The 273565-nt window shown below is 40.6% G+C and overlaps 3 protein-coding genes across 5 annotated transcripts; 2 read left to right on the forward strand and 1 right to left on the reverse strand.

Annotated features, from left to right (window-relative positions):
• Window positions 1–37649: 37649 nt before the first annotated feature.
• LOC120516038 (doublecortin domain-containing protein 2-like) lies at window positions 37650–178427 on the reverse strand. Its single transcript, XM_039737474.1, has 11 exons — window positions 177782–178427; window positions 175955–176009; window positions 174809–174844; window positions 129905–129981; window positions 129666–129800; window positions 120429–120578; window positions 111797–111851; window positions 106497–106674; window positions 52201–52301; window positions 49495–49929; window positions 37650–40994 (listed from the first exon to the last, which is right to left on the reverse strand). Exons 1-11 carry the CDS (start codon window positions 178069–178071, stop codon window positions 40908–40910), a joined length of 1599 nt encoding a protein of 532 aa, XP_039593408.1. The 5' UTR covers window positions 178072–178427; the 3' UTR covers window positions 37650–40907.
• A 5183-nt stretch (window positions 178428–183610) lies between these two features.
• On the forward strand, window positions 183611–209408 carry mrs2 (magnesium transporter MRS2). Of its 3 annotated transcripts, none has more exons than XM_039736903.1 (11): window positions 183613–184145; window positions 191418–191491; window positions 191627–191663; window positions 193654–193766; window positions 194280–194453; window positions 195529–195659; window positions 197724–197840; window positions 201478–201630; window positions 203029–203146; window positions 204516–204629; window positions 207691–209408. In XM_039736903.1, exons 1-11 carry the CDS (start codon window positions 183968–183970, stop codon window positions 207805–207807), a joined length of 1326 nt encoding a protein of 441 aa, XP_039592837.1. In that variant the 5' UTR covers window positions 183613–183967; the 3' UTR covers window positions 207808–209408. The 3 variants fall into 3 exon arrangements, with proteins under 3 accessions (XP_039592839.1, XP_039592837.1, XP_039592838.1); XM_039736904.1 differs by having other exon boundaries at window positions 184072–184159; XM_039736905.1 differs by lacking the exon at window positions 207691–209408 and having other exon boundaries at window positions 183611–184145; window positions 203106–203146; window positions 204516–204602.
• A 4834-nt stretch (window positions 209409–214242) lies between these two features.
• On the forward strand, window positions 214243–271955 carry LOC120515962 (probable thiopurine S-methyltransferase). The gene is made up of 9 exons (XM_039737362.1): window positions 214243–214329; window positions 223693–223857; window positions 226787–226879; window positions 230918–231050; window positions 234420–234472; window positions 243654–243728; window positions 255402–255487; window positions 259993–260037; window positions 271751–271955. The coding sequence occupies exons 2-9, from the start codon at window positions 223745–223747 to the stop codon at window positions 271873–271875; spliced, it is 723 nt and encodes a 240-aa protein (XP_039593296.1). The 5' UTR covers window positions 214243–214329; window positions 223693–223744; the 3' UTR covers window positions 271876–271955.
• Window positions 271956–273565: the final 1610 nt, after the last annotated feature.

Raw genomic sequence — 273565 nt, forward strand, 5'->3', positions numbered from 1 at the left:
CTAGGAGGAGAACAGGTGAACAGGAAGAGAAGAGAAGAGAAAAGAGAAGAGACTGAGCATCGTGTGCCATTTGGTACTGTGCTGTTGGGAGCGAAGGAAGAGCCTTCACATGTAAATAAACTGTGTGCTGTGTTGCAAACTTGTGTGCAGCCTGTCTGTGAAGGGGTTAGGGGGGCTGTATGCGCCCCAGGCTTGACACCATGCAAACACTCCATGCAATCGCTGAACAATTAATGTTTGGGAAATTTGATTGTGACATAGCAGAAATTCTTCCGGTCGTATGACAGCCTAATTGTAAAATGTAACCTGGCAGTGTAACTCCACTCACAGAGCATGTGAAGCAACAGTCGATGCAGCTGAAATTCAGGCTGACTCAGAAAATCAGATGTTCATAGAGCCAGTGCTCTACTGCCAGGCAGCTCTTCTGCATATGGAAACATCATCTCGGATAAAGGAGCGTTGGAATCATCACACGGAAAGATTTTCTCATCAGATTGGCCAACCAGCAGACTCCACAGTAGAAAACCCAGGAGGGGTTTAGGCGGGTATAGTTGGCTGAGGTCTTCATTACTGTCACGTTTTTTTTTGTCTTTCTCTCTTACAATTTTATCTCCTCTGTTGTCAACTGGCCATAGTGGACCATGGACAGACATTGCTGGTTTCCATTTATGTTTAACCAGTTTCTACCTTGTTCTTTGTGTGTTTTAACAAATATACATTTATTTGTGTAGAGGTTCTGTATTTAGCATTACTATAATCTATACCTGTATTTTAATTGAGAACATTAGAACAATCCAGATGAGAACAGGCCATTTTGTACAACAAAGCTGACCAGTCCTATCCACATAATTCTTCTAAAATAGCATCAAGTAGAGTTTTGAAAGCCCATACAGTCCTACTGTCTACCACACTAATTGGTCACTTATTCCATGTGTCTATGGTTCTCTGGGTGAAGAAAAATGTCCTAATGTTTGTGTGAAATTTACCCTTAAGTTTCCAACTGTGTCTCCGTGTTCTGTGTTGAACTCATTTTAAAGTCAATTTCTCAATCCACTGGACTAATTCTCTTCATAACTTTAAACACTTCACTCAGGTCTCCTCTTGATCTTCTTTTGCTTAAACTGTAAAGTCTCAGCTCTTTAAATCTTTCCTCATAACTCATCCCCTGTAGCCCTGGAATCAGCCTAGTCCCTCTTTTGTGGACCTTTTTCTAGTGCTGCTATGTCCTTTTTGTAGCCTGGAGACCAAGCAGAACCTCCTTGGACTTGTACTCTACATGAATGGTTCACAGTGTTGCGCACTTTTACTCAGTAAAGTTTCTTCTTCCTCTTCTGGCTGCTCCTGTTAGGGGTTGCCACAGCGGATCATCTTGTTCCATATCTTCCTGATCTCGATATCTTTCTGAGCTCTGTCACACCCATCACCTGCATGTCCTCTCTCACTACATCCATAAACCTTCTCTTCCTTAGCATCCTTCTCCCAATATACCCAGCATCTCTCCTCTGCACATGTCCAAACCAACACAATCTCACCTCTCTGACTTTGTCTCCCAACCGCTCAACTTGAACTGACCCTCTAATGTCCTCATTTCTAATCTTGTCCGTCCTTGTCACACCCAATGCAAATCTTAGAACCTTTAACTCTGCCACCTCCAGCTCTGTCTCCTGCTTTCTGGTCAATGCCACCGTCTCCAACCCATATAACATAGCTGGTCTCACTACCGTCCTGTAGACCTTCCCCTGATACCCGTCTGTCACAAATTACTCCTGACACTCTTCTCCACTCATTCCATCCTGTCTGCACTCTCTTTTTCACCTCTCTTTCACACTCCCCATTATGCTGTACTGTTGATCCCAAGTATTTAAACTCATCCACATTCGCCAGCTCTACTCCCTGCGTCCTCACCATTCCATACAAAAAATAAGATGTAATGTATTTGTGTAGAGGCCTTGTCTGTCTTGCAGGCCCTGAAATCTGCCAGAAGTTAAGAACTGAGCACCCTGTCCACCGCTCTCACGTCCCTATGAGGAGCTCATATAGTCATCTTGTGGTGAATTCCCGTCCCACTGCAAAGTATAAGGCAATAAAACAATAAAACCCCTTATGCTTTAGCAAGGAAATGATCTAGGAAAGGGCACGAAAACAGATCTACTACTTCAGAGAAGCCAGGATTATCATCAAGGCAGAACAACACAACAAGTGATTACACCAGCACCAACATTACAACAAGAAAGACCCACACCACCTGCTGACAAAGTTGGTAATTCAAACTGCAGACAGGCCACCTCTGTCTGAAATACGATTTGTACACCAAGTTTCGGATTCGTCTATAAGACCAATGCCCATACCAGACAGATAGACAGCCAGAGAACTGAACATCCATTGCAAGATTGTTAATTGTGGATGGAGGAGACACCAGCGGCATGGAAGCATTCGTCAAAGAGGCTGGCATGTGCATTTGAGTGAATGATAAGAAAAACTGTTATCTGAGCATTTGTGGCCTTTCTGTTAGCTTGAACACGTGTGGCCATTCTCCTCTGACCTCTGACAAAGGAAAAATGGTGAAATCTCAACATGGTGACTGGGCCAGAATTCAAACCCACAATATTTTAACTATCACTGTATGTTCAAACAGAAGTGGATGTGCATATTATTATACACAGGCCTTACACCCATATCATTGCAGCTATGGCCTTCATATTTCAATCACAGGGTTTTCACAAGACAGGCAGCAGGAAATTACTACTGCTCATATTGGCCGTTAATAACATCACCATAGCAACATAATGGTCTGTTTCTTTAGCAATTTAGAAGTGACACGACATTCATCAACTGAATGACACTCATGCTTGGGAAGCGGAAGTAGCTGCAGCTTTGTGAGTGTCCAACACAATGGAAGAGAAGCATGAGAGCACATTCAATAGAGCCGAAAAAAAGACATTTTTAGACTTTGCTTGTTTTCCTGGTCACGGTCTTTGAAATCAAATCAGATAGGAGGAATATTTTCTCCCAGAGTGTAAATAAACAAAGTGTAATATAATGATTAAAATGAATTCAAACCCCTACTCTTCAATATTCAGCTTAATCAGCATTGTGCAGGTCGGAGAGGACCAAACTGTGTCATTTATCCATCTGTTTTTCAAACTTGCTGTTACATTCACGGTGGCGGTACAACAGAGTGCATTCTGGTAAGAAGGAGGAGAGCAGGACAATGTTGAGCCGTGGACAGAGCACCAGTCCACGCTAGGATCACTTGCTACAGGCCAAACAGAACGTTCTGAGTTCTGAGTTCTGAGACACTAGGTATAAAATGGGATGCAACACATACAAAATGGACTGTCCCAGGACGCCTGATCTGCCAGAGCAGGACATTTCTAGGAACTACGGTACTAGGAAACACGCAAGCCTCTGGTCCTCAACTGAAGGGGGTTCATATAGAGCAAACTGAACATTCCCATTTTGCCAAGGCAGTGTTCACACTTTGCACTTGTCACATTGGTGAGGTAACTTTCCAAAACAGGCTTGTTTGGCAGTACATGTTCCTGTCTTGTTTTCATTATTGCATTGTCATACTTTGTGAAAGCTGCCACACATCTGTGAAATAATGCAGTCATTTTTTCTTTCTCGTATATAAAGTATAAGGAAAGTATTGTAATTGTCCAAAAACCCGATGTTGAGATTTTGATGAATCTCAAAATTTTAGACCTCCCTGACTTTCTTGTATACAAAGCATAGGGAAAGTATTGTAATCATCCAAAAATTCCATTTCGAGATTTTGATAAATCTCAATGTTTTAGACCTCCCTGAGTCCAAAAATACCATTTGTGGAATTATGTCTGTGTGTCTGTTTGTGTGTGTGTGTATATGTGTATGTAAAGGTGATTACCTGAGTACGCTTTCACTTAGGTCAACCAAATTTTGCATGCAGTGGAACCTCGGTTCACAACCATAATTTGTTCCAAAACTCTGATCGTAAACCGATTTGGTCATGAACCGAAGTAATTTCCCCCATAGGATTTTATGTAAATACAATTAATCCGTTCTATACAGTAAGAACTGTATGTAAATATATATTTTTTTAAAGATTTTTAAGCACAAATATAGTTAATTACACCATAGAATGCACAGCGTAATAGTAAACTAAATGTAAAAACATTGAATAACACTGAGAAAACCTTGAACAGAGAAAACTAACACTGCAAGAGTTCGTGCTGTAGCGCTATGAACCGCACGCTAAAAAACACTTTTTTTTAATGAGTTTTAAGCACAGGGAAAAAGATGAACATTTGAAAAATCCATAATTTAATAAACCACCAAGGAAAGTAACATTGCAACAATGCACGCTACGAACTTATCGCTGTAAACAGAAGTGGAGGTTAAAATCCAATAGAAAAAAGTCTTCATTAAATACAAAGAGATTAAAACAATGCTCGGATCTGTCTCTTTAAAAACAAGCCTTATGCGTCCAGCCGTCTCTCTCGCGCTTCTCGTGTGTGTGTGTCTCTCTCTCTCGCGCTGCACAGAGAATGCACAGGGAGAAACTGAACACGTGTGGAAACCATCGGCACGCACAAACCGAAAGGGAAACTGGCTTGTTCGTATACCGAGTCTATGGTCGTGAACAGAGGCAAAAGTTTGGCAAACTTTTTGGTCGTAAGCCGATTTGTACGTGTTTCGAGACATTCGTGAACTGAGGTTCCACTGTACAAGTATTAGGTACAAAATGTAGATTCCGTCAACTTTTGGGCTATTTCCCCTAACTGGAAGTGGTACCTTACCTTTTATTCATGTAGCTGCAGAGTCCAATTTATTCAACTTTACTTTCATAATAATTGTTCAGTATATTATTAATTTGTTGTTGATGGTTCTTTAATGTACATAATATAAAAATATAATAATTGTCTTGTGGTTTACTCCTCAAATATACATCCCCATATCTGAGTATACAAGAACCTTGAGGGGAGACCACTCCCAATTTTTTTTTTTGGAGTGGCATGAATAAGCTTCCACAGTGATGCAGTAATGCATATCTGTTTTGGTTTTTTTTAAGTAATCAATAAAATAAATAAATTTGTTAGTTACTGTAAAGAATAACCAAACAATGTAACGCGTTGCTGCGGTAGGTTGGCGCCCTGCCCAGAGTTTTTTCTTGCCTTAGTGTTGGCTGGGATTGGCTCCAGCAGACCCCCATGACCCTGTAGTTAGGATATAGTGGACTGGATAATGGATGGATGTAACGCGTTACTTTTAACACAATACCACTTCCCACCCCATACTGCTCAGAAAGGAGATCAGAATTTATAGATCTAAATTGAAAACAAAAGCAAAGAGTCTGAAATAACCTCACCAAAGGGAGAATTATGAAAAGAGATGAGACAAGTCCACAAATAGTTACAATTTTCTCAAAAAAACTTGCTTGAAAAATTACATATTTTTTACATTATATCATTCTACTGTAAAGATGCAAAACACTAAAAGTACAAAGTCAGACGTTTAGAAAGTACAGTATAATAATAATACAAATAATAAAATGTGTCATCTGTGTGGCATATCTTGTAAGAACGGTGAAACACCCAATCCAACATCACAGTCAAGAAAATAGTATTATGATTCCTTGCTGATTATCTTTCCAGACTGATCAGCTTTTGAACAGCGCACTGCGTACGTGCGATTGACACATGCTTCACGTTCAGATTCATCAGAATCACTTTCGACTTTACCTGAAGACAGATTCACTTTGTCATCTCTCCTCATATCACTGTCAAGAATGTGCAACACCTGGGCTGTTGAAAAACGTTTCTTATGAGACGCCATTATGAGGCTAGCACAGGACGTGTCTGCATGGTTACCTGGGTAATACTCTGGCCTGATGTTTATGTAAGACATGCCTATATTGTTTCCCAATTAATGCTCAGCACTAACGCTGTTGGCACTTTTACAGCTCGAGTAATCCTCGGGTCTAACGTTGGCATGAGACGCGTCTATACAATTGACAGAGTGATGCTTGGGATTAATGCTTTTAGCACTGTTTTTACAGCCCAAGTAATGTTCGAGTCTAATGCTAAGGAGGTTAAAGAGCAAATAAGGAGCCGCCAAAGGCAATTCAAAGCAAACAATATCCCAAAAAGCACAAAATTCAGAACAAAAGATCATAAGCCAACAATCAGAATTCAAAAATAAAGCGTTTGATACTTATAAAACCACCAGCACCAGAGCACAATCGAAATTAACCACCCTGGACCTCAATTCCTAGCAGCCTTTATAGTGCTGTGGGTGGTCCCTTAGCTATGATGGATGGGTGGCCCTGCCTCTTGGCAATTCAGCCGCAAAATACAAGAAGCATGAAAGAATTTCAAGACACACATAGATTGCTAATGAATAACCAAATGGAATAAAAATTTCCGATAATAAATAATTTCAGAAATAATAAATGAACAGAACAATATTAAACAAGCAATAAAAAACATTGAACAATATTAAATAGAGTCAGAGTCAGGGAGAAACCCTGGCTTGACTGTAACACCCAACACATTTGATTTGTAATTGGTGCTACCCAGGTAGCACAATAAAGACATACAATTGTGTTTGACAACCTATAAATACAAATAAAAATTGGAATTTGGGTGAATAATGCACTTTTATTTGTCATAATAAGCAAGAGGTTTGTTCTGGCTGGGTTGGTAGAGTTGAACACAGAGGTTCGTAGACTTGGATTCTTTTATTTAAAACTAGCTGTTCCACGTGGCTCCGCCCGCGTCGTAGTGAAGCAGGACAGACTTTAAAAATCAATAAACAAAAAGGTATCGCGAGATAAGCGGAGGCAAGTTACGCTCCAAAACGCAGAGGTAGACCGACTCCCCACTCCTGACATCACGCTTCCCCCTCCCCTCAGCCCACAGCCTCTGTCTTGGCTTAGTACAAATATATCGCTCCTGCAAGCGAACTATGATTCTTGCCGTAATGACAGAAGTCACAAAATCAACCAGAATGTTCAAGCAAATTCTAGAAAAAAAAACAAACTATCTAAATCCGTTAAGTAGTTCTCTCATTCTAAGCAGATGTAAGATACGCCCTGAGGCTAGCGCGTGAGTGAGAAGGGCCCTGCCCCTCTCCCTTCGGCCCACTCGAATTCACGCAAATAAATTGGTACCGCAAGTGAACTATGATACTTAGCGCGATGAGAGAAGTCGCAAAATCAACCAAATCATAGAAAAAACCCGATCCAAATCTGTTAAGTAGTTCTCTCGTGAAAAGTGAACAGACATACAGACAGACAGACAGATGTTGTATTTTATATACATAGAGATGATGCAACAAAAGTATTCACCCCATTGGAAGTTTTCGTGTTTTTGTTGTTCAACATTGAAACACAGTGGATTGAACTTGGTTTTTTTTTACACCAATCAATACTAAAAGACACATTAAATTAGAATGACTACATTTCCAAAGTCCCGATTCAGGATACTTGTGTATGGGCTGACCAGATTGTCATGGTTCCAAAACATGATACAACTCCTTTAATCAACAACTTTGCTAGGCACAAATCATATTTAATTCCGTGGGCACCCTTTCGCATTTCTAAAAATGTGACAAACTGAACATTTTGTTTAATTCTGGGTCTCTGGGTATAAACCGGAATATGTTACATAAAAATGGGACTGTCCCAGGATATCTGATTAGCCAAAGCAGGACAGCTAGCCTGAAATCCAGATGTCTTGTCACCCTAGTTAAATTCAAAGTAAAAACAGATCTCTGCAAAGTGCTCTAAATTAATTACAAATATAAAGCACAAAATATTTGATGTCATACGAATTCACCCTTTTTAATATGAACCCCCTAAATTATCACTTGTGCCACCAACTGGTTTTACAAGTCACAGAATTAGCTCAATGGAGATCACCTGTCAGGGGTTTCAATGGATTGTAGGGTGAACCTGTCAGTATGGTGGCCTAACCTTCATAGTGAATACAAAAAAACACTCAAAGAAACTTTAGTAAAAGGTTATGAAAAACCATAAGTCAGGCGATGGAAACAAGAAAATGTTCAATTCAATGAATATCCTTAGGAGTCCAGTTAAGTCAGTCATGAAGAAATAGAAAGAGTATAGCACAGCTGTAGAGCAGCCAAACCAGAAAAACTGAGTGATCATGCAAGAAAAAGACGATTGAGGGTCACCACCAAGAGACCTCCAAAGGAGACTGTGCAAGGGATAAATGGGAGAGTATCAAAGAGAAAGCCACCATTAAAAATATGGACATCTTGGAAGACACTTGAAGCCTGCGTGAAGTAGGTCCTATGGTCTGAGGAGACAAAAATGGAGATTAAATGCCTTATTTGGTGTAAGCCAAATACTGCACATAATTAAAAATGCATCAGTCACATTGTGAAGTATGGTGGTGGCAGCATCACGATGTGAGGATGCTTCTCAGCAGCAGGCCGTTGAAGGCTTGTGAACCCCCATAGGAAGACCTGATGAAGTCTGCAAGAAACCCACAGCTTTACAGTAATACATTAAACCCGAGCATTATGTCAAAGCTACAGAGGAATGGCTTCATAACAACCTCTTAATGTCCTGGGGCCGAATGTATAACGCCGTGCATAGAATTCGCACTATAACATGATGTAAGCACAAAAGCCGAAATGTGCTTACGCACAGAAAAATCCAGATGCAGGAATCTGTGCATACTCCAACTTCCACCTTCTTCCGCTACATAAATCCTGGTCATTGTGAAAAGTAACACTCGTGCACGCGCCTTCTGCCCACCCCAACTCCTCCCAGAATTACGCCTCTTTGAATATGCAAATCCATATAAATTGCCCTTAAGCTCAGCCTTCTTTGAAAAGACAATGGGAAAAGCATGGGGGAAAATATAAGAATTTCAGCGAATAACAATTGGAGGAAAAGGAAAAACGTACTATTTGTTTATTTAACATGGTATAATCAACAAAAGGAAGTTGATTGAGTGACATAGCGTGTTGGAGAAACTTGAAAGCACAATTTCACAAAGTCGCACAGAGCTGGAAATGAAAAAGTTGTCACATATCAAAGTCGCTATGAAAAGGCAAGTCTTAGCCCACTGTCTGAGTGTCATATGAAAGCTTATTAGGGTACAGAGAAAAAAAAGGCATACAGTGGGAAAAAGCACGAAATGTCAACTTCAATCTCGAAATTTCCACTTTAATCATGTAGTTTATTTTGTCATTAAAGTAGATCATCATAAACTTCATCTTAAAATCGTTTAATTAACCAGTTTCTCAAATCACATAATTAAAGTAGCACGTTAAATGCTTTGTTTTGTATTTGATCTTCTACTCGTATGTGCTCTATGTGTGTGAATCACTACGTGCTTCTTAAACCGGCTCTCTTCCTCCAACTGGACACAGAATCCATTACATTCATGGTATTACAGCTCTCTGAATAACTAAAATACTGAGATGTATACGTGATATCATTTTCATGGTGATAGGAGTTAAAGCACGTTATTAAACATGGGTTTCATGGCGCAGTGATTGTGCGCGACCTTCAATGAAATTATTTATTGCAGCAGTACTCAGGGGTGGCTCTAGGCTCGTGGTGGCTGTAGGCTTGTGAAAGAATCAGTGGCTCTTTCGCCCACCAATGTCAATATGGTATCTTATGCACGGTGGATGGCCACGTCCATTGCGGACACTTCATTGCCGCCTCGTGCTCATGACATAAGTGTTTAACTTTTGTTGAAATTTGCCGCTGTGTTTTTAGCTGTGTCGTTATTTTCTCTTTCTGTTTTATATTCAACTAGCAGAATACCCGCGCTTCGCAGCAGAGAAGTAGTGTGTTAAAGAAGTTATGAAAAAGAAAAGGAAAAATTTTTAAAAAAAGGAAAAATTTTATATATATATATCAAAATACCCGCGCTTGGCAGCGGAGAAGTAAAAAGAAAAGGAAACATTTTAATAATAACGTAACATGATTGACAATGTAATTGTTTTGTCATTGTCATGAGTGCTGCTGGCATATATAAACTGTATATATATATATATATATATATATATATACATACATGTGTACATATATACACACACACATATACTTTGGGTGCCGAACAGGCATAAATACATTGATTTTGTGAATATATAAAGTCGGCGTCAGAATATATAAAGTCAAAACTTTTTTCTGAATATATAAAGTCATCGCTGGAATATATAAAGTGAAAACTTGAATATATACTGTAAAGTCAGCGTCAGAATATATAAAGTGCTGACTTTATATATTCCGACGCTGACTTTATATATTTAAGTTTTGACTTTATATATTCCAGCACTCACTTTATATATTCAGAAATATTCCAACGCCGTCTTTATATACTCAGGTTTTGACTTTATATATTTGGGAATGACTTTTTATATTCAAGTTTTGACTTTATATATTCCAGTGCTGACTTTATATATTCAAGTTTTTACTTTATTTATTCTGACAGTGACTTTATATAATCAAGGTTTGACTTTATATATTCGGGAATGACTTTATATATAAAACTTTTGACTTTATATAGTTAAATGTAGTCATCATTGCATAACTTTTTCTTTACCATAGAAATTTAAAGACTAAATTCAACTTCCATTCCTAACAAAGATATTTCTGGCGACTAAATAGAACCTACTTATATCCAAATTCAAGCTATTGAGCCGTTGCCTGCCTGCCTGAATAAGTCACCCTCGCTTCGCGCTTACTTTTTTACCGTTCATGTAATCATGGCTAGTGGCGGAAAAATTATAAAATGGAAGGAGGATTACACTGAGTATGGCTTTACCAAAACAATTATTGATGGCGAATCGATTATTCACAAAGCTTCAATTGGTGATCTGTTTTTCTGTGTTAACCTCATATTTTTTCATACTTCTTCTCAAACCAAGGGGGTGCAAGGGTAAAATGAATCGGGAAGCGCTGATCAATGTAATCGGTGTACCAGGAAATCATGCATTGACAGAAGTTCCACTTTGCTTGTATTGCAAAGTGTGATTAAATGCATTATTTTTTAACGCGTTATGGAGCATATGCATCGAAGCTTCTCAGCTGTGCTTATGCTAAGAAAAGGAAACATTTTAAAAATAACGTAACACGATTGTCAATGTAACATTTTGTAAGTAGTGCCTGGAGGATTCAGTGTGGAGAAACTGTAGAGACAGCGTGTGTATTAACTTGTGGATTTTTCTGTGAGTATTTGGTGGCAGCGTCACAAAGTCACTTCCGTAACACTGAAATGAGGTGAATGGGAGGGGAGATGATGACGTGACTCCCCCACCCGCCTTAACTGTCAATCCCCCCACAAACACAGTCTCTTAGAATTTGCATAAGCACAGCCCTTCACCTGCAATTTTAACTTAGTTACAAAGTGATCAAAACTCTCGTTTATATCCTGCGTCCTCTCATTAAACTTGTATTCCGCATTACCCGTGGGTATGACAAATGCCAGCGGCAGCCTGTCTATGAACTTAATTTAAAGTTTAGGTTTATACCTTGCTTTGTTTCCGAAGTAGCAGCACTCATGAATATGGTTGTATATGTCACTCGCTCGCTTCTTATTGTTTCGCTGCCTTCTCAATTATATAATGCATGTTTTCTTCAGCGCTTTTTGGAGCTCTTCCTGGTTTTCTACGCACTGCATTGACAGTCAGTTCACGTGATTACGTGGGAGGCGTGATGATGTCACATAACTCTGCCCCCCACGGCTTTCGAGCTCAACTCCATTACAGTAAATGGAGAAAAATAGCTTCCAGTTATGACCATTACGCGTAGAATTTCGAAATGAAACCTGCCCAACTCTTGTAAGGGAGCTGTAAGGAATGAGCCTGCCAAATTTCAGCCTTCTACCTACACGGGAACTTGGAGAATTAGTGATGAGTGAGTGAGTGAGTGAGTCAGTCAGTGAGGGCTTTGCCTTTTATTAATATAGATATATATCAGCGTGGCCGCCCCTGCAGTTCTTGCTTTTCTTTCCCCAAGTAACCGATCGCCACACAATCAGCTCTGTAATAGACATTAAGCCATATGTATGCTTAGAGCGCCGATTCTTCAAAACGTTTAAGGAACATTGAAATATCTTCGTAGTACATGTTTAATTATTATATCCCTCACGCCAGTCCCAGTGAAGAATATTATTTAAATGAAGTTAAAGTTTTATCTGTATAATATAATAAACATATTTTGCTGCATTTCATCTAAAAAATGATATTGTCATCATATGTAAATATGCGCTTTATAAAGTGGCGCAGGTTGTGTAATATTATAACTGTAGTGCAAGTTTACAGTGGGGTGATTGTACTTATACGTACAAACAGTTCTATAAGGAGCAATTGATTGAGTGCGTTTATAGTTCTTGGGATGAAACTGCTTCTGAACCGCGAGGTCCGTACAGGAAAGGCTTTGAAACGTTTTGCCGTGGCTGAGACAGTGTGTGCTTGACACTGTATACCGATAATTCTCTTTCCGATCAGCTATGATTTACACTCAGATACAGTGATATAAATACTCCGAGTGGTGCAGTGAGAGTAATATGGAAAAAGATGATCCGCTGTGGCAACTCCTAACGGGAGCAGCTGAAAGAAGAAGAAGAAGGTGCAGTGAGAGTAACAACGCTAAAGCAGTTATGGTATTTGGAATACTATGGCTATTCCCTGGACCATTATATTGTTATAAGTTAATTACAATCAGATGCATTACACTAATAAACAATATGCGGTTAGTTTCAGTGTATTTATAAAGCCGCGTCAGGAAAATAAAGAGTAACCACACAGGAACAGTAGTACTGCTTTGACGCTGAGTGCCGCCAGTCTGCAAAACCGAGCGGAGAACTTGTGTACGACAAGGTATGAGGTACCGTGGAAAAGTGCGTGGCTTTATGCTAAGTGTAGGTTTTATACATAACGATTTGAATGTGGAAAAGTTCTTACGCAACATTTCCGTGTGTATGCACCGTTTATACATGAGGCCATTGGAGTGACCAAGCCAGAGTCCAGATCGCAGTCCGATTGAGAGTTTGTGGCATGCAGTTTTCACCATGCAGTCTGACAGAACCTGATCAGTTTTCAAAAGAAGAATTGGGGCAAAATGGCAGAGCTGATGGAAAGTGAGAACCGTACACACATACTCCAGACTGTCATGGTTGCCGAAGGTGCATCTACCAACTAATGACTTGAGGGGGGCGAATACTTATGCAATCAATTATTTTGTTTTATATTTGTAATTAATATGAGCACATTGCAGAGATCTGTTTTCACTTTGATAATGAAAAGTCACAGAAAAGCATGATAAAAGGTTTAAAGCCAATGTAATTGAGTGTTGTACGAGAGTAAAATGTGAAAGTTTCCAAGACGAGGGATACTTTTTACAGGCACTGTATTTACAAAGATATAACCAAAAATGAAAGAAATAAAAGAAGCTTTCCAAAGATGCTGTAGGAAGTGATGCTCCAAAGAAATATGTGCCACTGTGATGTTCTCCTCCATGTCATTAAGTCATTATCTTTAATACCATGAATTATCTTCTTGGAATAGTGACTTATAGAAACAAATTATCATCATGTTATGGTGATAACTTACTGTGCTAAGTCATTTTCACATGAGAGTAATTGAATTTTGGGTTTACAATAAAGTAAATCATGGGAATGAAAGGATTCATGGACTGAAGTTAAGTAGTGTGCTTGGCTCATTAGACATTTCCTCTAGGCCATTATTTCACAAAGTCTTTTGCTTTTTTCCTCTGATCAGACCTGATGTAGAAGACATTTCATGTCATTTAACCAGTTCTTGTATTTTAATTAGCAACATCAGAGCACTGCGCTCATTTAGAATGAAAGTATAATAAGAAAACACCTAACATAATATGCAACAACGCACGTGAACATACTGTAATTCTGGATATAAAAACATCAAACAATTGGCTTGAAGAATTACCACAGATTCAGAAAGTTTTCAGACTTCCCTTGCTTTTGTAACATTTTATTATATTTCCAGCCTTATGCTAAAATCACTTTAATTTACTTAGATTTAGGTCCTCCTGCGCCCTACGGGGCATTGGGCAGCAAGTTATCTCCAGTCACCTCTGTTGTTGGCAATGATTTCGGCCTCTTCAAGACTGACATCACGTTTCAGAAGATCTTCTTGAAGGGTTCAATGCCAAGTCATGAGAGGCCGGACTCTCTTCCGTTTTCCACCTGGTGGTATCCATTTCACTGGAATGCTGGCATGTCTGTCTTCTGGCAATCAGAATACGTGGCCTGTAAGCCACATTCAATGATTTGTCACAATATCACTTAAAGCAGCAATCCTGCTTCTTCTTTGTATTTCTAGGTGATACCCAGAATTCGCCGTAGGCATTTGTGAAGGAAGACATTTATCTTTCTGGTGATTTGATTTGTAACTTTCCAGGTTTCACTGGCGTAGATTGCCATTGGGATTGTGATAGCTTGGTACAGTCGTGTTGGCCCTTGATTTCCAAATTGTGCTCATCTTTTGGAAAGCTCTTATCGCCTTCCCAATTCTGTAACTGACATCCGCATCTGCAGCACCGTCCCTGGAAAAGACAGTGCCAGGATGAGTAAACATCTCTACCTGCTCAAATGGTTGATGGTCCATCAGAATCTGCATACTGTCTACTGTGTTGTTGATTGCCATCACTTTTGTTTTGTCCTTGTTGATAACCAGACCCATCTTTGCGGCCTCCGTTTATAGGTTTGTTGTCATGTCCTGTAGATGTTGTTGTGATGACGCCAGCAAAGCCATGTCATCGAGGTCTGTTGGACGCTGCTCCAGTGTCCACAATATGCCAAACTTGATACCATCCATTGCTCATTGCATGACATAATCAATGACCAACAGAAACAAGAAAGGTGATAGAATGCATCCTTGTCTTACTCCTTTTGCGATGTCAAAGAAGTCTGTAACACCCGTATCTATTCTCATGCAGCACTGGGAGTTCAGGGGAGTCCTTGAAGATGTCAATATACTGTCTGGGAACATCACATGAACTAACTATGTCCCATAATGATTGTCAGTGTACACCAATCGACTGCCTTCTTAAAATCGATTAAATTTATGGCAAATGGATACTGAAATTCGATGCACTGCTCAATGACATTGCGAAGTATAAAAATTTGATCACAGCATGAGCGGCCGTGTATGAATCCTGCCTGTTCTTCTCTTAAGATCTGGTCTACCATGCCCTGCAGGCGGCGCAGTAGCACAATGGTAAACACTTTTCCAGGCACTGATAGCACTGTGATGCCTCACCAATTGTTACAGTTGTTGAGATTGAATTTTCTTGGTAGTTTGACGATGACCCCGTTTCTCCAGTCGTATGGAACACCTTTGTTCTGCCAACACTTATTTAGTAAGGCCATCACTTACCGTAAATTATTTTTTTCTTCACATCAAGCAGCACTCAATACCCCAGGATGACAAAACAAAAACAGGATTTAAGAAATTTTTGCAAATTTATTAACAGGAAATATTAACATAAGTATTCAGACCCTTTGTTGCGACACTTGAAATTTGGCTCTGGTCCTCATTCTACTTGTCATTGTTGAGATGTTTCTCCATCTTGTTCTACATCCACCTGTGCTCAATTTAGTTGACTGAACACAATAATTAGGAAAGGCACACATCCGTCTGTAAAACGTCCTACAGCTGAGCAAAAACCAAGACAGGAGGTTGAAGCAATGGTCTGCAGAATGTAGAAAAAGGATTGTGTTGATGCACGGATGTGGGGAAGGCTACTAGAAATTTCTGAAGCATTGAAGGTTCCCAAGAACACAGTGGCCTCCATGATTCTTAACCCTTAACTACTCCCACCATTTCTCATCTCATATGTACTCACGCTGTGTTCTTTGTGCACCAGTGTTAAAATGGCTATTTATATGCATGCTGTGAGGTTGTAATGTGAAATATTGCAGTACCTTTTAATGTAATTTTATAGCATATTACTGAATTGACACAGTTTAGGATGATCTGAAAATAAACCTGATCACCTTGTCTAGTGCTCATTCTTTACCAGTCACAATTTCCTTCACTACAGGATTCGCACAGGTATCACATTTCACATCAGTTATTGAATGTTCTTTGCAGACAAAGTCATTGCAAGAAGAACATCACATCGTAGTTGTACTTACGTAAGTACCCGCTCGGTATACCAAATGCACCATATGGAACTTGTGACTGTGAATCCACTCATAAAACCTGCTGGGGGTATACCAGGGGGAAACCACTGTGACACTGTACTTGTAGTGGATCAAGCTGAGGATAGATGGTAGATGCTGCCGGCAGGTTCAAACAAAAGGATGTTGGACAAAAATAACTGACATTGGTGTACAAAAATACACCAGTGTGAGTAGTCAAGGGTTAAATGGAAGAAATCTGGAAGAGTCGTGACTCTTCATTGAGCTGGCTGCCTAACTGAACAATCAGGTGAAAAGAGCCATAGTAAGAGAGGTGACCAAGAACCTGATGGTCACTCTGGCTGAGCTCCAGAGAACATGTGTGGAGACGGAAGAAACGTCTTGAAGGACAACCATCACTGCAACACTCCTCTAGTGTGGCCAAACAGTTTGCGAAAAGGCAACTAAAGGAATCATAGACTTTGAGAAGCAAGATTCTCTGATCTGATGAAACCCAATGTAAATATAAGAACACAAAGACGAAAAAAGGTTTGGGGATCCACCCTGTATATTGCAGTGAAACAGAGTAATCACACAAGACTTAGACAAAAGGGTAGAGGTTGGGTTTTTATAGGTGGTGGAATGGAAGAGGTTGGTCCAAGAGAGAAGAGGCGGAAGTGAGGTCAGGAGGAGGGTATGGTCTGGAGACGAATGAGGAAGCTGGTTAGGGCTTAGGTCTTCTTGTCTTCTGGTGATCTGGGGCCTCATGTATAAATGTTGCGTATGCCCGTTTCCACACTCAAATCCTAATGTATAAAACCTAAACTTGGTGTAAAGCCATGCACATTTTCACGCTAGCTCAAACCCGGGCATACGCAAATTCTCTGCTCGGTTTTGCAAACTGACGTCACCCAGCGTCAAAGCAGTGCCTTTGTTCCAGTGTGGTTTCCCTTTCTTTTTTAGATCCCCATCCCTGATTCGACTTTATCATATACACTGAAATTAACCGCATATTGTGTATTAGTTTAAGGCATTTGATTGTAATTAGCCTGGTCCACAGAATGGCTAAACTATTCCAAATACCATACCTGCTTTAGCGTTGCTACTCTTCTTCTTCTTCTCCTTCTTTCAGCTGCTCCCATTAGGGGCTGCCACACCAGATCATCTTTTTCCAAATTACTCTCACTGCACCACTCAGAGTATTTATATCACTGTATCTGAGTGTGGAATCACAGCTCTACAGCAGCTGATCCGAAAAAGAATTATCGGTATGCAGTATCAAGCACACGCTGCCTCAGCCATGCTGCCTATTTGAACTGCTCTCATACGACAAATGCTTCAGAGCCTTTTCTGTACGGATCTCTCGGTTCAGGAACAGTTTCATCCCAAGAACTATAAACGCACTCAATCAGTCCATCATGTGCTCCTTATAGAACTGTTTGTACTTATAAGTACAATCACCTCACTGTAAACTTGCGATACAGTTATAATATTGCACAACCTGAGTTACTTTATAAAGCATGTATTTACATATGATGACAATATCATTTTTAAGATGAAATGCAGCAAAATATGTTTATTACATTATACAGATAAAATGGTAACGTAATTTGTGAGGACACAGTGTCGCAGTGCTAGCGAGGAGCTGGTTCCCCGTTCAGGGACTGATCCTGCCTCGCGCTGTATTCTTGCTTGTGCTGGCACGACACTGGAAGGATAGATGGACAGAATAATTAAACATGTACTACAAAGATATTTCATCCATCCATCCATCCATCCATCCATCCACTTCCACTTATCCGAGGTCGGGTCGCGGGGGCAGCAGCTTAAGCAGAGAGGCCCAGACTTCCCTCTCCCCGGCCACTTCTTCCAGCTCTTCCGGGAGAATCCCAAAGGCGTTCCCAGGCCAGCCGGGAGACATAGTCCCTCCAGCGTGTCCTGGGTCTTCCCAGGGCCTCCTCCCGGTTGGACGTGCCCAGAACACCTCACCAGGGAGGCGTCCAGGAGGCATCCTGATCAGATGCCCGAGCCACCTCATCTGACTCCTCTCGATGCGGAGGAGCAGCGGCTCTACTCTGAGCCCCTCCCAGATGACTGAGCTTCTTACCCTATCTTTAAGGGAAAGCCCAGACACCCTGCGGAGGAAACTCATTTCAGCCGCTTGTATTCGCGATCTCATTCTTTCGGTCACTACCCATAGCTCATGACCATAGGTGAGGGTAGGAGCGTAGATCGACTGGTAAATTGAGAGCTTTGCCTTACGGCTCAGCTCCTTTTTCACCACGACAGACCGATGCAGAGCCCGCATCACTGCGGATGCCGCACCAATCCGCCTGTCTTAAAGGTTTTGAAGAATCTTCGTTGTAAGCTTACAGATGGCTTAACGTCTATTACTGAGCTGATTGTGTGGCGATTGGGTACTTGGAGAAAGAAAAGGAAGGACAGGAATTGGGGGTTAGTGAGTTTGAGAGAGACAGTACTACTGCAATAAATTATTTCATCGAAGGTCATGCACAGCGCAGCAAGAATCTTGCGTAAGGCAGGAACAATCTCTGGACAGGGCGCCAGCTCGTCACTATCACTGCGCCACCGTGTTCCCATGTTTAATAATACCATGCTTTAAATTCCTATCATTATGAAAATGATATCAAGTATACATCTCAGTATTTTAATTATTCAGAGCTGTAATATCATTAATGTAATGGATTCTGTGTCCTGTCGGAGGAAGAGACAGCCGGTTTAAGAAGCACGTAGTGATTCACACACATAGAGCACATAGAAGATCAAATACGAAACAAAGCATTTAACGTGCTACTTTAGTTACGATGGGATTTGAGAAACTAGTAAATGAAACAATTTAAAGATGAAGCTTATGATGTTATACTTTAATGACAAAATAAACTACGTGATTAAAGCAGAAATTTCGAGATTAAAGTTGACATTTCGAGCTCATTGTGTGTCCATTTTTTTTCTTTTCTCTGTAACCTAATAAGCTTTCATATGACACTTGGACTGTGGGCTACGACTCGCCTTTTCACGGCAACTTTGATATCTGACTTCTTTTTTATTTTGGGCACTGTGCGACTTTGTGAAGTTGAGCTTTCGAGCTTCTCCGACACTCTATGTCACTCGATCAACTTCCTTTTGTTGTTTATATCACTGTTTAAACCAACAAATTGTACATTTTTCTTTGCCTCCACGTGGTATTCGCTGAAATTCTTCTATTTTCCCCCGTGCATTTGCCATTGTCTTTTCACAGAACGCTGATCTTAAGGGCTATTTATATTGATTTGCATATTCAAAGAGGCATAATTCTGGGAGGAGTTTGGGAAATGGCAGCAGGCGCATGCACGTGCGTTACTTTTTACTCTGGCCGGGATTTATGGAGCGGAAGAACGTGTAAGTTGGCGAACGCACAGATTTATGCATTTGGATTTTTTTGTGTGTACAAACATTTCCACTTTTGTCACGCCATGTTTAAGTGTGAATTCTACGCATGGCGTTATGAATGACATCCCTGGAGAGGAAGGAGGAAAGGAGTTAGTGCACAGCGTCAACCCCTGCCTCAACGTTGTACACCCAATTAAGCCCATTTACTACCTCCCAAGCACACGTATGTGGCACCAGACTAGCATTATGTTTGGTGGAAACCAGGCACCACACATCACCTGCACAATACCTTTCCAAAGGAGAGGCATGGTGGTGGTAGCATCATGCTGTGGGGTCATTTTTCAGCAGCAGGCACTGAGAGACTCTTGGTACTCAGTAAATGCCACTGACCGTTTACTTCATAGTTGCACAGTACATTGTGTTGAGCCAACAATGAGGCATATAAAGCATGTTACGAAATGTTAGTAAAAATGTTTTATTAAAACAAGTTTAAAATCTGACAAGCCAATCCAATTGGCAGGCAGAAGGTCACACAAAAAGAAGAGCAATGCATTACAGGAGCCAAATCTAAACAGAGCAAAAACTTTAACGGGATCCAAAAACAAGCAGAAGGTGACAAAAACAGGAAAATTTAAAAAGAAATCAAAATCACTTGAAAATCCTTATAGAATCAAAAAAAAAATAAATAAAACAAAAGTCAATAAATCCTTAAAACTGGAGGAGTAAAGCTTTTATCACTAAAAGAAAAAAGTGTCTTCAAATGCAGAAAGTATGAAACACAATGCTTAAAACACTGCACCATTTTGTTATGTGCGGAGTGGTGGCTCTGAGGTTAGGGATCTGCGCCAGCAATCGGAAGTTTACCCGTTCAAATCCCATAAACGCCAGAAGTGATTCCACTCTGTTGGGCCCTTGAGCAAGGCCCTTAACCTGCAGTTGCTTTGACCTGGGTATGACATTAATCTGCATCCAACCCTGCAAGTGGGTCCTTCAACTTACAGGGGAAAACTTAGGGGTTGGTGGTAGGATTGGCACTCCAGCCACCGTTGAAAAACCTCACAGTGTTCCAGTGTGGTGTTACCCGCTGCACTCGGGTCCCAGTCCAGGGGTTTCATCACATGGTGGGTGTAGCAACATGCTATCATCACATGCACCCAACCCCTCTCTTTCTCTCATCTTGTTAAGTTTCAACCGGGGTTCCCAAAACTGGAATTCAAGTGATATTTTTATGTTTGTTTTGTTCATTTTGGCATCCTTTGTTTTGTGTTAATATTACTGGTCATTTAGTTTCTATGCATCTGCGTATTGTAACAAAGGTGCTATATAGGCGCTGGACCCTACACAGATGGACACGGAGGCACGTATAAAATGCACAAAGATTTTATTTTTCTTCACCCGTGGGCGCATGTCTTCCCCGTGACCCACAGACAATACACAGTCCCAAATACCACACACTGAACCACAACACACTTTTCTTCCTCTACCACCACTCCTCCACAAGCTTCGTCTCATTTCTCCCAACTCTGGCTCTCCAAGTGGTGGTGGCTGGGCCCTTTTATAGCCCACCTGGAAGCATTCCGGGCTGTTGGAAGCAGACAGCCCCCCCTAGATGCCACCCCGGCCCCCAACCTAGCTTTGGAGGACTCCATCTCCCATGGGGAATCACCGTCGGCCAGGAGGCTGCCACCAAGCGTCCCAGGGGCGATATTGGACTGACCATGGTGGCTCCCCTGGAACATAAGCAGTACTGGCGTCCCTGCCGGGCATGGGACCCGGCTGTCCTTCACAGTATCTTCCTTTATGTTCCATGTGATTTATGGGTGGTGCAGGTCAAGGTAACGTCCTCAGCTCCATAAAGGCAAGAAACTCAGAGTCCTTTGTGGTTCATTGTGAAAGCAATTGTGTTGTGGTGAGTTTGTCTTGTGCTTTTGACAATTATTGGATTTATGACCCCTGGGCTCCGTTTTTTCAACCATTGGGATTTGTTTGCTTTGGATTGCCTTTGCCTTTTTATCCATTTCTCGTTGAGCCTCACGTTTTGTAAAATTAAACCTTTTACTTTGTGAAGATTCTTTGTTGGAGTTAATGTCTTATTGTGTATATTATTTAAAGAATTATTTTATTTTAATATATCTTGTGCATTTAAGAGATAGCCTTAGAGACACGCCCCATGACATCACAGCTGAGGGACACAGCCCATGACATCACAGCTGAGCGATTTCCCTTTAGTCTTAATATCGGCCTGTGAGAGGTCAGGTCCTCATCGAGGCATTGACAGTTTAGGTTCATTTGGCTCCCTTTTTGTTTAACTTTTGATTTTGTGACTGTTCATTTCTGACTCTTTAGTTTATGAACTTCTGTTCTTGTGATTAGATTTTGGTTTTTTTTTGTAAGGTGGCCTTGGCTTTGTTAACCTAATCTGTTCAGCTTTAGGAAAATGGAGCCTACCCAAACTGAATATACTGAAGGCAGTCACCCAGGCATAGACACCTGTCAGCTTATATTTATTGCATCTGCCTTGTTCCTAATAAATTCTTCTAACAATACGTACATCTAAAAGCAGCCTTGAATGGTTCGCAGAAAGGTATTAAATCGATCGTCAGTCACGGTGGAAAAAATGAATTCTTGGAACATTTATTTTCTTTTAATGGTATCTAGATCGGCTCATATTTACCCGCCAGCTGACTGCACAGACAGTTCTCGGCTCGTCCTATTCTCAGATCATCTGCTAGCAGAATGACTCATGAGGCCCAGCAGAAGCAAATGAAATAAAGGCAGACAGCAGTCAGTCAGTGGCAAATTACTAATAAGGCACAATGTTCTGAAATCCCATGCCAACTGCACAGCCCACTAAAGTCATTTCATCCATCAGGTTTCTGTCTGAATAGGCCGGTAAACTCAGAAACATAAAAATTCAAATGTGAAAGTGTTGTAGCGAATAAAAAAAAAAAAGATTAAAAGTGCAAATAAATTGGAGTAGACACTAACTAACAAAATGAGAAGTGTGGCTTGTCATAAAAACATTGTATGTAGGACATGCTCCGGGACATAAATGACATATGCCAACGTGTAAGCGGCCATTCATATAACAGAACAGAACCCTTTAAAATCCAGCAGGGTCAATGGGGGGGACGACCTTGGGCTCAAAGCAGGTACCTGCTCTGGACAGGGCCAACTCATAAACACATTGGGGAATTGTTGTGATTGTGGAGTTTTACAAACTTAAAAATAGCCCTAAACTCACAAATATCCCTAAAATCCATGATCCAAAAGCAAAAACTTAGACCAAATCCAGAAAATCAAAAGAAGAACTTATGGTATCCAAAAAACACAAAGGGAATGTGTTGTGCATTGGCGCGTTACCTTTCCGCCTGGCCAGGAAGATTACTGAAGGGCTTGTGTGACGATTAGTCATAAGCAACCTGCAAGCAAATCTTCTAATGAGCAAAGCAAGAATGGCAGCAAGCATAGCTTCATGACGTATCTATTATTCAGGTAGTTTTTCATTACACAGCACGCATATAAAGCCTCAAATGTCTTCCATTTTGAGTCTCTAAACCTAGCATTGCCCAGCTAAAGATGTTCACTTTTAATAAATGGTATTGTCTGTTTGAAATTCGTAATATCTAAAATCTAAACTTAAAACTCATTTGTTTCAGACTGCTTTTTCTCTTTGACTACAATTGCTCTGTCTGATTTAAAATTTTGTATTCTAGTTTTGTTTATAATGTGTGTTTTATCTATTGTTCGGTGTCCTTGAGTGTTTAGAAAGGCTCCTACGAATAAATAAAATGTATTATTATTACAACCCACCACCACTATTTCTCACAGTTTTTTCTTTCCTTCTTTTCCTTCCTTCTGGCAAGCTCTGTCCTCTGCCTCCCGACTCTGGCTCCGTGAGTGCAGCGAGGCGGCCCCTTTTATAATGCATCCAGATGTGCTCCAGGTGCTCCCTGATGACCTTCCTGCAGCACTTCCTCATATGGTGGAAGTGCTGCATGGGCATCCGGAAGCACTCCGGGTGTACCTGGTTCCTATTCCTGGTATGGCAGAAGTGATGCAGTCCAGGGCTTAGCCAATGTCCATGTGCCCCCTCGCCATGGGCTCCCACAGGGTTGAGCTTCCAAGTTCTGTTCCCGTGGCCTGAACACCCACCAGGGTGGCTTCCTTCTCATTTTCCAGGGGAGATACTGTTCCTCTTCTGGTTCTTCCATCCTCCAGGCGTCCTGACTGGGCTCGAGGCCCAGCCGTCCTCCACATGTGTGTATGTTCTTTTTTTAATGCAAAATTACTGCATACAGCTTAAGGCCAGAGTTGATCCCTTTGCTGTTCCAGAAAGAAGAGAACAACTTATTATTGATTTGTACAGGAATGGGAGAGGAACAACATAAGCAGGTGCTAATAATGAGGCAGCTCATGTCTATGCATAGGCAGAGTGTGTGGTCCCCACTGGTGCAACATCAGGGGGTTTGGCATTCCTGGGCTCAATATACAAAAGACAAAAAAATAAATAAATAAATCAGAATAAAATGGAAGACAAAAATAAATTACAAATCACAAATTAAAAATAATACCACTAAAACGAAATTAGCAAAAACATATTTTAGGTGGTACATGGGATGGATGAGCATCCCGACAAGGAGATGGGAAGATATCTTACCTGGATGGGAGGCCCAGAGTGGACAGAAAGGCATCCCAGCCGAGAGAGAGAAGGATGTTACACCAAGACAAGGCTCCGCAAGTGAATGGATGGACATCCCAGCCAGAAAAGAAGTTTATCCCTTACCCAGACAAATGGACTGGCGTCCCGACCAGACATGTGTGTAGCACTTACCTTGGCCAGGATAAAAGAGAAGGACAGTGAAGGCCTGTCCCTGGGGTGTTTTTATTCCTCTCGGTATCGGTGGCCAACACTGAGGTAATGCTGGGAATTGTAGTTCGGCAGAACAGCCATGCTGGGGTCCATGGGTGCCATAAGAGGGTAATGTAGGGAGACGTACTCCCTGTTATGTGGACTTCTGTGTGACTCAGAAGTGATTCCAAGGGGGAACAGCCCTGGCACCGGAAACACTCCCGGGTCCTCAATAAAAGGGACTACACATTCTTGTCCAGGTGAGTTGGAGCTGGGAGGGGGACAAACAACACTCAAGTAGAGGAGGGCAGTGCAATGGAGAGAGGAGAGGGGCCTGGAGGAGAGATAACTTGTGTTTTGGTATTTTTGTGCAGTATTTGTGTAATAAACACCCCTTTATTTGACCGTAGGACTGTTTGGTGTATTTGTGTTTGGGGTTCACTGGCGCCCCCTAGCCTTCACTATATTTAATAAGAAATATCGCAAAAGAATTGTCAAAATAAACACACATAAACATATAAAAATTGTAGAAACTAAAACCAGACCTCAAACCCTGCCAAACCATAACAGGAATGAACAATCAAACAATCCACGCGCTTCCACTGGAAGTTTTCTGATTCTGTCTATTGCTCCCATATTGCCACTGAATTAATATTTCAAATGAAAGTGTGAAAACTGCAAGTACATCTCTGTTAAGTTCTGGGCACTGATCTACAGTGAACCTGTGGGGAGAGGGGAGAAACTTTCAAAAGGAACACCATCACTGCAACACCTCATCAATCTGGGCCTTATGGCAGAGTGGCCAGACAGAACATGGAAACCTGCTTGGAGTTTGTACAGGCCTTCCAAACAGAGGAAAAACAAGATTCTCTGGTCTAATGAAACCAAGATTACCATGTCTGGAGGACACCGCTCATTACATGTGTAGCACCATTCCAACGGAGAAGCACAGTGGTGACAGCATCAAGCTATAGGGTTGCATCTAAGCATCAGGGACTGGGAGAGTCAACACGGTTGAGGGAAAGCTGGACAGAGCAAAGTACAGAAATATCCTTAATGAAAACTTGATGCAAAGCACTCTGGATGGGGCCGATAATTCCCTTTCCAACAATGAAATGATCCCAACGCAGGAGTGACTTAGGGACAACTCTGGGAATGTCCTTGAGAGGTCCAGCCAGAATTCGGACTTTAACCCAACTGAACATCTCTAGAAGGCCTGTCCACTCATGGTCTTCATCCAGCCTGAGAGAGCTTGAGAGGATCTGCAGAGAAGAAAGGCAGAAAATCCCCAAATCCGTATGTGCAATGCTTGTCTCATCAAATCTAAGACAACTCCCGGCTGGCATTGCTGCCAAAGGGGGCTTCAATGAAACAATGAGTCATGGGTTGGAATACTTGTGTCTGTGTTATAGTTCAGCATGTTCATTATTTTTAATAGGCAAACTTCACTTTGTCATTTTGGGGTACTGAGTATTGCTTGATGTGGTGAAAAAGCCAATTTAAATGATTTTAGGGTAAGCCTACGACACGATAAAATGTGAAAAAAATGAAGGGGTCTGAAGACTTTCTAAAGGCACTATACTGTATATAGGGTGGTCCAGATCTAATTATGCAATTTTCATGACGCTATAATTTATTAAGTTTATTACATAGAAAATCACCCGAAAAATCCATCGGGAAGTGTGCGAACTGACGACATAAAGAATCATCTTCGCGCCCAACTGGAATTGTCCCTGCATAAATCAAAGTCATCCAGACGATCTGGATCTGTATAATTAGATCTGGACCACCCTGTATACAGGGGGAAATTTGTGACATGGTAAAATGAGAACAGGAAGGAGTTATGCAATTTAAATGATCACCTTGAACTGGATGGTGTCATAAATGAATAGACAAGGAGCCATAAAAAGGATCGGGGCAGCCACCCGTATCATTTTTCCTGGCTGCAAAATTGTTGAAAGTAGTAGGTCGGTTTAAGCTCAGAACAGAACTGAATATCTGAGGTAAAGAGGGTGGTTTTAAGGGAAAGCAGAGGAAGTGACATCAGTGGGGCCGGAACCGGAGGTGGCGTCATCAGGGCCGGAAACGGGTGTGATGTTAGCGGGGGCCGTGCCGCAAAACCCAGCAACACCCCAGCACCCCTCCACCCCCCAAACCAAGGGAACTGGAAGTGACATTGACGGAAGTGATGTCATTAGGGCCAGGCAGAATATTTCCCAAGTGGTCTGCAGTGGAAAGAGAGAAAGGATCAGTACACTTTGCCACCCCCTGGTCTGCGTGGAATTGCCCACATTCAGGCCCTTTAGCTGCCTCTCATGCACACGTGTGTGACAATGGGATGGTTAGCAATGAATGATGAAGATCTTAAAGGATCACATCCATACAATTGCCCATTTAATGTGCCAGCGACTATCAATAAAACAGAACGATAAGGTGGCCTTAATAAGAGGCAGGTCCTGAAATGAGCCGAAAGCTCGAAATATGAGCAGAATCAGGAAGACTGGACCACAACTCCTCCACAGCACTACAATCAATAGCAATCAGAAAAGTCAGAGTGCAGTTTGTAAGGGTAGTGTGACCACCGGTTCATGGGAGCAGTTAGCTTGTCACACATGGCATTAGAAGGCATTTCGCATCTCTCCTCATAATAGGTGACATAATATTATTTGTTCCCCCAGAGCTTCTTTTTTCTAGTGTTGTGTTACTTGTTGAAAAAATATGCCATAATGCAGAAAAATTAGACAGGGAGAAATCAGCTTTTTATGGCCGTGTACACAAATATCTCTATATACATTAAGTCACTTAAAACATTAGCAGCCCCCAGGAATGACGCAATGATGGGCTGCATTTGTATGAGTCATGAATATCAATAAATGTGGCTCAGACAGTACCTGAGGGAGGAATGAAGGCTAAAAATAGGACAAATGGCGCTGTGCCTTTCTGGCTGGCCAGGTAGATTATTGAAGGACTTCACAGAGGAGCTTGTGTCACGATTAGTCATAAGCAACCTGCAAGCAAATCTTCCAAAGAAAAAAACGAAAAAAACAGCAAGTGTATCATCACGACGTATCTACTGTAGCTCTGCATCGCGCAGCACGCATATAAAACCTCAAATGTCTTCCATTTTGAGTCCCTAAACCTGGCATGGCCCGGCTAAAGATGTGCACTTTTAATAATCTGTATGGTTCATTTGTAAAATTGTGAAAAATGTTCATATAGGCTCTTCTTTTAATTCAGAATTACTGCATACAGCTTTTGGCCAGAGTTTATCCCTTTGCTGTTCCAGAAAAAAGAGAACAACTCAATATTGAACTCTAATGAGTTTTTAGGGACTGACACATCACCAAGCAGCACGCAGGCCTGGAGGAGGAGCTTGTCGGTGAGCACTTGGTGGGCGGGCCTTCACCAATGGGACCTGGCCAGACACAACTAGAAAGAGGAACATGGGTCCATCCTCCAGTGAGCCCACCATATGCAGGAGGAGTCATAAGAATCTGAAGCATTATGGCATGGGTGGTGGTCGAAGGCAGGTCCCTTGGAGGATTGAACCCCGGCTGCTGAAACTGACCATTCATCATGTCTTATAGATAATATGCCTAAAAAATAAGCAGAGTACAAATGTGAGTGTTGGTAAAATAACACAACCTGATAATAAACAAATACAACCAGTTCCTCTTGTGTCTAGTATGTTTACTAACAGGTGGCTCTCTTTCTCAGTATGTGAATAAGTCTCTAGGCAGCCAAGAAAGGGGGGTTCATGATGGACCATGCCAGATGAGGCCAAACAAGTTTCCTCTCATATGCCCATGTGTTTTAGGTTGGCTCTTCTTCTTTTGGCTACTCCAAATAGGGTTTGCCACAGCGGATCATCTTGTTCCATATCTTCCTGTCCTCGTCACCTTGTTCTGTTACACCCATCACCAGCATGTCTTCTCTCACCTCATCCATTAACCTTCTCTTAGGCCTTCCTCTTTTCTTCTTGGCTGGCAGCTCTATCCTTAGCATTCTTCTCCCAATATACCCAGCATCTCTCCCCTGCACATGTCCAAACCAATGCAATTTCGCTTCTCTGACTTTGTCTCCCAACAGTCCAACCTGACCTGACCTTCTGATGTACTCATTCCTAATACTATCCATCCTTGTCACACCCAATGCATCTTTAATTCTGCCACCTCCAGCTCTGTCTCCAGCTTTCTGGTCAGTGCCACCGTCTCAAACCCATATAACATAGCTGGTCTCAGTACAGTCCTGTAGATCTTCCCTTTCACTCTTGCTGATACCCGCCTGTCACAAATCACCCCTGACGCTCTTCTCCACCCATTCCACCCTGCCTGCACTCTCTTTTTCACCTCTCTTCCACAATCCCTATTACTCTGCACTGTTGATCCCATCCATCCATCCATCCATCCATCCTCTTCCGCTTATCTGAGGTCGGGTCGCGGGGGCAGCAGTTTGAGCAGAGAGGCGCAGACTTCCCTCTCCCCGGCCACTTCTTCTAGCTCTTCTGGGAAAATTCCAAGGCGTTCCCAGGCCAGCCGGGAGACATAGTCCCTCCAGCGTGTCCTGGGTCTTCCCCGGGGCCTCCTCTCGATTGGATGTACCCGGAACACATCACCAGGGAGGCATCCAGGAGGCATCCTGATCAGATGCCCGAGCCACCTCATCTGACTCCTCTCGATGCGGAGCAGCAGTGGCTCTACTATGAGTTCCTCCCGGATGACTGAGCTTCTCACCCTATCTTTAAGGGAAAGCACAGACACCCTGGAAGGAAACTCATTTCAGCCGCTTGTATTTGCGATCTCATTCTTTCGGTCACTACCCATAGCTCATGACCATAGGTGAGGGAAGGAACGTAGATTGACTGGTAAATTGAGAGCTTTGCCTTACGGCTTAGTTCCTTTTTCACCACGACAGACCGATGCAGAGCCCGCATCACTGCGGATACCGCGCTGATCCGCCTGTCGATCTCACGCTCCATTCTTCCCCCACTCGTGAACAAGACCCTGAGATACTTGAACTCCTCCACTTGGGGCAGGATCTCTCCCCCAACCCTGATAGGGCACTCCACCCTTTTCCGGCTGAGGACCATGGTCTTGGATTTGGAGGTGCTGATTCCCATCCCAGCCACTTCACACTCAGCTGCAAACCGATTCAGAGAGAGCTGAAGATCACTGCCTGATGAAGCAAACAGGACAACATCATCTGAAAAAAGCAGTGACCCAATCCTGAGCCCACCAAACTGGACCCCCTCAACACCCTGGCTGGCTTTCACAACTTACAAAATTTCAGTCCTATCTGAAAAAGAATATTCTATTTATTCCTTTTTGTGACTGGGGTAGGTAAGTAAGTAAGTATGTCCAGAACCTCAGTAAAAGACACATGGAAACCTGCTTGGAGTTTGTAAAGGTCTTCCAAACAGTGGATAAACATCTTGAAAAATCTAAACATCTTGATGAAACCATGATTACCTTCATGACTTTAAGAAACCAGGCACCACTCATTACCTGAGCAACACCATTCCAACGATGAAGCATGGTGGTGGTAGCATCATACAGATGGGTAGCATCTAAGCATCAGGGACTGGTAAAGTTGACACAGTTGAGGGAAAGTGTAACGGAGCAAAGTACAGAGATATTTTTAAGGAAAGATTGGTTCCCCTTCCAACAGGACAATGATCCCAAGCACAAACGAAAGACAACACTGGAGTGGTTCAGGAACAACTCTGGGAATGTCTTGGGGCCTCGTGTATAAACAGTGCATACGCAACAAAAATGTTGCGCACGCCTGTTTCCACACTCACATCGCGATGTATAAAAACTAAAAGCCACCCACATTTTCACGCTAGCACAATAATTGGCGTACGCAAGTTCTCCACTTGGTTTTGCAAACTGGCGGCACCCAGCATCAAAGCAGTGCTTTTGTTCCAGTGTGGTTTCCCTTTCTTTTTTAGATCCACATGACGTGGCTTTATCAAATACACTCAAATTAACCACATATCATTTATTAGTTTAAGGCAACTGATTGTAATTAACCAACAACAATATAATGGTCCACGGAATGGCCAAACTATTCCAAATACCATAGCTGCTTTAGCGTTGTTACTATCAAGTATTTATCCCACTGTATTTAAGTTTGGAATCACAGCTCTACCGCAGCTGATTGGAAAGAGAATTATCAGTATACAGCATCAAGCACATGCTGCCTCAGTCATGGTGTCCATTGAACTGCTCTTATACGACAAACGCTTCAGAGCCTTTCCTGTATGGTGTGGACTATGGCCGGCCAGTCAGCCCGGCCAATACCCCCAGGCCTCCAGGTGGAGCTCTCCCTGCAGCACACTGCAGGGAGGCCCAGAGAATCATACATGCCTTATAACCTGGAAGTACATCTTAGTCACAGCGACAGGAGGAATGACGTACTTCTGGGATGAAGAAGAGGACTTTTGATCTGACCCGGAAGTGATAGGAGGTCACGTGGACTGAAGGATCGAAACACTTCCAAGTCAGGGAATATAAAAGGACTGTGGTAGATCCTAGACATTGAGCTGAGCTGGGTGGCAGGGTGGCAACGCGTCTGGGAAAGTGGAGGATTATTGGTTATTGATTGTTTATTATATGAGTATAGTGGAGAGGAGGGTGCTTTGTTCACTTATTTTTCTAAATAAAAATTATATTTGGACTTTTATCTGGTGTCTGGCGTCAAGTCTGAGGGTTCAAGGGGACGACAGCGGCCCCTATCTGTCACAGTGGCGTAGTTGGCAGGATTCTCTGGCCATCAATTTGGCAGAGGACCTGTTAATAAACTGTCTGTGGACACAGAACCCCGAGAAGACAGTGTTCAGACACGCAGAAACATCGCTGGAACCCACCTTCACCAAGTCCGTCATGGGGAAGAAAAAAAGCAAGCAGAACGACGGCATCAGCGGAGAATCCGAGCTCGTCATGGCTTCCAGAGAAGAATGATCATCACGAGGTACGTGCCGGGGATTTAATGAACAATCCATTTAAAATAACTCATTTTGTCCCATGCATGTACCTCAGAGAAGACCATCTAGAGGCTCTACGGGAGGCAGGAGACATCCCTGAAGATAGTGGTGCACTCCTGTGCAAGCCGACAAGCACGAAAGGGCAGTTCTGCATTTCGGCTGCCGGCGAGAGACACATGACCAAACCCGGTGCATTGTGGGAAGGAGAGGGTCCCGCGTCCTGCTGTTTGCAACTTTGCCGTCGGAAAAATGGACTTGGACTTTTCGAAGGTGAAGGGGGAGGCGAGCAAAGCACCGCTCACCCCACAGAAAGGTAAGGAGGGCTGGGAAACGGCTGATCGATCCGCAGACAAATTAATTCAGGTGGATTGCAGTCAGCCAAAGATAGCGGTCTGGTCCTCCAAAGAGAACTCCAAATGCCAGGCTCCTTAGTGAACCCAGTCAGAGCATGTGCAAGGAGCGGGCGTGCTCATTGGATCCCAGCCGGAGGGTAAGGCTAGTGGTGGCCTGGGCCTACCTCCAGCTGAATTAAATAACTTTTTAGACGTGCGGGAACTCGAGAAACTGATCGAGCCCCTACGAGGTATATTTCAGAGGCTGGAGGCGATAAAGAAGATTGTCGGAGATTTGGGAGTGACGGCCGAAGCGCCGATAAAGAAGGTTAACGAATACCTGCGGCGGGTCAGACGAGAGCCTCCCATCTTATATAATTTGGTGGTACAGGTAAGTAATGCTGGTACCGTACAGCATAGAGGGATGCAGTGTGATCTGGGCCCGCGTTTAATAAGTAGCAGGTGCCAAATCACTGCGAGCCATACAAAAGAGAGTGGAACAATGACAGAGCTGTCGGGGGAAGGGTCAATTGAGCCGGGGCAGCTGTATGGTGCTGTTTCACGGAGCGATGCGATCGTGACGATGCTGACCCATATTATAAGCAAATCAAAAGGGGTGCAGAAAGTAAAGGGTCTCTCTCTGATACATAGAGAGATCCAGACCGTAGAAAAGCCCAAGATTAAACAGTAGATCCCTAAAATAAAATGGGGGTCTCCTGACAAACGAGAAAAGGGTGTTGAAAAACCAGAGGCGGCTCTGGAATCCTCCTCAGAGGAAAAAAGGGCGGAGCCATACATCCCCAAGTGCTTCCAGTCTCGCCGAGGGATACAAATGGGGGGACTGTGGCTGTGCTATGAATGCCACAGGCCGGGCCATGTATGGCGACGTTGTCCTAGGAGGACAGAGGGACAAAGATCTCATTTTTATAATGTTCCTCCTAGGTTTTCACGAGAGTGTCTCCAACCTTGCCAAGGCCTGACCTATGGACGCTCCTGGAGGAAGACAACCCTCACGGGGCTGGACGCTCCAAACCACGTTTTTTTGCTGGAGAAGGGGAGTACTGTGGACTATGGCTGGCCAGTCAGCCCGGCCAATGTCCCCAGGCCGCCAGGTGGAGCTCTCCCTTCAGCAGGGAGGTGCCCCGAATGCCAGCAGGGAATCATGGACAGTGGAGTTTTCCTTTACAGCCCTGCAAGATACCTTGGGGGCCACCAGAGGATGCTGCAGGGAGGCCCAGAGAATCATACATGCCCTATAACCCGGAAGTACATCTTAGTCACAGCGACAGGAGGAATGACGTACTTCTGGGATAAAGAAGAGGACTTTTGATCTGACCCGGAAGTCATAGGAGGTCACTTGGACTGAAGGATCCAAACACTTCCGGGTCAGGGAATATGAAAGGACTGTGGGAGATCCCAGACATTGAGCTGAGCTGGGTGGCAGGGTGGCAACGCGTCTGGGAGAGTGGAGGATTATTGGTTATTGATTGTTTATTATATGAGTATAGTGGAGAGAAGGGTGCTTTGTGCACTTATTTGTCTAAATAAAAATTATATTTGGACTTTTATCTGGTGTCTGGTGTCAAGTCTGAGGGTTCAAGGGGATGACAGTCGCCCCTATCTGTCACAACGGACCTTGCAGTTCAGAAACAGTTTCATCCCAAGAACTATAAACGCACTCAATCAGTCCATCAAGTGCTCCTTGTAGAACTGTTTTTACTTATATGTACAATTACCTCACTGTAAACTTGCGATACAGTTATAATATTGCACAACTTGAGCCACTTTATAAAATGTGTATTTACATATGATGACGATATCATTTTTAAGATGAAATGCAGCAAAATATGTTTATTACATTATACAGATAAAATGTTAGCATCAATTAAATAATCTAGGTTGTTAATAATTAAACATGCGAAGACACAGTTTTGCACCGCTAGTGAGGATCTCGCGCTCCGTTCACGGATTGTTCCTGCCTCGCACTGTATTTTTGCTGGGACTGGCGCGACACAGGAAGAATAGATGGATAGAATAATTAAACATGTACTACAAAGACAATTCAGTGTTTCTTAAAAGTTTTGAAGATTTGCCGTTCTAAGCTTACAGATGGCTTAATGTCTATTAGAGAGCTGATTGTGTGATGATTGGGTATTTGGAGAAAGAAAAGGAAGGACAGAAATTGGAGGTTAGTACGTTTGAAAGAGACAGTACTGCTGTAATAAATTATTTCATTGAAGGTCATGCACAATGCAGCAAGCATCTTGCGTAAGGCAGGAACAATCTCTGGACAGGGCGCCAGCTCGTCACTATCACTGCACCACCGTGTTCCCATGTTTAATAACATGCTTTAACTCCTATCATCATGAAAATGATGTCAAGTATACATCTCAGTATTTTAATTATTCAGAGAGCTGTAATATCACAAATGTAATGGATTCTGTGTCCTGTCAGAGGAAGGGAAAGTCCATTTAAGAACCATGTAGTGATTCACACACATAGACCACACAGAAGAACACATACAATACGGCATTAAACGTGCTACTTTAGTTATGATGGTATTTGATAAACTAGTAAATGAAACGATTTTAAGATGAAGTTTATGATGTTCTACGTTAATGACAGAATAAACTACATGATTAAAGTGGAAATTTCAAGAGTAAAGTTGACATTTCAAGCTTTTTTCCCAGTGTCCCCATTTTTTTTGTTTTCTCTGTACTCTAATACACTTCCATATGACACTCAGACGGAGGGCTACGATTCAGCTTTTCATGGCAACTTTGATATGTAACAACTTCTTTTTTATTTTGGGCACTGTACGACTGTGAACTTGAGCTTTCAAGTTTCTCCGACACCCTATGTCACTCGATCAACTTTTTTTCATTGTTTATACCACTGTTTAAACCAACAAATAGTACGTTTTTCTTTGCCTCCACTTGGTATTCGCTGAAACTCTTCTATTTTCTCCCGTGCTTTTCCCATTGTCTTTTCACAGAACGCTGAACTTAAGGGCTATTTATATTGATTTGCATATTCAAAGAGGCGTAATTCTGAGAGGAGTTGGGGCGGGACAGGAGGTGTGTGCACATGCGTTACTTTTCACGCTGATCGGGATTTATGGAGCGGAAGAACGTGGAAGTTGGCATACGCATAAATTTATGCATCTGGATTTTTTTGTGCGTACGCACATTTCCGCTTTTGTCCGTACACCATGTTTTAGTGTGAATTCTACTCACTGCATTATGCATGAGGCCCCAGGAGAGGTCCAGCCAGAATTCAGACTTTAACCCAATTGAACATCCAAGCTGACAGAATTTGAAAGGATCTGCAGAGAAGACAGAAAATCCTCAAATCCGGATGAGCAAAGCTTGTTGCATCAGACAAGCTTAATAGGTGCTATTGAGCCAAAGTCAAATTTTTCTGTGAGGTAAAAATAAGTAAAATGAGAAATCTACTCCTTTATATCAGAGTTTTGCCAGGCTGGTAAGTAAGTATGCCTGGTACCTCTGTATCAATCAGATACTACACATCGTCTACTTGCTAGCTTACTACTGCTTGGTGTGCAGTTTTCACATTATATCTTGCATCATACCTGAACATATGTACTAATATAGAGTGAACTCTTTACGAGTGAATGCATTAAATATGTGTGTTGTGTGTGCGTGCAGTGAAATGAACAATTCAATTACATTAAGTCAAGTTGGCTGCTGCTGGCTATGCCCACAGCTCACAACAGTCAGGCAGTAGTCAGTGGTAATCAAACCACAACAGGGAATTCTACAGGCAGCGGTGGATTTTTCCAAAATAACACCTCTACTACTTCAGGTCCAAATCTCCTGTCCTGGATAATTCTTTGGAATTAACTGATGTCCCTGCAAAATTGACTTTAGAATTGGCATGCTTTACCTACTAAGAGACGTTTTGGTGAGTGTTTTACATAGTAAATAAATAATAAAAAATGTAAATTAACAACATTATAAAATAGTCTCTATAGGAAAGTATTACCAAACTGCCCAACAGAGTGTCAGGGTGCATGCCAGTTGTAGTCATCAATCTGAATAACCTTTGGGAAAATCCAACTGACTTATTTGAAAACAAAGTAGGATTCTGTTCATCATTTGTATGTTCAAAGAATTGTTGCAGGGTTAATTTTTCCTAATTCACTAAGCTAAAAATAGAAATAGAAATATCACTGCATAGCTCACTGTATTAGTGTTTATTATGCCCACTCTGTGAATATTACATACAGAACATGGGCATGAAAATAGATAGATGAATGATTAATAGCTATTATAATTGCATGCCTGGCCAACATCTTTATTCAATATAACTTATAAGATTATGACACAGCATTTTCTACCATTAGAGCTGGTACGAGTTAATTGACTTGCTTGCGGTCACATAGGAAATTAGAGATGGGATAAAATTGGCATCTTTATGGTTTAAGTCCAGTACCTTAACCGCTTCACCACAATACATGCCTGTGTGGCCAGATATTCAATATTAATAATAACAACAAAAACAATACCATTAATACTCTAACCCTAATAATGACAAAAAAATATATATTATTAACACCCTAATAATAAAAACAACAATTGAAATATTATTAATGCCCTAACCCTAATAAAACCAACAAAGGTAATATTATTAATGCCTTAATGCTAAACCTAATAATAACAAAACCAATATTATTAATACCCTAACCCTAATAACAACAATAAAAACAAGATCATTAATACCTTATCCGTAATAATGACAACAAAAGCATTATTATTAACACCCTAATCCTAACCCTAATAATAATAACAATAGCAATATTATTAATACCCTAACCTAACAAAAACAATAACAAAGGCAATATTGTTAATACCCTAGCCCTAATAAAAACAACAAAGATAATATTATTAATACCCTAACCCTAATAAAAATAATAAAAACAATATTATTAATACCCTAACCCTAAACCTAATAATGACAACAAAATCAATATTATTAATACCCTAACCCATAAACAGAAGGGAAACTAACATGTTGGTGGAGAGTGTAATCACCTCGCCTTCAGGCCAGTGGGGGATTGGGTACAAACCAAAAGGAGTGTACGTCCCTATTCACAAAGTTAAATAATCCTAACCATAATAATAACATTAACAAAAATCAATATCATTAGCAATTGTAGGTGTCATGAAGGAAGGAGAGGTGTCCTGCCTGGAATAAAGAAAAGATTCTTGCCCGGCTAGGATGCCAAAATAGATGGACTGGGCGGATGGACATACTGGAAGCAGTTCACTCCCCCAAATGACAGGTGGCAGTGTTCCTCAGGGCTGAACCTAAATAAGACACCCGTAGAGTAGCATGGGAGTTGAAGTCCAGAAAGGCAGCTCTGTCAGGGTCATTGGATACCGCCACAGGGTGCTGCTGGGGGGAGGACTGGCCTGGTTTCCGCATGACCCAGAAATGCTCTGGATGACCTGGGCATGACACTGGAAGCAGTTTCTGGATCAAATTTAAAAGACAGCCCACCATCTCACTTAATCAAGTTAGAGTTGGGAGGCAGTGAGCAGAGATTTTGGAAGGAGAGGACTGATAATAGTGCATTGTGGGTAGAGTGTGAGTAAGAAGGTATTGGAAGCAAGTCAAAATCTTTTATTTGAACCCAGAATTGTGCCTAGGCATTATTGTGTCTGTGGTTTGGGGCTCAGTGACGCCCCCTTGTGGTCACATAATATACTTGATTTAAAGACCTGCATGATTAATCTGTGATGAAATGGCTACTCATGTTTCACTTTACCTCTTTATACTCTTTATTGTGTAGGCAATAAAACTGCTTATGTCAAATCCCATATGCTTACCACACTGTCAGGTTTGACTGCTAATGTTGTTCAGAACATCCCCCCTTATTTTACACGTGTAACCCCAGGCAATTAGCTCGACTACCAGAACAGACAGAAGAGGAAGATACAAATTTATTCATCATGTATTATAGATAATTTGTCCAAAATATAAGCAGAGTACAAACGTGAGTGTTGGTAAAATAATACAACCAGATAATGAACAGTTCATCTTGTATCCAATATGCTTACTATACAAGAACAACAACAAAAACAACATTATGAATAATAATAATAATAATAATATAGTTGATTTAAAGAACTGCATGTTCAATCTGTGTTGAAATGGCAGTGTGCTACTCATGTTACATATAACAATCAAAAACACCTGGCATAAAGATCAGTCCCATGTGTTTGCGAAGCTGTCGTGTGGTAACCGTTCCCTCAATACCATGGGGTGGATTCCTCGAATTGTCCTGGTTGCCTGACAGATGCAGGGGTTAAAGTCACTCGGTCATCACGTGTGGGCCTGAGACTCTTCAACTGGAATACACCAGAAGGGCTGAGATGACGTCCGTCCGAGCTCATGTGTGTGTCCCTCAGTTAAACCAGACAGTTAAAAGAATATGCCCCTGCTACACAGATGGTAGGCTGACAAATGGCTGCCTCTACGGACCTCTTCATAACAATATACACACATTTATGTAAATAAATAGATATATATATATACTTTATTATATTTTTCATTGCATATTTTCCTTTCTATACAAGCTAGTTTTTCATTTTTTGCTTTTACAGGTAGACTACAGTACATCTTCATTTTCCTTTCTCTTTAAATACAACTACAGCACTAGAGGAGGTTGACTGATAAGCTTCTGCTTCTGTGGTTTTCAAACTCAGGCCTGGGGACCCCTAGGTAGCGGCTGATTTACAGTCCAAACCATTCTTTCATTTGGAAGCCATGAAAACAAATGTCTCTTTGAATGAGTTTTCAACACTGTATAATTTTTCCGTAGAAATGTACTTAATATGCGTTGGAGACCATAATGGAGTCTTTACTGTCTTGATTAGGTTAACTGGAACACATTGAAAGTGGTCTGACCCGTAGCTACGGGGTTAACTGATGCGCTCCATGTCAAGATCAATGATCTGCCAGCGAGGCTGACGAGACGTTTTTTAGGAGCACCAGGAGACGGATGTAAAACAGCAATAAAGGGTTAAAACCATGACTTCAAAAACACGAGCAATATTGTCAAGACGTGAGACAAAAATCAAAAGCAGAAGTATGTTTGCAAAATGTTCAGAACTGGAAATATCACAAAATAAATTTTGTAGCAAAGAAGTTAACACAAGGTTTTAAGAGCCCACAGGTCAGATAAGGAAGTGCTCTTTTCAAGGAACTTTGAACCCGTAGTGTTGATCACCCGTGAGTCACGACTTCAGAGGATGTGCCACTAGTAACGCAAAAGGCTGTCTTAGCGATGGTCTCCAAACGTGCTGCTGGTTGTTAAAATTCAAGATGGCAGCAAAAACAACCCAAATAAATGGTAGCATTAAACAGGACAGAATGGAAGCTCTGTGGCTAAGGATCTGCGCTGGTATCGGGATGGTCCTGTTACCAAATCCTGTTACCTCCAGAAGGGATCCTACTTTATTCGACTCTTGAGCAGGGCACTTAACCTGAAAAATCAATAGACTCTAGATGTGGACCTCCACTCCACTAGGGAGGTTGCCACGTATTACAGGGTGATTCTAATGGGCAGGGCCCCGAGTTATGATGTATTACTGTCTTCATAAAAGAAACAATGCAAATAAAGTATTCTTAGATAAATGTATGAATGAGTGAGGCATGGCTCTCTTTTTGACTTATTTATGAAGGGGCTGGATGACCATGAGGTCAGTGAAGGTTATTTCCAGCAAGATGGGGCAACCTGCCATACGTCAGCTCATGGCATGGTACAAGTTGAATCGTTTTTTGGCAGTCGGGTCATTTCAAAGGGACTATGGACACCTCATTCCCTAGACATGTCACCTCCAGATTTCTTCCTTTGGGGAGTGCTGAAAGAAAAAGTGTACAAGAGCAAGTTTCATACTCTGGAGCAATTATAGAAAAATACTGAACAGGAAATCACTGTCATCATGCCTACAATGCTTGCGGCTATCTTTGCCAATATGGAGCGCCATGTCGATCCTTGTTTGCAAGAAGAAGGCGACCATTTCCAACACCAAATGTGAATCAAGGTATGCACTGCATCTATTTTGCTTCTATCGCTTCATTATTATGAGAGTAACACATCATAACACGAGGCCTCGGCCATTACAATCTCCCTGTATTATATGTTAGTGATAACCCCTGGTTGCACTATGGTTAAGATTAGGGTTGGAGGAGGAGTCATCTGACTCAAGTTGAGTAAACCAGGTAACAAAAACCTGCAATCCAATTGGGTGTCCAGTGGCGCTACTGTATAGAAGAGCTGATGAGGTCTGCAACTGGACTCATTCCTGAAAAATTGCTCCTGGAGCTAAGTACAAGTTCAGATGAACTCCGGCTTTGTTCTGCATATTTTCTTTCATTGCATTAATCCATATCTTCAGACCCAGCTTAGACTAACTTGAGAGGTCCGTTGCAATTGATCTACTAAGATGAAAATACATAGGCCCAGTTGCTACCAAATGAGGGTCTCCACAGGGCCATCTTAACATATGGGCACTGGCTGGGGGTCCCAGAAGCATAGGGGCCCACGATGTTTCTGATGCCTATGTATGTTTCTGTTTTGCTATCAAAACAGGGGCCCATCGCACTACTTTGTCGGGGGGCTTATGATGCTGTGAAGACGGCCCTGGGTCTCCTGGGTCTGCCAGATATCTTCTTTGCATGAGCTGCTACTCGCTTATAAGTGGTAGTTAATTTTCAGCAATTTAAACACCGAACGGTTCAAGTAAATGAAATTAAAAATGTAAAAAATACAACATTATTAAACATGTTCCTAAGTACAGTAATTAAAATAATATTATAACTCCTAACACTTTCTGAAAATTAAACACCTAAACTATTAAGACAATCAACAGGGAACTGTGTCAGCGTGTGCAAGGGATTGGCTTCTAATTTAGAAATGTGTTTTAATTAAAAAGCAGCAGTCACACGAGTTCACCACAACCGAGTTTGAAAACCACTACTAGCGTAGACAATTATCGATGTGTGTTGTGACGCACTCCAAACAAGAAGCTTTACTACTTTGCCTTAATGTCTCTCTGTGCTCTAATATTCATAACTTGTGCATCTGGATACCTTACAATCATTGTGCCCATGATGGGTGTCCACCTCCCACCATCTTGTATTTTTTAGAGTATCGTGACATGCTGGATGGTCATTGTCTGGATTTCTCTTTACTCTTCTTCTTCTCCTTCTTTTCGCTCTCTACTTTCGTTTCTTTCACTGTCAGGAGCTTCACTTACTCCTGACGGACTGTTAACCTAAAGGGAAGGCGACAAAATTAAGAGGACAAGTTAAAATGTTTGTAAGGTTCCTCAATCCGCAGCCAAAAAATATTAAAAAAATAAATATAACAACATTTATATTAATCAAGATCTACGGAGAGTGCATTTTTGAATCTAAATCTGCGTTACAGGCTGTCACATAATAAACAGAAAACAGAGTAGATGAAGCAGTCGTCCAGATTAACGAGTCATATATTTCTTATAATACTGTTAACAGACAAAATGATCTTCCTCTGGTTATTTAGTATTTATTCTTCTGAGATGCTTTAATTAATGTACATTTTCATTCTTTCTGTCTTTCTTAATTGCAGTGTGGAATATGGCCGGCCGGTCATCCCGGCCAGTACCTCCAGGCCTCCAGGTGGAGCCCTCCCTGCAGCATGGAGGTGCCCCGAATGCCAGCAGGGAATTATGGACCATGGAGTTTTTATCCACAGCCCTGCTGGATACCATGGGGGCTGCTAAAAGGCACTGCAGAGAGGAACAACAAAGGTTTTCCTTACAACCCGGAAGTGCGTCCGAGTCACATGGCCAAAGGGAATGACGTGTTTCCTGGTTGAAGAAGAGGAGTTTTTTTTATCTGACCCAGAAGTGCTAAGAAGTCACACGGACTGCGGGTTCAGGAGCACTTCTGGGTCAAGGAGTATAAAAGGACTATGGGAAATCCCAGACATCGAGCTGAGCTGGGTGGAAGGGTGGCAACGCGTCTGGGAGTGGTGGAGAGTTTATTGATTATTGACTTGATTGTGTTTATGAGTATTGTAGAGAGGAGGGTGCTTTGTGCACTGTTTATTAATAAAAAGACAACTTATTGGACTTTGACCTGGTGTCTGACGTATTGTCTGAGGGTTCAAGAGGACGATAGCGCCCTCTATCTGTCACAGCAGATATACTAAGATGAATAAATCTGGGGAATTTTACATAAAGAATATAATCCCCTACAAATGACTAATTACTTGTAACATTTTTTAATGGAGCTACTCTACTTATCGCATCCTCAAAAAAGTTCTCACGATACTAATTACTTTTCTGTTACTCTTTACACCCCTTGCAAATATGAACCAATCAGGAAGTACAAGAATGGCACCCAGATGGGATCTTACTCTGAGCAAGGCCCCTGAGAATTGTATCTGACGAGCTGTGCAATGGCTGGCCCTGTGCCATTACCTCCAAAGGTCATACGAAAAGAGAATTTCCCCTAGGGAATTAATAAAGTTTATCAAATCAAAAAAAAAAAAAAATCAGAAATAACTGTTAACAGTGAATGTAAATGAACGCCATGACTTACATTAGCACTGCGCCAGCAAGTACACTCCTTTAGTTCACAAATCAGAACTAAATCTTAATTATTAATGATACAACAGACTTAACCTCTCCATCACCTGCAAACACGTTGTTGATAAAGAGTAAAATTATTGACATACAGCAGCCAGAAGATGAGCGAGAGCGCCCTTATTGGTCGGGCAGAGCCAGCAACCTGCAGTGGTTATTTTGTACTGACGGCTCTCCATATCTGTGGCTTCCAAATCTACGGATTCAAGCAAATGCGGTTTGAAAATATTTAAAAAATGAAAAATCCGGAAAACTTGAATTCTCCAAACACTGAGCACTATGCTGAAGCCACACAAATGAAGACATCTGTAGGCATTCCCGCCGCAGGATTTGAATAAACTTACAGCTCCTATATGGCAGCCCACCACTCTGCTCTTCAGTTGGTTAGATCTGCTCACATGAAGCACTCTTTTTTTACTCCGTAGATCAATCGGCCCCATTCTCTGGTAATCATCCATCCATCCATTATCCAACCCACTATATCCTAACTACAGGGTCACGGGGCTCTGCTGGAGCCAATCCCAGCCAACCAAACCCCGGGCAGGGTGCCAGCCCATCGCAGGGCACCTATCCTACCTCAGCTTCTGAGAGCTACCATTCGCCAAGGTGGGATGAGGTTTCCATCTTTACATTTCCAGCAGTACAGCAGCACTTAAGCAAAACACAAAAGACACACACATATTCTGGAAAATTAAGAAACGCAAACAAAGAAGACTAAACAATCAATAACCAGAATGTTAAAGTGAAATCGAAGTACTGAGATGGGATGGCTCCCTGCCCAGGGTTTGTTTCCTGCCTTGTGCCCTGTTTTGGCTGGGATTGGCTCCAGCAGACTCCTGTGACCCTGTGGTTAGGATATAGCGGATTGGATAATGAATGGATGGATGGATGGATGAAAATATTTTAAACCGTTGCTCCGCCTCCAAGCAAATCAAAATGAGTCTACCTATCAACCTGCAGACACCTGATCAGGGCACCAGCTTTAAACTTAGGAAAGGTTATCAATACGCGCACGCATGCAAAAGCTGTGCAGGCTAAAAGATCACCGATGAGAACTTTGGGTTCCGACAACTTCAATCCGCCTCTTCCTGCCATCAACCTTAAATGGGCCACCGCAAACATGGCAACCAGACTTGCCTCAGGAAAGACTTCTGAATACGACAGCTCTCACTGCATTTTTCTTAAAAACTTTTTGTTAATTATACAGGGTGTACCATTGGTACCCTAACTCCTTTTTATTTTTACTTATCTTTTTCATAGGAAATGATAAAATATTCAGACCTCTTCACTTTCTGCATGTTTTATTGTGTTGTAGGTTTAAGTTTTGCCCCTTAATCTACGCTCACTAACCCTATAATGAAAAAGTAAAAACATCGTTTTGGAAAGGTCTGCAAATTTCATTCATGTAAGTATTCAGACCCTTTGCTGTGGCACACCATACTGTACTCAGGTGCATCCTGTTTGCTTTAATCCTCCTTGAGATGTGTCTAGAAGTTGATTGAAGCCCACCTGTGAAAACCTAAATTGATTGGACATCATTTAGAAAGGCACATACCTGTGCATGTAAGGTCCACAATTCACACTGCAGGCCAGGACAAAAACCCAAGCATTTAAGTCGAAAAGAATTCTCTGTTGATCTCCGCACGATCAAACTGGCATACGGGATAAAACCATTTTTAAAGCTTTTGAGCGTTTTCGTTAGCACATCGGCCTCAGAAACTCTAAAATGGAAGACGTTTGGAGCCACCAGGACTCTTCCTAGAGTTTGCAGTCAAAGCAAACTGAGTAATCAGGCAAGAAGTGCCTTGGTCAAGGAGGTGACCAAGAACCAAATGGACAGTCTAGCAGAGTTTCAAAGTGCTGGGAAAACCTGTTGGAAAGAACGACTATATCATCACCACTCCATCAATAGGGCGTCTATAATAGAGTGGCTACGTAGAAGCCAAACTTAAGTAAAAGGCATATGACAATTTAAAGGACTCGGATAGTATGAGGGAAAAGATTCTCTGGCCTAAAGAGACAAAAATGTAATTCATTGAACAGAACTCCAAGAACTGGTGAGGACCAGGAACTGCTCACCACTTACCATATACCATCCCTATGGTCAAGTATGATGGAGGCAGCATCATACTATTGGGATGCCTCTCAGAACTGAGGGAAGGATGAATGCAGCCTAATACAGAGAGGACCTTAAAGAAAACCTCCTCCAGAGTGCATGCGTTCTCAGACTGGGGAGACAGTTCACCTTTCCGTATGACAATGACCTGAAGTATAAAGCCAAGACAATACTGGAGTGGCTACAGCAGAAGTCTCTGACTGTCCTAGAGTGGTCCAGACAAAGCCCAGACCTAAGCCCGATATAACATCTGTAAAGAGACCTGAAGATGGCAGTATAACTCTTTGAAGGCCTGAATATCTCCATCCATTTATTATCCAACCCGCTATATCCTAACTGCAGGGTCATAGGGGACTGCTGGAGCCAATCCCAGCCAACACAGGGTACAAGACAGGAAACAAACCCTGGGCAGGGCGCCATCCCACCGCAGGGCGCACACACACACACCCACACACTAGGGACAATTTAGGATCGCCAATGCACCTAACCTGCATGTCTTTGGACTGTGGGAGGAAACCAGAGCACCCGAAAGGAAACCCACGCAGACACGGGGAGAACATGCGAACTCCACACAGGGAGGACCCGGGAAACGAACCTGGGTCTCCTAACTGCGAGTCAGTTCCAAAAAATTCAGTTTACGAAAAGCACACAAAGCCATAGTTTGACACATAAATCAGCTCAAAACGTCTGTTGCTGCGTGCTGTGGCTGATGTCGGTGCCTGTTTGGCATCTCTAGCAGCAGCAGCTGCATGGCAGGCCAAATGCCTGGCTCTCTTTGTGCGGCAGGTGGCAGTCACAGTGTGATACAATCTGGCTTGTACTTCTTGTCATTAGAAGTGGTGGTCCTCCCAGGCGAACGTTGCTGTAGGCACATCAGCTACACCGACGTGTTCAACACCACAATCAGCTGGGGACTGATCAGCAGATGCTGGCACCTCATCTTCATTTTCGATATCCATCCCCAGATCACTTGCATCAAAATCAGAGGCCGAGAAGTCAGAGTCCAATTCAGCGATAATACACAAAATGTCGTCTAAGTAGTATTTTGCACTGCGCATTCGCTTTGGTCTCTGGATGTCGATGCCATGTAGGTTGTTTGCTCTTCACTACTCATGAACGTACAGGGGAGCGAGGTCAAATCAACAAAGCTAACTTTCCATCTAGCAAAGAGAGTCAAACTACAACATAATGGCGAGTTTTGTCACAGTTTACGGCTGATTACTGTCCTCCACCCCTGAATTTCGACAAAAGTCAGCATCCACCCTGAAAGAGTTAAAGATGCTTCCCATCCAATCTAATGGAGCTTCTTAGGAAGAATGGCATAAACAGCCCAAATCCAGCTGTGTAAAGCTTGTAGAGACTTACACAAGATGGCTTGAAGCTGTAATTGCTGCCAAAGGGGCTTCTACAAAGTATTGAATTATGATGAGATTTCAGTTACAGAAAACATTTTTCACTTTGTCATTATGCTGCGGTGGGCTGGCATCCTGTCCAGGGTTTGTTTCCTGCCTTGCACCCTGTGTTGGCTGGGATTGGCTCCAGCAGACCCCTGTGTTAGGATATAGCGGGTTGAAAGATGACTGACTGACTTTGTCATTATGGGTTATTTAGTGTAGATTGGCGGACAAAGATGGGAAATGTGTCCATTTAAAATAAAATCTAAAACACAGAGTGGGCAGAAAGCGAAGGAGTTTGAATACTTTCCGAATCCTCTGTAATAAGGGGTCTGCTAGGGTACAACCCCCATTGGTTTTCTTTACCAGTTCTCTGTCGACTGCTTTCTCCTCAAACTGATCCCACCGTCTTTTGTACAGAGTGATCATCACTAGGGAATTGGGGCAGTGAATGCAGACATCCTTATTCAGGATCAGTTATTAAATCATGTCGACCCATTTGAACGCAGCTGTTACATTTTTTGCTCTTCTATAGAAGCATATATTAAAACTGCATAATTTTGCATAATTCATTCAAGGAAAATGCAATCAGGAACATTTTGTTTTGTCTTCTGTGAGCTGCAATCTGTTGATGTAATATGCCCCGATAAGAAAGAAAGGATACAGGAATGAGGAGAGCCATGTCAAACTATAACACTTCTGCGATGAGGAGCTTTATATATGTTGTCATTGTGGATGTGTAATGTTGTCCTTTCTGTACCAGTAAACCAGGTAAAGCAGAAACTTTAGCTAAAGACCACTGATGGACTTTGTAGTGTTGTCATCTGATTTCAGTCTGTACGTTGAGGAAGAGAGACCTGCTGAGCCATCAAATAACTGCTTGATGGTGAGACAGACTGAATAGACCGAACGGACATTGGCAAACATGTACTGAGGGTAACCTGGGCACAACTATTGGACACCTCTTTTCAGGATCAGATCAACCCACACTCAGGTCCATCTTAACAGCATCATAGGCCCCCAGGGGTAAGTAGTGCACTGGGGACCCCTGTTTTGATAGCAAAACAGAAACATACATAAGCATCAGAAACATTGTGGGACCCCTATGCTCCTGGGGCCCCCGGCCTGTACCCTTTGTGCCCATACGTAAGACAGCCCTGCACACACCACTACAGCAGCTTCTCCTATGTCATGAGGAGCTGGAATGGACCAATTCAAGGTCTTGGTGGTGTTTCTGCTATGGCATTTGGTGTCACTGATAATACTTAAAAGTTGTTTTCCTGCCCTGGTAAAGACATCTGTGATACTGGGAACCTTGGAATCAACAGATGGAAAGATTGGGAATGCATAGATGCATACTACAGAATGCCCAAAACGGGGTGGACAGCTGGTTGACTGTCACTATGGTCGTATCTGGCTTTAGGGGGGTACTCACACTATGCATGTTTGATCCGTGCCATGCCCAAGCTCGATTGTTCCCCCTCCATAGTCCTTCCTGTTGGCCTGCACTCACACTGAGCTTTAACGTTCTGGGCCCGGGCACGCTTTCGTCATGACCATGCGACTTCATGTAAAGCTATAAACAAGATCCGAACACGGAGTGACAATATGCACGTCAAAACAATTTTACTTATTTTGTGGTTGTTTTGGAGTCATGTAGGACAGGACAGCACCCTACTCTCTTATGGATTTATTGAGTGTGCAGTGTAGCATTTTGCTGTTAATCGTGGTGCACGTCCGAGAAGATTTTTACGATGACAAGTGATGTTACGGGAGGAATTTGCAGCTTTTCTTACCAACTACAATTCATGTACATGTGGGGGGTGAGAATAAAAACCTGTTTGTAACTCAAATGGTATTGAATGAAATTAAGAATTGCACTATCTGACTCGGGTGGCGCAGTGGTAACGCTGCTGCCTTGCAGTAAGGAGACCTGGGTTCACTTCCCTGCGTGGATTTTGCATGTTCTCCCCGTGTCTGCGTAGGTTTCCTCCTGGTGCTCCAGTTTCCTCACACAGTCCAAAGACATGCAAATTAGGTGCATTGGCGGTCCTAAATTGTCCCTAGTGTGTGTGTGCCCTGTGGTGGGCTGGAGCCCTGCCCAGAATTTATTTCCTACCTTGCGTCCTATGCTGGCTGGGATTGGCAGACCCCTGTGACCTTGTGTTAGGATATAGTGGGTTGGGTAATGACTGACTATCTGGCTTGTCACATCATTGATGTCATGTCTGTTTTCAGTGCTCGGGCACATTTAGCAAAAGCTACTGAACCGTGCTCGGGCACACCACTTCCAAGTGGACCAGGGTATGTATGGTACGGTTGGCCCAGCACGGAGCGATCACACAAGTCAAACAAAATAAACTTTGCAGGGTTACTGTACATGTGGACAAACGTGCTTGGGCAGGGAACGAATTACCAGTGTGAGTACACCGTTTGTCTGTTATAACTGACTGTGGACCCTCCAGAAGGTTTATTTTCTCCAAAGATGCTGCTGATTGGAGTTTTTGTCTGTTTTCTGTGCTTGTGTACATTTAGCGAAAGCTACTGAACCGTGCTTGTATTCACCTCTTCCAAGCAGGCCAGGGATCGGTATGGTAGGCCCGGCACGGAGTGATCACACTAGTCAAACGAACTAAACTTTCTGGGATTACATGCGGACAAATGTACACGGGCAGAGAACAAATTGCCAGTGTGAGTACACCGTTTGTCTGCTATAACTGACTGTGGACCCCCGAGAAGGTTTATTTTCTCCAAAGATGCTGCTGACTGGAGTTTACTGTATGTCTTCCATTTCTCTGTTGTTCAATGACAATGTTAATGGACAGATGTTGTTAGGTTCCATTTATGTTAAGCAGTTTTTTCTCTTCCGATGTGTATAAACAAAACTGTGCCTACAGTATAGGCATACATGTTATCACATTAATATTTTATAAAGTCTGCACTTTCCTTTACCTTCCAACTTGTTACAGCACCGTACGCCCACACTTGGTGTAAAGCACTATACAAAAATACACTGAATTGAATTAAGATGGATGAATTGCAGCCAAAAGATGGTTAATACTGCCATGGCAACAACTTTAAGGCTTGTTGCTCACCTGAAACTGGAAGTGACCTCAGGATAGATTTGAAAGGCTCCCTACAAAAGGAACTTGGCATCTGAAGGAGAGTTTACAGCAAAAGCTCAACATAAGAAGGAGAAACAATGAGAGCAAGAGAGTTTTGGCGAGATCTTGGGAGGTTAGAAGGTGGGAACTCAACAGACACGGCCTCATCCTGTAAAGGAAAAATCAGAAGGACAGCAGAATGTTTATGAGTGTCCGTGTTTGGTGCTTTCCCTTGTCTATGACTCCAACAAGTTCAAACAGAGAATAAATGCACCTCGTTTCTATAAACTGGACATTCTGTATATGGAGAGACACCAGACGTTGCTTTTTCTCATTGCACACCTTAGAGAATTCCAGATTTGATTTTTCACTTTTTTTCATCGATTTTGCATATCACACAAAAGTAAAAATGAAGTCACTTCCTTACCACAAAAAACAATGGAAGGGTGTCCCTTAGTGTATTGTTACGTCTTCTCCAATGGAGTAAACACTATAGGTCATCATTAAGGACCCTTTTTTTTTCCACATACCTCTCCAAGAACACTGGTCTCCTCCTCTTCCCCCTCCTCCTCCTCCTCCACATTTTCTGGTTGATCCATTTGGGCTTCGTCGTCTTCATCTGCCTCCTCTTCTGGGTTTACATCTTCTGGTCCTGGGCTCACATTATCAGCATCAATTTGATGAGATTCCTGTACCTCTTCTCTTTCCTCTTCTTCCTCTTCTTCATGTTGATCTTCTTCTACCTCATTTTTTCCCTCTACTTCCTCAATTTCTTCTTCTTCTTCTTCTTCTTCTTCTACTCCATTATCTTCCTGAAGGGGTTCCTCAGATGTTTGGTTATCCTCATTACAAACATCATCCAAAGTGTTTCCTTCGGGATCCCCTCCATTATCAATACAGTTTTCTTCATATTCTTGATCGTGGGATTCTTCATACTCTTCATCATTCACGATCTCGGCAGCTCTCTGAAAAAAAAAGTCAACAAATTCAAAAACATGAATAAAGAAGGGTGAGAATCGCAATGTTAAAACAGCAAAGAACCCAGCTGTAGGTCTAGATAGAAGGAGTAACCTGTTATTTTAACTTGGCTTTCTCATAGCTTCATTTTAGTGTAACCCTGATATTCCGTTTATGCAATTAATTATCATTTTTTTTTATCATGGCTCCACAATCCATACTAACCCCTAGTTTCTCCGCTGTTCTCTTTTCGTTTTTCTGTGGTGTCGATCTGCGCCACCACCACCTGATCAAACAACCGTGATGTCCCTACATTGATGGATTGAAGGCCAGAAGTCCACATGACCATCATCAGCTAATTCTTCCACGTGAAGCATGTAACCCATGAGGACTGATTGAGATCATTTATGGTAGGTAGAATGCCAAGTGGGGGCTTGGTGGTCACGTGGCCATCGGACCCCCTGCAGATTTTGTTTTTTTCTTTCTCCACCCCTCAGGAGTTTTCTTTTTCTTTGTTTCATCTGTCCTCTTGTTCATCCGTCCCTACTTTATTTTTTGTTAATTAATATCGCCTACTCTTATTTTTATATTTTTCTTTTTTCTTTCTTCATCTTGTAAAGCACTTTGAGTGACATCATTTGTATGAAAACATGCTATAGAAATAAATGTTGTTGCTGTTGTTGGTAGACAAGAGACTCAAACAGGAACGGGGTATGCCAAGCAAACCTGACAGAAGACACAAAGGGAAAGGCCTGGACCTGCAGGTAAAACCAACGAGAAGGAGCCAACGTCCCAGCTGGTAGAGGTGAAGTACGAAAATGAACTTGCAACATAGAAGCAGGCTGCAAAAGAGTGCGGTATGTGCTGGGCTTTTGTTGTCTTCCTTAGGGCAACTTCCAAAGTCATAAGAGCAGGAGTAGAAGAGGCATTTAAACTAACAAGGTGCTTCCCATTATGAAAGAAGCCCGGACACAGACAGACGCACAGACCGACAATATCCCAAAAGCACACACGTTTACTCTTTGTTGTCAATTCAGCATTGCACACACAGTGTCACAAACCCAATTAACTCAGTCCTTCTTTCTTCCTTCCTCAAGTCTTCTTCTCTTTACTTTTGCCGCCTCCACTCCTCTCTCGTAATCTCTGTCCACTGCCACCCGACTCCAGCTCCTCAAGTGGAGTGAGGCGGCCTCCTTTATACTGCACCCAGAAGGTGCTTCCCGATCAACTTCCGATTGTGGGGGAAATGCTGTATGTGAATTTAGCTCCTCTTCTGGCAGCACTTCCGGGTGTGGCAGAAGTGCTGCATGAGAAGGCTCTGGAGCTGTCCAGGCATCCCCTGGTGGTGGCCACGGACCCCCACAGGGTTGAGCTTCTAAGCTCCAGTTCCGTGGCCCCGATGTAAACCAGGAGAGCTGCCCTCTCGTGTCCCTGGGGAGGTATTACTGGTGATATATCCACTCCCCTGGTCTTCTCCTCAAAAGGGCATCCCAACCGGGCAAGATCCCCGGCCGTCCATCACACCAGCAAGGCCCAACCTGTCACTGTGTGCCAACTCTCCCTCTTTGTACCTTGGGTCATTACAATATTTTTCACATGTGGATCTGCAGAAAAAGGAGTGTGACGATTGTAACGTGGAATTTATGGTGATGAGCGACTGTTGCCCACAGGTGGCCTTTTTTATATCTTTGACTTTGACAAAGTGGTTCTCAGTCCAAAACATTTTAAGAAGATAAATATGGATGAATGCTGGCCAGTTCAAATGACGTTATCCCAAAAACTCCTGAATAAAAAAACAACCATTATGGGGAGTGCATCAAGAGATGACCCAAACACCTTACTGCCTTACGCAGAAACATAAAGTGAATCTTACATTCAAACTGTACTTAAACTATCAAAAACACCGACCTAATATTAACACTGAGAAAATGATTAAAGACAAAAAATGACCACCATTGCGTTTTCTTTTTATATAATGCGCATCATGAGAGGTGCTGTTTTAAAATAAACCTATTTGTCTGCGTGTCTGAACAGCGGTGCACTTTAGTTAACAGCTTTTTCACATTCACGCCGTACCCTTTACTGTTCTTGATGCTCAATTTACCTTTCAGCTAATTTTAAACAGCGCAGTCATTACATCCATAATAACAATGGATTCTTCCAATTAAGTCCTACAGCAGCTGGTTAAAACTTTTAAAGTGCATCATCATACAGTATATGAAATGCTGATTTGGAAAGAAATCAAGAATTATGGTACAGATGAAAATTAAAAGTATAACCTGGTCAACAGGAATATCCACTTGCAAGAATTCTGCTTCTTCTACCTCTCCGGCGTCTCTCGATTCAGGCCTTTCTTCGTAAGCTTTGGAAGGTTTGTCACCTGCAAAACACAATAACGAGAAAGATGGTCCAACAGTGCCATTATGTGGCGAGACGGGCAAACTGCAGCGAGTCCATTTTGATACTTCAGCGCTGCTATTGTCAGAAGCTGGATAGATAGATAGATAGATAGATAGATAGATAGATAGATAGATAGATAGATAGATAGATAGATAGTGAAAGGCACTACATGATAGATAGATAGATAGATAGATAGATAGATAGATAGATAGATAGATAGATAGATAGATAGATAGATAGATATGAAAGGCACTATATAATAGATAGATAGATAGATAGATAGATAGATAGATAGATAGATAGATAGATAGATAGATAGATAGATATGAAAGGCACTATATAATAGATAGATAGATAGATAGATAGATAGATAGATAGATAGATAGATAGATAGATAGATAGATAGATAGTGAAATGCACTACATGATAGATAGATAGATAGATAGATAGATAGATAGATAGATAGATAGATAGATAGATAGATAGATACTTTATTAATCCCACAATGCAGCCACAAATTTGCACGTGTTAAACAAGTTAGCATTTGGAATTTGTTCATTTCTGCTGGTAAATCCATTGTAGCTTTTGCTTAAATGATGTTTTTAGTCTTTGCTCTATTGGAGTAAATACAGATTTAAAAATTAGAAAAAAAATATATAGCATAAAAAAGAAAGAATTGCTTCAAATAGGTAAAAAATTATTTTACGCATTAAAGCCTCAATGAGAAATTCATAGCTAAATGACTGACTGTCTGAGGTGGGCTGGCGCCCTGCCCTGGGTTTGTTTTCTGCCTTGCACACGGTTTTGGCTGGGATTGGCTCCAGCAGACCCCTGTGACCCTGTCGTTAGGATATAGCGGGTTGGATAATGAATGGATGGATGATTGACTGTGGGTGGCATGGCGGCGCAGTGGGTAGCGCTGCTGCCTTGCAGTAAGGAGACCTGGGTTCGCTTCCCAGGTCCTCCCTGCGTGGAGTTTGCATGTTCTCGCCGTGCCCGCGTGGGTTTCCTCCCACAGTCCAAAGACATGCAGGTTAGGTACATTGGCGATTCTAAATTGTGTGTGTGCTTGGTGTGTGGGTGTGTGCCCTGCACACTAACAAACAGTCCCTCGGCCTCCCAGCAGCCATACCACATGGACTTCAGAACAGGTCATCCACCTGAAGCTAAGCACATTTGAGCCCAGCCAGTACTTGGATGGAAGACCATCTAGGAAAAGCTTGGGTTGCTGCTGGAAGAGGTGCTGGTGTGGCCACCAGGGGACACTTAACCTGTGGTCTGAATGTGGATCCCAATGCCCCAGTGCAGCGATAGGCCCACTGTGCTGTACAAATGGCACCATCCTTCAGGTGACAAGCAAAACCAAAGTCCTGACTCTCTGTGGTCATAGAAAGATCCCAGGACATCCTTCGTAAAGAGTAGGATATATCGCAATGTCCAGGCTAAATTGCCCACCATGGTCTTGTCATTCTGGCACCCTAATCATCCCATGTCTCTTATTGGTTATCTCTCTATCTCTCACCACTTCACCACCTAACAGCTAATGCGTGGTGAGTATACTGGCACAAAAATGGCTGTCGTTGCATCATCCATGTTGATGCTACACAATAGTGGTGGCTGAAGTGCTCTCTGTTGGTCTAATCCACAGGAGGCCAACTCTGATCCTGGAGAACCACAGTGGTTACAGGTTTTCATTCTGACCAATTTCTTAATTAGTAATTATTTTTTGCTACAAATCAACTTTATTTAATTTATTTGCTATTTAAGACTCAGACCCTTTAAATCAGGGCTAAGCAATGTCAGTTCTAGGGGACTGCAGTGGCTTCAAGTTTTTGTTCTAACCCAATTTCTTCATGAGACATCGTTCCTTGCTGATGAGGCATTTATTACTCAAGTGACATTTTTCTGCTTCATTTTAGTTGTCTCACTTGTTAAGATTTTGAACCCGTAATTGCTGATTTTTGTCTTACACAGCTGTATTCATTGTTTTAACTGCTCCTTATTAGCAATATGATGCCAATGACAGCAAAACCAGCAGTTCTCCATCTAGCTCTCTCCATTTCCACCCGCGTGTATTCATCATTCACTCTTTGGTTTAAATTAACACTCAGAAGGAAATTGAAGGGAAAGCGAAGAACTGAAAATGACTCATCTGTTTAAGGATTCAAGTCATTTGGATGATACATGTATCATTAGAAAGGAAAAAAAAATCTCTGATTTAAGAATGAACTGACATGGTAAAGTTAGAACACTAACAAGTCATGAAATTAAATAAGATCTGTTATTGGTATGAATTGCCTTCTTAATTAAGCAACTGGGTTAGAATAAAACCTGCAGCCACTGCGGCTCTCCATGATCAGAGTTGGCCACCCCTGGTATAATCTGTTCCTGTACATGAGAGTTGTACTGGGTCAATATATACAGTACATGCCCGGGACCACCATATATATCAGTCTGCATGGTGTGCATTACTTGGTATTTCATTTTTCATCAAGCCCCAATGTATATATTGATGTACAGCAAGCTAGATATGAGCAAATGCATCATACATGAGCATTTACTCTGTATGTAAAGTGACCTTGGGTTTGTGAAAGGCGCTCTATAATGCAACTAATCATTATTATTATTATTATTATTATTATTATTATTATTATTATTATTAATTAGCATTAGTATTGAAGTGATCATCATGGTAGAAAAATTCATATCCATATATTTATCTTGGCTGCTGGTGGCAGTAAGTGCAGCTCACCACATTCACAGAGTAGTAATCACACCACAACAATAAATTCAAGAAGAAGCAAAGGTTTCTCCAAAAGAGCACATCTACTACTTTGGGTTCCTATCCTATTTCTTGCATAATTCTTTGGAATTAGCTGATGCCGCCGCAAAATATCACTCTAAAATCAGCATGCTGGTAAAGGGAGCATGGCGGTCCTTCTAGCAATGTATACAAATCTCATCTTGGATGTGTACCACCTCCGTGAGGGGAGAGTCTGCCTTCCACCCACTGCCCAAAGACTGGCGTCAGGCTCATTGAAAAGACATGTTGTGCTGTTGTTAGGGCTGTTGTTTTGAGGACTGGCAAACTTCTGGGTTTTGGGTTCTCTCTCCTCACACTCTCCCCAGTTGTCTCAGAAACAGAATACAAAAACGGCAAAGTGGCAGATCCATCCGGGTATTCATTTTCTGTCCCTCTTAACCTACACCCATGGTAGTGAAGAGCAGAGCTCATCATGGAAGCATCAGACACATGGATGAATCAACTAAGCACTAAAAGTAGGTACAATTGTTAAAATTAAATTAATAATAAATAATAATAAACACTTTATTTTTCTTATTATTTACTGTATATACAGTAGTTGCTCTAGAAGGGTATGATGTTTTTTCACATTAACTTGCTGAATTAAAAGTTAAACAAATAGACAAGAATATATTTCAAAAAGTATTATTAGCAAGCAAAAATCTATAAGTGAAATTTTTAAAATCCAAAGGAATTTACACTTAAAATAACATAAATAATTAATTTTTTTTTTTTTCAATTTTCTATCAGACAGTTGAGGTGAGCGCCCTCTTCTTTCTAGATAGATAGATAGATATTGAAAGGCACTATATGATAGATAGATAGATAGATAGATAGATAGATAGATAGATAGATAGATAGATAGATAGATAGATAGATAGATAGATAGATAGATAGATACTTTATTAATCCCAAGGGGAAATTCACAAAAAAAAAAAAAAAAGAGTGCCCTCTTCTACGCAGTGGTGTGCTGGGGAGGCAGCATAAAGAAGAGGGGCGCATCACGCCTGGACAAACTGGTGAGGAAGGCAGGCTTTATCGTAGGCACAGAGCTGGACAGTTTGACATCCGTGGCAGAGTGACGGGCGCTGAGCAGACTCCTGTCAATCATGGAGAATCCACTGCATCCACTGAACAGGATCATCTCCAGACAGAGGAGCAGCTTCAGCGACAGACTGACAGACTGAGGAAATCGTTCCTCCCCACACTATGTGACTCTTCAATCCCACCCAGGGGGGTAAACGTTATTATACAAAGTTAGTGTCTGTTATACATGCATTTTTATCACTTTTTTTATCAGTATACTACTGCTGGAGTATGTGAATTTCCCCTTGGGATCAATAAAGTATCTATCTATCTATCTATCTATCTATCTATCTATCTATCTATCTATCTATCTATCTATCTATCTATCTATCTATCTATCTATCTATATTAAAATTAATAAGTATCTATCTATCTATCTATCTATCTATCTATCTATCTATCTATCTATCTATCTATCTATCTATCCTACTGACTATATTAAAATTAATAAGTATCTATCTATCTATCTATCTATCTATCTATCTATCAATAAACAATAGCATTTAATAAATGACAACAGTGTCTCCATTGTTTATGTGCCAGTCTTCAAGCCAGTGTGGCAGCAGCAAGTGTAACAACAGGGCAAATATGGAGGAGTATTTCAAACAAAATTAAATACTAAATAAAAATGCAGATAAGTAAATGTTTTTGAAATGTGACAATCTACTCTCTACATATAAAATCCTAAGCCTAAAAGTGCAACGATTTTGTGCAACGATTTTATGTGATGTTTTCATGTCACATTTTTTGTCACGCTTTAAATCGGGCTTATTTTGAAATCTACATATATATGTTTGGTATCATTCTTTTTAGAATTTATCGAACTTTAATGTGATGTTGTTAGATTTTCAGATTCTAATTCAATTTTTTAATTATAAACTAAAAAATATCAAGAACTCACATCCTGCGAGACAAGACTTTGTGTCAAGAGATTTAATCACACCCGGGGCCATAAATAAAAGACAAAGAGTAGGACAGCTGCTGTACAGGCGTTTAAATGTGCGAGATGCAGATCACGCGGAGCAGCAGCAGCAGCAGCAAGCCAGCAGCTGATCGAGCAAAGAGGAGGTAAAAAAAACCTATATTTGTTTCCCTTTGTATCACCGTTTAAGAGGGGGTTTCAGAGGGGCGACCGCATCTCCTTGGGGTGCATTCAGCCCACCCTCTTCACAACGCCAGCAGCAGAGATGTGAAGTGGTGGGGTTAGAGAGAGAAGCTAGCAGAGGGTGATCCCCCTAGTATATAAATAAAAGCACAAACTATTAAATTTGTCATATATATATATTGATATACTGTATGTCTTTGTTAGTTATTTCTTTAATTATTTGTACATGTGCAGTGGATTCAAGAAGTGTTCAGATCCTTCACTTTCTGCACTCGTTATTGTGTTGTATATTTAATTTTAAATCAATAAATTTGCCATTTTTACACATGAATCTGCAGTCAATAACCCATAGTGACAAAGTGAAAACATGTTTTCAAAAAGATGTGCAAGTGTATTAATAATCAAAAAGTGAAATCTCTCATTCATATACAGGAAGACTTCAGACCCCTTGCTGTGGCACTCCAAATCCTACTTGCTTTAATTCTCCTTGAGATGTGTTCATAACGTACCTAGAGTCCACCTGAGGTAAAATGAATTGACAGCACATGGTTTAGAACGGCACACGTGTACCTGTGCATAGAACGCCCCACAATTCATGTTGCATGTCAGGAGAAAAACCAAGCCATGAAATCCGAGGAACTCTCTGTAGACCTCCGTGATCAAATTGTAAAGAGGCTTAGATCAGGACAAGGGGATAAAACCATATTTAAACCTTGGGAGCACAATGGCCACAACAATTGTGAAATGTAAGAAGTTTGGAATCACCGAGACTCTTCCTAGAGATGACTATTTGACCAAACTGAGAGAGTAGGTAAGAAGGGCCTTGGTAAAGGTGGTGACCAAGAACTCAATGGTCACTCTAACAGAGCTTCAGAAGTCCTCTGCTGAGACGGGAGAACCTGTCAGAAGGACGCTCATCTCAGTAGCACTCCATCAATCAGGTATTTATGGTCGAGTGGTGAACTCCTGCTTGAAGTTTGCCAAACAGCATTTAAAGGACTTTTGAGAGTGTGAGAAAAAAAGATTCACTGATCTGATGAGACAAAAACAGAACTCTCTGGGCAGAACTTCAAGCACTATATCTGGTAAAGGCCAGGCACTTCTCATCACCTGCCCTACAGTGAAGCATGGTGGTGGCAGCATCATGCTGTTGTGGTGCTTCTCAGCAGCAGTGGCAAAAAGACTGGTCTTCTGGTCTTGAAGAAATCCTGCTCCAGAGTGCATGTGGCCTCAGACTTGGGTGACAGTTCACCTTTCTGTATGACAATGACCTGAAGCATACAGTCAAGCCAATGCTGGAGCAACTTTAGGACAAGTCTTTGATTCTCCTTGTGTGGCCCAGCCAAAGCCTAGACTTAAACTCCATAGAGCATCTATGGAGAGATCTGAAGATGACAGTCAACAGTGCTCCCCGTCTAATGGACCGTGAAAGGATCAGCCAGGAAGAATGGGATAAACAACCCATATCCAGCTGTGTAAAACATCTTGGAGCTGTAACTGCTGCCAAAGGGGCTTCAACAAAGTACTGAATTGAGGGTCTGAACAATTCTAAGAATGAGGGATTTCAGTCTGAAAGATTTTTGAAAAATTTGCAAACCTTTCTAAAAACATGCTTTCACTTTGTCATTAATGGTTATTGGGTGAATATTGATGGACAAAAAATGGCAGTTAAAATTAAATATTCGACACAATAATGCATGCATACAGTGAGGGAGGCTGAATACTTCCTGAGTCCACCGTATTCATTTCGCTGACAGCACACGCAGTAAGCCTTGAAATTAAAACTATCATTGTCACTCATCAAAGTTGAGAGGGCGGGCTCTAGCGAGTACTGTGTTTTGATTGGTGATGTGTGGTGTCCGTCCTGAATATGCAGTACTTTTCGTGCACACTACAGGCAGTTCACCAATCACAAAACAGTATTCACTATGGCCCATCCTTGCACCTTAGACAGGTGAAAATAACAGTTTTCCTTTCAAGGTGTATTTCATATTGAGTATGGTGTCATTGAAATCTACAAAATAAAAGGCAAGAGAAGGATTTTTGTCCGGATGAGGCGCTTTAATTTTTGTAGTTGGGACCTAAGAATTTTGACAAAAAAAATCTTAATATATTCAGTCAGAACCATCTGACCCTCACCTAATTTCAAAATGGCAGACACTTAATAGTGTCATCTCCAGGCAGAGGAGTAGCTTCAGTGACTTTTGTCACCGTGCTGCTCCACTGACAGACTAAGGAGATACTCCCCACCCGGGGGAGTATATGCTAACATTATTCAAAGTTATTGTCTGTTTTTACATGCATTTCTATTACTCTTTAATTTAATATTGGTGTCCTGCGGTGGGTTGGCACCCTGCCCAGGATTGATTCCTGCCTTGTGCCCTGTGTTGGCTGGGATTGGCTCCAGCAGACCCCCGTGACCCTGTGTTCGGATTCAGCAGGTTGGAAAATGGATGGATGGATAATTTAATATTGTTTTTTTTTGTATCAGTATACTGCTGCTGGATTATGTGAATTTCCTGTTGGGATTAATAAAGTATCTATCTATCTATCTATCTATCTATCTATCTATCTATCTATCTATCTATCTATCTATCTATCTATCTATCTATCTATTTATAGTACCTTTCATTATCTATCTATCTATTTATAGTGCCTTTCATTATCTATCTATCTATCTATCTATCTGAAAAAAACAAAATTTTTGTCCTATTTCTGCATATAACCTGCACATGCAAAGATTAGTGTATGAAATCTTAGCTGCACTAAATTTGATACACACCCCTTCTCTTTGATTAGGTTTGCCACACCCCTTTCTTTGAACTGTTGCCGCCCACTTCCACACACTGTGGACAGCAAGCATGTTCTGTTAAGTGTGCACAGCCTCTTTGCATTTCTCGGCCACTGTATCTGCACGTACAGTTTTTAAGGGACTGGCTGCAAAAAAAACTTAAAGACTTAATTCAGTTTATTTTGATTAATGAAGAACACAACATTTAATTAATATTTTATTGAAAAACTGCCAAAATATTTGATTCACTACACTTGACCTCAGCTGCTATGCACCCAACAGGGTGGTTGCTGGGGTCTTTATGTGGCATAAAGCTAAGATGACAGATTTAAATGACAGATCAGCTGCTCTGGCCCCACACATTTCTCCTGATTTTATAAGATGTGTGCTTTTCTTTCATAAAACACACAATTGCTTTAAAGCTCAGCGACACACCATGGTGGTTTACATAGGACAGTGTTTAAACACCCCATGGGAATGCACACAATCGGAAAAACTGCATGCAGGGAAAGGTTTCAGAGATATGTGCTACTCTATATGAATGCTGAAGCAGAAATTGTGCATGTTTTAGCAAAACTACAAGCTTTTGCCAAGTGTGCACTGAAATGTGTATAAGGGGTCACCAAAGGCCTTGACCACTGGGGTAACCCATGGCAAATATAAATAATGAAATTGGGTTCTGCTAACCTCTTGCAGTTTTTCTTCCAAAGCAATAAGCCAGAGAGTTCATATTACAGAATATAAACAAAATAACAGAAAATGCTTTTCTTAGCAATATACAGTGGAATAAGAAATCATTCAGAGCCTTCCAGTTACTACACACTTTACTGTGTTGCAGATTTAATTTTAAGCAGCTAAATTTGCCATTTTTGCCTAACAATCTACACTCAATAACCTTTAATGACAAATAGAAAAGATTATTTAAAGAAAGGTATGCAAAGATATAATACAACACCTATATATATTATATAATGTGCTTTGAGTAGGTAAGAAAACCACAATATAAATGTTACTATTACTATTAATTAATTATGCAAGGACAGTTCAGCATCACCAGCTAACTTAACAGTCATGTCTTTACGAGGTGATAACTTCCAAGAAAAATCTTAAAATGACATTAGCAACTATCAAGTCAAAAAACCAGACAGACTAAGTGATGTTCTCATAGCTCTAAACTTCTTCTTTTCTTTGCTTTATTCCCAGAATTAAAACAAGCTCCTGTCGCGACCTCCAAGTGTGCCTCACACTGCAGATCTTTCAGAACGAGCAGCACTTCGTAGTTTAATGGACTCAAACAGGGCAGAAGGGGAAGAGGCTGTGGCCATAGCCATTTTATGAAGAGAAGGATTAAGCAGCATGTATTTTATCTCACGCAGACAATAAATAGCTCCGCTGCTATTCTATGAATAATAAAACACGAGCGGCAGTTACACGAGGCCTCTGTATTAACACTAGGTAAATAAAGCCCATCGTCGGCTAGTGTTTCTCAAAGGCCAAAACGACAGCCGCCTGTCAGTATTGCATTTTTATCATAAAAAATCCTATTGTATGCTCTAGTAAACAAGAAAATTACACCAGAGCTACAAACAACTAACAAGCTGCACATTTAAATAACCAGGAAAAAAAAATCATGTAATTAATCTTCTTGCAATCATGAAGTTATATGTGTGTGTATACTGTGTATGTGTATATATATATTCCAGCAAAAATTAGAACATTTTACCCAGACTTAATGCATTTGAAATGTGAATCTGATTGAAGTTCAGGAGTGGAGATGAAAAATCATTGCCGTAATGGCCTGCTCTGAATATTTTATGGAAATCAGTTGCATTTATTAACTGTAGTCTAAAGCGGCGTGTGTGTAAGCAAGAAGCGTAATGAGACCATAAACATTTTTAATGTGATTTACCACTGAGGATGCCTCATAAAAATCAAATTGAATGCAAAATTTTAAAATCTTGCCTCATTAAAAGCAATAGATTACGGTGAAGCCTGGAGATGACTGGCTGCTCGTTTTTTTGTCTCCACGCGTGACGGGTATTGTCCCAGGATGTCCGTCGACACTGGGGAAAAACGAAACCATTCCGTGTCTCAGAAGGAAATTCATTAGACGCCTGTGGTCCATGGTAAGCATGACTTGGGGCGCATTTTGGAGTTTAATTGTTTTAGAGCTTTATTTCTTAGACTCCCTCTGGTTTCTAAAGCGTGTGATTGCAGGTTTCATACTCTGTTTGCACCTTGCTGGCTGCATGTACCCTAAAGCCTTCCTATTTTTCTTTCCAGCTTTTGTTTGTCAAAATGAGGGGCGCTGATTTCCATCATTTATTCATTCATCCGCTTCTTTATTTGTTTACTCAAATCATCATTATTTTTGTTCAGCTTTTGCCAACACTCGGAGGTGAGTTGACTAAGCATCCTAACTACAGCATGTGCCTAAAACGGTTTATTCCTAAGCTTGGTTGCAAAGTGCTGAGCCCACCACAAAAGCCAGTCATTTATCACAGAGGTGCCAATGTGCGCAAAAATCCATGCCGTAAAGTGTCTATTATAGAAAATTGTATTCTTAAAATCCCCTCCTCGAACCACCACCTTATCGTGGTGGAGGGGTTTGCGTGTCCCAATGACCCTAGGAGCTCTGTTGTCCGGGGCTTTATGCCCCTGGTAGGGCCATCCAAGGCAAACTGGTCCTAGGTGAGGGATGAGACAAAGAGCGGTTCAGCTCTTTAAGAAGGGGGACCGGAGGGTGTGTTCCGGCTACAGAGGGATCACACTCCTCAGCCTCCCTGGAAAAGTCTATTTGGGGGTTCTGGAGAGGAGGGTCCGTTGGACAGTCAAACCTCGGATTAAAGAGGAACAGTGTGGTTTTCGTCCTGGTCACAGAACAGTGAACCAGCTCTACACCCTTAGCAGGGTCCTGGAGGGTGCATGGGAGTTTGCCCAACCAGTCTACATGTGTTTTGTGGACTTGGAAAAGGCGTTTGACCCTGTCCTTTGGGGAATCAATCCTGTGGGGGATGCTCCGGGTGTATGGGGTACCGGACACCCTGATAAGAGCTGTTCGTTCCCTTTACAACCAGTGTCAGAGCTTGATCCGCATTGCTGGCAGTAAGTTGAACCCGTTTCCAGTGAGAGTTGGACTCCGCCAAGGGTGCCCTTTGTCACCGATTCTGTTCATAACTTTTGTGGACAGAATTTCTAGGCGCAGCCAGGGTGTTGAAGGGGTCCAGTTTGGTGGACTCAGGATTGGGTCACTGCTTTTTGCAGATGATATTGCTCTGTTTGCTTCATCAGGCCGTGATCTTCAGCTCTCTCTGGATCGGTTCACAGCAGAGTGTGAAGCGGCTGGGATGAGAATCAGCACCTCCAAATCCAAGACCATGGTCCTCAGCCGGAAAAGGGTGGAGTGCCCTCTCAGGGTTGGGAGCGAGATCCTGCCCCAAGTGGAGGAGTTCAAATATCTCAGAGTCTTGTTCACGAGTGGGGGAAGAATGGAGCGTGAGATCGAAAGGTGGATCGGTGTGGCGTCCGCAGTGATGCAGGCTCTGCATCGGTCTGTCGTGGTGAAAAAGGAGCTGAGCAGAAAGGCAAAGCTCTCAGTTTACCAGTCGATCTACGTTCCTATCCTCACCTATGGTCATGAGCTGTGGGTAGTGATCGAGAGAACGAGATTGCGAATACAAGAGGGTGAAATGAGTTTCCTCCGCAGGGTGTATGTGCTTTCCCTTAAATATAGGGTGAGAAGCTCAGTCATTCGGGAGAATCTCAGAGTAGAGCTGCTGCTCCTCCGCATCGAGAGGAGTCATATGAAGTGGCTCGGGCATCTGATCAGTATGCCTCCTGAACGCCTCTCTGGTTAGGTGTTCCGGGCACGTCCAACCGGGAGGAGGCCCCGGGGAAGACCCAGGACACGCTGGAGGGACTATGTCTCCCGGCTGGCCTGGGAACGCCTTGGGATTCTCTTTTATTGGCTAACAAAAAAGATTACAATATGCAACCTTTCAAGGCAACTCAGGCCCCTTCTTCAGGCGAGATGTAATCTTAAGTTTTAAGATGTATGAGTTAGGAGTTAAAAAGCTCGAGCCTATATATTTTTATTACCCTGTATAAGCCACAGACCACCGTTATCTCTCAAAGTTAAAGTCTGGACGTACAGGAGAGTTGAGAAGAGATGGGCCCCTCGATAAGGAGGGGAATGTAAACTCTAGGGTTGTAAATAATGGGTGAGTGCTGGGAAAGAGAAGCAGGGTGAAGGTAGGGGCTGTCAGACAGATATGATGGACAGCGAACAGTCTGACTCCCACCCAGCGGAGAGATAATGGTAGATCAATTAGAGGCAGGACTAGAGTGATGGAATGCTAGGAGTCAGATGATAATGAATAATGGCTAAAATGATAAGAATTGTAATAAATGTAAGAGTTGCTTTAAGTTGTTTGCTCATTGTTCCATCTGAGATGAGTCTCAATGCCCATCATACTTAATTCTGCTGTCAGTTCTGAAGTCTCCGAGTGCCTCCTTGGGGGCTGACGGCGCCACTACCATGCCAGCCTGCTTCAACACTATCAACAGTGACTCACAAATACTGTTGTTGTAAATTGGAGGTAAGTAAAGTGATCTGACAGTAAGGATGCTTCACGCGTCTTTTTGCTCCTAGACCTTTAACTGTCAGAGCACGCCAACTGCAGTCTATTGACAAAGGTTGACCCTTATCACTCACTCTGTGGAAAAATTTTTATGAGAAACTGTATGAAAATTGGGTGGCAAACTGGTTATGGCTGTTGATTCAAGGCTTCAAAGACTTGGGGTCCGCTAGTGACATGGACACACGTTATTTTAAAGTGGGGTGCGAGTCAACATCTCATCTGAACTGGTGGAAGTTCAACATGAGTAGCCCTGTGCCAGAAAATTAAAAATGTAAATCACTTCAAACTGAAATTGACTTATTAATGGGAAGAGATGCATTAAAGTCAAGTGGCACACGTGTCTCATGGGACTGTGGACAAACATACCAGTAATAACCACAAAGCTGTCCAGGTGGCTGTGTTCCTCAAGTTCACGTTGGTTTTTCATAGCTTGCCTGATTTCCCTCCACATTTCAAAGACAAGACCAGAACTCAAACCCAGATCTCTCAAGCTGTGAGGTGTCAATGATATCTACAGGACCACCTGCATCCATCCACTTACTAAACGACCTATAAAGGTGGGCTGCAGAAATACTGAGCCAATCCTAGCAGGACAGGATGCCAGTCCAATGGAAGACGGGCCTGCTATGGTATGTTATGTATCTTTAGCTTCTAATATCTCACACCATCTGCTGCAATGAACATCTGAAAGGCTTGCATGAATTAGATGTTTAGGTAGCTACGTGAAAGCAAAACCTGTGAAAAGAAAATTAATATTAGTATTGCTGGGATATATGGATCAGTGAAGGGTGGCACAGTAGATAATACTGCTGGGGATCTGGCTTGGTTTCCCTGTCCGGTCAAGGAGCAGGACTACACCTCCGTCCTGGATGGGATGCCCAGCCACCCTCTGGGGTTTCTACACAGTCCAGTATATAGTATAATCTTCATCTTTCAGGATATGTTACAAAAAATCTGTTAAAATGTTTTACGTCTCTGCTGTCTTACATTAACTGCAAATTGCTACCCTACAAAAGGCCTGTTCTCTTTACCCTACACTGAATCATTTCTTTGAACCTAACTTGTGCCGTTTTCGTCATAGGCCAGACAGAACCTTTTTGGAAGGAGGAGGGCAGTGCCTCGTGCCTCATTTTTCAATGAGCTTGCAAAAAGCAGCTGATCAAAGATGATTTGCTGGACAAATGGCTCTGCTGCCCCAAGCCGTTATCTTGCATTTGCAGAGCCTGACAGTAATTGAACCTGCAAAGTCAAATATAAAAGCTGGGAAATGTGGGCCTTCCGCTGCTGGCATATGAATAGCGTATAAGTCAAGCTTAACAGTGGCATGGCATTTTGGAGGTAATGACACATCAGGTATCAGCGGCTCCAACTATCACGCTTTTCTTTGCTTGATCTTAAATACATCTTAGAGGAAATTAACTTACACACCACGGGGGGTATTAGTGAAATATGTCAAGCAGCCACATTTTCTCATCTGTGTCTGAAAATAAGCTGCATTTTATAGCTCTATTGCTAGATTATGCTATGTAAATAATCACCAATCTTCCCACCGCCTATGTCACTCTTGTTGGCTACATAATGGATTCTGAGGCCAACAGAGCCAAGGGAGCTGTGAGGATTTGTCTGACGGATCGCAAACCTAATCCTCCAGCACTAGTCACAGCATTTTCGCTTCATCCGTATTTTGCAAACAATTGCCCGATATCTGTTTATCAAATAAAACAGCACTATTACAAGCATGGAAACTCTGAAAAATGTGTTTGGGTTGGTTAATGTGACTCAAATACGAATAAACTGTACAATGATGGCAAAGGTTTTACTTAAAGGTGTCCCAATTTCAGTGTTTATTTCCTAAACAATCAAACAGGGAATGACCAAAATGGTTGTGGTGCTGCCCGACAACACTAGGGACTAGGAAGTTAATGTTCTAGCAATGTCATTGTCAGGGTAGCATTTGCACGTTTTCTATCTGACCATGTGAGAATTTGCCAGCAGCCATGCCACCTGTCACTTCAGAGCAGATCCTCCACCTGAAGCTAAGCCTGTTCAGGCCTGGTCAGTACTTGGATGGGAGACCATCAAGGAAAAGCTTGGGTTGCTGCTGGAAGAGGAGTTAGTGAGGCCAGCAGGGGGCGCTTACTCCTTGGTCTGAATGTGTAGATCCCAATTCCCCAGTGCAGTGACAGGGACCAAGGTCCAGACTCTCTGTGGTCATTAAAGATCCCTTTGTAAAGAGTAGGGGGTATCCTGATGACCAGGCTAACTTGCCCTCCACGGCCTGGTCGTTCTGGCCCTCTAATCATCCCCTGTCTCTTACTGCCTATCTCTCTCACCCCTTCATCGCCTGCAGTCCAGCAGTCCAGAATTCCAGCAGTCAGTAAAATATGACCTCCCTCTTCTGAACCCATGCTGACTGTTCAGAATAAGTCCTGTCCTTGCCAGGTGTTGCTCAATCTTATCCTTAATAATTCCTTCCATTAACATCCCCACAGGTAGGAGACAGAGGTGGTGCAGGGATGGAAGGCAGAAGCAGGGCTGGCGTGATGGCGAGGCTACGGAGGCGGCCACATATGCCACTTCTTCCTAGTATTTTTCTCTCCCATGCAAGATCCTTTGCAAATAAGATGGACAAATTGAAGTTACAGGTTGCAACAAATAAGATCGTCAAGGACAGTTGCATTCTGCTAATTACAGAGACCTGTCTTCATTCACTCATTTCGGATACAGCTATCGAGTTATTCAGGTGTGTCAACAACAGCTGGTGTACTAACACTAAGACTGGACACAACAGATTACGTTTATGATCGCTGCGTAAGCACCATCGGTTGCTGCATTTTTTTCATGGCACAAACAGTTCAAACTTAGAAGCATGGTTTGAACATCGGATCATATTCCTCTTAAATTTAGCGTTCAAACTCTGGAACATTCGAAGTTAGAATCGTTCGAAATACAAGGCACCACTGTATTATTATTATTATTATTATTATTATTATTAATTTTCCACAGTATTCTCACTTCTTTCCACATCTATTTACTATATAATAAAACACTAAGGTCTGTGTGCGTGTGTGTATCTGCTGCCGTCGAGCAATCTGATTGGCCAGTTTGGCTTTGATACAAATGGACAGATTGGCTTTGGTGATGTGATCAAGAGAAGAAGTGTGAGTGTGAGACACCTGAGGAGAAGTAAAGGCGTAGGAGGTACACTGAGAGTCACTTTCATAGATGGGAAGTACAAAAGTGAAGGAGGAGGTGAGCAAGTCACCTGGAAATGACAAAATGTGAGAGGCAGGTTTTATGGGAATGTGCTCAAAAGAGGGAGCGTCGGTCATTAGATGTTCAGGTACATAAAGATAATGAGGACAGGCTCTGAAAGTACACGTTGTGGCAGACTACCAGGGACCTGGAGCAGGGAAGGACCGGTAGAGGGGCAATATCTCTCCTGGGTGCAAGAGGGCACCTGGATGGTTCCTGAGCCCTGGAGGACAGCACTTCCGCTACACCAGGAAGTGCTGCTGAACTAGGAACTGTGTACACCCGGAGTGCTTCCGGGTGCAAGGGCAGCACTTCTGCTACACCAGGAAGTGCTGCCAGAAGACCATCACAGAACACCTGGAGCACATCCGGGGTGGGATAAAAGGGGCCACCTCACTCCATTCGGGAAACTTTAGTCGGGAGGGAGAAGACGGAGAGTGTGAGAGAGGAGTGGAGGTGGTTGAAGAGTAGTGAAGGAAAGGACTGAGTAGTTGTGTGCGTTTGTGGAAACGGACTGTGTAAATAGAAATTGTAAATAAACCGTGTGTGTTGTGGACATTTGGTGTCGTGCCTGTCTGTGGCCGGGCTATCTTTTACAATATAGAGAAGGAAACTTCGACTATTTTAAATTTATTCAATGACCTGTCTTGTAATGTGGCTAGTATTCAACATATACTATGACTATATTAAGTGATGCCAGGTCTGCATTGGTCGAGCTGTATATTTGATTTTTTTTTGCTGTCCAAATTGATTAGAATGTAAGTGCTTCCTGACTCAAACTGCCAATAAAAAAGAGAGTGAGTCCATCAAGTGTGTTCAGCTCTGGGATGAAAGGAGAACTAACCTACATTACATACCAAGGAGACTAAAATTCTAAATCAAGAACAGTAAAAGAGAATTTCATAAGCGCTAGAGATGCACAAGAAGAAATGAAGGAAATCCCTCGCTATATCGCGCATTTCGACTTTCGTAGCTTCACTCTAAAGTGGATTTTATATGTAAGCATATCTAAATATATAACGCGGATTTTTCGCTGCTTCGCGGGTTCTGCGGACAATGGGTCTTTTTACTTCCTGTACATGCTTCCTCAGTTGGTTTGCCCAGTTGATTTCATACAAGGGACACTATTGGCGGATGGCTGAGAAGCTTACCAATCAGAGCACGCAGTTAAGTTCCTGTGTGCTGACTGGCTCAGTGACAGGGCGCCGAATTCGATTCCGTGGCGTTAACCAGGAAGTCTTGTCTCGCTCATTCAGCATCAACGTGTTTCGCTGTGTAAAGAGTTAACTTTTGTGGTCTTTTGTGTTTATCTTTGTGCAAAGTCAAGCCCTTCCTTATGGCTCCAAAACGATCTGCTCCTGCTACTGCTTCAGAGGCCGTGCCCAAGCGCCAACGGAAGATGTTAATGATTGCTGAAAAGGTAAAAGTTTTGGATATGATGAAGGAAGGGAAAAGCTACACCGCTGTAGGATGCCATTACGGCATCAATGAGGCTACAATTCTTAATATTTATAAAGTAGGAAAAGAATATAAGATCTACGGCCACAGTGTGCTTCTAACCAGGATGCAAAACAAGTTGTAAGTGAATGTAGTAAGGCAATAGTCTGGATGGAATCTTCTTTAGGGATTTGGATTGAAGAAGAACAACGGCGGTGCTACACAGTCGCCTGAAGAGGCTCCTTTAGAAGAGTTGTAACGCTCTCCTTTGTTGTGCAGTAAAATTAAACTCATTGTTATCAGACAAGTGATCGTGTCATTGTTGGTGAGTAACCACAATTAATTTTCTACTTACAGTACTTAGTACATATACGTACATTTAGTGTCACTATACACACATTTACTGTATAATATTTTTCTTGCATTGTACGTATTTATTGCTGGTGGCCTGTCTATCGTAATAGCTGTAAGATAACATGTAACATCTGTGATATCGGAGACACTCGATATCTTTAAAATAATATTTAGGTTTTACTGTATATAAACAGTGTGTTTACATACATAATTTCAGTTAATCTTACCTAATATCTAAGAGAATACAAAGGGTTTACTGTATAACTGTGCAGGGAATATTTATAAACAGTGTGGGAGAGTTTATAAGGGCTTAAAATATATAAAAATAACCATATAAACATATGGTTTCTACTTCGCAATTTTCACCTATCGCGGGGGGTTCTGGAACGCAATCCCCGCGATCGAGGTGGGATTACTGTAAATACATTTTTTACCCCAGTGTTTATAAAAGAAGAAACAAAATGGAAAGCTGCCAGTAGAAGTAGACATAAGCTCTGAACTCATGGATTATACGACAGAAGAACCAAACGTGCTTCACACTAATAAAAACTGGCTGATAGAACTTTACTAGTAATTAATAACAGACCAACACACAAGTTTACCAGACCAACTGAAATTACATGCAAGTTCAACACAAAAACCAGCAAGGTTGCTTTTCAGAAAACTTTGTACATATATTACAAGTGTTGTGGTATCCCCAGCCGGAATGCCCAGGAGGACCGGAGGAGGGCTTGTACCTCTTCCAGACCGCGAAGGGGCGTCCGCCCTGGTTATGTTCGGGGCCTCGGGTAAAGGGCTTGGAAGCCTAGTCCTGTAGGGATCCGTGGCCGCCGCCAAATGGCGCCCCGATGCCTGAATATCCCTGGAGCCCAGCACTTCCGCCACACCAGGAAGTGCTGGGGAAGCGACAGGGACACCGGATGGCTTCGGTGCGCAGCCGGCACTTCCGCCACACTGGGGCGTGGCTACGGAGGAGTGCCGGGAAGCAACTGGAGCCCATCCGGGTTCCTATTTTTAGTCGATAGCGGAAGTCGGGGGGAAGAGGCGGAGCTGGAGAGGACTGAGGCGGCCAGGAGAGAGGCATTGTGACTGTGTGGCCTGGACGTTTGGGGAAACGGTGCAAGAGGCACTGGGGAGTGCACGTGACTAACATCAGTATTGTAAATAAACAGTGTGTGGTGGAGCCAACGATGTCTGTCTGTGTGTGTCCGGGTTCAAGTCCACAGTGTATAGACCTGCATGAAAATATTCCATTCGGCCTTCCCTCAACCCTCACTAGCTTCCCCATCCCTGCATGATGGTGCCAGCACCACGCTTCATCACTGGAACGGCACTGAAATGGTGATGAACGTTGCTGTTGCCTGCTCTCCTCTAGATTTGACACTTAGCATTGAGCTCAAACAGTTCAATCTTGGTTTGAACTCACCAGAAAATCGTGTTTCTCACATCTGAGAGTCCTTTAGTTGCCTTTCTGCAAACTTTCAAACTTGTGCTTCATAAGAAAGTGAAAGGGTTTACTGTCGTCTTTCCAGTTAAAAAAAAGAAACTAGCGACCAAGAGCGGCACCTGTCTGGTGGTACATTTTTTATATGTATGCAAGAATGCTTCCATTTATAGACAAGCTATAACTTAACTTTTATTTCCAGACCCATGAAACAAACAATGAAAATCAGTGGGACACCTCAAGTTCAGCCTCACACAGCAAACCCACGTCTTACCGTGCACCACCTTCGATTTCTTTTCAGTTGTACACTGTTTCTAGAAACCTCCACTTGTCTTGCTAGATGAGGGTTAAAAGACTTTTAAATACTACAAAGCCCTTCAAAGAGTGAAGCTGGTCTCCCTGTGCAGCAATTCCACAAAATCAATTTGCTACTCTCAAGCCATGGAGCTCCATATTTAGAAATGCTAGTTTAGGGAAAATGGCACATTTGCATTTTTTGCTTTCCAATCAATATGCAAATATTACCTTCTCTATCCACAGTGCATGTCAACTTACACTGGAACTGCAAATGTGATTTCTGTATTATTATTATTATTATTATTATTATTATTATTATTATTATTATTATTATTATTATTGTTGTTGTTATTATTTTTCAGTCATGTTAAGAGTAATTAACTTGAAATGAAAGTCTTAACTTGTGTTGTTAAAATACTGAGTTACTTTTCAGTCAGAATTGTTGTTATAATAAAAATAAGTAGATTAAACATGGAGTTTTATAATAAGAATAATGATAAATTCACAAAAGACTCTCAAGCCTCATCTATATAAATAAACTCATAATAGCCTATGTCTGTCTTTTGAATTTCTAATATTTGCTTTTTTGTACCAAAGACAGCAAGATGCAAAATCAATATTTTAATTAAATGGAGTAGCCATTGGTGCCCTAATCCTTCATAACATCTCTTTTTTAAAAGGTGTCACAGTGTATATATATATTGTGACAGATAAAGGGTGCTGTCGTCCCCTTGAACCCTCAGACCAGACACCAGATAAAAGTCCAATAATTGGTTTTATTATCACGATAATGTGCACAAAGCACCCTCCACTACACAATACTCGTAAATCAATAATAATACAATTCACAATAATCTTCTACACCTCCTAGCAGCTCAGTCACCCTTCCTCCCAACTCGGCTCGTCCATCTGGAATTTCCCAGAGTCCTTTGCTGTCCTTGACTCGGAAGTGCTTCTGAGCCCTCAGTCCATGTGATTATCCAGCACTTCCGGGTCAGGTAAAAACTCCTCTTCTTCAAACCCGGAAGCACGTCATTTCCTCTGTCCATGTGACTGTGACATACTTCCGGGCTGTATGGAAAATACTCCTTGTTCCTCCCTGCAGCATCCTCTAGCAGCCCCCACGGAATCCAGCAGGGCTGTGGATAAAAACTCCATTGTCCAGGATTCCTTGCTGGCCTTCGGGGCACCTCCATGCTGCAGGGAGGGCTCCATCTGCATGTTTGGGGGTATTGGCCGGGATGAACGACCGGCCATATGCCACAATATACTATATACACAGGGACAGCACGGTGGCGCAGTGGGTAGCACCACTACCTCGCAGTAAGGAGACCTGGGTTCGCTTCCCGAGTCATCCCTGTGTGGAGTTTGCATGTTCTCTCCATGTCTGTGTGGGTTTCCTCCCACAGACCAAAGACATGCAGGATAGGTGCATTGGCGATTCTAAATTGTCCCTAGTGTGTGCTTGGTGTGTGTGCGCCCTGCAGTACAGTATATATACACACACACAAGGGTAAATCAAAAAGTAAAATTTTGAAAATTACATGGTAACCACAACAGATAGAAGCTGATACAATACAACATGCAACTTCCATATTACTGCATTCATTTTTGCACTACACAATAATAATAATAATAATAATAACTAGCCAACCGGTGGCGTACCATACGTCACATAATCAGGCCGGTTTTTTAATGATTTTTAAGCACAGGGAGAAAATTAACATTTGAAAAATCGGTAATGTAATAAATCAGCAAACAAAGCAACATTGTAACAATGCACGGAACGAACCAACACACAATCGTCTGAAGTGACTGAAAACTGGCGGACCGTCCTCGCGCCTCCTCCTGCCAGACGGAGGGATGGGGGTGCACGGCGCGGAGTGTGGAACGGGAGGAGAGTAGAAGGACGTCCATTCAGCTCCATCTGTCATGCCAGTCTGCTGATTTCTCGTTCAGTATGCACTGCCCGCTCATGTGCCCACCTCCACCTCGTCACTTGAGTCGTCGTCTTTATACAGTCCAGATGTACCTGTGAGTGACGTAGACTTTTCATTGCTCTGTGCGGATCTGGCTGCTTGTCTATATATAATCCACCAAGACACCCGACCACGGTAGTAGTGAGGTGGGAGCGAGGTGTGTACAAAGGGCTGGGACGTAAGCAGTGGGAGTGTATGAGTCGCACTTAGTGGGAATTCCACGGTTTGCAGCCTGAATGGAGTTCAACAGCTTACCCACGCCGGGTCAACCCACGCTCAATGTCATGCATAACTATTTATTGAATGCTAAACACTTCTGGAAAGACACGGATGTCTAAAACGGGTTGGTGTGAGAATACAACAGTAAGTGAATGAAAAGATGGAACTCTGGAAAGAGCAAAATACAACACAATAGTGAACCCGCGGCATAACAAACGCCGCATAATTATTTATTGATGGTTGAACACTTCTGGAAAGACACAGTTGTCTAAAAAGGGAGGGTTTGAGGATACAACAGAAAGTGAATGAAAAGATGGAACTCTAGACTTTTCATTGCTCTGTGCGGTTTCGGCTGCCTTTCTAAATATAATCCACCAAAACACCCGACCACAGTAGTAGCGAGGTGGGAGGGGGGTGTGAACAAAGTACAGGAGCATCTAAGAAGACGCATGTTTGTCGTAGATGCGAATTGCTGTATGTAGTGTGTAAAACAGTTTGCTATGGTACATGCGGTCGTGCATCGTAACGAAAACTCGGTTTTTTAAAGACTGCCTACTTCATTGTGTTTTAACCTCAGTTGTAAAGGAATGTTTTAAGGACCCCATGGGATACCCTTCGGTTTTGGCTGCTTTTCTATATATAATCCACCAAGATACCCGACCACGGTAAGAGGGGGGTGTGCACAAAGGGTAGGGACGTAATGAGTGGGAGCGTATGAGTCACACTTAGTGGGGATTCCACGGCTTGCAGCCCGAATGGAGTTCAACAGCTTACCCATGCCTGTCTGCGCTGGGTAGACACACGGTCAATCTCGTGCATAATTATTTATTGAATGCTAAACAATTCTGGAAAGACACGGATGTCTAAAACGGGTTGGTGTGAGAATACAACAGTAAGTGAATGAAAAGATGGAACTCTGGAGAGAGCAGAATACAACACAATAGTGAACCCGCGGCATAACAAACGCCGCGTGGCTCAGACGTGCATGTGGACTCTTACCACAGACGAAAGGGACTAACTGGGTGGTCGGTGAGTTTTTGCGTCCGGGCAAATGGGCAGACAGTGTGAATGCCTAGAGAGCGAGGGTAGACGCCGGCCGGTGAAAAAGGAGCGTTGGTGGACAGGAAAACGTCTTCCGTGTTCCTGCAGGAGCATCTAAGAAGACGCATGTTTGTCGCGGATGCAAATAGCTGTATGTAGCGTGTAAAACAGTTTGCTATGGTGCATGCGATCGTGCGTCATAACCAAAAAGTCGTTTTTTAAACACTGCTTACTTCATTGTGCTTTAACCTTAGTTGTAAAGGATTTTTTTAAGGATTCCATGGGATACCCCTCGCAAACAATTTCACACGCTGCATATGGCGATTCACCTCTGCGAGAAACATGCCTCTATGAACAGTCGACGTAGCTCGGAGGTACATGACATGCACATGACATTAACCTGACCTGCACTGCATATGGCCTCTACGACAGACAAATATAAATGACGCCATTTTTTCTGTGTCATCGCGTCCGAGTTGGTGGGCATGGCCCTGCGAGTCGTCGTCATATCCAATGGGCTTGGAGTTGGTGGGCGTGGCTCCTTCCTGCATGCGCCATAGGTGTCTCACTTGTTGGCGGCTTAGTGAATCTACGCCCCTTTCCATGGTTGTCTTGCCTTAGTGAATTATATATATATATATAGATTCTTTGCATTTATATAGCACTTTTCTCACTACTCAAAGCACTCAGCAATTGCAGGTTAAGGGCCTTGCTTAAGGGCCCAACAGAGCAGAGTCCCTTTTGGCATTTACGGGATTCGAACCAGCAACCTTCCGATTGCCAGTGCAGATCTCTAGCCTCAGAGCCACCACTCCACCTCCACAACACAGTGTGCCATCTCCATTGCTCAGCAAACTTCAGATATTTTTAGTTTTTAGACATGGCCAAGAATATGTTACTTGATCTAAAGCAACCTTGGGAGCAAAAGTTAAAGTAAAAGATCTTGATGCAGGAAAACAGGAAAAACAACTCCCAATAAGGATAAAGTGCTTACTCAAAATATTGTATATTGTATATGTACTTTCTGCTTAAATATGTTATTTAATTCAATAAGGAATTACGTAAGCACTCAAGTATATAAACAACAAGCATTTAAGCATACAAGTTGCTAAGGCCTGAAATGGAAATCAGTAAGTGCCGGTACGTTCTGTTTTTACTGGCTTCTTGGTTGTCCTCCCAATGCGTTGTGTGGCAAGTAGGGGGCACTAGTGCTCCCTTGAACCCTCAGGTATGACTCCAAACACTGGATAAAAGTCCCAGACTGTTTATTATTTTTAAGCACAGTGCACCAAGCACCTTCCACACTACTCATATACAATAAACTCACAATCCCAATAACCACAATACTCTCCTCCTCGCCCAGACACTTTGCTCCTCTCCCACCCAGCACAGCTCGTTGTCTGGAGTGAGGCACCGCCCTTTTATAGCCCCTGACCCGGAGGTGTTTCTGTCCCAACAGTCCACAGTTCCTTTTTCCTTCCGGGTCAGGGCAAACAGTCCTGTTCTTCACCCCAGGAGCACGTCGTTCCTTCCTGTCACGTGATCGTGACGTACTCCCGGGTTATAGGGCACACAAGGGCCCATGAGCCCTCCTACAGCGACTCCCGGTGGTCCCCAAGGTATCCAGCAGGGCTGTGTAAAAACACTACATAGTCCATAAGGCCCTGCTGGAACTCGGGGCACGATCCTACTGTCAGGAGAGCTCCTCCTGGCGGCCTGGGGGTGCGGACCGGCATGGGAAGCCGGCAGTCCTCCACACTTGCAAACCTTAAATGATTTCCTAATTGACATGGGAAGATCCTTCTTGGAGTTTTTATCACAATTACATGAATATTAGATCGGAGAGCAGCACCCCCTTCAAGTTTTGATGGCGATATTATATGTATGTTAGATCAGGGAGAGGCCACCCTTGAAATTTTGAGTGGTCTCCGTTTGATTTTTGATTGCAATGTTATGTGTATATTAGATTGGCAAGGGTCCTCATTGGAGTTTTGATGGTGATGTTATATGTATATTAGATCAGAAAGCAGACCCTCTTGATATTTTGACTGCAATGTTATAAGTATGTTACATTAGATCCTCTGGTGGTCCATTCTTAGAGTTTTGATCAAGGTGTTATACATTTGTAAGATCGGTTAGTGGTCCTCCTTGAAGTTTGGGTCATGATGCTATACATATGTTAGATTGGTGAGTGGTTCCCCTTGGAGCTTTCATTGTAATGTCATACACATACTAAATTGTGATGTTATATGTATGTTAGATCAGCGACCGGTTATCTAAGGAGTTTTGATCACGATGTTATACATATATTAGATCGGTGAGCGGTTCCCCTTAGAGTTTTTATTGCAATGCCATGCATATACTAAATCAGAGAGAGGAACCTTTGAAGTTTTGATTGTGATGTTATAAGTATGTTAGATCCCCTTCTTAAGAGTTTTGATTGTGATGTTTTACATTTGTAAGATCAGTTAGTGGTCCCCCATGAAGTTTGGATCGTGATGCTATACATACTGTACGTTAGATTGGTGAGCAGTTCCCCTTGGAGCTTTCATCATAATGTCATGCATATACTAGAGAGAACCCCTTTAAGTTTTGATTGTGATGTTAAATGTAAGTTAGATCGGTGACCGGTTACCTAAGAAGTTTTGATCACGATGTTATACATATATTAGATCGGTGAGCGGTTTCCCTTGGAGTTTTCATGGCAATGCCATGCATATACTAAATCAGAGAGAGGACCCTTTGAAGTTTTGATTGTGATGTTATATGTATGTTAGATCCTCTAGCGGTCCCTTCTTAGAGTTTCGATTGCAATGTTTTACTTTTGTAATATCAGCTAGTGGTCCCACTTGAAGTTTGGATCGCGATGCTATGAAAATTTATACATACAGTACATTAGATTGGTGAGCGGTTACCCTTGCAGCTTTCATCGTAATATCATACACATACTAAATTGTGATGTTAAATGTATGTTAGATCAGCGACTGGTTACCTAAGAAGTTTTGATCACGATGTTATACATAAATTAGATCGGTGAGCGGTTCCTCTTGGAGTTTTCAACACAATGCCATGCATACACTAAATCAGAGAGAGGACTCTTTGAAGTTTTGATTGTAATGTTAAATGTATGTTAGATCGGCGATCGGTTACTTAAGGAGTTTTGATCACGATGTTATACATATATTAAATCGGTAAGCGGTTCCTCTTGAAGTTTTCATCAAATGCCATGCATACACTAAATCAGAGAGAGGGTCCTTTGAAGTTTTGATTGTGATGTTAAATGTACAGTATGTTAGATTGGTAATTGGTTACTTAAGGAGTTTTGATCATGATGTTATACATAAATTAGATCAGTTAGCAGTTCCCCTTGGAGTTTTCATCACAATGCCATGCATTTACTAAATCAGAGAGAGGATCCTTTAAAGCTTTGATTGTGATGTTATATGTATGTTAGATTGGCGGCTGGTCCCCCTTAGAGTTTTGATCACAATGTTAAACATATACTAGATTGGTGAGTGTCACAGTCGAGATCCCTTTGTAGTTTCGACCGGGATGATATCTGTACATTATGGTATCGGGCAGTGCATCCCCCTTAGGTAAGAAAGAGAGGTGCCAGTACACCGCAGCAAAAAGTGGATTATTGGCAGTTCACAAAACCGGTGTGTTCCGGCCCACTTCAAGCACTGCTTTTTACTTATACAGTATACATAGAAGCATTTAAGTGCACAAGTTATTTACCCATTTCCTCACCCGTCCAATATTACAGATTTTTTTCCACAGACAGCAGGATGCTCTGTTATGGCTATCTTTATATATAATACGCAACCATGGCTGTTCATTTGTCTGTCCAGGATTTTAAATCAGCTGTAGCTCACAAACCGTTTGATCTATTGACCTGAAATTTGGTACGTATATACTACGTGACGTCTACTATCCGCTTTCGGGGTGATGATTGACCTGCAAGGTTATTTCTCTTTTTATTTTTATTTTATTTCATTGTAGAATCAACTCTCTGCAGCGACCAGCAGGGTAGTTGTGCGGCGCATACGTACGGGCGCCATTCTCATCCCTTTCACCTTCGCCGTCACTTCCCCTAACTCTTCATATCTCAAATCATTCTTGAGGCAGATTGAAGACTTAAGTGCCAGCTTAAGTGAAGAATTAAAGAAAAATGTACTAAGTAATTGCAACACAATCACTGACTTAATCAGTTTTAACGCAAAAAGATGGCGATGAAAGAAGAGAAGAGCAGCTCAGGAAGCAGCAAGCACATCAACCTCTGAGCAAACGAATGCTAAACATACAGAGAAAGAGGATGAAAACTATGAATGCTCAAGTCAAGCGTATTCACTGCACGATAGCGTCCAGTATGCCATTACTGGTTTACTATATTTCAGGCAATGGTGGACATTATATAGCAGCAAGTCTCAAGCATTCCATTTGTCAACAAGAAGAGCTGTTACTCACTAAAATAACCATAACTAAACAGCAATGGACTTCAAAATCAAAAATAGTCTGTAAAAAATGTTTATTACTTGATCATTTAAAAAGCGTGTGGTTGGGAAAGTGTTTAATATGAATTATTTTTCACCTTTTAGAGGTCTACATTTTCATTATGCTGTGAAGAAAGAAAAAAAAAAACTCATTACAAGGGTGATCAAACTCCGACTGAATGCAGTAGATGATCCACAAAAGACAGCGAAAGAATTAGCATGATTTATTAAGAGATACAGAGGAAGAAACTGGATTATGGTGCCATTGCAAGCCTGTAAGTTTGCTATCTCAGAACACAGATAACATTTGCACTGGCGAATATCCAATATTTTACCTGCCAGTGTGCATCAGGTTGTGGTCACACAGGGGATCCAATTTCCTATGCGGCGACTCCTCTGCCTGTTATGCACATTAACTACGCCAATAAATATTTTATGAGGTAACAGTAAAGCCTTTATAATGACAGATATCCTCATAACACCTCAGAAAGGCTCCTGTTTTATTTATTTATTTGTTAATAAATTTCCCTTCTAGACATAATTTTCATCCTGATGCTTTATAACTTAACAAAACTGTTTAATAAAAAAGTGCAATGTAAATGAAAGGAATATATGATGAAAGGCCTAGTCCAACAGCTTTTACTGATCTTTAATAGACAAAGCCCAGTTCTTTCAATCTGTCAGTAACGCTTCACACTGGTGAATTTCCAGTCCTCGGGGACCCCATGGCTGCACGTTTTTGTTCCAATTAATTTCACAATCAGTTGTCATTCTTACTTTTAATTGATTTAATTGTTTTGTGAGCTGTTCTTCTGATCTTGCTTGGGTTTTCTTTGCCAATGTTATTTTTAGATCACCATTTATTACAGAGTTTGTTTCATTATTTGTATGAAAATGCTGATTATCAGAATTGCTTTATACTGCATTTTAATTTGGGTTAATTAATATGGACAAGCAAAACGTCATGACCATCCACTTTGCTGTTTTGGAATTCTGCTGATTTCCATGTAATCGCTGAACTCAAGAAACCCTCTCATTGAGAATTACCGTCCCATCTCCCTTCTGCGCACTGCTGCACTCGAGTCCATATCTGGGTGGTTTGTCGTGAGGTGGGGCTGCAACACGCCATAATCAGTGCATGCTCCCAACCTCCTCCTCCTCCTCCTCCCTTCTGCCATTCCTGCCCAAGGCTGTAGAACGCTTAGTCCACAAACAACTCTCTGCACGTCCCTCAGACAATAATATGGACTCTGCAAGGGTCACTCTATTGAGACTGCGCTGCTTTGTGTCACTAATGCTCTTAGATCTGCCTGACCTGCTTCTCTCTCCTCTGTCCTCACCCATCTTGACCTTTGATCAGCTTTCAATACCATTAACCACTCCCTTGAGAAACATGGAATTCTGCTTTAGACTGGTTCAAGTCCTACCTCTTGGGCATATCCTTTGTGGCTCTTGGTCTAACTTCTTATCTTCCCCACAGAAACTTACTACAGATTGTGATGATTTGGGTTCTCTTCAGGATCCCAACGTCCTGATGTTGGTCCTGAACCCAAAACCGTCGATAATGTCACCGAGATGAGCTGACAAATGGGGAGAAATCTCACATGAAGCCAGGGGATATATTCAAAAATGTTTACGTGCTTTTATTAAAACGATCATCAAAACAAAAAGTACAAAAGTGCGGTGTCCAAAGTTCAATAAATAAATCCATAAAAACAGTGTCTAGTGGGGATAAAAACCGGCCAATAAATAAATCCTTTAAAATCCAAGGTTATAATGTGCACAACTTAAAAAGCAGACTCTCTCTCGATATTCTCCGACCCACCTCCATCACTCTCTCCCCGGCTCACCATTACTCGCAGCCGGCAGAGACCAACAGCCACGAGCTCCTTCAGCTAACCTCCGTCTTGGCCCCCTTCCGGACATCACTGCCAGACCGTCGAGGTCAGCTCTCCTCCCTTGATCCTTCGCGCACCCGCAGTTGCTCCTCAGATCCCATGGGAGGACACCTCTCTGCTCACCCCACTCACTGGTTTTCAGTGGGGCGAACTAGCCCCTAGAGCGCAACTGACCAACGCTCCTACGCGGGGCCCCAGTTTATGGTGTCTCCTCATCCAAGGTGGCCAGATCGTTCTGCCAAGCTGCCATTCATTCACTAACGTTAACCTCGATTTACTTCACCTCCATTGATCACTCCATACATTGATCTCTTTCTCTTCATCTCCCCAACTCTCTGGTTCAACCCGTACATATACACCTCCACGGGTGCCTCCATGGGCGCAGCGCCTTAATCACACACCGTAGGAAGCCAATGAGGCAATCAACAATGACCGCACCCACACGTGCAGGTGCGACTCGCTCCAATTACCTCACTAACTCCCCACGGTCATGCCATCGTGCCCACAGAGAATGGCACGGCTATACGGATTTTAAAAAAACCCAGCCCTTTTTCTTGAAGCCGCGGACCCGCTATACCACACAGATGTTCCTCAAGGATCAATGTTGGGTTTTCTTCTCTTTCCTCTCTACATTCTTTCTTCTCCTACCACCTGTATGCTAATGATGCTCAGATCTTCCTCTCGTTTCCCAGATCTCCAGCTTTCTCTGTAATCTCATCATGAATGAATGATCCTTGCCTTAAACTCAGCCTTTCAAAATCAGATATCTTATACTTGCCTTATGATTCTTTTTTCCTCAGATTTGTGTCTATGCCTCACCCTAATGATGTCACCCTTCCACCTGTAACCACAAGGAGGTGCCACTGAGACCCAAACCACAAACCCAGTAAAGCCCAAACTCACTTTATGCTCAAATAAAGGGATGGTCCCAGCCGGTGTAGGGCAAGGTTACTTAGCAGAATGAGAGGCCAGCCCTTTAAAGAAACAGGGCAAAGATCATCCTGTCTCTACCAGGAGAGAGGCAGAAGATGCCAGTGTGGCAGTGGGTACACTAGAACCCTTTTAGGGTTGGGCCGACGAACAATACCTGGCCAAGAGGTACAGTGTAGAGAAAGGACAGGGGGAGACAACCTGGCTGGACTACATGCTTCCCCAACACGCTTAGGTGGTAGCCTCCCTGGGCGACACTACCTGTGTGGACAACCACAGGACACACTGGGTATTGTAGTCCCGTCGGGCAGCCTTGTCAGGTTCTGTGGGTGGCACCAAGGGAGTGTTGCAGGGATCCATTAGCCCTGCTTTATGGGATGCTCTAGCACCAGAAGTACCCCTGGGTCCAACATTAAAGAATATGTTCGACCTCATCAAGGTGAGTTGGAGTTGGATGTGGGGAACGAACAAAACTTGTCTGGAGGAGTGGAAGGAGAGAGAAAAGAGAATGAGAACAATGTGGTTTTATTACTTTCAAAGCCTTTTTGTAAGGTAATTTATTGGAATAAAACTTTTTAGATAGATAGATAGATAGATAGATAGATAGATAGATAGATAGATAGATAGATACTTTATTAATTCCACAAATTGTTGTGGTTGTATCTAAAGTTTGAGGTGCTGCAACACCCCCTTACTGGTTACAACAGATATGGTTGAGTTTCCATTTACGTTAATTAACTTCAGACTACTTTGTTTCTTTATGTGTATTAATTCTGTTTTTAGCAACTTGTAAAATGTATACTTGCATTTGACCTGAGAACTTGTCGCACCCTCTCTGCCTGCACTTGGTCAACAGCCTATTAAAAATAAAGTGAAGGGAACTGAATTGAATTGAATGGGGAGAATGACCTCTTCAAGCTGTTTCTTTGGCTTGGAAAATAAAGTCCTTTATAAATACACAGTAGAGACAACTGGGATAGCTCCTGGATGTTACTGCTCCATGTAATGGTAAATGATGTTTACTTAAAGAATTGTAAATGGCACGGGACAACTTAGTGGGCACTTACTAGATCAGCGGTTCTCAATCTGTGGGGCGGACCCCTCTAGGGGGGCATGAAGTAACAAAAAGGCGGACGCGAAGATGTGAAAAAAAAAAAAACAAGAATCGAAAATATGAAAAATACATCTATTGAAACCAAAAGAAATGAACTTAAACTACATTCTGATACTAGAAAAATAAATATATCCATCCATGTTCTAACCCACTGAATCCGAACACAGGGGTCTGCTGGAGCCAATCCCAGCCAACACAGGGCACAAGGCAGGAATGCAATCCCGGGCAGGGTGCCAACCCACCGCAGGACACACACAAACACACCCACACACCAAGCACACACTAGGTCCAATTCAGAATCACCAATCCACCTAACCTGCATATCTTTGGATTGCGGGAGGAAACCCACACAGACACGGGGAGAACACGCAAACTCCACGCAGGGAGGACCCGGGAAGCGAACCCGGGTCTCCTAACTGCGCAGCGCAGTGCCGCCCAAAATAAATATAGAGTTAGATAAATGTCGATAAAAGTTAAGCAGGTATAATAAAATATGCATCTATGATATATCATTAATTAAAAAAGAACAAATCGGTATTAGTGGGCTCCTTTCAAAAAAACATTAGGGGGGCGCGATTAAAACTGTTATGAAAACTCGGGTTGCAAATACTTAAAGGTTGAGAAACGCTGTGTTAGACCACAGACAGCAAGTCCAGGCCTGGAAGTCTGCAGTGAATTCAGGTTTTATATTCTACCTAATCCATGCCTGTAATTTTAGTCATTGCCATCTTTTTTCTCTGTCATTCCTATTTCTGTATCTGAAACTCCTGGTAGCAATTTAGCATTCTAGGAAATACAGAAAAGCCACTTTGTTATTCTATTTCCAGGAGATTTTATGCAATGGCTGTGGAGAGTCTATTCAATTTCCAGCTGCCTCTAACTTTGCAATTATTTAAAGAGTCACAAGTGATAATTTTTTAATGATGAGCCATAAGAGAGAATGGCAGGGTGAAAACAACTTCCAAGAACAGTAAATTGCCAAGCACATTTCCACCTTTTCGGGAGCATCATTTATTTTTAGATAAAAATAAGCGACTGACCTCAGATATACACTGTGTGACCTAAAACGCAAGGAAACATTACAGACCACCGCTAATGCACCTTAAGCAAGGGCACTCACACTGTCTGGTGCTGTGAAGATAGAAAAAGTTCAAAGGGAGACGGAATTTAGCCCGGGGCTCAATCATAGACATGATGTGGCCAGCGGTTAGGAGTCTGTCTGCCAGTGCTGGCCTGCAGCAGTAGATGTGTGAGATGTCAGTTATTAAAAATGAAATGTGGATCAGCAGCACTGGCATCACTTTGCAGTACATCTTTAAGGAAACGTGCAGAATGTAAAGTGTTTCTCTGGCAGGCTTGTAAAACGTCTTGTGTTGATGATCAGTCAGAAAGGCACTACATAAAATAAAAAGACTGAGAGTGTGAGGGGATAGCAAATAACTGAATAAGTTACACAGAATTAATGATTTCAAATTCATATCAGACTGAGAGAGTGACGGAGACGGAGAGTGTTTAGTCTGTCAATATTGTTCCTTAAGAACTTAAGAAATCCACATGACCATCATCATCAAGTTCTTCAATGAGAACCCTGAATACCATGAGGACTGATTGAGGTCATTGATGTTAGGTAGAATGCCTAGAGGCGGCTGGGTGGTCTCATGGCCTGTTGTTGTTGTTAAATGGTATTTTTATTATTTTGCTTCTGGTTTCTGGATTTTGATTATTGGCTTACAATTTGGAATTGTTAATTTTTTCAGGTAAATTCCTTGTGCTTTATCTTTGGTATGTTTTAACTTTATAGCCATTTTCATTCTTATTTTGTTTAATATACATTGGGGCAGGCGGCTGGCATCCATGCCCAACCGGGACGCCCCTGCACACTATATTCAGAGGGAGCAGCCCTGGACAGTGCAATACCTCCCCCTGGATGCTAGATGGCCCACCCCCCTGGGATGGAGCAGTGCCTTTGTTTCCCACAGGGCTCCCTGGGAACTGGAGTTGAGTGCAGCCCTGTTGGGTACCGCAGGCACTGCCAGGGGGTGCTGTGTTTGGGACTCCTGAACCCGTGTGGGCAGCAGATGCATCACACCTGGAATTGCTTAGCCCGAACTTGGTGATCAAGCACCTGGAGCACTTCCGGGTGAACTATAAAAGGAGCCAGTGACCACCACTCAGCGGCCAGAGTTGGGTGGAGGAGGACAAGGTTGCTTGGGAGGAGTGGTGGCAGTGCCAAGGAGAGGTGCTTGTTGTACTGGTGTGAGTAGTGCTGGGACTATGTACATGGGGAAGACGTGTGCCCACAGGGGAAGAAAATAAATTGTTTATTTTATTGTACACGTGCCTCCGTGTCAATCTGAGTTAGGTCTGGGGCTATATAGCGTCAAGCTTACAACATACATAAATACTTTATTATAAAGATTCTTCATTAGCTTTAACCTTATACCAGGGGTTTGTACAGTTTATACTCTTCCCTGAAATGCATTTTGAACAAGTAAAGCATTTCTTAAACTTCAAAAGCCAGTTCCCCATTTTTCTTGGACAGAAATAATCCTGCCTGCCTGTGGATTTTGGGGTCAGGCTGCCTGGGGTAAGGCTTATATTAAAGCAGGCTAAAGTTACTGATCTTTTTTGAGGCATTTCACCCTTTTTTACCAAGTTTGTGTCACCTTATCCCAACACAGGTGATGGAAGGATGGGTACACTCTACAAAAAATTTTAAAATGTCAGAAATTTCACATTGAATTTTGATCATAGAAGCTTTATATGGAGTTTAGAGCTTCTTGTATGCCACCTTACTAGCTCCTAGACTTGGGAGAATGTGCTACAACTACATCATTCATCTTAAAGTTATGTTGTTTCCATTTTTATTTCAATGTTGTACAAGCCAAAGAACCTGGCATTGCCTAGGTATAAATAACGGGGGAAATGTTGTCTCTTGAAAATTCAACACAACCAGCAATGAGACAAAAAGACGTACTCTTAGACAAAACCTGTCATGCAACGTGACAATTAAAATGTTATCCAAATTAATTGAGAAGAAAATGCTGTGCATCCTGTGCTGATTAGAGCAAACCAAGTAAAGTTCTTAAAAGAGAAAATACCAGGAGAAAAAACGTAGTGCAAGAAACAATGCGTAAGTTAAAACTTTAACTCGGAAACATGACTGAAAGAGCCCAAAACACTAATCAAATTCAAAACGAAAATCAAGTACAAAAAGAAACAGTCAAAATCGCACACAAAAAATTGTGACCCGACATTTGCGCGATAGATATATGCGCGCCAACAAAATAGCACTGATTAAAATGCGCCCTCAAAATTGCGCCGTCAAAATCGCCCCGACAAAATCGCAAAAGTTTCATTAAATATGAATTACTAGTTTAAAGCATATATAATGATGTTTATTTTAGAAGTCAATAGTATGAGACGCGGCATGCCATCAGCACGGCACGCAGATAGTCCTTAAGATCACGTCCTGCATATGTAGGAAGAATTGCAGCAAGGGCGTCCCACTCTCTTGGCCTCTCTCGCGATTTTATCGGCGCGCATTTGTCGAAAACCAGTTAGCGGGTTTGTCAGCGCTCATTTGTGCGTTGCGGTTTTGTTGGGTCGCATATGTCTATCGCGCTTTTGTCGGTGAACCCAAAAAAATAGTAGTTTTTTATCCAAACTCAGATATCGAGGAGAGCTTGTTGACCTTTACACTCTGTGGCAGACGACCAAGGACCTTGCCCCACTGGGACGTCTGGAACAGGGAAGGGAGAGAGGCAATATATTCCCCTGAACGCAAGAGGACAGCCCCCCTGGATTCCATCAGGGCCACGGATACGGAGCTGGGAAGTTCCTGAGCCAAAGACGTCCGGAGTGCTTCTGGGTGCAAGGGCAGCACTTCCGCCACACTAGGAAGTGCTGCCGGAAGACCATCACGGAGCACCTGGAGCACATCCAGGGTGGGATAAAAGGGGCTGCCTCACTCCATTTGGGGAGCTGGAGTCGGGTGGCAGTAGACGGAGCTTGAAAGAGAGGAGTGGAGGCGGCTGAAGGAAGGAGGAAGAAAGGACAGAGCTGTATTGTGGTGATTTGAGCACTGTGTTGTTTGTGTTTTGCAGAGAAGAAAATAAATCGTGTGTGTTTTGGGACTTTTGGCGTCCGAGTCTGTCTGTGATCGGGACAAAGTTCACACACTTGCCGGTTAATTCATCGATGTGCCATCCAAATGCATTATGGTATTATTTCTATAGGGACATGTGATGCAAACACACCCAAAATAATGGCACCGATCAGCAAAACAAAATGGTGTTGAGAATAATGCTAAAAAATCCAAAACTTTTAAATAACATGAAGGGATCTGACAAACGAGAGGAGGTCATTCAGTCCATCAAGCCTGTTTGTTTAGTTACTAGCTAAGCTTGTTCCAATATCTCATTTTGATTCTTCTTAAAGGTTATCAAGGTTTCTGCTTCAACTCCATGTCTCGGTAGTTTGTTCCAGACTCCCACAACTCCTTGTGTAAAGAAGAGCTTCCTGGCTTCAGACTTCAATGCAGTTCCCATTCATTTCCACTGATGTCCTCAAGTACATTATTCAACCTTAAGCTGAAAGAATGTTGCTGGATCTGCTTTATCAATACCTTTGAGGACAACAGAGAAACTAATAACAGAAAAGGATTTTCTGTGCACAGAATCCCACCGAAAAAAACATGTACTACTCAGGAAAAATTATAGAAAATGTCCATCGTCCCACGTATCTTAGTCCTTGGTCTTAGATGAGATTCCACTTTGGACAGTTCAGACTTTTGAGCATGCTGATGATAATTTCCTCACCCCAATGCATGTGGGAAGTATTAGCTGTCCCCGTCCCCTTCACAGCCCCTTTCCTTAATACGACATGTAGTCTATATCTTAAGCTGAACAAACAGCAAAGGCAAAATTCAATGAAAGTTAGTTCAGCCATTTCTGCACGATTAGCGAACAAGCAAACAGACACCCAAATGGCTTAAGATTTTATTTAGATGGATGTTCTGTCCTGCGGTGGGCTGGTGCCCTGCCCAGGGTTTGTTTCCTGCCTTGCGCCCTGTGTTGGCTGGGATTGGCTCCAGCAGACCCCTGTGACCCTGTAGTTAGGATATAGCGGGTTGGATAATGGATGGATGGATATTCTGCCTTTATTTAGTCCCATGTTAGTGACATTGTCAAATGTCACCAGTCTAAAATTGGTTCATGCTTATCCTACATGGATGTGTGAAATCACAAGGGCCAAGTGGCCACATGGCTTTTGCTTTTTGTTGTGACTTCCTTTTGTTCTGTCTGCAAGCTGGCAGATAAACATTTAGAGCAAAACCAGGAGACAAAACAAAACAAAAAAAAAGTGGAAAGTGAAACAAAACTGAAGCCCAATACAAGAGACAAAAATTGTGGTCGAAAGAGCAAGAGAATCAAAACCGAACGTACATGTGAGAAAAGAGCACAATGGTAAATTCTGAGTTCTTTATGGGTTGGTATCTGCAGATTGGATAAGGATTTAAACTCACAGCTGTCCTTTTATCCCATTGTGTCAATTACATAAGGGTCACGCCCTCAGAGGCAACGCCCCTAGCAATGCTGGACGCGGACGTAATGACAGAATTAAACAATGGCTGCATTTGAGGACCCCAAATTATATCAAAGCATGACACTTTTGTTCTGGCCGACAAGAATTGTAATTTTGATTTGGTTAGCAACTCTGCCTCTGATTAACAAACTCCATTTTTCCTGGCTTCTTTCACTCTGTATTGTTAGAAGTAAATAAACGAAATTCTCTTTTTATGGAAAGGTCAAATCATTCATAATAAGATGAATAATAATTTAGAAAGTAAGACCCCCAAAGTAATCCCTAACACTATACACAGTGCTATGTCGCCACTCAATTGCAGATGAAGATACTCAAGCAGGGTGCACTGTGCATTGTTTGAAGTTGGAAATAAACAGCAACACATTATGCCAGGTATACCATACAGTTAACATTTTGCTCATATTTAGGTAGCCATATTGGTTTGTTCATATTTGGACAGCCATTAGATGTTACCCATGCAAAGCAATTACTTGTCAATTTAACTTCACTCAATAAATGAAACCTACTCAAATTATTCTCTTGTTAAAACCTTATGAGAAGAATTTAGGAGTCGTAGTGGACTCGACACTATCAACTTCCAGACAGTGTTCAGAAGCCATTTAGGAGGCTAACAGAATGTGAGGTTATATAGCGCCTTGATGTGTGGAGTACAAGTCACAGGAGGTTCTGCTCAGGCTTTATAACGCACTGGTGAGGCCTCATCTGGAGTACTGGGTGCAGTTTTGGTCTCCAGGCTACAAAAAGGACATAGCAGCACTAGAGGAAGACCAGAGAAGAGCGACTAGGCTGATTCTGAGACTGAGAGGTATGAGCAGAGCTATGAGCAGAGACAGATGAAGTTGAACCTTTTTAGTTTAAGAATATTAAGATTAAGAGGGACATGACTGAAGTGTTCAACGTCATGAAGAGAATTACTACAATGGATCTTAGCTGTTTCTCAAAACGAGCTCTTCAAGAACACAGGGACATAGACAGAAATTGGTTAAGGGTAAATTTCACACAAATTCTAAACATTTTTCTTCAGACAGTGTTCAAAAGCCATTAAGAAGGTTAACAAATTAAAGTAAATTATATAGTGCCCTAATGTGTGGAGTACAAGTCCATGGAGGTTCTGCTCAAGATTTATAACACACTGCTGAGGCCTCATCTGGATTTCTGTGTGCAGTTTGGGTCTCCAGGCTACAAAAAGGACATAGCAGCACGAGATAAAGTCCAGAGAAGAGCAACTAGGCTGATTCCAGGGCTACAGGGGATTATGAGGAAGAAGAGCTGAGCTTTTTCACTTTAAGCAAACGAAGATTAAGATTAAATATTTAAAATGATGCAGGGTTTTAGTCCGGTGGATCAAGACTGTGACACAGGGGGCACAGTTGCAAACTTGTTGAGGGTAAATTTCGCACAAACATTAGGAGTTTTTTCTTTACACAGAGAACCAAAGACACATGAAATAAGTGACCAAGTAGTGTGGTAGACAGTAGGACTTTAGGGACTTTCAAAACTTATCTTTGTGTTATTTTAGAAGAATTAAGCGAACAGGACTGGCGAGCTTTGTTGGCCTGAATGGCCTGCTCTTGTCTAGATTGTTCGAATGTTCTAACACTTTTAGTACACATGATGCTCCCTGTCCTAATGTCTTAATATATCACATTAAAGAATCTGTAAAATCTTCAAACACAGTGATACAGTAAATGAATTTCCAATGTAAATTTGCAAGGTACAGGTCAAAATAAGTAAGTGTAAAAAAATTAAATGGCAGTGATAAAACTGAAAATTAACTTCCTTATATTCTAATAAAATAGTCTCCATAAACTATGTCAGCCTGATTATGGAAAAGGCTCTCTGTAATGTCTACTGTCACCTATAAAATAAAGCATTTGCTAAACAATGTAATATAATTTAAAAGACCATCCCTGGATGATAAATTATTGAATTATATTGGGAAAGACGGTAATTATTTTGCCTAACACTATGGCAAGTGAACCGATAAACTGTCCCTCTCTATCACAGTGAGAATAAATAATTGCTGACAGCCTGGCATACAAATCAAATTTGTTATTTACACCTAAATGATAAAACGTAATTCATAATTGAATTTAAATTGGAGAGAAATTTAAACATAAGTTTGCATAAGAAATATTCACCCTTGCATATGCACATACAGTATGTTCATGTAGATATTAAATATACAGACTAGCTGTGCTACCTGCTGTCAGTGCCATGCTGGATAGACTGGCATCCCGAACTGGGAAAGGAGGTGAATCCTTGCCTAGCCGGAAAGCCAAAGCTGAGGCAGAGCTTTCTGACACTGGGCAGTACGTTTCACTACAGAATGTCCTGATAGTCTTGAGATTTCATTGTTTCCTGCACAGACTCAAGGCACCCCATGCCAGACGCAGCAAATCGGCCCCGAAACAAAAGCGAGCCTCCTCCATGTTTCACAGTAGGCATGGTGTTCTTTTCTTTGAAAGCTTAATTTTTTCGTCTGTAGACATAGAGCTGATGTAACTTGTCAAAAAGCTGCAGTTTGTCCAAAGGACATTCTCCCAGAAGCATTGTGGCTTGTCGATAAGCATTTTAGCAAATTCCAGTCTGGCTTTTGACTGTTTGTCTTTCAACAGTGGAGTCTTCCTGGATCTTCTTCCATTGAGCCCATTATCACTCAAAAAGAAAATGATGATGTGATCAGACACTGATGGAACTTCAACTTGAAGTTTAGCTTGTATTTCTTTGGAAATTGTCCTTGGCTTTTTGTCTACCATTCTCATGATCCTTCTGCCCTTTCCAGTGTCGATTTTCCTCATACAGGAGCATCCATGGAGGCTGGTTACAGTCCCATGGCCTTTAAACTTCTTAATATTTGCAGCTGTTGTTACAGAAACATCACTCTGCTAGGAAATGGTCTTCTAGACTTTGCCTTTGACATGCTTGTCTGTAATTTTCTTTCTGATCTCCTCACACGACTTTCCCCTTTGCTTTTGCTGGTCCATGTTCATTCAGAGTGGGACGCACGATGATCCCAACAGCAGAGTGACAACATTTCTCCATTTAAATTGGCTGAATGACTGAATGCACAATAGGAGACGGGCGTGATACGTATTAAAGAAAATAGCTAATTTGAAAAATCACTCAAATCCAAATATTTAAGATCTTTTCTAGGGTACCAACAAATGTGTCCAGGCCATTTTAGAATATCTTTGTAGAATAAGCAATACTTAATCTTTTTTCAATGACATTTCAAAGGCATGCAGGTACACAGGGGACAATTGAATTTCATTTCATCACTTTTCAGGAGGCATATGGCACAATTTCAATGAGATGTACCAACAAATGTATCCATGTATTGTGGGGAACAGCCCGGACACAGACAGGTAGACATGATCTTATAGCACCACACACATTTATCCATCCATCCATTTTCTAACCCGCTGAATCCGAATAGGGTCACGGGGGTCTGCTAGAGCCAATCCCAGCCAACACAGGGCACAAGGCAGGAACCAATCCTGGGCAGGGTGCCAACCCACCGCAGGACACACACAAACACACCCACACACCAAGCACACACTAGGGCCAATGTAGAATCGCCAATGCACCTAACCTGCATGTCTTTGGATTGCGGGAGGAAACCGGGCGCCGGAGGAAACCCACGCAGACACGGGGAGAACATGCAAACTCCACGCAGGGAGGACCCGGGAAGTGGACCCAGGTCTCCTAACTGCGAGGCAGCAGCGCTACCACTGCGCCACCGTGCCGCCCCACACACATTTATTTACACTAATATTTACAACAGTGTCACACACAACTCAGTGCCGCAGCACCAATCAAACCAAAGTCCAGGCCCTTACACAAGGCCTCTTCTCTCTTCTGGTCCGCCTCCACTCCTCTCCTCCGAGCTCTGTCCTCTTCCACCTGACTCTAGCCATCAAATCGAGGGAGGTGGCCCCATTTATACACACCCAGATGTGCTCCAGGTGCCTCCTGGCAATCTTCCACCAGCAGACCCCAGTGTAGCGGTAGTACCGGCTCTGCATCCGAAAGCACTCCAGGTGTCCCTGATCCTCTTCCCCCAAGCACTTCCGGGTGTGGCGGAAATGCTGAGGTCTAGGGCTCCATAGGCATTGGGGCGCACCCTGGCGGTGACCACGGCCCCTACAGGGCTGAGCTTCAAAGCCCCGTGGTCCCCAAAGCCACCAGGGCAGTTGACCCTTCGTGGTCTGGAAGAGGTGCAAGCCCTCCTCCGGTCCTCCTGGGCATCCCGGCTGGGTACCACCCCCAGCCACGTGCCGCAGTATGTATATCAAGATAAAAATAACCAATATACAGTCCCTAACAGGCATGTCTTTGTGATGCCCGAATAAATGTAGGAAAACATACACAGACACAGGATGAACAAACTCCTCACACAGAGTAACCATCCAAGTATCTAAAGCTATTTGCCAGCAGCAATTATCACAGCACCGTCCAGGCACCCAACATCCTTTCTATTCTGTTATTATTATTTTTGCTTTGCGCCCTCACCCACCTCTTGCTATGGTGGAGGAGCAATAGCTTTAGATTCATCAAAAACTTCCATCTCTGGTTTTCGATGGATCTCGATGTTTTAGGGTCCCCTGATACCGAAAACATCGATATCTCAGTGATGCCTGTGTGTCTGTCTGTGTGTGTCACAGTTTCCTGAGGACGGTGTAGAGCTAAAACGGCTGGACAGAAAAATAACAAACTCGCAACTTAAGCCTGTTATGAGATGACGATGTGCTGATTAGTTTTTGAGCCAAATCGTGCAAGATAAAGAGGCACTCTAGAGGAACCTGAAATATAATATAAAAATATAAATATATATATAAATAATTCTGAAGTAATTAATTATGAAGTCTTCTCGTCAATTGTTATCATAATGACCTATTTTATGATCAGAAAGATCAGCATCAAAGTGGTAAATAATTATTGAAATGTGTCACGCACGTGTGCGTAGGAGGACGTTGTATGGACCAAGCGAAGGTAATTCCACGCCAGGCTAGGGGGTGGCAGGGTGCACTAAACCTTCTCCTGTTATCTTTACAGTCCAGCTGTGGGAAAACCTGTCTGACTCAACATTGAAGACGTCACTTCCGGTTCCGGCGACCCAGGATGACATCACTTCCCGTTCTGGTGCCTAGGATGGTGTCACTTCTGATTCTGGTGCCTGGACTAACATCCGGTTCCCCAGTGTCACTTCCAGTTTAGTCATTTAAAACCGTCATCTTTCTAAACCTTCGGCAGTTCATGTCTGGACTCCAACCAAGACACTTGTCTCAAAAAATCAACCCACTGCAGCCAGGGATAATATAGGCTATACAGTTGGCTGCCCCAAACATTTTTAAGTGTGTCAAGTCTGATCTTTTCACAACTGTTAAGGAATAGTTTGGGTAACTTGGCCCCTGCTGATGCTCATATCCAATTTTTTAAAAATGGCTACAGTTTTAGATTGAAAATAATTATTTTGCGAAAATTACAACAAACCGACTGATTAAAAAGAGAAAGGCTGAAGCAACAATTTTTTAACATGTTGTCCATGAAGACGTTTTGTAAGGGCTATCAGTTAACTGAGCAAGTGGTCTCTCATCATGTCAACACTTAGTTCTTGGCATTAAGGTAAGACAATGGCACAGGTTAGCCTCTTCATTCCAGCTTCACAACAACAGCCAGCAAGAGGAATATCCTTGTGAAATATCCTTCCATCTATCCATATTCCCAAGTGCTTAATCTGTTTTCTGGTCACATGGGTCCTGTGTTTATTCCAGTAGTGCTGGACACAAGGCATTTAACCAACCCTAACACAGGTATCAATTTATCTTAGAGGCAATGTAATCAAATTCAGGACAGTTTACAGCCTTAAAGTAACCTGTGTGGCGGACGCCACTTCAGTAAATGTTCAGGGGAGCAACCATGGACTTTTCAATACCTCCCCTGGACACTAGTTGGCAACCCCCCTGGGTTATAGCAGTGCCTCGGTTTACCCTCCATTGGAATTGGAGTTGGGTGCAGCCCTGTTGGGTTTTCCATAGGACTCTGCTGGGACTCATGAGCCCTTATGGGCAGTGTTTTCGCCACACCCGGAAGTGCAGCCGGAACTCGTCAATCAAGCACCTGGAGCCCTTCCAGGTGCCTGATAAAAGGAGCCAGCAGCCACCACTGCAGGAGCCTGAGTCAGGAGGAGGAGGACAACGCTTGTCGGGAGGAGTGGTGGTGAAGAGAGTGGTTGTGCTTGTGTGACAGGACTGTGTACTGCCTGTGGGACACGGGGAACGCATGCCTCACAGGTGAAGAAAACTACACTCACCTCCGTGTCATTCTGTGTCAGGTCGGTGCTCATATAGCGCCTTTCAGTCACACCTGATATACAGATTTGAGAAGAACACCGAAGAATCTGGAGGAAAATCCACACAGAATGTCCAAACTCCACACAGATTGCACCCGGGCCCATTTGAACCCTGTCTTCTGAAGGTGTAAGGAAGCAAGCCTAACCACTCTAGCACCATGCTGCCTTGCAACAATATCATGTGCTCTTTTCTGCGTTTTTAGCCTTACAACAAGGCAACTTATCCCATTTAGATGAAATGAGCCTTTTTGTATTAAAAATGTTTAAAAAAAAAAAAGAAAAATGATCCAAACTCAGACCCATTATTTCGCCTTTTAAAAGAGTTCATTGCAACCAGATTTCTAAAGCTTCTAGCGTGAGCCCTTAAAGGTGCATAAGCACACCAAGCTCATCTCATTCGGAAGATTAATAAGAAGTCATTCTCATCATCCCTGGAAACCGGCGCCTTTGGACAGAGCTGCAGCTTCACATTAGATAACGCTCTTCCTTCTTTGAAGATACAAAGATAAATGGTGCACTCTGACACGGAGAAAAGCACGACTGGCAGAAAGAGAAAGCGTGACGAGAGAGTGGCTTTAATAGGCGGTTTAGCCATCATTGCACTATTAGCTGTAGATAGCTGGGTAGAATCCATCCGCAGCAATTTTCACTCGGCTCTCGTTCCACGTCCAGCTCCGGCTCTTTAAAGGCCATTATCTTGTCAGGGCGGCACTTCCATTTACGAGGTGCTTTTACTTGTTGGCATCTGTAAAACTAGTTTAGGATTTTGCAAAGCTGACTTCTCTTAAGTTGTGAGGGGGACTAAATGTACCTGCATGGATTCTTAGGGATTTGTACCGAAAATGGTACACAAGTAAATATAAATGATGGAAAACATATTTTACTGCTCGACACTCTGTTGAAGTGTTTGCCTAGTAGTAGTACTGGCAGTGGTTGTTTCATATGTATAAAACCTTACTTGCATGTCCGACCAGCACTCTCCAGTGCCATGATAAACAAGAGTATGTGGTGGATGACTGGGGTCCTTGCCTATCTGGGACACCTCTATGATGGTAGGACTGGGTGAGGGGCAATAACTCCCCCGGGACACCATAAAATTTCATCGGGGCCACAGGCCTGGAAGCTCAACCCTGCTGGGGCCTGTGGCCGCCATTGGGGGTCACCTGGACGGTTCCGGAGCCCTGGACTGCAGCATTTCTGCCACACCCGGAAGTGCTGCCGGAAGAGGATCCGGGTGCTCCTGGAGTATTTCCGGATGCCCATGCAGCACTTCTGTTACACCCAGGAGTGTTGCCAGAAGACAACCGAAGAGCACCTGGAGCACTTCCATGTGCTGTGTAAAAGAGGCCGCCTCACTCCATTCGGAGAGCCAGAGTTGGGAGGTGGAGGACAAAACTTGCATGGAGAGGAGTGGAGATGGCAGAAGAGAAAGAAAGAAAGAAGAGAAGGGACTGAGCAGTATTGTGTGCTATTTACTTGTGTACTGTGCTCTGAAGTGGGAAGCTGGGGGATAGAACTGCCCCACAAGAAAATAAAAAGCATGTGCCTGTCTGTGTCCGGATTCGAGGAGCGGTTCGGCCCCCATTATTTCCACAAGTAGCTTAAAATAACAAACTTCATTTTAATTAATAGAAAACACAAATATGTTTACAAAGATTCCAAAAAGGAAACAAATCGACAAATAAATTTCAATCACAGCCATGGGCCAGAGAAGATCATCTCACAGTTGACTGGTCACATTTGTCAACTGCAAGTGAGATTTAGTTATTCATAATGTGCACAGTCGTATTGTTTGCAGTCATCATCTCGGTAAATTCTGCTCCATGCGTACCATCACTAGGACTACAAGAATTTTGACAAGATCAGGCCATTCGGCTCATCAGTCCTATCCATCTCATTTCTCCAAAATAACATCAAGTTGAATTTTTGAAGGTCCAGCTCTCTACCACACTACTTAATAATTTATGTCTGTGGTATCTTTTGCGCAAAATTTACCCTTTAAAAGTTTCTGTTTTGAACTTTTTAACTTTTTTTTTAATTAACAGACAGAATCCATCCATCCATTATCTAACCCGCTATATCCTAACTACAGGGTCACGGGGGTCTGCTGGAGCCAATCCCAGCCAACACAGGGCGCAAGGCAGGAAACAAACCCGCAGAACAGACAGAATCCCTGTACTAATTCCTTTCATATTTCATTTTATATCCTTCAATTATATCCCCTTCCTAATCTCAATTTGCTTAAACCGACAAGGCTCAAATCTTTTAATCTGTCTTCATAGCTCATATCTCTCAGTCCAAGAATCAGTCTAGTTCCTCTTCTCTGGACTTGTTCTAATGCTGCAATGTCTTTTTTTTTTGTAGACCGGAGGCCAAAATTGCACACAGTACTCCAGATGAGGCCTCACTAGTGTGTTATAAAGCTTGAGCAGAACCTCCTTGGACTTGTAGTCTACACATTAGCTTTTATAATGGCTTCTAAACGCTGTCTGGGTATACGTATTATAACTGCAGGAACACCTACATGTGCTATCAATCCACTGCAGTTGATCCATAATGTATCGGCCCGTTTTGAATTTAACCAGCTGAGATGGGCACATGTCACTCCTCTCCTCAGGTGGCTACATTGGCTCCCCGTAGCAGCACACATTAAGTTCAAATCCCTGATGCTTGCCTACAGAGTAGTCAGTGGGTCAGCTCCTGAGTATATGGAGACCCTCAGGTCTGCCAGGGAACAGCCTCTAGTGATGCCACGTCTACGTGGTATCAAGTCTCAATCCACACTCTTTTCCTGCGTAGTTGCTGGTTGGTGGAACGTGCTGCCCTCCTCCACCCATACTGCTGACTCCCTCAATATATTCAAGAAGCGATCGAAGACCCATCTGTTCTGTGAATATCTATTGAATTGACGAAGAAGAAAAAAAAACTTTGCTCTGCAATATTGTTATATCATTGATTCATTTGTTTACGTTTAATTGCCTTATTGCTTGTTATGATTGTAAATGTATTAGTTATTATCTTTTCACTTTTGGCAATCAACTTTTGGTGTCACTTTAGATTTGGTGCCCCTAATTACGCTGTACTTCCTATGTAATTACTTATATAATTAAAGAATAACTAGGTGTTATTACCTTGTATTTACAGAGTATCACAATGTAATGCTGTGGGTAAGCACTCTATTATAATTATTATTATACAGTTTATGTACATACGTACTTTTAAAAATTGTGGAATAACAATTACAGTCGAGTAATTAATTATAGCATTACACTATATCTGCGGTGCGCTGGCGCCCTGCCCGGGGTTTGTTTCCTGCCTGGTGCCCTGTGTTGGCTGGGCTTTGCTCCAGCAGATCCCCATGACCCTGTAGTTAGGATATAGCGGGTTGGATAATGGATGGACGGATTACACTGTATTAAACAGTAAGTGCAAGGTAATAACACCTAGTTACTCTTTAATTATATAAGTAACTAGCAAAATACCCGCGCTTCGCAGCGGCAAAGTACTGCCTTAAAATTTTTATTAACAAGAAAATTAAACCTTTTTAAACTGAGGGAAAATATACCAATAATTATTTGTTAAGGATCTCTTTGTATACCACGTTGTCAGTTCGGCCCTCCGGTTGTAATATGACCAAGCTGTGCGCTGAGCTTACTCTTGAGCATGCAACGTACAGTTGGCCATGTGAACAGTAATCTTGTTTCAAATCTCACAGCTTGGATTGCTGCTGTCATAATCTGTTTGAGTTTCATGGTTTGTTTCAATTACGACAGTATTTGTAGAACTTGTGTTGAAGTGACATTTGGCATCTGTCAAGCGTTGTAAGCATACAACCAGTTTCATCAATAACTTCACATCCAGCTTTTGAGAGTTTAAACATTCATAAACATCAAAGTGTCCACTACTGAAATCGTCACCTGTCAATCTAAGATGTTTAAGAGGCATTGGCGGTTGTCCAAAGGTGTAAAATATTTGGCATTTTGGTACACTTGAAAGCGACAACCGAACAATTCAGCGGCAGCCATCAACTCACATGCAGAACCATAGGTGAAGGGCTTAAGCATTTCACTCTTCTAGTGCTCCTGTGTAGTATAATTATCTCCTGTACCGTCATCAGTCCACACCTTGAACCTATCTCAGTCATTCAATACATAAGACACAATGTTCCTCCGGATATCAAGAGTGAGCCTGATATGGCCGTGCAATATGTAACAAAGAGAATGGAAAAGGTAGGTGCCATCTCCGGGCATGGAAACCACTCAGTAAGTGACAGTTCTTTGATCGATGGTGATCATCTCGATAGACATGTTAATGGGGGTACGGTTGGAATGATAAAGGAAATGGGTACCTGAACAATGTAAAGTAAGTCTAAAATACCTACACAATAACCATAATCGTAATAAATGAACAATAAAACAGCGGAGAAGCCGTGGATTAAATAAAAAGGATGTAGTTATCAGCAGGGAGACGTGAATCCCGTGGCAAAACAAGGAAGGGAATGTAGAGACTGGAGCGACAGACGGCCTTATATAGGCAGGCAGCCAACAATGTGGGAGGCGTTGGGATGGGGGACCCAACGCCGCCTCACACGGTGACTGAGCTGCAGGCTATGGACGTATACTGTATATGTACGTAAGTAGGATTCAGTTAGCGTTGGGAACCCACGTACCAAATTTCTTGAAGATGGGCCCATCAGTAACAAAGACTGTTGAAAAGTTCAATATGACAGCCGACAGTGGCATCATACCAACGTAATAAGTACCAAATTTCAGCCTTCTACCTACACGGGAAGTTGGAGAATTAGTGACATTGGAAACTTCAATATGGCAGCCGACAGTGGCATCATACCACTGAAATAAGTAAGTACATGGTTTTGGTTAGCGCAGGGAAGCCACCTACCAAATCTTGTGAAGATGGGGCTATAAATAAGAAAGTTCAACATGGCGAACGTTGTCAACCGTTATGACTGTTACGCACAGAATTTCGAAATGAAACCTGCTTAACTTTTGTAAGTAAGCTGTAAGGAATGAACCTGCCAAATTTCAGCCTTCTACCTACACGGAAAGCTGGAGAATTAGTGACGTATGGAAAGTTCAATATGGTGGCCGACAGTGGCGTCATACCACCGAAATAAGTACGTACATCGGTTTCGGTTAGCGCAGGGAAGCCGCCTACCAAATTTCGTGAAGATGGGGCCATAAATAAGAAAGTTCAACATGGCGGACGTTGTCGACCTTTATCGACCGTTATGACCGTTACGTGTGGAATTTCGAAATGAAACTTGCTTAACTTTTGTAAGTAAGCTGTAAGGAATGAGCCTGGAAATGTCAGCCTTCTACCTACAAGGGAAGTTGGAGAATTAGTGATGAGTCAGTGAGTGAGTCAGTGAGTCAGTGAGGGCTTTGCCTTTTATTAGTATAGATTACATGGTAAGTAAAGCGTAATTAGAGACACCTAATCTAAAGTGATACCCAACTTTGTTTCTTGTCCTACTACACTTGCTGTACAAACAGGCCTTAGCCTAATGTGACTCGATTATGTTTACCTCTTTTGTAAGTCGCTTTGGATAAAAGTGTCTGTTAAGCAAATAAATGTAAATGTATTGTCCTACATGTGTGCATGAGAGACAGTTTAAGGGCTATGGTGAAGGTAATTCTCTGCCACTCCAGGAGATGGTGCTTTATAATGTTCTCTCGTTTCCTCCCTCTCAGACTGGAAGAAAGACACCTAAACACAGCAAATTGGGTGCAGTTCAAATGGACTAAGGGAGATCATTCCACAGTTTTGGAGCAAAAGTGGAGAAGCATTGTCCCATCTTGGCACGCCTGGCAAAAGGAGGAAGAGTCAGCAGACAAGCAGAGTCAGAATGAGGATTTCTTGAAGGAACATATGGAGTGACCAAGGACTGCAAATATTGAGAAGTAGAACTGTAGGTAAAGACAAGAGTTTTCAGCTGGATCTTTGCAATCACACCATAGCATAGAAGAGGAGTGGTAGGAGTGAGACAAAGAACAAAGAACAAAAGTCCATCAAGTGCATTCTGGAGGAGCTGCAGAAGTCTGATTGCAGTTGAAGAGTTGCAATAGTCCACCCAAAAGAGAACCAGTGCCTGAACAAGGAGTTGCATAGTATAATTAGCGGGAAAGAGGTGAAAACTCTAAATATTATGAAGAAAGAAACAACATCATTGGGTCATTGAAGAAATATGACCAATGAATGAAAGTGAGGAGTCCAGAGTCACCTCAAGATTTCTGCTTGAGACTGATGATGAAAAGGTGACATCTTTAACAGCAATACTTAAAGACAAATTTGAGGAAGGGGAACTAGAAGTTAAGTACTGGATATATGACTTTAAAAGGTTCAGTTTAAGGAGATGAACACTCATCCATGATGAGATGGCAGAGGGAGATACCTGGAGATCTGGGCTGAAACCTATGGGTTGTAAGGAGGAAATGAGAGGAAGATCTGTGCATCACCAGCACAGAGATGGTAAGAGTATCCATGAGAAGAGCTAACATTACCTAAAAAGCAAATGTGAAGAGAAGAGAGATGTGGACTTAACTTAAGCCACATCTTGGGTTCGGTCAAAACCAGTCCTAAGCAGAACCATGGATTCCAAGTTTAGTGAGGAAAAAGATAAGCAAGGAGTGGTTAAAGATACTGAAAGCTGTTGAAAGGTCAAGAAGTATCAGAATAGAGGACAGAGAAGCAGCTCGAGAAGATTCAAGATGATTTGTGACTGAAAGCAGCTGATGAGGGTCTAGAAGGTTGTTGTCAGAGAGAATACAGGAAAGTTGTTGGTGGACTACTGGTTCTGAGGTCTTGAACAGAAATGGCAGAAGGTAAATGGGATAGTATTTATCAGTGGCAGATGAGTTGAGAGAGTGTTTCTAGAGAATAGGGATTAGACTTCTTGAAATCAGTAGAGAAGATACCAGGTATAAGTAAGGCATTAAAATAGAAGAGATGGAGGAAAGATAGAGTGAAGGAATGAGGAATAGGGGAACAGAGTCATTTACAAGAGAGAAGGAGGAATGACAAGAATGGCACAGAGGGGCTCACATCTACCATGAAAGGTACCAGCTCTCCATGACCCTAAACTAGATAAGCAGGAAAGACAACAGATGGATCTGGATTTTTCTTCCAGGTTAAAATTTAAATTAGTGAGACCTACGATAAGTAGACTACTCCCCCTACTCCCACCCACCATGTCAATGGAAAGTCTTCTTATTTCTTTTTGATCTTAGAAAGATGAGGCAAGAAGGGCAAAAACTATACTAATAGTCCATCTGAAAACTGGCATCAATCAGACATTTTGTTCAGGATGCCTGTGTTTCTTTACTCCCACAAGTCTGAGTCATTTGAGCGCGGCGACACTAAATAGACAGACAGACACATAAATGCAGAAACACCAGAGAGGGGTCTGGTGCAAACACGAGGCGCATACCCTGTAATCACACTTCAGTGCTGGTCATTGGGGCTGAGCTGCTCTTGAGAAATGTTATTTTAATGACTGGGATTTGCAAGTAGTTGGAGCTTCTAATTCACTCCTGTAGTAATAAACATTCACTTAATTACCGTAAACATGTTTTGGTTTGCTAAAATGTCTTTTTCAATTGTACTAATTATTTTGAAGCTACTGAGTCAAAGACATAGCTGGAGGAGTTCATCCTGTTGTTGGGAAAATGTAAGAGGAAATCCTCTGCATGCCAGGGTGGATAAGGGTGCACTGCCAGGCTGTGATGTACCTTCCCAGTGAAAAGTGGATCTAAAGAGGGTACTAATGCCAAGCAGAAAAGAAAGTGGCGCGTCATGGTATGAACTACCACAGTAACTGAGCATGAGCCAGTAGATAGTGATGGGGTTTGATCATCCAGTAGGCTGCCAGAAAGTTTCCAGATAGTGATGAGTGACACGACTCGCACAAAATTAAGCATTTCACTTTGCAAAAAAAAAAATAAATTAAAAAATAGCAAAACAAATGCTATCTTGTTTCCAAAGACTAATGCGTCTGCCAGGTATTTAGTATATAAATAAAGATCTTGGGTAAAAAAAAAAATCACTGGACTCATTTCCTGCTACATGTACACATGTTGTTAAGCCACCAGACATGTGTTTTTTGCACTGGTAAGATGATGCCCACTTTGCCATTTATGATGATAGTTTTGACAATCACAATCCACAAACCATGGAATGCATCTACAGTGGGGGTGGAGCCTCAAGGCACGGGTGGGTGTGGGAGGCGGGGCTTGAGTGTATGGTGTGGGAGATTGCAGCCAGACTCTGCATTACAGAACATTACTATAGAACAGTAGTATTCAGCAATGTTACAAATTCAATTTAAAGTTGATTCATTCAAAGCTAAAAATGCTACAAATCTCAAATTACCATATATACTCACGTATAAGTTGGGTCTTGAAATCCGAAAAATTGATCATAAAATCAGACCCCGACTTATACGCCCGTTCAAAAATGCAACACTTATTTATTTTATTTTATTTTTTTTACATCTTCTTGCCTCCTCCAATTTCACGCCAGTTTCTCAGACACATCGAGTTACCAATTTCTTTCGCTACTTCAATGACGTTTAATTTAAAACCAGCTTCATATTTTCTTCTGATCTAACGCTTCATTGTGGATAAGGGATGCTCTTATGATAAAGGTGCGAGATACAAAAAACACAAATCAGTGCAGACGTCGATTCAGAATAGTTTGGGTATTACTGTGTGGTCACGTAGGCACAATAGAGAGAGACAGAGAGAGGTTAAGAGCACACGTTGATACGGCTCATTGCTGCACCCACATAGAAAACAAAGGCCGTGTGCTCCATATGTGGTTACTCTCTCAGGTGGGCGTTAGCATATCATCAATAGCGTGAGTTTTCTGCATTCGACTTATCCAACCAACATTATAAAATACAAGAAATTATACTGTAAAAGCAAGTCTCGACTTATCCACAAGTATATACGGTATTATATAGTGGGTTTGAATAAAAAAATAAACCTATAAAAGAACAATAACAGTTGCAAATTATTTTTACTCACTCAAAAGCACCATCCTGTGCTGCTCTCTTTCTGTCTATCACATTCTGAAAAACAGCATCTCCATCCGCAATAGAAAAAAAATCATATTTCATTCTGCTCCATCTTGGTTTAGCTTTATAGCTTTTTATAACTTCCTCTGCACATTTATTTTACTTCAAAAAGATCTTCACTCCGATTCTTTATTTGTATTGCGAACTAAATGATGATACACAGGAGGGCAACAGTTTTGGCTATTTTCAAAAACGCAAAACATTGACAAAAAATGTTGTGTAATCAGCTAATTTCAGATTTACTGCCATGGCAGGTAATGAACAGAGAGGTAAGCAATGTGGGTAGAACAATCAGTTAAGGAGGTGTTGGAGAGGAGAGGAGAACAACCAAAGAGAAAGTGGATGGACTGTGTGAAGGGGGCTCTAAGAGAGAAAGGGGTATCAGGTAAGGAAGTGTACATCAGATGAGAGTGGAGGAGCCTGGCCCAATATATATGAAAGTGGGAAAAGCTTTAGAAGTCGAGGAAGAAGATGGATTCCAAAATTGAGTCAATGAATCATTCATTATTCTGTTTTCAACATTTAATTATTTTAACCAAGCCATTTTTTACAAGGTGCCTTTCACACTGGAGACAATCACAGACTTCTACTTAATAAATAGAATAAAAAGCCAAAAACTAACCAGAACTGCCTTTATGCTTTCCTGTATCAACACTGCCATCTAATGGCACAATACAGGAACTACTCCAAAGACAAATCAGTAGAGGAAGGAAAAGAAAACGGGACCACTTAATAAAAAGAGAAATTAAACACCTCATTAAGTACACAGTAATGAACCCAACCATCTTTTGAAAGTTGCTGTGTCATCAGTTCAGATCTTCCCAGGACTGTGAGACTTTTATATTCAGTAGATTGTGTACCAATTTTGTTTCTAACAATGCTTTGCCATCAATGCAATTATTGGACCCAGTCAGTCCAATGCAGAGTCTAATCTGGAAGCTAGTGATCCTGGATGGGGCACCAGTCTATTTCAGGATACTCTTAGTGCTTTTGATATTTTTTTAAATATATAAATAGCCATCTCATGTCATGCTAAATACTGACTGAGTTAAATCAGTATGTTATTATTATTATTATTATTATTATTATTAATTGCTGTCCTTACTTTCTTCCATCCATTATTCTGTTCTTTCATATTTTTTATTCCTTTATTTTTCTTCACTATAGTCAAAATAATAATATACAGATTTCGCTAAGTGAGTTTTAGCATGACATGGGGTGGCTATTTAAATAAAAAAAATAACAAAAGCACTATAATAATAATAATAATTAAAGATGATGATGATGATGATGATGATTATTGGGTGGCAAGGTGGCATAGTGGTAGCCCTGCTGTCTTACAGTGAAGAAGACTGCATGGAGTTTGCATGGTCTCCCCAGGAGCTCCGCGTTTCTCTCACAGTCCAAACACATTTTGGTTTGCTGTTACTAAAGTGGTTATTGAAGAAAAGAACCTCCACTTGACAAAGAAGCCTCCTGCCAACAGTTCATTCCAGTAGCAACCGTGAGCCCCAACATAGCTGCCCTCCAGAAAAACATCACCCATGCAGCCCTGCAGGAGTCCAAATGGGAGCTATGCCAGAAGAATGCTGCCACCCAGTGTACTGGTGGAACACATGGCCCCAGGAAGCAGCCTCCCTCTGTCCTTCTGTTATACGAGCCTCCTGAAGGGGAAAGGGTACAGCCAGCTTTGATGTCCATTTAGCTGCTGTCCCCAAAAGCAGAGAAGGAAGAACCAGTCCTTCCAGTCAGGATGCCCATCCACTCAGGCTGTCCTTCCATTACAATGGCCTCTAGGCCAGATAAGGAAACAGCATCAATCCCAGCCAGGATGACAGTCAACTCATTACAGTACACATGTGAGGAAAATATGGAGATGGGGTAAAAAATTTCAAAATCACAGCTTTTTACAAGAAAGTCATGTGCTAAATAAATCCGATTTTAATACAGTGTTACTGTATGTTTTACTATGTAAGCACTTAACAACATTTATTACGCTAAAGGAGTTAAGCATTTAGGAAGAAGAAAAAGGAAGGCTGTCAGTTAACTCCCTGGCCTAAACATGAAAAGCCAAGCAGCATCAACAGGCATCAAAACATAGACACATTTATGCTAATAATGCAGAGGCGAAGGTTCTGCCTGACGGACCACCCAGAATGCCACTAGTGACAGTGTCAAAGAAGAATCCCACATACACAGACAGGATGTCCAAAAGCAGAAAGGGCAGCCTTACTGTTACGATGGTAAATGGGTGCAGTAATCCCATTCCGCTTCCATTTGACCCTGACAGGCTTTCCATGCAAACCCACTTCTTCTGCTGGGGACAACTGCTCCTTCTTGCCTTTTCTTTTTGGGGGCTGAGGTGATGCATCACTTGATCCAGCTGTAGACTTGCTTTGTCGGCCAGCCAGCTGTTTGTAAAAACATATAAAAAATAATTATAAAATGTACCATTGTTATGTTTTATTGAGGCATTGGGGGATAGATGTGGAAGTATGCACTGAGACACGGCTTTGCCCCCCTACCACACCACAAACCACCTCAGGATCCCAAATTAGGACCGAAGTGCAGCCATACAATAGATGACACCTCAGCACCACACTACTTCATGTGGAATGGAGCAGTGTGAGCTCTTTTTTACAGTGGCTGGAGTGTCAATCCTGCCACTGACTTCCAAGCTTTCCCTGTAAGTAGGACGGCCTGTCTGCAGGGCTGGATGCAGGTGAACGTCATACCCAGGATGGAGCAATTGCAGGTTAATGGCCTTGCTCAAGGGTCCAGCAAAGTGGAATCACTTCTGGCATTTACTGGATTTGAACTGGCAAACTTCTGATTGCCAGCATAGATCCCGAGCCTCAGAGTCACCACATTGCCTGGAGCCGCCACTTCGCTTAGATGTGAGGTACACAAGACCTTGCCTTGGAATACACAATTCCATAGCGCAGACTGTGGAATATGAGTGGGGACAGTAGACGATAATGGATGGCTGATAGCTTTCCTTGTTGCTTTCTCCAAATGACTATTGCTAGCACCGAGGCAAAGCAGAGTTAAACTGACATTTTGGACAATGTACTCTGACGACACTTTTAGTTTTGAAAAGATAAAGGATGCTACAGCTTGAATGATACATTTTGTATCAAATTATCAAGGACACTGCGTCACACCTGAACGTTAATGTATAATATTGTCACAATTAAATACTACAATAAATAATAAAGTATCTATCTATCTATCTATCTATCTATCTATCTATCTATCCAATGGATCTGCATGCATCTGTCTATTTTTTAGCGGCAGGAATTGGGAGACTAGTCAGGATACAGGGAAAGATGACTGCAGCAATGTGCAGAGACACCCTGTTTGAAAACCTGCTCCAGAGCGCTCTTGACCTCAGACTGGGGCGACGGTTCATCTTTCAGCAGGACAACGACCCTAAGCACACAGCCAAGATATCAAAGGAGTGGCTTCAGGACAACTCTGTGAATGTCCTTGAGTGGCCCAGGCAGAGCCCAGACTTGAATGTGATTGAACATCTCTGGAGAGATCTTAAAATGGCTGTGCACCGACGCTTCCCATCCAACCTGATGGAGCTTGAGAGGTGCTGCAAAGAGGAATGGGCGAAACTGGCCAAGGATAGGTGTGCCAAGCTTGTGGCATCATATTCAAAAAGACTTGAGGCTGTAATTGCTGCCAAAGGTGCATCGACAAAGTATTGAGCAAAGGCTGTGAATACTTATGGACAAGTGATTTCTCATTTTTTTTATTTTTAATAAATTTGCAAAAACCTCAAGTAAACTTTTTTCACATTGTCATTATGGGGTGTTGTGTGTAGAATTCTGAGGAAAAAAAAGAATTTAGTCCATTTTGGAATAAGGCTGTAACATAACAAAATGTGGAAAAAATGATGCGCTGTGAATACTTTCCAGATGCACTCTATCTATCTATCTATCTATCTATCTATCTATCTATCTATCTATCAAACAGTGCCTTTCATATCTATCTATCTATCTATCTATCTATCTATCTATCTATCTATCTATCTATCTATCATATAGTGCCTTTCAATATCTATCTATCTATCTATCTATCTATCTATCTATCTATCTATCTATCTATATCAAACAGTGCCTTTCATATCTATCTATCTATCTATCTATCTATCTATCTATCTATCTATCTATCTATCTAATGGTCAAGGCATGCAGGAGGGGAGTGGGAGGCGGGGCCTCAGAAGTAGGGAGCTGGGCGGGGCCCTCCTCACTCAGTCATGCGCCAGCCTCCATTTGAGTCGGTCTACCTCTCGCCACGTGTTGGAGTGAACCTTGCCTCTGCATAGCTAGCGATACCTGTTTGTTCAGCAGTCATTATAATCTAGAGATTGTTAAGGAGTAACGTTTGACGTTTTTGAGAGAGAGATCAAAGCTACGTGTGTGTTAGATGGTAGCTGCTCATTGGCAGAGATATCACGACCACATGCTCTTCTACCCACTTGGGGAAGCTCTCCCGTCAGAGCTTTAACGTGATCAGATACAGTGGCAATGTTTGATGTTGGATACCTTGCCAACATTTTACATTTTTGGCAAAGATATCACAGCTACATTCTCGCCCCTGATAGAAAAACCAAAAATACTGGATATCAAGAGGCCCTCACATTCGAAAACTATCAATATAAATTCTTCTCAATATAAATTATTACATTTTTTTTTATTGATTTTTAAAGTTTGTCCTGTTTCACTACTACGTGCTAGTGTGTGTGTGTGTGTGTTTGTGTATGTGTCTGTGTGTACACACTCTCAAACACATATTGTACGTACAGTGATTTTTATTAAAATTAGTCCTATTAAAAAAACGTCCATGGTCTTTGGACAGAAGACAAGTCATCCATCCTTTCATCCATTTTCTAACTCACGTATATAATTCAAGGTTACAGTGTTCATCCTGATAGCATTGAGCACAAGACAGAAACCATCCTCGGACTGAGCACCAGCTGCACAAATATACTTTCACTCACAACTGGCCAATCTCTAGGTGCCAATTAACTTAATTAATCTTAACTGGTTTACTGATTGACTGTCACAACTAATTCTAGGTCAAGGAGCACATAGGAGAAGACAGGTAGAAGCTACGGCAGAGGGCGGTAGATCCTGGAGTCAAGAGATGCAGATGAGAGGCAAACCTAGAGAAGGATATGGATGGTGAAAGGTTGCACCTGTACATCTTGGGAGCTTTGCCCCAGTATCTCTACTTCAAATGACATTTGTTTCTCCACTCTCTCTATTTCTATAAGTTTTATACCAAATATTCTTTCTCCGCCTAATAATCAGCATTTACAGACTGCAGTTAGCAGATACAATGAATTAGTGGAGCTCTGCTTAGCTCTGCCAGGAGTTAATTCAATTCAATTCTTTATTGTAATGTGTACAAGTACAAGTACCTTGTACAATGAAATGCTTGCTTGCATGTGCCCCCGCAGACAGTGAATATAGACAAAAAAAAAAAAAGAACCACACAATAAATAAATGAATAGAAATAAGTAAATAAATAAAGCCAGAATCCTAGGAATAAATAGAGACAGTTACTGTAGACAGTTAAAGTGGAGTGGCGTAGCTAGGGGCGGGCAGAGGGGGCGGTGTGCCTCGGGCGGTACATTTTTGGGGGCGGCATTATTGGCCAAAAGGTTTAGTACAATTTGTGTGTAAGCAGCAGGGTTCGAAAAAATATCACTCATGTATGAAAAAAGTCACATTTTCAGATTTTTAACAACAAATGCTTGAAAAATAATGCTCAGACTGTCCTTCTGCATCAGACACAGCAGATGAAAAGTATGAGGCAACGACAAAAATAAACATAAACATTACACCGATAATAATTTCTAGGAAGATAAACGACTAATTTACAATTTATAATTTCATTTCGTTACTAATCCGAATGCGTTCTTGCTCTGCGCAGAAAACGTCCCCACCTATCACTTGTACCCTACTTTGGTTCTGGTTTTCGTAGCGTAATTATATTAAACTAATAATTAGAACACGGCTTATCAGTGCGTCTATACTATATTCTTGTCTAGTTGATGCTTATAAATGTATATAAAAAATTATTGCTGTTTCTTTATATATGAATAAATCTATGCAAAATGTATCTTAATTTTTCTCTATACATCATTTTAATTTTCTATTTAAATAGTTTAACATAACTAGATATGTTGGAGGGCAGCAAATTGAAGCACCGCCCCGCCCCGAGCGGCACGAACTCAAGCTACGCCACTGGTACAGTGTTCAAGTGACTTTCCCCCTTGGGATTAATAAAGTATCTATCTATCTATCTAGACAGTGGCAGAAGTATATGTGCAGGTGGCAGTGGAGGTGACACAATGTTACTGATTGTTCATGAGTCTGACTGCAGTTGGGTATAAACTGTTCCTGAACCTGGAGGTGTGCGTCCGAATGGACTTTAGTCGCTTCCCAGATGGGAGGAGTGTGAAAAGTGACAGTGCAGGGTGGCTGGGGTCCCACCTGATACGGTTCACTTTCCTGAGACAGCATGTAGTGTGGATGCTGTGTGCCCGTGATCTGCTGTGCTGTATTCACCACACGCTGCAGAGCTCTGCAGTCCTGAACTGAGCAGTTGCTGCACCAGGATGGACTCCACAGTACACCTGTAGAATCTGCACAGGGTTGTTGGGGACATTCGGGCCTTACTCAGTCTCCTGAGGAAGTAGAGGTTTTGTTGGGCTTTCTTGACTACTGCCGCAGTATGACTTGAACATTTGAGGTCATCAGTGAGGGTGACTCAGAGGAACCTAAAGCTGCTAACCTGCTCCACAGTCTCACCTCTGATGTAGATGCGGCTGTGCTCTATTGCCTGTTTGCGGAAATCCACAATCATCTCCTTAGTTTTGCTAACGTTGAGGGTGAGGTTGTTGTAATGACACCTTTCTGCCATGAGTCTGACCTCCTCTCTATAGGCCATCTCATCGTCCTCGCTGATCAGACCTATTACAGTGGTATCATCAGCAAACTTGAGGATGGTGTTAGGGCTGTACTTAGCTATGCAGTCATGGGTGTAGAGAAAGTAAAGCAGATGGCTCTGCACACTGCCCTGCTGGCTACCAGTGTTGATGGTGATGATGGAGGAGGATTTTCCACCAATACGCACTTGCTGAGGTCCTCTGGTGAGGAAGTCCAGTACCCAGTTGCACAGTGAAGAGCCAAGCCCCAGATCCAGGAGTTTAGCGATGAGCTGGGATGGAATGACGGTGTTAAATGCAGAGCTGTAGTCCACAAACAGCAGCCTGGCAAAACAGTTCTTGTTCTCCAGATGAGACAGGGTGGTGTGAAGTGTTATGGAGATGGCATCCTCAAGTGGACCTGTCAGGGATGATGTCCTTGATGTGTTCTAGCACCAGCCTTTCAAAGCACTTCATAGCTATGGGAGTAAGTGCTGCTGGGCGGTAATCATTAGGGCAGTCTAACAACCTTTTATGTCAATGAAATTAACAGCTAGAATTTCAGTTGTGGAAAGTCTTATACTTACTCCTTCTTTGTGATTTTCATATCTGTATAAAGGTGGTAGTGATGCTGCTTTAGACCTAGAAGGTAACATATTGGTTAATTACAACATTTTACAAGAGCTAGAAATGCAGCCACAAAAATACATTACACAAAGTATGCTCACAGTTAGATTAAAAGATGCTCCATTGATAGGCCATGTTGTGTGCCAAAGCATTACAACTTGAATGAATAATAAAAAAATAACATGACCGTCATTTTATAATGTAGTAAATACAGATTAAACTGTCATAGAAAGTCTGCATGAAATTGATAAATGTAAAAATTTCTCTCAGTCAGTTGTTTGAACTGCTATATCACAGATAGCCTAACAACTAGCCCCTCCCTCTCGTGTTCTAAGCCCCACCCACTCTAGGCATGAGCCGATATAACCAGCAGGATATGGAGAGAATGGCATCTTTAGACCCGAAAAGAGCAGATGAAACAGAGCTCTCTGAGGCCTAACCCTTGAAAGATTGCAAGGCACACAAATCTTTATTTTTGTTTCTGTGTCCTATGGGAATGTTTTCTTTTCCTGCCAATTAAATGGGTTTGTGACAAGTTTGGCACCCCAAATACAGTCATATGAAAACGTTTGTGAACCCCTCTCAACCTGCCTAATAATTAACTCTACTTCAACAAAAAAGACAACAGTGAACTTCTGAGTACTGGGGTGTTTTCCAAACAAAGATTTTTAGTGAAGCAGTATTTAGTCGTGTATGAAATTAAATCAAATGTGAAAAAATGTGGCTCCCCTTGTAATTTTGCTGATTTGAATGCCTGTCACTGCTCAATGCTGATTACTTGCAACACCCAATTGGTTGGATTAGCTTGTTAAGCCTTGAACTTCATAGACAGGTGTGTCCAATCATGAGAAAAGGTATTTAAGGTGGTCAATTGCAAGTTGTGCTTCCCTTTGACTCTCCTCTGAAGAGTGACAGACAGCATGGGATCCTCAAAGCAACTCTCAAAAGATCTGAAAACAAAGATTGTTCAGTCTCCTGGTTTAGAGGAAGGCTACAAAAAGCTATCTTAGAGGTTTAAACTGTCAGTTTCAACTGTAAGGAATGGAATCAGGAAATGGAAGGCCACAGGCACAGTTGCTGTTAAACCCAGCAGGTCTGGCAGGCCAAGAAAAATACAGGAGCGGCATATGCGCAGGATTGTGAGAATGGCTACAGACAACCCTCAGATCACCTCCAAAGACCTGCAAGAACATCTTACTGCAGATGGTGTATCTGTACATCGTTCTACAATTCATCGCAATTTGCACAAAGAACATCTGTATGGCAGGGTGATGAGAAAGAAGCCGTTTCTGCACTCACGCCACAAACAGAGTCGCTTGTTGTATTCAAATGCTCATTTAGACAAGTCAGATTCATTTTGGAACAAAGTGCTTTGGACTGATGAGACAAACATTGAGTTATTTGGTCAGAACAAAAAGCGCTTTGCATGGCGGAAGAAGAACACCGCATTCAAGAAAAACACCTGCTACCTACTGTCACATTTGGTGGAGGTTCCATCATGCTGTGGGGCTGTGTGGCTAGTTCAGGGACTGGGGCCCTTGTTAAAGTCGAAGGTCGGATGAATTCAACCCAAAATCAACAAACTCTTCAGTATAATGTTCAAGCATCAGTCACAAAGTTGTCACAAATGTTGAGGTTACGCAGGGGTTGGATATTCCAACAAGACAATGACCCAAAACACAGTTTAAAATCTAAAGGCATTCGTGCAGAGGGAGAAGTACAATGTGCTGGAATGGCCGTCACAGTCCCCTGACTTGAATATCATTGAAAATCTATGGGATGATTTGAAGCAGGCTGTCCATGCTCAGCAGCCATCAAATCTAACTGAACTGGAGAGATTTTGTATGGAAGAATGGGGTCAGAAATACCTCCATCCAGAATCCAGACACTCATCAAAGGCTATAGGAGGACAGCGTCTAGAGGCTGTTATATTTGCAAAAGGAGGCTCAACAAAGAATTGATGTCATATCTCTGTTGGGGCGCCCAAATTTATGCACCTGTCTAATTTTGTTATGATGCATATTGCATATTTTATGTTAATCCAATAAACTTAATGTCACTGCAGAAATATTACTGTTTCCATAAGGCATGTCACATATTAAAAGGAAGTTGCTACTTTGAAAGCTCTGCAAATGATAAACAAAAATCCAAAGAATTAAGAGGGGTTTCCAGACTTTTTCATATGACTGTATATGCATCAGTGATTTAATCAGCATCCGAGACATATATATGTTTTAATTTTGCTTAAATGAACTATGATGACCTATAAAGGCCAAAACTAATTTAATTTTAAAGGAAATTGCAAGACTCTTAAACAACTTAATTAATTTATAAAGGCATACTGTATGCAGGACACTTGAAAGTAACGTATCTAAATAAATATCTGAATTCTTTCTTCCTTTTGATCAACAATTTTATATTTTGTCTTCTTGTGACCAATAATATATAACTTTAACGCATGTGTCCTGCTTTTAGTTTGAAATGGTCAGACAACGTAGAACTTAACAGTAAAAGATAACAAGAGATTGCACAGATACTGTATGTAACAGAAGCAAAGCTTTTGGGCAGAGCCATCCATCACCAGGCTTGCTAGCCAATCATATATGTGTAATGTCACATGCACAAGAGCGCTAACCCAATAAATAACAGTCTGACCGGAGGAGCAGGAGAGCAGCAACAGGAAGAAGACTGAGACAAGTCAGAAAGAAAGAGAGATGGAGAATGCGGCTTATGCATCACGCCAAGTACCGATTCGAAAAGCTTCAACATCGACCTTTTGGCATTGCTGATTTTCAGTAAGCTTTCTAAAATTACATATATAAAGACTTTGCTATCTATTAATATTTTCTATTATATTTTCTTCTGCTGGTATTATTATACTTTAACAAATACTACATTGCTTTAAAATCTCTATACTTTGACTTACTGTAATACCTGTGTTTGAAGTAATAAAGTAAATACTAGGGCACTTGGTCCAAGGGAGAGTGACAAGTGCTCTGACTTGCAGGGGTATCAGGCTGAGGAGGGCACTCCAATAGAGGAACAGTGCAGAAGAAGTAAGACATCATTGGTCGGTGAGTGGCCTATAACCAAACGGTGTATTAGTCTTCATCGAATTTACAATATACTTGGAAACCCAAATAGAATGTAGGTCTGGGTTATATCCAGACATCTGTAGATTATTAGTCCCTATGTGATGTACTAGGGAGTGAATGGCAGTGCAGGAGTCGCTCATAGAGTACCATGTGAGTGTGTGAGTTAACCTTAAGGTGCGGGAGTAGACCAATCTAGTGAGGGACGTAGGGAGTCTTGTCTCACTCATCCTATAATAATACACATATTAAAGGGGGGCTGAAAAAACACACTTTATATAGTGTTTGAAATAATGGCCACTGTCACACACTTATTTTGTGTATTTTTTTGTCATAATAGGTGATGGTGCTGGGCGATATGACGATATATATCGTGGGGACGATAGAAAAGTGTCTATCGTCCTATTTCTCTTCTATCGTTTCTATCGTTTCTAACCTAATTTTATCAATTACTAAAGAAAATATTGCATTAAATAGGCTATGACAAATGAATGATAATGTCTTGTCGCTATGCAATGCATACTCTACCCTTTATATAAGTGATAATCAAGAATAAAAATGAACTTTTTCGCAAAGAAACTCCATCTTGTGGTTTTGTGACAGTTCAGTTAAATGTCACTTCAAAATAAAGTTGCAAAAAAAAGTATGCAATGATATTTTTGTCAAACTTTTCAGAGAATAACTGGAAACGTACTTTATTGTGGGTGGTATATCATGATATATATCGTTATTGTGATATAAAATAATCCATATCGTGATATATGATTTTTCCATATCGCCCAGCACTAATAGGTGACATTGTGGTTGCCACTGCTATTTCGCTGATCCGGCACCACCTATTCAAATCCCAAACCCGGTCTCTGTGGATTTTTCATGTTTTTCCTATGTCTGCATGTTCTTTTCATCAAGGGCTCTGATTGTCCTTTCATATCCCAAAAATCTGTTTTTTAGGTAAACTGGTAACTCTAAACTGGCCCCATATTGTCACGTGTTTGAGAGATCCCTGCCTCGTTTTGATCCTGCTCTGATTGTGATCCCGTACTGCAGGGGTGCCCAACTCCAGTCCTGAAGGGCCACAGTGGCTGCAGGTTTTCATTCTAACCCTTTTCTTAATTAGTGACCTATTTTTGATGCTAATTAACTTTCTTTTGAATTCATTTTATTTGACTTGCTCTTGAAGACTCACACCAATCAAATATTTCTTTTTCCTTAATTAGCAGCCAAACAAGATTGAGATACAAAATAAGCCAAAACAGGAACAGCAAACTGTGACCATCATACAATATCTCGAAATAAAGAAAGGTGAAGGTCTCAGGAATGCTGATCTGCTCTTAGAAAAGAGAAAATCCACAATTTTGGAAATGTCTGCTATTGCACCATGAGAACAGCAACAAGCCATGGAATTAAAGACTGAGTTTAATTAGCAACAAGACTCAACTGGTTGGAGTTTCAGGCCCTGACTTAGTTGGTCTTCTGTTGGCTCACTCGCTTCACATTTCACTTCTGTTTGGGTGCCATTTAAGGAAAGAAATGAAGTAATTCAGAGGAATGATGAAGAAATTCAGGGAAACATTCCCTAAAAACCAAGTCAATTAAAATTAATTCAAAAGAAGTTAATTAGCAGCAAAAATAGGTCACTAATTAAGAAACGGGTTAGAATGAAAACCTGCAGCCACTGAGGCCCTCCAGGACTGGAGTTGGGCACCCCTGCCATGCTGGATTAAGCAGATTTGATGTTATTATGTTATATGCCACAATCATTCTGACGTAAGACATTTAAAGTCTTTACTTTCCTTTATACAGCACTAGCCAAAGCAATCAGCATTACCCAGGTATATACTGTAAATTCAGATCCCTTCATTTTCTACACATTTTATTATATACTGTAGTAGCCATTGAAATTCTTTTTTTCCCTCAACAAGCAACACTCCATACCTAGTATGGCAAAGCAAAAACAGTCAGTCAGTTTCTAACCCTTTTAGTCCAGAACAGGTTTGAGAGGGTCTGTCCCAGCTAGCATAGGACACAAGGCAGGAAAAAACCCTGGACAGGGACGCCAGTCCATCACAGGGCAAAAACATACACACAGAGCCAATTTAGGAAATGCCAGTCCATCTAATCTGCATGTCTTTGGACTGTGGGAGGAAACCGGAGCACCCAGAGGAAACCCACGCAGACACGGGGAGAATATGCAAACTCTATGCAGGGAGGACCCAGAATGTGAACCCTGATCTCCTTAATGCAAGGCAGCAGTGATACCACTATGCCACCCAAAGCAAAAACAACATTTAATAGTTTACTGCAAGCTTGTTAAAAATATAAAACTGAAACACTGTATCACATTGACATAATATTCAGGCCCTTTTCCAAGGAACACTGCAGTGCCCTTTCATCCACACTAGTATGGCATGGGATTTTTTAAAGCACTGCAGGGCCCTGTCCCAGTTTTTCATTGTGCCATCTTACCTTCAGTTTTTTAGCTCATCTGCAAACAGACCACCAGCTTTGTTACAAAAGCAATACAACTTAAAAATCACTAAATTATTTTATATAATGCATGTCAAAATGGCTGTATAAAAAACAATCGCTCTTTCATATAACCCACTTCAGAATATTCATTTGAAGAAGGTGCACTACAACACAATGAAGAACCACATCATAGTAGTGCTTGCCATTGTTCATCCTGATATGACTCCTCATACATCTTTTCTCCTTCAATGTGAACCTCAGAGCTCCCTTACATTGATTTTATCACCTCAACATATAACTTGAGCAAGCAGAAATGAAAAACTTGTGTCTGTCTAGAGCAGGGGTCTCCAAATCCAGTTTTGGAAATGTCTGCCATGGCAGAATGAGCACCATGGAATTAAAAAACGGGTTTAATTAGCAACGAAAATTGGCTTCAAATTAAGAAACTGAATGAAATGAAGTTGGTTGGAGTTTGACGCCCCAGTTTAGTGGATCATCTGTTGGCTCTCTTCATATCAAATTTATGTTTAGGTGCCATGTAAGGAAAAAAGAATCAATTCAGCGGTCGGAGTCTCAAGAAAAGTCAATTAAAATAAAGGGAAATAGTTAATTAGCAGCAAAAACTGGTCACTAGTTAAGAAAAGAGTTAGAATGAAAACTTAATAATAATAATACATTTTATTTATATAGCGTTTTTCCCATGCTCAAGGTACAGTAGCTCTCCAGAGACCTCATGCATAATGGTGTGCGTAGAACTCACACTATAAGATGGCATGCAGACAAAAGCGGAAATGTGCTTACACACTAAAAAATCTAGATGCATAAATCTGTGCGAATGCCAACTTCCACGTTCTTCCACTACATAAATCTTGGTCAGCGTGAAAAGTAATGCACATGCACGCGCCTGCTGCCCCATCCCAACTCCTCCCAGAATTACGCCTCTTTGAATATGCAAATCAATATAAATAGCCCTTAAGCTCAGCCTTCTGTGAAAAGACAATGGCAAAAGCACAGGGGAAATAGAAGAATTTCAGCGAATACCAAGTGGAGGCAAAGAAAAAAAAAGTACTATTTGTTGGTTTCAATAGTGGTATAAAAAACAAAAGGAAGTCGATCGAGTTACATAGCGTGTTGGAGAAACTCGAAAGCTCAAGTTCACAAAGTTGCACAGTGCCCAAAATAAAAAAGAAGTTGTCACATATCAAAGTCGCCATGAAAAGGCGAGTCGTAGCCCACCGTCTGAGTGTCATATGAAAGTTTATTAGGGTACAGAGAAAAAAAAAGGCACACAGTAGGAAAAAAGCATGAAATGTCAACTTTAACCTCTAAATTTTCACTTTAATCACGTAGTTTATTTTGTCATTAAAGCAGAACATCATAAACTTCATCCTAAAATCGTTTAATTTACTAGTTTCTCAAATCCTATCGTAACTAAAGTAGCAAAGCTAATGCTTTGTTTTGTATTTGATCTTCTATGTGCTCTATGTGTGTGAATCACTATGTGATTCTTAAACGGGCTTTCTCTTTCTCCGACAGGACACAGAATCCATTACATTTGTGATATTACAGCTCTCTGAATAATCAAAATACTGAGATGTATATGTGATATCATTTTCATGATGATAGGAGTTAAAGCATGTTATTAAACATCGGAACACGGTGGCACAGTGATTGTTCATGCCTCACGCAAGATGCTTGCTGCGCCATGCGTGACCTTCGATGAAATTCTTCATTGTAGCAGTACTGTCTCTCTCAAACTCACTAACCCCCAATTCCTGTCCTTACTTTTCTTTCTCCAAATACCCAATCGCCACAAAATCAGCTCTGTAATAGACATTAAGCCATCTGTAAGCTTAGAACTCAGATTCTTCAAAACCTTTAAGGAACATTGAAATATCGTTGTAGTACGTGTTTAATTATTCTATCCATCTACCCATCCAGGGTCATGCCAGCCTCAGCAAGAATACAGTGCATGGCAGGAACAATCCGTGAACTCATTAGCGCTGTGGCACCGTGTCCTCACTTGTTTAATTATTAACAATATAGATTATTTAAATGAAATTAAAGTTTTATCTGTATAATATAATAAACATATTTTGCTGCATTTCATCTTAAAAATGATATCGTCATCATATGTAAATACGCATTTTATAAAGTGGCTCAAGTTGTGCAATATTATAACTGTATCGCAAGTTTACAGTGAGGTAATTGTACTTTTGAGTACCAACAGTTCTACAAGGAGCACTTGATGGACTGATTGAGTGCGTTTAGAGTTCTTGGGATGAAACTGTTTCTGAACCGCAAGGTCAGTACAGGAAAGGCTTTGAAACGTATGCCGCGTGAGAGCAGTTCAATAGACAGCATGGCTGAGGCAGCGTGTGCTTGATGCTGTATACTGATAATTCTCTTTCCGATCAGCTGCTGTAGAGCTGTGATTCACACTCAGATACAGTGATATAAATACTCCGAGTGGTGCAGTGAGAGTAATATGGAATACGATGATCCACTGTGGCAACCCTTAACGGGAGGAGAAGAAGGTGCAGTGAGAGTAACAACGCTAAAGCAGTTATGGTATTTGGAATAGTGTGACCATTCTGTGGACCATTATATTGTTACAAGCTAATTACAATCAGATGCATTAAACTATTAAACAATATGTGGTTAATTTCAGTGTATTTATAAATCTGCGTCAGGGATGTGGATCTAAAAAAGAAAGGGAAACCACCCAGGAACATTAGCACTGCTTTGACGCTGGGTGCCGGCAGTCTGCAAAACCAAGTGCAGAACTTGCGTACACCAGGGTATGAGCTACCGTGAAAATGTGCGTGGCTTTAAGCCAAATTTAGGTTTTATACATCGCAATTTGAACGTGGAAACGTTCTTACGCAACATTTTTGTGCGTACGCTCCGTTTATACATGAGGCCCCAGGACTGGAGTTGGAGACCCCTGGTCTAGAGGTTCTGAAAATGCAAACTTTTGACACTGAAAAGCCCACTTAGTTGACAAGCTTTGAAATAAAACATCTCTTACCCATTATATCTTCTTATTGGAGCTGGCTTTGTAAAAAGAAGGTCACTATATGCAAGTTTTTTAAACCTCTCTCGGCCGACAGCTACATAAAACTGTCCATTTTCCAGGTCTTTGGCTTCCTTGATGTGTTTTCCATCAAAAGTGAACAGGCTTTTAAAAGAAAAGGCAGGAAACAAACGGTTAGTTCTTTACATGCTTGTTAAAAACTGAACTGTGTGTTCAACATACTGAATATTAGACAGCACAGGTGATTGAGACATGAAAAGACTTTGTCATGTAGGTTGTCAGAGAGTGGGAGTAGGGGGTCTGAGCCCTGGACGCCTCTTGAAGTCATTGACTGTGCCAGGATGACATATGAATCAGCAAGCACCATCTGCACATTGGCAGCAAGTTAACACTGGGGAGACTTGAATTTGAAGAAGCAAAGAAATTTTCCTTTACTGAACTTGGCGTACAAGGGTATAGCTGGTCATCAGGACCTTATTGAGCACATGGAGGAAACACTTTGCACTGTCAGCTCTGGCACATTAGTGGTCTTTTTGAAAAGTCCCATAAGTCTGCATGTTAAAGGTAGATATGGAAGCAGGTTTATTTGCTTCATTTGAAATATCAGAAAAAATGGTACGAGAACGGGCCGTGCAGCCCAACAAAACTCGTCAATCCTATACACCTTGTTTCTCTAAAATAACATTGCATCACATTATGAAGATTGTCACTCATGCGCACTTGGGAGACAACCTCAGGGCTCATTTCAGAAACAGAGGGTGGCGCTGTTGTCTAATGCGTTTTCTCTTTGATCTTCTGCAGAAATGCAATGGCAAGCAGTGTGGTGTAGTGGTTCAAACCCTGAGGTCGTCGTCTCAAATCACACTACTGACGCTCTGTGACCATGATAATAATAATAATAATAATAACTTACATTTATTGTGCGCCTTTCACAAACCCAAGGTCGCTTCACATAAAGAGTAAAAAAAAAAAATTACACAGAAGACAAAAGTTCGTAGAAGAGGAAAATTTTCAGTTGAGATTTAAAAGTGCAGAAAGAGGAGGAATCTCGGAAAGACTGAGGAAGAGAGTTCCAGAGTTGAGGGGCTTTAGCACTGAAGGACCTGCCTGCTAGGGTGGAGAGTCTGGTGTGTGGGACAGTAAGGAGATGACTGCTGGAGGACCTGAGAGAGTGACAAGGAGTGTAAGGAGCTAGGAGCTGAGTGAGGTAGAGGGGGGCAACGTTATGTAGGGCTTTGAAGGTGAGAAGCAGAACCTTGAATTTAATCCTTGATGGAACCGGTAGCCAGTGAAGCTGGAAGAGAACAGGGGAGATGTGAGCAGAACGCTTTGTGTGGCTGCGGAGTTGTGAATGTACTGTAGCTTCTGTATAGATTTTGCAAGGAGGCCAATGAAGAGGGAATTACAGTAATCAATATGAGACATTATGAAACAATGAACCAGAGTTTGAGCATCATTAAAGGACAGAAATGGATGGAGGCGGGCAATGTTACGGAGATGATAGAATGACATTTTGGAAAGAGACCTAATGTGTAGCTCAAAGTTAAGTGATGAATCAAACAAAACACCAAGATTTCTTACAACTGGAGCAGGTTTGACAAGAGTATCATCAATAGAAATAGAGAGATTGGATGCCTTAGAAAGTTGGGAGTTTGGACCTACCAGTAACACTTCAGTTTTATTGGCATTAAGTCTGAGAAGGTTATTTTCCATCCATAGCTTAAGATCAGAGATGCAGTCAGTGAGTGTGCTGGGAGGTGAATCTGTAGGGGAGTCTGTACTAAGATATAACTGTATATCATCTGTTTAACAGTGGAAGTGAAGGCCATGTCTGTGAATAATCTGACCCAAAAGAAGGATATAAAGTAGAAAGAGTAATGGCCCAAGGACTGAACCCTGAGGGACACCACATGACACAGGTGAGGTGAAGGATTTATGTCAGCCGAGTGTGACAAACTGTTTCCTATTAGAAAGATATGATGTGAGCCATTGAAGGGTTAAGCCAGAGAAACCTACAGCAGAGAGACGTGACAGAAGGATTTCATGATTAACAGTGTCAAATGTTGTACTTAAGTCAAGAAGGAGGAGAATATGAAGGAAATGGCAATCTGAAGACCGGAAAAGATCATTGACTATACAGAGAAGAGCTGTCTCAGTGCTGTGCTGTGTATAAAAGCCAGACTGAAAAGGCTCATAGAGTGTATTATCTAGAAGAAAAGCATGGAGTTGTGTAGCAACCACGTGTTCCATCACCTTAGCCAAAAAAGGGAGATTAGAGAAAGGCCTGTAAGTGGAGAGAAAGGAAGGATCCAGGTCAAGTTTTTTTAAGGATTAGGGTAACTGCAGCAGTTTTGAGAGCAGGAGGGACAGAACCTGAAATGAAACATGCATTTACCAATGAAGCAACAGGAATACTACTGTAATTATGGATGAGCATGTCTTAAGCAGAGAGCACATGAGCAAATCACATGACCTGCCTGTGCTCCAATTGGAAAACCAAAAGAAACGTAACCAATTGTATTGTAAATGTTGTAAGTCACCTTCGATAAAGGCATCAGCCAAACAAGTAAATGTAAGAATGAATGACAGATGGTCCTTCCAACTCTGAAGTCACTTCTGGTTTCCACCCTCTTCAGCCCACCCTTTCCGGGTCCCCCAGTTGATCACCGGCCATCTTGAGGCAGTCTTCAGAAGACTCAGTCTGAACAAGCCATCAACAGCTTATTTTTTGTCTTAAAACTACTTTTTGTTTCATCTCAATGTACAGAGTTCAGCTAGGTGCTCCAAACCCTTTATATCATATCCTCTTGTTTCATTACAGGGTCAACAGCATAAAACAGCCTACCACACTACTTGGAAGTTTATTCCATACTAGCCACTGACCGCAGCTCCGCCCACATAGTAGTGAAACGGGACAAACTTTAAAAATCAATAAACAAAAAGGTATCGCTAGCTAAACAGAGGCAAGTTATGCTCCAAAACACAGAGGCAGACCGACTCCCCACTCCTGACATCACGCATCCCCCTCACCTCGGCCCGCAGCCTCTGTCTTGGATTAGAGTGAATATATCACTCCTGCAAGCGAAGTATGATTCTTAACACGATGAGAGAAGTCACAAAATCAACCGGAATGCTCAAGCAAATTCTAGAAAAAAGCCCAATCTTTGTTCGCTAGCTAAGCGAATGTAAGATACGTCCCGAGGCTGGCGCGTGAGTGAGGAGGGACCTGAACCCCCTACTGTGTCTCTCTTGGATTTGCTCAAATAAATCGGTATTGCAAGCGAGCTATGATACTTAGCACGATAAGAGAAGTCGCAAAATCAACAGGAATGTTCAAGCAAATTATAAAAAAACCCAATCAACATCCATTAAGTAGTTCTCTTGTGAAAAGCAGACAGACATACAGACAGATGTTGGATTTTATATATACTGTAGAGAAATTTGTATGGTTCTCTGTGTCAAGGAAAATGTTTAACATTTGTGTGAAATTTATCCTTAACTGATTACTGTCTATGTCGCTGTGTTCTTAAAGATCTCATTTTGAAAACAACTCAAGATCCATTGTAGTAATTCTCTTCATGACTTTGAATACTTCAGTCTTATTCTCCTTAATCTTAGTATTCTTAACTCTTTGAGGGCTGAATATTTTTTCCAAAAAACATACTTCTCTGAAAAGCAAAGGTGTCACACAGACATCAACATAAAACGTCTGTTGCTGCATGCTGTGGCTGCCAGTTTGCCAAGAATGTGCGGCAGGCTTGCTGCCAGGCTGTCTTTGCGTGGCTGGGGCAGCAGCAGCTGTCACTGTTGCAGTGTATTGCAATGTGGGTTCTACCTCTTGTCATTGTTAAGTGGCAGTCCTCCATAGGCGTGTCAACTACTTGAACCTGATCAGCACCACGAATAGCGGGGGACCAATCAGCTGAAGCCAGAACCTCACAATCGTCTTTGATCACTTGTATCAAAATCAGAGTCTGACAGGCAAAACGTCATCTCCGGAGTGTTCTACTTTACAAATCCACTTGGATCTCTCGCCAGGTGTCAGGGCCAATTTTGCAGTTATTTGTGCCTTGCTACTAATGGGAGTGCAGGAAATCTCAGGTCAATACCAACAAAGCTAACCTTCTTTCTAGCAACAAGACTCCAACTAAAACATAATGGTTGGTTTTGTCACAGTTGACAGTCGATTACTATCCTCAACTCCTCCTTTTGGCAAAAGTCGACATCAGCCCTGAAAGAGTTAAACAAGAAAGGTTCAACTTCATCAAGCACTACTCATAGCTCATAACTCTCAGTCTCCAAATCAGTCTAGCTGCTCTCCTCTGGACATTCTCTAGCACTGCTATGTATTTTTTTGTAATATGAAGACTAAAACTGCACATAGTACTCCAGGTGAATATAACCTAAAAGCGACTTTTATGGTGATTTTCAGTCACAGACCTTATTTACATACTCTTAGCAAGTTAGAGGAGTACACGGTACGCACACATGATCTTCCGACATGTAGTATGATTTACCCAGTAACTCAATCCAACCAGTCTGCGACTCACCCTGAAGAAATCAAACAGATTTGAATTTGTCTTACTGTAAGTCATAGGAGTTGGCTCTGTGTGTAAGGGAGAGCTGACACTCGATGACCACTCACTTGAAAATACAATGCATATAATGCACCTACGAGGACTAAGGAACATAGGTATTTTGATCCGGACAAATAGAAGAGACTCTCTTGCCTGACATTGTGTGTTTTACTTACCATGACAAAATGGAAAAAAAAAAGAGCTGAGATTGAGGCTGAACTCGTCAAATCTGTAAAGCATCCATACAGTACCAGCTTTTTCAGACACGGCGTTGGCACTGAGAAAAATGGGAGAGCTTGGAATACTTTGAAAATCTGAAACTGTGCTGGATACTGGGATATAGAATTATGCAGTTAAGATGGAACACTGGTAGGTGCAAATGTAAAAGCAAATACTACAGAGTGTTGACCATAGTATGTAGATATATAGGTTTAGATAAACTAACAAGTGTGTACATGCTTGTAAGAAAATGTGAAATAGGAGATTGGGACTTTGCATTCCACATGTTTTCTCACAGTTACCTAAACTTAACTTAACTGACAAGTAACTAGACCATGGGAAATGATCATTTGTCCGATCAATTAAATCTTGCATAAACAGCTATAAAGGTCCTGTATTAAAGAAAGTGTTTTGAGAGTGCTTAAAGACATGCAGGTTTTGACGACAGAGAATATACACAGTTTTTGATACAAGACAGGTGAGACACACTGCTTGGAGTATGAGAGAGAGGATGCAGAAGTAATAGGAAACATTATAATGTCAGAGGATGAGAGCAAAGCACCACCTACACAATGAAAATGAGCCCCAATGAAGACAAGTATTAGGAGGAAAAAGACTGTGCAATTTGCTACACTTTTACAGAACACTTGAGTTGGATTAAGAAAAAAGGACTCTCGATTTACACACATATCTCTCTTGGCTTTACGGAGGCGAAACTTGTTGCATGGACATTGATTTGAATTATTTAGGTCGCATGTTTTCTTCTATTTTGATTTCTAGTATTTGATAGTCTGGTCTCTCTGGAAATAAACATACATTTAAAATGAAAGACGGATTGGGTATTATCTCATTGAAACTGCCTTGATTATTGACATCAGCAATTCTACCCCAAGTGATTAGTGTTAATATAGAGTGAGCTGTACTCGTTCCAGTTAAATTCTTTTAGAGGACCTGAAGGTTATAAGTAACCCAACAAGATCAGGCTCTCCTGACCTCTGTTTAGACTGCTTCTTGCCAGCCTTTTGAGGGTAGTCAGTGTCTGCTTGGCACATTTGTTCAAAATCCTTTCAAAGAAAGCAATCTGAAAGCAGGCTGTGTTCTGTAGCCCAAAGGAAGATGAAAGATACACTATATTGGCAAAAGTATTGGGACACCCCTCCAAATCATTGAATTCAGGTGTTCCAATCACTTCCATGGCCACAGGTGTATAAAGTTCAAGCACCTAGGCATGCAGACTGCTTCTACAAGCATTTGTGAAAGAATGGGTCATTCTCAGGAGTTCAGTGAATTCAAGCGTGGTACTGTGATAGGATACCACCTGTGCAATAAGTCCATCCATCCATTATCCAACTCGCTATATTCTAACTACAGGGTCACGGGGGTGTGCTGGAGCCAATCCCAGCCAACACAGGGCGCAAGGCAGGAAACAAACCCCGGGCAGGGCGCCAGCGCACCGCAGTGTGCAATAAGTTCATTCGTGAAATTTCCTCGCTACTAAATATTCCATGGTCAACTGTTAGTGGTATTTTAACAAAATGGAAGCAATTGGGATCAACAGCATCTCAGCCACAAAATGGTAGGCCATGTACAATCACAGAGTGGGGACAGTGCATACTGAGGCACACAGTGTGCAGAAGTCGACAACTTTCTGCAGAGTCAATAGCTACAGACCTCCAAACTTCGTGTGGCCTCCAGATTAGCTCAAGAACAGTGCGTAGAGAACTTCATGGAACGGGTTTCCATAGCCAAGCAGCTGCATCCAAGCTTTACATCACCAAGTGCAATGCAAAGTGTCGGATGCAGTGGTGTAAAGCACACCGCCACTGGACTCTAGAGCAGTGGAGACGTGTCATCTGGAGTGACGAATCATGCTTCTCTGTCTGGCAATCCAATTGGATGGAGGAAAACGGTACTTGCCTGACTGCATTGTGCCAAGTGTAAAGGGGGGATTATGGTGTGGGGTTGTTTTTCAAGGCTTGGGCTTGTCCCCTCAGTTCCAGTGAAAGGAACTGTTAATGCTTCAGCATATGAAGACAATTTGGACAATTTCGTGCTCCCAACTTTGTGGGAATGGTTTGGAGATGGCCCCTTCCTGTTCCAACATGACTGAGCACCAGTGCACAAAGCAAGGTCTATAAAGAAATTAATGAGTGAGTTTGGTGTGGAGGAACTTGACTGGCCTGCACAAAGCCCTAATCTCAACCCGATAGGACACCTTTGGGATGAATTAGAGCGGAGACTGCGAGGGAGCCAGGCCTTCTTGTCTAACATCAGTGCCTGACCTCACCAATACTCTCCTGGAAGAATGGTCAAAAATTTCCATAAAAACACTCCTAAACCTCGTGGAAAGCCTTCCCAGAAGGGTTGACGCTGTTAGAGCTGCAAAGGGTGGGCCAACTCCATATTAAAGCCTATGTATTAAGAATGGGATGTCATTAAAGTTCATGTGTGTATAAAGGCAGCAATCTGCAAGATGAAGGATATAGGCATCTGGCATTAGCTGAGGTATTTCAGAGGTTTAATAGATTGTGGATTCCAGAAGAATTGCAGGATATATATGTAAAGCAAGCCTAATAATTTAGGCATTTTCTGTTATGACATGGAGTCCTATGGCATGCAAGTCCCCAAAACACTTTCAAAAATGCCATCTGTGAGGGGGATTTACTGCCAAACCTCGGCTAGTAATAAGGGTAAACACAGAACCTTAATGAAAAGTGTATTTTCACAAGAAATGCTCTGTCACACTTTGAAGTTCCAAAGAGCACAAAAGGCATAAAGGAACTAAAATCCAGAACAGAAAGTTGAAAATCCAGACAATCACAATAAACATAAACACAGCAATAAACACCAAAAAGTAAAAAGTAATCAAAAGTAATCTCACCACTCCCTAGTACATATGAAATGAACCACCAGGACCTATGAAAGACCCTTTGATTTATATGACAGTTCCTAGCACTGATTGGTAGGTGGCTCCACCTCTTGGGGAACTACCCACAATAGTCATTGAACATACCAAAGGCAGCTTATATTGTAAGGTTTCTAAACTCTTTTGGGACTCCCCCCAACAGGACGACACACCAAAGAGCGTCCCAAAGCACAATCGCTGTGTCTGTGGAAGACAGCTTATCCATTGTTGGAGCAACCACAGGCTCCTAGCGCTCGCCGTAAAAGCAAATCCGAGCCTATCGTGGTCACACTATAAGTGCTATCGTCGATGGGTGATGCAAGGAACATTATATATGCAGGGAACAGGATTACTTGGCCACTAACCTGGCCACGACCCTGCCGTGTCTTTGTATAGGAGAGTGGTAGATCCCGCCACAATAAATAACCCTGCTGTTCCAGTTTCAAGCTCAATAAAGTGGGATGTGCTAAAGTACTGAGACTCAGCGTCATGTTTTAGGGTGCAACACAAGGACTCACACTCGTCACAATATACATATTGTAACAAAGGCGCTATATAGGCGCCTGACCCGACACAGATAGACATGGAGGCACGTATAAAAGTACAAAAGACTTTTATTTTTCTTCAGCTGTGGGACACGTCTTCCCCGTGCCACACAGCCCAAACACAGTCCCAAAGCACACACTGAAAACCCAACCAACAATCCTTCTTCTCTTCTTCCACCACTCCTCCTCAAGCTTAGCCCTCCTCCTCCCGACCCTGGCTCCCCGAGTGTTGGTGGCTGGCCCTTTTTATAACCCACCCGGAAGTGTTCCAGGTGCTTGACCACCTGGTCCTAATTGCACCTCCGGGTGGGGCTGAAGATTCGTCCAGCCAGGCTGCTGAGTCCATGCAGCTCCCCCTAGCGGCCATCTAAGCCCCCAACCAGGCTGTGGAGGACTCCATCTCCCATGGAGCCCTGCGGGTGGTTGGGGAATCACCGTCAGCCATGGAGGCTGCCACCAAGCGTCCCGGGGGAGGTACTGGAGTGCCCATGGTGGCTCCCCCGGAACATAAGCAGTAGGGGCGTCCCTGCCGGGCATGGGACCCGGCTGTCTGTCACAATATACAAATTCAAAAATATAGAATGATGCAAATAATCAACATAACTAAAAGAATCAATGAATGAACAAAAGAGACCTAAAACATGAATCTGAACCTCAGCCAGGGGAGGAACCCTGACTGAGATTTAACAATTCCAGGATTAACTTGTCCACCTACCAAAAAAATTCCTTGGAAGTTAAAGTGCCTTTAATGAGCACTTTCATGATAAAACAACCACCGTGCCACCAGGACAATATATTTAATTTTAAGTGGATGGAATTTTGTCAACTGGTAGGTTACTGTAGGTTCTGACTTCCAACAACCATGGATTTGACATAGCAGGTTCTAAAAATGGGTGAGTACATGGATTAATGGACAAACTCTGCTCTTTGTTATTGTAGGTTAATAGCAAGCAGCACTTAAAGGAACAGAATGAAAACAGCCTACCTGTGCACAGCTCCAAGAATCCTAACTCTCATCTTCTCTGTGACCATCTCGAGAATGTGTTCCCACTGAGCGAGAATCTTCCTTGGGATTAAGAGTCGGACCGGCATGTTTAGGACATCTCCATTTGCAACCAGGCTGTAATAAGAAAAGACACGAGAGATCATTCAGTTCATCTATAACAGCTGCTAGTTGTGTCTGCTGTTTTATGGCAAAAAAGAACAGTTGAATGTTAAACTTACAAAATAGCACATGGCTCCTGAATAGGCCTCAAGAATCTCGCCGAAACGATAATTCTGCTGTGGGCCACTGGTTTTACCTGAGGAAAGAGCAGCAAGGGAGAAAAATAAAATCAGAGATGAAAACGAGCAGACTTCACCAGTCTGAGGAGGAAAAAATACACCCAAAGTGCCAGGCCATGAGAACTGCTTACATTTAGGCATTATCCTTACTGGTGCTTTACTCTTCAGGACTGTGGGGGCCCAGTGGTTATTCTGACAACATGAGGTACAAGGCAGAAAACAGCCATAGACAGGGCACCACTCCATTATATGGGTAAGGTTTAGAGCTTTTCATTCACATTAAAGCACATCACGTCTTTAGGATATGGAAGGAAGAGTCAAGGGAGGCAGCAGTGCTAACCACTGTGCTACTTGCGTATTCACTTGAAATTTGTATAACCTTTATAATAACTGATTAGACTCTTTTTTAGCTTCTTTTAAGTTGACATCAGACAAATATCACTTTTCACCAATACAAATATAGATTTAAATGCATGGGTAGCACAGTGGTAGCGCTGCTGTCTTTAGCAAAGGAGACTGGAGTTCAGGCCGCAGGTGCTGCCTAGGTGGAGTTTGCATGTTCATCGTACTCTATGTCTGTGGGGGATTCCAACAGGTGCTCCTGCCCAAACGTATGTAGGTTAAGTCGATGTCACATTAAGTGACTTCTAGTTGTCGGGTATTTCAAATTTGCCAATCTTGCCACCATAATTTACAGGGCATGTTAAATTTAGGGACTGCATGGCGACTTTTTCTAGCACAGTTGTGCTCTCGCCCTTTTTTTTAATTCATTTTATTGCAATCCATACAAAGCAATCAAGTTTTTACAAATAGAAAAATTGAGTTAAGAACAGATCGATCCCCACCCTTGAGAGAGAGAGCAAGCCAAACGGCGTAAAAATTTTACGGCTTTTAAACATACCCAAATTAATAATAAATTTTCTGTGCTTCATGAACTTATTTTAAAATATTACTGACTAAAAGAATACCCGCGCTTCGCAGCAGAGAAGTAGTGTGTTAAAGAAGTTATCAAAAAGAAAAGGAAAAATTTTAAAAATAACGGAACATGATTGTTAATGTAATTGTCATGAGTGTTGCTGGCATATATATATATATATATATATATACTGTATATATATATATATATATATACATACATACATGTGTACATATATACACATACATATACTATGGGGTGCCAAACAGGCAAATAAATTGATTTTGTGAATATATAAAGTCAAAACTTGAATATATAAAGTCATCGCTGGAATATATAAAGTGAAAACTTGAATATATAAAGTCAGCATCAGAATATATAAAGTCATCGCTGGAATATATAAAGTCAAAACCTGAATATATAAAGTCAGCGTCGGAATTTATAAAGTCATTCCTGATTATATAAAGTCAACATTGGAGTATATAAATTCATTCCTGAATATATAGTGTCAAAGTCAAAATCTATTGATTGAAACGACTCTGAACTGAACTAAGTGAACAAAAACGTATTCAGAAAAATAAATTAAAAAAACACTGTTCGGTTAATGTTTTGAAGATGATTCATGTGCCCTGCCCAGGATTGGTTCCTGCCTTGCGCCCAGTGTTGGCTGGGATTGGCTCCAGCAGACCCCCGTGACCCTGTGGTCAGATTCAACGGGTTGGGAAATGGATGGATATTCCAGCGCATACTTTATATATTCCGACGCTGACTTTATATATTGAAGTTTTGACTTTATATATTCTAGCGCTTACTTTATATATTCCGAAATATTCCAACGCTGTCTTTATATACTCAGGTTTTGACTTTATATATTTGGGAATGACTTTATATATTCAAGTTTTGACTTTATATATTCCAGCGCTGACTTTATATATTCAAGTTTTGACTTTATATAGTTAAATGTAGTCATCATTGCATAACTTTTTCTTTACCATAGAAATTTAAAGACTAAATTCAACTTCCATTTCCTAACAAAGATATTTCTGGCGACTAAATAGAACCTACTTATATCCAAATTCGAGCTATTGAGCCGTCGCCTGCCTGCCTGAATAAGTCACCCTCGCTTCGCGCTTACTTTTTTACCGTTCATTTAATCATGGCTAGTGGAGGAAAAATTATAAAATGGAAGGAGGATTACACTGAGTATGGCTTTACCAAAACAATTGTTGATGGCGAATCGATTATTCACAAAGCTTCAATTGGTGATCTGTTTTTCTGTGTTAACCTCATATTTTTTCATACTTCTTCTCAAACCAAGGGGGTGCAAGGGTAAAATGAATCGGGAAGCGCTGATCAATGTAATCGGTGTACCATGAAATCATGCATTGACAGAAGTTCCCCTTTGCTTGTATTGCAAAGTGTGATTAAATGCGTGATTTTTTAACGCGTTATGGATTACATGCATCGAAGCTTCTCAGCTGTGCTTGTGCTAAGAAAAGGAAACATTTTAAAAATAACATAACACGATTGTCAATGTAACCTATTGTAAGTAGTGCCTGGAGGATTCAGTGTGGAGAAACTCTAGAGACTGCGTGTGTATTAACTTGTGGATTTTTCTGTGAGTATTTGGTGGCAGCGCCACAAAGTCGCCTCGTAACACTGCGCGGTAGCTGCGGAGCTCAGCACAGAGCAAAATGAGGTGAATGGGAGGGGAGATGATGACGTGACTCCCCCACCCGCCTTAACTGTCAATCCCCCACAAACACAGTCTCTTAGAATTTGCATAAGCACACCCCTTCACCTACAATTTTAACTTAGTAACAAAGTGATCAAAACTCTCGTTTATATCCTGCATCCTCTCATTAAACTTGTATCCCGCATTACCCGTGGGCATGACAAACGCCAGCGGCAGCCTGTCTATGAACTTAATTTAAACTTTAGGTTTACACCGTGCTTTCTTTCCGAAGTAGCAGCACTCATGAATATGGTTGTATATGTCATTCGCCCGCTTCTTATTGTTTCGCTGACTTCTCAATTGTATAATGCATGTTTTCTTCAGCGCTTTTTGGAGCTCTTCCTGGTTTTCTACGCACTGCATTGACAGTCAGTTCACGTGATTACGTGGGAGGCGTGATGATGTCACACGAAACTCCGCCCCCACGGCTTTCGAGGTCAACTCCATTACAGTAAATGGAGAAAAATAGCTTCCATTTATGACCATTATGTGAAGAAAATGAAACCTGCCCAACTTTTGTAAGGAAGCTGTAAGGAATGAGCCTGCCAAATTTCAGCCTTCTACCTACACGGGAACTTGGAGAATTAGTGATGAGTCAGTGAGTGAGTCAGTGAGTGAGTCAGTGAGTGAGTGAGTGAGTGAGGGCTTTGCCTTTTATTAGTATAGATTAGATCCTGCCATGTTTTGAAAAAAGTCTGTACGGATCCTCTAACTCTAACTCCTCTAACTAAGTATTTGATTTTTTCCAATTTCAAATAATATAACACATCGGTTTCCCACTGACTTAAAAGAGGAGAGTTTGGGTTCTTCCAGTTTATCAGAATAAGTCTGTGTGCCAAAAGTGTAGTAATTGCGATCACAATTTGTTTGTCTTTCTCCACTTTAAGCCCTCTGGAAGAACCCCAAACACAGCTGTTAATGGGTTAGGAGGGATTGTGAGTCCAAGGCTGTCTGAGAGGTAATTAAAAATTTTGTCCAGAATAATGTTAATTTGGTGCAGGCCCAGAACATGTGACCCAGTGAGGCTGGGACTTGGTTGCAACGTTCGCAGGTTGGATCATGCGCTGGAAACATTTTGGAGAGTTTTAGTCAAGACAGATGTGCTCGATATATAATTTTGAGTTGTATAATTGTATGCTTTGTGCATATGGAGCTCGAGTGAATTCTCTGCATTGCTACTTTCCACTCCTTTTCTGATATATTAATTGAGAGATCTTTTTCCCAGTGTCCTCTTGGATCTTTGAAAGGGAGGGATTGTAAAATGATTTTATATATTGTAGAGATGGAGTCTAAGTCCTTGAGATTGAGCAATATTTTTTCCAGCATGGATGAGGGTGCAAGATGAGGAAAATCTGGAAGGTTCTGTTTAACAAAGTTCCTGATTTGAAGATAGTGAAAGAAATGTGTAGCTGGAATGTTAAATTTGGAATGTAATTGTTCATAGGATGCAAAGACGTTGTCTATATAAAGATCTCTAAGCAAGTTAATTCCAAATTTTTCCAGATATTAAAACTGCATATGTTTGTGAAGGTTGAAAGAGGTGGTTCTCTTGCAGGGTGCCACAGATAGAAGCTTCTCCGTCTTAAAATGCTTTCTACATTGGTTCCAGATTCTAAGTGAGTGGAGCACAATTGGGTTATTAGTGTATTGCCAATAACGTGTGTTTATTGGAGCACAGAGCAAGGAATACAAAGAAGTACTGCAGGATTTTACTTCTATTGCGGTCCAAGCCTGTGTATGTTCTTCTATTTGTGTCCAGGTTCTTATGCCTGTATATTTGCTGCCCAGTAATAAAACTGGAAGTTAGGTAGAGCCATGCCACCTTCTGCCTTTTGTCTTTGTAGGGTCGCTCTTTTGATGCGTGGATGTTTTGAATTCCAAATAAATGAGGTTATTGTTGAATCTAATTGCTTAAAAAATGATTTATTAATGTATATTGGATGTTTTGAAATAAAAAGGAGCTTAGGAAGAATATTCATCTTAACAGTGTTAATTCTTCCAGCTAGTGTGAGATGAAGGGTTGACCATCTATGCAAGTCTTGTTTAATTTTTTCCATGCAGACGTGAAATTTTGTTGATAAAGAGCTTTATGTTTACTTGTGATGTTTACCCCGAGGTATTTAAACTGTTCTGCAATGATAAAAGGTAGGGTATCTAATCTAATATTATATGCTTGAGAATTCACTGGAAAGAGTACACTTTTATTCAGATTAATTCTGAGACCAGAGATCTTTTGAAATTCTGTGAGTGCTGCTAAGACTGCAGGCACAGAATTTTCTGGGTCCGATATATACAGTACCATGTCATCTGCATATAATGAGATTTTCTGTTCCAGTCCTTCTCTGCTAATCCCCTTTATCTGATCAGTATTTCGACAATGTATTGCCAGTGGTTCAATGGCAATCGCAAACAGCAGCGGTGACAAGGGCATCCTTGTCTTGTGCCACGTTCTAGTTTAAAGTAGTCTGAGCAAATGTTGTTGATGCAAACTGAAGCTTCTGGGTTAGTATACAGTAATTTAATCCATGCACAAATGTTCGGGCCAAACCCAAACTTCTCCAATATAGTAAAAAGGTATTTCCATTCAATCATGTCGAATGCTTTTTCTCCATCCAATGATAATAATATTTCTGGGGTGTTTGATTTAGTTGGTGAGTATATTACATTAAACCGACGTCAAAGATTTGAAGATAAGTGTCGGCCCCTAATAAATCCAGTTTGGTCTTGTGATATTACCTAGGGGAGCACTTTCTCCATCCTTCTAGCTATGATTTTAGAGAGTATTTTAACATCATTATTCAGAAGTGAAATTGGTCTGTATGATGCACATTGTGATAAGTCCTTATTTTGTTTTTGTGACAGGTGTTTGTGTCTGCCCTGCAAATGGCTGGCGCCCTGTGCAGGGGTTATTCCTACTTTGCAGTCGTGATGCTTTCTGGAACTGGCTCCAGTTTCTGTCCCATGTTCTGGATATGCAGGTTTATAAGATGAATGGCTGTTAGTTATCTTTGATATCACTTATGTAGCATTGATAATTCCTATTTTGCATGTTTATGCCTCCATATACAAATATAAAAAAAGTATACAGACAGGACTCAAACCGTGATGTTTGCCTACAAGCATTCAGAGAAGCTACTTGTGCTATTCTGCAACTGCTGAAGTCCAGCACTATGACATCCCCTTTCAACTATTACATATGAAACACCACTGTGCTTTTCTCCATTTTTTTTACAATTAAAATAAATTATAAGGTTGAATTTCTCTGGCCAATGAGATAATCTGTTATCAGGTTAAATGCAAATGTTCAATACTTTCTTGTCAGTCAGTCAATGAGTCAAACACACAGCTTTAAATAAGTACATAGATATAGTGATGAGTGGACTGCTGGGTAGTTAGGTACTTCAGCAAGACTCTAAAAACAGAGAAAGACTGGCAGCAGGTGCATCTACCTCCTAGCCAACAGAGGGTGGCACTTGGTCCTAACTTGAGAAGCAAGTATTTAAAAATGCTTCCAAACAAAAAATGAATGCTACCACTGAATTCATTGAAATCAAATGGTTTTTGAAGACAAGAATAACTAAAAAAAATAAAATTATGATAGATAGATAGATAGATAGATAGATAGATAGATAGATAGATAGATAGATAGATAGATAGATAGATAGATAGATAGATAGATAGATAGATAGATAGATAGACCTGTATCTTAATCTTTTGCTTAATCTGCAAGTAGCAGAGACGCAAAGTGGCTGGTGCGTAGCGCGCCCCGTGCTGGGGCGAGCAAAGCCTCCTAGTAATAGTAAAAAACAATAGTAGTAGCAAATGACCCAAATGTACTGCATATAAATAAACTGCAAAAAGTAGAGCTGAGGTCAGGGAGACAGCACAGAGTTCAGAGTCAACACAGTTTAGGGGTAGAAGATGTTGCAGAACCTGGCAGAACTGCTTTGAATGCCACAGTACCTTCTGCCAGATGGAAGTGGGACCAAGAGACCATTGGAGAGGTGGGAGTGGTCCGCCACAATGCTATAGACTTTGTGGATGCAACCCTTGATAGAGATGTACTCAATGGAGGGCAGAGAGTTCCAGGTGATCTTTTCTGCTGTGTCCTCTATCCATTGTAGGACGTAGTGGTCTGAGACACATGCATTTCCCAAACCAGACGGTGATGCATCTGGTCAGAACACACAGTGTTAAGAGTACCTGAGCTGATATTTCCATAAAGGGGTTAATGACTGACAAAAGGCATTGTCAAAAGGCTGCAGTGCATGTGGTGACCTGGCACCTACTTTGTTGAGTGGCATAACTGTAGCTCAAGTCTGAAGTCAACTGTTTGGTCTACTTATGCTGAGCTAGTAAGTCTGCCCAAAGCTGTGCACGTGGGGCGCTACAAAACAGCTATAATTTCCACCATAATACAAATGCACAATGAGTATATAAGAAATAAATATTTTCTAGCTGTATGTAGATGTGGCCTGCAGATTTCTAGTTATTACTATTACCATTACTATTACAAACAATGACAGTGAGAAACAATTACTGGTTAACAACAAACAAGCAGGCCATGTAACCCCCAAACTGCACACATGGCCTTTAAAAATAACCAGTTAAGCCAGCATCTGAGGTTCAGCTTTAATTTTTCAGCACCTTTTCTGTGACTTAAACTCAGCAGATGTCACTTCATATCCTAGCAACTATCAGAATAGCTTCATGGGTCTCCGCTCAAAACATTTCCAGGGTTTAGCGTCACAACAGACAAGAGCTTCTAAGAATACAGGTATGACAGCCTTAGCAATCAAGAGGGTCAAGTTTATAAAGAAAGGTGAATCTGAAAATATGAAGTTATGTTAATGGATTAACCTGTATGTATGAAAGTGTTAATTACACTTTCATTAATGTGATAAGCGGGGTTAGAAGATGGACAGATAGACAAGTTTGACAAGCAACCTGCACTGTAACAAACAGACCGAAGACACATCAAGTGACTTGTGTAATGTCAACCAGCCAAGAGGAATTTAAAACCTGTAGCCTGGAGTTTCAGGTAATTCCCTATCCACTAATCAACATTAGCTGTCTAAATAACAAACTGGAGGGACTCCCGACATGCTGCTCAGTTTCCTCACTTTATTAAATGCTTCAGCAGCTCCATATGTTTAGCTGTTCCCAAGTAAAGCACTCCTTCAACGTAGTTTCATTTACATGTGTGTCTGTTTACAGTCAACAAAGGTGTACGTGAGGAGCGTAACGCTTCAAGTCATTGACTGCTCTTGTTTCAGGGCTTGGTGGTACAACAATAGAAGTCATCCTACTGCTACAATGAATCATCCTGAAATATCTTGTTCTGTTTGGCCGCTTTGTAAAGTGCTTTGTGAGGGCGCTCACCGTGAAACAAACAAAAGGCTGGCACAATTCTTCAGGGACACAATTTTTAATTCCTGTTGCCATAAATGGATAAGAGGCAAGGTGCATATTCAAAGTACAGAAAAGAATAAAAAATATATTAAAAAAAGATTTTTAAGTGACACGATTTTTTTCAAAAATGCGCTAAAAAGTTAAAAATATTTTGTGTTTTTTTGTACTTCAATTTTGTTGGTCATATATCAAGTCAAGTCAAGTTGGGGACCATGTACTGGTACATCACGTTGCCGCACCCACTACAAAACGAAACAACTCGGGATCCCGGTTGGCAACCCCCCAGTCAGACACGCAGTCCAGTCCCACCCTCCAGAAATGACCCTCTATCTGCCAAAGCCAGGTGTTACGTAGGTGACAGCCACTCGGGTCCCCCAACAATGAGGATGTTATGAGCCAGATCACCCTCGAGGAAACGCGCCACATGGCCGTAGTGCCGTAACTGACGTTCCCTTAAAATGCAGGTAATGTGCCTCCATGAGTATCCACTCATTCAACCAGCAGTACCCAAGGATTTTCCAGAGAGACACAGTACCAAAGGAGTCCATTCTTCGACTCAGGTCACTGGATAGCGTCCATGTCTCGCAACCATATAGTAAGACAGGAAGCACCAGGACTCTATAAAGACTTGGACCTTTGTCCGTTTGCAGAGATATCGGGAGCGCCACACACACCTTTCCAGTGAACTCATGACCCCCCATGCTCTCCCAATCCATCTACTGACTTCACAGGAAGAGTCACCTGAGACTGAATGTCACTGCCGAGGTAAGTAAACCTCTCGACATGGTCGACACTCTCCCTGCAGACAGACACACTGCTGATGGCCATGCCCAAGAGGTCATTAAAGGCCTGTGAATAAAAATAAAATTGTGGGGCGGCCATAAAAGACTTCATTTAAATCAATTAAAATGCATAGAGTCATTAAAGTGAAGTTTCTGCTCATCTTAACTATGGAAAGAAAATTACACATCATATAAAAGTTGATTAAAGTATGTAGGATAATGGTTATAATTGGAGAATGTTTTCAAATTGTGTAAGTTATTTGTCTGGAATCATTTATCATATTTATTCCTTACTTTTAAGTGCATTTTTGAATAAAATCGTGTCACTTAAAATTTTTTTAGATATATTTTTTAACCACCCTAATCAAGATCAAGACTTTGCTGATGATGCTGTGATCTTCACAGAGTCAATGGAGTCTCTCATCGGGGCACTCGAGAGACCGAGTGAGGAGTCTGAGTGCCTCGGCTTGTGAGTGTCCTGGATAAAAACCAAGATCCAGGCCTTTAATGACCTCTTGGGCACGGCCATCAGTGGTGTGTCTGTCTGCGGAGAGAGTGTCGGCCTCATCAAGAGGTTTACTTACCTCGGCAGTGACATTCATGTCTCAGGTGACTCTTCCTATGAAGTGAGCAGACGGATTGGGAAAGCAAGCGAGGGTCACGAGGTCGCTAGAAAGGGGTGTGTGGCACTCCTGATATACAATGCAATACAATACAATTTACTTGTGTATAGCCCAAAATCACACAATATCTCTGCAAAAGGCCGAAGGTCCAAGTCTTTAGAGTCCTAGTGCTTCCTGTTTTGTTATACGATGGCGTGACATGGACACTATCCAGTGACCTGAGATGAAGACTGGACTCCATTGGTACTGTGTCTCTTAGGAGAATCCTTGGGTACCGCTGGTTTGATTTTGTGTTGCTCATGAAGTCCCGAATGAGGCACATTACCTGCACTGTGAGGAAGCGTCAGTTACAGCTCTATGGCCATGTGGTGTGATTCCCCATCCCCGTTGCTGAGGACCTGAGTGGCTGGACGAGGCCAAGGGGACACCCACATAATACCTGGCTGTGGCAGATAGAGGGTCATTTCCGGAGGGTGGGACTGGACCACGTGTCTGCCTGGGGGGGTTACCAACCAGGATCCCGAGCTGTTTAGTCGTGTGGTGGGTGCAGCAACGCACTGTACAAATGCATGTTCCCCACCTGACCACCCTAATGCCACAGAGTTTTCGCCACATTACAAATACCTTGACTTGGGTGGGAAGGTGATTTGATAGAAATGACATTTGCAACAGAGTGGAATCGAGCCTATGGTCTTAAAGTGAAGCATAACATTCATTCAGGTTCATTTTTTATAATAGAAAATCCTAACCACGGTGAAACCTTACACATGTCAAGTACTGGAAATGGGCATTTGTCTATTGGAGAATCGAACCTTCAGTCTGTCTAGGAAAAGCCCAACACTTTATCCACTGTGCCAACATAACCAAATCACTGAAAAGAGTCAGTCATTCAGTCAGTCACTTTTCCAACCGGCTATATCCTAACACTGGGTCACGGGGGGTCTGCTAGAGCCAATCCCAGCCAATACAGGGCACAAGGCAGGAACAAATCCCAGGCAGGGTACCCGCCCATCGCAGGACACACACACACACAGACACCCACACACCAAGCACACACTAGGGACAATTTATGGTCGCCAATGCACCTAACCTGCATGTCTTTGGACTGTGGGAGTAAACCCACGCAGACACAGGGAGAACATGCAAACTCCAAGCAGGGAGGACCCAGGAAGCGAACCCAGACTGAAAAGAGTATTTCGCAAAATTTCTATATAAATGATGAAAAATGAGTACAATTTTTTTTAAATGAGTTTGTGTACATTGGTCTCAAACATTTGACCATTTGATTGAATGTCCAACACGCTAACCACTTGACCAATGCTGCCTAAGTGTCACACATGTGCGTCAGAGGATCTCCTCACAGGCTCAATTGAGGTACGTGATAACCCACCAGAGCGAGATGGGGTGCTGTCGCTGGCATTCTCTTCTTCTTCTCTCTATGGCGCCAGTGAGGGCACTTAGCTCCACCCCTTCTGGTTCTACATTATAAGAAACCCGGCTGCCCAAACGGAGACGTCATTTCTAATAAGAGTGACCCGCCAGATGGAGCTCCAGTGAACAACCCTTATTTTGATAGACAATAGCCAGTTACTTTATTATTGTGCAGGGGACTTTATCGCCAATGGGTATGATTTTTGTTTCGGACTGTAGTTATTAAAAAGGATGACCTGGTTCTTGTTGTCCCAGCTTTTCCTTTGTGCTGTGATCTATCATTCCTGGACCCGACCACAAGACATAAAACACAGTTTTAAAAGAAATTATACAAAGAAGCACTATATAAAAACAAACCAAATGATGCAAAGTAAACTCCTGGTAACATACCGCATGCAAAAATTAACAGTATAAAATAATTGACAATATATAAAATAGGACAGCATAGTGGTGTATGTTTTAACACTACAGCATCACAGACATACCATTCTGGGTTCCAAACCCTTGCCTGAAATTTTCCTAATGTCTGCTTATTTTTGTTCTTCTACATTTCTCCTTCCACATCCCAGAGACATGCGGGTTAGTTGGGGACTCTAAATTGGCCCCGCTGTGAGCAAGTGTGCCCTGTGAAGGACTGGCACCCTGTTCAGAACTGGTTCCTATAGTGCCATCATAAAAGTATTCAGACCCCTTCATATTTTTCATATTTCCTATGTTACAGCCTAGTGTTAAAATCATTTAAATTCATTTTTTCTCTCATCAAGCAACCCTTAATATCCCAGAATGACAAATCAAAAACAGGATTTTAGGAATTTTTGCAAAAGTTATTAAAAATAAAAAAACTATAAACAAGAATTCAGACCCTTTACATTAACCAGGTTTCCATCCAAGGAGTTTTTGCGAAAAAATATTTAGCGCTTCAAATTTTAGCTGATGAAAATGCTAATTATCGATAAAATGTTGTACATGTCGACATAATATTTTTCCATTTAACTTTAGCACATAAATTCCATATCGATACTTCAGATGTCGCAAAAACTACATTGGAAACACTTTTTGTCGGAAAAAAAGGGCTTTAACGCAAATAAATGTGTCACATGATACATTTTCATCACGTGCAATCAAAATGGGAATAGCGGAGCGGTTCGCATGGTCTGATGAAGAGACTCGTTATTTCTCGTGATGAGCCAATGCAGTAGCGGATAGGCTGGGGTCTCCTGCTGCTAAAAGGGGTACCTGAACTCCCTCCACATCAACTGTAGCCTGGGGGTGTCTCTCAGGATGTCTAAATAATACAAAAACCGCAAAGGTAATTTACTGTGCCAGTCAAAATATTTAATAAACTGTGTGTTTCATTATCTAAACATTTTTTTCTTATTATTAAATGACAGATGTTTTAGCATATATGAGAAATTCTCTCATTAATATTAACTTTAGTTTTTTTTTTTATTAAACGTCGTTATTTTGTATTAATTAAAATTTCAGTTTTAATTAAAAACCTTAAGGGAAGCAGGTTACAGTACTAATTCAGTTGTTATCACACTGAGAAGGGATGTTGAAAGGTAGGCTCACCTGTACAGATCCGATGTTGCAAACACGGCTGCATCATGGGCACTTCCAGGAATGCCAACGCAAATGTCTCGTTTCATGCACATGTCATCAACAAGGGCCTGGAGAACAATAGATGGCCACCCTTTGTGATTAATGTAATCGTGGTAGCCTTCCGTCGGGGGAAGAATAGGCACATGCGTGCCATCCAGCGCACCGTAAATCTGTGGCACAAGATGCACCAAGGAATTGCGGTATGCAATTTCATTGGCCTCCGCTACAGTCGGAAGTCTGATATAACGGCGCATTAATTTTTCTTTAATAGCGGTGCACACAGCATATACACAATCGATGGACAGAGTTTTACTAACCCCGAAAGTTTCTCCAACTACTCTATACTCGGTGCAGGTTGCCAGCTTGTAAAGGGCGATGGCAATCCGCATTGGGGTTGGAACCGGTGGTTGGTGGCAACCTGTGATGGCCGCAACATCAGGACTGATGAATCCACACAACATCTCAAACATCGGCCGTGTCATTCTAAAATGTTGCAGCCAGAGATTTTCTGTAAAGTGTCTCTCCACCACCTCCATCCAGAAGGTCTTATTCCGTCGTCTCTCCCATACCCGTGGGTTTCGTCCCACTGGGGTACTTCCTTCGAGCTCTAGGGCTATCAGACAAGCAACTGCTTCATTCTGCTGTCGTCTTCGGATATTATGTACAATTCCAATTATTTGTTAAACTGAAATAACAGTAAGCTGGCAAATTTCAAAAAACTGTCTGAATAATCTCTCCATTTCTTTGTTTCTTTGTTTAGTGGAGGGGGTGTAACGTGGAAAACAAAAGGTAGACATTTTGTGACATACACAAAATTATGTATGGAAACGGGTCAAGGGCAGATTTTTTTTCGCGATACAACAAAACTTATGCGACAGTTCGTTTTGGAGGGGATGACGTCATCACGCACACCATTTTATCGATAAAAAGCCAGTTGGATGGAAACAGGCTGGAGACAGCAAATTTCGCGCAAATCTTTTTTACGTATATTCTGCTTGTCGATAACAAAACGTCTCAAAAAACTGGATGGAAACTTGGCTAATGACACTTTATGACACTTGAATTTTGACTCACATACATCCCATTCTAGAGATCATCACTGAGATGTTTCTACACCTTCTTTGGGGACCACCTGTGGTCAATTCAATTGAATGCACATAATGAAGAAAGGCACACACCTCTCTATAGAAGGTCCCACAGTTGGCAATGTGTATCAGAGTAGCAAGCAAGCCATGTGGTTGAAGATCTGCCTGCAGAGCTTAGAGACAGGATTGCGGCAAGGGACAGATCAGGTGAAGGATACAAAACATTCCTGCAGCACAGAAGTCTCCCAAGAGAATAGTGGCCTCCATAATGTTTAAATTAAATAATTATGGAAAAACCACAACTCTTTAAAGATCCAACCACCCGGCCAAACTGAGCAATCATGAGAGAACAGCCACGGTAATAAAGATGACTAAAGAACCCACTCATCACTCTGGTTGAGCACCAGGAATCTTATGTGCTACAAGTCAGCCTTCTTCATACATAAAATCCAGGGCCATTTCATGGCTTAAAGGGCTAAACTGTGTGATGGATGGAGCACCTGGGTGGGCATCCTGGCAGGGATGGGGCAAGGTTCCTTACTTGGATTAGAGTCCAGCCCTTCAGAAGCAAGAAAAAGAAAGGCAGGGATCATCCTGTCTCGGCCAGGAGGCAAGCACGAGATGCCAGAATGGAAGCTGGTACATGGGCATCTGTTTAGATTCCTTACCTGGCCAGGAGACCAACATAATAGCAAAATTGGAAGGAGTTAAACTACTTGGACTGTTTGCTCCCCTGATATGTTAAATGAATACATCCCTGAGCTAAGATCTCCACAAGGACACCTGCAGGGCATGCTGCGACCTGTAGTCCCATGGGGAAGACCTGTTAGGTTCCATGGTGACTGCAAGGATAGCTGCTGGGACTAGAAATTCCTCCTTTGTGGGGCTTCTTTTTGACCCAGAAGTGCTTCCAACAGGCTATGCCCAAGCACCGGGAGCACTGCAGGTCCAGGATAAAAGAAGCCCTCATGTAGGAATTTGGAGTTGGATGTGAAGGACAGACAAAGCTCACCTAGAGGAGTGGAAGAAGAAGATGTGTGATGTGTTTATGCCACTGTTGAAGCCTTCTGGAAAGATACTTGTGAAAATAAACTTTTTTATTCTACCGGGACTTTTGTCTGTGCAGTTGTGTCTGGGGTGCTGCAACACCCTTGAGTGGTCACAACTGCAATGTGTCATCATGTTTAGTACTAAAACAGGTATACTATGTAGGGTCCTCAGAGAAAGAAATGGCCCTGAAAGCAATTAATGCATTCACAGTTCAGAAGGCCATCATTAATTCATTAGGAGATCAAGAAGACAAGACTCTGTATGCCAGCAAAAGTCCTCAAACTCTCAAGTGATTAGATGGAAAATGGCTCTTGGCTCACAATCAAACAGCCAACACTAGCAGAAGAATAACAAAGGCTACTTTTGTGCAATGTAGGACATATTATCAAGAAATGAAGGGTGCTTCTGTCATCAGCAGATCTTCATAGGCTCCTTCATTTATTAGTTTTACTGGCCAACTGCTTTGTAAATCAGAATAAGTAGAAGAAGCTCTTAATGATAATGATTTGAATCTCTTCAGGATGACATGTGTGAAATTCCTCGATTTTATTACTTATAAAAATGTTCTCCATTGTAGCCAGCAAAAAAATTCTTCAAATAAGTTGCATAGTCCATAAAGGAACTGTTTACGCCATTCATTTTTTCACTGATTTGATGGTGAAGTGATGCCATTCTGAGGTAACTGTCAACTTTTGCTCTTCATTAAAATAAACATGCTACCATGCAGCCCACATGTAAATACTGTATATGCTAACGTATAAATCGGGTCTTGAAACCGAAAAATTGATCATAAAATCAGACCCTGACTTATATGCCTGTTTCAAAAATGCAACACTTATTTATTTATTTTTTTAACATCTTCTTGCCTCCTCCAATCACGCATCAGTTTCTCAGATGCATTTTTGTTGCAGCAGCACAGTTACCAATTTCTTTCGCTACTGTGATGTACCTTCCCAGTGAAAAGTGGATCCAAAGAGGGTACTAATGCCAGGCAGTAAAAAAAGTAATGCATCGTGGTATGAACTACCACAGTAACTGAGCATGAGCCAGTAGATAGTGATGGGGTTTGATCATCCAGTAGGCTGCCACATAGTTTCCAGTTAGTGATGAGTGAAACGACTCACACAAAATTCAGCATTTCACTTTGCAAAAAAATAAATTAAAAAAATAGCAAAACAAATGCTATCTTGTTTCCAAAGATTAATGTGTCTGCCTGGTATTTAGTATATAAATAAAGATCTTGGGTAAAAAACAAAATCACTGGACTCATTTCCTGCTACATGTAGACATGTTGTTAAGCCACCAGACATGTGTTTTTTGCACTGGTAAGATGATGCCCACTTTGCCATTTATGATGATAGTTTTGACAATCACAATCCACAGACCATGGAACACATCTACAGTGGGGGTGGGGCCTCAAGGCACGGGTGGGTGTGGGAGGCGGGGCTTGAGTGTATGGTGTGGGAGATTGCAGCCAGACTCTGCATTACAGAACATTACTAACAGTAGTATTCAGCAATATTACAAATTCAATTTAAAGTTGATTCATTCAAAGCTAAAAATGCTAAAAATCTCAAGTTACCATATACACTCACGCATAAGTTGGGTCTTGGAACCCGAAAAATTGATCATAAAATCAGACCCTGATTTACACGCCCGTTCAAAAATGCAACACTTATTTATTTTATTTTTTTTACATCTTCTTGCCTCCTCCAATCTCGTATCAGTTTCTCAGACGCATTGAATTTTCTTGCAGCAGCGCGGTTACCAATTTCTTTCACTACTTCAACAACTTTTAATTTAAAGCCAGCTTTGTATTTTCTTCTGATCGAACGCTTCATCATAGATAAGGGATGCTCTTTCGATAAAGGTATATGAGGGTGTGAGATACAAAAAACACAAAAAAGTGCAAACGTCGCTTAGAAATAGTTTGGGTGTTACCGCGTGGTCACGTAGGCACAATAGAGAGAGAGAGGTTAGGAGCACACGCTGATACCGCGCATTGCTGCACCCACATAGAAAACAAAGGGAGTTTGTTACTCTCTCAGGTGGGCATTAGCATATCATAATCTCTTGGACCAATAGCGTAAGTTTTCTGCATTTGACTTATATGACCGACATTATAAAATACCAGGAATTTTACAGTAAAATTAAGTCCTGACTTATCTGCGGGAGAACTTATCTGTGAGTATATATGGTAATACAAATCCTACTTCAGAGGGTTCTGTACCATCCAAGCCACTCTGAAACCTTCAAAAGCAGTCTTAAGACTCTGAATCAAAATGGAGACAGCATGGCATAATAAGTGCATCACAACTCCTTTATGTCATCTGTGCCAACAGCTCGGAAAAGGGCCACCACTGAACCTTGGGGTTTGTGGTGGGTTTAAAGAAATTGACTGCAGAAGATAAGATAGATAGATAGATAGATAGATAGATAGATAGATAGATAGATAGATAGATAGATAGATAGATAGATAGATAGATAGATAGATAGATAGATAGATAATGTCACATGCATGTGGTTGAGGGACAGCTTAAGGGTTCTGGTGATGGTAACTACCTGCCAAAGCAGGGGTTGGCACTGTTTGCAAATGCCTTTTCTCTTCCTCAATTTGTAGAAAGGAAGACTGACAGTCGGTCCATCTCTGACGTCACAACTGTTCTCCACCCTCCTGGACCCGCCCCTTCCTGCCTGGAAGCCATATGCCCAGCAGTTAGGCCATCTTTGAGTTAGTTTTGTTTTGAACATTGCTCTGAAAAGACATCTTCACATCTTGTTTGTGTGCTTTTTGTTTTCTTACAAGCCTTCAATTATATGGGGTCACCAGGGTAGTGCCCCATCCCTTTCATGCTGTTGTGTCTCCTTTTACACTATCTATCAAATTTAACACCTTTCAATCTGTGCAGACTTGTTAAAGAAATGTTGTCTGTTATATAGCACCTTTTATATCTGTGTAGCACATAGTACATTTCATGTCTTTCGATTGTGGTGCATGGCTGGTCTTGTCTGGTTGGGACGCCTCCACGCTGGAAAGACTGGGTAGGGGGAGCATATCCAGAGCATTACCTCCCCCTGGAGCACTCGGTGGCAGCCGCCCTGGGTTACAGCGGTGCCTCTTGACTCTTGCAAGGCTCCATGGGCACTGGAGTTTGGTGCCGCCCTGTTGGGTTCCATGGGTGCCGTCAGGATGTGTTGCATCTGCTGCTAAACCCTTAATTTCAGCAATTCCATCAACGAGTATCTGGAGCACTGTTGTTGCTCCGGGAGCCAGAGTCGGATGGAAGAAGACGAAGCTTGCTGGAGGAATGAAGGCAAAGAAAGAAAGAGAGAAGAAGGAAAAGAAGAAGAGAAATGTTTGGTGTGCTTAACTGCACTGTACATGTGGGAAATGGAGGAAGATGTTTCCCACAAGAAAAAAAAAAAATTTAAACGTGCGCCCTGAACTTGTGTCGTGCGTCTGTCTGTGTCGGGGTCGGGCGGCAGGAGCGCCCCCTGCAGGCCACACAATCTATCCTACTATCCTTCTAAATGGCTGAAAGTTTGTTGTCCTGGGCCTAGACTGAATTGCCCTTTTTGTAATTTCTTTTTTACTTATTTGATTTATATTTAGCAAGCTAAATCCATGAACAGGACTAGTTAAAAACAAGTGCTAGTAAAGAAGCTAATCAGATGGCAAGAAGCTAATTACAGCAGTTGCCTCACGTAGCCTTATGGATTATTTTCTGAAGATGTTTTCAGTTTCTGTTCTCCAGTGTGGAGTGAATCCAGCAGCTATTGGCTGCGTTAATGAACTGTAGCTATGACAGTTGCCACCTCTCCAAGTGCAGCTGGGCTTTTTGTGTTACCAAGACACTTACTGCTAAACAGGAATTCCCAAACCGAAAGCTGCCTTGTTTCTAATGAAGTGTTTTCTATACAGCACTGGCTTTGCTGGTGTAAATAAAGCCAATTATTGGCTGTATATAAACATTTTGTTACAGTTTCACAAGGTGACATTTTAAAAAATAAACATATAAATATTTACATGCATACAATATCGGCAATAATCTAGTTCAAGATTTCAGGGGAGCAGAGCCTATCCTGGTAGCACTGACAACAAAAGACAAACAAAACTCGGTAAGGATGCCAGCCCACTGTTGAACGCACACACATCAGGCCAATTTAGAGTGTTAAATTAACTCGAATGTCTTTGGGAAAATAAATAAATAAATAAAGTACCTGAAGAAAAAAAAAGCATGCAGTCATAAAGAGGATGTGTTAACTCTGTATAGGTTTATAGTGTGGCTACTGTCACAGTGTAATTCTTACTTGCACGTGCTGATCAATGTAGACAGGGACTGGCCAGTAGCACCTGGATGGGAGACCTCCTGGAGACCCCAAGTGTGCTTATGGGCAACACCAGTCTGCAAGCACTCTATCTTGACTGATACTTGACATAAAACACACAGCCAGTATCTAAATTGGGTTTCTATTTTTTTTTAAACTGGGACTACACTTTCTGATCAATGAGAAAATAGTAACTTACTCAATGAATGTATAAGATACTTTAAATATGTTTGGGACAAAGAAACATTTTTCCTTGATTTGCCCCTCTGCTTCACAGTTTAAAATTACAAATCAAACAATTGAGATGTGATTAAAGTGTAGACTTTCATTTAAGTGGAATTGCAAACATTTCAGTCACACCATGTAGAAATGACAACACTATGTCTACACGGTCCCCCCATTTCAGGGCACCATGATGTTTGGGACACAGCAATGGCAGGTCTATTAAAGCCATCATATTTAATACTTTATCGTGTATCCCTGGCATGCAATGACTGCTTGAAGTCTGTGATTCATCAGCATCACCAGGTGCTGAGGGTCTTCTCTGGTGATGCTCTGCCAGGCCATCTTCAGCTCCAGGTACCTTGACCCCTTAAGTTTTCTCTTCAGCATATGGAAGGCCTGCTCAATTGGATTTAAATCAGGTGACTGGCTTGGCCATTCAAGAATTTTCCAGTTTTTAGCTTTGAAAAACTCCCGTGCTCCCTCAGCAGTCTGTTTAGTTCATTATCTCGTTGTAGGATGAAGCCTCGACCAATAAATTTGGAGTCATTCACTGAGAACTTGAGCACATCAGACGTTTCTCTACACACCTCAGAATTCATTCTGCGACAAGCGTCAGCAGTTACAACATCAATGAAAAGAAGTGTGTCAGGACCTGTGGCAGCCATATATGCCCAAACCATAACACCTCCAGCACCATGTTTAACAGATGAGGTGGTCTGCTGTGGGTCTTGCGCAGTTCCTCTTCGTCTCCATACTTTGCTCTCGCCATCACTTTGACGAGGTTCATCTTTGTTACTTCTGTCAACAAGACCTTTTTCTGATTTTTTTCACAAACTATAATCTGGCCATCCTGTTTTTGTGGCTAACTAGTGGTTTGCGTCTTGCAGTGTGTCCTCTGTTTTTCTGTTTATTAAGTCCTCTGCTGATAGTCGTCTTTGACTTATGCACATCTGCTTCCTGAAGACTGTGTATCATCTGTCACACAGGGGTTTGGACCTTTTTCTTCACCTTAGCAAGGATTCTCCTGTCATCAGCAGTGAGGTCTTCCTTGGCCTACCAGTCCCTTTGTGATTTCTGAGCTCACCAGTACCTTCTTTCTTCTTAATGATATTCCAGACCATTGATTTGGGTATGCTGAAGGTTTTCCCAATGTGTCTAATGGTTTTATTCTTGTTTTTCAATCTCAAAATGGGTTCTTTGACTTTCATAGGCACAGCTCTTGCCCTCATGTTGACCAATGACAACTCCAGACTCCAAAGGGTAGAAGCAAGCCGAGGAATCTTATGCAGCAATATAAACCACATGAGGAATCCCAAACACCTGGGACACCAATTTTCCTAAACATTATGGTGCCCTGAAATGGGGGCCCATGTAGAGTAAGTGTTGTGGTGTGACCAGATCATTTGCCAATACCCTTAAATGAAAGTCAGCAATGTGCACTTTAGTCACGTCTGAATTGTTTGACTTGTAATTTTAAACTTTGGAGACAAGGGGTAAGTCATGGAAAAATGTTTGATAGTCCCAAACAATATGCAGGGCTCTGTGTAGAAGATAAACATTTCTTGCTAAATTACATTACATTGCATTAGCCATTAAACTATATCCTACAGTTTTGTGCAGAAAAGTGGTACCAGATATCATGGGTGTAAGATTTAACTCTGTCATATTTGTAAGTGTGTGTGGCACTGTGAGCCTATTGGAATGTCTATTTGTCCATTCATCCAATACTGATTCCACTTAATCTATAATTAGGAAGTCTGTGCCAGCGGCACCATGAAAAATTATCATTAGGCATACAGAACTACACAAGTCAAAGTTTGAGATAACAATTAACATCTGGGGGTTTTCTGTTGCAAAATAGAGTACATGTCAATATGTACATTAATTATTTGAAAAGTAAGCACTGTTCCATTATAACATACTAGGGGGCTTCGCCCCCTGCTCGCTTTGCTCGCCAACCCCTGTGTTTGGTTAATCGGATATACAATTTTTTTTTTTTTTTTCTTTGGAATTGTTTCAATTTCATTATTTGCACTTTTACTTTAAGGCTTCATTTAAAAACAATATTTTCTGGAGACACATTGTGTCAATGCAAGTATAACTGCCCGTGAGTGAATATTGTTTGTTTCTCTAATAAATAATCCAACTTTTTCTAATGTTTGTCCCTGTGATTTATTGATTGTCATAACAAAAGCTATTCTCACAGTAAACTGTAAACATTTTAATACGAATGGCATATCACAATCTCCTTTGGTGTGTAATGTTATTCACAGAACATACTGTATACATTGCCTTTCTTTTTGCCTGTTAAAATTTGCATCGCTTCTCCGTGATCATCAATATACACCTGACCGAACTGTGTATTCTTTGAGATTCAACTTGTCGTTGCTTTAACTGTTGCGGGACCACAGATTCTCATAGCGTATGGTCTATTATTGTGTAAATCCACATTTTGTGCATACGAATGATGCGAATGCGAAAAGACTCTACTCTTTGCCTTTTATTTCTGACCTTGATTTGTCCTGCCCTTTTTTTAATTACACTTGGTTCCGATGGTTAATCACCTTTTGTTTTGCGGTAATGCGATCTTTTCTTTTTTTTTGATACTGTAGCGACTGACATGATAAAGTGTGTGGAGCGGGACCCGGACACAGACAGACGGACAACCGTTTTGCACCCAACACACTCATTTATTTACAAACTATTTACAATTATTTTAGTGAACAACCCAGTGCCTCCAGCACCGATTCCCCAAAGTCCAGGCCTCACAGTCTCTAGTGCCTTCCTTCTGGCCGCCTCCACTCCTCTCTCTCTCTGAACTCCGTCCTCTTCCACCCGACTCTTGCTCCCGAATGAATATAGCAGCCCAGATGGGCTCCAGCTGCTTCCTGGCAATCCTCCGCGGACACACCCCCGTGTGGCAGAAGTGCCGGCTGTGCACCCTGAAGCCCTCCAGGTGTCCCCAGTCTTCCTCCTCCCAGCATTTCCTGGTGTGGCAGAAGTGCTGAGGTCCAGGGCTCTTCAGGCACCGGGGTGCCCCCTGGCGATAACCACGGGCCCCTACAGGGTTGGGCTTCCAAGCCCTCTACCCGTGGCCCCCAACACAACCAGGGTGGTTGCCCCTTCATGGTCTGGAGGAGGCACAAGCCCTCCTCCGGTCCTCCTGGGCGTCCCAGCTGGTACCACATCCAGCCGCCCACCACAAGTGTCACAAAAGTTTTACTTGAACAATCGCTGACTTCGCAACCCCAAACACAACTTTCTAGCACCCTCTCCAATCCCTCAGCCCCCGCATCTCGCCGCTTCCCCCCTTACCGCATCAATCAATACCCCGCTATCAGTCTTCCGTGCTGTACTCCGCCCTCCGTCAATCGCACCGAACAGTCACTTAAAACCAAAAAGGCCGCAACCTAGCTGGGACGCTACAATACTTTAGAATTTTACTGGTTTCATAATCTATCTGCCTTTTTTTCTGCCCAACGCCTTTGGGTATCTGTTCTCCGTATTGTCCTTATACGCTTTATATGTGTTGAGAGCACAGGATGTGTGTGCACTACGTGCTTTTACACGACTGACTGTTTTTGATACATGTCCTCCTGTATGATATCTGTTGTAAGTAGGGCGACTCTTGCAAGAATCTCATGTTCCACGTCCCCGCGAGACGGCCCTGGGACAATCTCTTGGCACCAAGCCTCATGTTTATGGTCCTTTTGTCACGCGGGTCTTTTAAATGTCTTCTGAGAGAAGATCACGTATTGTAGCCTTGCTTTTGCCTTCCAGGATTTCTTTTTATAATAGAGAGATACAGTGGAGCTTCAGGTCACTACCGTACTGTAATTTGTTCCAAAACTCTGGTCGCAACCCGATTTGGTTTTGACCCGAAGTAATTTCCCCCATAGGATTGTATGTAAATACAGTGTAATAGTAAACTAAATGTAAAAACATTGAATAACACTGAGAAAACCTTGAACAGAGCAAACTAACAATACAAGAGTTCACGCTACAGCCTTACGAACCGCTCGATGTAAACACTTTCTTTTTAATGAGTTTTAAGCACAGGGAAAAAAATTTTCATTTGAAAAATCTGTAATTTATACAAAAACTAACCATAAACAACCAAGAAAACTAACCTTGCATGAGTCAAGTTCTGGCATGAAGGAAGTGAGGAGGAACTGGGTGGAGAGGAGATTACAGTGTTGAGGTAAAGTCCCTCTGTGCGATTTACGTCTGACCGAGAACAATGTGCAGTACATGGAGAGACTGAACATGTGTGGAAATCACCGGTGCGTACGAACCGGAAGGGAAACGAAATAGAGCACAAACAGTTCACAGCGAGTGCACAGGGAGAGGCTGAACACGTGCAATAATCATGGGCATGTATGAACCAGAAGGGAAACTGGCTTATTCTTCACCCGAGTGTGTGGTCGTGAACAGATGCAAAAGTTTGGCAAACTTTTTGGTCGTAACCCGATCTGTACGTGTTCCGAGACGTTCGTGACCTGAGGTTACACTGTACAGGGTGGTCCGGATCTAATTATGCAGATCCAGATCATCTGGATGACTTTGATTTATGCGAGGACAATTCCAGTTCAGCGCGAAGGCGATTCTTCATGTCATCAATTTGCACACTTCTCGATAGTCCGGGATTTTTCAGGTGATTTTCTATGTAATAAATATAATAAGTTATAGCGTAATGAAAATTGCATAATTAGATCTGGACCACCCTATATCTTTGTGAATTACACTGGACAATTAAGATTTTTCTTCCAGCACTTTTGGGGAATCTTAAGGATTTCATCCTGCTGATCACAAACCACGCCTTTAAATTTTCCTACCGCACATTGTTTTATTGCAATTGCAGATTTTTGTGATTTCCTCTCAGATTCAAAGTATACATATACAGTGGTGTGAAAAACTATTTGCCCCCTTCCTGATTTCTTATTCTTTTGCATGTTTGTCACACAAAATGTTTCTGATCATCAAACACATTTAACCATTAGTCAAATATAACACAAGTAAACACAAAATGCAGTTTTTAAATGATGGTTTTTATTATTTAGGAGAAAAAAATCCAGACCTACATGGCCCTGTGTGAAAAAGTAATTGCCCCCTGAACCTAATAACTGGTTGGGCCACCCTTAGCAGCAATAACTGCAATCAAGCGTTTGCGATAACTTGCAATGAGTCTTTTACAGCGCTCTGGAGGAATTTTGGCCCACTCATCTTTGCAGAATTGTTGTAATTCAGCTTTATTTGAGGGTTTTCTAGCATGAACCGCTTTTTAAGGTCATGCCATAGCATCTCAATTGGATTCAGGTCAGGACTTTGACTAGGCCACTCCAAAGTCTTCATTTTGTTTTTCTTCAGCCATTCAGAGGTGGATTTGCTGGTGTGTTTTGGGTCATTGTCCTGTTGCAGCACCCAAGATCGCTTCAGCTTGAGTTGACAAACAGATGGCCGGACTTTCTCCTTCAGGATTTTTGGTAGACAGTAGAATTCATGGTTCCATCTATCACAGCAAGCCTTCCAGGTCCTGAAGCAGCAAAACAACCCCAGACCATCACACTACCACCACCATATTTTACTGTTGGTATGATGTTCTTTTCTGAAATGCTGTGTTCCTTTTACACCAGATGTAACGGGACATTTGCCTTCCAAAAAGTTCAACTTTTGTCTCATCAGTCCACAAGGTATTTTCCCAAAAGTCTTGGCAATCATTGAGATGTTTCTTAGCAAAATTGAGACGAGCCCTAATGTTCTTTTGCTTAACAGTGGTTTGCGTCTTGGAAATCTGCCATGCAGGCCGTTTTGCCCAGTCTCTTTCTTATGGTGAAGTCGTGAACACTGACCTTAATTGAGGCAAGTGAGGCCTGCAGTTCTTTAGACGTTGTCCTGGGGTCTTTTGTGACCTCTCGGATGAGTCGTCTCTGCGCTCTTGGGGTAATTTTGGTCGGCCGGCCACTCCTGGGAAGGTTCACCACTGTTCCATGTTTTTGCCATTTGTGGATAATGGCTCTCACTGTGGTTCGCTGGAGTCCCAAAGCTTTAGAAATGGCTTTATAACCTTTAACAGACTGATAGATCTCAATTACTTCTGTTCTCATTTGTTCCTGAATTTCTTTGGATCTTGGCATGATGTCTAGCTTTTGAGGTGCTTTTGGTCTACTTCTCTGTGTCAGGCAGCTCCTATTTAAGTGATTTCTTGATTGAAACAGGTGTGGCAGTAATCAGGCCTGGGGTGGCTACGGAAATTGAACTCAGGTGTGATACACCACAGTTAGGTTATTTTTAACAAGGGGGCAATTACTTTTTCACACGGGGCCATGTAGGTTTGGATTTTTTTTTCTCCCTAAATAATAAAAACCATCATTTAAAAACTGCATTTTGTGTTTACTTGTGTTATATTTGACTAATGGTTAAATGTGTTTGATGATCAGAAACATTTTGTGTGACAAACATGCAAAAGAATAAGAAATCAGGAAGGGGGCAAATAGTTTTTCACACCACTGTATAAGAGGGGACCCAAAAATAACTTTAAATAATTTTTTAAAAATTGTGCATTTTTCTGAACATTTACACAATGTAATCACCCTCAAAATACTCTCCCTGAGACACAATACACTTGTCCCACCGCTATTTCCACTGTTCAAAACTGTTCTGAAACTCTTAAAAAATGTTAGCCTTCAGTGTCTCTGTTGTTTGCTTCTTGACCTCCTCTACATCCTGAAAACGCTTTCCTTTAAAGTCTCTCTTTATTCTTGAAGATAAGAAAAAATCGCAGTGTGCAAGGTGTGGAGAGTAGGGGGGGAGGACTGTTGAGAAACTGCCACACACTCAATGCTGTGTGGGCGAGAGTTTTGTCGTAATGCAGAAGCCACTCGCCTGATCTCCACAATACGGGTTGTTTTCTCCACACTGCATCACACAATCTCTTGAGCACTCTAAGATAAAAACCCTTGCTTGGATTAAAGCTTCTTCCTTGAAAGCCTATTAAAGCATTCTGACAGTTTCTGCCGCTGTTTCCCCCAAAAGGAAACAGAACTTGATGCAAACACGTTATTCTTTCAAGTTTGCCATCACAAAATCGATGAAGACGGTAACAGAGGCACAAGAAAAAAAATGACACTGACCCTACAGACCTTTTACCAAGGACGCCGCTTGGCCAAATGATGCAGAGGGCAGTCGAGTACATGCACCTAGCCGGCAAATGTCGGAACTAACGCCCCTCCAGCCTCCAGAAATACTGTAGATTCTTGTTATTTTTGGGTCCCCCCTTCGTACAGCACAAGACCTTCAAGAGGATCATCTGTGGTGATCTAAAAGTAGTGGCACTGCAGTTTGGATATCACAAGTGCTGTAAGTGTGTAATTAATGAATGGGATAGCCATGCTAAAGAGTCTCACTACAAGAACTGGCTGCTCTACAAGTATTTGTCTCCAAGGATGAAAAGTGTAGCATATAAACCATGTATCGACCCAACAGAGATATTTTTGTCTCTTCTTTATATAAACCTTGGATAGATGAAAAATTTTGTAAAAGCGATAAACAAGGAAGGTAAAGGATTTTGGTGTTTGAGACATATTACCATGAATAACTGATGCCAAGATTTAGGAAGACATTTTAAATCAGACACCTCATCAATAGCCACATTTACATGTGCCTCAGTTCACAACAACCAGGTTTCCAAAATGCCATATATACCCTTATTCCGGTTACACAAATCGGGTGTTTGGGCACTGCAAAATCGTATTACCAAAAGTAGATTTCTTTGAAAAACAAAATACAAAACAAATATGTGCCATGTAAACCCTTAACCAGGTTACTGTCAAGGAGTCTGCGCACTCTGCCAGCACTCTGTCAGCTTCCACATGTACAGTGATACCTTGGTATACGTTCGCTTTGGAATAAGTCCAACTTGGTATACAGTACGTCCTGTTTGGACATGAATAATTTTGCTTGGTATACGACCTTTGTTTGGAATACGACTTGCATGCTACCCTTGTTTACTTCTCTCTCGACACAAAGCCACGACTGCCCACGAGCGTCAGTACAGCAGTTGCTAGCATTTAGTGAACAACCCGCATGCTACCTGCTGTATATGATTGTTCAATGATGCTTTTGTCCATTGCTTTATGTTCGGGTGTTGATTGCTATGGTCTGCGTCTTTTGAGACGTATGACTGCCAGAGGGAGGGGTGTGGTTTAGAAGGCACGCTGTATGGAGAGTTGGTTAAACATGGTTCAAAATAAACAGCATTCGAAACTAGAGAACACTACACTACCCATGTTTACCTCTCTGGAGACAAAGCCACGACTGCCCACGAGCATCAGTACGCCAGTTGCTTGCATTCAGTGAACAGCCCGCGCTATAACTCACTGCGAATTTTCACGTGATTTTGTGTTTTTTCGTGTAAATTTGAATTGATTGTTGAAAAGTATGAAGGTGGCATGCTGTATCTGGGACATGGCTGCTGCATACCGTATGCCGAGAACGACGGTATCTACGATTGTGAAAAAAAAAAGACGTTATTAAAAAGTAAAGTGAGGTTTCATCTAATTGCTTTTGTATTTATGTATTTTAGTATTAAGCAGTGTTTAAATTATTTTATACAACCCCATCAATTTATAATATGCCAATAACAATAGGATTTTTTTTCATGGGAACAGATGAATCATTTTCCCTTTATTTCTTATGGAAAAAATTAATTTGGTATAAGTCAAAGGGTCTGGAACGGATTAAGGACGTATACTGAGGTACCACTGTACTGTATTTGCGTCACACACACTTTCAGAGACCCCGGGTAGAAGCTTCCACAAAATACAAATGTTCAGGCGATTGCATTATTCCTTCTCTTGGCTGAAATGATCTGCCTCGATATTTCAGAAAATGCTAAATTTATGTTGATGAGCTGAACGCACAGTACTAAGTTCGGGAATCCACTCTTGAGAGCAGTGTGGTAATACACGTTATGTAGTCCAATTCCTTTTTAAAGTAACCTGTCTTAATATTTATTTTATTGAAGTTAAAATACTTGAGTTATTCATTGGTCAAGAGTTCTGTTGATTTTCTGGTTAAGACCCTTTGCTTTGATTCTTATGGTGTCGGTTTTTTAGACCTACTTTTAGGCCTGATGACATGTCGACCTTGATTATTGATTAACAAACTTTGCGTGACTTTTCACAACATTTCTTCTCCAGATCCTTGTTCATAGCAAAATCTGCTTCAAATTTTCTATTGCAGAATATTTTCCATGTAGTTTTATTAATTTAATCATTACTTAATAAATAGGGAGACATGGTGGCGCAGTGGTAGCGCTTCTGCCTCGCAGTAAGGAGACCTGGGTTCGCTTTCCGGGTCCTCCCTGTGTGGAGTTTGCATGTTCTCCTCGTGTCTGCGTGGGTTTCCTCCCACAGTCCGAAGACATGCAGGTTAGGTGCATTGGCGATCCTAAATTGTCCCGAATGTGTGCTTGGTGTGTGGGTGTTTGTGTGTGCCCTGCGGTGGGCTGACACCCTGCCTGGGATTTATTCCTGCCTTGCGCCCTGTGTTGGCTGGGATTGGCTCCAGCAGACCACCATGACCCTGTGTTAGGATATAGCGGGTTGGATAATGACTGACTGACTGACTATTATAATTCTAGCAGTGCCGGGTGTAAGGCGCTTGTACCAGTATGCACCTATACTGGTATGCCACTGCAGGGCTCAGTCACAGCCAAGTAGAAAAGGTGTGCTGCATGCAATCCGGTAACAGAAACCTTAATTTGGTTAAACATACTTATAAAACACAAGAAAATGATCACAGACGTCACGCTTATTTTCAGATTCAAGCAGTTGATAATGATGTTTAACTCTTTTTTGCAGTTTAATGACATTGGGGCATTTTGAAATGGGAGAACTCCGGGAGATTATTTGCCCATGTGAATGCAGATTTTTAGGAAACCAGGTTTCTGCCTTAAAAAGGTTGGTCACCATATGTGACACGGTTATGTTTGTGCATGTAAACACACTTGAAGATAAGCAGTTTGAAGATCTGCTAGTGGAAAATCACATGGAAGGGAGTTTTCTTGGCAACTACAGAGTACCAAATTACATCCAACTGGTAGGCAACGTGCTTCAAGCATCCAAAAACCATGAAGTGCAACATGTCACTAAAGATTAATTTCCTGCATTCACACTTGGACATCTTCCCTGCTAATCCTGGTGCAGTAAGTGATGAAAATGTTGAATGGTTTCACCGGGACATTGCAATGATGGAACAATGGCTTCAGGGCAAGTGGACTCCATCAGTGCTGGATGACTCTTATTGTTCACTGAAATGAGAAACTTCCATTGCTGAGTACAAATGAAAATCAGCAGGAAATCACTTTAGCTCACTTAAACTAATGCAACTTGTCAGGATCATTAACTAATTAAACACTTAAAAAGTGAACTTCATGTTTCTCCAAATTCAGTCAATCTGAAATTGGATTTGTGTTCATTTTGAAGCTGTCTATCATACAGTGCATCCGTAAAGTATTCACAGCACATCACTTTTTCCACATTTTGTTATGTTACAGCCTTATTCCAAAATGGATTAAATTCATTTTTTTCCTCAGAATTCTACACATAACACCCCATAATGCCAACGTAAACAAAATTTACTTGAGATATTTGCAAATTTATTAAAAATAAAAAAATTGAGACAGCACATGTACATAAGTATTCACAGCCTTTGCCATGAGGCTCCAAATTGAGCTGAGGTGTCTCCTGTTTCCCCTGATCGTCCTTGAGATGTTTCTGCAGCTTCATTGGAGTCCACCTGTGGTAAATTCAGTTGATTGGACATGATTTGGAAAGGCACACACCTGTCTATAGAAGGTCCCACAGTTGACAGTTCATGTCAGAGCACAAACCAAGCATGAAGTCAAAGGAATTGTCTGTAGACCTCCGAGACAGGATAGTCTCAAGACACGAATCTGGGGAAGGTTACAGAAACATTTCTTGCTGCTTTGAAGGTCCCAAATAGCACAGTAGCCTCCATCATCCATAAGTGGAAGAAGTTCGAAACCACCAGGACACTTCCTAGAGCTGGCCGGCCATCTAAACTGAGCGATCGGGGGAGAAGGGCCTTAGTCAGGGAGGTGACCAAGAACCCGATGGTCACTCTGTCAAAACTCAAGAGGTCCTCAGTGGAGAGAGGAGAACCTTCCAGAAGGACAACCATCTCTGCAGCAATCCATCAATCAGGCCTGTATGGTAGAGTGGCCAGACGGAAGTCACTCCTTAGTAATAGGCACATGGCAGCCTGCCTGGAGTTTGCCAAAAGGCACCTGAAGGACTCTCAGCCCATGAGAAACAAAATTCTCTGGTCTGATGAGACAAAGATTGAACTCTTTGGTGTGAATGCCAGGCGTCACGTTTGGAGGAAACCAGGCACCGCTCATCACCAGGCCAATACCATCCCTACAGTGAAGCATGGTGGTGGCAGTACATGTGATTTCTCAGTTTTTTTTTATTTTTAATAAATTTACAAAAACCTCAAGTAAACTTTTATCATGTTGTCATTCTGGAGTGTTGTATGTAGAATTCTGAGAAAAAAAATGTATTTAATCCATTTTGGAATAAGGCTGTAACAGAACAAAATGTGGAAAAAAGTGATGCGCTGTGAATACTTTCCGGATGCACTGTAGTTGGCAAAATTTTCTGGAGGCAGAACTGTTTAAAAAATATTTTGTCCAGTGAAATCTGGCATTACCTGGGAAATGTATATCCGGAAGTGGTTAGATCAGGCACTGATACCTTATCCTTAAACATCACCAGAAAAGTCTAGAAAACCCAGATATAGCTAGGAAGGGAGTGATTGACTGCTATATTGTGTACCCGTTTGTATAGGGACTTGCACAAGGTCAGGTTAATGGTGGGTTGAAAAAGTGTTTTGTTTTAAGTTGGTAAATGTCTTGTGTTCCATGTTTTGCACCAAATCAAAGTCAATTCTGGTATGTTTCACATGCTAGCAATAAAGTGATTCTGATCTCATTCTGAAGGGAGTGATTGACTCCTACATTGTGTGCCAACTCAGTCACACTCTTGGACTGTAAGACTTGTAATTGACAGATTCCCCGTCTAAAAGTGTCTGTCTGATCCTGCAGCTGTATAAAATAAGACAATGACTCTTCTGCTCTTATGGATCTCATCATTGCATTGTACACTAATGGAGCCTCAACCTACCAAAAACAAAGGTCTTCAAAATGGCAAAGTTAACCAGAACATGGAATGGATATCTAAACTCACCACAGGCAGTGCCAAGGCTGCAATTTAATCCTAGAGATATGAGGCAGCTGTCCCAACTGCTGCTCCTCTGAGAATTTCCTTTCTGTGGTTTAATGAATAGATATACGAGGGGGGGACCCAAAAATAACCAGAATTTTGTTGTTGTTAGGTTGGTATTTGTAGTACGTGGTTGGGCCGCTAGGGCGATCTAGTTACACTCCTCACAAGTCAGTCTGCCAAGTGCCATCAGTCTGGAAGGTTGTACTTGTGTTCAGTGAATTTTGTAAAAGTAGTTTTGTGCAAGCGTCGTTTTTTTACAATGGCCGATTATCGTGAGCAACGCACGGCAGTGAAATTTTGTTTTCTTCTTGAAAAAAGTGTTGCAGAAACTATTGTTATTGAAACGGTATGACAACCCTGAACCACCCACCCTACTCACTGGATTTAGCTCCGTGTGATTTCTTTTTGTTCCCTCGGATGAAAAAAGACTTGAAAGGAAGGCGTTTTGCTGACGTCGAAGAGGTAAAACAAGAAATGACCAGAACATTAATGGCCATTACTACAGACGAATTTAAAAAATGTTTCGAACAATGGAACAAACGGTTAGATAAGTGTATTTCCGCCAATGGAGAGTACTTTGAAGGAGACTAATTGTAGTTTGTACAGAAAATTAAACTGAAGAAGTTTTCAAAATATTTCCAGTTATTTTTGGGTCACCCCTCGTATACAAGAAAATATAAGAATAAATCTCTCTATTATAAAAAAAATCTTGAAAGGAGACGAGATGTGAGTTTCTCAGAGAGACACTTTCATGTCCCGGGACACAAGACTTTGTGCCAAGAGATTTAACCACACCCAGGGCCAGAAATAAAAGACAAAGAGTAGATAACAAAGTAGATTGTCGTAAAGAATTCAAAAATGTTTGCGCAGTACAGGAGATTTTAGAGACAGAAACATTATTCAAACAGTTGTGGCGAGTGGCTGGGGGTGGTACCCAGTCGGGATGCCCAGAAGGACCGAAGAAGGGATCACGCCTCCTCCGGACCACGAGGGGGTGACTGCCCTGGTGGCTATGGGGACCACGGGAAAGGAGTATGGAAGCTCAACCCTATAGGGGCCCGTGGTCACCACCAGGAGGCACCCAGATGCGTACGCACAGAAATGTTGCGTAAGAACTTTTCCACGTTCAAATTGCGATGTATAAAACCTACACTTGGCGTAAATCCACGCACTTTTCCACGGTACCTCATACCTTGTCGTACGCAAGTTCTGGCGGCACCCAGCGTCAAAGCAGTGCTACTGTTCCTGTGTGGTTACACCTTATTTTCCTGACGCGCTTTATAAATACATAGAAACTAACCGCATATTGTTTATTAGTGTAATGCATCTGATTGTAATTAACTTGTAACAATATAATGGTAGAGGGAACAGCCATAGTATTCCAAATACCATAACTGCTTTAGCGTTGTTACTCTCACTTCTTCTTCTTCTTTCAGCTCCTCTTGTTAGGAGTTGCCACAGCGGATCATCTTTTTCAATATTTCTCTCACTGCACCACTCAGAGTATTTATATCACTGTATCTGAGTGTGAATCACAGCAGCAGCTGATCGGAAAGAGAATTATCGGTATACAGCTTCAAGGACACGCTGTCTCAGCCACTGCAAAATGTTTTAAAGCCTTTCCTGTACGGACCTCGCGGTTCAGAAACAGAAACGATATCATTTATAAGGTGAAATTCAGCAAAATATGTTTATTAAATTATACAGATAAAACTTTAACTTCATTTAAATAATCTATATTCTTCACTGGGAGTGTCATGAAGGATAGAATAATTAAACATGTACTACGAAGATATTTCAATGTTCTTTAAACGTTTTGAAGAATCGGCGCTAAGCTTACAGATGGCTTAACGTCTATTACAGAGCTGATTGTATGGCGATCGGTTACTTGGGGAAAGAAAAGCACTGACTGCAGTGATGGCTACGCCAATATATATTGAATATAAAACAGAAAGAGAAAATAACAACACAGCTAAAAACACAGCGACAAACTTCGGCAAAAGTTAAATGCTTGTGTCATGAGCACGAGGCGGCTATGCAGCCATCCACTGTGCATAAGCTACCTTACTGACGGGCGGGAAGGAGCCACCGATTCTTCCTCTGCCCAGTGCCACCACAAGCCTAGAGCCGCCCCTGATTGTACTGCTGCAATAAATTATTTCATCGAAGTGAAACCCATGTTTAATAACGTGCTTTAACTCCTATCATCATGAAAATGATATCACGTATACATCTCAGTATTTTAGTTATTCAGAGAGCTGTAATATTACGAATGTAATGGATTCTGTGTCCAGTTGGAGGAAGAGAGCCGGTTTAAGAAGCAAGTAGTGATTCACACACATAGATCACATACGAGTAGAAGATCAAATACAAAACAAAGCATTTAACGTGCTACTTTAATTACGATGTGATTTGAGAAACTGGTTAATTAAACGATTTTAAGATGAAGTTTATGATGTTCTACTTTAATGACAAAATAAACTACGTGATTAAAGTGGAAATGTCGAGATTGAAGTGGACATTTCGTGCTTTTTCCTCACTGTGTGCCTTTTTTCTCTGTACCCTAATAAGCTTTCATATGACACTCAGACAGTGGGCTTACAACTCGGCTTTTCACGGCGACTTTGATATGTGACTTCTTTTTATTTCCGGCACTGTGCGATTTGTGAATGTGAGCTTTCAAGTTTCTCCAACACGCTATGTCACTCGATCAACTTCCTTTTGTTGATTATTCCACGGTTTATTTGAACAAATAGTATGTTTTTCCTTTGCCTCCACTTGGTATTCGCTGAAATTCTTATGTTCCCCCCATGCTTTTCCCATTGTCTTTTCACAGAAGGTTGTGCTTAAGGGTGATTTATATTGATTTGCATATTCAAATAGGCGTAATTCTGGGAGGATTTGGGGCGTTACATAATGCGCGTGCACAAGCGTTAGTTTTCACGCTGATCGGGATTTATGTAGCGGAAGAACGTGGAAGTTGGAGTACGCACAGATTCCTGCATCTGGATTTTTCTGTGCGTAAGCACATTTCGGCTTTTGTGCTTACGCCATGTTATAGTGCGAGTTCTACGCACGGCGTTATACATGAGGCCCCTGGTCCTCAGCACTTCCGCCACACCCGAAGTGCTGGGGGAATGAAGACCAGGGACACCTAGAGTGCTTCCAGGTGCACGGAAGTTGATGAAAGTTCATCGGGAGGTAAGTGGAGCACATCCGGGTGAAGATTAAAGGAGCCACCTCCCTCCATTCGGAAGCTGGAGTCGGGTGGAAGAGGATGAAGTCTGGAGGAAGAGGAGTGGAGGCGGTGAAGAGAAGCATTTGTGAGAAGCCTGGACTTAAGAGTGATTGGTGCTGGGGCACTGGGTTGTGTGGTATTGGACATTTGTAAATAATAGTAATGCACAATAAACGTGTGTGTGGTGATGAAACATCAGTGTCTGCCTGTCTTTGTCCGGGCCAGTCGCCACACACTTTAAACAAACGTAAGTCTCTTTCAGGAGTGAATCAAGCTCCGTGTGTAGTCGGAGGGGACAGTTCCATCACTCAATTAAAAGAATAGAAAATTTTCCTCTTCATGGGGGTGTACTGCGGAAGCGGGACCCCCAACAGGATTAGAAGATGTCTGAAAGACAAGGCAGTGAGGCAAAAGGACAGCTGCTGTACAAGCTTTTAAATGCTCAAAGCGCAGTGCGAGATGCAGATCACACGGCACGGCAGCAGCTGATCGAGCAAAGAGGAGGTAAAAAAAAAACTGTATTTGTTTCCCATTGTATCACCGTTTAAAAGGAATGACCGTGTCTCCTTGGGATGTGTTCAGCCCCCCTCTTCACAAGCGGCAGAGACGCGAAGTGGCAGGCATGTAGTGCAGGCCGGAGGGGGGGTCAGGGGGGTTTGGGGAGATTGGCGAGCAAAGCAAGCAGGGGGCAAAGCTCCCTAGTGATATTAAAGGCAAAAGTATAACTTTACTAAAAAATACACTTCACTGTAGTTTGTATCTCTCAGCTTCCCGTTTCAGAACCATAAGGTGATTTTGACTTAAACTAAATAAAAAAAAAAAATATGCCACACTGAGCTTTGCTTCTCATTGGCTTTGTTTTCAGGTATTCTTCGTTGCTTCATAACAATAAGTGAGCTTCACCTCTCCAGTTTCATTCTCACTGAGTCACATCTATGGAGTTGGGAAAGGTCAAGGAAGCAGATATCACACCTGAGTGTGCACTCTCAACACACAGAGGTACTCATCCTTCAGGTGATCTATTTTTACCACCCCCCAGGTATGTTTATTTATTATGTTGCTAAGGAAGAAGAATGTAAGTGCAAGTCTTTACAATTATGGCTGATTTTATGAGAGGCAAATGTCATAATATTAGACTAAATGTACAGGAGGAGCCAGGGGCAACACAGTTCAAGTTTAGCACGGGACCATTGTCCTAAAGGAATGCAGTGTAAAGGTATTAAAAAAAAGCTTTCTGTTACTATCTTCTGGATAACAATAGAGAAGCATCAGGTTTTGAATCATTGGTTATTAACAACACACGCTGCTGAAGCTGAAGCCTCCCAATGGAAAAGTGAACTGCTGGTGAACTGCCAGCCCCAAATAGCAGACCAACAAAACTAAGAAACCAGGCAACACAACAATCTATAAAGTCAGACGGTAATATGGAAAAAAATAGCACAGATTTGATTATTTGCTTACTTTTCAGATAACTCATTATATTACTGGCTAATGTATTGGACTATAAAAGAGAAAGATGGCAGCAACGACTTGCCTTGTGATACCAGAGCAATCAACTTGAAGAGCGAGTGCGTGCGGAAGTAGGTAACACATTGAAAGATTGAGCTGTGAAAGTCACATTAGATAAAAATGCTCAATAAATAAATAGTAATTAGTTAGATCTAATCAGCTGCAATGAAAATTCAATCCATTTAATCGGGAACAATTAAGGTGTGAAATAAAATGGAATTACACTAACCTAGATTAATTCGTTCTTTACACACCAGACATGTACCTATCATGTTAAATTGCACCACTTCTTGACTGATTTTCAGTTACAGACTTCTTTTACATAATCTTATAGAGTCGGAGGCAGTTGTGGTGTGTGTCTCTAACTAGTCTGCGACTCACCCCAACTAAGACAAAACATGTTGTAAAGACGGGCTCTTTATGAGCAAGAGCTGACAACCAATGATCGTTCACACAGAAGAACAACGCGAATAATTCAGCAGTTTGGACCTGGGAAACAGTGCTCTTATTTATCAGAATAGGAAAAGCGATCCTAACTGGCTAAAAATCTCATAGTGATACAAATTTGGTCCTACACTTTGCAGTAGAAGTGATGGCATTTTATCAGTTTCCCTAATTTAGGAAACTACTCCTAACTTCCTAGCTTGTGAACAGTCCTAACTCGCTAGAAAATGACGTTCAGACAGGGATCATTACGCACATCCTAGGAAAGGCAGAATGTTTCGGAAATGATGGACAACGATGAACTTGTTAAAGTTTGATCAATTTCACAGAGATAGAATAATATTTGTAATAAACCCTGTATGGCGTGTGATCACTCCATCTACACAAAGCTGTCAGATGAAATGAAAGCTGTGGACTATGGCCGGCAGCTTATCCCGGCCAAGACCCCCAAGCTGCCAGATGTAGCCCTCCCTGCAACGTGGAGATGCCCCGAGTGCCAGCAGGGTATCATGGACTATGGAGTTTTAATACACAGACCTGCTGGATAACGTCGGGGCCACCAAGGGACGCAGCATGGGAGGCACAGAGACGTTTGTTTTTCATACAGCCCGGAAGTACTTCCATGTCACGAGGACGGAAGAAATAAGTGCTTCCGGGCTGACGAAGAAAAGGAGTTTTCACCTGACCTGGAAGTGCTGGGTAATCACATGACCTGAGGGATCAGAAGCACTTCCGGGTCCTGGACTATAAAAGGCTGTGGGAGATCCCAGACAGGTAAGCTGAGTCAGGAGGAAGGGTGGCAATGTGTCTGGGAGAGGAGGATTGTTTATTGATTAGAGATTTGTGATTATTGTATGAGTATTGTGGAGTGGAGAGTGCTTTGTGCACTGTATTATTGTCCAAATAAAAATTATTGGACTTTTATCTGGTGTCTGGCATCTGGTCTGAGGGTTCAAGGGGACGACAGCGCCCCCTATCTGTCACAAAGTGTTTTGGCCACATGGAAAATGCAGCTTTGTAATAACAATGACTTGGGTATGTCACAACCAACCATTTCTCGAATTCTGCACTAAACTTTCCATGAGGTAATACACAGATGTACAGATTTCCCCACCGCTCCACGTGAGTAATGTTAAAGCAAACTGCACACCTGCAAATCGGCACACAAATAAAGATAACTGCCTCAAGTATGGATGAACCCATATAAGAGAATCGCATGAGATAATACAGTATCAATACACAAGTGGTCACCGATACAAACTGTATTATTTATGATGTTTATACAGTTTTTAAGTGGCAAAGTTCAACAAACGACTCTATACCAGGGTGGCCAACTCGGATCCAGGATAGCCACAATGGCTGCGGGTTTTTATTCAAACCCAGTTGCTTAATTAGAAGCCAATTTTCACCAATAACAGATCTTATTTATTTCCATGGCTTGTTAGTGTTATAACTCTACCATATCAGTTTATTCTTAAATCATAGATTTTTTTTTTCCTTTCTAATGATACATGTATCATCCAAGTGACTTGAATCTTCAGTTTTTCACTTTCTCTTCAGTATTTAATTAAACCACAAAGTGAATGATGAATACACATGGGTGGAAATGGAGACAAGCTAGATGTAGAACTGCTGGTTCTGCTGGCATTGGCATCTTATTGGTAATAAGGAGCAGTTAACACAATGAGCACTGCTTTTTAAGACTAAAATAAACAATTAGGGTCCAAAATCTTAGCAAGCGAGACATCTAAAATGAAGCAGAAAAATGTCACTTGATCAATTAGTATGTCATCAGCAGTGAATGATTTCTCAGGAAGCAATTGGGCTTGAACAAAAACCTGAAGCCACTGCAACCCTCCAGGACCGACGTTGCTCAGCCCTGATTTAAAAGGACTGAGTCTTAAATACCAAATAAATTAAATGAAGTTAATTACTAGCAAAACCGAGTCACTAATTAAGAAAACAGTTAGAATGAAAATCTGTAGCCACTTTGGCTCTCCAGGATTGGAGATGGCCACCCCTGCTCTCTACTCTTTAAAATAAAGGTGCCTGAGTGGTTCTTCAGACAACGCCATTACAAAACACCCACCCACATAAAGGTGTCGGAGAGAACCTTTATTTTATTTGGATCCGTACAGTAAATAACCATAAATAGATGGTAACAGATTTGGAAAATACCAGTGGGTCCTCTCACTGCATATGTCCAAAAGCACCGGCTAAGTTCAGGTTATCTTAATCTGTTAGTGTCTTGCAAGGTAGCCTACCATACATTAAAGATTTAGTTGTTTTCTATATAGGAGGATGTTTTTCAAAGCAAAAGGAACTTCATATGCAAAGAACACTTTGTAGAATAATATGGTGCCTTGTCAAGCAAGTTCTAGTTCTAGTTCTACAAGGCACCACACAATCCAGTAAAGAACCATCAAGTGCCATTAAAGAAGAAGTAGAGTACTCCATGAGAGTGACATTAACCTTTCATCTTGTTTTACTTTTGTTCTTCTTCTTCTTCTACTATTTTGAATAGTATTAACATTATTACTATTTTCATCATCTGTATGGTGAAGCCCTAGCGTTACTATCAAAAAACAACAAACCACCTTCATGAGTGTCATTTTGTGGCTCAGGGTGACATAAAATCTTGACAGAAGTGACATCCAAGATGTAGACAAAACTGATTCAAAACCAGAAGCCTTTCCCAAATAATTCTTTGACTAAGCATCTTCTCAAGCACTAGTCTCTTTAATGATTTTCTCTAAAAGGGAAGGCCAAAGATGCAAATACTCTCCCAAAAACGAGAACAACCAATAAAAACCTGAATCATAAATATTTATTAAGTCAGTCATTTTCCAACCCGCTATATCCTAACACAGGGTTAGGAGCCAATCCCAGCCAACAGGGCGCAAGGCAGGAACAAATCCCGGGCAGGGTGCCAGCCCACCACAGGGCATATGCACACCAAGCACACACTAGGGACAATTTAGGACCACCAATGCATCTAACCTGCATGTCTTTGGACCGTGGGAGGAAACCCACGCAGACACGGGGAGAACATGCAAACTCCACGCAGGGAGGACCAGGGAAGCGAACCCAGACTGAAAAGAGTATTTCGCAAAATTTCTATATAAATGATAAAAAATGGGTACAATTTGTTTAAAAATGAGTTTGTGTACATTGGTCTCAAACATTTCACCATTTGATTGAATGTCCAACACGCTAACCACTTGACCAATGCTGCCTAAGTGTCACACATGTGCGTCAGAGGATCTCCTCACAGGCTCAATTGAGGTACGTGATAACCCACCAGAGCGAGATGGGGTGCTGTCGCTGACATTCTCTTCTTCTTCTCTCTACGGCGCCAGTGAGGGCACTTAGCTCCGCCCCTTCTGGCTCTCCATTATAAGAAACCCGGCTGCCTGGACGGAGACGTCATTTCTAATAAGAGTGACCCACCAGATGGAGCTCCAGTGAACAACCCTTATTTTGATAGACAATAGCCAGTTACTTTACTATTGTCCAGGGGAGGCTAAGGGGCATGATTTTGTTTCGGATTGTAATTATTAAAAAGGATGACGTGGTTCTTGTTGTCCCAGCTTTTCCTTTGTGCTATGATCTATCATTCCTGGACCCGACCACAAGACATAAAACACAGTTTTAAAAGAAATTATACAAAGAAGCACTATATAAAAACAAACCAAATGATGCAAAGTCAAAGCAAAGATTAGAAAGTCTGAAGCAGATTTTGTTATGAACAAGGATCTGGAGAAGAAATGTTGTGAAAAGTCACGCAAAGTTTGTTAATCAATAATCAAAGTCGATATGTCATCAGGCCTAAAAGTAGGTGTAAAAAACCGACACCATAAGAATCAAAGCAAAGGGTCTTAACCAGAAAATCAACAGAACTCTTGACCAATGAATGATGGGGAGAGGTAGATCATCAATTTTAAGCACAGTATTATGGGGAAAAGGCCAGCTCTAGCTTTTTTGCTGCCCTTAGCAAAAGTAAAAATGTCACAGCCAAACCATAGAGTCTTGAAGGTATTATTAATTTTAGATTGTAGAATCGTTTCCCCTTTAGTGTTTCACATGATTCGCAAACCAATGTCGGATGAATAGCTGGATGGGGGTGGGGGTCCCTCTTGAAGATTCATGCAAGTTATACATGGTTGTAATATCAAAGAGCGGGAGGGTTCCCCTTTGAGATTCTCATGAGTCACACAAAGAACGTGAGGGGCGGTGGCGCCAGGGAAAATCAGGGGCTGGGAGCAAAATATCACCCAAAGCCACCCCATCTCCAAGTCAACATCTGTGTGTACTTTATTTAACAAGACGCTGCCCCCGAAAAAGTTGAACATCCTATGCAACTGACTAGTTCACCTACATGGTAAAGCCGGCCCTGTTATAGGAATGCCTGTTTATGTTAGCACTAGTTTGTTCTGGTAATAACTATTAATAATATTTTTGCAAAAAATGCATGCTTTATGCACATTTTGAGCATATGATTGGATTACATGTCATGAATAACATAAGAATTTTTTACTTTTATCCACGGACGTTTTTCACATTGTTTGCTATTGTACAGCACTGGTCCCCATTGCTTTCTGTTGTATCATATACTTTTTTGTTGATGTCTGCTATGTCACTGCTAGGTAAGGTCAGCCAGAAGAGTGCGTTGTATGAAAGCACTGAGTCAACGGTATAAATGGTAGTATTCCTGGTAATTAGAATTAGAATTAGAACAATCTAGACGAGAACAGGCCATTCAGCCCAACAAAGCTCGCCAGTCCTATCCACTTGCTTCCTCCAAGAAAACATCAAGTCGAGTTTTGAAAGTCCCTAACGTCTTACTGTCTACCACACTACTTGGTAGCTTATTCCAAGTGTCTATCGTTCTTTGTGTAAAGAAAAACTTCCTAATGTTTGTGCGAAATTTACCCTTAACAAGTTTCCAACTGTGTCCCCGTGTTCTTGATGAGCTCATTTTAAAATACAAGTCTCGATCCACTGTACTAATTCCCTTCATAATTTTAAACACTTCAATCATGTCACCTCTTAATCTTCTTTTGCTTAAACTGTAAAGGCTCAGCTCTTTTAATCTTTCCTCATAACTCAACCCCTGTAGACCTGGAATCAGCCTAGTCGCTTTTCTCTGACCTTTCTAGTGCTGCTATGTCCTTTTGTAGCCTGAGACCAAAACTGCACACAGTACTCAAGATGAGGCCTCACCAGTGCATTATAAAGGTTGAGCAGAACCTCCTTGGACTTGTACTCCACAGATCGTGCTATATAACCTAACATTCTGTTAGCCTTCTTAATGGCTTCTGAACACTGTTTGGAAGTTGATAGCTTGGAGTCCACTATGACTCCTAAATCCTTCTCATAAGGTGTACTCTCGATTTTTCGACCGCCCATTGTGTATTCAAACTTAATATTTTTACTTCCTATGTGTAATACTTTACATTTACTGACATTAAATTTCATCTGCCACAAATCTGCCCAAGCCTGTATGCTATCCAAGTCCTTCTGTAATGATATAACGGATTCCAAATTATCTGCTAATCCACCTATCTTGGTATCATCTGCAAACTTAACCAGCTTGTTACTTATATTCCTATCTAAATCATTTATATATATTAAAAATAGCAGCGGCCCTAGCACTGACCCCTGTGGAACACCACTCTTAACATCGGCCAGTTCTGATGAGGTTCCTCGCACTATCACCCTCTGCTTCCTGTGTCTGAGCCAATTCTGCACCCATCTAAAAACATCACCCTGAACTCCCACTTCTTTTAACTTAATGCCCAACCTCTCATGTGGCACCTTATCAAATGCTTTCTGAAAGTCCAGATAAATAATATCATAAGCTCCACTTTGATCGTATCCTTTTGTTGCCTCCTCATAGAATTCCAACATGTTAGTAAAACACGACCTCCCCCTTCTGAACCCATGCTGACTGTTCAGAATAACTCCTGTCCTTGTCATGTGTTGCTCAATCTTATCCTTAAAAATTCCTTCCATTAATCCAAGATTGGATTCTGCTAAAAGATTTTTACATTCATTCTTTGTTGTTTTTGAATTCCAGGTTACAAATATTTTCACCCTGCTTTTGGAGTACAGTTTATGATTTGGCTCTGATTATGTGTTCATTTTTTATTTCCTGCATTGTTTCCTGAGATGGAATATGTCCTGAGTGCTGCTTGCTTAACAATTACACTTTTTGAGCTTTGAAACTTTTTGACTTAGTGACATCTGCTGACTCTGATTCCACAAAAAGCTCCTGCCACCTCATACAATTAGTGCAAGAAGAATTTTATACACAATGGGACGACTACAAGGTGCTATCTCTATATATAATCTTCATTTGGATCTTGATCTTTGTTTGTCCGCAAATTAATTAGACGAAGAAGCACTAGATGTCAGTAGAGAGACAGCTAAAACATAGGCATTGCATTAAGAATCTCCTCCAGGCTTATACTACTGAAGACTGCAGTACGTCAGTCACACCTCAAAACACAGACATTCAAACTAAACGAATTGTTGTGTTTTAAATTAACTAAAGAGATCTTCATTTAGATCTTGATCTTTGTTTGTCTGCGAATTCCACGCATGCATAGACCACCTTACAGTTTAGTACGTTGTTGTTACTCACAGATGTCAACAATGTGCCGGAATAACAAAAGGGGTGGTGGACAGTGTTACGCTGGTTAGCTCCTGAGGCCTGGTTAGAGAATAAGATTGCCGAAGATAAAAGGTACGTGCCTACGTAACATATGAATGAAAAAAAAAAGAGTGGGTAAAATGAATGACAACGTAACAGCATGTTCTGGAAATTATTATTGTTACGTTGTAGCCGGTGAGTGCTGCGTGTCTCACAGTTGTACCGTGCCTTGCTCACATGTCAGTGAAGTGATCCCTATTTATGCTTTAAAGAGCCTGGATACCTATGTGTCCCCCTTTTATAACCATTGCTCCGTGTATATTGCCTTACTCTTTGGATTGCCACAAAGCAACCTGCGAGATTGGAGAAAGGTTGAGAAGACATCGTGAGAGGAAACGATAGCGTCGTGAAAACGAGACGGACTGTGAACGGACAGAAGCAGAAATGCTCCTCCACCACCACATAATTACTATTCGGACAGTGATTCCGAGTAGGCCGTTCCTATCGAATCAATGTCCAAGGGTTTTCTTTTGTAGCTTTGTTTCCCTTATAAAAAATCATAATGCTGTACGATGAAGGGCCCAGTTCACGACTGGCACAGCTTAAACTGGAAGCCCTTCACAGACAACTTTAACACGCGCAATGTAGTTGGCCGCACATGGCTAGTAGTGATATATTTCCAAAAGAAAAAGGTAAAACATTTCCTGCATCTCTTTCACAATGAGTGTTCAATTGGTGTAATCGATAAGATTTCCAATACTCTTCATTTAGGGCTAGAAAGTAAATCTAAGCCATAATATACAGTTCAGTATATAAAAAAAGATGGTAATAAAGAAAAACAATCACTTGTGAGATCTTGTTTTGTATTTAAAAAGTACAAAATGTCTAATTTTATTAGATTTGAAGAGATGTCCAGAAAGTACTACCAAATTTTAGTTATTCATTTTCTGAAAATGTATGAGTTTGGATATTTAAGTAATTTTTACAGTTTTGAAATAGCTGGTCACCTTTTTGTGGTCTCACTTCATGCAGCTGTTGTGTTTTGCTGTCACTATGGCAACCATCAGTCACATGACCAACATTATGCGACGTTTGACTCATTCTAAAAGATGTAAGATTGCTCCCTGCTTGTTTCGTTACTTGTTTCTTTTTTTTGTTTTTACTTATTAACTAGACTTTTGGACTTTGCCTTTTGCATAGCATTTTGTTCCTGATGTTTGGATCAACTGCCCTTTTGGTAACAACTAAAGTTTTACTTGTGATTCTTCAATTGCCTAGACTTTTATCTGCCGGATGCCTGATTCACTGGACTTATCCATTGGACACAGCAGATGCCTCATAAATGCTGTACTATAAGGGGAAATTGGAGACGCAAGGTGTAATCAAGTACAAAATAAAAGCAGACATTTTATATGATATTGCAACAATGACACCTCCTATTTGAAGAATTCACAGAGGGGACAATAAACGATTTTATCTTTTGATATTAAATATACTTACGTCTTTACTTCTTTGGGAATCATCCATGAGGTTTGTCTGAAAAAAAAACATTAAATTCAGAAATGTGTAAAACAAATTGACTAATAGTACCAATCAGCTCTAAAATGTGCTGATACACTTTGATATCTGTGGTTATAGATTCTCGGTTCCTTTTCAAATATACCTCATTTGAATGACATCAGACTCATTTACGTTACACATACAAGGGTCAAAGTTCAAGGTTAACTTTATTTGTCATTGGAAACTGGGCACTGCAGAATAAAATTGCGTCACCTGACCTAATTATTTGCAAAAATAGACGACAAAAATAAGCAAGAATAACAACAGAATAATACAATTAAACAACAGAAAATAATCAGCATATTGCACTGTATTAACAGATGATCATCGTTTAAGGGTCTAACGGCTTGTGAGATAAAACTTTTATGAAATCTGTCAGTTCTGCACAGTATACTTCAGTAAAGCTTGCCAGAGGGCAGATAGGCAAACACTCCATTATGGGAGGTGAGTGTGATCCCTGATAATGTTGGTGACCCTGTTTTGCAGCATTTGCTGCACATTTTCATTATGGGATGGAGAGACGGCCCAATGATTTTCTGAGCTGCTCTCACCACTCTCTACAGGGAAGCCCGGTCTGAGGCAGTACAGTCCTCAAACCAGACAGAGATGCCGGTGTTCAGTACACTCTCCATGTCGCCTCTACTGAAAGAGGGAAAGGTGGGGGGTGTTGGGGTATCAGCTCCCCTCATGCAGTCACATCCGACCTCTCTTGACTAGGGAGGAGGTGTGTTGGGTCCAGGAGAGATCATTTGATATCTCCACTTCCAGCAACATTGTGCTCCTGGCTGACTCCAAAGTGGAGCCATTGACAGAGAGAGGTGGATGGACAGCATAGTTCTTTCTTCCCAAACGTTGACAGTGAGTGCTTTTATTTTATGGACTGTCAGGGTCAGATTATTGTTCTTACACCAGTCCACATGCTGTTTAACCTCCTCTCTGTCAGAACCTCTGATGAGGCCTGCCAACATTCACATACTATCTGTGAACCTAATGATGTTGTTCAAATCATTAAAAAAAACTGCAATATGACAAGTAACACGAATGTGCTACTCTTTAAAATAAATAAAACAAATTCCAAAGCAATACCTGTGTATTACTGTTCTGAATTGAATTTTTCTTCTTTGATCCAATTTGCAGATAACTGGAAAAAAAGATAACATATAATCAAACTTGCACCACCTTAGCAAATTATTAAAGCAAAAATGTTTTAAAGGCACCCTACCATCAGGGCCATCTTAATGGGCAAAATGGACACTGGCCAGGGGCCCTGATGTTTCTGATGCCTATGTATGTTTCTGTTTTGCTGTCCATACAGGGGACCCAGCACACTGCTTACCTGGGGGCCTGTGATGCTGTTAAGACGGCCCTGCCTACCATTAAATAGTTTTCCTACTTATGTGCAGCAGTTGTTGTAAAAATGCAAGAAGAACACTCTTAAAAATAAAGGTGCCAGAGTGGATCTTTAGACTGGTGCTGCAGGGAAAACATTTGTGATTACAAAAATTACCATCCACATGAATATTCCAGAAAAAAAACTTTAGATCCATAGCAGGCTTAATAAATAACCATGAAGACATGCTAACAGATTTATCAAATCCCACTGGGTTCATTATTTCAATACAGTAACCCAGGCTAAGTTTAGGGTTTCCTGAATTGTTAGTATCCTGCTAGGCAGCCTACTGTACATTTACAATTTCTGTTTTCTCCACATATTAGGAACCTTTTTAAAGTCCAAAGAACCAATATGGAAAACAATGTTCCTAGAATTAAATGGTTCTTTGACAAGTAATGTTTCCACAAAGGAACCTCATAATATGCCATTAAGAAACTGCACCACACGTTGAAAAAGTACCTGTCACCATGGATGTACTATATAAAAATGTATTTTTATTTTTCTCTGTTTTCTCCTATGTACCTTTAAAAATCAAGTTGGATATTTTCTAATCTAAATAATGTTCCTGCTTTGCACCCATTGCTTGCTGGGATAGGCTGTAGCATCCCCACAACCTGGCCCTTGATAAGCAAGGTGTGGAAAGTGGATGGATGGATGGATGATATCATTATCAACAAAGAATTTTTTTTTTTTTTTTTGCTTTGCTTTATTATAATTTTTTATAAAGCCTTACTTCATATAAATAATATTTCCCAGACTATATTAACTTAAAAAAAACTGTATTGTTTGTATTGTGTTGAAGACTATTATGGAAATAATAATAAAACATTTTGTCATTCATACAGAGAAAAATGCAACCTGTAAAGATGTGGAAAGTAAAATAAAACTTACAGACTGGGTTACCACAGTTTGTAAAACGGGAATAAATTATCCACTGCTAAGATAACTATAAAGGAAGTTGCTTACCCAACAACTGACAGCAATTGAGCTGGATATTATTTAACTGCAATCCAAATATAACGGTTACAATACTACGTGCTATTGGAAAAGAAACTGTAATTAGAAAAGCTCAGTTAAACAATGTATTTATTTTAGAAAGCTTGTCTTTCATTGTTTAATTGATTAAAAGAATAGGAATGGGTAACTGCTTCATTTTCCTATGCAAGATTTGAAGGTCCGTTTCCCTATACAGTCTGTGACATATTTAAATGTCAAAAATGTGAAAGATGCGTAAATGTTTTAAACTTTCGTAATATGTAAACACATTACTGAAGCAATCAACTGTAAAAAAAAAAGTGTTTACTTAAAAATAAACGATCTTTTCTTAACGTTTTCAGAGCACGCGCTCTTCCAGCCACTTCTCTTCTATAATAACCGATCGTGCGCACAACCGAACCCGGGGCCAGGCTGATGTTCACTTCGGAGATTCGCTATGACTAATTCCAAATCCATATAAAATCACAACCCCCTTTCACCCCCCCTCCTCAGGTTTTCCTCGGACCCAACATAGTGTTACCTACTCGAGCTTTTTAAACTTTTCCCGGCCGGCAGCCACGTAATGCTGGCCGCTCTCCAGTTCCTCTAGCGCGTCCACTCGGTGTCCCTCGCTAGGTGTGTAGATGTTCCTCACAGCTCCGAAAGGTGCCTGTACACCGGAGGTTGCCTCTTTCAGGAAACTCTCGAAATTGCACACCCTCTTTTCGTTGACCACAATTTTCCGTCCCTGAAAGTAGGGGTCCCCGTTTCGATAGAGATGAACGCTCTTCACAACTGGCTGTGAGAGAAAGTTGGGTCGGTCGGTGGCGCTCATGGCCTCGTCAGAGAGAGCTGTAATTTATTTAGTAGTACCTTTCTAAACAAGATAATCTGTCAGGTCCTCCTAGACTGGAGATGTGCTGCCTTCATGACAAGGCAACAAGACGCTCAGTTGTAAGCTGTCATAAACATGTGCCCGCAAGAACCACGCGCAAAAAAAAAAAAGTAAGAAATACGATCGTTTTCACTAATTGGTGAGCATCAAGTCAAGAAGCCTGTCGATGTCCTGCTTATGTCCGACGCTTTAGTCAAGTCACGAACGCTCAGAAAAGCACAAATGAGCAGCGTCAAAACAGAAATAAACATCAGGTGTGTATCGCAGGTAGAGCCGCACTACTGTACATCCCACTGCAGCCACCCGGCTGGAGACCAGCTGTACCCTGGGAAACTACTTGTGTTTTACTCGCTTATTGGTCGCCATGGAGACGCGTGAGGCTTGGGGGCTGACAGGGAGCGCACAGTAGACTGAAAAAAGTAATCGAGGCGCACAACTGCACAAAAGATCGCCGCGTGCATTGCTCCTCTTCTTTGTTGCTTTTAACCGCTACTCTCACTTAGGAGGTCTAAGAAATGTTTCTTTCTTTCTTTCTTTCATTCTTTCTTAATATTTTTTTATTTGATTGAGTCTGCTTTGGTGTCTAGAGTTTTGCAGGTGCAAGTGCTTTCATCTGATTTTTATATATTTTTGGGCGCAAAATTAAAAATTGAAAACCATTTTTCTCCATCCTTTTATTTTTATTTTTTTACAAAACACATTTTAAAGCTGCCAGTTATAGTATTTTAGATTCTTTCTTTCTTTTTTAATCATTTGTTTTATTATAAGCCTGCTTTGGTGTTTAGGGTTTTGCAAGTGCAAGTGCTTTCATGTGATTTTTATATATTTTCTGAATTAAAAAATAACAACCATTTTTCTCCATCATGTAATTTTTTTTTTTTTTTGCAAAACACATTTTTAAGCTGTCGATTATAGTTTTTTTTTTAATTGTTTTGACACTATAATTAATTAAACATTAATATTTTATTTTAATAAAATTGTATTGTGTCTACGTGGGTTTTCTTCGGGTGCTCCGGTTTCCTCCCACAGTCCAAAGACATGCAGGTTAGGTGCATTGGCGATCCTAAATTGTCCCTACTGTGTGCTTGGTGTGTGTGTGTGTGTGTGTGTGCCCTGCAGTGGGCTGGCACCCTGCCCAGGGTTTGTTCCTGCCTTGTGCCCTGCGCTGGCTGGGATTGACTCCAGCAGACCCCCGTGACCCTGTAGTTAGGATATAGCGGTTTGGATAATGACTGACTGACTGTATTGCATTGTATTGTATAGTATATTCAAGCAAAGAGCCAAAGCCATTCACTCAGGATGAGTGTAAAGATTTTGTAAGAGACCGAGACCTTCACAAAGATGCTGCCGCACTCTTGGGGTCTCAGATAAAAGATATTAAACTTTTTACATCCAGATGCAACTTTTTCTTGGTACCTGACTAGAGAAGAAGAGTTTGTAACATACAACCCCAATTCCAAAAACCGGTCACTGTGTAAAATGTAAATAAAAAACAGAGTGCAATGATTTGCAGATCTCATAAGTCCATATTTTATTCACAATAAAACATAGAAAACATATCAAATGTTGAAAGTGAGACAATTTACTATTTCATGAAAAATATTAGCTCATTATGAATTTGATGTCAGCAACACGTCTCAAAAAAGTTGGGTATGGGGGCAACAAAAGGCTGGAAAACTAAAGGTGCTAAAAAGAAACAGCTGGAGGAACATTTTGCAGCTAATTTGGTTATCAGGCATCAGGTCAGTAACATGATTGGGTATAAAAAGAGCATCCTAGAGAAGCAGAGTCTCTCAGACGTAAAGATGGGCAGAGGTTCACCAATCTGCAAAAAAAAAACTACGCCTTCAAATTGTGGAACACTTTCAGAATGATGTTCATCGACGTAAAATTGTAAAGGCTTGAGGTTGTATTTCAAGAAAGATGGATCCTTGGTTTACTGCACTCACGTAAGTGGCCTAAGTGCAGAAACCTGGCAGAAATGACAATGCAGAAGACTCTTCTAAAAGAGGCCGAAAAGGAGCCCTTCTTCAAAACTGTATTAAATACGCATCAATACCTGTTCCTCCTTCTGTGCATTTGAAAGGAACCTATGTAAACTTTTAAAATCTTCTCGAGAGTGTTACCTAGAATGAGCACCAAGAACATTCTGTGTCAGTGGCTGAAGTGGAACCAAAGAGAAGCAGTTCTCTTTTTACGGTGATACTGTGACATTCGAACAGCGGGATGTGTCAACACTCAGGTGAAGAACTTCCCTCTTGAAGACTCACAAGAGGTTTTGGTGCTCACCGGTACGTTGGCATAGTGAAATATCGATTGTTGTGAGGTGGTGAAAGCTGACCGCAGAGCAAGAGCTAAGGGGTACGCCAGTGTAACTGCAAGCGTTGGCATACATCAACATTAGATCAAAGATCAATCCAAAGTGAACATTTGCAAAAAGGTGTTGGTAGTCACCGGTAAGCTAAGGAAATATGCTGGTACTCTGTGTTAAAACTGGAAGTAGCATATGCCGATAAGTACCGGCCACTCCAAGCAGTATTCTGTTATCTTACTGGGTCACCTGTTAGGGCATACAAAAAGCCCATGAATTCTCTGTGGGACAGCAAAACCAAGAATTGACATTGTGTTCAGAAGACAGGGCTGATCTTAGGATGTTGGGGGTCCTGGGCATAATTAAACTGTGGGGGCCCTAATGCGTGTAGTATTAGCTACAGTTCAGCCAGATTTGACCTGTTTCCACTGGGCACCACGTGGAGGTATGTAGCTTTGTGTCCAGCCAATGTCAAATAATGGAAGGACCAGCGATAGCTGAGAGTCGGGAGCAGTTCAATCTCCCATATGCTAGGTGGCGCTGGTCCTCTCACAGGAACTCATGTCAGGACACCCGCAGGGGTGCTTGAGATATGGCGTCCAGAAGCGCAACCCTCTTGGGGTCCCTATGTTTCAATAGAGGGCTCTGTTGGAGGGCGGCTCCCTACTTTAGTCATAACCTGGAAATGCTTCCCAGAAGACATGGCATGGCCCCAGTTGCATTCTCAGGTCTGGCATAAAAGGAAGCCCAATCCTTACATGGAGGAGTCAGAGTTAGAAGGCAGTGGAAAATGCTCTTTTGTTGGATGAAGGAGGAATCGTGATTGGTTTATTTTGCTGGAATTTATGTGAAGAAGGTGTCTTATCAAATATAATTCCATCCATCCATCCATTTTCTAACCTAATGAATCTGAATACAGGGTCACGGGGGTCTGCTGGAGCCAATCTCAGCCAACACAGGGCACAAGGCAGGAACCAATCCTGGGCAGGGTGCCAACCCACCACAGGACACACACAAACACACCCACACACCAAGCACACACTAGAGCCAATTTAGAATCGCCAATCCACCTAACCTGCATGTCTTTGGATTGTGGGAGGAAACCGGAGCGGCCGGAGGAAACCCACGCAGACACGGGGAGAACATGCAAACTCCATGCAGGGAGGACCCATCAAATATAATTGTGTTGGGTATTGCTGCATCTGTGGTTTGGGTTCTCTGGCTCCCCTTGTGGTCACACCATCTATTTATGGCTATTTACTGTATGGAGCCTGTTGCAGATCTAAACAAATAAATGTTTTTTTTCTGGAACCTTCATGTGGAAGGGTCTTTTGGGAATCAAAATTGGTTCCCCTATGACATCACTCTGAGGAACCATTCTGGCACCTTTATCTTTAAGAGTGTGGAAAGAAGGTACCAGGTACGTTGATGGCAGATTTGTATGATGGCAGACTACTTCAGGATATAGGGATGCACCAGGAAACGTGGATGAAACAACTAAGAAGTGACCAAAACTAGAGGAGTTATATCTACTTTATAGGTCAATGAATAAGTATTATAGATAGATAGATAGATAGATAGATAGATAGATAGATAGATAGATAGATAGATAGATAGATAGATAGATAGATAGATAGATAGATAGATAGATAGATAGATAGATAGATACTTTATTAATCTCAAGGGGAAATTCACAAGTGCCAGCACCAAGTGCTAGAATGAATTCATTGCTCTTTTCCTTGGCTCACTCTCCATAAAACGACTGCTCACCATTGCCAGACTAGAGGGAACTCCCTTTTGTGACACTGCAGGCTTGACATTTTCTTAGGTGCCCAGCCGCTGGTGAGGGAATGCCAGCTCCTACTATGGGCGACACACCTATTGCTAATGCAATTTGTCAGCACAGCCCTCCTTTGAAGTCACTGTCCCTAGCAAACATTTCCATCTTCTTGAAACAGTGCATAACTCTTTGAAACGGCTGGGTGTTCATTGTTTCCATTGTAGCCTTGCAGCCGGTGACAAAAGCACATCAGCAGGGTTTTGAGCACTTTGTTGTTAGGTGGCACAGAAGGAATCTTGAGTGGTGCATTGTCAGATGGCGCTGTCATGTGGTGCTGAAGAGGTGTTCAATACTGCATTTCTGTGTGGTGATCTGTTGATTAGAATTGAGCTGATCTGGAGCTGCAGATGTACTGGTCTCTTGTCTGCTTTCCTTCCATGGTACTTTGCAGAACTGGACAGTAGTCTTATCCTAATCCCACTTCTGGCACCAACGTAGAGCTGGCAATGAGTGCCAGAATGGATCATCTGCTTTTGACGTGGCTCTTTTAGGTGTCCCACTATCCTCAAAAGGGCCACTGGCCTTTGCCACACGAGAAGAAATTTTATTTGCGACTTTGCACGCTTGCCGTTTTTATAGAATGCTGGCTCATACCTATGGGTGACTCACCCTTGACTAATGCAACCTGTTAGCTCTGTTACAGCTGTTGTTTTCTTAACATATACTATATGTTTCAATTAGATTGAATAAATATGTTCACGTTAAATTTATTTGGAACAATATCATATACGGTGGTGCGGTGGGTAGCGCTGCTGCCTCGCAGTTCAGTTAGGAGACCTGGGTTTGCTTTCCGGGTCCTCCCTGCGTGGAGTTTGCATATTCTCCCCGTGTCTGCGTAGGTTTCCTCTGTGTCCAAAGACATGCAGGTTAGGTGCAATGGCGATTCTAAATTGTCCCGTGTGTGCCCTGTGGTGGGCTGGCGCCCTGCCCGGGGTTTGTTTCCTGCTTTGTGCTCTGTGTTAGCTGGGATTGGCTCCAGCAGACTCCCGTGACCCTGTAGTTAAGATTTAGCGGGTTGGATAATGGATGGAATGGACAATATCGTATACATTATAAACTGTATAATTTGTTCAATTTTAATTACATTTATTTTCAATTTTGTACTTAAGTTCAAGCTTTGTACTTAAATGTGACGTGATTGAAATATTTTAATTGTGTAATTGCGTTTGTGAATGCAAATAAAACCAACTTCAGAATTCTTGAATGAAATCAGCATAACGGGAATCTTATAAAATGTTTACAACGTTTGAAATGTTATTTTAAGCAATAGCCGATGGGCGCCGGTGTGTAGGAACGATTAGTGTGTGGTGTCTTGCTTGAGCCGGTGGAGTGTGCTTGTTACACCACAGTTATCATTGTCAGGGACAATCGCAAATACGGGAAGTATGTTTCCTTGATTGACTGGAGATCTTTGTATAGTTTACCGGGTTGCACTTTTTCCATAGCTTTATTTCAGTGCATGCATGTGGTACAACCTCAAAACAGAGTTTGGGACCGAACACGGATTTTAACCGGCGTTCGAGGGGATGTCAAATGAACTTATGTAGCAGCTATGATGTGCGGTAATCGCTTTAACTCTGTTGTCGGAATTTCCCCCACGTCTAACTTTGTGATATGTCAATATTCTGTGGATACTTTATTCTGAAAAGGACCGCGCAGAGTTGGGGTTTTAAACCTAGCAGGAGATGGCGGTGTGCCTTGGAGTAAGCAGGCGTCTCATCAGGATGTTAGAGAACAGAGTCGGTCTCCTCTTCTCCCCGTGTCTTAAGTGCAGGAGTATCGGGACATCATCCAGACATCGCGGCTTTAACCTACCAGCCCTGATGCGGCGGAGCGATTGCCTCCCTCCAGGAAGCCACAGCAGTAAGTACTTGAAGGTACACCATGTCCGCCCGTTCACTTTAATTTAAAGAATATTCATAATTTAAAGTACACAGTGGTAAACAGTTCAAATGTTGTGACGTTTGGTTAAGAGTTCAATCAAGTTAGTGCAACCCAGAAAAGCGCTATTACTGTACAGTGGTGTGAAAAACTATTTGCCCCCTTCCTGACTTCTTATTCTTTTGCATGTTTGTCACACAAAATGTTTCTGATCATCAAACACATTTAACCATTAGTCAAATATAACACAAGTAAACACAAAATGCAGTTTTTAAATGATGGTTTTATTATTTAGGAGAAAAAATCCAAACCTACATGGCCCTGTGTGAAAAAGTAATTGCCCCCTTGTTAAAAATAACCTAACTGTGGTGTATCACACCTGAGTTCAATTTCCGTAGCCACCCCCAGGCCTGATTACTGCCACACCTGTTTCAATCAAGAAATCACTTAAATAGGAGCTGCCTGACACAGAGAAGTAGACCAAAAGCACCTCAAAAGCTCGACATCATGCCAAGATCCAAAGAAATTCAGGAACAAATGAGAACAGAAGTAATTGAGATCTATCAGTCTGGTAAAGGTTATAAAGCCATTTCTAAAGCTTTGGGACTCCAGCGAACCACAGTGGGAGCCATTATCCACAAATGGCAAAAACATGGAACAGTGGTGAACCTTCCCAGGAGTGGCCGGCCGACCAAAAATACCCCAAGAGCGCAGAGACGACTCATCCGAGAGGTCATAAAAGACCCCAGGACAACGTCTAAAGAACTGCAGGCCTCACTTGCCTCAATTAAGGTCAGTGTTCACGACTCCACCATAAGAAAGAGACTGGGCAAAACGGCCTGCATGGCAGATTTCCAAGACACAAACCACTGTCAAGCAAAAAGAACATTAGGGCTCATCTCAATTTTGCTAAGAAACATCTCAATGATTGCCAAGACTTTTGGGAAAATACCTTGTGGACTGATGAGACAAAAGTTGAACTTTTGGAAGGCAAATGTCCCGTTACATCTGGCGTAAAAGGAACACAGCATTTCAGAAAAGAACATCATACCAACAGTAAAATATGGTGGTGGTAGTGTGATGGTCTGGGGTTGTTTTGCTGCTTCAGGACCTGGAAGGCTTGCTGTGAGAGATGGAACCATGAATTCTACTGTCTACCAAAAAATCCTGAAGGAGAATGTCCGGCCATCTGTTCGTCAACTCAAGCTGAAGCGATCTTGGGTGCTGCAACAGGACAATGACCCAAAACACACCAGCAAATCCACCTCTGAATGGCTGAAGAAAAACAAAATGAAGACTTTGGAGTGGCCTAGTCAAAGTCCTGACCTGAATCCAATTGAGATGCTATGGCATGACCTTAAAAAGGCGGTTCATGCTAGAAAACCCTCAAATAAAGCTGAATTACAACAATTCTGCAAAGATGAGTGGGCCAAAATTCCTCCAGAGCGCAGTAAAAGACTCATTGCAAGTTATCGCAAACGCTTACTTGCAGTTATTGCTGCTAAGGGTGGCCCAACCAGCTATTAGGTTCAGGGGGCAATTACTTTTTCACACAGGGCCATGTAGGTTTGGATTTTTTTTTTCTCCCTAAATAATAAAAACCATCATTTAAAAACTGCATTTTGTGTTTACTTGTGTTATATTTGAACAATGGTTAAATGTGTTTGATGATCAGAAACATTTTGTGTGACAAACATGCAAAAGAATAAGAAATCAGGAAGGAGGCAAATAGTTTTTCACACCACTGTATGTTGTTTGGTTCGTTAATGGTCCTCTGTGAATATTCCACCGCCTCTGTCATTTAAAGAGGTGAAAAGCATGCGAGCACACAATGTGCTTGGTTTTCCTTCCTGACATCCACATGGACCCATCAGCAACACCATCCACTTACATGCAGTGCCTTGCAGAACTGCGAAAATTCCCCACAAATCGGTGTGCAAAGATGGAAGACTTATACTCAATTGATTTTAAAGTGGCCTGGCCAAACTAGTCATACACCTTCACATTCTGCATATTTTGTGTTGCAGATTTAACTTTAAATGGACAAATTTGCCATTTCTGCCCATCAGTCAACCCTCAATAACCCACAATGACAAAGTGAAAACATGTCTTCAGAAAAGTGTGTAAATGTGTTGAAAATCAAAAACTGAAATCTCTCATTCATATAAATATTCCAAGCATTAATTTTGAACTTTATAGAAGCCCCTTTAGAAGCTATCCCAGCTTTGAATCTTCTTGGGCAAGTCTTTTCAAGCTTTGGACACCTGGATTTGGGCAGCTTCTCTCAAGGTCTGTTAGATTGTATGGGATTCATCCGTAAACTGCCATCTTCAGGCCCCTCCACCGATGTTTTTTGGGAGGGGGGTACTCCGTTATGGTCCTGGAGATCCACAGTGACTGCAGGTTTTTTTATTAGAATCCTTTTATTTACTAACTAGTCGATGGCCACGGCGGTGTAAGAATAGGAACGGAAAACAGTGAGAAAGGAATTCAGAAATCAAGAAGAAATACGCAGCTGTGAATAGGTGTTTTGCTGGAGACGACAGATAATGAGTCGAAAGATCTAACCCTAGAAAAAGCCACGTACAACTGACCGTGGCTGAAAACTGGTTGTTGTAGATTAACGCAGATCTTTGCAAACGTAATACAAGGCGGGATGTTGGGGTTATGTTTGAAGTAAATGACAATGGTAGCATGGAGAATTTCGGAAAGAGCTTGAATTTGAGCTTCACCACCATAAACTCCAGATGTTGCCATGTATTGAAAGTACTCCTGACTTGTTGTGATAACTTGACTTGCGCTGGAAAGAACAACAGGAAGAGCGTCTCCAAATCTGTCCCAACGTGATGCAACGAAATCTACTGCCCTATGTCATAGTAAGAGTGCATTGCCTTCGTCAACCGTTTGTGTCAAGAAATAACCCACTGATAGGAACAGGAAGTTGCCGGATCCCGGAATAGAGATGACGTTGTACAAAAACCCGTCGACAGAGAAGAAACTGTCATTTATTTTATAACAAAGACTTAGGAAACAACAGTCGCAGTATAACAAAAAAAGCAAAGAGCGAAACCAATGCCAATGGTCGAGAGAGTACCTTCCTGTAGCAGGCTACGGAAAAGACTCCCAGGCGCACACATGGCCAAAGTGAAAGGTCACATGGTCAGGCTAGATATAGGGCGGTGACGTAACACCAAGGGGTCATAAGAGAAGAGCGGGGAACGTGGTAGTCCAAAGGAGGAATAGGAATCGAGAAAAGTGGTGTGGGGGTGTATGGGAGGCCACAGGCAGCGTGGGGAAGGGTTTGGAAGAGGAGGAATAGGAATCAAGAAATGCCGTGTGGGGGGACCGGTTTTGAAGAGGAAGCAGGACTAACCAGAAGAGAAATATATATAAGAGATAAAGCAATATTTTTGGGGGCTTAGTTAACTTGCTTATTACAATTCAGGACCCTTAATTGCCTATTTTACTTTAAAATTGCTGAATTAAGGTTGAAATTGTTACCTCATTTCTTAACCAGCCATCAGTTAATAATGAGGCGCAAATGACAAAGTAATCACCAGCCCCCACTGTGTATTTAATAAGTTTCCTAGACCAGGGGTCCCCAGCTCCAGTCCTGGAGGGCACCAGTGGCTGCAGGTTTTCATTCTAACCCTTTTTTAATTAGTGCACAGTTTTTGCTGCTAATTAACGTCTTGTGAATTCATTTTAATTGACTTGTTTTTTAAGATTTGTTCCTTTGAATTTCTTCACTGTTCCTCTGAATTGCTTAATTTCTTTCCTTAAACAGCACCCAAACAGAAATGAAACATAAAGCGAGTGAGCCAACAGAAGACCAGCTAAGTCAGGGCCTCAAACTCCAACCAATTTCACTCCAACCAGTTGCTTAATTAGGCATCGGGTCTTGTTGTTAATTAAACTTGTTCTTTAATTCCATGCCTTGTTGCTGCTCTCATTGTGCAATAGCAGAGAATTTCTGAAATTGCTGATTGTCTCTTTTCTAAGAGCACTGGTATAATGTTTTGTGGACCTGAGCAGATCAACATTCCTGAGACCTACACCTTTCTTTATTCCGAGATATTGTATGATGGTCACAGTTTGCTAGTCATGTTTTGGCTCATTTTGTATCTAGGAAAAATAAACAATTGAGGGGTTTGAGTCATAAACTCAATTCAAATTAATTCAAAAGAAGGTAATTTGCTCTAAAAACAGGTCACTAATTAAGAAAAGGGTCAGAATGAAAACCTGAAGCCACTGGGGCCCTCCAGGACCGGAGTTGGGGACCCCTGTCCTAGACTTTTAGTAGACTGTGTGGGTCCATAGCTTACAGTGTGCACTATCATGTAAAACTCTAGATGGCAGTATGGCAAAGAAATACGAAGACAGTTGCATATGTTGCACTGCATGGGCAAAGTGTTTTGAAACAAAGTTAAGTGTTTTTTTTTTTTTAAGCTTGAAGGATTGAAATCTGTTTTTATTTTATCAGTGGCTATAGTTATTTAAGGTCATTTAATATAACCTCATTTGAGTTGGCAAATGTACTCAGCAAAAAAAGAAACGTCCTCTGACTTTCAACTGTTTTTACTTTCAGTAAACTTAATGAACACTAAAAGAGTCAACACCATAAGACATAAACTAAAAATGTTTCACAATGTGTCCCTGAATGAAGGGAGGCTCAAAATCAAAAGTACCAGTCAGTATGTGGTGTGGCCACCAGCTGCTTGAAGTACTGCAGTGCATCTCCTCCTCATGGACTGGACCAGATTTGTCAGTTCTTGCTGTGAGATGTTACCCCACTCTTCCACCAAGGCACCTACAAGTTCCTGGACATTTCTGAGGGGGAATGGCCCTAGCCCTCACCCTGCGATCCAACAGGTCCCAGACGTGCTCAATTCCTTCGACGATAAACACGAATCCGTCCATCACCCCTGGTGAGACAAAACCGTGACTCATCAGTGAAGAGCACTTTTTGCCACTCCTGTCTGGTCCAGCGAAGGTGGGTTTGTGCCCATAGGCGGCGTTGTTGCTGGTGATGTCTGGTAAGGACCTGCCTTACAACAGGCCTACAAGCCCTCAGTCCAGCCTCTCTCAGCCTATTGCGGACAGTCTGAGCACTGATGGAGGGATTGTGTGTTCCTGGTGTGACTCGGGCAGTTGTTGTGGCCATCCTGTACCTGTCACGCAGGTGTGATATTCGGATGTACCGATCCTGTGCAGGTGTTGTTACACGTGGTCTTCCACTGCGAGGATGATCAGCTGTCCTTCCTGTCTCCCTGTAGCGCTGTCTTAGGTGTCTCACAGTGCGGACATGGCAATTTATTGCCCTAGCCACATCAGCAGTCCTCATGCCTCCCTGCAGCATGCCTAATGCACGTTCACGCAGATGAGCAGGGACCCTGGGCATCTTTCACAGTCGGTAGACAAGTCTCTTTAGTGTCCTGCGTTTTTAGAACTGTGACCTTAAATGCCTACTTTCTGTAAGCTGTTAAGGTCTTAACGACCATTCCACATGTTAATTAATTGATTATGGTTAATTGAACATGCATGGAAAACATTGTTTAAACCCTTTACAATGAAGATCTGTAAAGTTATTTGGATTTTTAAAACATTATTGTTGAAATACACAGTCCTGAAAAAGGGACGTTTCTTTTTTTGCTGAGTATATATGGTTTTTAAAGAGAACCTTTTATTAAGCTCCTTGAGCATGGGAAAAGGGGTATATAAATAAATTGTATTGTTATTGTTATTATTATTAATTCAGTCTTTCAAAATACTAAAACTATTTGTGATTGATGTTACCCAGGGTAGAATTCTGATTTCAAATCTCACACCCTGTTGTAGAATCTGTACATACTTCCTATGTCTCTGTGCATTTTTCTTCAATTAGCTTGTGTTCTTTATGTACTCCTTATGGTTTTACTCCAACTTCCTAAAAATGTGCAGTTTAGGTTAATTCACAATTCGATTTTGTCTCTCTATGGGTGTGAGAGTGATTGCGTATGTTAATGGTCCAACAGCGGATTGAACACTGTCCTGTGCCCAGTGCTGCTCAATGAGTTTCTAAATTGGGTTAGTTGGGTTTAATGTTCTGATCATGTGCAGGCGTACGTCATGAGGTTTTTGCTGAATATCGTAATCCAAATCACATGAGAGGAGTATTTTGACTTCAAGACCTGCATTCATTTTAAATTCAGTAATTGAAGAACGCCTTTATGAATGTAAGCGTTTGTGAGTATACTTTGTGTTGAACTAGCCTTTCTTCTGTCTGTTCCTGCCTTGCACCCAGTGCTCTTAGAATAGGCTGCTGCTTCTCATGATCCTGTAACTGAATAAATTAATTTTGAATTGATTTATTCTTAGTCATGCACAGAATAAATGAGGATTAAAATGTTGTGTCCAGTCAGTTTGTCTTGTCTTTTATGGCACAATGAACCACCTCCCCTCACATAGCACGTACTGCTGCAACTGCTGTTAATAGATCTTCATTACAGGATTCCATATAACCAGACTTATTCCCTGCAGGGAAGAAAATAGGGAGCAGACTAATTGTAGCCTAAAACAGGCAGTGAAGGACAAAACATGAACTTGGAATGTGCTATCAGCCACGGAGACAATAATAATACATTTTATTTATATAGCGCCTTTCCCGTGCTCAAGGCACTTCACAGAGTTTAAGAAAGAACGGCAGGGTAAACAGTTTATAGCATTGTACTAAACCAGCTAAATAAATGAAGAAGAGTAAGATAGTAAATTCAGAGAAAAGCCTAAAAGACAACATAATTGATGGTCTGCACACACACATACAAGTTACATGAACATCTTGACAGAGAGGTCAACTGGGAGAAGGGTAATAAAGTCAAGTAGACCTAAAAGCCTTCCTGAACAGATGAGTTTTGAGTTGTTTTTTTTAAAGAATTCATGGAGTCAGCTGACCTGAATAATTTTGGTAGGTCATTCCAGAGTCTGGGCGCTATACAGCTGAAGGCCCTGCTGTCACCCATGGAGTGTAGATTAGTGTGGAGCACAGCAAGATCAGAGGACCTTAGTGGGCGGACAGGCACATAGTGATGGAGCAGGTCGCATACAACCTGCTAGTCATCATCAGAACAAAAGGGATGTGCATTGGTTTCTTGGCAGTGATTCAGTGCTTTATATACATTGTTCAGGACCCATGTGCTCTTGAGATTCTTTTTTAATCGGATATCTTTAAGTCTCTTTATCTTTTTATAAAATAAAAAAAAACTTTTTTTTTTACAGAGACCTTCTGTCGAGCAAGAATAACTGATACTTCTCAGACTGGTTTATCAAGCGTGGTACCAGTATTTGCATTGGTAAGTCCTCATTTTAATATGCTTTTCTTGCCAATAGATTTTTAATATCTGGCTTCCTAACTTTGATTTTATATTGTTAGTAACATTACAGGGGAGAGGTTACTAAATAATTATACAGTTTCTTTCATTTTGCAGATGAAGTTTGAGAAAGATGGAAATATCACATCATATGGTAAGTTGTAAGCATCAAACAGTGACCTCAGAGTATCTTATTTATTTATTTATTTAAAAAAGCACTTATCAAGGCTGACCAAAGTGTCACAAGCCATCTACTAAAGCAGATGGCCTGCTAGTAGTTTGGGACCGACCAGGACTGAGGGAGGCACAAGAGAGGCAGATGTTCAAAACAGAAGGTAATTTATTTATACCACGATGGAAGGAAAAAGAACAAAAAAACGATGAACAAAAATGTATAAATAATCCAGTGAGAAGACACAATCAAATTATAAAGAAAAGAAAAACAAAAAGACAAAAAATAGAAATTGGGAAACACCAAGGCTCTTATCCTAATATAATCAATTCCCGTTCATGAAAAGTCCAGGGCAGCCTTAAAATAATACCAAAAACTAGACTCTGTTTCAGTCCAGGTCACCAGTACAACTCCTCCAAAAAAAATCTCAGGAGTCGTTTTTTTTTGGTCCTCAGGAGCTTAACCCACTCCTTTACAGCAACCAACAGCTCAGCCACTAGGCACCTCTTAGGCTGGCGTGCCTCGCACTACCTACTTTTTCTCCCTTTTCTTTTTTCTCCTCATCTTACGGCTACAACAGTACTTAAAGCCTTTTCCATTGCCAGGATCAGCTTACCTAATCATAGGGAGAAACCATTTAAGTCCTGCCGGGGAAATCGTACACTGCTTGTACAAATCAAAAATAACCGACAACAACATCTACATAATAAAACAATAAACAACAAAACAACACCACATTTATACCTAACCTCGAGGTTACTAATAAACAAACTTATAGATTACGATACATGTACACTACTAACGCAACTTGGACTCCCCCTATAGCTGTCGTTTGATCTTCCTAGGCACCTGTGACTGCATTTAGCGTCTGTGCCCTTGTTAAATGAAGAAAAAAAAAAACCCGATCGATAAAAATGGTATGTTACGTGCAATACTTGCCATCAACCCATATGGTAAAACATCTAGAAAATAAACTAAACAACCAGAGGGTAAGCCCAAAAATCCTAAATGAAAAAGAAAAAAAATCTTTCTTCCCCCATGGGAAACTTGCTGATAGATTGTTCACACTTAAAACTTTGATAGTCTTGCCCCATATCCATTTAATCCACCAGGTATCAGCATTACGGTGAGGCTATAGCATCACACAAAGTGCTATACAATAAAAACCCAACATATCAGACACACAAAACCAAAGGGTAAAAGACTTTTTAGCCTGGGACGAGACGTGACTTTTTTAGGGAGACACTTTCACGTCCCGCGAGACAAGACTTTGTGCCACGAAATTTAACCACAGAAGGAGCCGGAAATAAAACACAAAGAGTAGATGTCAAAGTAGAACGTCGTAAAGAATTAAAAAATGTTGGTGCAATACACATGCAGAGCAGGTTAGAGATAATGAAAGTCTCAAAAAAATGATAGTAAAGATCGTATTAGCGCAAACAAATGGAAATTATTAGCCTGTGAAATAATGGAACAGTGAAAAGAGATCGAATATATTGTTCAGATTTAAACTTTAAGTTAGAGACCTGTAGATCGTCTAATTCGTGTTGCCATCAGGGAAAAGTAGCATATCTTCCCAATGAAGAGGCTTATCCATGACAATTAAAAGATTTGTTGTTTGGTGAAAGTGAAATCCACATACACGAGCGGCAGAGGCGCGTAGTGGCCACAGACCGAAGGGGATGGTGTGCGAAGCAAGCAGGAAGCGAAGCCCCCTAGTAATATACAGTTCAATTGTGCTGCTCAAATATGTTTTGAGTAATTGTATTCAGTCAGATTGTTTATTGTTGTTTGGATTTTTATGTGGAGTATTCAAAAGTGTCCTAATGCCAATTAAAGTGGAAATTCAAGTCACTAGCACACTTTGAGAGAGTGCAGTAAATGGATTAAGGAGCAGATGATTTGTTTATGTCAAAGCATAAGCATGTTTTCCCTCTCATAAAAAATCTTACATATACTTTTTTCTTTAAAGAAAAGAAAAAGACAGAGTTGTATCAAGAATTAAATCTTCAAGCTCGGGATTTACGATTTCAACATTTAACAAGCATAACAACTCGAAACAACAGGATCATTGTAAGGATGGAGGTATGAAACATTGCAAAATGACTGATTTGTCTAATTATCTCATGTAAGTACAATTATACGTTCTAGATTTAGTGATTTGAATGGCCTGACAAACCGGTAGATTTTCTTACTGTACATTAGTATTGCCCAGATCTTTTCTTGATTTATGTTCAGTCCTGGATTTTAGTCTTTCAAATTTTGCATTTAATGCAGTCATTCACATGTGGCAGTTATCTCCTGTTAATCATACAACATTTGATGTTTGGTGTTTGAGAATATGTCTGTAAATACTGTATATCCAATGTTAGGTCCTGATATATTAGGCAATGTTGGAAAACACTCACCCTTTGCTTTTCAAAGGTAGCTTAACTTTTGCGCTGGGTCTCTACTTCTCTTGGGACCTTTTCTTGGGCTTAATGACATCTAATGTATCATTTTGGTTGACTAGATTCAAACGTTTTCAGACAACCACTTGATCCTTAGGCTCCAATTTATCTCATAAATTACTCACTATTTATTATTACTTTCTAACAGTTTTTAAAGGCTGTGATTTCACCGGATTACCTTTTGATCCTGGATTACAGAAATGTGGGTCTGGAGTCCTGGCTTTTAAGAGACCTAGGTGCCCAGTTGGCAGGAGACGGGCAATTGCTCACATCTTCCCTTCCGTTTGAATTCAGATCAATAGAAGCCATACTTCTGCATAGGGTAAATATTTTTAGTGTATTTTTATTTAATATGTGAAAGTACTCTTATTCTGATAATAGTGTAAATTATCATTCATTTGCATTCCTATTATGGGAGTGTTTATTAGCAGATTTTATTTTCTTTCAAATGTTGGACAACTCACTAGCGTACAGCAAAAAAAATTCTGGCTTCTTTCAGTTTCTCAGTATAAGCATTTTCTATATCACCTTTCAGTCTTTTACCAGTTGTGGTCAGTGGACTGATGATTTCTTCTAAAGTGTATAAAGAAATAAATCTGCTCTTGGTTTTGTTTTTTTTTTATAAATCATATCATCAATTTAAACACATTTTGCTTAAAAATTAAATGTCAAACATAATTGTAGTACCAGTCATAATCTCCAAAGACATTTGATAGTTTATTTTGTAATATATTGATTTTATTCATGTTTTATTTAAAAACAATCTTTGTTTGTTAATGTGTTCTCATGAGCTGGATTTGTTTGAAAAAGTTGTAAAAGACTGTCATATAAAGTCATTCTGTTCTCAGGTACTTTTCCTCAATCATAATGATTAAAAGGAGAAGTTAAATTATATATGTCAGTGACAGTCATGAGTAAATTCATATATATTGATCTGTATTTGTTTATTTATTTCACTAGTAGGTTAATGATCAACTGATCACTGGTGAAAATGAAATTGAATTAGCAGCTCCTTTTTTTCTGGAAAATAAGTATTTTTTATGGTGTCCATGCTTTTTTCAATTATAGTGTAGGGGGAAAAAAACAGTTAAACTGGTAACTAGAAAATATATTGTAAAGCAGTACAATAGTAAGTGCATTTTTAATTAAGATCATACTGAGATATATTTTAGCATTACAGCAGAGAAACACTGCCTTGTTTTAAGAGTTAATACGCATATGGCATTATGGTGTTTCTGCGCTTCATATTGATTATTTTATGTACTACCTGATAAAATAAATTAATTTTGATTATGTTGAAAATGATGTCAGTGTTTTAGAACGGTGTATTTTCCACATTTTTAACATTTAGACCTCAGATAAAGTTTTACTATAATATCTTAATATTTTTGTTTTAGGTTAACACTCTTCAAGCCCGGCTTAATAACCTTCAGCCCCAGATACTTGAAATGCTGGAATCACTTGTGGATCCAAAGTTGTTATCAGTTGATAGGAGCAAATTACACATTTTGCTGCAAAACAGCAAAAGGTAACATTTCTTCTACTAATAAACAATTGTTAAAAGAGAAATTGTAGATTAATTTTATTTAATCTTTAGACTTGACATGAGACTGCCATGACAGGTTATTTTAGCTCTTTAGTGAATTCATGGCTGAGGACCCCACACATGCTTTTTGTAACTGGACCATAACATCTAAAAGAGTTCAGATGTCTAATTAAATAGTTCACTGTGTAATGGAATTTAGGGGATGGTGTTAAGTGATATTTACATTTACTTTTCTAAAGTGACTTACGAAAGTGGTCAACATAATCAAGTCAATCTCAATTTGGGGGACTCTTTATGAACAAGTATTATAGGACAAGGTTACAAAAATGACCATCACAACTGAAAAGCTCTTAAACCAACAGAACAGCAGAAGAGGAATTATTCTTTTCTTAGCTACAAAGAACCCAGGATCAAAACTATTATCAGCTAAGAAGATATTAACAGAAAGGTGGGTCCTCAGACACTTCTTAAATACAGTGAGGAACTCAGTGGTTTGGGTGGGGGTTTGACAGCTTATTCCACCAGCTTGGAGTTACAACATGATATTACACTATAAAACTGGAATTTGATCCACCAATAGACTACCTCCAACATAAGTTATTAAGGATCTTTTATTGTATTTTCTTTCTCGTGCCTAATACTTTGCAGAATATGTATATCCGAGTACTACAGTATGCTGTTAAGTAGTGATGAGCGAGCATGCTTGGATGAACATGTGTTTGGCTCGAGCATCACTATACTCGGAGCATGGGGCTAGTGCGCCATGCTCAAGTCTCTGCCCCACACGTTTCGCTGGTTGGAGACAGCTAATCAAGGGGCAGGTAAGTACTGCCCTCACTGTAATGACAGTAGCCATGTCAGGTGCTGGCATTACAGTGATTGGCTGGCCGGAACACGTCATCGGGTGCTATATATGCAGGCACTGTCTTATAATGTTTTAGAGCGTCCGCTCACCTGCAGGCACTGGCATATAATATTTTAGAGCGTCATTTTTCCTGTAAAATTTGATTGTTTTGGGCGTGTTTTTTTCAGTCTGTAAAAGTGGCATACAATTCGGACAAACTGGTTCCCAGCAGCGACTTGGGAGTCTAAGATGCATCCAGACATCGTCCCCATGCTGTTCCCGGTCCATTTGGGTGGTGTTTCTGTCACTTTCTGACCTTTTCCAATGGACCAGGCCCCCTCCCCTTTTCAGAGCAGGGGGTGCCTGGTTGTCTCCCATTGACTTACATTATACTCGGGTGCTCGGTAGAGCACACGAACATCGCGATGTGTTTGGACCGAACACCCGAACACTTTGGTGCTCGCTCATCACTACTGTTAAGGAAACACTGAATAAATAAATAAGCAAACAAACCACATATGATTCTCTCTGACCATCCTAAGATAACTGAATTTGTATTTTTTAGAGGGATTGTGGGTATAAAAGTCTGTCCTGTCAGCAATGCGCACAAGGCAGTATCCAACACTGGAAAGGGTGCCAGTCCACTTCAGGGCCCATTTGCACAGCCCTACATTTCACACAGGGCCATTTAACCTCAACTTTACATCTTTGGAAATGTGGGAGGAAAACTGGAGCACACAGAATAAATATAGGGCAGGCATGGGACAGAACATGCAGACTCCATACTGACATTAACTTGATATGAGGATTCAAGTCCAGGAAGCCAGATCTGTGAAAACAACGGCATAATCCACTACACTAACTTGCCATCTTAGTCTTGGATGGAACTCTACTAATTTGCATTAAGGAAATTTTAAGCAGTATTTCAAAACGGAACCTAATTTGTTTACACTCATTTAAATAAAAAAAAATGTTTGAAAAAATATTTTAAAATGTCTATAAATAATTTGTGTTTTAATTTACATTGTAAAATATGTCTTGGTTTTTGTACAGTTTAGTGAATTTCTGTAGAGCCTATACATTATCACATGTTGCAATCCATGAAGTATCCATTATCCACTACTGAGGAAAAGTACAACAAAACAATTTTATTGTAATGTAACGAACATATCAACACATGTAAAATCACATTTTCCTTTCAGTCTTTCAGAGCTAGAAACTGACATAAAGGTATTTAAAGAGACTTTGTTGAAAATACTGGATGAAGAGGAGTTAATAGAAGAAATGTGCCTCGCAAAATGTGGGGATACTGAAGTTAAGTAAGTAAACATGAAGCATATTCAGTTATTCAGTTATTGTGTATGCAAGAATGGCGTTAGTATTGATGCCTACACTAAATGTTGTGCCTACTGCAAGATTTCAAGGTAAAAGTCTATACATTATAATTATTATTATTATAGAATTATCTTGTCTTTCAAGGAGAATTGTTTAAAAGATTCAGCAAGGAATTTAGTACCGAGTACTGAGGTTTCCATTTGTTCTTAATCATTTCAGATGATGGAGGCGTAAACGTTTTTAGGAGTGTTTTTGAGTCATTTTCAAAAAAAAGCTTCTAACTCCCTACTTTAGTATAGGCTAAGTTTCTGATCTTAACTTTTATAGGAGACACTGCTATTCTGTGATGATTTGTTTGTAAATATTAAATTATAGTGTTGTAAATTGACATACACCTTTCATCTCATATAATATACAGTGTAAAAGGAAATGACAAAACAGAAATGTCAAAGAGTTGGGGAGTAGCCAAGAAAACAGCAGAAAAAAGAAAAGTTATTTTGGACATAAGTGTCCTTCAGTGCGTCTCTCTCAGGCTGGGGATGCGAAACTGCGTTCTGCTGCGGAGCTCCGTTTGGTTCTTTTATTGTTCAGAAGTGGAACGATAACTTTTGGCAACATTGTTCTTTAACACTTAGAGGGCTGAATATTTTTTCCAAAAAACTCAGTTTTCTGAGAAGCACACAAAGCAATGGTTTCACACATAAGTCAACATAAAATGTCTGTTGCTATGTGCTGTGGCTTCTGTTGGCGCATGTTCAGCATCTCTTTGGTGGCATTGGCTGCATGGGGGCATCTCGATCGTCAGCAGGAATGCACAATGGGCTAGCTGTCTTAGCACAGGTGGCTGGTGGCAGTTGCAATGTGACGCAATATGGTTTGTATCTCTTGACATCATAAGTGGTGGTCCTGCCAGGCAAACGTTTGTGTAGGTGCATCAGCTTCACAAAAGTGTTCAGTGCCATGATCATCTGGGGACCGATCAGATGATGCTGGTGTTCCTTTAGGGGGCAATAGCTCCCTAGTTGGAATAAGTTCTTTTGTCATTGCGGTGTTTAAAGTAACCCAAAACTATATAGATATAATGTAAAAAAAGACAATACCTCTCCCATAGTGATACGGCGGTAAGAATCACATAAGAAAAAATAACTTAGCTTTCTTTAATGACGATTTACACGGCATTACAGATGGGAAGCCATAGCAAGACAATACCAAGGTGGGATCTTGATCTATACAGTCTGCCATGTTTTGTTGCTGTGATGGAAGGATTTTTAGGACGTTATCACCCATCCGTATGTTGGCTTCAAAGTATTTGGCTGCTGTCCAAGACTTTTATACTGGTTCCTCCATGTGCAGGCCCCCACGTTGGCAAATCGTCAATTTCCAAACAAGGAAAGAAGATTTTGTGCTGACTTTTAACAGAGGACCAAATAGTATACATCTGTCTTTACGCTGACTATACATTCCTCCAGCTGTCTTTGTCCATCTTGTCCTATGCTTGGCCCAGCAATTCTAAATGCTGAGAGCCTCTGTGTGTTAACTTTGGCCTGGCCTGTACATGTGAGTCGATTTCTAAAATAATTTTTACGCAGAGTACAGTGACATTAAACTTCTATTCTTATTTCAGCTGGCACCTCACTTTTGTTTTTGATTTGCATCTCCAGATCACTTTCATAATTCTCGGATTTCGACAAGTCAGAGAATTCAACAAAATTGTGTAAAACGGAGTATGGAGTATTTTGCTTCGCACATTCGCTTTGGTGTCTCGCCAGATGTCGGTGTCATTTTAGAAGTTGTATGCTCTTTGCTTGTCCTGCATGCATAGGGAATCAAGGTTAAATCAACAAAGCCATGCCACTTTCCTTCTAGCAAAGAGAGTCGAACTTAAACATAAGGGTGAGTTTTGTTGCAGTTTACAGCTGATTACCGTCCTCTACTCCTGAATTTTGACAAAACTCGACATCAGCCCTGAAAGAGTTAAATAGTCCGCGGGGTGGAAGAGGTGGGACCCTAATACAGTATATGTATAATACGTGCACAGCTGGTAACTGCACAATCACTTTATTTGCATATCTTCCTTGTGATGTTTATCTCAAATGATGTGGCATCCCTTGTTTAACTTGGTGTGGGTGGCAACATTCTAATAAAGCAAGGTTTTCTTAGCCTGGGGTCCGTGGACCCCTAGGGGGGTCCATGGATGGATTTCAGGGGGTCTATGAGGGTCAGATAAAAATTAACATTTATATTCACTGTACAGCCCGGTACTGTTGATTTTTCATTTCTCACATGATGTTTCTTGTGCGTTATGTCTTTCACTGTTGTTTTTCTAAATAGAAATAGATTTTAAGATAGATTGGATGTCAAAGATATGTGTGTCATCTTGTCAAAGACCACTCCACAGTTTCATATTCTTATTCAAGGCAAACAAGAACAACCTTCTCATTGAAATAAAGTAGATAACGAGAGAGCAGTAGTAGAAAATGTAGTAGTAGTAGTAGATCTATTTTAATTTGCACATGAGGATTGTATTTCATAATTATAATGAATGGCCATTACTTTTTGCATAAAAAAGGAGTGTTTTTTTTTTAGATTCTTTACTTTAAAGTTTAATAATAATTTCTGCATGTCATATATGTTTGAGACAATCAAATCTCGATAAATAAAGTACATTATATTCATTGCATGCAAAGGTGTGTTTATGTGAATATTTCTGGGGAAGGGGGTCCATAGCTTTCATTAGGTTCTTAAAGGGGTCTGTGACTCAAAAAAGGTTAAGAATCAGTGTTCTAAAGGAATAAAATTTAAACCAAGTTGCATTTACATTTTTGGTGAATTAATGTCTTTATTAGTGTGTTATATTATTGGAATTTTCCAGTTATTTTCAGTTGTATAATACTAGGGTATCAGGTACAATCACAACATTCAATCAATCTGTGACAAACCGGTCTGATTTGATCTTAAGTTGTAGAGGCAGGCCCTGTGTGTTTGAGAGTTGACAATCAATGAATATTCACCTGAAAGTATAACGTGCACAATGCAGGCACAGAGAAACTGGAAAGGGTATGTTTTTACCTCGCCAACAAAAGAGAGGTTTGTCTGTCTGATGTCTCCTGTTTTATGTAACACAGCAAATGAAAGCATTCATACAGCATTAACATGGTCATTAACAGGCTTTTAGAAAAGAGGCAAACTTGCAGTACCTTATAAATTTGAAACTATGCCAGGAAGTCCATGTGGAGATGTGTAGTTTATCACGCACTGTGATTTATAGTCCCGTAATATGACGTCCATAGGCAATGACATGAGAAGCATCAGTCATCAAGTTTGACATCCCCTCTGGTAGTTGTATATTGTGACGTCAGCTTTCGCTACTGAAAAACTAAAAGATTTTACATTTGGAGTTGTAGTCCTACTTACTAAAGCTCGTAAGACTCTAGTGTTGGAGTCAGAGTCAAATAAGGATTTTAAAACTAATTCCACGACCCCAACAGCCTTTCAAATAAATATATTGTACAAATATAGTCACCGTAAATGAACACTGCATAGAGAATTCATAAAGACAGGTGCAAAAAATTATATGAAGCTGTTCTAGCCAATATTTTGCTTTCGTTTTTTGATCTGTAGTCAAGGAAGCAGTTTTGGAATTGACCATGCAGAAGAGATGGAACTGCTGCTTGAAAATTATTACAGACAAGCTGAAGATCTGGCAAATACAGCCCGGGAACTGAAACTACTCATTGATGACTCAGAAAGCATTGTTTTCATTAATCTGGACAGGTTAGTAAAGTATATTTACTTTAGAATGGTGTTTTGTAGGCCATCTCCCTCATTTTGCTACCTAGTATTTAATTAAATACAAGTCCAACTTGCTTTCCTCCTTTTAAGCCATGAGTATGTGATTGATCACTCTTCTACTTGAGTTTAAAAATACATTTGGTGTCATAAACTTGTGAATATCCTTGCATGGCTAGTTTCAGTCAAGAAATAATAATAATTAATTAAATGTTTGTAGTGCTTTACATAAACGGCCACTAACAATGTGCAGCATCCACCTCAGTGGTATACCGGCAGTACCAGTATGCTCACCACACATTAGCTATTAAGTGGTGAAGGAGTGAGAGAGAGACCCAATAAGGGACATGGGATGATTAGGGGGCCAGAATGACCAGGTAGTGGTGGGCAATGTAGCCAGGACATCAGGGGACATCCTACTCTTTTCCAAAGGTACCCAGGGATTTTTTATGACCACAGAGAGTCAGGACCTCAGTTTTATGTCTCCTCTAAAGGATGCATATGTTCAGGTACTTGGGAAAATGTACTCTTTTATTCATGCGTTGAGGATTTCCTTTAGTCAGCAATGTTTCTTCCAGTTTACTGCACCTGTTTATAATCTGCACAACTCATACAAAACATATTGTATATTGTGTAATTAAATAGTGTGTCAAAATGACTTTGTGACTTTTGTTTGTCAGTGCTTCAGTCTTACTATGAGGTACATTTGGTGCCACTCTCTGACTTTGCCCTTGTTGAATAATAAATGTAAAATATGTTTTTTGAAAGAACTGTTTTATTTTAATATCACACATAAAGCTATGTCAGCATTTTCATACTGGTCAAATTAAGTGTCATCTTTCATGGTGTATTACAAACTGACTTGCAGAGAATAGAATAAGATTTCGATGCAAGATAAGTGCTACATATTGTGCGATTACACAGTTAACTACAATAAAAAAAAAAAAGTATCCATCAAACTTTGCAAATAATAACGGAGGATATCAAGTACAATATGCAATCGGTACAAAAAAATCTAACTTAAAACAGCAGTGATAAATGATAAAAATTAAGTGTGGCACACTGAAGAAAATAAATATCAGCTTTAAAAAAGGATAATGATTTAAGTATTAGGACAGCAGGAGATTCACAAAAAGACTTGAAGAGTATGTTTCAGAGTGAAGTGAGCATTAACTAAGAGTTGTGCAGCAAAGCTTTTATATATTGAGAAGGTCAACATCAGAAGTTCATGTGTGTTCCACCGAGATTTGTTTAGGGTAAACACAGGCATGAATTCTTGGTAATCTACTGGTAGCTCTAGGAACACACCGTTAAATACTGCTGCTGAACACACAACTTAATTTGTTTAATTACTTAATAAAGTCTATCCAATTTTCATTTCAGTCACCGTAATGTTATGATGAGACTTAACCTGCAACTGACAATGGGTACCTTTTCAATTTCCCTCTTTGGTTTGTTAGGAGTAGCCTTTGGCATGAATTTGGAATCCTCATTGGAAGAGGTAAGTGTTGTCCATTAATATCTGTCTAGTCTATGAGAAGGTCTGAATTTATTTGTTTTGCATGTATTCATTTGTCTAATCGTAGTTCACAGTTAAAACATAAAACTGAGATATTCACTTAAAATAAACTGCAACGCCCAGATATTTTCCTTAATAGGGGCCAGGATTTTATAATGTGAACATGAGATGAGCACTCGTATATAGCAAAATGTTTTGAATGATGGACCACTGATAACATTGCCCCTTGTTACCAGCCTTTGGGCAGGCCACTAGAAGAGGTAGATGGATGGCTTACTAAAGTGTCATCACAGAAACAAGGGCATTGCCACAAGAACCAGTAAACTCGGCAGCCTCACTAATATGAAACATGTTGAAGCTATAAGAAGTAAGACTACCATTAATCCTTTACAGTTTACAAGCATTGTGTTACTGCAGAAAAGTCAAAGTTGAAGAAGTTTTGAATCTTTCCTTGTAGGTTCACATAATTTGCACAAAGAATTCAATAGATAAAAGTATTTCCATGTGCAGACCCGTTGATAGATTTATATCATGTTCTTCTCATTTTTCCATTTTAATTGATGAAGAATTTGCATGCTTTGTACAAGTAGCTACAGCTGCTAGAGGTAAAGGTGCTCACCAGTTAACATTCCTTTGCATTTGAGTTGACCCATCTGTTCATGACTTGACACTCAATCCTAAACAGCATGAGTACATTTTTAACTTACAAAAACAGCACTTTATATTTTTTTCTTCCCAGTTTTCCCTCCAGGCCTCTTTCCAGATTATCAAACAGAATTTACAAGGAGTAAATTAATTTATGACCCAATGATTACATTTGATGGTGGGCTCAGGTTGGACAGTTGGTGACAAAGTCAGAGAGGCGATATTGCGCTGGTTTGGACATGTGCAGAGGGAAGATTCTGGGTATATTGGGAGAAGGATGTTAAGGATAGAGCTGCCAGGGAAGAGGAAAAGAGGAAGGCTTAAGAGGAGGTTTATGGATGTGCTGAGAGAGGACATGCAGGCGATGGGGGTGACAGAGCAAGATGACGAGGACAGAAAGATATGAAAGAAGATGTTCCGCTGTGGCAATACCTAACGGGAGCAGCCGAAAGAAGAAGAAAAAGATAATACATTAACATCTGTCCTCATGTGCTCGTTTAATAAACTTAGCTGTTTTATTTATCAAGCATTTTAATAATGCATTCTGCTGATTATCCATCTTTTGGGTAACCTGGACCTAAACATAGAAAATCTTTTGTTGGATTGTTTTCCAAAATATGAAGTCTAGGCAGTTGGAAAAACTCAGCAGACTCGTTGTGTATTATAATTGAAAATTAAAACCATATATATTTTTCATTTTTTGTAGGACCCTGAAGTCTTCTGGTTGGTAACAGGTATCATGTTTTTGGGAAGCGGACTAATCTGGAGACGCCTTTTGTCTTACCTTGGCAGGCACCTTGAACCTCCGTCTTTGCGACCGGTTAGAAATATTTTATCTTTTTCCTGTTTTATTTTTACAGTTTACTCAAAGCAACATTGTCATTTAATAATTCAGGTATGATAATAAGCAGTGAGATTTAGACATTCTGATACAAAACTGTAGCAATTAAAATGGATGTGAAACTACAATAATTTAGTAAAACCTGCAGCAACCAACTGAAACTTTTTAATTCTTTTAAACTTTAAAATAAGCTATATTTCTTATACCAGCATTTTGTCTGTTTGTAATAAACTTCTTTATGTGGTTTCCAAATAACAAGGCATTATATCATCAATTTCAGGCATAATATAATTATTCCTACTCTTACTTGTATTAATCTGTCTCCTCCCATTGAATGATATGTGTATACAGTAAATAAATGGAGAGTTAAATAAAACTTGAAATAGAAAGAAAATGTAATATGTACTGTAAAGTTTAAGATCATTCCGGAGTTTTACAAAGACCATGGGAGTCCAAGAAATGGCATAATTTTTTTAAATAAAGCTAACTATAACATGTAAGGTTGTGAATCACCAGTGTTGTTTGATGCTCCTGAATGAGCAAGAGGAATCAGCGAGGCAGCAACTTGGCAAAAACCAGTAGGTTAAAGTAGTCTTTCAGGATGTGTCTTATGTAGTGAGTAAATTACAAATAGTGTATAAGATCTATTTATTATTCCATCAGCTTTGGTGGCATGGCAAAAATAATTGTCCAGTAAGTCAGAACATGTGTACACGAGAGGCTGGTGCACTGAAAAAATAACTTGTTAAATGTGACTCATGACATGATGACGACACTTAGTTCCATCTGACTGAATAAAAATAATTGCATACAGAAGATATAATATATCCATCTCTTTCAACTACAACAAGAGTTTCCTGAAGGTAACTAATTTGCTGAGTCAATTTACTACAATTAGGACAGCTACTTTCTACATTTAATTTGATTAAACTGTCCTAATCTGATATGTAGATCTAGTGTACTATTGTGTCTGTGTGTCATCGGATATTTGTAGGTAAAAAAAAAAAGTGCACAACTACAAGATAGGAAAGTAACCTTTTTTTTTTTTTTTGTACTAATCATACTTTATTAATTTCTTAGATAATAAAAATTATATCCAGAGATCATTAGAGTCTTGCTCTTTTGGTATATCAGTTACCAATGCATTAATTGGAGAGAGTACTTGTATTTTCCCGATTTAGAATTACATTTCTTAAAATCTGTCTGTTTCGCTTCAGTGCATCTTACTCCTTTTCCTGGTGTTTTGTTGTAATTTCCTGGAATTCAGTGATCCCTCGGTATATCGCGCTTCGACTTTCGCGGCTTCACTCCATCGTGGATTTCAAATGTAAGCATATCTAAATATATATCACGGATTTTTTGCTGGTTTACGGATTTCTGCAGACAATGGGTCTTTTAATGTATGGTACATGCTTCCTCAGTTGGTTTGCCCAGTTGATTTCATACAAGGGTCGCTATTGGTGGATGGCTGAGAAGCTACCCAATCAGAGCACGTGTTAAATAAAACTCCTCAATGATATATGATATGCTTCCCGTGCGGTGCTTCGCATACTTGAAAGCCCAAACAGCACTTATTGATTTTTTGATTGTTTGCTTTTCTCTGTCTCTCTCACTCTTTCTGACATTCTCTGCTCCTGACGAAGGGGGTGTGAGCAGAGGGGCTGTTCGCACACTGGCCTAGAGGATACAGACGCTCCTCTACAAAATGCTGAAAGACTACCTTCACATTGCTCCCTTCCTTGCAGTTGCTTTGTCCGGCGGTGCTTCGCATACTTAAAAGACCAAACAGCCCTATTGATTTTTGATTGTTTGCTTTTCTCTCTCTCTGTCTCTCTCTTTCTCTGACATTCTCTGCTCCTGATACGCACTCCTTTGAAGAGGAAGATATGTTTGCATTCTTTTAATTTTGAGGCAGAACTGTCATCTCTGTCTTGTCATGGAGCACAGTTTAAACTTTTGACTAAAGGGCATTATTTCATGTCTAGAGGGCTCTAATTATGTTACAAAACGTATTTAGACGATCGTAAACAGGTTGGGGTTTCCTATGCTCTAACTGCGAAAATATTCGATTTATAAATAACGAATCCTACTTCGCTTAAATTCATTTATCGTGGTAGAGTCTGGAACGGATTAACCGCGATAAACAAGGGTTTACTGTATATCCTGCAAAACAGGTAGTTTTCCTTTGCAGGTGAGAATACATCTGCTTTCCCAGAACATTTATTTTACAATGGTGACTCTGAGGCTAGGGATCTGCACTGGCAATTGGAAGGTTGCCGGTTCGAATCCCGTAAATTCCAAAAGGGACTCTGCTCTGTTGGGCCCTTGAGCAAGGCCCTTAACCTGCAATTGCTGAGCGCTTTGAGTAGTGAGAAAAGCGCTATATAAATGCAAAGAATTATTATGTTTATCTTGTAGAAAAGTGTTGTCCCCTCTACATGGTGCAACCATAATGTACGCGAATACCCTTAAATTAATGACTGCAATGTACACTTTAATCACACCTTAATTGTTTGACTTGTAATTTTAAACTATGACGCAGAGGGGTAAATCAATAAAAATGTCTCTGTCCCAAATATTATGGAGGGCTCAGTAGATTTTTATTGCGCCGATGATTTTTGTATAGTGGTTGATCTAATTTGATTTTAAATTGTCTATCAGATAAGCTATTAATTAAACCCTGATTTTATGTGCTTTCTAAAAAGTATAATGTTAAATAACAATTAATAAATTCTTCTATTTACAGTGTTTCATTTTATTTAATATTTTGTTATCCGTAAACCACATTAAGTGATTATTCAAAATTTTCTCTTTATTCTGTATGATAAAATTTTCTGCTCCTTTTTTTTGTATTCATGATCTGTATATAAAACGTAATTTTAGTAACAAATGCACAAAAGTTTTGGTACACAAAAGGTAGAATTCATTCCATAGTGTATGGAGATTTTTGTAAAGATCAGAAGTTCACATTCATATCCAGGCGTCCTCAGTCGTCAAGATGAGAATTCTCAAATCTCCTTCTTTTTTCTTTGTAAATTAGATGCCTCCCATCTGGATGAAAGGTCAGATCAACAGTTCGAGAGGAGCAGACATAAGAAGTTCATGGAAAACGGAAACATTTTCTTCAAGCAAGAATCCACTTATTGGTCCCAAGTAGCTGTCAGGAAGGGGCAGTTTAGTGCCTTGCAAAAAGAACAAGCTGAAATGTAAAAGTAAATCACAATATTTAGTTGGACGCTCATACATTTAAAAACATGTGAAACATTTACTTTCTTAATAAGTACAAAAGAAATAAGCCTTAATCATCTCAATGCCTCTTTTTTAGATGTTTCAGTGCAATATTAGACTCAAAGCAAGACACAAAGTGTATGTATACTGAACATAAATGTTTTTATTATTCTGCCTATAATAATTTGTTTTGGAATATATATTGATTTACTGATTACCAAAGATGTAACAATTTACATTGATTAGTCATGCTTATTGTAAAGTGTATTTTTCCCTCACAACAAATGTTAAAAAGTGGCAGTTTTAACACAAAAATAGGCACAGTGTTTTGGCTTTAATGTGAGTGGATATATTACATACATGCAGAAATAGCTTGAAAGACTTTAGCAAGAGGGCAACTGAATTAAAGACAGAAATTCTCTTCTGACAAGGAGTTACACATACGAGTTAAATCATTAAAGTTGTTACTGCTGCCATGCTGAGGCAACAATTAACGAGTTCAGTTTTAGAATCTATTAGGATACATCTTAACTTGACAGCAGCTTGCCATACTTCATTTCTTTAAATGTCAGACTTACTGGGGTCTTTGTCCTGTACAGGTAAATGGGTACAAATAGGGGAGTGTGCAGCTATGAGCTACAGAGTGCATCTCTGTTGTAATCTCAGTCAACTTTTATTTATTAAGCAACACTTTTTAAATCCGAATAATATGTTTTGGAATGTCACTTAATCATTCTTGGCTTCCCTTTTTAAATTAAACATATGACCCCCTTTTCATCTGTCATTTTAAGCTATAGTAGTCATTTGACTAGGGGCTATTGTTTGCACTATGAAAATCAAGAAAATCAGACCCAAGTGCATTTGTATACATCCCAGTTTGATAAGAGTGCAATAAATGGGAATCTTGTGTTGTTTTTGGCAGCTGTAATGTGTTGTTCAGGTTACTTTTTACTACTTCAGTTTCAGTATACACTACACATTTGTGTTGCTGCAAGAGAAGAATCTCCTATGGACAATCGCATAACTAACACAAAGCAAAATGAGTCTGCCTCATTAGGACAGCCTGAGATGTACAGTTTTGTGGAGTTGTCCTCCTCACTCTAAAACCGAGCAAAACAAACATCATGAATTTACATTTATATGCTATTGTTAAAATAAAAAATCATTCAGATGATTTGTACAATTGTACAGTTAAGTATATTTTGCTAATGCTGCAGAGATAAACCTTAACATGAAACATTAACTCATTTAGAATGTCCTCGACAGCAACTGAACCTTAAAAAATATGTAATATTCCCTGAAACATTCAAGTCTCTCAGTTAGGTTTTCTTAGTATGTATTTGTATATATGTTTAGTTAGCAAAGATTTGTAAATATGTAACATGTATTTTCCTTATGCAAACATGCCAGGTAAACCTGAATAATTACAGGTGAATTTTATTTACATGTTTTAGGGAGTAACATATGTGTGTTTACGTGAATTTTGCAGGTCAATTTCTGTTTTAGAAGAAGTTATGTATTCAAATTTAATTTTGGATTACACTGGTTATTGTAGTTGCCATTTTTTTACCGCACATATGTAGGGTGTGCACACAGCACAATGTATCTGTACAACATATATACATAGTATGTATTTATGTGCCAAAGTATAACAAAGATTTATATATATATATATATATATATATATATATATATATATACGGTAGTTGCTGCATTACAGTTTAACAGGTATAAAGCTGTGACTGATAAATTAAAAACTATATATGTAAATATATTGTTGCTATTTCCTAGACATTTCACACCTAATATGCCCTATATTTACAAAATATTACAGTAATTTTATTAGATTGTGACAACATTTTAATATTATAAATGTCTGCTATTTTGTTTACTGTTGATAAATATGCTCTTAACAGAATGTGAAATTTGCTGTTCTATTGTATATTTTAAAAAGAAGTTATAGTTCATTCCTTGCCTGGGCAGATGAGGTTTGCAGTTTTATATCTTCACTTATATCCACAGTACTTTTAGTATTTTTAACCAGTTTACTTCTGTTGGTGTGATGTATTTAAGTTGGTCTAAAATTACTCTGTTATACTGTGTGACAGATAGGGGGTGCTATTGCTCCCTTGAACCCTTGTCCACAACTCCAGACACCAGGTAAAAGTCCAACAGTTGACTTTATTTAAATGCCACAGTGCACAAAGCACCCTCTCCTTCACAATACTCATACACAAACAATAATCAATCACAAATACAATCCTTCGACTCCCAGACGCGTTGACCTCCTACCACCCAGCTCAGCTCCCTGTCTGGGAGCTCCCACAGTCCTTTTATATACCCTGACCCGGATGTGTTTCCAATCCCCAGTCCATGTGATCCTGTATCACTTCCGGGTCAGGTAAAATGTTCTTTTCTTCACCCCGGAAGCCCGTCGCTCTTCCTTTGATGAACTTCCGGGTTAAAGGGCACAAAGAAGTCTTCGGTCCTCCCAGCAGCTCCCTCTTGCGGGCCCTGTGGTATCCAGCAGGGTCTTGTATAAAAACTACATGTCCCATGACTCCCTGCTGGTCTTCGGGGCACCTCCATACTGCAGGGACGACTCCATCTGGCGGCCTGGGGGTATTGGCTGGGATGTCAAGGTGGCCACATCTCACAACTGCAAATCCAGCAACTTTACCGTGATGGCTATGTTGTGTGCTTGGCCCCAGAATTAAAAAAGATTGATGAAAAACACTGGAGCCAAGGATGTTGAAAACTGCCATGAACACAAAAAATTGTTCACTAACATAAGATTTAAAAATGTGTAAAAGATAGAAAAGAAAAACTTTTTTTGTCATTTTGATTTTTTTGGGGACTCCCTGTGGTTACAGGTTTTGATCAACTCGTCTTTTTAATTGATCTCCAAGCCAAGTTAAGTTAGCTGTTATTTCCCAGTTTCTGTTTTGGTGTCAATGTAGAAATTACAAAATTATTCCAAAACTTTTTTAAAAAATTACAAAATATTTTTATTTAAATATACCAAGGATTTACAGTGCATCTGGAAAGTATTCACAGCACATCACTTTTTCCACATTTTGTTATGTTACAGCCTTATTCCAAAATGGATTCAATTCATTTTTTTCCTCAGAATTCTACACACAACACCCCATAATGACAATGTGAAAAACGTTTACTTGAGATTTTTGCAAATTTATTAAAAATAAAAAAATTGAGACAGCACATGTACATAAGTATTCACAGCCTTTGCCATGAAGCTCCAAACTGAGCACAGGTGCATCCTGTTTCCCCTGATCGTCCTTGAGATGTTTCTGCAGCTTCATTGGAGTCCACCTGTGGTAAATTCAGTTGATTGGACATGATTTGGAAAGGCACACACCTGTCTATAGAAGGTCCCACAGTTGACAGTTCATGTCAGAACACAAACCAAGCATGAAGTCAAAGGAATTGTCTGTAGACCTCTGAGACAGGATTGTCTCGAGGCACAAATCTGGGGAAGGTTACAGAAAAATTTCTGCTGCTTTGAAGGTCCAAATGAGCACAGTGGCCTTCATCATCCGTAAATGGAAGAAGTTCAAAACCACCAGGACTCTTCTTAGAGCTGGCCAGCAATCTAAACTGAGTGATCGGGGGAGAAGGGCCCCAGTCAGGAACGTGACCAAGAACCCGATGGACACGCTGTCAGAGCTCCAGAGGTCCTTTGTGGAGAGAGGAGAACCTTCCAGAAGGACAACCATCTCTGCACCAATCCACCGTTTAGGCCTGTATGGTAGAGTGGCCAGACAGAAGCCACTCCTTAGTAAAAGGCACATGGCAGCCTGCCTGAAGTTTGCCAAAAGGCACCTGAAGGACTCTCAGACCAAGAGAAACAAAATTCTTTGGTCTGATGAGACAAAGATTGAACTCTTTGGTGTGAATGCCAGGTGTCACGTTTGGAGGAAACCAGGCACCGCTCATCACCAGGCCAATACCATCCCTACAGTGAAGCATGGTGGTGGCAGCATCATGCTGTGGGGATGTTTTTTAGCAGCAGGAACTGGGAGACTAGTCAGGATAAAGGGAAAGATGACTGCAGCAATGTACAATGTACAGAGACATCCTGGATGAAAACCTGCTCCAGAGCGCTCTTGACCTCAGACTGGGGCGACGGTTCATCTTTCAGCAGGACAACGACCCTAAGCACACAGCCAGAATATCAAAGGAGTGGCTTCAGGACAACTCTGTGAATGTCCTTGAGTGGCCCAGCCAGAGCCCAGACTTGAATCCGATTAAACATCTCTGGAGAGATCTTAAAATGGCTGTGCACCGATGCTTCCCATCCAACCTGATGGAGCTTGAGAGGTGCTGCAAAGAGGAATGGACGAAACTGGCCAAGGATAGGTGTGCCAAGCTTGTGGCATCATATTCAAAAAGACTTGAGGCTGTAATTGCTCCAAAGGTGCATCGACAAAGTATTGAGCAAAGGCTGTGAATACTTATGGACATGTGATTTCTCAGTTTGTTTGTTTTTTTAATAAATTTGCAAAAACCTTAAGTAAACTTTTTTCACGTTGTCATTATGGGGTGTTGTGTGTAGAATTCTGAGGAAAAAATGAATTTAATCAATTTTGGAATAAGGCTGTAACATAACAAAATGTGGAAAAAATGATGCGCTGTGAATACTTTCCGGATGCACTGTATGTATGGTATGGGTGTAATTTAGGCATTTTGTTTAATATTTTCATCATCATCATGGTTATCATTCTGCTTTTCTAACTGTCTTGGATATTTAATCCATTCTTTATTCTTGATCACGTTTCAGCCGTTCATGATTTTCTGTCGTTTGCTCAGTTGTGTGCTCTGTTTCTTGTTAATATCCATTATCATGGGATACAATTATGGGAGCAAGCTACAAAGCAAAAAGGCAAAATGAATAGAACAACGAAGAGAATTAAGCATTTAAGTCAACAGCCAAAATACAAATGCAGGTTATTTCTAAATGTCTCTCTAAAAAGCACTGCTGTGCTATTCAAAAAAAAAGGGGGGGACAGGTTTATTTAATGAGATTATTTGAAAGTAAAAAAGCTCACTGATAGCTATACTGGTTGGACAAGAACCGGCATCCACATGGGGACCCCAGGAATGAGTTTGAGAGCTACTGTCTTACTACACTACCTGCCAGTGAAATGATAAATGCTTGTGCTCAGATTCTTTTAATATCAGTTGCCTTTAATATTTCTCTTTTTTAAAATGTCTTGTTCAGCAGTTTTTTGTTTTTTCTTTTTACTTTGATAGCATGCTCGATTGGAGTTCCAAAGAAATACAGTAATGATGTACAGCTATTTCAGATCGGTCTGTACCTGAGCTGTGAGGCAGCAGCACTAATACCTGCACAGCCTTAGCCCAGTGGGTAAAAAAAATGAAGATTTTGGCAATGGAGCTTTTGGTAGAACTAGGAAAGCTCTTTTAATTAAATTGCAATAAACTATAATATGTATTGGGTATGAGTAAGCGTTTATGTCTTCGTTCTGAGTGAACGGAACACAGACAGGTCGCTATTCAGTAGTTCGGTTATTGCTGAGTTTGCTTTCATCGATCATTTGGGAGAGGGATACATGTGGACGGTGCGTAATATTATTTCCATTAGAAATTAAACTAAATGAACATTAAAAAACAACGTATTTTTTAAGAATCACGAACCCAAAAAACTCCATATGGTCTTGATTTCCACTAAGAAATGGGGAGATTGCCCCTTAACCTGGTTACCCTGCCTCGCGTATACGTTTTTCTTCAGCAATACCTCCGCAAATCCACTAACGCCACCCTCAATGGAAGGATACGCCCAATTTATGGTTACGCCATCAAAAAGGCGGCACGCTGCATAGTGGAAAGACATTAAAGGGCGTTTCTGTTAAGACCGCCTTGCCTCATTTTTATTGGTTCTTATGCTCACAAGATTAACTCGTGTATATTTTTATTGGCTCTCATACGCCCAATACAAAACCAGCCTCCTTTTAGAGGAAGAAGGACATACGCTAAAATAAGTTAAAAATGTTTACTGTGTTAATACTTTAGATAAATTTCCAATTTGAAAATTTTATATAAAATCACGGAAGAACTAACAATTCTGGAGAGAAGTTATTGTACAAAAGTAAATTTGGATACGACGGCGGCATTGTATAGTGTGAGGTACTCGAATACTCTACGAGGCGAAGTCGAACATGTCGTTAAATGTGTATTTATATGTAATATCAGCCAAAAGTATTGATGCGTTTCAAGTGTTACTTACTAATGGAGCGTTTTATTTTCGTATTAATACAACTTTAGCGTTATGTCTCGCCCACATTACATAGTTCAGTGTGGGAGGCGGGCTTTGCACACACCCTCGCTTAGACACTCCTCGCTGTTTCCGTTTAGACTCATCCGGGTGCCTTTGCATGCTCGCTGCTTTCGACGAGATTTCTCGGGCACAGTAAGTTTCCAAGGAAGTTGTCATTTTTAAAGCGTTTCAAAGTAAGCGCCGGCAACCGAGAAATATCACCGCGCGCAGGTCTGTGTGGACTCCGCTTATAGGTTTCGCGCAGCCGGTGAGCCGGAGAGACACAGCGGCAGATCCTCTAATTTGCTTTTAGTAGACAAGAAGAGAGTTCTATAAATATTATTATTGTTGTTTTATTAACTAAGTAATATCCGTATGAGCACGCGGTTTCCCAGGTTCGATGCAAGCCATTTGTGTCTGATTCAGCCATGCGACCCCTAACGCTGAGAATGCACTTTCCAGGGCAAATATTTTCAGGACGACCTCTCGCGACCTTAGAAATTTCAGTTGGTTATGTAACTTTCAGAGCACTCTTCATTTTAGGTTAAAAAATAAACGCGGGTGCCTGAAGATTTGTCGCAAACTATATAGACGTTAGACCCCCCTTCACTGAGGCGTCCCCAGGAATTAACTTCGTTTTGTCTTTTTAATGAGGTGGTGTTTGTAACAGAATGACCAGGAGGGACCACACCTTTCATCTAGCAGTAGCCTTCGGTTTCCTCATTCCACCTCCCTCGCCAGCGATAAATACACAAAATACCAATAAAAAGAAAAAATGTGAACGTCACTTTACGTATTGCACAAAAACAGCCTTATCTTGTACTAGTAGAATACCCGCGCTTCGCAGCGTAGAAGTAGTGTGTTAAAGAAGTTATGAAAAAGAAAAGGAAACATTTAAAAAATAACGTAACATGATTGTTAATGTAATTGTTTTGTCATTGATATGAGTGTTGCTGGCATATATATATATATATATATATATATATATGTCTGTGTGTGTGTGTATATGTGTATATATATATATATATATTGTAACGACCCGTGGTTGAGTATTGAAGTTTTCGGAGCCGAACTCTGCCGTGCACTTCCCCCAAGCTGGTCGGCCCGCTTAATGCCAGCGCCATGCACACAGCTGTACCTAGCTCATTAAGCGAGCGAGCACTCGTGTCCCATACACCGCACAAGCCCGAGTGTCTCCATATATAATTGCATAGATGGAATCTAGCAACACACAGCTCTGTCCTTTTGTATCTCTTTATTAGAGCAGATAATCAGAAACAAAGCTTAAGCTCAACACACTGCAAGGCCATTGTCAAGGTCATTCATAGAAACATCCCTCTCACTGATGGTAACTTGTTACACTTACTTATACCTGGGCTTCAAATGACCCAAGCCCACCCAAGCAACCGAAACATAAACACATGTAACATTTATAGAACAGGAAATCAATTACCTTGCTTGCCCAGTACAAACAGTAAACGTTACAGAAATATACCCACAATGCACCACGCTGTCAGCGCTGACTGCAGGGTCATTACACAGCCCACCCCCCAAGAGGGTTAGTGTCCCCACAACCCCAATCTCCACAATAAAAATCCAACAAATGTCCTGGCCGACGACGGACACGCTTCCACTCTCCTGACGTTCTAGCACCCGTTGCTATGGCTCAGTCCTGAGTCCGTCATTGTCCGTTTCGGCACTGAGGGTGGATGATGGAGATCTACTGTGGTTATTCTGCTGATAGTTTCGTGGAGGACCTCGGTGACGTGGGTAGCATCTGTAGCGGTTACTGTCTGCTGCATATTTGCTTCCCTGGACTGGGGTTGATGTTGGTTGGACGAGACTGACCCCCACTTCCTCAAGCTGGTCCCCTTCCATCCCTCGTTCAGCTGCTCTCGTCAGCTGGTGCAGGCGTGGCGATCGACCCGTCGCTGACCTAGCCTGTAGCACCTCCTCAGCCCGCTCAACCTCCCGCAGTGCCTCACTCAGATCTCGGGGTGACAACAGATGGACATGCCGACGGAGACGCTCCGGTGTAAGGCCCCTCAGGAAAGCATGGAGGCTGTGCTCCTCCCTCGCTGCTGCCGGGAAAGTAGGGTAGCCTGTCCGTGCATCGACCCTGATGTCAGCTACGAATGCTCCCACGCTCTCACCTTCACGCCGGCGTCGGTTAGTCAGCTCCTCTCTGCTGTGCTCTTGGATGGCACGCTCCAATTCGACAATACTCTGATCCATAACGGCGTCTTCTAAACAGCCTGAGATCCCACTTCTGACACCAATGTAACGACCCGTGGTTGAGTATTGAAGTTTTCGGAGCCGAACTCTGCCGTGCACTTGCCCCAAGCTGGTCGGCCAGCGGAATGCCAGCGCCATGCACGCAACTGTACCTAGCTCATTAAGCGAGCGAGCACTCGTGTCCCATACACCGCACGAGCCCGAGTGTCTCCATACATAATTGCATAGATGGAATCTAGCAACACACAGCTCTGTCCTTTTGTATCTCTTTATTAGAGCAGATAGTCAGAAACAAAGCTTAAGCTCAACACACTGCAAGGCCATTGTCAAGGTCATTCATAGAAACATCCCTCTCACTGATGGTAACTTGTTACACTTACTTATACCTGGGCTTCAAATGACCCAAGCCCACCCAAGCAACCGAAACATAAACACATGTAACATTTATAGAACAGGAAATCAATTACCTTGCTTACCCAGTACAAACAGTAAACGTTACAGAAATATACCCACAATGCACCACGCTGTCAGAGCTGACTGCCGGGTCATTACAATATATATATATATATATACACACATACATACATGTTTACATATATACACACACACATATACTATGGGGTGCCAAACAGACAAATACATTGATTTTGTGAATATATAAAGTCGGCGTCAGAATATATAAAGTCAAAACTTGAATATATAAAGTCATTCCCAAATATATAAACTCAGCGTCAGAATATATAAAGCGCTGACTATATATTCAAGTTTTGACTTTATATATTCCAGCGCTGACTTTATATATTCAGAAAAAAGTTTTGACTTTATGTATACCGACAGTGACTTTATATAAATTCTAAATTCAACTTCCATTCCTAACAAAGATATTTCTGGTGACTAAATAGAACCTACTTATATCCAAATTTGAGCTATTGAGCTGTCACCTGCCTGCCTGAATAAGTCACCCTCGCTTCGCTCTTACTTTTTTACCATTCATTTAATCATGGCTAGTGGCGGAAAAATTATAAAAAGTGGACAGAAATACAGACAGACAGATGTTGGATTTTATATACATAGAGATAAGGTGGTTAATATTTGAAGGTGAAAACAAACTAGGCAAAAGGGCAGATGATGTAGAATTGGCTAAATTGTTACAGAGGGATAGAGACAGCATACAGCCTTGGGCAGATCTGTTGTAGGTGAAATTGATAGCTATAATTTAAATGTAAGGTATTATGCAGAGGAAGCAGAAATGTTAGATTTGAATACATCATGGGAGGTCGTAAACTTGTGAGAAGGATCTGGGAGTTATGGTGGACTCGTTGCTGTTCTTCATCCAGATAGAGAACTCCTCAACTAAGCAGGTCAATTACCAACAGCAGCAGCTGATTGGATAGACATATTAAACCCATTAAGAAAGGTTTATCAGATATACATGAGCTTATGTATAAATACTAAATCACTTCACTAGTTTACTCCTATTTATGTTTTTAAATGTACCATGAATCAAGGCTATCTCTAACTGTTTATTTACTCAGGTATAGGACAGCAAGAGGCATATACAGGCAGTACACATTAGAGACATCCATTCATCCATTTACTGTGCACGGTGTTCTCCTTCAGACATTGGGGGCCCGGTGTCATTCTGTCACAGGGTACACTCTCACCAACCCCGAAGCAGGCATATTCAGTTACCAGTCAACCTTCTAGCATGTGTTTGTGACTATGAGAGGACAATGGAGTTTACAGAAGAACCTTAGATGAACTTAAGAACTCCACACAGATGGCCCATTGACTCAAAATCAAATTAGGGTCCAAATGCTAAGATGCAATTATTTTATAGTACTGCTTCTGCCCCTGTTCTGCATATTACAAGTCAATGTATGTCATAATAGCTTACAGAAATGTGTTGGACGTCTTCTGTCTGGCCACCTTAAGGGACAGATACATCTGTATTGTCAAAATGTGTGAAGAAATACATAAATGTATGTAATTTGCGGATTAAGAAAGGAGGAAAGTTAAGCTGTATGAGTATTGCAGATATTCGTTTCAAGTTTCTTGTTATCTGCCAGAGATGGCTATGGTTACCAGGGAGGAATCCCATTTTTGTGTGTTCGATATGCAGAAGCAGAGCTACCATCAGATTGTACTGTAGCAAAATTTGACCTATCTTTTCCTTCCTAAACATGCAATGCACAAGATATATTTCAATTAAATGTAAAATCTTTACCTTTGTTCATAAATCTCACTCCAGAATCTTTGGAAAGAAAAGAAGAGCGAGCAGAATAGCTGTTTTTGTACCTGTACGTCTTGAGAGAAACTACAATAGAGAATGAATTCTGTTTTGACTAACTGAGCCACACCCTTACCCTTTCTAGACCTCCATCCATTCCGAGCACACTAAAAACTCTCAACCTTTTTCACAGTTCCTTAGGCTCTGCTTCCTCTGCATTGAGAAGGTTTAATTCTGTAATGAAGCACCGAGAATGAGTTTCTTCATCAAAAGAGGATACCTTTCTCATATTGTGGGCAGGGCCCCCAATCAATCCAGGAGAAGACCGCCTAACATCCACTCTGAGAGCAACACCAGTAATGAAATCTACATCCTACAGGTCCTACTATTCCACCCTAACTCGCTCTATCCAATCTGTCATTAAACAAAATTTCTAAATTTTATAGAGTCTTTACACAGGTGCATTTTTCCGAATCCTTCTTTGATCTGCATTTGTCAACCACCTGATCTAAACATACTTCTCATCTGCAGTTCACTTCACAGAGGAGGGGAGTGTTCCAGAATGTAGCTGTAACAGAAGCCGTTGTGCTACTTTGAAATGTTGCCAACAGTACCCTTGTTTCTCATCCATCCATTATACAACCCGCTATATCCTAACTACCGGGTCACGGGGGTCTGCTGGAGCCAATCTCAGCCAATACAGGGCACAAGGCAGGAAACAAACTCCGGGCAGGGCGCCAGCCCACCGCAGCCTTGTTTCTGATACCCCTGGTAAATTCGATATTAAACAATGACTTCTTCCCAGTTTTAACATTTTATTTACTGCATTTTTTGTTGTTTAAGTGTCCAGCCATCTAGATAGGTGAATCAGTGAGATGGTTAGCAGGGCGCCTGTTTAAGCCTTCTAGATCAAAGGTCTTACAAAGCCTATTGTAGAACACTTCACATATCTTGATCATATTCACACTTCTCTCACTGTGTTCTTTCACAACGCTTCAAAGACACCTTTCAAAGAAAACCAGAAGCTAAGCACTTGCTCAGACTGGAATCACATATTTCTACAGGTGTTAATAACAGGGTAACGTTTTAATCACTCCCTTCATGTTCTCTAATGACAGCTTTTTCTCAAATGCTCTCACTTTTTCTCCTTTCATCTGCCTTGACTTTGTTCCTTCCTTTTCCTTCTATATATGTTACCTGCTCTTTCCTCTTTAATTGCTCGTCAGATGAAGGTTATGCAGCCAAACACCACTGTCTGTGTTTGACTGTGCCCAGTCTCTCTGAGCAATCTGACTGGTGAGTTTGCAAGTGGTGGCTCAGTGGTAGGGATGAAGTTCAAAAAGGACTTAAAATGGAGCATTTCAAAAACAACAAAGAGAATAAGATACCAAGGAATATTTTTTTTATTTATTGTTACCTATGGTAAGCAGAGCTAATATACTGTGTGTCTGTGTATTTATATATATATATATATATATATATATATATATATATATATATATATATATATATATATATATATATATATATATATATATATATATATGCATACTATCTCTCTATATATACATACAGGGAGATTCACTCGAAAGAGGTCCCAAATATTCTGTAATACCTCTTGCTTGGATGAAGCAATCTGAATGAAACAACGTGCTATGTGCTTCTCAGTATATGGAGTATTGTTTAAGCCAGGGTGCACTTGAGTTGGAGTGATGAGGTAGGCTCCAGATAGCCATTGCAACATTTAACCTCCGTTTGCAATTTCTGGGTCCATACTGCCCGTACCCCTTCACTCAGTCACTCAACTTCTCATCAGTATGGTGTCTTCATGGTGCGAACCTATTGGGTCACCAGTTCGTTTAAGCAATGTCAGAATCAACTAGATGACCGTGAGTTAACGAAAGGTTACTTCCAGCAAGATGGAGCAACATGTCACACATCAGCAAAGAGCATGAAAAAAAAAGAGTCTTTCTTCTGCAACAGGGTCATTTCAGTGGGGCTTTGGCCACCACGATCACTGGATCTGACACCACCAGACTTCTTCTTTTGGGGTATACTCAAAGGAAACGTCTGTCGGAACAAGCCGCGCACTTTGGAAGATTTGAAGGAAAATGTCCAATGTGAAATCAATGCTATTCCCCAGAGACGCCAATAAGTTCTGGAACGTGGAATGCCGCATCGAAATGTGTCTGGAAGAAAACGGAAACCAATTCCAGCATCGCATGTAAAGCAATCGATTACACATATGTCAAGGTATAGAGTGTATTTTTTTGGTTCAGATTGCTTCATCCTAACGGGAGTTACAACAGAATATTCAGGGCCTCTTTCAATTGAATCTCCCTGTACATATAAACTCTTTTAATATGACTGAATTGTCATTGGAAGAATTCAGTAGTGATATTATAAGTGCATTTGAAGTTCAGGCACCGTGAGTTGGCTCCTCTTTATAACAATTCATTGTATGGCCTTCTAGTGATAGCTATGAGCATAAGATACATGCCAACTTTACTATTTCCATAGGTAGCCATACTTTTCTCCCAAGCTGGTTTTAATGCAAATTCAGATTGATGTTCATGGATGCTTTTTTGTATAGATACAATGGTGTGAAAAACTATTTGCCCCCTTCCTGATTTCTTATTCTTTTGCATGTTTGTCACACAAAATGTTTCTGATCATCAAATACATTTAACCATTAGTCAAATATAACACAAGTAAACACAAAATGCAGTTTTTAAATGATGGTTTTTATTATTTAGGGAGAAAAAAAATCCAAACCTACATGGCCCTGTGTGAAAAAGTAATTGCCCCTTGTTAAAAATAACCTAACTGTGGTGTATCACACCTGAGTTCAATTTCCATAGCCCACCCCAGGCCTGATTACTGCCACACCTGTTTCAATCAAGAAATCACTTAAATAGGAGCTGACTGACACAGAGAAGTAGACCAAAAGCCCCTCAAAAGCTAGACATCATGCCAAGATCCAAAGAAATTCAGGAACAAATGAGAACAGAAGTAATTGAGATCTATCAGTCTGTTAAAGGCTATAAAGCCATTTCTAAAGCTTTGAGACTCCAGCGAACCACAGTGAGAGCCATTATCCACAAATGTCAAAAACATGGAACAGTGGTGAACCTTCCCAGGAGTGGCCACCCGACCAAAATTACCCCAAGAGCACAGAGACGACTCATCCGAGAGGTCACAAAAGACCTCAGGACAACGTCTAAAGAACTGCAGGCCTCACTTGCCTCAATTAAGGTCAGTGTTCACGATTCCACCATAAGAAAGAGACTGGGCAAAAACGGCCTGCATGGCAGATTTCCAAGACGCAAACCACTGTTAAGCAAAAACAACATTAGGGCTCGTCTTAATTTTGCTAAGAAACATCTCAATGATTGCCAAGAGTTTTGGGAAAATGCCTTGTGGACTGATGAGACAAACGTTGAACTTTTTGGAAGGCAAATGTCCCGTTACATCTGGCGTAAAAGGAACACAGCATTTCAGAAAAAGAACATCATACCAACAGTAAAATATGGTGATGGTAGTGTGATGGTCTGGGGTTGTTTTGCTGCTTCAGGACCTGGAAGGCTTGCTGTGATAGATGGAACCATGAATTCTACTGTCTACCAAAAATCCTGAAGGAGAATGTCCGGCCATCTGTTCGTCAACTCAAGCTGAAGCGATCTTGGGTGCTGCAACAGGACAATGACCCAAAACACACCAGCAAATCCACCTCTGAATGGCTGAAGAAAAACAAAATGAAGACTTTGGAGTGGCCTAGTCAAAGTCCTGACCTGAATCCAATTGAGATGCTATGGCATGACCTTAAAAAGGTGGTTCATGCTAGAAAACCCTCAAATAAAGCTGAATTACAACAATTCTGCAAAAATGAGTGGGCCAAAATTCCTCCAGAGCTGTAAAGACTCATTGCAAGTTATCGCAAACGCTTGATTGCAGTTATTGCTGCTAAGGGTGGCCCAACCAGTTATTAGGTTCGGGGGCAATTACTTTTTCACACAGGGCCATGTAGGTCTGGATTTTTTTTTCTCTCTAAATAATAAAAACCATCATTTAAAAACTGCATTTTGTGTTTACTTGTGTTATATTTGACTAATGGTTAAATGTGTTTGATGATCAGAAACATTTTGTATGACAAACATGCAAAAGAATAACAAATCAGGAAGGGGGCAAATAGTTTTTCACACCACTGTAGATAGATTGACTTTAATTTTAGTATAGTTGGCTAGATAAATAGAATTTTATTTGTCCCCAGAAGTGTACAGCTCTTGAATGTAATTCTATACAAAGTTCAAATGTTTACACTTGCACCATTTTCTCCTAGAAAGTGCAGAGCATGTGCTGAATTTATTTTAATTAATTTAACTATTAATATTCTGAGTGCATTTTTTCCACTTAAGGTTCATGGGATACTAAAGCATATTTTGGTAGCTTTGGACACAAGATAGTAGCCAAAGCTGAGCTCACATCCCACACAGCACACTGATGCACACACACACACACACACACACACACACACACACACACACACACACAAACAACAGGTTCATTTGCATCAACCTTGCTTACAGAAGAGTATTTTTACAGTTAAGAATAACACTTCAATATTGAAATTAAGGGTAAGAAAATCAACTGCTTGCTTTAAGAACATATTCTGGATTCTGAATCTGTGTTAAAACAAAATGTCAGACACTCCAAATAAAACTACACAAGTAATTTAGTCTTATTATATATTAATTATATATAATTGTGAAAATGCAGAGAATAATGAAAAGAAGCTGACAAAACATAGATCTTTAGATAGCAGTTATTGCATTTAGTCCTTCCATAGACATTTATTTCATTTTTATAGATATGTTTTCATAAAGTAGGATTGCTGTCAGCAGTGTTTTTTGCTCTTTGTGTGGTTCTCTGCAAAATATTTTTACTAGAAAGTATATCTGTCATTCTGTCCTGTTTGGAACATCACTCTGTGAGAATAACTCAAGGGCTAACTTCTCAGAATGAATGACTGTCTCCTTTGTTTCCTTTTACAGTCCTCATACTCGTGGCTGTTTTGGGGCAGTGTGAGTGAACACTATCTCCACCATGACTGACACCTATGATGTTCATGTTCAAGAAAAAAGACACATGTTACCAGATGAATGGGTTGATCGATGGAAGGATGGAAGAATTGGATTTCATCAAGATATTGTCCACGAGTAAGCCGAGTAATTGGGTTGCTATTAAGTAATGTGCCATTTATTCAATTTTAGTAGAGTTTGAGTTATTGTGTTTTGTCTTGTTTGATCAGGAGTCTGTCAACATGTGTTTCTGCATTCTTCCATTTATGTGCGCCACTTGTTTACCCAGTATTTAATATATTTTTTTAATGTATTTTTATTATTATGGACTAATTGCTATTCATCAATGCAAGGGAAAAGAGTAGTGAATAGTGGGATAATTTATTATTCCCCAAAAGTAATGTGGCATGGTGACACAGTGGTTTGCATTGTGTCTTGAGTTTAAATCCAGCATCTGGTCTGGGTTCATGTGCAGGCTGCATATTCTCCATGTGCTTGTGTAGTTTTTCCCACCCATATGGCAAAAGTGTGTGTATGTGTGTTGGAGATCCCATATTGTCCCAGGTGCATGAGTAAGACCTGAATTGGTTCCTGATCGGAGTTGATTCCTGTCTTTCATCTAATGAGCCTGTGATAGGATCAGCCTACCCTGTTACATTGAAATGGGTTAAGCAGTACCCAAAAGGTACTGACCCATGCAAATACTTCTATTGATTAGTCAAAATTAAAATATTTTCCTAATAACAAATGGAATCATTCCAGATACGTCTCCACTTTACAAAAATACAAAGGGAGAGCTAATATGCAAAATGCATGGAGGAAGCACCCCAGCATAGGATCACATCTGCTATATGTAAGGTTCACATGTCTTTGCGACACACTACACCACCATGTGACGCTGATCTGTAGTGCTAATAGAAAGGATTCACACCCTTGGATGTTTTCGTATTTTATTGCTACACAACATTGAATCACAGTAAATTTAATTGGCCTTTTTAACATTGATCCACAGAAAACAAAACTTGTTAATGTCAAAGTGAAAACAGATAATTGCAAGGTGGTTTAAATTACTTATAAGTGTAATACACAAAATATTCAGTCCCATAAGTATTCACCCCTTCAGTTCAGTATTTAGTAGTTGCAGCTTTGGCAGACTTGACCGTCTTTAGTCAGTGTGCATAGGTCTCTCTCTCTCTCTATCAGCTTTGCAAATCTGGACACAGCCATTTTTCCCCATGTTCCTTCCTTTGTACACTTTCAGCAGGTCAGTTCCTAACTTGCTTAAGTTAATGCTACTGAAAAATGTTGTGTTCAAAATAAAAAAATCTGAGCATCCACATGCGCACACTTTAAGTCAATGTTAGATTAGATGACTTCTAGTTGTGGGTTATGTCAGAGTTGCATCTGATCTTGTTGCCATAAAATGTCAGTTTACACGAGTCAAAATCACTCAGTAAGTCAAATTTAGGAACTTAATACCAACCTTCCAGCACATTTCGTGCTTACTCTTGTAAGGGACGACTGTGACACCCATGAGATGGAAGGACTGGTGGAGAGAGGTGTGCACAGGATACTAGATGGCAGTCCGCCAGGGTTTTAGAGGTGCCTGGGATTCCTGTAGGGCAACATAGAACATGGAGTTCTTTGACTCAGCCCTGCTGGGTTCAATGAGTGGTGCCAGAGGTTGCTACATGGGCTGGGGAGCCCTATTTCATGGGATTTCCATCCTACTTGGAAGTGCTTTCGGGCCACGTGTACAGAAGACCAGAAGTACTCCCGGGTGGGAGATAAAAGGAGCTGCCTGCCTCACATTGACAAGCCAGAATTGAGAAGAAGGTGTTCAACTCTTATGAGGAGGAGTGGAGGAGGCAGTGACAGAGAGAGAGAGAAAACAAAGAGTGTGCTATCTTGTGCTTTGTTGTACTTGTAGCTGTTGTGACAAGAAACGCATATTGTGGAAGAGTTTTCCACACATTGGAAGAGTTTTCCACAATAAAAGACTATTTGTGCTTACGACTTGTGTCCATGTCTGCTTGTGTTGAGTGTTTGGGGAGCTGGAGCTCCCCCTGGGGTCCACACCGTTTTTTGTGATGGCTAATAATGTATTGCCTGACTCACCTATTGCTATGCATAGGGTTAGTAGGTATGACGAGTTTGTTTGCAATCTCATCTTTTTTTCACTTTTTGTAAAACACAGAAGTCAGACAGATGAGCTTCTCTTCTGTTTGTGTGGTCCAAACTACCTGTTTCTTATTCCTGGTTGTTATATACTACTAGGGGGCTTTGCCTCCTGCTCGCTTAGACCAACCACCAGTGAGGTACAGCTGATGTGCATTTCGGCCATGCTGTTGCCCAAAATTACTCCACATTCTTTTAGGAAACTGATCAGTAAAACTGATCAGAAACTGGATCAACACACTTACGTATTTCCTGAAGCTGCTTAATCCTTGCCATGGTAGTTGTGAGCTGGAGCCTACCTTCACAGATTTAGGTACAAGGCAGGAAGCAATAGTGGGCAGGCACAAATTCATTACAGGGCCCTTTATTGTTGTTGTTCTTCTTTTGGCTGCTCCGGTTAGGGGTCACGACAGCGGGTCATCTTCCATATCTTTCTGTCCTCTGCATCTTGTTCTGTTACCCCCATCACCTGCATGTCCCCTCTCACCACATCCACAATCCTTCTCTTAGGCCTTCCTCTTCTCTTCTTATTACAAGGCCCTTTGTTACTAATTACAATTGTAATTAATAATAATTAATTACTAATTACAGTTACTAATCAGTTATCAAGTCCAGAAGGGCAATAACGTTTTCACACTAGATCTGGGGTATTGTATTACTTCCTTTAATACAAAATCAAGTAAGTAACAACTTGTTGTGTTATTTGTTTATTTTGTGGACCCTTTCACCTAATGTTAGGTTTTGACCAAAGGTGTAATAACTTTCACTGTGAAAAATAGAAAATAATGCAAAAATGAGATGGGGGCTAAAACATTTTCACTTCACCTCATGTTTTTTTTTTATACTGCTGTTTTTATAGGTCTTTAACGTTACATTTTTATTTATTTAGGTTACTTAAAAAATATCTTGAAAAAATTCTGAATGGAAGGAAAGGAATTCGATTCTTTTTTCCTCTTTGTGGAAAAGCTGTTGACATGAAATGGTGAGTTCTGTCAGCAATTTACATTTTAAGCACTTTGAGCTACATTATTTGTATGAAAATGTACTATATAAATAAATGTTGTTGTTGTTATTGTTTAAAGCCATGACATGTTCTGAAAAGACAAGCAAATTAAAAAAAAGTTTAAGGCAGTTTGAAAGTCTGCTAACACAATTGACTTGGCGATTACTGTAGATAACTCATTTTTTAAATCACCAGGGGCCTCATGTATAACGCCGTGCGTAGAACTCGCACTATAACATGGCGTAAGCACAAAAGCCGAAATGTGCTTACGCACAGAAAAATCCAGATGCAGGAATCTGTGCGTACTCCAACTTCCACGTTCTTCCGCTACATAAATCTCGATCAGCGTGAAAACTAACGCCGTGCACGCAGATTATGTAACGCCCCAAATCCTCCCAGAATTACGCCTATTTGAATATGCAAATCAATATAAATCGCCCTTAAGCGCAGCCTTCTGTGAAAAGACAATGGGAAAAGCACGGGGGGAAACATAAGAATTTCAGCGAATACCAAGTGGAGGCAAAGGAAAAACATACTATTTGTTCAAATAAGCCGTGGTATAATCAACAAAAGGAAGTTGATCGAGTGACATAGCGTGTTGGAGAAACTTGAAAGCTCACATCCACAAAATCGCACAGTGCCGGAAATAAAAAAGAAGTCACATATCAAAGTCGCCGTGGAAAGCCGAGTTGTAAGCCCACTGTCTGAGTGTCATATGAAAGCTTATTAGGGTACAGAGAAAAAAGCCACACGGTGGGGGAAAAGCACGAAATGTCCACTTCAATCTTGACATTTCCACTTTAATCACGTAGTTTATTTTGTCATTAAAGTAGAACATCATAAAATTCATCTTAAAATTGTTTAATTAACCAGTTTCTAAAATCACATCGTAATTAAAGTAGCACGTTAAATGCTTTGTTTTGTATTTGATTTTCTATGTGCTCTATGTGTGTGAATCACTACTTGTTTCTTAAACCGCTCTCTTCCTCCAACTGGACACAGAATCCATTACATTTGTGATATTACAGCTCTCTGAATAACTAAAATACTGAGATGTATACGTGATGTCATTTTCATGATGATAGGAGTTAAAGCACATTATTAAACATGTTTCACTTCGATGAAATAATTTATTGCAGCAGTACTCAGGGGCCTCTAAGCTTGTGGTGGCACTGGGCAGAGGAAGAATCGGTGGCTCCTTCGCCCGCCAATGTCAGTAAAGTATCTTATGCACGGTGGATGGCCACGTATGTTGCAGACACTAGCCGCCTCGTGCTCATGACACAAGCATTTAACTTTTGCCGAAATTTGTCGCTGCGTTTTTAGCTGTGTTGTTATTTTATCTTTCTGTTTTATATTCAATATATATTGGCGTAGCCGCCACTGCAGTCAGTGCTTTTCTTTCCCAAGTAACCGATCGCCATACAATCAGCTCTGTAATAGACGTTAAGCCATCTGTAAGCTTAGCCGATTCTTCAAAACGCTTAAAGAACATTGAAATATCTTCGTAGTACATGTTTAATTATTCTATCCTTAACGACACTCCCAGTGAAGAATATAGATTATTTAAATGAAGTTAAAGTTTTATCTGTATAATTTAACAAACATATTTTGCTGCATTTCACCTTAAAAATGATATTGTCATCATATGTAAATACGCTTTATAAAGTGGCTCAGGTTGTGCGATATTATAACTATAGTGCAAGTTTACAGTGGGGTGATTGTACTTATAAGTACAAACAGTTCTACAAGGAGCACTTGATTGGCTGCATTTAAAGTTCTTGGGATTAAACTGTTTTGAACCGCGAGGTCCGTACAGGAAAGGCTTTGAAACGTTTTGCCGTGGCAGACACAGCGTGTCCTTAAAGCTGTATACCGATAATTCTCTTTCCGATCAGCTGCTGCTGTGATTCACACTCAGATACAGTGATATAAATACTCCGAGTGGTGCAGTGAGAGAAATATGGAAAAAGATGATCCGCTGTGGCAACTCCTAACGGGAGGAGCTGAAAGAAGAAGAAGAAGTGAGAGTAACAACGCTAAAGCAGTTATGGCATTTGGAATACTATGGCTGTTCCCTGACCATTATATTGTTACGAGTTAATTACAATCAGATGCATTACACTAATAAACAATATGCGGTTAGTTTCTGTGTATTTATAAAGCCGCGTCATGAAAATAATGAGTAATCACACAAGAACAGTAGCACTGCTTTGACGCTGGGTGCCGCCAGTTTGCAAAACCGAGCAGAGAACTTGCATACAACAAGACATGAGGTACCGTGGAAAAGTGTGTGGCTTTACGCCAAGTGTAGGTTTTATACATCGCGATTTGAACGTGGAAAAGTTCTTACGCAACATTTCTGTGCGTACGCACCGTTTATACATGAGGCCCCAGGTCTGCTGTATCCAAAGACTGTACCCTTCTTATTTATTGATAAAATCTGGTCATGAAAGCAGTCAGCTTAAAACTTTGTATTTAATATGCTTTCCTCAATAATTAATATGCTTTGGATGCCCTTACTGGCAGCTGAGGGTGGATACTATGCTGCCTACAGTCAAATGTCACACCTAGATCTCTTCTCCTTGTTCATTCATCTTCTGCTGCTATTGTATCGTTTGTGGTTCTCTTCCATTAAAAAAGAGCTTACTAACCTGACAACACCAACAAATTAAGCTGTAAGAAGCATGTGGAAGTTAATATACTGTTTTAAATGAGATAATTAACTTATGTTGGGACTACCAACCAGTCTCATAAGTGTAAGAACACAGCCTTGCATTGTCAAGCACTCCTACAGTTTACCAACTACTTCAGAATAATATAAAGGATTATGTGAGTTTTAGAAAAACATGTAAATGAATAAAACCGTAAGCTTTGCTTGATCACTAATCATGCAAAAGTGTCCAAAAATCATTCTTACAAAATTTTGCACGTGCCTTGCATTGGTTTGACTTAAAACATAGGCTATGTGTCGTATCAGTAAGAGGGGTTATAACAGCATTGAGGCAACCCAAAGTCTAGCGCTAACACAGGGACAACAATTCCCATCAGGCAGCACAAGTGCACTGGGACAAGGCTATGGTATTGTCTGTCAGGTTTACAGCTTTTTTCTAAGAGTATGTCTTTTTGTCCCATCGTGGGTTGTACTGAGCCAAGTTAAATTTCCAAAAGAAAGTTTAAACCCATTTATTTGTAGTGGCAATGCTGGGTACTTTGGCTAGTTTCTCTATAAGGAAGAGCATTTTATTCCAGAAAGTTGACTTCTGTTTTAAATGTATAGCATTAAACATTAATTTAAAACGAAGCTGATGCTCGTTTATTTGAAAAAGTAGCCATACTGTTGTGGGAGACAATCAAAAAACTCTGTCATCAGTTTGAGCCTTTTGACAGCAACACTTTTAATCAACAGTGGCATTTGGCAAAACAAAGGCACTTAACAAAACAAAAAATAGGACCAGCAATCCACTCTTTAGGCTTCCTGGATGGCTTCTCATCTATTGAATGTAGCATTCTCACCGAGAACAGGATCCACAATGGCAGTAGACTTCTCTTCTTATGTAGGTCCCAGGGTGGATGCATTGGGACCAGAAGTCACATCACTGCTTGTTTCAAATGTTGTCCTCCAGTCTGAGGGAAAGAAGAGAGGGGTAGGTACAGTAAGAATGACGTAACACACTTATCATGCCCATACCTTCCATTTCAGGTCCATGCAGCCGTTCCTATGGCTTGCATGTGTGACACTGTCTGAAAAACAGTTAACTTACTAAATCTTTTTTATCAAGATTTTTTTCCAATACCTTTTATCTGTTAATCCAAACTATTGAAAGATTTCCTGTAGTGGTGGAGACCCAACAATTGCCATCATCCCAGCTCACACTACAAACGTTACTTAAGAGTTTAAGATGTTGGAGCAAAGCACACAGTTTCATTTTTTGGCAAGAAACTGCATCAATGGGTAACAGACTTGTCAAACAAATATTGATCTTTTACAGAATTTTTTTTCCTCTTATGTTTTAGGTTGGCAGACTTGGGTCATACAGTATTTGGAGTAGATGTAAGCGAGATTGGGATTAAAGCTTTCTTCAGTGAGCAAAATATTCCCTACACAGAAGAGCCAGTGGGTACAATACCAGGGGCCAAATTATTTAAGGTATTTGATCAAAACACACGCACTTCCATGTCTCACTGACAGTTGAGTAATAAATTGTATTCTTGAGTTATTTTCTTTCTTCCTTATAGGAATTGCCCTCAAGGAATAAATTAATTTGCTTTGCATAATATATTGGACTGAGTCACCATTTTATCTGTGACAGGCAACTTCAAGGCTGCTTAAGGGGTGATAGCGTAAAGAGAACGTAGAATGGGACATTAACTATGAACTGCTATGTTAATGAATGCTTGATAGAGATTGAGGATTTAGAGTAATGATGCAATTAAAGATGAGATAATGAGTCTTTTGGCTCTTTAAATCATCTTTTTATATAATACGCTACCTTGGCTGTCCGTTTGTCTGTCCAGGATTTTAAATCACCTGTAGCTCACAAACCGTTTGACCTGAAATTTGGTACACATATACTACGTGACCTCAACTGTCCGCTTTCGGGGTAATGATTTTTATTACTCTTTTTATTTTTATTTTGTTTTATTGTAGAATCAACTCTCGGCAGCTGGTAGGAGGACGGCCATGCAGCAACATGCGTATGGGCACCGTTCTCATCCCTACCACCTTTGCCGTCACTTCCTCTACCTCTTCATATCTTAAATCATTCTTGAAGCAGATTGAACACTTAAGTGCCAGCTTAAGTGACAAATTAAAAAAACATTACGAAAAACATACTAAGTAATTGCAACACAAAAACTGACTTAATCAGTTTTAACGCAAAAAGATGCCGACGAAAGAAGAGAAGAAGCGGGCCGCTAGGGTGGAGAAAACAAGCTGCTCAGGAAGCAGCAAGTGCATCAACCTCTGAGCAAACGAATGCTAAACGTACAGAGAAAGAGTAGGAAAACTAGGACTGCTCAAGTCAAGTGTATTCACTGCACTTTATCGTGCAGTGTGCCGTTACTGGTTTATTATAAAGATGATTTTGTTCGTTGTTAGTTACCTTTTTAAATGAACTGACCAAGCTTGTCTACCAAGCTCAAGTACTACTGAGTGCTAAGGAGTGAAATTTAAACTAAATGTGGCGAATAAAATATTTTTATTGTTATTATAGTTATTTTTATTTGTTATCATTAACATCATAGAAATATAATTAGAAAGTCTCCATCATGACACATTTAAGTACAAAATTAAAAAGAAATTTATTTCAAATTTAATAAATGACAATTTATTCACGTATATAATATTGTTTAAAGCAGTTTAACTTGAAATATAAAAGAAAAAAAAAATGCATATTCATTGACTTCTCTTGTTTTTGTCACTTCTTAGTTTCTTTGATCATTGTTTGTTCCCTTTTTTTGGTGCCTGGACACTGACGTCCCAAAGTCCCTGGTACCTTCTTTCCAATCCTTGACATCCTGATGGAATCTTTCACCCAGCTCTTCACTCACCGCTTCAAGATTTTCAGAAGAAAATTCCAAATTCAAATTCAAGATGTGACTCATGTCTCAACCCTATTCCTTAAACTTAACTAATAAATTTTTCACAATTTCTTTATAATTTGCATTTTTATTGTTGCCTAAAAATGTATAAATTCTGTAAATGAAGTCTTTTGTTCCAGGTCATTCATCAAGGCATCAGATTCTGCTTCAGAAATCAGTTTTCTAATATCAGGTCCTGCAAAATGCCCTTTTCAAAGTTAGCCTCAGACAAAGGCCGAAACATTCTGCACAACTACATCAAACAGGCACCATTTTTAAATAGGGTTTGACAAACTGTTTCATTAAATCAACCCCAATATGAAGCAGTGCTGGTAGCACTTTATCTGGATCTGTTTTTCCTGCCTGGCCATTCCTCCTGAGCCCAATGTCAGTTCTTGACTCTGCTATCCTACTCACAGAGCAAACCTGGGAATCGAATAAAATAACTGTTTTTCTTAAACATAGATTTTAATATTCGAACATATACAATTCAAACTAAATTACATTTGAAATAAAATATTGATATTAAATTACAGTGCAAAAATAATACAAAAACTATAATTGAGCTACAAAAATGTATGAGGAACATTCAAAAAGTTTCCTGTTTTTTTAACTCTATTTATTAAGAGTTTCAAAAACAAATTACACCACTTTTCTACGTAGACACCTTCCTTTGCGATGGCAGAGCCAACACTCCCAATCAGTTCTCCTGCAACCTTTTCAACTGTTATTCTTCTGTTCTCACGAATCAGTCCCAGGGTTCCTTCTTCATTCCTCAGGGTCGTGGCTCAAGCTGGATATCCAGAGCGCTATGCATCCGTCACACTAATACGGCCATTTTTGAATATTTCAATCCACTCATAGACGACTCTACAAGAGAGAACTTTATCCTCATACTGAGAACACACACAGAGATGAATTTGTGCTCCCGGCACACGTTCTGCCCACAAAAAGCGTATGACAGAACGCTGTTCCTCTTTGCTGCAATTTATAAGTTTCACAGGGTGACAACTCAGACTAAACTGCAAGGGCAGCCGACTTGCCAGACAGAACTAGTTACGTGACACTCTTAGACACGACCAATCACTACTCCTCCCGCATTCACCGTTTCCAACTAAAATATAAAAGTACAGAAACTTTTTGAACGTCCCATGTATTTCGTGAAGAAATGTGCTTTTTATTTTTGAATTCTGCATCCAATAATATATAAAAATCACATGAAATAATCAAAACTATTTTTTCAATGTGCATCTGTGTAATCATTTATTCCTACATTTTTGTAACTCGTGTGATTTACACACTGGATCAGCTGAATCGAGGTTTACTCGATTTACTGACATGACGGGATGCATCATATTCACAGTGGAACATTATACATACAGCAGAAAAAACACATACAGTATATGCATCTACCATTTTACATAAGCAGCCTAATTACAACTGAAGGCTGCTATTTTACATTTTAAAATTTAACCATAGATTTGAAACTATTCTAATTTCTCTTTTTTGTGAGAGGTCCAACACAAACTTTACAAGTGAACTTGTACTGATTGTAGGCCGCACTGCACTGATCATTTTATACAGCGGACGCATAAGTAGAGTCCTGGTAGTGCCACAAGTAAATGGTTAACCCCCATAATTATGTTGCCATGCAGTCTTCTTTACCAAAACCACAGCAACAAAGGACTCAAGTACAAAGGTGATTTGACATCCCAGTTAATTCCTTTTCTTGTGAGTTTTAAGTTTGCACCCAAGCCTACTAACTGTTTGTTATTTTATTGATGCAGTTGTAAATAATTCTCTGCGATATCATCACTTTGCACTGCCAGGCTGTGAATTTTACCTGTGTTTTATGCTGTCATTTTAGGTATAAATGGGGTAATGTTTATTTAATTATCTGCAAACTCCCATGTAATTTTTTTTCTGTTCTTTACAGAGCACAGATGGAAAAATCTTTTTGTATAATTGCAACTTATATGACTTTACCAGGTAAGAGTTTTGAATTTATATGTCCATGTTTACAATTCATCTTCTCCAATTCAATGTCAGAAAGTTTCTGAGTTTTTTGTTTTTTTTTTTGTTTGAAGAAAGTAAAATTCCATACGATCTAGTCTAAATTATACAGCAAAGAAGATAACATTACAGACAATCAAGTCGGACTTAATAAAACAGAATTCAACCCCCAGAATATTGCTGTGTTTGTGAACCCTTGAAAATTTCAGGATTGTCTCCTGAAATGTGATCTGATCTTTATCTAAGTTATCATAATAGATACAAGCAGTCTGAATAAGCAATTCACAAACAGCACACAATAAATCGTAAATTGTTGTGTCTTTAGTGAATATATTTTTGTATTTCATGTCAAGTATGAGAAATAAGGAGAAACTGAGTTCAGGTGTTCTATCAGTCAGATAGCACTCCTGTGTGCGTCTGAAGTATCCTGCCCCCTAAAATAAATCCCAAATCTCACAAAGAACTGTTGACGTAGAACGTATCTGGATGAACAGATAATTGAGAAGAAAAACTGGCAAAGGTTTTAATGTTGGAAAGGCCTGCATGTGCGTTTCTAAACGTGAGGAGGTTCCGTCTACAGTCAAGCAGATAGTCGACAATTGAGGAGAAAATATCAGTACTGTTACCATAGTAACTACAAGTGGGCTTCCTGTAGAGATCTTAGCAAGGATATATCCTACAGTACTCAAGGAGGTGACAAAGAACCATAGAATGACAATTAATGATCTGCAAAAATCTCCAGCATTTGATAGCATCTGTCCCCAAGAGTCTGCAATACGAAAATCACTTAAGCTTGACATTCTTGGCAAGCTATCATGCAGGAATCAATGCTTACCCCAAATAAACTTTATTTTTTCTGGTGTCAAGAAAACACACCACCCTAGCCCATAGTTTAGCCTAAGAACCTGAATCAAACCAGAAATGAACTGAAGATACATAGCTGCAAAAAATATTGAAATTGGTTTATTTGGAGGAAATAACATCCTACTTACTACTCACTAGCTTCATAATGTTGTTCTGCTTGTTGTACCGGGGTCTGCAGAGTTTGCAATCACTGAGAAATCTGTGAATTCTGGGTTTTATCAGGAAATTTTACAGCTGAATATCAGGGCATCTGTCTCTGATTTGTTGGGTCGTTCATCGTGACAGTGACCTCAGACACAAGAGCCAATCAGCAGAATTTAACGTAAACTAAAAAACTATTTTAGAATAGCAAAGTCATATTTTTGTCCTCAGTCTTATTGAAATGATGTGACATGAAAATTGTTTTATTTTGAATTTTCACGTCACTAGTATGTTTCTCACTCTTTGTTGTTGTTCAGAGAGACTCCAGCCTAACACAAACACATGGATACAATCACTGGCGCTGGCGGCAGCAGCTTTTAATTAGTAACTCAAAATCAGGATGCGTCCTATAAACAGGTACACAGGTTTTTCCATGGTTTATTAGGGTCAGAAATCCACTGCGTCCTATACATGGTATCGTCCTATATATGGGTATTTATGGTATATGCACAATAAAGATTTTTGTTATTAACACAGGCATTGAGTACAAGTGAATATAACACAAAGCAACAAAGGCCTTGAATTGCTGTGAAGCTTTAAACATAACAGGCTTCATTGAAGGTTTAGTGGTTAGGTTGTCTCACTACCCATTCTGTGCACTTTTTCTGTTCCTGTCTTATTTATCCTTTTTATTGCATTCTTGTTAGTAAGATGCCATCCTACAAACCAACTAAGAAATCATATGAACAAGTATATGCTTCAGGTTAAGAATTACAATTATGGCCGAAATTATCGGCACCCATGTAATTTTCCCAGAAAATTGTTGCAATTACAAATGTTTTGGTGTAAACATGTTTATTTCCTTTATGTGCATTGGAACAACACTAAAAAACAGAGAAAAAAAAGCCAAATCTGACATCATGTCACACAGAACTCCAAAAATGGACTGGACAAAGTTATTGGCACCTTTTCAAAAATGTGGGTAAATTGTTTTATTTCAAGCATATGATGCTCGTTTGAACTCACCTGTGGCAAGAAACAGGTGTTGACAATATAGCAATCACACCTGAAGCCAGTTAAAATGGAGAAAAGTTGACTCAACCTTTCTGTTGTGTGTCTGAGTGTGCCACACTAAGCATGGAGAACAGAAATAAGAGCAGATAATTGTCTGAGTAGTTGAGAACAAAAATTGTGGAAAAATATCAACAATCTCAAGGCTACAAGTCCATCTCCAAAGATCTTCATGTTCCTTTGTCCACTGTGTGCAACATAATCAAGAAGTTAGCAAACACATGGCATTGTAGCTAATCTCCCTGGACATGGACAGAAGAGAAAAATTGATAAAAGACTGCAAAGAAGGATAGTCCGAATGGTGGATAAACAGCCCCAATCAACTTCAAAACATATTCAAGCTGTTCTCCAGACTCAGGATGCAACAGTGTCAGCTTGAACTATCCGTCGACATCTGAACGAAATGAAATGCTATGGCCGGAGAATCAGGAGGACCCAATTGCTGACACAGAAACATAAAAAAGCCAGACTGAAGTTTGCCAAAATGTACTTGAGGAAACCAAAATCCTTCTGGGTGAACGTCTTGTGGACAGATGAGACCAAGGTAGAGCTTTTTGGTAAAGCTCATCATTCTACTGTTTGCAGAAAATGGAATGAGGCCTACAAAGAAAAGAACACCGTACCTACAGTCAAACATGGTGGAGGTTCTAAGATGTTTTGGGGATGTTTTGCTGCCTCTGGCACTGGATGCCTTGACTGTGTGCAAGGCATCATGAAATCTGAAGACTACCAAAAGATATTGGGGCGCAATGTAGGGCCCAGTGTCAGAAAGCTAGGTCTGCATCAGAGGTCATGGGTGTTCCAGCAGGACAATGACCCCAAACATACCTCTAAAAGCACCCAGAAATGGTTGAAGACAAAGCGCTGGAGAGTTTTGAAGTGGCCAGCAATGAGTCCGGATTTCACTTATGGAGAGATCTCAAAATTGCTGTTAGGAGAAGGCACCCTTCAAATCTGAGAGACCTTGAGCAGTTTGCAAAAGAAGAGTGGTCGGAAATTTCAGTTGAGTGGTGTTACAAACTTGTTGATGGTTATAGGAAGCGCTTGATTTCAGTTATTTTTTCCAAAGGGCGTGCAGCCAAATATTAAGTTAAGGGTGCCAATAATTTTGTCCAGCCCAGTTTTTGAGTTTTGTGTGAAATGATGTTGCGTTGTTCCAATGCACATAAAGGAACTAAACATGTGTATACCAAAACATTTGTAATTGCAACAATTTTCTGGGAGAAATGGTGCATTTTCTGGGAAAATTCCAGGGGTGCCGATAATTTCGGCCATGACTGTACCTCTGAAGATGTAAACCTTGAAGTGCAGCTTCAAACCCAAATAAAAGGCCATATATTAAATTCACAAATCTTTCTTTACTGTATGATCTATATGACATCCGTGAATTAACTTAGGGTGTCTCTGCTGTGTCCGTGTTGGTAAGACAGAAGAACCAAACACTGGAAAAGCAATCACATTAAACTGCCTGCCATGTTCCAGGCTCATCTTTGGCTTCTGATGGGATTTTGCTGTCATTAGAATCAACATTAAATATGGCCCTATGCTGGACCATTATTTTACGTCTGTCTTTTTGACAATCACTAACGCAAGTATCTTTATTTCCATATGAGCAACTTGGCAATAGACTTTTTTTGAATGAAAAACAAATTGCACAGTAACATGAAATAGAACCTTACCAAGTACAATATAGTGGATTCAGACAGTATTCAGACTCAATCACCTTCTCGTGTGTTGTAGATTTGATATTAAGTGGACAAATTTGGAAAGCTGAATAGATTGCTCATGTGATATAATTACCTGCAGGTTATACATTATATTCATGGGTGGTTACTCTTGGTTAAGCCACCACTAAATTATCTCAGAGTAAACATACAGGGTACATAAATGCTTGATTAATCATTAGACAGTACTAGATCTACTGTAGTTCAGTTTTATTTGCTGTTTGAAGATGATTCCACTAGAGGTCACTGGAAGCTTCCTTTATGATTTCCTATACAATACATGTTGGTTATGCTGAATGAACACACAAGTGGACAAGGCTTCAAAGTAAGTTTGTAATGCAGAGATACTTCTAGGGATTTAACATGGCAAATCTTCTTTAATGATGACTACCTTGATCAAGTGTTACATTATTTTACTCATTGCTTTTACAGCATTTTCTTCAAGGAAGCAATAATCAAAATATTATTTCGAGTCTAGATTTGTGACTGTCACAGAGGTTAAGTCATCAGCTGGTTTCACTTCATTCTCAGTAATAAATGTTTCGATTCTTTCGAATGTTTTTTGACGAAGCCTCGAATTTTATCACGTACCACAAATATATCAGCTTAGTCCATTCTTTGTAAGTATAAATTCAGTTAATTTAATTTCAAAACTATATCTATCAGACACTTGAATCTTCAGAATAAAGTCTTCATGGTGCAATGATTTTGCATGATCTTTTTTTATGCAGAAATATTGCAACTTTATCACGGAGTTCAACAATCCTTGCCAGCACTTTGCCCTGCAACAGCGAATGTTCCTCAGTGTGCAAAAGCAGAGCTTTCTGGAAACCTCCCATCTCCTCACAACGTTTTTCGAATAAGCATAACTGTAAAGGTTTAGTCTTGATGAAATTTATGATTTTCATGGGAGTGTTTAAAATGCTTTTCAAATTGTCTGACAGCTCCTCTGTGTAGACTGCAGTGAGTCCATGACGCAGTTGGAATTAGCTTAAGAACTCCAGTCACAATACCACTATTTTTACCAGACCTAGCCTGTGTGATGTCAGTGCATATGTCAACATAATTCAACTAGTGTAAAGCCTTCATTTTTACATATGTATCGTAAATTCTCAAAATTTCCTCACTAGTACCTCAAGTAATTGGTTAACAAAAAAGTATATTTATGCAATTCATTATTCCGTATAAAACTTCTGAAAACAATTTATTGGGACAACCATTGTACAGTGGTGGACTCATCCAGGTGCAACAAAAAAGATTTACCGTATATACTTGCGTTTAAGTTCTCCCCCAGATAAGTTGGGGCTTGATTTTACTGGATAATTTCCGGTATTTTATAATGTCGGTCGTATAAGTTGAATGCGGAAAACTCATGCTATTGGTCTAAGAGATTATGATATGCTAACGCCCACCTGCGAGAGTAACCATGGAGCAAACTGCCTTTTTTTTTCTATGCATTGTGCCTACGTGACCACACAGTAATACCTGAACTATTCTGAAGTGACGTTTCCAGTGTTTAGTGTTTTTTATATCTCACACCCTTATAAACCTTTATCGTAAAAGCATCCCTTATTTACAATGGAGCGTTAGATCTAAAGAAAGTATGAAGCTTGTTTTAAGTTAAAATTTGTTGAAGTGGCGAAAGAAACTGGCAACTGTGCTGCTGCAATAAAATTTGCTGTGTCTGAGAAACTGGTGCGAGATTGGAGGAAGCAAGATGTAAAAAAAAAAAAATAATTATCATATTTTTGAATCCGCATATAAGTCAGGGTTTGATTTTATGATCGATTTTTCAGGTTTCAAGACCCAACTTATGTGCGGGTATATACAGTACTTTCATTAACTCTTTTGATAAGCTGATCTTCTACCTACTGGTATATTTCATCAATTCTGCATGCAACTGTGTTCTTTCAAAAGCTGTTGTCACCAAACATAACTCCAAAAGCATCCTTTATTATTGGGAGAACTAAAGATTCGCCAGTTGTGTGGGGATTACCAGCCATTTACAAACTAATGAAATATGAAGTGTTTTTTTCATGGATACCTTTGAAATGAGAAAGCATATTTTTCAACCTATTTAATTCTTTTAGTTTCCATCTGAAAAAATTAAGTGGCTTGTTTTACAAATCTGTTTTCTTTGTTTCGATATGCCAAAGTAACTTGTTTGGTCGCATACCCGTTTGCAAGAATTTCGCAGCAAACAGCGTACTGCGAACGTGGCTCTCCTTTGTCACCATTCCACATAAATCTGAATTGTAAGTAGTCAGAATCATACTTTCTTAGTGTTTTTATTTGTTTTGTTAATTGGGAACTTGTGGAATTCTTTTATTCAATTTTCCTTCAGTTGTCTGTTTCGCCAGCGTCAGACTCTTCTTTTTGTACCTCCATTTTAACAGCCTGCATTTTTGATGGATTTTTTTGTCCACTACTTATCCGATGCTACGATAAACAATAAAAAAGAAAAAAAGAAAAACGAATTATTTATACAAGATGCTAATAATAAATTAAGAAAACACTGTTTATTTGCATTTATAAACAACTAGCTTGCATCGAACAAGATAAATGTATGCACCAGTTTTTTAACCTGACACCTCGCATGGCCACTTTGATTGAGGTTCCCAAACACATTGTGACACATAATTAACAAGTTTGTTTCGACTGCATGCTCATTTTGAGCAATTTTGAGCTGTGCAGAGTAATGTAGTGTAATTGCTACATAGTGTTTTACTCTTAAGAGCTGATTGATAAGCAGTTCAAAGTCGATTTTGTACATACCTGTGAGTAACTAGGCAAAGTTAGCAAATCCCATATGATCTTTAACTGAATCAACTCTGAATTGTCCATTCATGGACTCTTGGTGAGTAAAACTCTCCAAATCAACAAATATACTAACCTCACATTTTAAAGGGTCACAGCCCATTTTTTGGGAGTCCCTACTGTAGGTTAGTTAACTATTTATTGACTGCCTGTGTGGTCAAAACCTCAATGTGCACTCACTATCACATGACAGTTTTATTAATCTGTGCTCATGGGGGAACATGCCTTAAAAATAATCCACCCAAAAATAATATATTTTTTTATATCTTTCAATACCCCATGTAGTCTGTGGTGATGGCTGAGAAAAACATATTATCTCCGGTCTGCATGAAAATATGAGACTGAATATTTTCTGATAGGATGGGCATCAGTAGACATCAATGCTGGACCACAGCAAACAATATCAAAAAGTCCATGCAGAAAATTTTGCGTTACTCAAGTGACAAACATCAAGTCATCCAGGCAAACCTGCATCCATTATTTGCTAAAATATTGTTGAATAAATACCTCCCAAAAATCGAAGCAGTGCTTGCAGAGGAAGCACATTCATGAGGGAACAAGCTTTTGAATTGAAAGCAAGACTCTTGACTCATCAATGAGGGAATTAGGTGGGTCTTCAGCTCAAATGCTTGTTCCCGTGTGAACCTGCTTCCTCTGCGTCCACTGCTCTTTATTTTCTGGAAGTATTTACATACTAATATTTTTAGCAAAAAACACATGTGTTTGCCTGTTGTGAGTATATGAATGTATGTAACACAAGTAAAGTGAGGTTTTTTTGTGGACATTTTTATATTGTCTGCTGTGGTCCAGCATTGGTCACCATAGATGCTCATTCAATCAAATGATTATCTGATTGTTACCTTCAGCAGAATGTTATCTCCCTTCTGCATGAAAAAATGAATTAAAATTTGTACTTGGCCTTCACTACAAACTGCCTGGAGTTAGTAACATATATGAATATGTAATTTTTGGGTGATATTTTACTTTAACAGAATTAATTTATTATTGCACCTTACCTAACATGTATGTGTTTTTGTAGTTACACATATTCTCCTGTAGTCTCAGCTGTTTACTATGACATGTTAGTCTCTAGGTATGCATATGATAAAACAAATACTCGTTTATAACTTGTAAAAACTCAGATTCCTCATTAAAATTACACATTAAATTTATTTTTATAGGGAATTATTTTCTTAGCGTGATCTATACGTGGAACTCAACCTGAAGCAAATGTAGCCATCTACCTTCAGTCTTTTCCTGGACTGCCTCACACTGGCCCCTTTGTGGGCATCTGTTTTTGGTGTGTTCAAGTATATTTATTGCCTGTCACTATGAACTACTACTTCTCATGCACTATTTGAACTTATCCCAGAAGATGTGTCTTTAACCAGAATACACTCTAATATAACAGCGTTTCCAGCCTCCCTGGCTGGGTGCCTAATTCTTTTAAATTGAAAACAGGCTGCCCCACCCTCTTGTGTATGTTGACTTAGAAATGTTTTGCATTTCCTGGTTGTGCCCTTTGTGCATGTTTGAATGTGTACATAGCAGTTGTCAGAGTACAAAGCTTCAATCCTGTTTGATTTTTTTTTTCGTTTCTATTGTATGATGTCTTTTGAATTATATCAACCATGACAGACGTTAATGTACTGCTCTTGTTTATGGAAAGTATATTATATAGAAGCTTTGATTTACTGACCTATAGAATTCAGTACATAACATACATGTACTTCCATCCAATTATTAAACCCGCTTATCCAGGACAGGATCATGGGGAAGCTGGAGCCTATCCCAGCAAGCACTGGGCACAAGGCAAAAACAATCCCTGGAGAGGGTGCCAGACCATTGAAGGGTTACACAACATTTTAAAAGTAATAAACATCACCACTTGAGCTGAGTAGACTCCTGCCATACCTCACTATGTACTAGTGAAGCTACAGTATGTATTCAAGAAACACAGGCTGAAATGCAAATCAGAATTTCTTTGGGAGCTTTTCATTGGAACAGTGCTTTAATGTAGAAGTCCTTTAAAAAGACCACAATATATCAGTAGTCCCAGAATATGTGTTTTAAAGCAGGTCATTGACTAAGCAGGATATTGTTCACTTGTAATTCACTTTTGGGTTCCCTTTCATTACATAAAGGAACTCTTCCATCTATCCACATACAAAACCTGTTTATCCACAGCAGAGCGAGGAACATTTGACACCGGCTCCCATACCTCTCCAGATTATGTGTTTTGTCATAATTGTCTGTAAGGTACAGCAGTTTACAATATTGTCAAGTATCAAGCAGAAGAGCATCCTGCTGAATCTCAAAGTGAAGTAATGTCAAGGATTTTCATCATTAGAAGCTAATACTTAAAGTAATTTTAGGAATAGACAATCAAGTCAAGTGGTTCAAGCGCAAGCTTTGGTGTTACTATAACGTATTTTGTCATTTCAAAGGTTTAAAAAATGATACATATGTGGCTTTAAAAAAAGACTTAATTAATATTCCAGGCTGACTAGTCTTGTTTTTGTTTTATTTTTATTTTTCAGCTCTGTTGCTGGGCGCTTTGATGGGATATGGGACAGAGGCTCCTTGGTTGCTATTAATCCTTCTGACAGGCAACGGTAAATTAAAACACACACACAGAGTGGTTGATATTTTAATATATACTGCATTTATTATACTGTATACGCTGTTTATATATCTTTATGTATATACACTCACTGAGCAAATTATTCCGAACACTGTACTAGTACTAGGCATTCTTTTGCTCTCAAAACAGCCTCAATTCTTTATGGCATAGATTCCACAGGATATTGTAAACGTTTAGATTCTGGTCCTTGCTAACATGGCTGCATCATGTACTTTCCCTGATTTTTTTTTTACTTGCAAGTTCATGCTGCGAATCTTACATTCTTCCACATCCTAGAGGTTTTCTATTGGATCCAGATTTGGTGAAAGGGAAGGAAATTGATGAACACTGAACTCATTGTCATGTTCATAAAACCAGTTTGAAACAACCTTAGTTAGCTTTGTGACATGGTGCATTATCATGCTGGAAGTGGCCATTAGAAGAAGGGTAAATTTTATGGCCATGAAAGAATGCATATGGTCAGCAACAACAATCAGGTAGGCCATGGATTTCAAGCAATGATTGATTGGTATTAACAGGTCCAAAGTGTGCCTAAGGAAACATTCTCCTCACCATTACACCACCGCCACCAGCCTGGAGTGTTGACACAACCGTAGCATCTGTGTGCCTCAGAAGAATTAGAGATTCATCAGATCAAGCTTTCCACTGTCCAGTTTTGGTGAGCCTGTGCCCACTGCAGCCTCAGATTTCTGTTCTTGGCTGATAGGAGTGGAACCTGACCTGGTCTTCTGCCATTATAGCCCATCTTCCACAAGGTTTGACATGTTGTGCATTCTGAGATGCTTTTCTGGTCACCACAGTTGTACAGAGTGGTTATTTGAGTCACTTTAGCCACTCTGTTTGTTTGAACTAGTCTGACCATTCTACTCTGATGTCTCTCATCAACGAGGCGTTTCCTGCCACTAACTGGACGTGTTTGGCTTTTCATGTCATTCTGGATAAACTCTAGAAGCTGCTGTGCGTGAAAATCCCAGATCAGCAGTTACTACAATACTCAAATGAGCCTGTCTGGCACTAGTAATTATGCCACAGTTAAAATCACTGAGATTACATTTTCCCCATTCTGATGTTTGATGTGAACATTAAACAAAGCTCCTGCTCTGTATCTGTATGATTGTATGCATTGTGCTGCTACCACGTGATCGAGTGATTGGATAATTGTATGGATAAGCTGGTGCACAGGTGTTCCTAGTAATTTCCTTAGTGAGTTTGTATGCCATTTATACACCCACACATTTTTCTTATTAAGTCTTTTTAGAATAGAGAAGTGGGGTCAATGGTTGGCACTGCCACATTAGAGCTTTAGAGAGTTGGAATTGATTGCTTTCTGAACCACTGTCTCTATGTTCTTAACATGTTTGAAAAGGTTGTTTGATGGTATTTTGGTTCATGTATCAAAGACATGCATGTGATTTTTGTTGGTGACACTGAATTGATCCATTATGCACCCATAATGAATGTCCTTCCAGGATTGTTTTCTTCCTTATTCCATACTTTGCTATTAGGATTGGCTGCAGTTTTCATTGAGACTATATTAAAAAAAGGTGGGTTGAGAAAATAGGTACATGGTCTTTGATATACCATATATACTCGCGGATAATTCGGGACTTTACTGTATACTTTCTGTATATTATAATGTTGCTCGTATAAGTTGAATGCGAAAAACTCACGCTATTGGTACAAGGGATTATGATATGCTAACGCCCACCTGAGAGAGTAACCACGGAGCACACAGCCTTTTCATTCTATGTGTGTGCGGCAATGCGCTGTATCAGCAGGTGCTCCTAACGTGTCTCTCTCTCTTTCTCTGTTGTACCTACGTGACCACGCGGTGATACCCGAATTATTCCAAAGCAACGTTTGCACTGTTTTGTCTTTTTTGTATCTCACACCCTCATACACCTTTATCGTAAGAGCATCCCTTATCTACAATGGAGAGTTTGATCAGAAGAAAATATGAAGCTGGTTTTAAATTAAAAAGAAATTGATAACTGCACTGCTGCAACAAAATTTGATGCGTCTGACAAACTGATGCAAGATTGGAGGAGGCAAGAAGATGTAAAAAAAAAGTGTCACATTTTTGAACAGGCGTACAATTCGAGGTCTGATTTTTATGATCGATTTTTCGGGTTTCAAGACCTGACTTATATGTGAGTATATACAGTAGTTTTATTTTTTTTTAATGGTGGCTAGATTCAGAAATCCCACTGAATAACCGTGCATTATTAATTCAGAGCTGCAGTCAAAATATGGGACACTAGAAGCATAAAAACAGTTTTAGATAATAAAATGAAAAGAGGAAGCACCAAAGGTAAGCATTGACATGAACAATAAATACAATCTGAAGAGTAATTCCAAAATAAGCTAAGAAAGGGTGCTGTAGTAACTGACATTATGATGTAAATCAGATCAAAGTCAATGCAGCAGCATTATAGTTTGTAAAGCTAAAGAGTTTAGGGCAACTCCAATTCTAATCTGTGTGTACAGCTGTGCAGTTTCACTTTTACAAAGGCAAGATAAAGTAGTCAAGATGAACTGAAAAACTGTTGGTCGAACAGATAAAGTATAATATATTGGCTGCTCAGTAACAGCCCGTTTCAAAGAAAGTTTCCTCTAGGCCCTGCACCACTCCTGATTTGTGTAAAGTGTGCCATAAGCAGTTTGGTTTGTTCAAATGTACTTTAAATAGCTAACCCTGAGAGCAGCTGAATTCTCATTTATGTGTTACTCGTATAACCTGCAGTTTCTCAGTCATTTTTATTCACTGTCTTGTAGAAAAATGATACACTGTCTTCTTAACATTGCTTAAGGTTTGGGCCAGGATAAAACTAATCCATAAACTAATATATTTTCATTACGCAGCGCAAAATGCTATCACAAATGTAAGCATTGAACAAATATAGCAGTTTTCTGTCTTCCTATGTGGTTTACTTATGTGTGCTGTGTGTTGTAAATTAATCCGTTCATAAATTTTGAAAGACTGAAGGTTCCAGCTCCCAGCAGTCCAAGCAATGGATATGCATTGTACAGATGTCTCTCCTGAAAATGTACAACTGTCTTAACAGGATGAACACTATAAGCATGAGAGTTCAGTTATGGCTCTGAAGATCGCCAAGTCGATGTATCTTCTATTGAGCACAAGGGAGGATTGCCATACTTTTGAACCTATCGATTTTACAAAGTCCCTTAACATTAACACTCTTTTAAATGTAATTGTTATAAAGCATTGAATCATAATGTATTTAGTTTGCCATTTTTAACATTCAGGTCAGGTGAGGTTGGGGAGCATGCACTGGTACAGCGTGTTGCTGCACCCAACACTGATGAAACAACTCAGGATCCTGGTTGGTAACCCCCCCAGGCAGACACATGGTCCAGTCCCACCCTCCAGAAATGATTATCTATCTGCTGCAGCCAGATGTTACGTGAGTGTCCCCTTGGCCTGGTCCAGCCACTTGGGTCCTCAACCATGAGAATCCTGAAAGCCGGATCACCCTCAGGGAATAGTAGTACTATAACTGACGCTTCCTCACAATGCAGGTAAATGTGCCCCAGTCGAGATTCCATGAGCAACACCTCATTCGACACAAAGTCAAACCAGCGGTACCCAAGGATTCTCAGAAGAGACACAGTACTGAAGGAGTCCAGTCTTCGACTCAAGCCACTGGATAGCATCCATGTCTCACAACCATATAGCAATTTTTGACATTGATCAACAAGAAAAAGACACCTGAATGTCAAGGTGAGAAAGTGGTCTACAAATATAAGACACAAAAAAATTGATCACAAAAATATTTATCCCCTTTACTATGAAACATCTGAATCTGGTGCACCCTAATTATGATTAGAAGTCACAGAATGGGATGTGCTTTATATACATTTTTACACATAGATTCAGCTTATAGTTATATACTTATTGAAGTATTTAGCTTGTACTTGAAAAAGCATTGTACTGTGAGTCAGGTAATTTGAGAATAATTTTAAGTAGCCAGGCAGAAACAGCACAGCACTTGGCATTTATCATTTTACGTACTTTCCTCCCATAGTCCAAAACTTTGTAGTTAAAGTTAACCAGTGACTTTATTATCTCCAAAAATGAAAGAACAGAGTTGTACTCATGGAGTCCTATCTAGGGTTAACTATTGTCTTGTGTCCATTACTGCTAGGATGCATTATAGTTCTCTCTAACTCCTTAGAGATAAAGGGATTTAGAAAAATACATGAAGGGAAAATGCTAACAGAATTCTCGCTGAAGTCCTAAAAGAAGTATATGTAAATTGTGCAGAGTTTTCACGACACAATGAAGTAATTGTTAGTGACATTTTGCTTTGTGATCCGCTACTCTGATGCGCCATTAGAAACCGTGCCAGACAGAGGGCATCTCATGCATACACCTTGATGTGGTTTCCTCATATCATGATGTAATGCAGAGACAGATTTTTTTTTTCACCCTGCAAGTATTGCCAAGTCAATTTTGTAATAAAAAGCTTCAGTCTTTCATAATAATTCTTCAGTCTCTCCAGGCCTTTCAAAAAAGTCATATAAAGTTCACAGTATGCAACATTCATGCGTGTTAACTTCCTACACAAGCAAAAAAGATAATATAACATTATGAAGCTTTAAAAGTAAAGTAAAAAATATCTGGCTTTAGTACTTGTGGACACTTGTATGTGTATTTTCATATCAAAAATTGGAAATGCCACATTAACATTATATGTCATTTCAGTTGTACCTTTTTTGTATTGGTAATTGTGTGCAATGTAAAAGGGGATATTTTAAATTAGTTTATGTCAATTTGAATAATGAACATAGCTTATTAGTGTTCAGCAATTACATGATACTTTCCTAATTATGTTAATGACTTAAATTATATTTAATTACTTGCATGACATGTTAATGTTGAAAAGTAGAGAAACTGGGTGTACTCACAAACCTGATACCAAATGCTTAAGTGGAGGACCTGACCTGTAAATCTATATAAATCAATCATGATACCCTGTCTGTTGAATTGCTAGGCTTCATTTGATGCTATTTATCCATTTTGCACATAAAGGAACTCTTTTTCCACCCGCAGATCGCATCTTGTCCATTTGTTTGATCGTCACTCGCATGAAAACAGCTAAAACAATTTTCACTAAATTTAAATTTTTTTCTATGTGGCATTTCAAAAATTTTATCAGGGAGGAAGGTCGTAATAGGAGCAACCCAAAAATTGTGCATTATCTAAAAACCTTTGATTCAAACTAATGCACTTTTGCTTGTAATTTTAAGCTGAGTCAACTTAAAATCCAGGCTACATGGCATTCCAAATATTTCACCAAAAAGGGTAGTTGACATTGGGTTAGCAAAAAATGAATCACTTCAAAACTACAAAACCACGTAACATTTAGCACAGGGACCTCAAACTCCAGTCCTGGAGGGCCGTAGTAGCTACAGGATTTCATTCTAACCCTTTTCTTAAATGGTGTTTTTGCTGCTAATTAACTTCTTTTGAATTAATTGTGATTGACTTGCTCTTGAAGACTCAGACCCAATAATTTTTTCTTTTACCTTAATAAGCAGCTAAACAATAATGAGAGAGAAAATTAACCAAAACATTAGCAGCAAACTGTGTCCATCATACAATATCTGAACATAAAAGGGTGGAGGTCTCAGGAATGTTGATTTGGTCAGGTCCATAAAACATTTTAATAGTGCTCTTACAAAAGTAAAGAAAAAATCAACAATTTTGGTAATTTTCTGCTATTGCACAATGAGAGCAGCAACAAGTCATGGAATCAAAGAATGGGTTTAATGAACAACAAGACTCGGCGTCTAATTAAGCAGTTGTTTGGATTGAAACTGGTTGGAGTTTGAGAACTTAGTTGGTCATCTGTTGGCTCACTCACTTCACATTTAATTTCTTTTTAAGGAAAGAAATGAATCAATTCAGAGGAATGATGAAGAAATTCTGGGGAACAAATCTTAAAAAACAAATCAATTAAAATTAATTCAAAAGAAGTTAATTAGCAGCAAAAACAGGTCACTAATTACGAAAAGGGTTAGAATGAAAACCTGCAGCCCTCAAGTACTGGAGTTTATGATCCCTGATTTAGCACATACTGTATATCTACTGAGATGGCCTTTTATTAAAATGATACCAAGGAGGCAAAAGTACCACATATACTCGCTTTTAAGTTCTCCCATGGATAGGTCAGGGCTTGATTTTACCTTATAACTTCCGGTATTTTATAATGTCGGTCGTATAAGTCGAATGCGGAAAACTCACGCTATTGGTCCAAGAGATTATGATATGCTAACAGCCACCTGAAAGAGTAATCACAGAGCACACTGCCATTTTTTTCTGTATTGTGCCTACTTGACCACACGGTAATACCCGAACTATTACGAGCGACGTTTGCACTGTTTTGTGTTTTTTGTATCTCACACTCACATACACCTTTATCGTAAGAGCATCCCTTATCTAAGCTAGAGCGTTCGATCAGAAAAAAATATGAAGCTGGTTTTAAATTGAAAGTCGTTGAAGTGGCGAAAGAAATTGGTAACTGCGCTGCTTCAACAAAATTCGATGTGTCTGAGAAACTGGTGCAAAATTGGAGGAGGCAAGTAGATGTAAAAAAAAAAAAAAAATTAAGTGCCGTATTTTTGAATGGGTGTATAAGTCGGGGTCTGATTTTATGATCGATTTTTCCGGTTTCAAGACTTCTACGCGAGTATATACGGTATTCAAAATAATGTCTTTATTCACAAAATAAACACAAAAGAGGAATGAATTAAGAGAGTACACAAAAGTATAAATAGATTAACTCTAATGTCATTCCTAAACCTGATCCTATCGATTAGGTGTGTTGGTTGCATTGTCACAAGAGCCTCTCTCATCTTCATCACTCATCTTTCTTACACACTCTAATCTTGACTGTCTTCTTTTTGTCAGAGAGCACTTTATCAATTTGCTTTCCTGCTGTAAGCTCAAAAGGTTTCTGGTTAGGTGCCGCTTCAAATTCCCACCACGGGGTGACTTCAAGGTTTTGTGAATGTGAAGTCTTGGGGCTGCTAAGCCATAGTACTATGGTAGCCACTAAGATGACGGCACTCTTGAGTTTTCCTTAGTCCTTAAAGGATTAGATTTCTTGAGCTACGGTATGTCAAAGGGCCTTTCAGTCTAACTCTTTCTTCTCACAGACTGGAAGTAAATAACTGGTCTCTGGTCGGTCCTCCAAGATCTTAATTTATATTTATAGTTTTGCTTTCCTACCAACATACAGTTTCAACAGTGCTAGTCAGGATTTCCTACCATGTGTTGCCCTTAGTTGTCTGAGTGCAATATATTTCCTCCCAGATCACGACTCTCTTCTGCTATAGTGTTGTCCCAGTGCTGTGCTCTTCAGGGACACCTGGCACACTAGAAGATTTATAATTCACTTGCGCCGTTTCTCCTGCACTTGCAAATTTTCTTTTCACTGTATTAGTGAGTCTTGCCCCTTTCCTATGCCAGCCTCTCCTTCCAGTTGTCCTGTTGTCATTTAAATCCAACTTAAAAATACTTCAGAAGAAAAATACTAAATAATTGAATTATTCAGTCAATGAAAAGTCAGTAGGTCAGTATCATGAATTGGTAGATACAACGAATTACAGAAACAGGCCTGGTGAAAAACATCAAGGTAGGTCCTTCTCATGAACTTGAAGCTGATGAAGAGTAGCGAATAAATAACTTTACCAAATTTTAGGTCAGAGGAAGGATGGACAGATGTGCTTCAGCTGAAATTATTAGTTACAGGATAAATGTAGATCTTAGGTGGAAGTTGTGGCCTTTTAATTGAAAACCTGATTCCCCCCACACCCATTTTTGCTATCAGAAACAAATATGTTGGTGTGTCTTTGAAGAAATAAACTCATTCTGATCAAAAGTGATTTAGGAAGACAACAAAACTATTTTTAAATTTGGACACACTGAAGTGCACCACTTGAGCTGCAATTGTGGATACAAGGGTCTGAATATTCCTATAAAGGCCAGATTTCAGTTTGTGATTTTTAATAAATTTGCAGCCCTTTCTGAAAATATGTTTTCAGTTTTTCATTATGGGTTTTTGAGTGTGGGTTAATGGTCAAAAATGGCAAATTTTTCCATTTAAAGTTAAATCAACAACACAATAAAGCGTGCACTTCTGAGTTGTGAGTTTTACCAGAACATCTTTGACACTGCCGGGCAGTCACCTTCTATGATCTAATTCAACTCCTGCCATATTATTTATATACAGTGTGTAAATAGAGGAAGAATAGTGTGTAAATGTATGTGAAGTAGTTTAAAGGTATGGTATATTATTATTTTCCACCACTTTTAGCACCTTTCAACTCTTTGTTTAAGATCAGAAGACTTAATCCTTCTTGTCTCCACATTAGATACCTCAATGATTAGCCATCTGAATTTATTAGGCCTAGAATGTGGTTGTGGTTTTCTGTTAAGTGCCACATCCAGTATGTCTAGTCTAGGACTATTTGTTAAGACACATGAGCCATAAAAATACTGGAAGATTCCAGCTAGGCCAAATAGAGTGCCAGTGAAATAGACTTTTGGTGCCTGGGGAAAAAAAAAGACATTAACTGTGTGACACCCAGCCTGGGGTTATTGATTATCCTCAGACTTCACCAAGCCTTGTCACAATGCTCAACCATTGTGAGACCAGCGAGAGGTCTTGTTCTAGTGCCTGTCTCATGACTGAGGATTAATCTTAATAGTCCCTACTTTTCCAACTCTTAAACACTCGCATTGCCTTGAACTTTCTGTTGCTAATTCCCGATTCTTTCCAAATTTTGAAGCTGATGTCTGTTCTCTGACTCCCTTCTTACACTACATTGGTAGAGAACCTAAATAGCAGGGACACATAGGCTGAGTTGTATGGGTGTGTGACCTAGCTATGCTATCCGGTGAACTTGGCCACATGGCTAGAGTCTTGTAATAAAAAAATTTGCAATCTTTTGAAATTAGAATACTTTGCATTTGAAATATTGTAATATAAGTTGTTAAGAATCACTAATGATCTTCTATAGTGTACTTAAAGAAGAATGCTGTATGAAAAAAATAGCTGCTTAGTATGATGAAAAACAACACAAGTTTACCCAAACAGGAAACAAAAACATCGCCATGGTAACGGACGGCCTCATCCCTTAGGGGCGAAGATCTAGTGCCAATATGGAAAACAGCATTGTTATTATTTTATTCAAACACAGGAGGTGACTAAAATGCAGTCTTTTTTTAGATTCTCACAGAGCGATTAGATTTGTTTTCTAGAGTTAATGTGCATTTTAAAATTCAGGCATGTAGAAGTGTGCTGCAAGGGGAACAAACCATCCTGGGTCCGTAAAAAAAAAAAAAAAGAAATGATACTTTAATATTTGTAAGCAGAATTACCCAAGTGTTGATCAGGAAACCAGTATTTAATTGTTGGCCAATCAAGCACTACTTATAAAATGATTTGGATATAACATTTTATTGTTTGGAGTTATAGTTAAACTATAACTTTATATATGTTAGTGTAGTTACAGTCTATACGTTTTACATGTAAATGTACAGTGAGCCTCCCAAGAAACAGCAGTTATTCTTCAACCCTAAAAAAAACAAAACAATAACTATAATATGTGTTTTTAGGTGAGAAAACAAAAATGTCACAGGATAAAATATCTGGAGATGTAGCAGAGGGCTGACGTTTTTCTGGACTGGCATGTAAAAAGTTCAGAGTTGATTTAGTTTGCCAGGACTTACAAAAAATAAAAAACACAAAATTGCTATTTAAATCAGATAATCCGCAGTGAAATTTATACAGTCGCGCAAGTGATGTCAGCAGTCTGCACTCTTGGTGCATCATGTCCACAACAACAACAACAATGTCACTATCCCAAAATTGGCAGTGAAAATGGTAGTACTATAAATAATTATGAACTTTTCAGAGAAGCCTCTGATAGAAAAACAAGATGCACCATTACATTCGTTTTGTCTGAAAACTCCCATAAAACAGTCAAATTTAATTTCATCTTGGTCAGGAGATGCACAAAAATGAATAAAAAGTGGCATCACAACACACACTAGACAACAACAAAAACATTAAATACACCAAACATAAACCAAAGCCAGGGCTATGCGAGGAGTACCCAAAAATAACCGGATTCTGTACCTGCCGTACAGTCTTGACTTAGTTGCAAATTTTGTTGCTAGGTGTAGCACACTTGCAGTATTCTGTGGCAGTCTACTAAGGGGAGTTACTCTGTTCGTACGCCATTCCATGTTGGTTTTTCTTGGTGCTTATTAAACGTGTTCTGCGATTTTTATGATGGGTGATCATAAAGAAGAGCGAGTCTGCGTTTAATTTTGTTTTCTCTTAGGGGAAAACAGCTGCTGAAACTGTAGTGATGCTTAAAACTGCTTTTAAAGAGGAAGCTTTAAGTAAAACACAGGTCTACGAGTGGTTTTCACGTTTGAAACGAGGGGAAATATCACTTGAAGACCAACCAAGATCTGGCCGACCTTCCACAATTAGTTCGCAATGCAATTTACGAAGATCTTGAGCGTCTTGGAGTTCTTGCCACCTTCCCTACTTGCCTGATCTTCTTCCGTGCAACGTTTTCTTGTTCCTGCATATGAAAAAAGAACTCAAAGGAAAGCATGTTTGTACCACGGAGGAGGCATTGGGCAATGTCCTCTTCAGCAATTCCAAAAATGTTTCCACCACTGGGAAAACCGTTGGGACAGGTGCATTCATTCACATGGAGAGTACTTTGAAGGAAACTAAAGTTGTAGTAAGTAAAAATTATTAAAAAAAAATTTTTTTTCAATTCCGGTTATTTTTAGGTACCCCCTCGTAAACATACAATAGCTAAACCTATAACAGCTGAAAAGCTACATCAACATGAAGAATATACGAATATCCTGATGTCATAAGCTCATCTTGGATTTCTTGGAAACAATCCTTTTAAATATTGAACATCATGGGTATTTTATCTTAGTTAATTTTTTTCCAATGTTCTCTGGCTCTTTTGGTATAGATTTTCACTCGATTTGGATATTTTCTGCCTCAAGGAGTTGGATGGTGACACTAGTTTTTCGCTCTATGGCTTAGTTTTGTTTTTGTGCAATGTTTTGGAATGTTTCCTTTCCCATTGTAGGGGGCATGTCCTGTGAGGTTCTGTGCCATCAATCATGAAGCAATAGGATGAAAGTTCACTGCAAGATCATATCTGTATTTAAGTTGATGGATTCAAAAAGCTAGCCCTTGCTATTACATTTTTTTTATCAGATTTTTGTGTCATGTTTTGGTTTTGGTTGCTGTAATTCTTGGTCTTCTGGTATTCGACCCTTTTCTGTCTTTTGACCTCGTCTTTCCTCCTGGTTACCTTTTAAAACAATTTCTATTTTCCTTCAAAGAATGATAGAACTGTTTCATCAAGGTGCAGTTCCACCAGAGGCATCCATAGTTTCAGACTTCTCAGGTTACCCTCCAAATCCAGACCTTCATTACTTGAGAAGATCTATCATGTGGCGTGATTTGTAAGGCGTGCCTGAAAACAGAGTTGAATGTATTACCACACTTTACAACCCAGATAGTCCCAGTTCATTCTAACTTTCATGTGTTTTCACTTTTATTTATTTAAGCTATGCTGCCCTGATCATCTCTCTAATGGACACTGACTGTCGCTACCTTTTGGATACTTTTCTGTACAATCCAAATCTTTATAGTGGTAAGTTTAACATATATTTTAATTCTAATACATTTTATTTTAATATCTAGTTAAATGGCATGATTTGACATAGTGGTTTAAGTTACCGAAGCTCAGTTTTTTCTAAAATGAGAACTTAATCATTTATTTTGGTTCCTTTTGTTATGTGGCCTGCTCTGGTGTATCGAATTCCTATCATTGCAACACATATATGGGAGTATATACATAAAAAAAATATCAATATTTGTATGTTTCATTAAGATAGGTGGTACCGTGGAGAAGCAGCTAGAAATACAACCACAGAATCAAAGAAAACTGATTTCATACCCTAGACTGTTCACTGTATATTAAATTTACACTTTCTTCTTTTACCCATGTGGGTTTTTCTCTTCATACTCTTTCCATATTCCAAAACCATTCATCTGAGTTTCACTATGTGCATGAGTTTGCCTCACAATATAAGTTTTGCTTTTTTTGAACACCCTCACATCCTCGGCTATACCTTGATATCATATCCATGAAAGCCACAAATAGGAGCTGTGACAAGACACTGTCTTGGCAGAGTCTGACACCCACATTGAACAAATCCATCTTAATGCCAAGTATTTGGACACAGCTTTCACTGCATTCATACAGGAAACAAATAGAATCCAAGAACAGTACCATTACCCCGTAGTTCTGCAGTACCTCCCACAACACTTGTCGAATGATACAGTCATATGCTTTTTCAAAATCTATAAAAGACATGTAGACTGGACTGTTATACTCCCATGCACCCTCCAGCAGTTGTGACAGGTTGAAGAGATAATCAACTGTTCCAGTGCCAAGACAGAATTCACATTGTTCTTCCTGTATCTTTGGCTTAACTATCAGATAAAGTCTTCCCAGCAGCACCTTGGGAAGCTGAGGAGTCCGTTCCTTCTGTAGTTGAAGCACACTTTTTGGTCACCTTTGTTAAATATAGGAAACACCGTACCAGTTTGCCAGTCCAAGGGTACTTTACCTGACATCCAAACAACATTGAATAGACATGTTAACCATGCTATCCCAAAAACGTTGAATGTGTTTAAAATCTCTGGTAGAATCTCATCCGCCCCAGCAGCTTTACCACCATGGAGCTGTTGGTCCACCATAGTGACTTTGTCAACATTGATGGGATAACCCCTCTACCGGATGTGTGCAACACTGTTGAGGAAACTGTGCTTTCCACTGCTGAAAAATTTCCACAGAAGAGGTCAGTGCCTCTCCAACCCTGTTAAATAAATTCTGGACAAGGTCATGCATTCCCCTTCTGATGTGTTGCAACAGTTTTCCAGAATAGCCTTGAGACAATCTGATAGTCTTTCTCCATGACCTCTCCAAGCTCCTGCCATGTTCTAACTTTTGTTTCCACAGCCACTTTTGAATCAGTTGTTTTAGCCTGTCAGTACTTCTTAATTGACTCAGGAGATCCAGCAGAAAGCATTTCCCTGAAGGCCATCTTAATTAGTCATACAGCTTCCCTTACCTCTGGTGTCCACCATCAGGTCCTAGGGTTGCCATTATAAGATGTCCCGACTGGCTAAGACCATAGCTTTTAGAAGCCATTTCCACAATTGAGGTCTTGAACGGGGTCCATTCAGACTCGATGTCCCCAACCTCACTTTGCTTATAGGAGTAGTTCTCTCTGAAGTAGGAGTTGAACACATCACGAATAGAAGCTTCAGACAAATATTCTCAGGACACACTAACTGCTTGTCTAGGCTTCCCCCATCTACCTGGCCTATGCCCCTCTCCTAAAATCCAAATAATTATCAAGTGCTGATCAGTTGTCTCTTCACCTAAATGTCCAAAACACATGGCCTCTGGTCTGATAACACAACTACAAAGTCTTTAATCGATCTTTGGCCCAAAGTGCTCTGGCGCATCATTTGTTATTGACAAACTATCACTAGCACAGAAATCCAGTAACAACTCCTCATTGTGGTTCAGGTCCAGCAGGGCATTCCTCCCAGTCATGCCCAATCACGTCATTTCTGACATGAGCATTGAAGTTGTCCAGTAAGACTACTAAGTCAGCGGGTGGCACACTTTCATGCACCTTACCCACCTTCTTTAAGAAGACTCTGAACAGCTATTTTGTGCATATGCACAAACAACAATCTTTATCTTTCTGTGACTTGTAGCCATATTGAGGCAAACCTTCTTGTCCACTGGAAAAAAACTGCAGTTGTACAACCCTTGTGAGTATCCTTAGACCTGCCCGAGACCTTTCACACATCAGAACTCCAGAGTAGGAGAGAGACCACCCAAATGGAGAAGTTTGTTTCCAAAACACAAGTTATGTGTGGACTTGATATCAACAATATGTAGCTGGTAAATTTTCCACCTCACACAACAGCTCAGGCTCCTTCCACCACAGAGAATTAATATTCTAAGTTCCCAAAGCCATTCTCTTTTTCCAGGGTCTAGTCCCTCTACGTCTATTCCTGACAATGTCTGCCTCTGAACTGGCACCCACCCAACCTTGACCCTTCTTCTTGCAGATGGTGAGCCCACAGGATGACTCCATATCATCATTTTGAACTGAGCCTGCCCGAGCTACAGTTAGGTCCATACATTTTTGGACAGACAACTTTTTTCTAATTTTGTTTCTGTACATTACCACAATGAATTTTAAATGAAACAACTCAGATGCAGTTGAAGTGCAGACTTTCAGCTTTAATTCAGTGGGTTGAACAAAAAGATTACATAAAAATGTGAGGCAACTAAAGTATTTTTTTTAACACAATCCCTTTATTTCAGGGGCTCAAAAGTAATTGGACAAATTAAATAACTGGTAATAAAATGTTCATTTTTAATACTTGGTTGAAAACCCTTTGCTGGCAATGACAGCCTGAAGTCTTGAACTCGTGGACATCACCAGATGCTGGGTTTCCTCGGTTTTAATGCTCTGCCAGGCCTTTACTGCAGCGGCTTTCACTTGCTGTTTGTTTGTGGGCCTTTCTGTCTGAAGTTTAGTCTTCAACAAGTGAAATGCACGCTCAGTTGGGTTAAGATCAGGTGACTGACTTGGCCATTCAAGAATTTTCCACTTCTTTGCTTTAATAAACTCCTGGGTTGCTTTGGCTGTATGTTTTGTGTCATTGTCCATCTGTATCATGAAACGCTGCCCAATCAATTTGACTGCATTTAGCTGGATTTGAGCAGAAAGTATGTCTCGAAACACCTCAGAATTAATTCGGCTGCTTCTGTCCTGTGTCACTGGCAGCCATGCACGCCCAAGCCATCACACTGCCTGACTCCACCGTGTTTTACAGATGATGTGGTATGCTTTGGATAATGAGCTGTTCCACGCCTTCTCCATACTTTTTTCTTGCCATCATTCTGCTAGCGGTTGATCTTGGTTTCATCTGTCCAAAGAATGTTTTTCCAGAACTGCGTTGGCTTTTTTAAATGTTCTTTAGCAAAGTCCAATCTAGCCTTTCTATTCTTGAGGCTTATGAGTGGCTTGCACCTTGCAGTGCACCCTCTGTATTTTACTTTCATACAGTCTTCTCTTTATGGTAGACTTGGATATCGATACGCCGACCCCCTGGAGAGTGTTGTTCACTTGGTTGGCTGTTGTGAAGGGGTTTCTCTTCACCATGGAAATGATTCTGCGATCATCCACCACTGTTGTCTTCTGTGGACGTCCAGGTCTTTTTGCGTTGCTGAGTTCACCAGTGCTTGCTTTCTTTCTCAGGATGTACCAAACTGTAGATTTTGCCACTCGTCATATTGTAACAATTTCTCGGATGGGTTTTTTCTGTTTTCACAGCTTAAGGATGGCTTCTTTCACCTGCATGGAGAGCTCCTTTGACCGCATGTTGTCTGTTCACAGCAAAATCTTCCACATGCAAGCACCACACCTCAAATCAACTCCAGGCCTTTTATCTGCTTAATTGATAAGACATAACGGTGGACTTCAACACAACTGCCCATGAAATAGCCTTTGAGTCAATTGTCCAATTACTTTTGAGCCCCTGAAATGAAGTGATTGTGTTAAAAAATACTTTAGTTGCCTCACATTTTTATGCAATCGTTTTGTTCACCCCACTGAATTAAAGCTGAAAGTCTGCACTTCAGCTGCATCTGAGTTGTTTCATTTAAAATTCATTGTGGTAATGTACAGAACCAAAATTAGAAAAAAGTTGTCTCTGTCCAAATATTTATGGACCTAACTGTATGTGGGTTACTGAACCACCAAGTGTTTGCTGGCAAATGCCACCTCCAGGCCTTGCTCCGGGTGTGGGTTCCAGTAGCCATATCCCGGGCCTGGTATACTGTTTTCAAATTTGTACTATCATGAGTGTTATTGTGAACAATTCTCAGAGCATACAAGGAGCACAAAGCTCCAGACAACCTAGTTCCCTAGGATTCGTAAAGTGCACAAGCATTTCCCCACGGCAATGTGACAGTTCAGGATGGGGCTGTAGTAATGTGACAATTGTAATTTGGAGGATTTAAAATGATCTGAATGCTGATATGCATATTTATACTTGCAGGACCACCATTCTTTGTTCCAGATGAAACAGTACAAGATTTATTTGGTATGTGTGATCTTATGTTATTATATTGCACTGTTTTGCTCTTCTAAACCACCTTTTCTATTATTTTCAATTTGTTAAATATTACTGTTGCAACTGGCTTAGTTTTCTAGCTGAGTTTTGAATGTCACACCACCAAGTAAGCAATAAAATAAACCTCAAAGATCTGGCACCACAGCAGACCAGAATTTGTATGCAAGAGTTAATTATTTTGTTTGAAAACATTTGTTTGGAGTGTGCCAGAATTAATGTAAAACTCACTTTATATAGAATATTTTATTCATTTTGAAACATATAGATTCAGAATGTTAACAAATGGCAACAAAAATACAACATCCGTGTTTTATCTTGGTAGAGTAATATATGTATTGCTCTACTGTCCCCTATTGTATTATTAATATGCAGCCTTTAGAATACCTAATCTCACAGACTTACCACTGTATATAACTTATCCCCACCTTCCCTTCTATATCTATAACCTCAGGCAATTAGATTATTAGTCATAAAAAGGGGGATGGGGGAAGGCAAACATGAATACCTCTCACCACTTGGTTTGCCTAAATTATAAATAAAGACATACAAAACATTTATCAAGTTATATGCAAAATCCTACATCACAACACTCCACCCCGATGAATGTTTTGTACAGTGTCTTTATACACAATGTCTTTAAATTGTTTCAAGAGTCTGATGCATAACTTGTGCATTGATTTGCAGTATTTGCTCTCCCAGTGTTAAAAGTTGTCCGTGACCATTTGTCCATTACATATCTTCTTTATTTCAAAGACAATCTGAAGAACTTGGAAGCGCTCCCGATGACTTGTATCTGCTCCAGCTTGCGTCAACTCTTTCTGCACTCTCCATATGTCATCAGATCTGGTGGTTCAAAATGAGACAAGTCCACACCTTCCACTAAACTAGCCCACTACAATTGAGTCTATTGTGTGAATTTTTAATCTGTACTTGTTCTCTGTCTAACTGCTAATTAGACCCCTGTCCCAAACTATCTGTTTAAGCATATGCAGCTGTACAATTAACATCAAAATTTGAAAGGTAACATGCCACAGGTGCCAGTACAACCACTTCTGCCCAAGTGACAGCACATGTGCCACTGCATAAACTGTTCACAAACCAACATTTGTGGCCCCTCTGCACACATTTGGGGTTGACTTAGTTGCCTCTTGTGCTTTCCTACCCATGGTGCAACTCTTGACTGCCATCAGCCTTTACCAGTATAGGCTGGCATCACCACCATGAGACATCAAAGCTTTGCAACTCTCATCATTCCCCGTAGGCCACCCCTAGAGTTGTTTGCTCACCATATGCATACTCATTGTGCTAAACACCTCAGGTTCAGAATTGGCCCACTGGTCCTGTGCCTGTACCACAGCCGACAATCTCAGCAGGGCTTCCATATTTTCCCAATTAGACTATACCTAAACATCGGAGCCCATATGTCTTGCAAATGTATCAGCTGCACCTGCTTTCCTGAAAAGTTCACCAATTTTCTTAGTATACATTTTCCTTAATATTATTAATTATATTAATTATCCCACTTAATTAATTAATACCCAGAATGTATACTTTATGAGCCCAAAATAATCCCCTTATTTTGGCATTCCTAACTGGTTTGTTCAGTTTCCACCCCTTGGAATAAAAATTTGCTGCAGTAATGAACAAACCTTTCCTTTTAAACTATAGCTATTGTGACTAGTCCTTATTATTGCATGACTTGTGGACTTGTTACTCACTTAAACCCCAGTAAGTGTCTTTTCTTGCTGTCTCTTCAGTTCTTCTTCATGTCTTTGTCTTTAGTCTTTCGTGTTGTCTTTTCTTCATTCTGCTATGTAGGCAGGTCTGCAAAATGGAAGGTGACAAAGCAGTTTCTGTCCATCTCATTTTCTTGGCTGTCGACCTGGTGCCAAAACTCAAACTTTGCTTCCAGGCATTCATTGGAACAGCTTGGCACTAGTGCCACGCCACTCCAATGTGCCAATGGTAACCGATCTCCTGCATGGATTTTACTCTGCTAATTGCCTTCACTATTTATTACCTGCACCAAACCAAAGTCCATAAAAACCTTACAATAGAAGTAGCACTATTGCAAAAGGCCAGAAAATTGAAACAGAAATAACTGTTTTCCATTTCCTGTCTTCCTGCACTACCCTTCTATTTTTTCATTGCCTGTGTGTCCTTTTTTTTTATTGTATGGTAACTGCTACCTGAAAGTGTGGACTGAAGCCTCTCCAGAACCCAAGTTCTAAATCCAGCATTTCTGCTAAAACTGACCTGTGTTCTTTACTAAAGACCAGCTCACTTTTCTCCATTTTATTGCATGGAGAGTCATAGGCTGTCTTTTTGAACAACTGGTCAGTCAGGTTTCGAATTACTGAACCTAAGTGTGTGTGTTTTTAATTACTGCTGAACCTAGCACAGCTGTTAGGACCTCACACCCCTGTGCATTCCTGGCTTCCTGCCTGAGCTTGTAAAACTTCCTGCTGCACCATCCCCCATCCTTTGTTCTTTGGCTTGTCCTGTTTCATTCAAACCAACTCCTAAACTGGTGCACTTTCTTTCCAACTCAGCCATTCTTGCACTAGCACATTCAGACCTTTCACACACAAGCACTTGAATTCCTTTCATTTCCATTGTTCTTTGTTTTAATTCCACACTTTCTTTACTCAGTATCAATATGCCAATATCCAGTTCATGCCCTCTAGTCAACAATTGCCATTCACACTCACCAGCTCCTCTGCCTTCTATCTGATCTCTTTGTCCTAAATCAAATTTCAGTGCAGCACTGGTTACCTTTCCTAACAGTGGTGAAATACCTATCAGTGTAGCATGCTCTTTAAATACTGGACAGACCTCAGAATTACTGGAGATTGTGGTGCAGTGGAGAATAAAGGAAGAAAACACCCTTGCTGTTTTCCTTCCTTTCATCTCTCTCCTTTTCCTCACACTCACATTCCCACTCTTTATCTGAGCACTCATCTGTCTCATGTAAGTCACCCACCCATGTTTTAGGGTTCCAGTCCGATCTGGTTACTGTTGCCCTAACTTTCACCATGGGTGGTTTCTCTCTTTTTCCACTTCTTTCACTGCTTTCTACTTTAGCAGTGGGTGTTCTACATGCTAACACTTCACAATTATCACACCAACTGTTACATCTTTCAAAACTCTCACTCAACATTCCATAACTTTCACTTTCATTCACTTTGCTATTTTCTTCCTTATCATGATCTTCCTTATTACCAATAATACAAGCTAGTAAACCTCTTATAACAGCAGCTGTCTTCTTTAAACCTGATCTCTGTTTTCTTGCTTTTAATCCTTCCAGCCCCTTCCATTTTGTGGCACACTCAGCTCAGCTTCTGCTTTCTCTACCTGAACTACAGGTTTCCTAGCTTTAGCCTGCTTCCTCTGCCACTCCACTGGAAGATGGCTGACTTTAAAATGAACTTAGGCATTTCTAAGTCTACAATTTCTCTAATACAATTTGCCAAATTCGTTATGGGTTGGCCTACTTTTGCCCCTGTAAGCAAACATACACATACATACACAAAGATTCTAAACGAATAAGTACCGTATGAATGACGAATGCATGTCCCATCACTCCCTAGCACTTTAACCACTTAAATGCCGTATGAATGACGCATGCATCTTTCACCACTCCCTAGCACTTTAATTAGGGACTCACTACCACCAGTACTAACAAACATGCGGGTGTCCTTGTGACACACATGAAGTCTCTACACTTTGTTGGTTATATTCCATTCAGCAACCAAACAATGTTTTACTTCCACCGCATTTGTACACTGGGTGCCCTAAAATTCACATACATAAACAAACACATACATCAAAACAGTATTTGCAAACAGGGTGCAAAACTTGGTTACCCCAAAATCCTGCCGACTACGCCAATTGTTTTATCTTGGTAGAGTAATATATGTATTGCTCTACTGTCCCCTATTGTATTATTAATATGCAGCCTTAGAATACCTAATCTCACAGACTTACCACTGTATATAACTTATCCCCACCTTCCCTTCTATATCTATAACCTCAGGCAATTAGATGTAGTAAAAAGACAAGCAGGAGTTAAGTTACACATAAAATAATGTATTACTGATAATATTCATAAATAATAACAAAATGCAAAGTACATTTGAATATTGGCAACCATACAACCTGATAAAATGGTGATGTGTAATTCAGGTGGCACACAGACTTGCAGTTACTTAAAATGTCTCTAGTTAAGGCATCGTTGGTGCTCAGCTTTCAGCCACATGTCTGTTCAATATGGCTGCTGAGCTGTGCTCTTCATTGTGTTGTCTTCATCATCACAGGTTAGCAAGAGAGATGCTTCTTCATCATATGTGAGTCAGTCAGAGAGAGAGAATGTGGTTGAGCAAGTACATTTATAGATGTTCTCTCCAATTCCTAGAACCAATAGGACATCATGGTACTTAAAGGCCTCTGAGACAAGCCAATTCCAAACAGCCATATCTCAGACCAATGAGAGAAATAGTACATTTAACACCTCAACCCCCCCCCAAGACCATATGTTAAGCTAACCTGGCTTTGTGTGGGAGATCAAACTGGTTTGATCAAAAATCCTGTCATAAAATTACAAAGAGACAGTCATAAAAAGGGGGATGGGGGAAGGCAAACATGAATACCTCTCACCACTTGGTTTGCCTAGATTATAAATAAAGACATACAAAACATTTATCAAGTTATATGCAAAATCCTACATCACAACAATCCGTTAAAAAGCTGAATATGAAATACAGTACTCATATATAGTATTCACTCCTGTGGAAATATTCGCATTTTATTGTAATACAACATTTACATTTATTTGCTTGGCAGATGCTTTTATCCAAAATGACTTACAAAAGAGGTAAATGTAATTGAGTAACATTAGACCAGGTCCTGTTTGTTCAGCAAGTGTAGTAGACCGGGTAACAAAAGTTGATTGCCACACAGGAAAGGATGTAATCTCTATATATAAAAAATCGAGAAAACTACTTAACGGATTTAAATCGGGTTTTTCTATAATTTGCTTGAACATTCTGGTTGATTTTGTGACTTCTCTCATTGCGCTAAATATCGCTTGAAGTATTGATTTATTTACGCAAATCCAAGAGAGACACAGCAGGCCGAGGGGAGGGGGGCGGAGCACTCCTCACTCACGCCTTTGCCTCGGGGCGTGTACCTTACCTCCAATTAGCTAGTGAACGAGAGAACTACTTAACAGGTTTTTCTATAATTTGCTTGAACATTCTGGTTGATTTTGTGACTTCTGCCATCTCACTGAGTCGTTGTTCCCTTGCAGGAGCGATATATTCCTTCTAATTCAAGACAGAGGCTGCAGGCCGAGGGTAGGGGGAAGCGTGACGTCAGGAGTGGGGAGCCAGGCAGGGCCCGCCTCACTGTCCTGTGTCAGTATTACGCAGGCGGAGCCTCTGGGGACAACTAGTAACTAATAAATTTACAATCACAGATTAACAATTGATAAAAACATTAAATTTAATATTACATCAAATCAACCAACAATATGAAAAATTGCTCAATTAATTAGACAGCTGTTCACAGGACAGATGGGTACAACATCATAGTAGATTTAATTTGAATATTTTGACACTGATAAACAGAAAAAGACTCTTTAATGTCAAAGTGAAAACAGATCTCTGCAATATGAGCTAAACTGATTACAAATAAAAAACAGAAAACTATTGATGGCATAAGTATTCACCCCATTTAATAAGGACACGCCTAAATCATCACTGGTGCAGCTCATTGGTTTTAGAAGTCAATGGTGATCACCTGTCAGGGGTTTCAATTGATTGTAGTATAAATGCACCTGTGTGTGGAAGGTCCAGCTTGTAGTCAGTCTAGATGATGATTTAACCTCCACAAAGAAGGCAAAAGAACACTTCAAGCAACGCCATGAAAAGGCAACTGAAAAGGATGTCGACAAATAATATGCATGTCACTGAATATCCCTTGGAGTCCAGTTGAACGAATCATTAAGAAATGTAAGGAGTATGGCACATGTGTCAGTCGGTCTAGAGCAGGCCATCCACAAAACTGAGTGACCTGCACAAAGACAAGTGAGGGAGACCTGTAAGAACTCTGAAAGAGTTACAGACAACAGTGACTGTGACTGGAGAGAGTGGGCAGAAAACAACTGTTGCTTTGAGTGCCTTGCAAGTTTATGGGAGAGTTGCAAAGAGAAACCACTGGTAATAAAAAAAACAGAACATGATACGGTATCTTGGATAGAGTTTACCAGGAGACCCATGGGAGACTTTGAAGCCAACTGGAAGAAGAGTCTTAATTTTCTTAATGAGAAAATTTAAAGCTTTTTGCTCATCACACTAAACCCCATGTTTGAACACTGCACATTATCAGCAGCACAGGATTCCTACCGTGAAACATGGTGGTGGCACCATCATGCTGTGGGAATGCTCTCTATAGCAGGCCTTGGAAGGCTTGTGAGGGTAAGATGAATACAGTGAAATACAGAGAAATGCTGGAAGAAAAGCAGATGCAGTCTGCAAGAAACCTACACCTTCAACAAAACAATGACCCCAAGCAAAAAGCTAAAGCTACAAAGGAATGACTTTAAAAAGACAATGTTAATGTCCTGAAGTGACTAAGTCAGAGTTCCGATCTGCAACCAGTTAGGAATGTATGGCTGGACTTGATGAAGACTGTTTACTGTTGACCACCATAACACCTGGCAGAGCTTGAGCAGTTTTAAAAAGAAGAATGGGGAAAATGGCAGAGGGCAAATGTGCAAAACTGACAGAGAGAGAGAGCTGTGCATACAAACTTAAGGCTGTCATGGCAGCCAAAAGTGGAGCTACTACATTCTGACTTGAAGGGGGTAAATAATCCTGTGATAAATGATTCTGTTTTATATTTGTAATTCATTTAGGCCACTTGACTTTGACAATAAAAAGTCTTTTTCTTTTGCTTAATACAATAATAATAATACATTTTTATTTATATAGCACCTTTCCCATGCTCAATGTGCATATATCAATAAAAGAAACTAAATCCACTGCGATTCAATGTTGTATAATAATAAAATATATAAAAATGTCCAAAGGGGTGAACACTTTTTTTAGGCACTCGTATTCACCCATTTGTTTGGGAATGTTCTGGCAGAGCACACCACAATTAAGTAAGTGCTCACTTTACATAGAACCATCCATTCAATTTGAAATAAATAGCATCAGAGTATTAATAAAGTGCCAGCAAAAGACATCAGTTGCCAAGAAACAAATGAGGGAATTTAGGAGACCTTTACTAGAATGTCAGTTGGTAAGTACAAAAAGTTCTTAGGTTAATTAGAGTTGCAGTTTGCAAAAATGCATCATCTTCCATTTTGAAAAAAGAGGCTGGCAGCACAAACTCTGGAGAAGCTTAAGGGAGTAGTGAAAACAGAATTGTGAGACAACAGCAGTGGATCATTCTTGGCTTGGCCGGCTGTCTGAAGCAGTTTCTAGAACATACCATTTTATTTGGGAGCTAACAGAGACAATAAATAAAGGCGAGAACATACAAGAAAACTGTACTTTTTTTGTTTTCATATTTTCTTAAAGGGTATAGACTGCAACCCATCAGTAAATAAGACTATCCGTACAGCTGAAGTGTTTTTTGTTGTAAATGGGAGTCACTGACATGAAAAATTGGGTGTAAGCCCTCCTAAAAGATTGACAAAGAAGGTCAGAGCCTTCCCTGGTCTGCCTAGAAATGACCTTACTCCAGGCAGACTGTGGCCTACACAGGCCCAAAAATGGGGAATGGGCATTAAAAATTCAAAAATGCCATACGATAGAGAAGCTTGATGAGACAAGTCTCACAAACAATTTTTATACATCAAGTTTGAATTATAATGAAAAAAGCGCAAAAAATAGTCAAAGCAAAATAAGGCAAGTAGGTTTTGCGTATAAAGTGGAACCATCCCAATACATTATCCAGTAATCGGTAATCTCTAAAACGGAGAAGAAAGAATATCAGTTAACCAGAATAATTTAAAGAAAGCAATGCTTACAATAATCTCCAAATAACACTTGATAACAACCCAGTAGAAGCTGTCTCATCCACCAGAATGAAAAGGTGGAGGGTGGTCCCTCATGTGTGAAGCCATGGTTGCCCTGCCACAGAACACAAAGTACATACAGTATATAAACTTAATAAATACAGTAGGTAAATACTAAATGGACATTGCAGCTGCCTGATTGTGCCCTGCAATTTGGCTAAAATCCTGTCCAGGATTAGTTTTGCTTGTGCCCAGTGCTACCAAGCCCTCATTACGAAGAACTGGATAAAGTGAGTAGAAAAATATGCATTCATGGATGTTTTAATACCTGAGTTATGAAACAGAGTGGATTTGAAAGGTAAATTAAGACAAGTCATGTCAGGTTTTTTTTGTTTTTATTTCACCTTTTGTATCTTAACAATGTTTAAATTAAAAGCAAATCGAGCATACAGTCATATGAAATAGTTTGGGAATCCCTCTCAGCCTTCATAATAATTGACTCACCTTTCAACAAAAAAGATAACAGTGGTATGTCTTTCATTTCCTAGGAACATCTGAGTGCTGGGGTGTTTTCCAAATAAAGATTTTTAGTGACGCAGTATTTAGTTGGATGAAATTAAATCAAATGTGAAAAACTGGCTGTGCAAAAATGTGGGTCCCCTTGTAATTTTGCTGATTTGAATGCCTTTCACTGCTCAATACTGATTACTTGTAACACCAAATTGGTTAGATTAGCTTGTTAAGCCTTGAACTTAATAGACAGGTGTGTCAAATCATGAGAAAATGTATTTAAGGTGGTCAATTGCAAGTTGTGCTTCCCTTTGACTCTCCTCTAAAGAGTGACAGCATGGGATCCTCAAAGCAACTCTCAAAAGATCTGAAAACAAAGATTGTTCAGTCTACAACAAGCTATCTCAGAGGTTTAAACTGTCAGTTTCAACTGTAAGGAATCTAATCAGGAAATGGAAGGCCACATTCACAGTTGCTGTTAAACTCAGATCTGACAGGCCAAGAAAAATACAGGAGCAGCGTATGCGCAGGATTATGAGAATGGTTACAGACAACCCACAGATCACCTCCAAAGACCTGCAAGAACATCTCGCTGCAGATGGTGTAACTACATCGTTCTACAATTCAGCGCAATTTGCACAAAGAACATCTGTATGGCAGGGTGATGAGAAAGAAGCCCTTTCTGCACTCACGCCACAAACAGAGTCGCTTGTTGTATTAAATGCTCATTTAGACAAGCCAGATTCATTTTGGAACAAAGTGCTTTGGACTGATGAGACAAAAATGGAGTTATTTGGTCGTAACAAAAAGCGCTTTGCATGGCGGAAAAAGAACACAGCATTCCAAGGAAAACACCTGCTACCTCCTGTCAAATTTGGTGGAGGTTCCATCATGCTGTGGGGCTGTGTGGCTAGTTCAGGGACTGGGGCCCTTGTTAAAGTCGAGGGTCAGATGAATTCAACCCAAAATCAACAAATTCTTCAGGATAATGTTCAAGCATCAGTCACAAAGTTGAAGTTACGAAGGGGCTTGATATTCCAACAAGACAATGACCCAAAACACAGTTCGAATGTTCTGGAATGTCCGTCATAGTCCCCTGACTTGAATATCTATGGGATGATTTGAAGCAGGCTGTCCATGCTCGTCAGCCATCAAATTGAAATGAACTGGAGAGATTTTGTATGGAAGAATGGTCAGAAATACCTCCATCCAGAATCCAGACACACATCAAAGGCTATAGGAGGCATCTACAGGCTGTTATATTTGCAAAAGGAGGCTCAACTAAGTATTGATGTAATATCTTTGTTGGGATGCCCAAATTTATACACCTGTCTAATTTTGTTATGATGCATATTGCATATTTTCTGTTAATCCAATAAACCTATAATGTCACTGCTGAAATACTACTGTTTCCATAAGGCATGTCATATATTAAAAGGAAGTTGCTACTTTGAAAGCTCAGCCAATAATAAACAAAAATCCAAAGAATTAAGAGAGATTCCCAAACTTTTTCACATGACTGTATTTATAAAAAATAAAAATTGGGAGTGGTCTCACAAGTCTCTCGTATACTCAGATATGGGGATGGATATTTGAGGAGTAAACTGCAAGACAATGATTATATTCTTATGCCGTATTATGTACATTAAAGAACCATCAACAACAAATTAAAAGAATAATATATTAAACAATTGTAAAAGCAAAGTTAAATAAATTGGATTCTGCAGCTGCATGAATAAAAAAGTACCACTTCTGGTTACTGGAAATAGCCCAAACGTTGACAGAAATCTTCATTTTGTACCTAATACTTGTATACAAAATTTGGTTGACCTAACTGAAAGCGTACTTGAGTTATCGTGTTTACATACATACACACACACACCAACTTACTTCCAAAAATGGTCTTTTTGGACTCAGCGAGGTCTAAAACATCAAGACTTATCAAAATCTTGAAATCAAATTTTTGGATGATTACAGTACTTTCCCTACGAGAAAGTAAATCGGACTGAGGGAGATCTAAAACGTTGAGATTCATCAAAATCACGAGGTTGAATTTTTGGACAATTGCAGTACTTTCCCTACGAGAAAGTAAATCGGACTGAGGGAGCTCTAAAACATTGCGGTTTATCAAAATCTCGAGGTTCAATTTTTGGACGATTACAATTCTTTCCCTATACTTCGTATACAAGAAGGTAAAAATGAATACAAAATCTTTTAATACCGTTTCTTAGGTGTGCATACAGTTCCACCATTAAATTTGCTTGTACAAGTAAAAAGCAACACATCAGTAAAAATGAGGTTTAAAACAGACACTGGTACAGTACATGGTTAAAAAAGATTTTCCTATTAATAATCCCAACTAAAATCATCTTTTTTGCTGAAATCTCAAGATTGCTGTGTAAGTAGAAGGTTATTTGCTGTGAACTTCTAGAGTACGTCATTTGGATTTAGTGGACATTTGAAATGAACTGGTGCTTTCTCCAGGAATGTTTCCTGCCTTGTTCAACACTGCAGCTAGGATAGGCTCTGGAACTGCATGGTGCTGAATTAGATTAAGTGTGTTTCAGAATGTTATGTCTTCAGGAAAGGGACAAAGGAATGACTCAGAAGTATTCCTACTTCAAGTTATAATCCTACCAGCATCTTTCTGGCATACAACAAAAGTTGCAGCAGGGCAGAAGACTAAGTAGCACTTTTCCCTAACTGTACTTGACCTCTGTGTTTGTTCAGGGTGAAGGTTGGCATTTTTCCCCGAATGTCAATACCGGTTTCCTCCCAGATATCCATTGCCATCTAAAGGCCATGTCACATCACATAACTTTTGTAGCGATTTTCAGTTGCAGACTTTATTTACATAATCCAACCTGCCTGAGAGTCACTCCGACAAAATCAAACATTTCCTTTAATAGTTCATGAGATCTCTAAAATACACTTGTATTTGGTTATATGGGTAAAGTAACAAATGTGACATGTTAGCCCTTTTGGTCGAATGGACAACATTCCAGTGTTATCCCCTATGAGTTATAATTTTTTAATCCACTGAAATGTATGACAAAAATTTAGTCCACTGAAATGGATTAAATACTTACAATAATCAGAACCACCTTAATCGGATCCTAATATGTGTTTTTTTTTTTTATTTTTTAGGTGAAATGTGTTCCATTCAGCTGTTGGATAGTGTTGATGCTCTATCTGAAAAGCAAAATAACTGGGGTATTGATTCTTTAACCGAAAAGGTGCATCTGCTGACCTTAAAGAAAAGCTCTTCATAATCAGGCTATGTGTTATATATACAACTAGCAAAATACCCGCGCTTCGCAGCGGTGAATTACTGCATTCAAATTTTTATTAAGAAGAAAATTAAACTTTTTTAAACTGTGGGACAATATGCCAATAATTATTTGTTAAGGATCTCTTTGTATACCATGTTGTCAGTTCGGCCCTCCGGTTGTAACATGACCAAGCTGTGCGCTGAGCATACTGTTGAGCATGTAACGTACAGTTGGCCATGTGAACAGTAATCTTGTTTCAAATCTCACAGCTTGGATTGCTGCTGTCATAATCGGTTTGAGTTTCATGGTTTGTTTCAATTACGAAAGTATTTGCAGGATTTGTTGTGTTGAAGTGACATTTGGCATCTGTCAAGCGTTGTAAGAACACAACCAGTTTCATCGATAAAATCACATCCAGCTTTTGAGAGTTTAAACATTCATAAACATCAAAGTGTCCACAACTGAAATCGTCACCTGTGAATCTAAGATGTTTAAGAGGCATTAGCAGTTGTCGAAAGGTGTAAAATATTTGGCCATTTCGGTACACTTGAAAGCGACAACCGAACAATTCAGCGGCAGCCATCAACTCACATGCAGAACCATAGGTGAAGGGCTTAAGCATTTCACTCTTCTAGTGCTCCTGTGTAGTCTAATTATCTCCTGTACCGTCATCAGTCCACACCTTGAACCTGTCCCAGTCATTCAATACATAAGACACAATGTTCCTCCAGATATCAAGAGTGAGCCTGATATGGCCGTGCAATATGTAACAAAGAGAATGGAAAAGGTAGGTGGTATCTCCGGGCATGGAAACCACTCGGTAAGTAACAGTTCTTTGATCAATAAAATTTCTTGAAGATGGGCCCATAAGTAACAAAGACTGTTGAAAAGTTCAATATGGAGGCCGACAATGGCGTCATACCACCGAAATAAGTACGTACATCGGTTTTGGCTAGCGCCTGGAAGCCACCTACCAAATTTCGTGAAGATGGGGTCAGCCTTCTACCTACACGGGAAGTTTGAAAATTGGTGACGTTGGAAAATTCAATATGGCGACCGACAATGGCGTCATACCACCAAAATAAGTATCGTACATCGGTTTTGGTTAGCGCAGGGAAGCCGCCTACCAAATTTCGTGAAGATGGGGCCATAAATAAGAAAGTTCAACATGGCGGACGTTGTCGACCGTTATGACCGTTACGTGTAGAATTTCGAAATGAAACCTGACAACTTTTGTAAGTAAGCTGTAAGGAATGAGCCTGCCAAATTTCAGCCTTCTACCTACACGGGAAGTTGGAGAATTAGTGATGAGTGAGTCAGTGAGGGCTTTGCCTTTTATTAGTATAGATTTCATTTAAAAAAAATCCCCTCCTTTTAAGTATAAAGTGTTTTCAGAAAGTATTCAGCCCCTTCACCTTCTGCACACCTTATTCTGTAAATGTAATTTTAAATGGATAAATTTGCCACTTTTGCCTATTAATCTACACTCACAAACCCATGATGACAAAGTGAAAACACATTTTCAGAAATGTTTGCAAATAATACAAAATCTAAAACTGAAATCTCTCATTCATATAAGTATTCAGACCCTTTGCCATGGCAACAGATTGTTGTCTGGTACAACAACAACATTTATTTGTACAGCACATTTTCATACAAATGTTGTAACTCAACGTGCTTTACAAGATGA

Source organism: Polypterus senegalus, chromosome 15 (assembly GCF_016835505.1).
Source record: "Polypterus senegalus isolate Bchr_013 chromosome 15, ASM1683550v1, whole genome shotgun sequence".
NCBI classification, from domain to species: Eukaryota; Metazoa; Chordata; class Cladistia; order Polypteriformes; family Polypteridae; genus Polypterus; species Polypterus senegalus.

Coding starts and splice junctions, on each gene's coding strand:
- LOC120515962 (XM_039737362.1), top strand. CDS start 223,745: ATGACTGACACCTATGATGTTCATGTTCAAGAAAAAAGACACATGTTA. Junction 226,880..230,917: donor AAAGCTGTTGACATGAAATG/GTGAGTTCTGTC, acceptor CTTATGTTTTAG/GTTGGCAGACTTGGGTCATA. Junction 231,051..234,419: donor CAGGGGCCAAATTATTTAAG/GTATTTGATCAA, acceptor TGTTCTTTACAG/AGCACAGATGGAAAAATCTT.
- mrs2 (XM_039736903.1), top strand. CDS start 183,968: ATGGCGGTGTGCCTTGGAGTAAGCAGGCGTCTCATCAGGATGTTAGAG. Junction 191,492..191,626: donor TGGTACCAGTATTTGCATTG/GTAAGTCCTCAT, acceptor TTCATTTTGCAG/ATGAAGTTTGAGAAAGATGG. Junction 191,664..193,653: donor TGGAAATATCACATCATATG/GTAAGTTGTAAG, acceptor TTTTCTTTAAAG/AAAAGAAAAAGACAGAGTTG.
- LOC120516038 (XM_039737474.1), bottom strand. CDS start 178,071: ATGAGCGCCACCGACCGACCCAACTTTCTCTCACAGCCAGTTGTGAAG. Junction 111,852..120,428: donor CCAATAAGAAGATATAATGG/GTAAGAGATGTT, acceptor GTTACCTTCTAG/GTCTAAAGCAGCATCACTAC. Junction 106,675..111,796: donor ATGAAAATCACAAAGAAGGA/GTAAGTATAAGA, acceptor TTTTACAAACAG/CTGGCTGGCCGACAAAGCAA.